Below are 225,506 nucleotides of genomic sequence, written 5' to 3' on the forward strand. Positions count from 1 at the left end.
TGGTTCACAACCTGATGCTTGCCTTCCGAATGGTACCATTGCCTGCTAGAACTTTGCCTGTCATCGAGAGAACAAAAACTCCATTCGCTGTACAAAAATCTAACTTAATTGATTTTTAGCATAAAGTGAAGATGGCAATATTGTTTAGCGACAGGCAAAACATTCCCACCCCTTCTTGTCATATTTTGGGTTCAGTGAAGGTCAAGGTCAGAGCTCAATTTACCGCATAATCCCTGCAATCCTCTAGTGAAAGTGGAGCCGCTAAGCAACACAAACTGTAAATAGCTATTGCATTCTTTGTAACATTTTTCATGGACACACTTCTTCAACGTTTGGCTTTATTCCAATTATCGTTTAACGAAAGTCAATAATTATTAAAGATTGCAATTGATCGGCCCCAGCCCGGCCCGACCTGAAGAGAAATCAGTGTCGGCCAGCCCAAGCCCGGCCCGGCCCGAAGAAATAACAGTGTCGGCCCGCCCAAGCCCGGCCAGCGGGCCGGGCCGGGCTTCGGGCCGGATCCGGCCCGTGCAGGTCTCTAGCTCCTACTAAGTTTGGTGGCATTCTGTCGAGTGGTTACGTCTCCAGACTTCTCTGAACAACGATACCTATTTTATAACCTTTTATATTGTAAATCAACTGCTGCCACCTATTAAACAAAACATGTACTGCTTAAAGACAAAAGCTGGAGGTCTCCGAGGCCGCTGTTGCTTTCCTGAAATGACAAAAATGTGGACTTGAGAACAAAATGGCACGTACTTTTGGTGTGCGCCTCGTATAATGTTTTTCCACTTCTTTTTTTAAAACTCTATACTATATATATATATATATATATATATATATATATAGTGGCGGATCCAAAGGGGGACCATAGGGGCTATAGCTCCCCCTTGACGCGATAAAATGGGCTTCAATCCTGCTTTATACTGGATAAAGTGCCAAATTATGGTTTAGCCCCTCCCTTGATCATATCCTGGATCCGCCACTATATATATATATATATATATATATATATATATATATATATATATATATATATATTATGCGAATGAAGTCATAACATTGCTAGGAACTAAGTGCAAAGCCGAGTTGACTGATGCGAATTTTCCTCTTTGATTCTGGTGGCCCCGCGTAGCGTAGTCGCCAACGCTCTCGCCTTCGGTGCGAGCGGTCCCAGGTTCGATTTCCGGTGAGGAAGAAGTGTAAACGACCACTCGGTCGAAAAAAAAAGTAAAACGCTTTGTCAGGCCAACCACCCTGAATGAGGGTTTCTTGGGTTTTCCTCATTCACACCAGGCAAATGCCGGGGTGGTAACAGGCCGCTTCCTTTCTTCCCTTTCCCCGGATTGTGTGCTCATCCCTCAAAAACGGCCTTAGATGCCGAAAGAAATCTAAATCCTAAATCCTCTTTCATTCAGAGCCTATATGCAACGCTAAAGCATAATTTAACACAGGATGCGAACAATATACTGTATCTCTAGTTGAGAATGGGGTAAAGCAGGGGCGTGTAGTGCATATTACCGCTGTTACCGGGGGTAACGGTAAAAATATGAGTTTTCAATTTTTTCATATGTCTCTAAATTTCATCATCAACATGGGAAGATGTTTACATATTTTCCTTTTCTTTTCTTTTCTTTTTCTTTTTTTTTTTTTTTTTTTTTAAGTTCGGGTGGCCTATGCCGCATTTACACTGCCAGCGCTAAATAGGAACATACTGTTGTTGATACCGTAGATTTCAGAGGTAACGTGAACACCGATAGCGGTCATTCACTCCAGAAGGACCTTTCACCGTGCCAGCCAGAAGCATCCTGTGCGCTCGTATTTGGACGTTCGGAATGGCCCTTATGTTATCGTTCGGCTGAGTGGAACAGGAAAAATAGGAACGTTCCCTGTCAAAATAAGGAGAATCTAGAATATCATCAGCATATTTATTCTACTCGCTCTCCTCTCGTTATAGAGGATTGAGCTGGCAGTGTGATTCAACTATACTGCTTCGTTTACTTCCTAATCCAAGTATGGAAACTTGGCTGTAATTTCCGTATTCGTAATTCATTGTCTTAACAGTATACAATTTCATAGTAATGATAATTAGAGAGAAGTAAAGATGTTTCCCGGCGCTCTTCTAATTTGTATATTTATTATTATTTAGGATTTATGCTAATTAAGTTGAAAATATTTTGTTTTTAATTTAGTATAGAATACTTTCGATTCAGCAAATTTGCAGCTCTAGCCTCTAGCCTACTAGTTGAATTTGCACTTTGATACGGTTTGGTGTGTTGGAAAAGAACTGTGCAATCGTCTTCATCATACTGTCCCAAATTGTCTTTGACAGTCTGACTAGTTTTCAATATTGAAAGCTTGTTGCTCAAACATACGATGGAGCTTCGGTTATGGTTGGTGAGTTACACCAAAATACAAATGCTGAGCAAAGCAACGTTTTATTATAAAATAATAAACTTATAAATGTGACAGTTTCGGACATCTAACATATCCTTCTTCAGACACTATCTAAAAATAAGATTATTTTAGATAGTGTCTGAAGAAGGATATGTTAGATATCCGAAACTTTCACATTTATAAGTTTATTATTTTATAATAATTGTAGTCTACTTCGCCCCCTCCTTCTGTTTCCTGCCACCATACCCTTTAGGACGTCCCTCATGTTACAATTTCTTCTTAGTAATATGTAGAAGTGTTCTTTTCTCTCCCACCACTTCTAACGCCCTCTCATTCGTATTCCGCTCGACCCAACTAATTCTTTTCATTCTTCTCCATATCCACATTTTGATGGTTTCCAGTCGTTTTTCATCACTTTTACATAATGTCCATATTTCCGCCCCATACAGTACAACACTCCACACGAAACATTTTATGAGTCTTCTTTTCAACTCTTTATTCAAGGTCCCACAAAACAGACTTTTCTTATTCCTAAAGGCTTCTTTTGCCATAACGATCCTTGCTTTTATTTCACGTTCGCACTTCATGTCATTACCAGTGGAAGTGAAAGATTTTTTAAATTAATTGTGTCTACAATTTCCATTGCATAACTTTTAGTCTTCCAAACTATGCTACGCATAAATGTAGGAAGTCTTAGAGAACGATTTTATCCGTTCGTCTGTCCGTTGACAGGTATCACAGCTACAAAGGGTAAGGAATATCAAGAAGCTGTTTTCTTGCAATTGATTCAGCTTCACAACAATAGGTTCCATTTCCACCGGTAACCTTCTATTCAAACCGGAAGTGGTTCAAATTAGGCAATTCCAGTTTCAACGTATATCGCCATAGAACAAAAACGGTAACGGGCAGAAAGAATCCTTTTTTTTTTTTCAAACGATTCAGCGTCTCAAGACAAAATGTCATGACAATTCCTAACACTCTACCGAAACAGGAAGTGATTAAAATTTACTATAGCTTCCGATTTCAATACTGATTTCCACAGAGCACGAATGGTAAGAGATATCGAGATGCAGTTTTCTGTAGTTGATTCACGATTCCAAGAATAAGCTTCATCTCCTCCGTGCTCCGTTAACCTTCTGTTCAAACGGTAAATAGTTCAAATTAATCATTTCTAGTTTCAACTCTTATCGCCATAGAGCAACAATGGTATAACATATTGACAAGTGATTTTCTTCAATCGATTCAGGGTCTCAAGTGAACATACCAGCACAACTCGCAACACTCTACCGAAACCGGAAGTGGTTGAAATTTACTAGTACTTCCGGTTTCAATACGGATTCCGGTTACGGACGGAAGAACGGTTAGAGATATGAAGAACCAGTTTTCTGCAAGCGAGGAAATTTTGTTTCAACCTCTTTCACCATAGAACAAAAACAGCAAGGGATAGCGAGTTATGTCTTTTTGATATGGACTCAGCTCCCGAGGAACATTTGTGCCTAATAGTCTATTGCAACCAGTAATTATATATATTTGCTACTGCAAGTTTGTATAATAAATTCGTATAGTTTGAAAGTCTGCCGTAGTTTCACATTGTGAAACGAAACACATTTGTAATTTCACATTTAATACTTATCTTTCATTTGTTCTTACTGACAAATAGAAATTTGCCTAATGTACATGATAGAAAGTAAATTTCATAACAATGAATAATAATAATAATAATAATAATAATAATAATAATAATAATAACAATAATAATAATAATAATAATAATAATAATAATAATAATACTTATTTACTAGTTTAAGATGTGCGTGTGTGATTTGCGCTCTGTGCGTGAGTATACATATCTCTCGCATCAGTGATCGCCTTGGACAATATGAAATCTATTCTACCTTAATGTAGTTTTGATGTAATTAGCAAAACAGTGTTAGGAAAGTTAACGATACACTAATTAATTATGTATGTGTGAAAACAAAAACACATTATATACGTAGAAAGTATTATATAAAGTCAAAATGTATTGAACCGACTCTTTGGTCAGTTTAGTTCTTTTTCTTATTAAAAATAGCTCATTATCTTTAGGTATGCACGAGAGATTTGACTCCACGTAAAATCACTTGTGTGTGATTAAATATAGAACCTACCTACAAATACATTGTATACAGGGTGTTAATGAACTATACCGACACACTTTAAGATGTGATTCCTCACATGAAAATAAGAGAAACGGTTCATATGGACTTACGATGAAAAGTGCATAGTATCAGAGCTATGGCTGTCCAAAGTCTCAAAAAAACACATTTCAAGAGGTGCTATTTCGAATTCGAGAGACTATGGATGGCGATACTTATCAGCATAAAGAAAGTCACGCACTACGCAATTCAAAAATGCATATTTCATTAATGTTCAAAGGGTGTACAGATTATTCCTTGCAGTGTGAAATTCCCAGACATGCCATCAACCGAATTTTGAGATATGCTCTAATTTTATGATTGGTCCAAAGTAGGCAAACGATAAGCTTTGATAGCAATGAACACGGAATTCTTTGGCGCGATGTCGGAAGTGTTAAGGATCGTTAGCAGCACAGTCTCTCGTACTCGGAAAACGCATGGTGCGATGTTTTCTTTCACGCTTATAAGTGAAGAAAACGTGAAATAGGCCTATACCGTGACGAAATACATATCGTTACACGTTATTCCAAACACAAAGAAACATGGAGCTGCTGGTTTCTAATACTTCTGCCTCCCTTCCTAAGCATTGGATGTCCATTGTTCCCAAGGTTTACCTCCTGCCTACTTTGAACTCTTCTTGAAATCAGAGTATATCTTGAAACTCTATTGAAAACATATTTGAGAATTACACCATGTAGGGAATACCCCCTACACCCAAGGGCGCCCGTCAGGGTGGGCAAGGTGGGGTGCTCGTCCCCCCCAAGAGGAAATTATACTTGGGAATATCGAAAACCCGATAGAATTTTTACATTAGTTACAGCAAAATTTGAAACCATATTTGAAATGTCGCTTATACTTGCCCCACCCCCTTGGAAACCACAACATGGGCGCCCTTGCCTACACCTATTGACAATCGATGAAATATGCACTTTTGGATTACATATGCATAACTTTCTTTACGCTGATGGGAATCACCACAGTTTCTGGAATTCGAAATAGGGCCTATTGAAATTTGGCTTTTTCGCGATTTTGAACAGCCCTAGCTATGAAACTATGCACTTTTCGCCATAAGTCCATATCATCTTTTCCTCTTATTTTGATGTGAGGAATCACCTCTTACAATTTGTCGGTATAGTTCATTAACACCCTGTATATTGCTCGGAGCCTAGAACTATTTTAGAGTACAACTTGAGATCCAATAATTATTATGATTAACGAGTGTGGTTTACAAAGCAACTCTTTTGAACAGGTATTTCCTCTGTCTGTTCAGGAGACAAAAATATATCAGAAACTACTCGATGGATCACCATCAATTTTGGCCAGGATATATAGGTTCAAAAGTTAAGAATCCAGTTCGTGACAGAGATGATCCATTCACCGGATATTGAAGAGATCAAACATTTCCAAGTTTTAAAGTTGATCACTGTAGAGTGAATATAGAAACAAATGGTGAGAAGTAGTTCCCTGTAATCGATTAAGCTTCCCAAAAGGACATTTCATTTTCATCTTTAATTCTTTACTAAAATCGGAAGTGGTTGAAATCTACCACAACACCCGGTTTCAATATTGATCTACATAGAGCAAAAACTAAAATGGAAAGAGAGAGTTTTAGAGGCAAGGAATCGGCTTAGCGTTTTAAGAAAGGGAAGAAATGATCCACTTTTCATTTTAACGTTGATCGCTATAGAGTAAAAATGGTAAAAGATAGCAAGATGTAGTTTATTACAGAATTAAGCGTTCCAAGAATATATTCTATCTTCATTCAATTTTTTTTTTTTACTAAAATCTGAAGTGATAGAAATCTACTACCACTTCTAGTTTCAATATTAATAGAAAAGATATCACGTAATTAGTAAGTCTTAAATATAATAAAAATCGATTGCCATGGCAACACTTAAGTTTTTCAGTGGGTAATGAAAGATAAAGGAATTGTATTGTTGAGAGAAGACTAGAGGCGACATGCAATTTAAATTTGTACTGCTGCCATCTCCAGTTTTCACCCAAGTACGCTCAAGTAAATCCGTTCCCTGGACAGCGGTATATTGTACAAATATAGGGAATTCTTTTGCTTACTACAGAAATGAGTACGGAGCATACGTTATCCATATGCTGCATACAGGGCCGTAACTTGTGGAAGGGCAGGGGGCAACTGGCCCCCAAGGAAGCTACTCGACGTTCGAGGGGGCCCATTTTAATACAGATGCGCATGAGTCGAAACACCCTTTGTAAAATTCGAGACAAACGTATTTCTCGACTCAAATTTTCGAGTCGAGACTGCTCGTAAAAATCTCGACTCGACTCGAATATCTCGAAAATCTTTCTATATTTTTCATATTATTTTGAAGAAAGTATTCACTCAGAAGCAGCCTTGAAACCAATTCCAGCATTTATTACTTTAGAAAGGTATAGAACGCGGAATGCCTGCTAATCAGATATGTACGGTGCATGTACTATTAGTGAGAATGCTAGCCGTGTGTAAAATGGGGAAGGTGCGTGATCTATCTGAGTTTGATCGAGGACAGGTTGTAATGGGCCGGAGATTTGGCACGAGAATTTCCGAAACTGAAGGACTTGTCGGGTTTTCGAGGAGTGCTGTAGTGAATGTCTTCAAGAAGTGGCGAAACCAAGGGAAAACGATGTCCAAACGTCGAGGGATTGGGTGTCCCCCACCTCATTACAGCAGACTGGTAAAACAGGACAGGCACCGAACTGTGGCGGAACCAACATCAGACTTTAATGCTGGGCAAAGTACAAGTGTGTCTGAACACTCCGCAGCCAACGACCCATCCAGTTCGTGATGGAGATGACCCATCCATCGGATATTGAAGATATCAAACATGTGCGCATGTTAACACACGACATCGGCAACTACGACAGAAATGAACAAGTGACTATCGCCACTGGCGCAGTGGCAGAGCGTTGCATTGTCTGATGAATCCCAATACCTTATTCACCATGACGATGGAAAGGTGCGAATCCCTCATGTTCCAAGCGAACAGCTCCTTGACACCTGCACTGCGGGATGGAGACAAGCTGGCGGCGGCTTAACTATGCTCTGGGGAACATTCAAGTGAGCATCAATGTGTCTAGTGGGGCTCGAGCAAGGCATCATAACGGCCGAGGCGTATCGCACACTGCTTGCATTCTACGTACACCCCTTCATGACGACCATGTTTCCCAAGGGTAGGGGCATTATTCGACAAGATAATGCACCATGTCACAAATCCAGGACTGTAATGGAATGGTTCGAGGAACACAGGGGCGAGTTCTAAGTGATGTGCTGGACCCCCAACTCATCGATCTGAACCCAATCGAACACATCCTGTGATGTGATTAAACGTGACCTCAGAGCGCATCGCCCCCTCCCTGGAATTTACGGGAATTAAGTGATCTGTGTTTGCACATGTGACGAAAACTCTCCCCAGCGACCTACCAAGTAACATTGCATCCATGCCAAGACTCGTCACCGTTGTTATCCGTGCCAAAGGTGGACATACTGACAATTAGGTAGGTAGTCATAATGTTCTGGCTGATGTGTGGGTATATTTTAACTCTATATTTTGTCTCGCCTCGAATTTCGAGACGTCTCTCCTCTAATTCGAGTTGAGTCGAGACAGACACTGTCGAGTCGAGACAGAAACATATTTTCGAGCCGAGACTACATTTTCTCGAGATGAGTCGAGACAGGCTTAAATTTCGTGTGCATCCCTACATTTATTACTTCATATACGATACGAACATGAAATTATAAATAAAAGATCAAACAGGTTCACTGCATTACATAAACAAAACAGCACACAAAACAAAAATGAGTCGTGGGTCCATTTCAGTAAAACGTGTCTACTATTTGGGACTCTAGAAATAATATTTATTCGTATGGCTTTGAGATTTGTCAATATTGTACCTTTAATTAATTTGTCATGTATGGAACGGGCCCAGGGGCGTAACTAACGGTCCCGAAGACCTTGCGTGCTGGAGGACCGACAGGCTCCGGGTTTCTTAAAGAGTAAGAGAAAGATGGAAAGAGGGTGCCAAAAATTAGAAAAACAACTTTTCTAGGGGGTCCAAATACGCGTATTATTGCTTGCCCCCCCCCCCCAGAAAAATCTAAGTTACGGCGCTGGCTGCATAGGCACTGCCCTCAAGTGTTACATCATGCCGTTGCAGGATGTCTGACATCTAATAATATTTTGGGGAAGTAATTTTGTTGTTCATTGGCGTTTCGTCGTGTCTCTACCGCTGGTTGTATAATTTTCAAAACGGAAGTGGGGCCACCGTGGATAGTCGCTGCAGGGCCGCCAATTTTTGCCGAGATATCTCTAGTCTCCCATCGGTGGTCCACCGACGCTTACGGCATGAGGGCGGTGCCAATATGTGCTCTTTACTAATTCCGATGCGCTGAATCCAAATTCGTACACAAAATTGTCCAGCATGTACCATTTTCGAGTTACGCGTGACGTCACTTCCGGTGCTACGTTGAGGCCGAAAGAAATTCTTATTTATATTGCTGGCAACACTGCTGAACTAAAGAAAAAGAAAAACATGTGGCGTATATCAATCGGCTAGATCTTTACCCGTGATAAATAAACCGGTGGGAATTTCTCGTGATGTTATTTACCTTTTATCGTGGTGGAAGTATAGTTGCTGCAGTTCATCCGCTTTACGTAGTCGTATTGGACAGCGTGTTGTGAATAGAATATTTTGTTTCTGTGGTTTGGATAAAAATATAGTCAAGTTGGAACTCAATGGCTACAGCACGGAACCGTAAACAAGGTTGTGTTACAAATCCAAACTGCTTCTGTTACATGTTGGTAAGTTTACACCAAAATCACAGAGGAAACGAATTTCGCAACTGATACGGACAGCATACAAAGCATACTGGCGATCAAGATAAATCATGGGCACCTCATGTGTGTTGTCAGGGTGTCTACTAAAATTCAAAAATGAAATTTCGTGACTTTTTCTTTACCAAACTACAAAATTTCGTAACACTTTCTAGAGCGAATTTGGATGCGAATTAGGCCGGATTTTCATGAATGCGATAGAAGCGTGATTTACTTGCGATTTGCTAGTGTCTAAATCTGATCATAGACATTTTTGGCCGGGAATTTTGACGTTTTGTAGAACAAAGTGTTTCAGTCAGTATTTATGAGTGTACAAATTTTAAAAAATCGTGACCCAAAAGCTGAATTTCTTGACTTTCATGACCGTTTTCTGATTTCGTGACTTTTTCGTGACATTCGTGACCTGGTTGTGTATCATGTGTGGTAACACTAACTGAGTGAATGAAAGGAAAGAAGAGAGCAATGAAGTTCGGAGTGCTCATGATTTGACGCGAAACCGAAGTACCACAGAACGGACTGTTACTTTTGTCTGACTAGTGTTTCAGGTTATTCCAGTACAAATAAACATTCTATTGTGTATGCCGACGTGATGTCAGCAATGAAACCGGTACTGCACGGGCTGGATTTGCTAATCCCCCGGTACCATCAAGCACAGCGACAAAGTGAGGATTGTAGCAACAAAAGTGAAAGTGATTCTTTATCAGAATGGGAATTTTAAAATGACCAGTTGCCTCCCCTCATTCAGTAATCTGAACTTAATGACTTAGTGCGAGACCTGAATTTGACAAAAACTGTGGCCCAGATACTTGGGTCTAGGCTACAACAGTGGCATCTTTTAGCACCAGACACGTCTATTTCACTGTACAGGGATCGAGAGAAGGAATTCACACAGTTCTATCGGATGGAGAATTCAATGTGTGAGTGTGTACCGATGTGAATGGACTGTTCTATACAATTGAAACTGAACATAATCCAATGCAATGCCGTCTGTTTATTGATGCCTCTAAGTCGTGTTTAAAGGCAGTGCTTCTGCATAATGACAATCAGTGGCCGTCCATACCCATTGCCCACGCAGTAGGCATGAAAGAGTCGTATCAAACTATGGATGAAGTGCTGTCTGACATAAAATACAACTGTTTTAAGTGGAAAGTGTGTTGTGATCTTAAAATTGTAGCCATCCTCCAGGTTTTGCAAGGAGGATAAACAAAGTATAGTGTTTGTGTGTGTGTGTGTGTGTGTTTGTGGAACAGCCGAGACACTGCAAACCACTATGTATACACGACTCCAAAAGTGCATTACCACCTGCAATTCTCCTTTTCCTGCAATAGCAGGCAACCCAAAAAGCTCGGCGGTTGGGTTGGTTCCGAATTCGAAAGGCGCTGGACCAAACCTCAATTTTGTAATAAATATATCAGTGTGGCAGACTGCAAATGAGGGAATAAAACAAATTGTTAAAAATGACAATAATATTATCATGACGGAGATGGATGACATCAAAAGTTACAAAATGATCTTACTTAAGCAGTTCAAAAAAGATGAATGGCAAAAGACAGATATCAGAGGAAAACATTTCTCTCCTCACCTCCCAAAAAAAGAATCTCATAAAAAAGAAAAAGTTACATACAGTTACGTAAGTTTTAATATAAAAGCCCCACTCTATATTGTGAAAGTTGACACCCGAAAGGCAAGAACAACTGAACCAAAGTCAATAAAATTGTGCACAGATATTGTAGACGTAAAAGGAGGGAATAGGAGTTTCGTATTTTCGTGGAAAAAACGGTTGGGTGGGGCACGGACCCCTCCAAACCTTTTATCACGAAATATCAAAACTGCCAGTAACAGTATGTCAGAAGTGTGTAAAAGACATGAATAATTGCAACGGAACATTTTGTATTGAAAATACGCAAAAACTAAAGGAATACGGCCTTTTTAAATTTTCTGCGGAAAAACGGATTTAGGGGCAAAAGCTCCCACCCAAAATTTTGAAACTTGATGTCCGAAAGGCAAGAAGTGAACCGAAGTGAACGAAATTAAGCGAAGATATTGCAAACGTAACATGAGGATACGAGTTTCGTATTTTCTTCGAGAAAACGGTTAGGTGGGGCACGGAACGTGGCACGGAAAATCAAATGTGCTGGTAACAGCATGTCAGATGTGTGTAAAGGACATGAAGAATTTAATCAAACTGCGTCTATGGACAACACGCAAAAAATAAAGGAAAACATTTATTTAAATTTTCTGTGAAAAAATCAGTTTTAAGGGAAAAAAGCTCAAACCCAAAATTTTGAAAGTTGATGCCCGAAAGGCAAAAGGAAGTGAACCGAAGTGAATGAAATTGTGCACAGATATTGTAGATATAAAATGGGGGAATACGGTTTTAGTATTTTTCTGGAGGTAACGGTTCGGTGGGGCACGGTTCACGAAATATCAAAAGTGCTAGTAACCGTATCTGAGATGTGTGTAAAGGACATGAAGAATTGCAACGAAACTTTATGTGTGGACAAAAAAATAAATGAATATTTTTTTTTTTATTTTCCGCGGAAAAACGGTTTTAGAGGGAAAAATTCCCACACAAAATTTTGGAAGTTGACGCCCGAAAGGCAGAAGAAAAAATGAAATCTTTCAGTTTTACGTCTCACGGTTATGCCGGTTAGGCTAAAGGAGACAGACGTTGATGATGAGTAATGAATGAAATGGTGGAATGAAGAAAGTGGGAGGAAACGGAGAACCCCTAGAAAACCCACGCACACGGTGTTTGTCCACCACAAAGTTCACTTGGCGGAGGCTGGGATCGAACCCAGGACCCCAAGCACCAGAGGTGAAAACTCTACCACTGAGCCACGGCGGCCCCTGAAAAGCAGAAGTAAACCGAAGTGAATACAAATTTTCACAGATATTGAATACGTAAAATGAGGATACGAATGTCGTATTTCCCTGGAAAAAACGGCCGCCTGGGGCACGGACCCCTCCAAACATTTGACCACGAAATATAAAAGTTCTTGTAACAATATGTCAAATGTGTGTATAGAACATGAAGAATTGCAACGAAACTTTGTGTATGAACAATAGGCAAAAAATGAAAGAATACGTTTTCTTAATGTTCTGCAGGAAAACGGTTTTAGGGGGGCAAATGAACCCACCCCAAAAGTTTGAAATTTGACGCCGAAAAAGCAAGAAGAAGTGAACCGAAGTGAATGAAATTTTTTACACATATTGTGAAAATAAAATGTGGGAATTCTAGTTCCGTATTTCCTGAAAAAACTGTTAGGTGGGGCAAGGACCACTCCAAACATTTGCTCAGGAAATATCAAAAGTGCTAGTAACAGTATATCAGATTTGTGTAAAGGACATGAAGAATTCCAATGAAACTTTATGTACGGGCAATACGCAAAAAAAAAAAAAATGGAGAAGGGTTTTTCTGCGGAAAAACGGTTTTAGGGGCAAAAGCTCTCACACAAAATTATGAAAGTTGACGCCGTGAAGGCAAAAAGAAGTGAACCAAAGTGAATCAAATTGTGCACAGACATTGTAGACATAAAATGAGGGAATATGGGTTTGCTATTTTCCTGGAAAAAAGGAGTGGGTGCGGCACGGACCCTCCCTAACGTTTGATCACAAAATATCAAAAGTGCTAGTATGTCAGATGTGTGTCAAGGACATGAAAAATTGCAACATAACTTTGTGTATGGACAATACGCAAAAAGTAAACGAATACGGGTTTTTCTAAGTTCTGCGGGAAAACGGTTTTAGGGGGCAAAACCTCCCACACTAAATTTTGAAAGTTGAACTCGAAAGGCAAACAGAAGTGAATCGAAAAAAAATGAAATGAAATCTTTAAGTTTTACGTCCCACATTTATGCCGGTTAGGCTAAAGGAGACGGTGATGATGAGTAATGAATGAAATGGTGGAATGAAGAAAGTGGGAGGAAACGGGAGAACCCCGAGAAATCCCACGCACACGGTGTTTGTCCACCACAAAGTTCACTTGGCGGGGGCTGGGATCGAACCCGGGACCCCAAGCACCAGAGGTGAACGCTCTACCACTGAGCCACCGCGGCCCCAAGAAGTGAATCGAAGTGAGTGCAAATGTGAACATATATTGTAGACATAAAATAAGGATACGGGTTTCATATTTTCCTGGAGAAAATAGTCGTGTGGGGCACGGACCCCTCCAAACCTTTGATCACAAAAAATTAAAATGCTAATAAAATTAAAATGCTAATAGTATGTAGAAAGTGTATAAGGGACATGAAGAATTGCAATGAAACTTTTTGTATGGATAATACGCCAGAAATAAAGCAATACGGGTTCTTTTATGTTCTGTTGAAAAATGGTATTAGGGGGCAAAAGCTTCCACACAAAATTTTGAAAATTGACGCCCGAAAGGCAAAAAGAAGTGAACCGAAGTGAATGAATTTCTACACAGATATTGTAGACGTAAAATGAGGGAATACGGTTTTCTATTTTCCTGGAAAACAGGGTTGGGTGCTGCATGGACCCCTCCAAACCTGTGATCACGAAATATTAACAGTGCTACCAACAGTATGTCAGATGTGTGCAAACAACTTGAAGAATTCCAACATAACTTTGTGTATTAACAATACGCAGAAAAATGAATACTTTTTTTTTTTGTTCTGAGGAAAAACGGTTTCAGGGGCAAAAGCCACCACCCCAAATTTTGAAAGTTGACGTCCGAAAGGCAAGAAGAAGTGAGCCAAAGTGAATGAAATTGTGCACAGATATTGCAGACGTGTAATGAGGGTACGAGTTTCGTACTTTCCTGGGAAAAACAGTAGGGTGGTGCACAGACCCCTCCAAACCTTTGATCCCGAAAAATCAAAAGTAAAAATAACAGTATGTCAGATGTGTGTAAAGGAAATAAAGAATTGCAACATAACTTTGTGTATGGACAATACGCAGAAAGTAAATGAATACGGGTTTTGTTATGTTCTGCGGGAAAACGGTTTTTGGGGGGCAAAACCTCCCAAACAAAATTTTGAATGTTGACTCCCGAAAGGCAAAAAGAAGTGAACCGAAGGGAGTGAATTTGTGCACAGATATTGTAGACATAAAGTGAGTGAATACGGGTTTCGTATTTTCCTTTAGAAATCGGTTGGGTGGGGCACCGACCCCTCCAAAGCTTTGATCACAAAAAATGAAAAATGCTAGTAACAATATGTTAGATGTGTGTAAAAGACATGAAGAATTGCAACAAAACTTTCTGTGTGGACAAAAAATAAAGAATATATTTTTCTTTTTTTGCGGAAAGATGGTTTTAGGGGACAAGAACCCAAAACCAAAATTTTGAAAGTTGACGCGCGAAAGGTAAGAAGAAGTGAACCGAAGTGAATGAAATTTGGACAGATATTGTAGACACAAAATTAGGGAATAAGTTTCCTTATTTTCCTGGAAAAAACGGCCAGGTGGAGCATGGATCCCTCCAAACCCTTCATCACGAAATATCAAAATATCTAGTAACAGTATATCAGATGCGTGTAACGGACATGAAGAATTGCATCAAACTGCGTGTATGGGTTGAGTTGAGTTGATTTTAGTTTAGCGTCCCTTTCAGCAGCGAGGCTATATGAGACGTGAACCTACTGATTAACGTGGAATCCGAACCACATGAGCTCCCGCCGGGGATCGAACCCGGGTCTCCCACGTAAAGGCGCGTACGCTAACCGCTTAGCCACGGAGGAGCTCTGCGAGTATGGGCAATACGCAAAAAATAAACGAATACATTTTTTAATTTTGGTTAAAAACGGTTTTGGTTGGCAAAAGCCCCCGTCTACAATTTTGGAATTTGACCCCGAAAGACAAGAAGAAGTGGACCGAAGTGAATGAAATGTCCACTAATATTGTAGAGGTGTTTCGTATTTTCCTGAAAGAAAAAAAAAAGTGAGTGAACCGAGGCGTTGAGTCGCGGGAGAAGTGGACCGAAGCGAAAGCAATTGTATGTAGATATTGGATATGTAAAATATGGCCTCTCGTGTTTCACAAGTGTCGTGTCTCCATCCGATTTCTTCAAATTTGGCAGATCAAGTAACAGCAAACACAAACAGTATAGCGCATTTTATAGTATTTCAGAAGGCACCTTTAACCCTTGCAATGTTTTTTCAGCATAAAGAAAAACACGTGTCGATTTATTTCCAGTTTGCTATTGGTATGCCAAATTTGAAGCAAAACGGATAGGAACACTTGAGAAACACGAGAGCCCTTATTTTACATATAATGTCTACACACAATTTGATTTGCTTGGGTCCACTCCTTTCTGAGCTATTACGGTAATATTTCCTTTTTTTTGGGATGGGACCTAGGCCCCAACACTGTTTTTCCGCAAAAATTAAAACACGTTTCATATATTGTTTTGCAAATAGTCCCTTAACGAAGTTTCGTTCCAATTCTCCATATTCTTTAGGAACTTTTGCGTATGCTTATTTGCACTTTTGATATTCCGTAATCAACGGTTTAGAAGGTCCGTGCCTCACTCAACCGCTTTTCCCAGGAAAATACGAAACCCAATTATCTCGTTTTTCGTCTACAATATCTGCGCACTATTTCATTTAATTCGGTGCACTTCTTCTTGCATTTTGGGCCTCAAATTTCAAAATTTGGGATGGGGGCTTTTGCCCCCTAAAACCGTTTTTCCGCAGAAAATAAAAGAAAAACCGTATTCGTTTATTTTTTGCGTATTGTCCCTACACAATGTGTCGTTCCAATTCGTCATGTCCTTCAAACACTTCTGTTATTAGCAGTCTTGATATTTCATGATCAAACTTCTGGAGGTGTGTGTGTCCCACCTAAACGGTTTTCTTTTTTTTTTTCTCAGGAAAATGAGAAAAACGTATTCCCTCATTTTATGTCGACAATATCTGTGCACAATTTCATTCAGTTCGGTTCACTTCCTCTGGCCTTCCGGGCCTTAACTTTCAAAATTTTGGGTGATAGCTTTTGCCCCCTCAAAATCGTTTCTCAGCACAAAATAAAAAAAAACCGTGTGCCTTTATTTTTTGGTATGTTGTTCATACACAAAGTTTCGTTGCAATTCTTTGTGTCCTTTACACACATTTGTCATATTGCTATTATCACTTTCGATATTTCGTGATGAAAGTTTTGGAGGGATCCGGTCCCCACCTAACCGTTTTTCCCAGGAAAATACGAAACACGTGTTCTCTCATTTTATATCTGCAATATGTGTGTAAAATTTCCTTTACTTCGGTTTCCTTGGTTTTTGCCTTTGGGGCGTCAACTTTCAAAATTGTGGGTGGGGTCTCTTGCCCCTTAAAACCCTTTTCTCCGCAGAAAATAAGAAACACGTATTCGTTTATTTCATGTATAGTATCTACCTTCCAAATTTTATGAAGATCGGAGTGTTACACTTCAGAAGTGTTGCTTGTTAATAATAATATTTCTCTAAAATTTTATGAACAAATAGAGGGAATTAAAGCGAAAAATTGGGATCAATTGGAACTTCGGCTCCTACCAACATTGAAAGAAATGACAGCACAAGTATTTAGATGCAAGCTAGACATAAAATTTAGAACTGAGATTTAACTATATTTCTGTCATGATTTTAATGCAGACTTCGAAGTTCTTAAATGCTAATTAAGTCAGGATTTCACATCCAAATTAAGTTGCAACATAATAATTCTTGTTAGAAAACCCGAATCGGCAATGCGAATTTAAGATTAGCCGATACTTTAGATAGCATGGGAAAAAGGTGAAGAGTGTAACCTAAGTGTGCTGCCAAGTGAGTTGCGAGGCGGTTTAATAAATTGGATGTCTTCTACTCGGCAGAGTCCACTTCAACCGTTTCATTTTGTTTTAAAACAAAACCTTTTTGTCATGAGTTACATTTAGGGATGCGCACGAGACGAATCGAGACAGGATTTTCCTGACAAAATTCGAGTCGAGACATGGCACTTCAATAGAGAAATATACATTTTTCGAGTCGAGACATCACTTTTACAGCACATTTTCGAGACGAGACAGCCACAAATCTTGTCTCGTGCATATCCATAGTTATATTAGCACACACTACATGAGTGACAATTTATATTATGATGGAATATACTATGAGCTTTAATAGAAAAAGTGTAGACACTTGATAATTATTTTATGTAGTAAGATTTCAATAGATTCAGTGCTTGATCGTGCCGTGTATGAAGCTATGAAATATGAATTGGTTTCAACAGGCGCGGATCCAAGAGGAATTTTATAGGGGATAGGGATACAGCCCCCCTCCCCCCCATGACGCTCAGGTGTACACTGGATAGAGTGGGTTTCAATCCTACTTTATTTACACTGGGTAAAGTTGGAAACTATGGTTTAGTCCAGCGTTTCCCAACCTTTTTCAACTTGCGGCACACCAGGGTAACTTGAATTCTCGCGGCACACATATTATTATTATTATTATTATTATTATTATTATTATTATTATTATTATTGTTATTATTATTATTATTATTATTAATATTATTATTTGAAAATATAAAATACTGTAGTATTTTTTTCTGATTACTGACATCCTTCTCACAGAGAAGAAAGCTAGACCACTGTTTTTTCCGCGTGGTAAATCATTATGCTTATTTTTCCTTTTAATTTAAAAATAGAAAACAATTACAATCAGATATAGGGCACAAGTTGTTAAAAATACATTTTTTTTTTTCGAAAACTGTATCCAACCTTTCATTAAGAAGGAGGATCACTAAATAACGAACGAACAAACGAACCTCTTTTACTTTTAAAACACAAATATAGGTAATTCGTATGCATGTTTACTTTGCCGGAAGGATTGAATAATATTTTAAAATTTCAAGTTACGAAATAGTCTGCAACAATAAAGAAGCAATAATGGTCATAACAATGATAACACTTTTTTTCAAAATTAGAAATGTACAGAAAAATGTTCTACAGAAAAGTAACACAGTATGAAACTTTAAATTTTAGATTCATAGTAGGCCTAGTAATTTGAAATACAAATATACCTTTTTCTGTATGTCTTGCAATTTGATTGCTATAGAATTAATAATTTTGTTCCGATTTCCTCGCGGCACACCAGCGACCCATTCGCGGCACACCACTGTGCCGTGGCACACCGGTTGGGAAACGCTGGTTTAGTCCATCCCTTGATCATATTCTGGTTCTGCGGTGTTAATATCTGGTCAGAACTTGCTGTTCTAGAAGCCTTAAGTTCATACGCGATAAAATAGTATTTCCGCATTATGCACCTTTTAAAACTATTTTCAATATTTGTATGTATCTTCAGATAAACCCTCCGTGAAAAGTTTTATTTATTGGATACTGTATTTCTGACGATGCTTCCATTATCAAATAGTGTATGTAGTTTTATTTAACATAGAATTGCATACGACAAAACAGTAGAAAACATTCTCATTGTTTTAACTTTTCTTGAGTTGATTTTGAACTTAACGTCCCTTTCAGCAGCGAAGCTATATAAAACGTGGACCTACTAATTAACGTCGAATCCGAATCACATGAACTCCCACCGGGAATCGAGCCTGGGTCTTCCATGCGTTAACTTTACTTGAATTTGGACTCGAACGCTCTGCAGCAGATTTAAAACGGTGGACTTGCCACCCCTGAGTTTTTCAATGAATGTATTTCTTAGTAATTATTTTAATTTTACTTTTGAAAAGGTGTAAGCATTTTGCTTTAAAAAAAATCCTTGAATTATACGTAGTGAGTGTTGAATACAGGTTTCATTTTTGTACGTGGCAATAGTAACTTCCATGGTCCCCTCTCTTCTACCTCTAGACACAGAAATTTTGTTTTTAATAACGCCAAATTACGATTTTTATCAATAAAGAGTGGCTGTCCTACTAACTCTTGTATCGATTTCCTGCTAAGCAAAGATAAAGTGAATCTAAAAAGGTAGAGGAACGGTAGGTAGCGGCATGACATCACGCCGTCCCCCATGCCTATCTTTGCCCATTGTAATTTCTTAGGAACTGGGGGGACGCCGTACACATTTTTTGGAGGTGAGGGATGGCGTCCCCTGCATTCCCAAGCACTTTTACCTCTGCTGCTAAGTATTAATTGCTGTAAGGACTAACGAAAAATATTATGTGGTAATTCTACTACTACTACTACTACTACTACTACTACTACTACTACTAATAATAATAATAATAATAATAATAATAATAATAATAATAATAATAAATGATCTGAATGATAAAGATATTTTTTTTAACTTTCTAATACAATCTCTGTGGGCTTTCGCGAATCTGGATATATTGTTTTTATGAGGAATAAAGAGGCTTCAAACAACGACGATTTGTATAAAAGTCTTATCAGGTGTCTGACAGCTGACCTTGTGTTTTTTTTTTAACACAATGTTACAAGGCACAGAAGCGTGCGGGCATTTTGCTTCTTTTTTTTGCCTGAGTGTAGTTTGAGTACTAAACTCAAGACTTTCGTTCTGTCGTTGGCACGTGGCGAAGCAGCTTGTTTGCTGTGCGATGTTTTGCCTTCAGGCGATCGACTAGATCGAAGAGTCAAGAAAGAAAGAAATAAACAAAACGATATGCTTGATTCATGGAGATATGCTTGCTTCTTGGCATTAGTGTTTGAAAACCAAAACTGTTCTGAGTATCCATTTTGTTATGTCCATAATAAGTATAAAGGGAAATGTTAATTCTCATATATAGTAAGGGTAAAACTGAGGGGGAAGGTGAGGGTAACGTTATATATATTAGGGATGGCCGGATCCGGATCTGGTCGGATTCGAAGATCCGGATCTGGGTCCGGATCTCGGATCTGGATTCGAAATTCGGATCTGGGTTCGAAATTCGGATCTCAGATCTTGATTCTTATTCAAACCCACATCCCACCCAAATTGTGATAAACTTGAATATCAAAAATTCGCCGAAAGAAATTTCACGAACTCCTGACAGTGAAGAAGAAAACAGAAAATTAAGAAGAATACTGGCAAGTCTATTTGTCTCCTTCAATCTACACTAACGATTAAATGCTTGCCTAACAAAAAAATAATCTGATTTGATCCGGATGAGAGTTCGAATGTCGAATCTAAGTCCACCCGGTTGCAGGACCGAGATGAAATACATACATATTTATATTTGAAACCGGAATACAAAACACGAATATTTAAAATTCCTCAATACACCTATTTCATTGACAGTTAAGAAAACATAAACAGTTAAGATAAGTATTGACTAGTTTTTACGTATATTTATCTTGCTCAGTCTGCTCAAAATATCAAATGTATAACTTACAATTAGATTTAATAATTATTTAATAAATCACAATATGAGCACCGAGAATAAACTATGAATTTTGGTGCCCCTTATCTAGATTTGAAATTTCGGATTCATACATAGAATCAGGCTGAAAGATAAATATTTGAGATCTGGAAACCGAAACAAGTGCTAGTACCATGATCGTAGCCGCTTGTACCTAGGTAGTGCGAGCGGAAGGCACTTGCACTAAGTCCGGGTGTACTTTGGGGAACACGAGAAACTAAAAACAGATATATATTCTTTTTCAGGGGCAAGTCGCGCTTTAACATGACTTTTCATGAGTGTTGTGTTTAAATACGAAAACTGTAATGGCGACTTGTTTGAAATAAATGCCATTTTTTTAGCAATAAAGTTAGGTACTTTCACATTGAATAAAAATTACCAAAGCACATTTCACTGATGAGAGTGCTGGTTCTTATGGAAGCTTTTACACTGAACCGAAGATTTCCTCATGTGGGTATCGGATTGCCACAATTCACCTTTCTGAAAGACGTGGTTTATCAGGAGGTCGGCCAAGATTCTTTTGGACTTACCGTGTAGACTGCTTCTGGTCTCAATTATTCAAATATAGTAAGACTAACCGTATATAAAGTTGGTTCGAAATGATTTAAAATGAAGGGTGCGGTGGCTCCGTGGTAGAGCGTTCACCTCCGGTGATTGGGGTTCCTGGTTCGATCACAGCACGCGCCGTGTGGACTTTGTGGTGGACAAACATCGTGCTCGTGGGTATTCTCGGGGTTCTCCCGTTTCCTCCCACTTCGTTCATTCCACCATTTCACTCATTTCTCATTATCACCGTCTCCTTTAGCCTAACCGGCACAACCGCGGGACGTTAAACTTAAAGATTTCATTTCATTTCATGATTTAAAATATCACTAATTGACCTTAAGGGTATAATTGCGATTTAAATATTCGTAAATTAGAAGAGATGTAAAAATTAAGAGTTAAAATAAATCCGATAATTCCTAATGCAACCTAATAATAGCAATAAAACTCCTTATGTAACATTTTCAAAGCTAAGATTAACAGTTATGTTCTTGAAGAGGGTTTATGGCAACATAGATTATAAATCCAATTATCATAAGTAGTATCTCTGACAGCCCCGCATTTCACATCACCATCGCCCTTCATCTTGACAATTCCGGACATCCGGGCAATTCACTTACCCACAATGACTTTTCAGGCGTTCCAGTGACATCAATATCTCAGTTTGGGTTTGGGTTCATGCTTCGGTGAACCTTGACTATCACCATCAGCAGCTATTAGAGAATCAGAACTTATTTCTGTATTAGATAATGTGTGTAACTATAGCTTTTCGTCTATAGAAGACTGAAAGCCTGCCTTCGGTGCCCGTGGTCATGGGTTCAATTTCCGGAGAGGCACTCAACAATTTCGATGTTGACCCAGCATCGTGGGGGAGTTATCTTAAGTAAGAGGTAGCGGACTCCAGTCTAGAAAGCCGACATAAGGACTTCGGGTGTCGATGCGTTGACTACACATCCCCACTTTGAACGTAAGGCCGCTGGTAGGAACCAAAGGACTGTCGTGCCAAGAATTTAGTTTGTTTTAATTATCATAAATGCCTTCTTTATTATTAAATTTTATCCAATATTTTCTTTTCAACTAGTTTGCGAAACTCGGAGCTAGCTACTTGTTTTCTTTTTAATTCATGTTCATAGTTAGAAGAACTAATCACTAAGGAAACACAATCTTTTCAATAAAATTCGTCTCGCGTCTTTCGTAGCTCTAAGTTTAGTTATTTTTAGTTAGTTTTTTTTTTTTTAAGTTGAAGGGCGGATTATCATTTCTCCTCGCTTTCCCTATTTTTTTTCTAGTTTTACCTATATTTCTTTGCACGGACATTGCACCTATACCCACGTGCTTAGTGTGTTCGTTTACAAAAGCGGGCCATTTTCCTGCCACTATAGAAAGTAAGAGTGCACTGTATCAGAGAAATATTAATTGACGTATGTAAGTGAATATATCTGTGACGAAGTCATAATTACTCAGTTTTTGCATCGTACATAGTTTCCTCATCCTCATTAATCTCTTTACCCCCGCTTTCTGAATTCCAGTTCTAGTATTCTTTCTTGATAGCGGACTGATGTCTCATGTAGACGTATTAACTATAACATCAGCAATAAATAAAGTACGGTTTAATTTGCACTAATTTTAAAACATTACAATAATTAAATAATAATAATAATAATACGGAGCGAGCTCAGGCTACTTGTTATGATTCTTGCTTCGCAATTGGATAATACCAGATTCGAATTCGGAGACCAGCCATCCTGACTGAGGATTTTCCAGGGTTGTTTCTCAGTTATACTGGGCAAATGCTAGGTTAGTACCTTGATCTAAGGCTCTGGAGACCTTCCTTCCATTCCTTTTCCAATGTTTTCATCTGTTGATTACTACAGTGTAAAGTAGCCTCTGAGGATGTATCTGATAGCTTATAGTGAAAAAACAATAACGATGTTATATATCTTCACGAAACGTGTGGGTTAATTTAACTACAGCCTTACAGTCCCAATATATAGCTAAAGTTTTAATATCAATTTCCTGACTTTTAAATACTATTTTCATATTGTTTCAGCTTTCAATTTTCTCATGTATGTTCCCACCGAGAATTGAACCTGAGATCACATGAACAAATGCGAATATGTTAAATATTTTTGAACACTTTAATATACAAAACACAAAACGCTTCAATGATACGACGCATGGATATGTTTTGGTTACCTCCTGCAATGTATGTTTAAAGAAACATGGAGGGTGAAGAAAAAATAATAGAAATCTCTTTTATATTTACTCCTTCAACAAACGACCGACCTCAGAAGGGCAAGCCATAAGTTAGGTAATAAAGTCATACAACGAACACAACCATATCGCTCTCCTGAAATTCTCACGCCAACCAGTCTATATTTTTTGTTGTATATACCTTCGAAGTGAAAGATATTCATTATTACATTTGTTGATGGTTGGACTCTAGTGAGTCAGAAACTACTATTAATAAAGAGTTTGTTTTGTCTAGTATTCCTGCGATTAAAAGGGCCTTATCTAAAAGATATTTCATTTGTATCTGAGAAAAGGAGAAAGTTTATTTTCTAAGAATAAAATAAATATTATCAATGTGAAGCTAACATTAAGTTTCGAAGAGGAGCTAAACAGAAGAATTTGTTACCATTTACATCAGTTTTCAGACAGTTCACTATACTCTGAAATGGGAAGAAATCAAACTTGGAAACATTTTACTAAAGCGACTTCGACAGAAAGTGCAACATGTAAATATTGCAAGATTAAAATAAAATAAAGAACAAAAGTAGCACAAACGTGTTACGGAAACATTTAAAAGCACAGCAACCTACTATATCAGTGAATCCGAAAAAAGTTTTAACGAATTTTAGATATTCAATTTTATAAGATCACAATTTCAGATGTAGGTTTGGATACGAATCAAGATCTGAGATTCGAATTTCGGATCCAGATCCGAGATCCGGATCTAGGTCTGGATCCGAAAATTTTTGGCCATCCCTAATATATATAATAACATAGCATATTTATTTCCAAAATTTTATAAAAACTATTTATTTTATAGAGTTCAAAATTCGGCCAAATGTTTATTAGTATTAATATTGCATGTTCACTTTTACTTTTTCTTGCTAAGGTAATATTATAGCGCGCTAATTAAAAATTAATTTTCTTCCATTTAAAAGCTGTTTAAGATATTGGCTGCATTTTGCAACAGTGCAGAACAGCAGATAGGAAGCTAACCAGGTAGATTTCTTTCTCTCTCTTCCCTCGCTAGGTCACGTGCGTGAACTTAGGATTGTCCGCGGAGAAAAAGAAATCGATGGAATGCAGATTGACAGCAAATAAGAACAAAGTCTGTTTTCTTTCTCTTCATAGATCGTAAAGATTTCCTTGATTCTATGTAAACATCTCCGCGAATAATTACCTGTACAGGAATATTGCAGCTAACAACGTACGAAAGTTTCAGAAAATCTGTCTATGTTGTTTTCAAGTGTGGGGAGTCTGTTCATCTTATAAAATCAGTTTCGAAATGTAGAGCGTAGAACAAACACACTTATTTTTTGCATCAACTGACAAAAGTTTACATACAGATCAAAGAGAAGTCTTAGTGCGTTTGCACACGGCAATGATAATATCGGTGGAAGCATCGATATTGTCGGCGGTGAAATCGACTTCAATGTACTCAAATCGTAGCTTACACACGCCACCGATATTATCGGCCGATCCTCCGACACGCAGATGCTGTCGGCCAAGCCCCAGATAATGTCGGCGGTATCGCCGACACCGATTTTGTCGGTGGCAATGTTTTCTTATGATTGGATGCACATGTGGCCGATAATGTCGGCCGGCCAGTGGGTTAGATGAAGAGAGTGAGTGACAAGGCGCTGTATATTTTTGTTTCGTTTCTTGTCTTTGGAATTTTGTTGTTTCCATTTTTTTTCTATTATAATTGTATAATAATATTATTATTATCTTGTCCTATAAACAACTTCGAAACAGCTTATTATTTTTTTACAGTCTCTGTTTTGGAGTAGCTAATTCCCTTTATTAAATAAGTATAAAATGTGGGAAGTTTGAAGAGTACTGGTTTCCCTCTAAATAGCTATTACCAAATAGAATATAGAAAATTTAGATAACCAAGTTCTTGATTATTTTCCACTAATTTTTAATTTTTGTTCTTTCTCTCTCTGTCTCTCTCTCTCTCTCTCTCACACACACACTCTTTGATGGTATATTTTTTAATCTATTAATGCATTTAAATTTCAATACATTCTGGAAATTAATTTAAGCGTAATTTTCAAATTTTGATACACTGTGAACATAAGCATATGGAAAAAATCCTGATTATTATTACTTCCTTTTATTTTCATTAGAATTGTGTGCAGATTACTTTTCCCGGTTCCACTCAATAAGCAGTGATTGAATACAATATTTTTTGACAAGTCAAAGTAGAATTATTATTTTGAAACGAAACCAACACAATCAAACACTCTTTCCCAAGCTCCAAGGACAAGTTACTCACTTGGCATTTTCTTGATTGTGATCTCAACAATAGGGATGTGACTTCATGCTTCACTTGTTACAGATTTTTTCTCTCACTTCCAAAACTATCCCAAATCTCCCATTTTAAAAAATAATGTGTAGAATGGCAATTGAAAACAAAGACCAAAGCTATGTATCCAAGTTTTCCCTCTCCCCTTTGTACCGGGATCGACCCCCTGATAGAGTTCTGCATTTTAGCTACAGTGACTGGATCAAAAGGTTGTATATTATTGCATTCTTACCTTTCTAGTTTTGCTTAGATTTTTAGAGATGGCAGGAATTTTTCCATTCGATATTTTAACCGTTATTGAACTTGTGGAATGTAGACTTTGCATATGGGATAAGATAACAGACTCTTTCAAGAACAGGATTGAAAAGCAAAAAGCACGGCGAGAAATTTATGCAAGCCTTGTCCAGGATTTTGAGTTCATGGACAAAAAGAAACGAGAAACGACAGGTATGTATGCAACAGCGCAAATCTGTCTTCAACATTAGGGGAGGGGGGGGACGCGTAAGATCGTTCCCGTATTATATATATATACATATATAGCGATGTTCAAAATATTTCTGTAGCCGAGAAACAATGCTGTAGAGGATCAGGGGAGCAGAATTGTCTTCAACATTGGGAGGCGGGCAGATTTGAGGCTTATTCTGAGTGGACATTAATTTCATCTCACTTTCCTTTCTAGCGATCGGACACAAATAATCAAATTTCTCTCCCAAAAAACACATTTCAAATCGGATTATTGGGGAGGACAATCTCCCCAGTTCCAAGATTGGAGGGGACATGTCCCCTTCATCCCCCCGGGATTTGCTCCTGTGTATGTATGGAGCAATGTAAAACAGAATTACTAATTCGAATTTTATCATTTAAGCTACTATGACATTAATGTTAACTACATGGAAAACAAAATAATATATATACATGTGTTTTCATTGGGAAGGCCGATGGGGGCTGAATTTGAACGTAAACACTATCGGGGTTGTCACTATACATCTGAGCAATCCCGATAAATATGGATTCGACACAAATATTGGTCATTTTTTACATGTCCCGGTAAACGCCCCCTGAGACCCCCTTGGTTCGAATTGTGAAAAAATCGCCTCTGGCCTCCAGCCGATATCGCGAAAACTATGAATGTGACACTAAAATCTGCCATTTTCTACTACTTTTACATATTCCGATAAAAGCCCCTATGATCCTCTGGTTCCAATTTTGAAAAAAAAAAAAACATGTCTCTGGCCAGCAGCCGATGGGGGCAGTATTTGGAAGTCAACGCCTGTGTGAGTATCACCATTCATCTCAGCGACAGTGAAAACTATTGATTTGAGACTAATATCGGTCATTTTCCATTATTTTTACATGTCTCGCAATTCTCCACCCCGGTGACTCCCGGCCCACATACAATGGTGGCTGAATTAGAAAATCATCGCTAATGAAAGTATCACCATTGATCTCAGCGACCGCGAAAACTATGAAATCGACACTAATATCGGTCATTTTCTACTACTTTTACATGTCTGGGTTAACGCCCTCCTGAGACCCCCCTGGTTCGAATTTAGTCAAAAACGCTTCACCTTGGTCTGGGACCTGAACCAAGGTATCCGTGTCCAAAATTTGGTAACTCTCTGCCAACTTGTCTGGTTCCCAGGTCGGTCCCGGTTGAAAAAAAAACTCTTCGTCTTGATCTGTGGCCTAGACCAAGCTACCCGCGACCAAATTTTAAAAACTTTCGTCCACTCGTCTGGTCCACGGGCCGCACACAGATAGAGAGACAGACACTCAAGCAAACTCTATTTTATTTATATTAGAAAGGTCAGATCCACCGTTATTGTAATAGAGCGGTGCTTGAGTGATTGATCGTAGAAATTTAAAATCCAATGAGTGATAATTTCATAGCCTTGTTTTATTACAAGTTTAAACTCTTTAGTCAGTAGAGAAGAGGGCATGATTCGTGGTTAGAGTTGATGACAATGGGTTTCGGTGGGTCTTGGGTCACAGTGTGTGACAGTGGTTCATGGTGGATGGTGGGACAGAGTGGGTCACGGTGGGTCATAGGTCACGATGGGTGGTGGGTCAGTTGGTCGTGGCTAAAGTTTTCATTGCCCCACACTCTCTCTGAACTACAGTGTTGAAAATTAATCAGTGAAAATCAATTGCAATTGATCAATCAATTGAAAGTAATTGCTGTGGAAATCAAAAATTGCAATTGAATTAATTGCTAATTAATTTCAATTGCAATTACTTTCAATCGATTGATTAATTGCAATTGATTCTCCTTTATTAATGGGCAACTGCAATTAACAATTAACCATTACTTACTTCCGTTGTCAATTGCAATTAACAATTAAATTTACAGATTAATTGTTAATTGTCAATTCAATTGAAATTTGCCCAACACTGCCACTCTTCTCTTCACTGTCCCGATCCGGCCCTTCAAACTTTTTTTTTCCTTCTATCGAAGCCAGTACTGCCTATTTGGGAAAAGTCTCAATGTAGAGTGGTAGTGGTAAAAACGATGCATATTCGCCGTTCTGTTGGAAGGGGGGCTGGTGGAATGTGCCGTAAAATTTTACGTTGCCCCCATAGGAAAAAATCTAGATTCGACACTACTAATATATATATATATATATATATATATATATATATATAATTGAGAAACACTATGTTTGTGACTATAAATCTCCCGAACCGCCCCACTGATCTTAATCAAATTTGAAGCTATTCACTTTGATGGTACAACTTAGGGGGGGGGGTGTAAAAATAAATAAAATTTAATAATTCCTGAGCCACTCGGCCAATCTTGATCAAATTTTCAACATAGATGAGGCTCAGGCCTGGGATCGTGTTATTTAAATTTGACGAAGTAACGTGGGGGCGGAGAAGAAGGAGATATATATATATATATATATAAATCAATTTATATAAGACTGAAAGCCACTATTTTTGTAACTTAATAACTCTTGAACTATATCTTTAATATCCGACCGATCGCAATCAAATTTTCAAGATGTATGAGGTTTGGATCTGGAAACATTTTTGTAATTTTATTTTAACGGTACATCCTAGGGGGGAGGGGGGAACGTATAAATAGAAACTAATAAAACCTAATAACTTTTGAACCACCCAACCAATCTCGATCTAATTTTCAACAAATATGAGGGTCGGGCCTTTTTTTTTTTTATCATTTCACTTTGACGAGCCAACGTAGGGGAGGGAGAGGGGGCAGATATATGTAAAAAAAAAATAAAAATAAAAATGCCTGTCTCTGTGACTTCATCACTCTTGAACCACCCGACCGATCTAAATCAAATTTTCAATATACATGAGTATAGGGGCAGGGATTACTTTAGGCTATTTACTTTGACGAAACAACGTAGGGGTGGGCGAGAGGGAGAGAAATTTAAAAATGATCAAAAATGACCGATATTAATGTTGAATCCATAGTTTTCGGGCCCGATGAGACAAACAGTAACACTTCTGATACTGTTTCAATCCAAGTTCAGCCCTAATAGTTGGGAAGGTGGAGGGCACAATGGAGGAGAGGGGGATAAACGTTTAAAAATGATCGAAACTGAGTAATATTAGTGTCGAATCAATAGTTTTAGGAGTAGCTGAGATTAACAGTGACAATTCTGATTTCGTGTGCCGCAGCACGGGGGAGGGGGAGCTATATATAATAATAATAATCGAAAATAACCAATATTAGTGCCTAATCCATAGTTTTCGGGATCATTCTGATGAACTGTGACATCTTCGATCCGGTTTAAATGCAAAATCAGCTCCGCCACTTGCGGGAAGGGGAGAAAGTGATATATAAAATGATCGATAATGGCCACTATCAGTGTCAAATTTATAGTTTTCTGGGTCGCTTAGATGAGCAGTGGTACTTTTGATAATGTTTAAATTCAAATTCAACCCCACAACTTGGGGGAAAGGGAGGAAGAGATATTTAAAGATAATGGAAAATGACCGATAATTAGTGCTGAATCCACATTTGTGGGGGGTCGCTGAGATGAACAGTGACACTTTCATACTATGGCCCGCAACATAGGGGAGGAGGAAATATATATATAAATGACCGAAAATGACCATTATTGGTGTCGAATCCATGATTTTTGGGGTCGCCGAGTTCATCAATGATCTTTCCGATGCTGTGTAAATCGATGCCATTAAAAACGAAAACAGCATATTTCACGGGTACTAAACACATGAAATACGGAGTTGTGCTTTAAAATTTTCATTTTAACTTACCAAAGCGGGTAATATATGCTAGTAATACTAATAAAGCTCAGGTACTGTCCTTTCTCTATTTCAAAACCACCTATTTTTTAAATCTCTTTGCTATAATATCTATTACTGGAGCTATCAGTATATTTTTGTTTTTCGTCTTTATACAACACCAAGGTTATAAAGGAAGGTCTTTTATATGTGGGTTCGGAACTTGAATCTGATAGGTCGTTCCCAACCATACTATCTCGCCTCCAGAAAAACTGGATTACAGGGCAGAGTCTAAAGCAAGAAATTTCTCTCTCTTTTGCTAAAAAAAAAAAAAAAAAACTTTAGTTCGCATACTAGTCATAGCACATGTTTAGAGGTTTTTCAACGAATCTGTATGAGACGAGACCTGCAAATGACACAATACTGAAAGTTGAGCTTACACCAGGAGTCGATTCTGGTATCATCCTAAAACAAAAAAAAATCCTAATGGCTGACTACTTTAATGCTCATAAATCATTCTAATATAAAAAGTTTTGGTGATCTCGGCCCCCTAGACTCCCCGTGGATACGAGCCTGTGTGACCCCCCACCCTCGAACACAATTTTCTGGAAGAAAGTCTCTATTCTTCCTTTTGTATGTCTAGTTTACTGAAAACATGAAAAGCAAACTAGATCACAGAGCATAGAGTTGGAAATGATGGACATGTTGCATTGCAGACATATTTCGTACCGTTGATGATTTTGGGAAGTTTTCCAGGGACAAAATTCACCTCGGAGTTATATCTCCTATGGTGCTCAATGTGAGTTGAGTTGATTTTGTCGTCCCTTTCAGCAAGAGGCTATATAAGACGGAACCTACTGATTAATTGACAAACCCGAACTACATGAGCTCTCACCGGAATCGAACCCGGGTCTCTTACGCCAAAGGCACGTACGCTAACCACTTAGACACGAAGAAGCTCGGAGCTCATATTAGAAAAGAAGAAAGCACATTATGGGAATTTCAGTGCAGACAACTAAGTACGACGAATGTTAAAAGAATATTTTTCATCTTGAATATATTGTAATAATGGTCAATCTTATTCGATAATGTCATTTTTTAAAAAATAGCATTCTCTTTTCTGTAACTTACTACAGTATACAAGTTAAATTTCACACAGTGTGCAAAAGAGGGGAGGGATTACAACGTACGATGGGCTTCGTTCGCTTCCTATCCGATGAACAAAACCTTTCTTGTAAAATTCAGCGTTTCAAAGAACCTGTGTGGTTGCTGATAGCTACACATAAATTGACAGAATTTTAGTACTGTCTGCCTGAAGCAAAGTCTTAAGTTTAGTACTGAAGCTGCCTGAGGCAAAAAAGCAAGCACACCGCAGGCGTGGTGGCTTCTGTGCCTCGTAACATTGTGTTTAAAAAAACAGACACAAGGCCACTTGTCAGTTCTTGCAACTGATAAGGCTTTTTTTTCTTTTATACAAATCATATTGTTTGAAGCCTCTTTATTCCTTTCAAAAACAATATAACCAAATTCATGGGAACCCACAGCAATTGTAATAAAAGTTGAAAAAATATCTGTATCATTCAGATACTTTATTATTATTATTATTATTATTATTATTATTATTATTATTATTATTATCACATAATATTTTTCGTTAGTCCTCACAGCAATTAATACTTAGCAACAGGGGTTACAGTGCGTGGGAACGCGGGGGACCCTATCCCCACCTCCAAAAAACTGTGTACGGCGTCCTCCCACTTCCTAAGCAATTACAATGGGCAAAGATAGGCATGGGGGACGGCGTGACGTCATGCCGCTACCTACCGTACCCCTACCTTTTCAGATGATTCCATCCCATCTAGCCTAATCCCACCTCGCCTAACGATTTATCAGCCACTTATATCTCCAAAATAAGAATGTCTACTATTTTAGGCGAGATGGGAATTTCCATCTTACTTAATCCCATCTCGCCTAAAATGGCGGTAGGATGCAAGGAGAAAATTTCTGTACTGAAGAGGGAATTCCTCTAATAGAATTTTAACCAGATATTTCAATCAATATTGGCAATCTCTGTCAATTACAATATAAATATATAATAAGTACTATACAAGAAGAAAGCATAGGGGGAAGGCGATTTAGTGAATTTAGTTCACTTTTGGTTTATTTTGGGAATACTGGAAATTGATTGGCAAAGAGAAGCTAATCAGAAACAGGATAGAAATATAGAGGGTGTTTCAAAACAACACTTACAACGTTTGAGAGCTCATTCCTGACACCGTGATAAGACAACCTGGGTGCACAATGCTTCCTTTTGGCGCTATGACCAGCCAAAAACCAGTCGGAAAAATGCCCAAAAAAGCCGTAACTCGAGAACAAAATGTCGGATCGAAGTCGGGGGAAAGGAAATGTATATTATTTTTAGCCATGACTTCCATTAATGCACAACCCGATATGATACAGAGGCAGCACAAAGGTCACCTCAAATAAATTGAAGAATTATGGGGATATTTTATGAAAGGGGGTTATAGCCCCACACAAGTTACTGGCACATGCAAGGAGCATTAGAATATTAATTCTGTGACATTTGTGAAAAATCTGACGCTCACTGGCATTTCCGGAACAAAATTTTGAATTTTTATAAAGGTACATCATCTAATGCTTCGTCCCCTGTGCCCCCCTAAGGCGGTGCATTACCAAAATAGCATTCTATATTTCAAAAATGCATACTCTTTTGCTACAATGACGCCAAATTTCACACTAATTAACAAAAACACCTTCTTCTCGTAGGCCCCTACTAAGGATATTTCTGGTGATTTTCTTACTTTTGAAAGGGGGCTGTAGCCCCATTATCAGTCACTCTTACATGTAAGGAGCATTGGAGCATTAATTATGTGACATTCGTGATTAATCTGACGTTTACTGGCACTCCGAAAATAAATTTTGGGATTTGGTAACACATCACCCACCAGCTTTTTACGGCCCTTGTCCCCCCGAAGGGGGGCCTTCCCAAAATAATGTTTGAGACGGCTTTACTAGCTTTGTAAATGAGTGTTTTTGCATTTCCTAACAAATACAACTCATTTGCCCCAAAATCTTTACGAATATTTATTGGAGAAAACTGCTTCCAAAATTTAACATTGAACCTCCCATAAGGAAAATGAACTTCTGTGTTTACACTTCCAAAAGGGGGGCTAAACATTAATTTTCTTCTATTTCCTTTAGAAATTCGAAAAATTCAGATATTTCTCAATAAGAGTGCCAAATTTTATATTAATGGTGTGAAAACTTCATCTTCTCCCAGTGCTGTAGAAAATTACACGAATTGTATAACAGTCTGTATATATATATATATATATATATATATATATATATATATATATATATATATATATATATATATATATATATATATATATATATATATATATAATTCAAAATCACGTTTTCAGTCAAAAGAAAAAAAACATTCCATTTGTTTACCTTTGGAACACCAATATCTAATCTAAATGATCTAGACCCTCAAAAGTATTAATATTTATTTTGTATATTACTGTTACGCACACGCCTAAAATGCCAGGATTGTTCTTTCATTTTAGTAGATATTTCTTTTAAAGTTATGTTTTTTAAGTAACATTCCGTATTTTGGAATGCAAAATATTGATGATAATGCTTCTACAATAACTTTGTTTTCCTTCTGTCGTATCTTCCTTTCTCACCTCGCAAAATTCGATTTATGGTCAAAAATGGTTGGAAAATGAAAATAGGGATATTTCACCCTGTTTGACAAGTCTTGTTATAAAATACTGTACTTAGAAGGTAAATTCTGTACCACCAGACATGTCAACTCTGACGCGAAATCGTAGCAGTTATAGTAGTATTAACTGTGGTCGTAGTAGTAATAATAGAAGTAGTAGTAATATTAGTAGTATTACAGTACTTTGCAGTCTTGAATAAAGAGTCAGTTTCCCAAACACACTACGATTAACATAGACTGACAGTAAGACCGTACGAACACGGCAAAGGCAGGGTAGTGGAGGACATTTAAGGGAAAAAATGACAACATTAGTTTCCAATCCGTCCTTGAGTGCCCGGTTCCAACCCGGAAATACGTGCGCCCGGTTCGGCCCTATAGCATTTGTGTCCGGGCCGAACAGGACACGCCCAGCCCGTGCAGGGCAGAGCCCTGCAAACCCAGGCCCGAAGACGGCCCGGCCCGACCCGAATGGATCTGAATTCTGTGCCCGGCTCGACCCGGCCCGGCCCGAATCTCGAGCCGGGCTCTAACCGGGCCGGGCACATTTCGGGCCGAGCCGGGCCGGGCACAAATCGGGCCGAAACGGGCCGAGCACAAATCGGGCCGAGCCGGGCCGGCCCGACTCGGCCCGAACACTGTGAAAGACGGATCGGAAACTAATGTTGGCAGCCTGTGTTAATCGTAATGTGTTTTGCATGGGCGGCGATTAGGGGGGCAAAGGGAGGCAGTTGCCCCCGCACTTTTTTTAAGTAACCAATTAATGTATATAGTTTCATTTGGAAATATAACGATTTTGTATGTGTTACTGATTAATAGGAAAAAATGCTGCCATATAATATTTGCTGTTGCGTGAATACGTATTGGTTGTCTTCCCGTGGAGTAAAGAAAGCTACAGTAATTGCGTTTTAATCGCCACAGAAAATAACCCCAAAAAATAACCTATTGGAGCACAATTTCAGCATACTTTCATTTCTTCTTACAAGGGCTCGATATGTTAGTGAGCCGCTTTGAAGCTAATCGAAAGAACATTATGCAAAAAAGTAGGGCCTATTTCACAAGTTATTCTTTAATTGCACAAAAATTGACAGTTCCTAAAATGTCTTTTCTTCTTTCTAAAGTAAGGAATATCGATTAAAAAGAGCGTGATAAGAAACAACTTCTACCTTTTCCATTGTTTTGTAGTGTAATATACGAGTGAAGTGTTGTGTTTAAGGATGTACGAGTGTATATACAATAAAATTTAGTAAATTGAACATAATTCTAGGTTTTAAGTTTATTTTGTATAACTGAAGTGTGGATTGTAAGTATTGTTGTGTTTTGATGTGTTCCAAGAAAGTGAAATCTGCACCTAATGGCAACGAACATATTTCAAGAAGTTGCAAAAGCAAATATTTCTTTAAATGTCGTAGCATATGCTTGTAGTATTTACTGTCTTTCATTTTCTAAGAGTAATAACATACATTTAATATCATGTTTGGAATTAAATATTAAGTTTTTCATTAATCCTCAGTTTCAATATAACTTTTGCAAAACAAGCATCATTATTCATTACTATGATTAATATTATCCTTTCTATTTATTTGTTTAGCAAATTTATTAAATAATCTGATCACACAATTTTCCAGACAGAATTTTAAGATGTTCATGAGCAAGGAATCAAATCTCTTCTTACACTTTCGTTGTTTAAGAGTACAAAGGGCTAGTATCTACTTGCGTTGTTCTTCTCAATTTACTTAATAAACTATTATATACGATATACGGTATTTTAACTGAAAATATAGTATCCTATTAGTTATACAACCTTTCGTCAAACAAAATGTTAGAAACAACCAGGAAAACTAACATTTATATAAAATATTCAGATCATGTCTTGCCCCCTCACTTTTAACGTCCAACCGCCGCCACTGGTGTTTGGGAAATTAACTCTTTATTCAAGACTGTAAAGTACTGTACTTCTACTACTCTTATTACTACTACTACTGCTACTGCTATTATTATTATTATTATTATTATTATTATTATTACTTCTACTACTACAACTGCTACGAGCGTCAGAGTTGACATGTCTGGTGGTACATACTTTACAATCTAAGTACAGAAAAAATCGAAGAAATACTAGTTATTATGGCCAGTCTGCGTAGTCTGGCCAGTAGAATGCATTCACATCTGGTGCTAGAGGTCGTCGGATCGATCCCTCCTCGTGTTATGTGAGCTTTGTTGTGGACAAAAATCGTGAGCGTGGGAGTTTTTGGATTAGACCGTTTTCGTCCACTGTCTTCATTCCACCAATTCATCCATCATCATTCATACGTCTTGAGCCGTAATTGCCTAAAGAACATATGAGAAAGTCAAGTCCTTGACCTACTAATTAGAATTTGTTCCGCTACATTAGACCATGGAGGCCGAAACCATGAACTGGCGTGTTCATAAGATTAGCGCAATTTGTAGTAATGTTCAATTAGCACGGCAGATTCCAAATCATATTACATGTTCCTGTATTCTTTATAATTCGATGCTACAATAATAATAACAAAAAACGATGATCAAATAAATCACCCAGACCCCAGGATCGATGAAATGTTCCTGGAACGGTGCGTAACAAGTAAATAACAGAGCTATATGACGGAATGCGAGGCAGTAAATCAAAACAAAATCCACACATATCATTGTTGATCAAAAAATACCTCAAAAGTCCCCTGAATAAAAAATGTATAGATATCAGCTATCAAAAATGAATCTTAACATCACATATAATAGAAGGGATAGTTGATATTAAGAAAATGAAAATATAACGTTTCCTAAGAAACCAATAGTGCAAAATGAACATCGCTTTACTGTATGTCCTTGTACGCATCGAATAGCACGGAAACAGATTCAACAGTTTCAGGCTTTAGAGCATTTCTCCGTTCCTGAGTACTAAAATCTCTTTCAGTAGACGCACTAGAAGCAGGGATGACGAGATACTGACGCGTTAATTTACACAATTTTGGTAATGATTGTTCTTGTTGCTTCCACCACTGCAGTATATCTAGTTCTCTTACACATGATGACTTGTTGAGGTAGATGTCTACTTCATCATCAAATTCACCAGAGACTGAATGTCTATCTTCCCAATCCATTAGTTTATTCTTCTTGGTAGGTGGTTCCAAGTTATGCCAACTAGCCTAAAGGAGGCGATGGTGAGAAATAAATGAAATAGTGGAGTAAATAAAGTGGAAGGAAACAGGAGAACGCCTCGAACCCCCCACACGGTGTTTGTCCACCACAAAGTTCACTTGGCGAGAGCTCGGATCAAACCAGGGACCCCATACACCAGAGGTGAACGCTCAACCGCTGAGCCACCGTTCCAGGAACACCTAATCGACCCTGGCGATTTGGTGATTTATTTGATCATTATATTTTGTTATATTTGTAGCATCATACTATAAACAATACATGAACATGTAACACCATTCGATATTTGCCTTGCTAATTTAACATTACTACAAATTGCACTGATCTTATGAGCACGCCAGTTTATGGTTTTGCCCTCCGTGGTACAATGGTAGCGTACCAAATTCTACTTACTAGGTCAAGTACTTGACTTTACCATACGTTCTTTAGGTAACTACGGCTCAGGCTGAATGGATGATGATGGAATGAATTGGTGGAAAAAAAACAGTGGGAGGAAGCGGGACCACCCCAGAAACTCCCATGCACACGATGTTTGTCCACAACAAAGCTCACATAGCATGAGCAGGGATTGATCCGACGACCTCTAGCACCAGATGTGAGTGTTTTTTCTATTGAGCCACTATTCTCCCTCGTAGATCAAACATCGGTTCACATTCTACGCAGACCGGCCATAATAACTAGCATTTCTCAATTTTATTCTGTACTTAGAAGGTAAATTCGGTACCATCAGACATGTCAACTCTGACGCGAAGTCGTAGCACTTGTAGTAGTATTAGCAGTGGTCGTAGTAGTAATAGTAGAAGTAGTAATAGTAGTAGTAGAAGTAGTAATAGTAATAGTATTACCAGTACATCACAGTCTTGAATAAAGAGTCAGTTTCCCAAACACACTATGATTAACATAGGCTGACAGTAAGACCGTACAAACACGGCAAAAATAGAGGTAGTGGAGGACATTAAAAAAACAAGTAGGCTGACAACATTAGTTTCCGAACCGTCTTTCAGACTATCGGGCCGGCCCGGCTCGGCCCGGTTCGGCCCGAAATGTGCCCGGCCCGGTCCAGTTTGATATTACTTGAAACGGGTCGCCCGGGCCGGGCACCGGGCCGAATCGGGCGCGCCCGGCCCGTGCAGGGCTCTGATTCATATCCACTGCAAACGCTGTTTTTGTTCCATTTTGACTTTTATTTTAGTACTCAGACGAGGAGAGTATTGGATCGAGAAACGAGAAGAAGTGCGTTTGTTTTGCTCCTGAAAAGGAGCTCGGGAGTGCGAGAAAAAGTGTGTTTCGTGTGCAATGTGTGGTACTGTAGTGTGTGTGAATGTTTGGTGAGTGTTATTTCAAAAACCGGTGTAAATTGGACAAGTGGTTCATGCGTTATAAAAGAAAAACAATAATATTAATTTGTGATACAAAACATTGAAAGACAATTTACACGTATCATTTAAAAGACGAAGAAGTTTAAAAAGTAAAAACCTCAGCGTCATCATTTCCGGACTTGACACTCATTCTTAACATGTGGCTGTATGGACTATGTATAGGTGAGTAATTATTATTATTTTCAATCTTAAGGAGCAGATACGCAACCCTTTGGGCATTGTGGTAGGACTGGTTAGCATAACCACTAAGGCGCTTCTCCATATATGTAATAAGACTAATAAGTAGGGTTAGGATCTTGATGATTTTGCATCTTTTTTCTGGATTAGTATAAACATTGCTCGTTGTGTTATAAATCCTGTTTTATTAAAAAGAAGTAATTTAAGACAAACTTGTTTGTGCATTTTTTTGCATTTTTTGCCCATTTCTATCTATAAGTGCATTTTTTAAAGTTTTTGGGCATTTTACGTGCATATTTAGTATTTATTCTTACTTTTAACCGCATAATTCTCATTTATCTTATAAAAACAATAAATTGAAGCTGAATGCTTCCACCTACACGATTCTATTTCGAAGATTCGTTGGAGCAGGCGTGACCAATGTCCGCAGACTGCAGTTTCTGGTGATTAGTCAAATGAAGCCAAGGAGCGAGAGTTCAGTGACCGTTGCATTCACTGTTTTGGTGAGCTGTTGGTAGACGCCTAATTCTGCAGTTTATCTGGTTAAAATGCCGAAGATAAAAGAGAATAGTGCTTCCAAGCTTAAACGATTTGTGAGTGAATTTGGAGCAGATAAAGTATTTACAACAGATGTAAGTGTTCTGTACTGCAGTTTCAGCCGAAAGAAAATTTACCGTTGAACAGCATGTTTCAAGGGACAAACACACACGGGGACTTAAGTTACGTGCGAAACGAGAGGCAAACGCCGCGCAACAACTTCTCCCGCAGTGTGGTACATCCAAGAATCACTCTGTTTTTTTTTCGAAGATTTGTGTGAAGCATTTATTTGTGCTGACATTCCGTTGAACAAAGTGGACAACGTGACATTACGTGCCTTTTTGGAAAAATACACTTGTAAACCCCCTCCCGATTCTTCGACATTAAAGAAGAATTACGTGAACAAACTTTACGAAAAAACAATGCAGTGCATTAGACAAGAAATGGCTAGAAAGAAAATATGGGTGTCCATGGATGAAACTTGTGATTCGGAGGGACGAAATGTATTAAATGTTGTTGGAGTGATGCATGAGGGTAAGCATTTCTTTTGAATTGCGAAGTTCTGGAAAAGGTCAATTATTCCACGATCAGTAAGTTATTTGATAAGTCAATGCATCTCTTATGGCCTAATGGCGTTCTTCACGGAAACGTGCTGCTCTTTGTAACCGATTCTGCACCGTATATGGTAAAAGCAGCGAACTCACTTCAGGCTCACTCGAAAATGATTCACACTACGTGCCTCGCGCATGGTTGCCACAGAGTGGCTGAAGAGATATGTGTGCAGTTTCCTGATGTTGATAAACTCATAGGAAGTGTAAAGAAAGTGTTCAGTAAGGCCCGACCACGTGTAGCTGCTTTTAAGTCGGAGCATCCTGAACTCCCTCTACCACCTAGCCCCGTTCTTACCAGGTGGAGAACGTGGCTAGAAGCCTGTAAATACTATTGTCAAAACTTCGAAGCTGTGAAGAAAACGATAGACTCTTTCGACTCCTCCGAAATTTCCGCGATTCGAACTGCACAAGAGATACTGGTCAATCCTGAAATTCAAGGTAAGCTTGTGCACATTCAATCTAATTTTGGATTTCTACCAGGTGTGATTACTTCTTCAGAGAAATCTGGAGAAAAGTTGACTTCAATTGACTCAATCAAAAATACAGCAAGTGCCTTAGAAAGTGTTCCTGGGGAAGTAGGACTTGTATTGTCAAGAAAAACGACAGATGTATCGAAAAAAACTCAGGTTACCATGTTTTGTTCGATAGTGGACATTCTTTCAGGCAGAAAATTTGTACTGCCCAAATTAGAAAGTGATCTAGGAATTAGTGATATGGTCTATTTCGAATATGCTACGGTAGTTTCTGTAGAAACTGAAAGAACCTTTTCAATGTACAAATCGTTATTTGCAGAGAACCGCCATGCATTCCAGTTCGAAAACCAACCTTCATATTTTTTTGTTGTTTATATATAGGTAATGCACTAATAAATAGTATCGGATGATTCTCTGTGAAAGCATTTTTTAAAAATTATAGTGCATTTTCTTAGATTTTTAGTGCATAACTGCATTTTTTATTTTGCATTTTCCCCACATTTATAGTGCAACAAAATCCTAACCCTACTAATAAGAAAACATTTAATCTTAAGGTACAGACTTCATCTATGTAAGTAAAAGTAGGCAACCCTTCATACGTGAGTGTATTGGGGGTTATCCGTAATTTTTCAGGGGACAAATTCGGTTTTTCGCGGCAACCGCGTGGTATGTTAAGATGATGCAACGTAGCCCACCCTTAAGTAGGAAGAGCTCGCAAGCCAAGAAACAGGCAAAGGAGGATACTCAAATAGCGACATCAGCAAACCCAATGTCTATGACCAAGTCAGACGACGAAGAAGCTCGTAAAAGAAGCAGAGAAGAAAGCTCTCCGGAAATTCAAACAACGAAGAAACCAACCATGGAAACATATGACTTTGACACTATAGATCAATACGAAGCAGAGCTGGACTACCTAGATAATTTACTAGACTGGAAGAAAGTTGGAACAGGGAAACTGGAACGCTTGAAAAGGAGAATGGTCGTTTGGGTTAAGGACCGCGAAGAGCTGGAAGGGAAACTTTCCCAAATGGAAAAAATCAACGAAAATCTTCAATCAAAATACGAAGAAATATTAAAAGAAAAGTTAATGATGGAAACAGAAATGATGTCTGGGCAAAAAGGATCAAGACTGGAGGACAAAAAACAAATAGAAGATCTTCAAAAGGTTATTGCAATACAAAAAACTGAAATAGAAGACCTTAAAAAGGAGAAATTAGAAATAAGATCCGATAGAGATAAGCACTATGACAGGATGGAAAAAGAAATCCAAGAAAAGACCAAGAAGCTGAGGACATTGGAGCAAAATTATGCTGATCTAGAGAAGGAAAATCATAAGCTTCAAGAGAAGATAAAAGATTATGCACAGACAATTGTCAAATTAGAGAGCAACTCATTAGCAGAATCAGCACAACTGAGAGAGAGAATAGCTACTTTAAAATTGGAGAGACAACCGGATGTAACAAAAATATCTCAAGAAATGGAATACCTCACGAAAAAACTGGACGAGTTCCAAACCAGTAGAATGGAAGTAGACCAAAGCGGAATGATTATAAGACAACCAACATGGTCAGAAATTGTGAAACAGGATAGAACTATTACAGAAAAAGAAAAACAAATCATGCAGGTGGCAGCAAAAACTAAGCCGGCTATAATCATTCGACCTAAAGAAGGTGAGACAACGAAGGAAACAGCAAGGAGATTAACTGAAACAATCGATCCCAGGAAAGACAAATTAAAAATAACTGGCGTAAGAACGACTAGGGATCTCGTCGTCCTCGAAACAGCAACTAAAGAAGATCTACAGAAAATTACAACAAAAGAAGAAATTAAGAATAACTTTAATTTTGAGGAAAGTAGAAAAAAGAATCCCCTAATGATCATTTACGGGGTTCCGTGTGATTTGAAAGATCAAGAAATAATAGAAACACTAATAGAACAAAATTTTGAAGACAATCTCCAAGAGGAAGCCAAATTCATCAAACCAAGATTCAGAGCGGGGAAGAAAAAACAACAAAGATGTCACTTAGTTATAGAAGTATCTCCCTTAATAAGGAAACACCTAATAAACAACGATAGGGTATATATCGACTACGAGTCGCATAAGGTTAAGGACTTTTTGGTAGTACCAAAATGTTACATATGCCAAGAGTTTGGGCATGTTGCAAAATACTGCGATAATAAGGAAAAACAGCGATGCCGGTATTGTGGTAGTCTACGCCACAAAGGAGATGAATGTGATGAAAAAGATAAAAAAGTATGTGTTCCGTGCAAACTGCGGCACAAGATTTGCCAGACTCCCAATAGTGAAGAATGTGTATCTTACAGGGTAGCCAGGGAGAGGATTATTAGTAAAATCAATTATGGATAGAAACAAAATTCATAAACAAACAATCAGGAAGAATAAATCACCAAGTAAGAAAGAAAGAGATAAAAGAAGACTGGAACAATTCTTAGAAAGGAAAAGGAAAGGAACATCAAGTACTAAAGATAAAATAGTTCAAACAGAACCTCAAGTGGAGGACAATCAAGGTAATAACGAATTTTCTACCCTCTTAGAAAATAGACTAAAAAATAGACATAAGAAAAATAAAACTGAAAAATTGGACAATATCCCAAAAATAGAAGAATCCTTTATAATAGGCAACGAGCAACCTTTTCAACCAAATAGAGAGAACAACATACAGGACAATGCAGTTTCTTCTACGACTACAAAATTCCTAGGAGATGATTCAATCATATTAGGCCCTAGACCTCTATATGAAAATATGGATCACAAGTATAAATTAGCGAAATTGGAGGATAGACAAATTTTAACAATAGCTTTTAGGCAAATTGTGAGGGATTTGCACGAAAAAGGTAGAACGATAACATATCCATCTCTTGAGGAAGTAGACAGGATGGAATTGAGAATCTACGATCTTCCAGCTAATGGCTGGGAACTTATCGATTTGGTGAATGAAGTTTATGAAAGGCGAGGGATCTATTGGAGTATAGAAAATGTATATAAACAGCTAGTAAACGCACATGGCAGGGTCTACTTTGATTTCAGCAAATCAGGTAGGGAGGCAATAGTTCATACGAGGTATGCATAGTCGTAAAAAAATTATAAAAGTAATGCAAAACAATGCTCAGCGATCAAAAATCGCCACAATGGAACTCAGGAGACAGGCAGAAATAAATGAAGTGGATATCGTAGTTATCCAAGAACCTTATTTAGCTAAAAACAAACTTACAACTTTTCCAGCATCTTCAAGGATTTTAATAGGAGGAAATGAATCAAAAGTAGCAATTGCTGTATTGAATAATGAAATTGGGGTACTCAAAATTGGCCAGTATTGTGATAATTGGTTGATCTGTGTCGAAATTAACTACAATGGAAGAAGTTTTTGGCTTTTAAATTCATATTTTCAATTCTGCATGAACACTGAAATTTTTATTGATAAAATACAGGAAGTTATTCAACAAAACCCAAATAACGAGTATATATTAACCATGGACGCTAATGCCAAATCCGTTCTTTGGGGATCCCCTGAAACTGATAATAAAGGTGAATTGATAGAGGATTTTATAAATCAAAATGGATTAATTATATTGAACAGGGGTAATAAGCCAACTTTTGTGGGTCCCATGGGCTCATCCCATATTGATATATCACTATGCTCTCCACAATTGGAGACATGGATAAAAAATTGGATGGTACAGGAGAGAGTAACCACCAGCGACCATGAAGTAATCACATTTGAAATAGGAAGTGAATCAAACGAAGAGCAAATTAAGAAGAAATATAATATGAATAAAATCGATTGGAGCAAAATTGAGAAAAACTTAGAATTACCTGAAATAAGCAATTTCGAAGATATGAATGAATTGGTATCCTTAATAGAAGAAAATACAAAAAAAGCAATAGAGGCTTCTACTCCAGATTTGACTCCTAAAAGAACATATAATGGTTTTTGGTCACCAAAATTAGATCGCTTAAAAAAATTAGTCAAAGCTAAACGGAAAAGTTATCAAGCAACCTGGTCTACAGTCTTGAAAAGAAGATTAAATGAATATAGAGAAATCAAACTAAAATACACAGAGGAAATATTAAAGGCCAAGAAAATAAGTTGGGAACATTTTTTAAAAAAGAATTTAGAAATGGATCCATGGGGATTCCCATATAAACTTGCTATGCAAAAAATTAATCCTCTGACCCTATCAACGTTAAAAAATGAAGATGGTTCATTTACTACTACTAGAGAGGACACATTGTCGAAATTAAGTAACACATTTTTTCCCAAAGATAATCAGGAAGATGATACGGAAGAACAGAAAGAATTAAGAAGCAAATATTTGCAACCCATCGCATTGGCAGCAGAAGAAGATATCGAACTAACGGACAATGAGGAAGTTGAAACAATAATTAATAAACTAAAAACTAAAAAAGCTCCAGGATTAGATGGTATAGTAAATGAGATCTACAAAAATAAAAAGGATATTTGGACTCCATATCTAACAAAATTGTTCAACACACTACTTAAGAAGCAGGTATTTCCCTCGTTGTGGAAAGAATCGAAATTGCTAATTTTGTTAAAAAGTCAGGATAAAGATTTAACAGAAGTGAGTTCTTACCGTCCAATCTGCCTTTTGAGAAACATCTCAAAATTATTTGAAAGGATAATAGCAAATAGAATTCGAAAGTATAGGAATATTGAAGATGATAGTTTACAATATGGTTTCAGAAAGGGCAAATCTACGGAAGATGCCTTAAATGCATTTGTATATCAAGTTAAGGAAAGTAGCATGGAAAGAAAATATGCATTGGCCCTGTTTTTTGACATAGAGGGAGCGTTTGATAACTTATGGACGCCATCCCTCATTGAAAGGTTAAAAGAACTAAATTTACCACAATATTTAGTAAATATAGTTAGGGATTACTTCTTGAATAGACAGATCATCATCCATGAGAACCTGGGAAATATCAAGGTTACTGCACAAAAAGGATGTCCACAAGGATCGATCTTAGGACCATTGATGTGGGATTTGGAATTTCAGCCGTGTTTAGAAAGACTGAACCAATTAGAGGAAACTGAACGAGTAATTGCTTTTGCTGATGATTTGGCTGTAATAATCTCAGCAAACTCTAGAATAGAATTGGAGAGAAAATCAGCACGAATTATAAACGAATTACTTGATTGGTGTGGAAAGTCTAAGCTAAAAATCTCTGAGAGGAAAACGAAATACATGATTTTTGGAAGTAAATTATTAAGAGGCCCAATAATTAAAATAGGCACCAGTAAGATCGAGAGGTTATCAGTATTTAAATATTTAGGGATTATGATAGACGATAAACTGAATTTTGGAGAGCATATTAATTATGTTACTCAAAAGGGTCATAAAGTAACAAATAAACTCATTTCATTGGCTCAAACAAATTATAGGCTACCGAGAAAATTGATTAAGACTTATCAGGAGGTAATCCTAAGCGCCTCGATGAACTATGCTTCCAGCGTATGGGCACATCGATTATTAGAGAATAACTCCTTAAAAGCAAAAATAAATCGCCACAAAGAAACCTTTTAATTCGGCTCGGTGGCGCCTTCAGCACGACACCGCACAGCGCATTGTGTATTTTGATGGGTTTCAAACCAATGTATTTAATAGTAATCCAGAGAGCGGCAACGTATTGGTATAAAAAAGGAAATTTAAATAAGACGAAAGAACTCTTAGGGATCAAAGCAGAAAAACTGGATGAAATAGAAAGGCAAATCCAACAAAAGTGGATACAGGACTGGCAACTAGATAAAACATCAAGAAGATTATTTACGTTTATTCCAGACGTTGGGACGCGACTTAAATGGAATTACTTCAATCCCAACAAAGGACTAATTCATTTCCTAACAGGACATGGTCCCTACCCAACCCATCTTTATAGAATCAACAAGAAAGAACATGATAGGTGTGAATGTGGAGAACTAGGGACACCTGAACACAGTGTTCTGTGGTGCCTGTTCCTGGAGGAGCACTTGCGAATTCGTGACCAAATTAGACAGAAGGATATTAAAGCTATTTTGGAAGATGAAGAGGATTATAGAATCCTGGCACATGTAGCAGAGGAATACTCAGAACTATGCAAAAAAGCATTTTACAGAGAAAACACAAGCTAAATGGACATAAAATATGGAAAATAGAATGAATGAGAATTCCTTCCTCCTGGACCGAAGGAAACTTCTGGAAGCGCTGGATCTCCGCGCCCCCAGGAAGGAGGTTGAGTGATGGTGTGTGAGTGCCTAGAGCATTCTCGGTCTTTTGACTGGCAAGGAACTCCGGATGCTCTGGGAGTGTGTGTGTGATGCGATGGTGATAAAATGAGTGGGAATAAATATACACTAATATGTAATAGAAACAATCATATATAATAATATACGAAATTGTGACATGAAGACTCGGAAATAGAGCATCATCTCGAAGCCGCTTCGCGATCCGGTCACGATAGCGTGCGACTTCCGGTCCGTGTGTACGCGGCGGCGGGACACAACTGACCAGGGCCCGCACTAAGTGCTCCGAGTGGGTCCTGGGCCTCATGTCGATACTCACGGTCCGTTTTTTTGATGTGCAGGATGAACCGAGATCAATGAATAATACAGCTACATTAACAAATACAGCCAAAATCATAATTTAATCATAATTAAAAAAAAAATCAGAGAACCAACTTTGTCAGCATGACACTTATGTGCATTACAGAAAAGTGATGTGTTTAGTGAAGTGATGTGTGTGCAGTGTTTAGTGAAGTAATGTGTACATAGTGATTATTAACCACACAGAGGAAACCATGACACAGGAGAGGAACACACACACAGGTGAAAATCACTTAGGTGAGAAACCAAGATTAGGAAGAGAATCATCAGTAAGCAGACACCGAAATTATCTGACTGGAGATCAGAGCATAACAGGAAAATTTTTTCGTGCTATTTTAATGAACTCTAAAATCAATAAGACGAAAATAGAAATTGTAGATTTTGGAAATATTAAAGAATTATCAACATAATATACATGACGATTTAGGTAGGAGCTAGATAGCAATCGAATTCTGTTAAATATTATGATAATAAAATTTGGTAGGATTTAGATAGTAATTAAATTCTTGTTAGTTAGCAATATTGTTGAGATAGCTCAAGTCCATTTTGTTTTTCTTTTCGTTTTCTTTTTGTTTTTCAAAATGTTTTGTTTTGTTTGTTGTTCATTGTTGTTTGATGTTGAGTGTTGTGGTTCCGTCCTTCCCACCCTTTTCCTTGTTCCCTTTTTCCCTTCAATTATTGCAAATAAAGGATGATGAAAAAAAGGCTAAAGAAAAATAAAATGCGATGATGATAGCCCGTTTCGGTTAAAGTCTTCAGATGCCGAAACTGAAGAGGCGGATCTGAGCATAAAAATAAAAAAAAAAAGTACTCAGACGAGAATTGTGTTCTATGTCTTAATTTTCTGCATTCTTTCACATATGGAAACATTCGTTTACGTATCTAAATGTTTCATTACGTATGGAGAGCTAAATGACAAACAGGCATGTGATGATATTAATACAAAGTTTCGAAATATTGAATTATTAAGTATTTCAATCAATGTTGCTTTTTTATACAATTAATAACAAGTCTTATTATATTTAAAAGAAGAAAAACACATCTGCAAAATTTCTCCCGATTGCAAAGGTTGACTTCGAGGTTCGAACCTGGTTTACTTTTTCCCGAAGATACCCGAAGCTGGACTTAGAAAATTTTTTCCTTAAAATAGCAATAAAGAATGCCCTCGACCTTTGAGACAACATGTACCTTTCGGGAGTCAACTTTCAAAAGTTTGGTGTGGGTTCTTTTGTCCCCTAAAACTGTTTTTCTGCAGAAAATAAAAAAGCATTCCTTTATTTTTTTGCGTATTTGTCCATACAAAAAGTTTCGTTGGAAGTCTTCGTGGCCTTTACACACATATGACATACTGTTACCAGCATTTTTTATATTTCGTGATCAAAGGTTTGGAGGGGTCCGAGCCCCCTAACCGTTTTTCTCAGAAAAATACGAAACCCGTTTGCCCTCAATTTAAACCTACAATATCTGTGCAATATTTGATTCAATTTGGTTCACTTCTTCGCGTCTTTCGGGCGTCAATTTTTAAAATTTATGGTGGGTCTCTTGCCGCCTAAAACCGTTTTCCCGCAGATCATAAAAAACCCGTATTCCTTTATTTTTTGCGTATTGTCCATACAAAAGGTTGTGTTGCAATTCTTCATGTCCTTTACACACATCTGACATACTAGCACTTTTCATATTTCGTGATCAAAGGTTTGGAGGGGTCGGCGCCCCACGCTTCCGTTTTCCCCAGGAAAATACGAAACTCGTATTCCCTCATTTTATGTCTACAATATCTGTGCACAATTTAATTCACTTCGCCTCACTTCTTCTTGCCTTTCGGGCATCAACTTTCAAAACTTTGGGTGGGTTCTTTTGCCCCCTACAACTGTTTCTCCGCAGAAAATAAATAAAACGTATTCCTTTATTTTTTGCGTATTGTCCATACAGAAAGTTTCTTTGGAATTCTTGGTGGGCTTCACACACACCTGACAATCTTTTACTAGCACTCTTGATATTTCGTGATCAAAGGTTCCGAAGAGTCAGGGCCCCAACTAACCGTTTTTTTTTAGGTAAATACGAAATTCGTATTCCCTCGTTTTATGTCTACAATATTTGTGCAAAATTTCATTCACTTCCGTTTACTTTTTCTTACTTTTTGGCGTCAAATTTCAAAATTTTGGGATGGGGTCTTTTGCCCCATAAAACCGTTTTTCCGCAAAAATAAAAAACCCGTATTCCTTTGTTTTCAGTGCATTGTCCATACAAAAGTTTCGGTGCAATTCTTCATGTCCTATACACACATTTGACATACTGTTAGTAGCACTTTTGATTTTTCGTTATCAAACGTTTGGAGGGGTCGGCGCTCCACCCGACTGTTTTCTCTAGAAAAATACGAAACCGGTAACCTCATTTTCTGTCTGCAATATCTGTGCAAATTTAATTTACTTCGGCTCATTTCTTCTTTTCTTTCGGGTGTCAACTTCAAAATTTTGGGTGAGAGATTTTGACCCCTAAAACAGTATTCCGCAGAAAATAAGAAACCAGTATTCATTTATTTATTTTTTTTTGGTTATTTTGCATACACAATGTTTCGTTGCAATTCTTCATGTTCTTTACACACATCTGACATACTATTACTAGCGCTTTTGATATTTCGTGATCAAAGGTTTGGAGGGGTCGGTGCCTCAGCCAACCTTTTTCTTCAGCAAAATATGAAACTCATATCCTCATTTTACGTCTGTAATATTTGTGCAGAATTTCATTTACCTCGGCTAATGTCTTATTACCTTTCGGGCGTCAACTTTTAAAATTTTGGATGGGGTCTTTTGCCCCCTAAAACCGTTTCTCGCACATCATTAAAAACTCATATTCCTTTATTTTTTGCGTATTGTCCATACAAAAAGATATGTTGCAATTCTTCGTGTCCTTTACACATATCTCAAATGCTGTTACTAGTACTTTTGATATTTCGTGATCAAAATGTTTGAAGGAGTCCGTGCCTCACCCAACCCCTTTTTCCAGGAAAATACGAAACCCGTATTCCCTCGTTTTAAGCCTTCAATATCTGTGTAATATTTCACTCACTCCGGTTCACTTGTTCTGACCTTTCCAGCTTCAAATTTAAAATTTTGGGGTGGGTTGTTTTGCCCCATAAAACAGTCTTTCCGCAGAAAATAATAAACCCGTATTCCTTTATTTTTTGCGTATTGTCCATACAAAAAGATATGTTGCAATTCTTCATGTCCTTTACACACATCTCAGATACTATTACTAGTACTTTTGATATTTGGTGATCAAAGGTTTGGAGGGGTTGGCGCACTACGGAACCGTTTTCCCCAGGACAATACGAAACCCGTATCCTCATTTTACGTCTGCAGTATCTGTGCACAATTTAATTCACTTCGGCTCACTTCTTCTTGCCTTTCGGGCTTCAACTTTCAAAAGTTTGGGTGGGGCTATAGCCTTTAAAACCGTTTTCCCGCAGAACATAAAAAACCCGTATTCCTTTATTTTTTGCGTATTGTCGATACGAAATGTTTCTTTGGAATTCTTTATGTCCTTTACACACATCTGACATACTATTAATAGTACTTTCGATATTTCGTGATCAAAGGTTTGGAGGGGTCGGCACCCCACGCTTCCGTTTTCTCAAGGAAAATACGAAACCCATACTCCCCCATTTTATGCCTACAATATCTGTGCACAATTTCGTTCACTTCGGCTCAATTCTTCTTACCTTTCGGGCATCAATTTTCAAAATTTTGGGGTGGGTTCTTTTGCCCACAAAATAATTTTTCCGCATAAAATAAGAAACAAGTATTCATTTTCTTTTTGCGTATTCTCCATACACAATGTTTCGTTGCAATTCTTCATGTCCTTTACAGACAGCTACATACTGTTACTAGCGCTTATGAAATTTCGTGATCAAAGATTCGGAGGAGTCCGTGCCACACTTAACCGGTTTTTTTTTTTTTTAGGTAAATGCAAAACCCGTATACCCTCATTTTATGTCTACAATATCTGCGCAAAATTTTATTCACTTTGGTTCACTTTTTCTTCCCTTTCGGTGCCAAATTTCAAAATTTTGGGGTGGGGCCTTTTGCCCCATAAAACCATTTTTCCGCAAAAATAAAAAACCCGTATTTTTTTGTTTTCAGCACATTTCCCACACAAAAAGTTTCGTTGAAAGTCTTCATTTCCTTTACACACATCTCACATACTATTAATATTATTTTTGATTTTTTGTTATCAAACGTTTGGGAGGGTCGGCGCCCCACCTGACTGTTTTCTCTAAGAAAATATAAAACCCTTATTCTCATTTTACGTCTGCAGTACTTGTGCAAATTTCATTCACTTCGGCTCATTTCTTCTTGTCTTTCGGGTGTCAACTTTCAAAATTTTGGGTAGGAGCCTTTGACCCCTAAAACAGTTTTTCCGCAGGAAATAAGAAACTCGTATTGATTTATTTTATGGTTATTTTCCATACAAAATGTTTCGTTGCAATTCTTCATTTCCTTTACACACACCTCACTGTTACTAGTACTTTTGATATTTCGTGATCAAAACTTTGGAAGGGTTCGTGCCCTTTCCAACAGTTTTTTCCAGGAAAATACGAAACCCGTATTCACTCATTTTACGTTTACAATATATGTGCACAAGTTCATTCATTTCGATTCACTTGTCCTTGCTTTTCGTTCGTCAACTTTCAAAATTTTGGGTGGGTGCTTTTCCCCGTAAAACCATTTTTACGCAGAAAATAAAAAAAAACAGTATTCGTATGTTTTTCGCATATTATCCATACATTAAGTTTCGTTGCAATTCTTCAAGTTCTTTAGACACATCTCACATACTGTTACTAGCACTTTCGATATTTCGTGATCAAATGTTTGGAGGGGTCCGTGCCTCACCGAACCTTTTTTTGCAGGAAAATACGAAACCCGTATTTCCTCATTTTAAACCTACGACATCTTTGCAATATTTCACTCACTTCGGTTCACTTCTTCTTATCTTTCTCGCGTCAACTTTAAAATTTTTGGGTGGGTTCCGCAGAAAATAAAAAAACGTATTCCTTTATTTTCTGCGTATTGTCCATACAAAAAGTTTCGTTGTAATTCTTCATGTCCATTACACCCATCTGACATTTGTTACTAGTACTTTTGATATTTCATGATCAAATGTTTGGAGGAGTCCGCGCCCTACCCAGCCGTTTTTTAAAGGAAAATAAGAAACCCGTATTCCCTCATTTTATGTTTATAATATCTGTGCAAAATTTCATTCATTCAGTTTGGTTCACTTCTTCTTACCTTTCGGACGTCAAATTTCAAAATTTTTCGTGGGGGCTTTTGCCACCTAAAACTGTTTTCCGCAGAACATTAAAACCTCGTATTCCTGTATTTTTTACGTGTTGTCCATAGAAAAAGTTTCGTTACAATTCTTCATGTCCTTTACACACATCTGACATACTGTTACAAGCATTTTTGATATCTCGTGATCAAGGGTTTGGAGGGGTCCGTGCCCCACCCTACCGTTTTTTTTTTCAGGAAAATATGAAGCCTGTATTCCCACATTTTACGTCTGCAATATCTGTGCACAATTTTATTCACTTGGGTTCAGTTATTCTTGCCTTTCGCGTGTCAATTTTCAAAATTTTGGGTGAGTCTTTTATATTAAACCTTTACTTTATGTAACTTTTTTAAAATTCTTTTTTTGGGGGGAGAAGGAGAGAAATGTTTTTTCTGATATGTGTCTTTTGCCATTCATCTTTTTTGAACTGCTTAAGTAAGATCATTTTGTAACTTTTGATGTCATCCAACTCCGTCACGATAACAAAATTGTCATTCTTAACAATTTGTTTTATTTCCTTATTTTTCAGTTTGCCACACTGATATATTTTTAACAAAATTGAGGTTTGGTCCAACGCCTTTCGAATTCGGAACCAACCCAACCGCCGAGCTTTTTGGGTTGCCTGCTATTGCAGGAAAACGAGAATTGCAGGTGGTAATGCACTTTTGGAGTCGTGTATACAAAAGGTTTGGCCTAAGCATGAGCAATATACAGTTGGTGAGCAAAATATACATCTTCCACTGATTGATGCTAACCAAATCTTACCCCACTGCACATTAAACTTGGTTTAATGAGTACATTTGTGAAGGCTCTGGACAAGGAGAGCGTAACTTTCAAGTACTTAAGGGAAAAATTTCGCAACTTAAGTGAAGCAAAGGTTGCAGCAGGAATTTTTACCGGCCCTCAGGTAAAGAAATTACTTCATGACCCAGGTTTTGAAAATAAAATGAACCATTTTGAAGTCGCTGCATCGAATGCATTAGCTGCGTTATGTGACGGTTTCCTAGGGAAACACAGGTGTCCTCACTATGTACAGTTGGTCGATGATTTGATAGCAACCTAAATTGAAGCTACATTTCCTTGATTCTCACTTGGACTTTTTCCCTCCAAACTTGTGTGACGTGAGTGATGAACACGGAAAGCGAGCGAGAAATTTCCCAAATGGAACGCCGCGCGCCGGTACCAAGGCAGATGGAATGCTTCAATGATGGGCTACTACTGTTGGTTTTTGTGCAGGGAGTCCGACACTAAATCACACAAAAGAAGATCATTAGGGGTTTATTTCCAGCAGTAACAAGTAAGTGCCTCGTAAAACTAATTTCTCTAGTGTGTCTTCGCAGTTTCGGTGCAGAAAAGACTGATTTACTACTTTACTATCCCAATACATGATGCGCTGTATATAGTGAGCCTATATAGGATATGGAAACTGGCCATATTCTGTAACTCAGAAACGTGACGTGATAGAACATTTCTAAATACACCATTGAATTCAGCGAACCCAAATTAGTAAAGAACAGATACTTTCATTCCAGTTACAAAAAAAAAAAAAAAATGTTATTTGCCACAAAGAGATCTCAGGTATCACCTTCTGAAGGCAGTTATTTTGAATATTAAAAACGGCGTTGTAACACATGTGCCCTCTTTTCTCTGAACGCAGTTTGTAACTCATACTACTACTGAAGGAAACTTCTATATTGAACGTGCTGTAGACAGTCATTTACTACACTTTTCCCTCTAAAATGCGTCTTTGTAATTAGATGCCAAATACGACATAGTACGTTGTAATAGTTATATCATTCGTTCGTTGTGGATGTTGGCGCTCTGCTGAAAGTGTTCATCTTGTGTGCGACAATGAGTCTCTGCAGACCAAGAAAAGAAACGGAATTTGGCATACTGAGCCGTGAAACAAGCTGAAGTTAAAGGACTGCCACATACATCATATTTTGGCAAGTATATTCCAGTTGTAAGGACAGGTGATGATTGCAGGTGTAGATTCAAAAATTACCGAAAGTGAGCGATGCAGTATACTGGCATATTTCCTTTCATTAGAAACCAAAGATTCCCAGGATATCTATCTCCAAAATCGGATATTACGGGTTTTATAATAGATTGCAGCAGTGACCGAGAATTCATGAAGAAAAAGGCTGATATCCAAACTAATGTTATCACTTTCATATTATGAATCAAACGAGTTTTCTAAATTTTATTCAGTGTGTATTTCGAATAGTGTTTCTACTTTGTTAATGTGCCTTTGTTAGCATGTTGACACCGTCTACTTGCAATGTTTTCTACTATAAAAATTTTCACGTTTATTATTAATAATAACCTCAGCATTGTTGGTCTAACAATAACTTAGATTGGTCATTGTATTAGAGGGTGATCTTTAAAGGCGTTTCTACGCTAAAGATTTATTAGGATACCTTCTTTCAAACAACTAAATTGCCTTATGTAGTAATTATTCAAACAATTCGCGAAACAGTATATAGTTTGTACTCTTCGTAAATCATAAGGTTACTAACTAATAATAGTTTGTTGCTTCATTATCAGTTCAGTCAGTGCAGAAAGGGCACATGTGCAAAATTTCAAGTTTATCTATTAGAAAAATGAACGACAATCGAGAACCATTATTTCGCACAAAATAACAGCGTACTTTCAGTATCAAACGACGTGGCAAGCCATCTCGGTAACAGCACACGCTATTTTTTTTTTTTTCGAAAACATGGTTTTGTAACATGTGCCGTTTCTGCAATGACCGATTCAATTCTTCCAAGTCAATCGACAAATACTACTTAAAATACGTCCAATTGAATAACATGTTACTATTGCTATGTCAAGAAGCAGGGATACAACGCTAACACTGGGCTCCTAAACAGTAGTAGCAATACCGGTTCTGTCTTCTGCACCCTTAGAACTAAAAAATGAACCCATGTTAATCGAATTTCGTAACTTGATGAGGTCTCGTACCGCTACCGTTATTACCACAAGTGCAAAGTTTGAAAATTACTCACACTGTGTGCGAAAATACAGAGTAGAATTACCCCATGCCGTAAACGTCGCCAACATACGTATAGTGGCCAACTTGCCGATAAATAACGACAGTCGCTATAGCGACGCGACGAAGGATTGCCGCTAGTGTGCCACTGGTGGCAGGGTTATGTCGAATCGAAACAGATATCTAGAGTCGGGATGTTGAAGTTATCACCGTGTAGCAGCGAGGACTTCATTTTGGTCTGCGTTCCGTCGATTCGTCGCGAAGAATCGCGAGGGGACAAACACAAACTACCACCAGTCATGTGCATGCGGTATTGACGAATTGTTCCTAAAGTGAGTTCCAGTGGTAAAGAATAACCCCTGCCTCTACATCATGAAGTGAAAAATCTTGAGATACGTGCGTATAGTTGTATGAATTTAGATGGCAACTGTCGCCGATCATTTGAAAGTGAATATGGGAGAACCATGAAATAAAGTAAATAGACGCGCGTCATTTTGTTATAAAATTACATGGCGAGCGGATTTTTATCTGATTCCAAACGGTTATCGTCGAATATACACGGCTACAGGAGCACTCTGATTAGCCAAATTAAAAAGACCTCAACGATTTATTCCTCTACACGCGATTTTTTCCTTATCGCCTGCGTGGCCAAGCCGGAAGAGCATGCGCCTAATAATCAAAAGGTTGGCGGTTCGCGCCCAGCCCGGCGTACTTTTTTTAAAAGTGTTTTCTAGACTTACCTTAATGTAAAAAAATTACGCATATAGGCAATTTAACATATTTTCGGGGAGTAATTTTTGTGGTTCATTGGCGTTTCGTCGCATCTCTGCCGCTGGTGATATAATTTTCAAAACGGAAGTGGGGCCACAGCGGATTGTCGCTGCGGGGCCGGCAATTATTTGCGAGATGTCTCTATTTGCCCATCGGTGGTCCACCGACGCTTACTGCGTGGGATAGTTATGTGTTACCTGAGTACTAGAGTCAGAGACAAATTCAGGGAGAATCCAAGGAAATTTCTACTCCTTATAAATGAAAGTTCTGAAGTTATTAGGTCTTTACCCTTACATCACCCATTCGTTCATATTTTATCATAATTCTTTTATTGCAACCCTACCAAAAGTCCGAGTTGGGATAATGATGTAAAAGAAAAGTATAATTTTATCAAATTTTATAAATCAACCCAGAAAGAAAGCTCTATAAGTCCATAATCTTTTTAAAAGTGCAGCAAAAATCTTCCTTTCCTCCGAAGAGTTCACATTCATCGTGTGTAAATGTCTGAAATCTCTCCAGGCTGAAACTGGAGATATGTGTATCTACCGATAAACCTACATTTAGAATACACAAACTAATCATAAAATTTGTTGAGCTTCAGACAATATACTTTAACTCTAACTCGATTTACAAGATATGAAGCTAAATTACCCACTCTTAAATTAATCTCTAGTCATTCCTGTGATTTACAGGTTGCTCCTGTTTTGTAGTACTTAATGAAATCGAATAGAAAATGATATATTTAATACAATCTGCTTAATATATCATAGAAGTTCACTAAATTGCCAATTGTGAGTCCACGAATATTAATATAGGTTACACAATACGGCCTAATTACTACAAAAATAGTGAACCATTCTGCATTCAATAACAATTACATAACTTATAGTTCTTTATTAAGTGTACACAGATGAAGTTACTTATAACATCTAAGGGCGCGGGCGCAATAGCTCAGTGGTAGAGCGTTCACCTCTGGTGCGTGGAGCACCTGGTTCAATCCCAGATCGCGCCAAGAGGACTTCGTGGTGGACAAACACCGGTGTGCGTGGGTTTTCTCAGGGTTCTTCCGTTTCCTCCCACTATGCATTCCACCCTTTCATTCATTTCTCAACATTACCGTCTCCTTTAGCCTAGCCTGCATCCGAAAGGTGAAGAAACGAACATCCACTTGGAATTGTGGCAAAACGACGAGTCAGAGAACTGCAGCGACAGGCGGCACAGAAAGAAGCAGTAAATAGGGAACCAAAGATGCAGTAATCGGTTGCGTACACTGAGGGCATAAGGGCTTTCCCAAAGTGTGAGAGGGATTCCTATCAATATTCTGACGGATACATGGACCAAAATAGCGAAATGTAACACCTTGCTGCAGTGCATACGTTATGCTATGATGGATGTTGATAGCATAAGCCGATTCAAGATGGTAGACGAAACATGTCTGGGGTTGCATACTAACACGTAAGAAGTTCATGCGCACAACAAAACAGCGAGTGACACCACATCATACCAAATAAGGACAGCGTTAACGTACACAGGCGTATTAATGTGCAGAATGATCTCAGGAAGTGGACACACATATTTCAAATACTGCTACGCAGTAAAAACAAAACAGTTCATTGCAGACGGTATTCAAACTGTCCACCATTCATCTCAATACACAAATGATACCGAAGAAGCAGGTTTTGTCTCGTGTCATCAAACATACCTGGCGTGTCGAAAATGAACGCTGCAGCTGCGAACTCGGGTAATGAGAACCTAGGCTGTTGGTACAGGGGTTTCATAAACAAGTCATTTCATCTCTCTCCACAAAAAGAAATCAAGAGGTGTGATGTTAGGCCAGCGAGATGGCCATAACACAGGTCCACCCTGCCAATCCACCGCTCGGAATATGTTTCATTGAGCAAGGAACTGACATGATGGTCAAAATGTTCAGGGACACACAGTCGTGTTGGAACCAAATTTTCCTCCTAGGTGCCAAGGGCACGTGTTCTAAAAGTTCCCGTAAAGACATCACGGAGAAATGTGACGTACGTGTCACCACGAAGTCGTTTAGGCAACACGTAAGGTCCAATTAGACGGTATTTTAAAATGCCGAACCATACAGACTGGAAATCTGTGCTGATGGTCGTGCACCAAAGTGGCATGTGGATACAGGACTGTCAGGGGGCGGATAGGCATCATTAGCGGGCGCGGGCGCTTTTTCCCCACAAGGACCACTAGCACCTCAATGTCACAAATTAAGTTGCGTTTTCTTCTACAGTAAGTCAATAGTATTAACAATTAAAACCTTATCTTCTTTTATCAGCATATTCTGAATTATTCAAATTATTACACCAAGTTCAAGGAATGCGTAGGAATAAACTATATTATAAAATTAGCATATGTTTTAGTGTACTACTTCTTGATCTACAAGGTCTATCACCTTTTCATTCGAAACATTCTCTTAACAAGACCTTTTCAATAGACATCAACATAAATGTTTCCAAATGTTCCTGAGACATGACACTCCTTAACCTATTTTAAATATATTTCAGTTTTGAAAACCTTATTTCATATGTTATCTGGCTTATGCGCAAAGTAAACAGAAATTTGTATGCTAATAGCAAACCTGGATAAGCATTACTGTACAAATTATAATTCTGCAAAATTAAAAAGCAGCACGATGGTTAACTTTTGCAACACGTTTTGCACTCGCTTTCCTTGTGAAGATTTTTTTTTTCTAATCTTGAATCACTTAGGCTATCAGCATAAGGCGTTTCTTCTCGGTTGTACTCGTCAGCAAGACTGACTTTCAAGAATCCCCACTTCCTTGAAAATTTCAATAGTTCTTCTTTTATAGTATCCTGGGAAGCCTATTTACTGATTTTTTTTTCAGAAGAGGTGCGCAAGTATATTGAAAGCCGTGTCTGGAAGTTCCGTTCTTGTTGAAGTTTTTAGGGTTCTAACACGACAAATCAGCCCATAAGTTATCTATCTTGCTTTTGAATCTTGAATATATACTCGAAATTACCGTATCGAATATTGACATCCCATTAATCCGTCCACCGCATTCAAAGCATTGACGTCTCATTAATTATGCGCTCACAGAGAGGAAACGAAATGACGCATGTACCTGCCAAGCATTCGGAACTTACTGTTAGACTAACTATCGACCTTCAGTAATACAGGCACGTTGCATACACAGAAGTCATAGCTCGTCCAGTGTCGAAGAAAAATGTAGGTATCTGAGCAGCTTGTTTGCGTGTGATTGTTGTATGACTTTAAAGTGGGCCTGTCAGCTACCGCATCAGATCGCTGCATATATCAAGTATTTGGGGAGAATGCTGTGAACGAAGGTACCGCCAACCATTGGTTCCAGAAATTCCGTTCGGGAGATATGAGTCTTGCAATGGACGACCACATGTGTTGGATGACGAGGTCCAAAAAGCAGCCATGGAGGAGGATAGTGGTCTAACATGCGATAAACTTGGAGAAAGGTTCCATGTCTCCATTGAAACAGTCAGACTGCACACATGCATGGGATGAAGAAGTCACACAAGTTAAGAAAGTGGGTACCTCACACATTGTCGGCAGCCAACAAGGAAAAACAAGTGACTTCCTGTTTGTCCTTGCTCACTCGGCACCTGAACACACCCATCTTTGATCGTTTGCTCACTGGTGACGAAAACTGGGTCCGCTATGACACTTTCAAACGTACCAGATAGAGATGATCGCCACGTGACCCTGTTCTTCATATTCACCGCCTGGCGTCAACAGATTACCACATCCTTCCTTCATTCCCTCGACAACCACCTTCGTGGAAGATCCATCGCAAATAAGGAGACCTGCGAAATGCATTCAAGGACTTCTTTGCATCCACGACCACGAAGTTTTATCACAGGTTTATTGTGCGCTGCAGAAACATTGACAAAAGAAGCTGGATGCTCATGGGGATTACTTCGAAACCTAAAAGTTCGTAGACCACTATATTGCTCTTTTTTTAATCACTGCTCTAGAATGGCAAATGCTTTGGTTACGTTGTTACACATGATCGGTTGAGTAGTTTTTCAGAAAGTACACAACAGGCCCGTAATCAGTTTAAAACCTCAGGACGGGGGGAGAGCGGAGGCCATGTTTAAGGAAAGCTAAGTAGGACTTACTCAAAATATATATCGCAAGAAAGAAGGAGAGTCGGAAGAAATGCTTCACAGAACACGGTATCACATAATATTATGAACGAAAAGGCACAACAGCATGCAGAGTAAACTCCATTCATGAGATACATGAACGGGAAGGAACTTATGGGCCACCCTATAGAAACGATGAAGGCATTGATACATTGTCTCTTATCTGTTATCAAAAAAATTAAGATTCCTGGAATAATTTTCGAAACAACCTAGCCCCAATTTCAAATGCAAAATAATATACTGTATAACACGTTATGCTTACACAGAGACGTCGGAAGTGTTTGTGTTTATGGTTGGAATGGGAGAGGCTGATTATACTTTCAGAAAACCGGAAATTCAACCTGTTTTGTACGTATGCGCCTCATTTAAAACAAAATATGTTCCTTGGTTACACTGCACCGATTTTCTGGATATAAAGGTTGTCCCGTTTAGTTCGAAAATTTCTTTCATATGCTGCATCCAGGGGGCGCACCGGGCACCGCCCGCTATCCCGGTGGCCCTATCCTCCCCTGATGACTGTCATCACATACAAACAACGTATTATCATACACAAACAACTACCGGAGTTAAAAACCGATGCACTGTCTCCCAGTTGTTGTATTCATTCAAATAATACGTTCTATAACTGCTCACTTCAACTCAGGAACGTAATTTGATGTAACTTGCAATCTACCGTATAAATACTACCTGCAAAGCGAAGCACCGGAAGCGTTACACTAAACTAGCTTCTTAACACCTCTACCGAATTGCCTACAAACCTTCTGTTTTTTCTGTTCAATGCTCATCTACAGAAAACTTGTATTTGGTTGGTAGCACTCCGTCACCTTCTCCTCACGAAATGTATGTATAACTCGTGCATTGAAAACGATATTCTTTCAAGCATGCAGTCAATAGTATGACCCCCATTTGAAATCACTTTGTGATAAATTGTATCATTTTACCCGTACCTGGACGATAGCATGTAGTCGATTTTTCAGGGCTGCACGATACGCGGTGCCACGTGTATTGACTAGGTCTAGTAAAATGAGTACCCCGTAGAACTCGTTCTCTTTTACGACCATTTTTTCTAATACGCTGTTAAGAGTACAACCCTTTTTCTAACCCCTGTTTAACAGCAGAAATTGCAACCCCTATTAAACATAGCAGAGTTTATGACCACCTTTCATCATGCGGTGCCATATGTATCGATCAGGTATGGTAAAATGAGTACCCCGTAGAACTCATTGTGGGTCATTATTATGTTGACAACTCAATTTTGACATATAAATCTTACAAAATCATTCTGTGGAATTCTGAATATTCCTAATTCGTCGACACATGCTTCTGATAAAACTTGTGTAAATTCTGTTTATTTGATAGGCGATATTTTTTAAATTCTGATGAGTTGTACATGATTTCTGAAGTTAACATATTAGTTGGACGCCATCCGACGGATTCAGAAATAAGTTTCTTTCCTGAGAGCAGTCCGGTAGCGATCTACGGGCTATGTTTGATATCTCTCGTTCCAGCGATTGCGGACAGAGGACGTCAAGCAGATAATCACCTTGCGTAAAATGTTTATTTAGCTGCCACTTCCAGTCTGATGTAATGCCACACGTCTGCCAGCAGTAATGATTTCGGGGCTGCAGACCTTGCCAGCCAGCCAGCGCTTACGTCACCGGCATTACGGGCAGTGAGGTGTCCTACCTTCAACAATACTGACACAGAAAACATTGATGTTATCTATGACATGGTATTGCAGAATCGAAGATCTTTGGTGTGTTACAGAAACTATTGACACTTTGTGTAAGAGAACCGTCTAATGTTCTGCTGAACACGCAAATCTGTGGCAGAGCATAAGGAAAATATTGGCGAGGCATATTTCCAAATGTCTGAATGCTAAACGTAGTCGGTACAGAGTTCAGTGTTCTTTTCAGGTATAATTATTTTCCTCTCCCCTCAGTTGAAAAATCGCCCTGTGCCAGAGCTTCCAGGTATACCTTCAACTAATTTTGATTTATCCCCAAACAAACTATTTTATAAGAAAACGTGAGATAATTCTCGCTTGTGTCTCTATCTCTTAAAGAGGATTAAATCAGGTTTTAGTTGATTCGTTATTCAGGATATGCCTTACATCCACCACTTTAAACCTAAGACAAAGTAGGTTTAAAAGCAGTAGAAAACACACTTCATGGGAGATTGTTCGGGATGATGTGTTGGCCGATGTTTGGTGGCTTTTTTTATGGACACACTAGCAAATGGTGATACGTGACTGGCGTATACTATTGAGAACTATTAAGACATTTAAATAATAATAATAATAATAATAATAATAATAATAATAATAATAATAATAATAAGAGACAAATGAAATGAGAGATCGCCGTAGAAAGCTGTCTAAAATCGACCAAAACAACACAAAATTTGTAGGTATAATAACAAAGTGCGAAAAAATATTGTCTCACTAAATTAAGTACCCTCAAACCTTTTTTCTATTCCCTAGCTTAATACTACTACTACTACTACTACTACTACTACTACTACTACTAATAATAATAATAATAATAATAATAATAATAATAATAATAATGTACTACTCTCTAGTATTGATGAAGTAGTTATTAGGTCTGATAGCGATTTCCTGAATAATAGAACTCGGGATTTATTTTAAGACTTACAAAAATCTTATGGATCTATGTAAGAAGTAACTTGCACTAAGGAAGAATCACATTGGGATATAGAGAAAAGTTGCCGGTTACGCCCGTGCAACTTCTTAACTCTGGATAGATTAAAAAGTGGTCAATCAGCTTCGTGTAATACATATATAAACAACTGTAGGGCAAGAGAAACTGAGAAGTTACAAAATATATAGGGTGTCTCAAAAGTCCCTTACCACCCCTATTAAAATCCAAATGAAAGTACTTTCAGCGAACTTGATGTGTAAATTAATAAGTAACTTAGAAGGATTCGAATCTCCACAAAAAGAAAGAACTTAGCACACATGGCTATTGAAACAAGTACAAATCTCCTACAAATAGATAATCTTAACAACCTTATTTTTTTTTTAACGATTTCTGTAATTGAAAAGCGTATGTATTTTTACCTGCAACCAGGTTTTCTGAATTTCCCAAGGCAGTATTTTATTTTAAAACTAACATTACATTAAGTAACAAAAGAGAAGCTGAATATTTCAAACAACACTACTTTCCTTCCTATCACTTCGAATGCGTTGTTGCCAAGCTGACAATTTTAAGGTACTTAGAAAAACTCAGGTGTAGAATTATATTTTGGAGATGTCTACACTCATGTCCAAAATTATTGTCGCATGTCTATAAATATGTTGTAGGAATATAATTTGATAACGAAATCGCCTGGTATTTCTTATAATGTAAATATGTATATAATCGGCAAAAACATGTACGTGGAAAATTTCATGTCAAAGGAGCAGTAAATATGAACAATAAAATGAAAATAAAACTTTCTTGTCCATTTAGCAACATTTTGTTTTACTCATTTTTCTTATTTATAATTCTCTTCCTATGAAATTTACCACAAATATACATTTCCCGATTATACTTATAGTATCCGTATTAAAAGTACCCTACAAAATCATTATCAAATAATGTTCATACAAGAAGACAGTTATAGATATGCGACAATCATTTTGGACATGAGTGTACATTCGGGTTACCTCTGAGAGGGACTTCTGCAGGAAAACGCTACCCCACAAGTCGTCCTTTGTCACACTGTTTCCTGTTGCCGATCCAGGTTCGTGTGTGTATTCTGCTTTACGTTATCGATGTTGCTATTTGCTGCAATTCCAGATACTTTCGCGGCAGTAAACGAAAACTTTAATTTACATTAAATCGTCTTGTTCGCTGGTCGAACGAGACAGACTTTCGGTTTTCTGGTCAAAACGCTCAGTGTGTATAATTTCCCCGGCAACGAATTTGCTTTGTTGATTGGACTTGTTTCTTGGTGACACTCGCCTCTTGCTTCTTAATATAGACTGATTTTTAGGCTTCATCTTTAATTATCCCTTAACGTAGGCACCATAAAGTCTCCTTCTACGAGCTCTGAATTTGTTACGTGTAATCCCTCGCATTTGTGGCATTGTTCCGTATTGCTATATTGTGATTATACTATAGTCTATTCCAGTCGAAGTTGGAGTTGTACTGCTTAGTCATCTGCTTGTTCATATACATTGAAACAGTTCCATGTTCATTAGCTGGGTATCCGGCTTTTCGTACTAGTTTTGTTATCCTTTATGCAGAAGTAAACAAAACATCGTTAGCCTATCATCATGAGATACTTTTCAAAAATTGTATAAGCCATGTGTGTTCTATTTCTGATCATTCCTGCATTTTTGTGTTGCATGGTGATTTATGATTGGTAAGTAGAACGACGTCAGGCTAAACGCCCGTGGTAAGTTTTGCTAACGAGTTCCACCGCAGACGAATCTGAATGGCAATCTCTTTGTTTGGTATATGCACGAGGTGTTCCATTATGACCAATGCTTGATCATCGATTGTCATCACACGCTAAACTGCAATTTCTAGGAATTCCAGCAATACCAGAACATTGTTAGAACAGAATCCAAATTTTAATATCTTGTATACGGACGGTTCGAAAAGTGAGAATTCTGTTGGCTATATCTTCGTCACAGACAAGAACAGTTTAGAATTCAGTCTCCATCGCCTGTGCTTAGTATTCATTGGTGACAGTTGAAATTACACCAGCTAGAACTTAGGAAATTAGTCATAGAATTCAAGTACTGGTTAAATAGTAATGAATGTTGGTGCATTAAATCTAACAAAGAAGGCACTTTTACCGTCATAGATAGGAACGATTGTAGAAATAAAAGAAAAAAATACGTATCTATATTTTGGATAATAGTAATCTTTTTTTTTAAAAAAAATAAAATAAACAGATTATTGGAAGAACCGTGGACAATTGACGATAAGATAGAACATTGAAGACAGAGGCTCCTAATCTTTAGCTTGCCCATAGTACATAAAGCAGATACTTTGGTAAGATACGAAGGCAGAACTTCACCACTTATAAAACAGTCAAACGATTAACATCACTAAGAACACCAGCAAATTCAGATATAATATCAACAATAGTTTTGATCTTAAATCAAGATTGTGCTCTTGCTCTTTGGTAAACCTAGACAACTTATAGTTAGCTTCCTTCGACATGGCTAACATGTATAATTCTATTCCTACTGATCTAGCCATTGACAGCAAAGTAATTGTTCGTAAGTACTCAAAAGTGACGTAGATAAAATAAATCTACGACCTAGACATGTATGAGATCACTAAGATCCTGAAGGTATGCTTTTCTAGAATTACTTTATTTTTGAATCTAAAATTTATTTATAAATAAAAAGTCTAGCTATGCTAGCTCACTTGCTGTTAGCCAACATTATGAACAGATTACAGTCGGAAATTCTGAGAAAGGAGCAAAATCATCAGATATTTTTTTCTACGTGTACAACTATTTAGTCATTTACAAAAGAAATGAAGACCTTTATAATTTATTATAAGTTGAACAGCATGCATACCAGTATTAAGTTAACCTTAGAACTTGAATGCAATGGTTGCAAAATTGTTTTAAACCTCAGCATATCAAGAGGCCACAACAACAAATTTTTCACTTTCCTGTTCAGGATACCTAACGCCTGCGATTATTTCATATACAAAAAAGTCAACTCATGAAAGCCAATGTTTGAGTCAATCTCTTTCTTACAGCATACAGACTCACTTTTCTAACTCAAAAGTTTCAACAGTTATAAATCATTTCAGAGTTAAGTCTAAAAACACTGGATAAATAAAACAGGCTCATAGCGTCCTGAAGAACAATAGAATAAAATAAAAAATAGCGTAAAGTGAATAGACTTCCCTATATGTCATGCATAACGTATAGGGTACAAAAACTGGTTCAAAGGTTATGATTCAATGTCTAAAAAATCACCTGGAAATTTAGAAAAAATCAAGCTACAAGAATTACTTCGTAGACAAATTATCGCAATCGGGCGTTTACCAGGCAGAATGCGAGTTTTGGAAACATACATTGATGTAATTAAACGGAACATTGAGATAACGATCAAAGAATACTTCAGAGATTCCAAGAATAAAGGAAATAGGTCAGAAGAGTCAGGTGTATCAAAACACATCAACCCAATCAACCATAAGATTACAGAAGTAAATGTTTCCCTCCAATCTTCATCTATCTTAGAAACAAATTTTTTCAAATCGTACTATCACAGATTAGAAAACCCAATTTAAATTTAGATAAAAATTGCTTATAAAAAAAATGGAGCAGTATCATACAAAATTACAAGAAATTTTAATTGACTTTTATTTATTAAAATAGCGCTATGTACAACAATTGCATATAACTTAAATTTTTACAGCTATTTTGCATCTTCATCTTTATTTCAGGGCTAAAAATTACAAATACAAAAACATCTGTTTTCTTTTAAAAGCAAGATTTGGTGTTCCCCAAATTAATTTTATTCTGGCAATAAAACAAGCGATTTCGACAGAAAATTGTTTAAAATAGTTCGCAACTGCCACGTTAAATGTGTTTAGGTTAGTTTACAAACACTTGAATTTTAGTGTTTCTTAATGATTACATAATCAATAATTTGTTGTTATCAATTATATTATTTATTTTTTGCAGATGTGTTTAATGTAAAGTGAATTAGTTACATGAAGAAAAGAAGCCTAGCCCAAGAGAGGTTTTCATATTTTGTCAGTGTCTATATGTTTCTCACAAAGCTTTTGTTAGTCAGTTCACAAAGAAATTGCTGAAAAAAACTCCTTCATAAACAACCAGCTTAATAAGAAATCTCTTTCCAACTATAAACAAAAAAAAAAAAGCAGATTATGTTTACAAAATGATTCGCTCATTATGGAATGACTTTCTGGTGAACAAGGTTACGCTAAAGTGGGCGCAACGTCCAGCAAAAATCTTACAGATCCGATTAACAGAATTAGTGTTTTCACTCATCATTTTTAATAATATAACTGTAAAGTTTACCCTCCACCAGAAACATACACTTTCGTTACGTCGTGTGCTAGTTCATACAGACTCGCAAAGCGTTATTAAAAGTATGCAGTAATTTCAGTAAACACGCTCTCGTGTAAGACATTCTGAGAGGTGCCATCGTTTACACCAAGAAGACTGTGTCTTTGTCTTCAAGGGCATGTCGGCATTCGCGGAAACGAGTGTGTCAACACAATAGCCAAGAATGGCGCATTAACTGAAGCACCTTTCGTAAACTGTAGTCTCAGTAGTTATTTCGTTTAACGGATGTGATCCCATTGGTAAGTGGACTGAAACCAGAACAAAAAGATCCACTCTATTCAAGATATTTTAACCCTTCGATTACCAACGGGATATATGTATCCAGTGATTTATCTACATTCCCCTAACACCCTCCTAAAATTTTCGGACACCCTCCCGAAAATAAAATCCTTACACCCCCCAACTAGGGGGTGCAATATTAAAAACATTCATTCTCGTTCTGCCTTAAGCCCTCCAGGATTTTGTAGAAAATATTTTAAATGATCTTATTTTTAGGCAGAACGGAAATTCCCGTTCTGCCTAATCTTTGGAAACAAGGAATTGTAGGTGAGGATGAAATTTTTAGCTAAATGCAGCACCGAAAAGCTTGACTCCTAGCGTGTTTTATGCAGATCGGAACTAATGTACATAAAATAACTGTAATAACGAGGGTGGGCATTAAATCCAAGCGGTCAAAATGCAAGGAAAATTCTACAAGGACCAAATCCAAGGGACAAAATTACAGGAGTATATATTGGATGTATCAGTGCACACGTTATATGGTTACTTTTTCCCTTCAACTGTCATAAATTCTAAAATGTTATCCGTATTTCTTCAACTGAAATAAATTTTTCTTTTAAAATGCTGAAAACTCAATAAAACGTAAAAATGTTATAAGAGTAGATTAGCTTTAATTATTTTCACACATACCCATATGAAAAGTTCTGGGTTTTCCTATTTATTACACCTTTAATACATTTAAAATACGTTTAGCATATTACAGTAAGACCATTCATTTTAATTACGAAAAGTAACTATGATGCTATTTGATTTTTAAAAAGTCGTTCTTGTGTGGTAGAATATAATAGTCTTTTATTTTGAGTAATGTATAAATATTTATTTTAATTCTGAAATACTGATCAAGATTTTTTATTCATTTTTTTTTAGCAAAGATCAAAATGTGAAATATATACTTACATCTTTTATTGGATTGTCAGCATTTAAAAAAAATATTATTTCTGTACAGTGAAGAACTTCAGATAACATTTTAGATGCATAACAGCTAAAGAAAAATTAATTATTCTTTTATTAACCTGCGCCTATGATTCTGTCGCTTGAATTTAGTCCGTTTTGTCTGAATTTTCCTTGGGGTTTGTCCTCTTGATCCTGCAAACATCCTGAAACCTGAATAACTATTCCTTCAAGTTTCATCACAAATTTTAGATGGCATCCTTCTTACTCTTCTCGACAAAATGATGAGGATACAGTTCTTTATTAGCAGTGTTAGCTGGTAAAGATGAATGTGATTTTCTTAAAATACCTGCGGGCAAATGGAAAACTGATTGACTCAGTTGCAAGAAAGCCGTTTGGCATTGTAACTCAAACGAACATAAAATAATCTTAATTTGGCATTAATATCAAATTATTTCACAACAAGTTTTTATTCACTTTTTCAGTAGTTCATCTCTAACATTAAGAGTCGCAGTACGTAAAAGGTGCCACAGTTCACATCCTCAAGACATATTTGGCCATATATTAAGTTAACAATGCAAGAGAATGCATAGGGCGACTCTTAGAAAGAATGTTAGTGTTCTACATCACAACTACTTTTTCAGCATCACTTTATCAGCTGATTTGTCTTATATACATAATTCTATACTATATACAATAATATCATATATATACTTTTATTTTCATATTTATATTATCAATGTAAATAGCAGCAATAAAAATATCAATATCAATATTGAAATATTTGTATGTTTTTTTGTAGTTTCAATCAATTCAAAAAGTCAGATAATCGAGGATAAGGGCCGACTTACACAACCTTTGGCATTGTTTGCTTAATATATGGCCAAACATGTGTTGAGGATGGGAACTGTGGCACCTTTTACGTACTGCGAGCAGTGGCCGTTTTAGCAGGTAGGCCGGGTAGGTACGGGCCTACCCAAAATTGAAATCCTAAAAGCCGGCTCTGACTGCGAGCCTTAGCATGTTGTGAACTACTGGAAAACTGAATAAAATTTTGTTGTGAAATGACTTGATATCAGAGCGAAGTAAGTTTGTTTTATCTTCGTTTCAGCTGCAATGTCAAACGGCTTTCTTGCAACTGAGTCAATCAATTTTCCATTTTTCTGCAGGTATTTTTTTTTTTAAACATTCGTTTTTACTGAAATAAATGTGAATAACACTGTTAATAAGAGAACTGTATCTAGTCATTTTTCCGAGAACAACTACTAGAATAACACAAAATTTATGATAAAACTTACGGAAATAGTTATTCTTCTTACAGAATCTGTTACAATTACTAAAGAAAATTTTCTTGAAGAAATCCCTACCTGGACAGAATTCCTCGTCTGGAAAGATTAGGCAGAACTGGAATTCCTGTTCTACCTAAAGATAATATCATTTAAAACATTTTCTACAAAGTACTGGAGGGCAATTAGGCAGAACGGGAAGACACAATTAAAAATTTTGCTATTTTGGTTTTTAAAAGATTTTGAATTCTTGTTTTTAAGTGTCAATAGAAGAAAATAACTTACGATACGATAAATTTTCAAGCAAAGCACGCAACGCAAGGTTGAATGGAAATCAGCCTTTACACGGCTGTGATCGTCACAACAACGTTTGATCAATCGATTGCCAACGATTTCATCTCAACGTCACACCAAGCATGAGGGAGTCGACGCTAATTGACTCTGGCTGAGGAAGGAAATGCAATGCAATCGTTCGTAGCATCAACGAATTTTAGTTTGTAAAAAGAAAAAAAAATATCGTATACGACCTTAGTGCAAGATTGCACCCCCTCCAGATTTTTTGGACAACCCCCTAAATTCAAAATTCTGGATAAATCACTGCATGTTTCCCATACGAATAATTCTAACATCGTTGGGAATTTGTTTTCAGAAAACTCTAAAAAAAAATGTTCTCTATCGGGTCAGACGTGACCAGGAGACTGCGTTTAGTTTCCAAAACTATGAACAGATGTCACGAATATCCCATATTAAAAGAGTCACACACATAAAAGAATGTTCACATTTAAAAAAAATAGTAAAAAAATGAAATCTTTAAGTTTTACGTCCCACGTTCATGCCGGTTAGGCTAAAGGAGACGGTGATGAGAGATGAGTGAAAATAATGGAAGAAAGTGGGAGGAAACGAGAGAACCCCGAGAAAACCCACGAGCCCGATGTTTGTCCACCACAAAGTTCACACGGCGAGTTGGGATCGAACCAGGGACTCCAAGCACCGGAGGTGAACGATCTATCACTGAGCGACTGCCCCCACCGCCGTAAAAAAATGGTAGTCAAAGGGTAAAGAATTTGGCAAACATCGTTCCGCACTAGTCGTTGAGAAAAAAGTGATCCTGATTCGCCTATTTATCGGACACTCTTATTTCACACAGTGTGGCGCTAACTGTCCATATTGTGAACACTGTATCGTTCCAAGAGTGAATATTGAATACATTCTTGTACAATGTCCAGAATACTCATATCAAAGAAGTTTAGGACTACCAAATAACATTAGTTAGGTCTTGGGGAATAAAAGTTCCTACACAATTCGTCATTTACCAATGCTAAATTTTACATAAACAAAAGCAACGGTTATTAAAACAAGGTTTAACTATCTTAAGTGCAAAAGTTCAGAGGGAAAAATGAAATGAAATATCTAGTTTAGCGTCTAACGATTAAGCACATGGGCTAAAGGAGTCGGTGATGATGAGAAATGAATGGAATGAAGAAAGTGGGAGGAAATATGTGCAACAGCGCATTTGCATGCTTATTGATATTGTGTTTGGTTGTATACAAAAGTAAGCAAAGATATTTATATATTTTATATTATTCTTATAATATTGTTTTAGCAATTACGTAGCTAAACTAAGTATCAGCGCTGGGAACCAAGGCAATTTATTGTTAATATAATCATATCCTTATAATATTTGTTATGCTTACTATTTTCTGTATACTGTTATATATATGAATTAATTACATATCTATTTTTCAGTTACTAGAAGTAATTCCAATTATTCAACAACTTTTCCGTATACTAGCTAGCTTAGTTTGCAACACTGACACCACGGAATAAAAGTTTCTTCTTCATAGCGGAGGGGGGGTTTTCCATACTAGTATAAAAAAAGAGAGTGGGAGCTCTCGGGGAATAGAATCAGAGATTTGGAAGAGGCAGAGTGGGCTTCTTCTGTAATGAAAGTCAAGGCTGGAGCAGTTAGACCCTATGCTTAGATTTTTTTTATCGGGGTCTTTTCATTCAATCTCGATTTCTCGGACTGTGTTCTGTTTTAGGAGACGCGGATATCAGCCTATAGTAATGGCTGCGAGAATGACTCCTAAGAATTCAGCTTTGTTTTCAATCAGAATAAGCAAGTGCTGTATGTATGGTACGGTTTTAATTCTTCTAGAAGTAAGGCTATGTGTTCGATCCCCGGCGAGTGAATTTTAGGTTTAAATGGTTTGAACAGTTTAGTAGGAAAAATTAGAGCTTTAGAAAGTGCGTCCATTTTGAGCGAGTGCTGTAGTTTAATTGAATGTTTACATTTTGAAGGGCACAGCAACAACAGCCACAGCAACAAAGCCTAAGACTTTTCTGTCAGTGAGGTGTGTCAGACTGGTTGAGCAATGTTTCACACGGCTGATTTCTCAAGGAGAATGCTAGGCTGTGGCTATTGAAATTTAACTTTTAAAACGGAGCCTTGAATCAAAGTGCTTGATTCCTAAATGAAGGAAATATTCCTTTCCTAACCTAACCTCTACCTAGAGCTAGCTAGATGGGAATACTTGCGGTATGTCTAATAAAGGGCGAACCTAAAGTAGGGTCTTAGGCCAGACAGTTCTCAAGGTGATGAGTCTGTTTTTAGAGATGGTTTGAGGGTATGATGACCTGTACATGAACGCATGTTCAGCCCTCATTTAGAGCAAAATTAGTTCTTAATTAAGGCACGCTTTTGGTTAGAAACTTACAGATACTTAAAGTTTATTTAGGTGGAGATCTTTGGGTAATGAGAGGTGAACCTGATATTTTAATTAGGAAAAAAAAATTAGAGCAATTGAATTTTTTAATTAAAGAATTCATTTCAATTAGAGCAATTTAAATAAAGATTTAGTCTAATTAGATGAAATACGTGTATAGTAACTAACTATGAAGTTTTCCCTGTACGTGGATAGTAACTAACTAACTGTATGGCTTATGGAACCCGGAAGTTCAATGCCGCGTTCACAAAAGCTCTTCATTGACTTCTATCATTAGCCAATTGAATAAATTTTCTACTTTGTATTCCTAGTACATGGACAGTATTTAAGGAAACATTAAATTCTCGTTAATAACCTAGACAGCGAACATTTTGTTTTCTATTTTTTATTTTTATGTGATTCTCAAAGATAACCAGTAGGTATCGAAGGAGAAAGAAGAAAGGTAGAATCGTAAAAATTGGGTCTCCTCCGGAATATTTGTTCTTCAGATAGTACATGCGCTCAAGGACAGATGAAGTTCTACGTGTTGGTATTGTAAGTTTTTTTTTTCCGAAGTATATGTTATGGCAACAGTGTTGTGGATAGATAAAGTTTTGTATTCTGTGATCGGTATTACACTTGCACATCAATAAACGTGCTATGGTTTAATTCTTGCGTGTCATTTTGCAAATTATAACATTGGTTATGGGCTCCAGAGAGATAAGTATTTAATCCCAGTAAAATGTTGGTGAAGACGAGGAAAATGTAAATAAAGTGGTTTAAAACTCTTAAAATTGTATCTGATTTTGACGTCTCGCAGTCATTAGGATCGATCGTTTTTTTTTTTTTTTTTTTTTTTTTTTTCATTGGAGCAAAATGTACGAGATGACGAACGCAGCAAAATTTGGTTTCCAAAGTTAAACAATATCAATTACAGTCTTTGGAAATATAAAATGCAGTTGCTTCTCATGAAAGAAGAACTGTGGGATGTCGTACAAAAGCCAAAACCGGAATCTCCTGATGCAGAATTGTGCAAGAAGGATGGGAAAGCTAGGGCAGCGATCGGATTGCTAGTTGAAGATAATCATTTAGTTCATTTACGGCGACAGGAAAGTGCAAAGGACTACTGGGAAGCCTTAAGGTCATATCATGAAAAAACTGCTTTGACAATGAAGGTGTTTCTGCTGAAAAAACTGTGTCGTTTGCAATTAGAAGAAAATGGTGACATGGAAAAACATATTAATAGTATGTCAAACATCGTGGATCAGCTTACCGGACTAGGAGAGACATTGGCCAATCCTTTAGTAATGGCGATGTTATTACGCAGTTTACCGGACAGCTACGAAACTTTGATAACAGTTTTGCAAACACGTCTAGAGAACGAGCTAACACTAGAATTGGTCAAATGAGAGCTCATAGACGAGTACAAGAGGCGAAATGAAGTGCAAGGTTACAACAAGAATGAAGAAAGTGCCATGAAGATGGATTCAAAGAAAAAAGTGCAAGGAAAAAAGAGAAAAATGTGTTTTTGGTGTAAAAAAACCAGGTCATTTCAAACGTGATTGTGCAAAATTTAAAGCTAGTAAAAAGAAAAACGTTTCCAGGGCAAATAAAGTGCAAAGTGCTAGTGAAGTGATTATAGAAACGCATTGTTTACAAAGAACACAGGAAAATGAAGATGCATATGTATGTTTTAAGGCTAGTGCAAGGGAAATAAATGTAGGTGAATGGTATGTAGATTCTGCCGCTATTTGTCACATGACAAATGATGAACAATTTTTCAAAACATTAAGCTATAATGCAGAAAGTAAAATTTACTTGGCAGATGGTCGAATGTTAGTAGCCAAGAGTATTGGGGAAGGTGTTTTCTTGTGCAAAAATGAAGTTTCTGAAAATGGAAAATGCAATGTTGGAGTAAAGGATGTTTTGTATGTACCAGAATTAGATGGTAGTCTCTTATCTGTGAATCAACTAACAAAAAAGGGTTTTGATATATATTTTTCAGGGAATTAACCCGTAACCTTGGACGTGGGGTAGATTCTACCCAAGCGATTTACGTTTGCCAAATTAGTTCAGCTATCCGCCACCATAAGGTGGAGCGCGGCTGTCTACCTTTCCGTTAGTTGCTTGTTGATAGCTAGGGGTGACGGGTGTGTTATGGGTGCGTGAGAACCTAAGCTATATTGCTGTAAAGTTTGGGTGGGGTAGAAAATACCCCACGTCCAAAGTAACGTAAGTGATTTTGCTCTGTGATCATTTGCTTTTGGAAGGACATCATGGCTTCTACTTTGAAAGACTGTGTGCGAACTGACGATCCAGGCTTTAGTGAGTGGGTGGAGAGTGCTATAGAAGCGGAAGAAAGTGACTTCAGTGATAACAGTGATGCAGATCCTGATTTTGTGAGTGATTTTGACAGCAATACAGAAACTGAAGCCGACACTGATGATGACAATGAAGTAACTACCATGAGTTCGAAGAAACTGCGTTTTTCAGAAAATGTACAAGAAGTGAGTGATGCTCGTACTTGCTATTATTACGGGAAAGATGGACAAAAATGGTGCAAGAAGGGCCCGGGTAATAACATACGCACAAGGAGACACAATATTATTTCACGTTTACCAGGGGTAATTGGTGAAGCTAAAAACCTTTCTTCACAATGTAATGAGAAAAATGTTTGGGAGTTGCTGTTCACGGACGAAATATTAACAGACATATTGGGTCACACAAACACTAAATTGCAACAAGTAAGGCAAAAACTAAAGAAACCAAATCAGATTGAATATCAAGATCTCGATCTTCCAGAACTGAAGGCATTTATAGGATTGTTATTTTTTACTGCCATATTCAAATCCAACGATGAAAATTTAGAAGCACTGTTTGCTACAGATGGCACAGGTCGGGAGATATTCAGATGTATTATGTCCTTGAAACGTATAAATGTAATTTTAACATGTCTCCGTTTTGATGATGCTAATACAAGAACTGAAAGAAAAGTGTTAGATAAAACAGCGGCTATATCATGGGTGTTCCAAAAATTTGTTGAGAATTGTCAGAAAGTTTACTCTATTGGCGAATACGCTTGTGTAGATGAAATGTTGATTGGATTTCGCGGGCGATGTAGCTTTAGAATGTACATTCCAAAGAAGCCCAGAAAATACGGCCTGAAACTGATGGTCTTAAATGATGCTAAGACCCACTACTTTCTGAATGGATACATATACAGTGGAAAGGGCAGTGATGGAGAAACTGACCGAAGAAGAAAGGACATTAGACATACCAACACAATCAGTTCTTAGGCTTACCAAACCAATACAAGGAACGAATCGCAACGTAATTGCCGACAACTGGTTTTCATCATTGAGGCTTGTAAGAGAACTTCAAAATAAACAATTAACATACGTAGGCACCATGAAGAAATGTAAACTAGAGATTCCCAAAGAGTTTCTGCCGTCAAGGATAAGAGAAGAATCTTCTTCTTTGTTTGGTTTTTCTGAAAACACTACTCTTATATCCCACGTGCCTAAACAGAACAAAGCTGTGTTTTTAATTTCATCCATGCATCATACAAGTTCTGTGTCAGAAGATTCCAGCAAACCTGAAATTATTGAGTTTTACAATAGCACAAAAGGTGGAGTGGATGCCCTTGATGAAAAATGTACCGTGTACTCCACAGCCCGTCGCTCTCGCAGATGGCCTCTTACTGTTTTTTACACACTTTTAAACATTTCTTAAGTAAATTCATCTGTATTGTACTTGTCAGTCCACCCGAATGAAGAGAAAACACGGTTCGACATAATTAAATCGCTTGCACAACAATTAACAGCACCACATATGATGAGAAGAGTGGTCAATAGCCACGTTCCTCGACATATTCGCCAAACTATAGCTGTTATCCTAAAGAAAGAACTTCCAATCTCACGCCAGCAGGATCTAAAGAGGTATGTAAGGTGCTCTCAGTGTCCCCGTGGAAATGATAAGAAAACGAAACAGACATGTGCTCTATGTTCTTCACCAATATGTGGAGACTGCAGAAATTATGTTTGTGATGGATGCTTACATTCAGTGTAAAAAATCTGGTACATTGTTCTTGAGAATCATTTAGTTGTTCACATAGATTGATGCATACATGTTTATAGTGAGTGTGCTAGAATTCATTTTTAGTTTGTAATTGTTTTTTAAGCTTCTTTTTGTTTTTACTTCAGGAACTGCAAAACGTACGTCTAAAATGCTTTTAAAGTGAAAACTTATTGGAAATAACGTCTTATTTGTAGAAAAGTAGTTAACTTTTATGATACATTAATAAAATATATTTCCCAGAAACGAATGAAACTAATTTAATGGTCAAATTTTATACAAGGTATTGAATAGAGCTTAGTATTTACGTGGGGTAGAAAATACCCCACCTCCAGGTTACTGCGACAAAATTCATATGTCCCAGGTTACGGGTTAAGAAAAATGGCAGTATGATCGCTAGTGCTACAGAAAACGATTGTTTGTACAAACTAGATGTTTGTAAGCAAGAGCACAGTAATGATACACAAGCTTTAAAGGTTGCTCAAGGAGAAATAAACAATTGTATTCATGTGTGGCATAGTAGATTAGTACACCGAAGTCCACAGGTAGTTGAAAACATGGTTAAAGGTGACTTACGTTTGTGGGGTATTATTAAAGCAATGTGATAAGGGAAAATAACAAGAAAGCCATTTTCGGAAAGCAGCTATAGGGCCAAAGAAATTTTAGATTTGGTACAATCTGATGTTTGTGGGCCTATGTAAACATCAACTCCAAGGGGAAACAGATATATTTTAACATTTATTGATAATTGTAATAGGGATACTGTTATTTATTTACAGAAAAACAAAAATGAGGTTGAAGAAAAGTTGAAAGAATGTGCAATTCAAAGAAAACTATTTTCAGAAGAGCCAAAAAGTGCTACGTACAGATAATAGTAACGAATATGCATCGGCTACTTTACGGACATTTCTTAAGCAAAAGGGCATAATTCACCAAAAAACGGTACCGTATACTCCCGAACAGAATGGTGTAGCGGAAAGAAAGAACCGAAGTATTACTGAAACTATCTTCAAAACTTAACAGCAAACTATCTTCAAAATCGTCTTCCCACTAGAGCGTGTGAGGTGACACCGTATGAAAAATGGTACGGTGAGAAACCATATCTTGGACACAAAGTTTTTGGATGCACTGCATATCCGATGATCCCTAATCAATAAAGATTAAAGTTGGATTCAAAGCAAGAAAACTGATTTTAGTTGGGTATGAAGAATACACAAAAGGGTACAGGCTATTAGATGTCTCAACAAAGTAAAGATAAGTAGGGACTGTCAGTTTGTTAAGAATGTATCGCATGAAGTACCAACCTGTGAAGATCTTACTGTCTTAGACATACAAAATCTTACCAAAGAGGATGCAGTATTACAAGTCGAAGATGATGTCATTGTACCATTAAGTTTAAATAACGGCGAAGCATGTGAAATTCTGGAAACCTCAGAGAGTATCGGTAGTTACCATGAAGAAAGAGCTCAAGATGAAATTTGTACCGGTAACAATTTAGAAGCAGACAGTGAGATCATCGCGTTCCACTAAAGGAAAACTACCTGCCAGGTATGCAGAGAAGGTGGTGGTAATGACACAAGAAACTCAGAAAGCTCTGAGTAGGCCGGACAAAGAAAACTGAAAGATGGCAATCAAAGAAGAGATTAGTTCTATGCACAAAAATCAAACTTGGGATTTGGTAAAATTACCAGAAAGGAAAACAGCATTAGGTAGCAAATGGGTTTATAAATTAAAAGAAAATACTGACGGCAGAGGTTCACAGTATGAGGCTAGACTTGTTGCACAGGGGTTTTTATCAAGTCTTGGGGGAAGACTATGATGAGGTTTTGCACCGGATGTTAAACAAACCACTTTGCGTCTGTTACTTACTGTAGCAGGAAAAAGAAATATGAAAGTGAAACATTATGACATAACGACAGCTTTCTTGTATGGCAACTTACAAGAAGAAATTTACATGAAACAACCTGAAGGTTTTGAACAACCAGGTAAAGAAAACCTTGTATGTAAATTGAAGAAGAGCATATATGGTCTTAAACAGGCTGCTCGATCTTGGAATAAATAGATAAATGATTTCCTCGTAAATAATGGGTTCAGGAGGGGAAAGTCAGATTCTTGTTTATATTCTAAGGAAGTAAATAATACTCATGTGTATCTGTTAATATATGTTGATGATGTAGTCATAGCTTGTATCGATAATAGGATTATTGATGAACACAACAATTGCTTGCAAGAGTTTCAGATTCATTGTCTTGGTGATTTGAGCAGGTACTTAGGGCTTGAAATCAGCAAAAATGTTGATGGATATTTTGTGATTTCGCAAGAAAGTTACATCGATAAAGTGCTAAAAAGTTTAGGCTAGAAAATGCAAAAACATCGAAATTTCCATTAGATCCTGGTTACACTAGAAATGTCTCATGTGTAGAATCATTAAGTAAAGTTGATGCAAGTTTGTATCAAAAGGCTATTGGCGCATTACTGTATATAAGCAATAATAATAGGCCAGATATTGCTGCCAGTGTTACCATATTAAGTAGAAAAACTAATAATCCTTCTCAACAAGATTGGGTTGAAGTAAAAAGAACTCTTAGATACTTGAAAGAGAGCAAATGTTACAAATTGCAGTTGGGTAATAAGAGAGAATGTAACAGAAACTAATAGGGTTTGTAGATTCAAATTGGGCAGGCGATTTAACTGACAGAAAATCAAGCAGTGGTTATATTTTCAAATGTGCCGAAGGTATTATTTGTTGGGCAAGTCGTAAACAGTCATGTGTTACCTTGTCTTTTACTGAAGCAGAATATGTTGCAATGTCTGAAGCTTGTCAGGAGATAAAATGGCTTAAAAATCTCTTGAGTGATTTGCATGAAAGCTTTTGTGAACCGATTGTAATTAATGAGGATAATCAAAGTTGTCTAAAACTAATAAGTAGTGACAAAATAAATCCCAGAACCAAGCACATAGAGGTAAAATTTCATTTCATTCGTGATTTGGGATGTAAAAAAAGAAGTAAAATTCCAATATTGTCCAACTGATGCAATGATAGCTGATATGTTAACAAAACCACTGCAAGGCGTAAAAATAAGACAGTTTTGTACAATGTTGAATTTGTGTTAAAATCAAAATTGCAACATTGAGGAGGGGATATGTTGGTATTGTGAGTTGGGTTTTTGGAAATACACGTTATGGCAAACAGTGTTGTGAGTAGAAAATGTTTTGTATTCTGTGATCGCTATTACACTTGCACATCAATATACGTGCTATGGTTTAATTCTTGTGTGTCATTTCGCAAATTTTAACACTAGGAAATATGGAGGCTAGTTCGATAAAAATAAAAGTTTTAAAGCAAGTGCTAGGCCTGGAAGGTGCGGAAGAGGTAAGCGTCGAATCCTTATTAGAATTAATTAAGAAAATGAGAGAATCACAGAATTCGCGACGAAGTAAGGCTGCAAAGTGCTTGATTCCTAGGTGAAGGAAATCTTCCTTTCCTAACCCAACCTCTACCTTGAGCTAGCTAGATGGAATTCATTGGGGTACGTCCAATAAAGGGCGAACGTAAAGTAGGGTTTTAGGCCAGACAGTTCTTATGATGAGTCTGTCTTTAGAGGTGATTTGAGGGTATGATGACCTGTACATGGACGCATGTTCAGCTCTCATTTAGAACAAAATTAGTTTTTAATTAAGGCATGCTTCTGGTTAGAAGCCTACAAACACTTAAAGTTTATTTAAGTGGAGACCTTTGGATTATGAGAGCTGAATCTGAGATTTTAATTAGGAAATTAGAGAATTGAATATTTTATTAAGGAATTCCTCATTTCAATTGCAGCAATTGTTGAAATAAAGATTTGCTCTAATCGGATGAAAGGCCTATTTATGAAGTTTTCTCTGTACCCAAATAATACGTAAGGAAATTTAAAATCCTCGTTAATTACCAAAACAGTTAATGAGCATTTTTCCTTTATGTGATTCTCAAAGAAAATTAGTAAGTATCGGAAAAGGAAGAAAGATAGTATCGCACGGGAGAACACCAAGAAAATCCAAGTACACGGTGTATTTCTACCTGGCCCGAGCTGGAATAGAACCAGGGACCCCACGGATCAAAGATGAACGCTATACAACTGAGCCACCGAGGTCCCTTAGAATCTTTTCAAAGTGTGGTAAAGGCAATGACTACTTAAAAGACACGGGAGCATTTTGTGATCTCTATTTACACGATAATTTGAAATTGTTCTACGCAATTTTTGATAAAACATTTCTGAAGGCCCACTCAGCATTCAATTTTCAAATATTACTGCAATTTAGAAAAAAGAGTGCATCAGTAAGCGAAAGTTATCCAACCCAGCTGTTCAGAAGTAATCGTTGAAACAGTGACGTCCACAGAAAACCACTATCAGAGCTAGCAAAGAAATGAACATCCTACAGATGACTGTGTGGAAGATTGCAAAAGCTTGCCATTTCACCTGTGGATTGCAAAATTTTCAGGTAACCAAGCTACTCATCAAATGCAGTGCCATGTTTCTGCAAGAGTGCAAACTCTATTCAACGGTTTCAAGGAACTATTAGTGATAACGCAACCTTCCCCCTCTTAGGTGTTAGTGCACAAACATAATATTAGAATCTGACGGAAAGCACTACCTATGGAAATTCTATACCCACTTCAGGACGGAGAATATGTTTTCCACTAAAACTCATGAAGAAGCGTATGGCCTCTTCTTTTCCAATGAGGACAATAGCAAGAATTTTATACCATGACATGGTTTCTGCCACAACACCGCGATTCATCTTTCAACAGAACAATCCACCCCTATTTGCATGAAGATCAGACCTCAATGTTGTTGGAGACATCGTACTGATTGACTTCTTACTTTGTCGGATTACTCCTTGTGATATTTTTCTTCCTGAGGGTTTGGTAAAAGTCTACAGGCAATCTCTCAAACCAATATTAATCCGAGGGTACATTACAGAAATTATTGCGTCAATTCAATCCAGAAATGTTAAGTTTTATTGATATGCGACACAGTAAAATTGCTTGAATGTCTTCTCTTTCAATGAACGCAAGAACATAAACCTTCCTTCTACAACCTATTGTTTAATATTAGTGCACTTACATGCTGTACAGTCTAAGGTGGCTTTGACTACTTTAGTTGCCATTCACTTTAATTAGGGCGTTCCAAACGATTATTTTATCCAGGCACCTCTCCGATACGTTCAGTTGCACATCTCGTGGGAACTCCACTTTTTATCTTGTACACCGCCGATACATCACTACCCACGCGGGCGGCAATTCTGTAGAACAATCACTTGTCCTTTCTTGGTTCCACTATACTGCCACGCTCAATCATATAATTGTATATTAACAATTTGGGGTGTTATACTGGTACTGCAGACATATGGCACCCCTAGAATAATAGTGTTGTAACTACAAAAATTTGATTTTTGAAATTTTCACATTATTAGGCTTATGCTGTGATGTTTCATCGATGAAAGAGTGTATTAAGTCATACTCAAAATATAGAAGTGGGAAGCGAAACTAGTTTTACATTAATAGAAATATTCTATGTAACTCAGTGAAATACTGTCGTAAACCTGTTATGACAGTTTTCTTCTCCACCTAGTTCAAGTTTCAAATTACAATTCTAGAAAACCACTGTTGTAAAACCCTTTCCTTCCAAAAAGAGACCGGCTTTCGTTTTTTTTTTTTTTTGTTATTATTATTACATCAAATAGGGCGATAATTATTAGAACAATGCTTTAAGAATGAGAGACCTTCTTACTTTACCCACTAGAAGCAAAACATTCTCTATAACAAGGTGCACGTGTAATCTAATCTCATTAACTTAGTTTAGTCCAGGGGCGTCAGTTAGGGGGGCAGGAGAAGCAATTATCCCCCCCCCCCAAGAGTTTGACGAATGCATATACTTTAATCGATTGTATACTAATATACTGGTACAAAACGCGAGTCTTGTCAGTGGTGCTCTTGCGTCCCCAAGCAAAGTCCGAAATAACGTCCCTAGTTTAGTCCTCTGGTAAAGAAGGCTGCGAGATAAGCCGTGTTCCTTGCGATAGAAGAGAAATGAGAATATTATCATTAGCGTTAAAGACAAATCGTACTGCAAACGATGATGAAGATATATCAATGGATGAAGAGGTAAGAATTTCTGCTTCTAAAATACTGAATATTCAACTCAAAATTGACATGTTTATCATACGTGGAGAGATTGATTATAATTTCCATGTAACTAACAACTCTGATTTTGTGAGGGCATTCTGACTGCTTTGATGTGTGACGGATTATGTCAATTTTAGGGTGAGGTAAACACTCCTTAGACGATTGCTAGCTTTACGATGGCGCCTCCATCTATAACCTACATTAACAGCTGTACAAACTTACGAAGAAACTGGAACAATTGAAACAGAAATGAAATGAATTTTTTAGTTTGACATCGCTCATTATGCAAGCGAAGTGCTAATAGAGACGGATGAAATTGCAACTGAATGATGAAAGAAATGGTGGAATGAGAAAGCGGGAAGAAAGGGAGAACTCCCAGAAAACTCACGGACACGATGTCGTCAACCACGAACTTACTTGGACGGAGATCGAACCAGCGATCCTTTGAACCAGAGGTAAGCGCTCTACAACTAAGCCACCGTCCCTCCTATTTGAATCAGAGACTCTGCAAGTACTATCCCTGTCTCAATCGTTCCACAGTTTATTTGTAAGCTTGTACAGCTGTTAATGTACGTTTAGAAGAAGGCTTTATTTTTAAAACTAGCAATCTTCTGAGGAGCGTAATTTTACCTCATCCTAAAATTTAATTTCTGTGGGTGTCTTGGTCGTTTTAGATAAAACGAGGATTTGCTAAGTGCGGGATATGATCTAGGCCTAAAATTTATATCTAGTTCCAGTTCTCATTTTCACTTTTTTTTTTTTTTTTTTTTGCTTACGAAATGTAAATTATAATGTGCATCAATCACCATATTTCTCAATTTTTGGATAAATTGTGTTAAAAGTACATTTAATCTTCCGTGAAGACAGTCCTTTAGATAGAAATCAACCTATTTAAACTGCGCCTAGGAAAAACACTTTCTAGTCTTACAATGTAGTATCTACAGTGACACTTAGAAGTCGTTCTCCCTTTTTTTTTTTCAGCTTTCACCAATCTTTACACCTCTGGGCACTGATTGTGATAGTGATGTTGATAAGACGGGGAAACCTAACCCTGAGGACTCTTCAGAGTGTAGTTTAGGAAAGGAAAATTAGAAGACAAGAACATACGCAAGCATGGAACCGGTTCCATACAGTTATGATCTAATCAATCTATCTCCAGGTAAAGTATCCAGCAAGCAATCGGGTAACTTCGAAATCCAAAGAAGTAACTAGTGAAAGTGAGAACAGAAAGGAGAACAATATAGAAGTTGTTACGGAACCAGGAACAAACAAATAAGATGATGAGAATATTAACTCTGAAGCTAGTGTTACTCAAATTGAGAAGCAACGTATTGAGAGGCAGAAAAATGTTAGCGAGTGGAAAGTGAACGTAAGAAAAAGAAAAAGAAACTTGAGACTAAACTACGTCACACAAACTGGAAGAAACGTTGAAGAACATAAAGTAAAATTGCCTTGTAGTAACAGATGTCTCAGATATAATACCAATATTAATAAAGATGTTCGGATTTCAATTCATAGTGCTTTTTGGCAAATCGGTGATATAAACAGACAGCGTGAATTTTTCATTAACAGCATGAGTGAAATTCGCCCTCTTTATCAAAGAAAGAAAGAAGCTGTTCCAGATCATAAAATTTTGGTTACTATTTGAAGACAGACAATAATATGAAGATACGAGTGTGCAAAACAATCTTTATTAATACTCTGGGTATTAGTGAAAGATATGTGTATACCGCTCAGAAGAAGATAGGGGAATTTGATATTCGGGAAGGGGACGTAAGAGGAAAATATCAGAGTAGACGATAGTGTAAAGTATGGCATTCGAGAACATATCAGTTCCTTTCCGAAAACAGAATCTCATTACTTGAGAAATCAGTCAGAAAGGGAATATCTGGATGGTATCTATTTCAGAAATGTACATATATAAGACAATTTTATGTAAGAAAAGGAAAACCTTTGGCCAAAAAGCACGTTTACGAAACAATTTTCAACAGAATTTAGTCTTAGCTTTTACAAACCGAAGAAAGATCAGTGTAATATTTGTGAATCTTGAAAAAATACTCCCGAAGAAGAGAGAACAGTAGACCTGGAAGAAGCATATGTCCAAAGATACTACTGATTGAATATCAAAACAATTCACCGAAGCTCTGTCATTAGACGAAGTATCCTTAACTTTCATCTCCCGTCATAGCATATGTCAATCAGTAGTATCAGTAGTATAGTAGCAATATTTTTTCTTTTGAAACTCTTCTCACAATATTCGCAGGAATGAGGTCTCTCATAACTATCACGGGAGATGAAAGTTAAAGATACTTCGTCTAATGACAGAGCTTCGGTGAATTGTTTTGATATTCAATCAGTAGTATCAACGCCATGTGAAGACGTGTCACATTTCTATTATGCAAGGAAATAATCAGTTTATAATTTCACTATTTACTGTACAAAAGACGATTTTGTTACAGGTGGAATAATACTCTTGGAAAAAGAGGGGCAAATGAAATTAACAGTTGTTAGTACAGCTTTTTAAAGCTAAATTGTGAACAGGACAATCTTTTACGGTGACAATTGTACTGGACAAAATAAAAATAGATATTTGGCATCCATGTTTCTGTTTGCTGTTGATACACTTCATATTCCTTCAATCACCCACAAATTATTCACTACAGGCCCCACACAGAATAAAGAGAAGGAAGCGAGTTCTTAGAAGTGGTCCAATACACTTTCCTAGTCAAAGGGTTGCTGTAGTCAAGTAAGAATAGTGGAACACGGTATTTGGTCAAAGAAATGGATACAGAAGACTTTTATGATCTTAAAGATCTATCGTCTCAAATTGGTAACAATTTCCTTAGTACATCGGCAAGACATTAAAATTCTGAGAGTCGAGAAGGCAGTAAAAAATATTATCATGTACAATACTGAATATGATGATCAAAAGTACATACTTATTCGAGTTAGACATGATGGGCGCGACACAATAAAGGCCCAACTTCAATTAAGACTTGCTTGCAAAGATGATCTTGCTATATCCCACAGCAAGAAGACAGGCTTGTTATCATTGTACGAAACCAATTTGATACCTAAACAATACTACAACTTCTATGAGGGGTTGAAATCTACAGAATGAAAACTAGGTCAGAGAAATTCTGACGATTTGAGTATCACTTTAAAGATTGTGTCTTATATCAAATAATATGTTTCATTGTAAGAATAAAACTGTCACAACTCACAAGGTAAGTAAAAATCATCGTAAATAGGTAATTTGTAATACACAAATATGCATTTATTTTCTCAAGCTATGATCAACACAGTATGAACTTCTGTATGTATTTAAATAAAGTAGTTTTAATTAGAAAGAAAAAATATTAAGGATTCTTTTAATGTAAAAAAAAAAATTGACACTCCTGTAAAATCAACTTTTTTTGAGTTACGACACTAATATTCTGGGGTGCGAATTTTAATCTATACGATTATACTCTTGTCCGAAATTTTTCAAACTACTAGCAGTAGGTCTTTTGTAGACCCTATGATCAACCTGCTCACTACTGTAGCCGAATCACTAAAATCTTTAATCTAGAACCAACATGCTCTTTATAGACATGCATGTGGTGCGGGTAACTTTCGAATCGGATGATGTACTTAGATTACCCTCCAGTAGTGTATATGCACAATTGCACAACTGTAGTTAACCGGCTACCCGTGTTATCTGCTTTCTTACATCGCTGCTCACAGTGAACTTTTTAACATATAGTGTGTTAAACGAACCTCTCTGCCCGAATCGATTCCTGCTAAATCTCACGTGTCACGGATTCCACGTCTCATATTACTTTGACACTGGAAGGGATATTAAACTTCAATCCCACCAAACAGCAAGTTTAAGTTTCTACTAAATGCGTTTTTACTCCATAAACTTTAGTATTACATGTCTTTATTTTTCCAGTGTGATAATTAAAGCCATGGTACTTACCTGCTAAAAATTTCCTTCTAGCTTCCGTGAAATGGAATTAATACCTTTCCCATCAATGGAATTAATCTCACACCAATATATTTTCTATGTTATTTGATAATGATGCGTCGATATGTGTATTCTCAAAAGATTATTTCTATTGTATGCCTTACCACATTCAGGACAATATAGCAGTCCTTCACCTGTATGAAGTATCATATGGTTATTCAAATTAGATTTTCGAGTGAACTTTTTCCCACATTCGTTACAAATGTGTGGCTTCTCGCCTCTATGAGATGACTCATGTTCTTTTAATTTCGCTTTAGTAATAAAGCTCTTTCCACACTCACTGCAAGAATAAGGCCTCTCACCCGTATGAGCTGAGATATGTCTTTTCAAAACAGACATATCAGTGAACGCCTTTCCACATATTTCACAACAATGTGGTTTTTCTCCTGTATGCGTTAATAGATGCCGTGTCAAATGATTTTTTCTTTTGAAACTCTTCTCACAATATTCGCAGGAATGAGGTCTCTCATTGCTATGAATTGTTATGTGCATTCTGAATTGATAAGACTGAACGAATGATTTTCCACATTCCTGACAACAAAGAGGTTTCTCACTTGTATGTGTTGACATGTGCGATTTCAAGTTAGATTTTTGATTATATGTTTTCCCACATTCCTGGCAGGAGTACGGTTTTTCACCTGTATGAGTTAATATATGAACTTTCAATTTCGAAGTTGTAGTAAACGCCTTGCCACACACATTACAGGGATGTGGCCTCTCACCTGTATGAGTTAACATGTGAATTTTTAAATTCGATTTTGTAGTGAATGTCTTATTACATTCTGCACACGAATGTATTTCCTCAACAGCATCCGTTATGACGACTCCTGTTAAGTCAGAATTTTCTGGAAGCCTTCTGTCAGATTTGAAGTAAGATGAAATATCTGTCCTGAAAATATTAATAAGCCTCAGCATTGCATAAATGAATGTACGTAAATTTGAACAGTAGAGTCATTATTAACTTCTAATATCTGGGTCACCTGTAATACCAGCAAACTGCACAAAATGTTATATCACAAACATCACATGATATTTTAAAATCTAATTTTCGTCTAGATTGGAAGCAGCGGCGGCGTAATTTATTAACCTTAGGTTTTCGCATAATTTCATGGAAACCCACGGTAATTACCTATTTTCTTTAGGGCAAAATTTGCTTTCAAACGAGGTGAAATGCAACTATGGTACTCCAAAAAAAAAAAAAAAAAAGTCTTTTCTATTACTTTCTTTGATTTTCTTTTTATCTTAGTCCTTTCGTTTTGTTCAATGTAGATTGTGACGAGACTACAATTTTTTTCTTTTATATATCTATACTACACGAAGTACCATGTACGCGAACATCTATGAAAACATGTAACACATATTGTATTTCTATGTCAAACTACTAATGTTTCTGCAAGAAAAACATTGCACCACAAGAAAACAAGGATCATTTTCTCCTGTTATATTTAAAATGCAAGAGTGACTTCTCAATTTTTAGGAAATGCGGCCAGAAAATGATTTTGAGCAGTTTATTTATTCATTACCCGTGCTCAGGAGGATTGTCAGTGAACGAGAGAGACTTTTGGTACATTATTTTCAGATCATTTTGTTTTATATTTAGTGAGTGATAATTATGGAAGTTAGAAATCTAAAATGTAGAAAGTGATATTTCACATATGTGGGCTTAAACAAACTACGACGTGTTACAACCTAAGGACACAAGGTTTGATTCAGGTTGTCGAAATTCAACATATCAACTCTTATCGCAGGAATTTCTACTTGTTTTAAAAGAAATGATCTAAGAATATTGAAAATATAGTTTACATGCTAAGTGAACAATAGAAATGTTTGATCTAAATATGAAGACACTGATTTAATAAGGAAGGTAAATGCGGACACTCCAGTTCAAGAATGGTGTTATTAATTTACCAAAAACTCAAATTTATGAATAATAGGATGGTGTATATCGAACTTAAGGGGCAATGTGGTAACAACGTATATAAATAAATAAAAACCCAACTTAAGAGGTCATTTTACTCGTGATTCCATGGACATATATGCTTAAAAATAGTTCCATTGGAATTAGCGTCTTCAAATTAGTACAAATCCAAGTACAGATTTACCTAAGCGTATATATATATCAGCGTGTATATATATATATATATATATATATATATATATATATATATATATATATATATATATATATATTACAACTGGTAACAGCTGCAGTTCATGAAAAATTATTATACGTCAAGTGTCTTTCTTTCACTTTCTCTCAAAATATTTGATGATTTAAAAAAAAAGAAGAAGTGGATTATTACACTGTGTGCAGTGTATCACTCAGTATTGAGAAATGACGGAGGTGGAAATCTGCCCCGAATTTGAGTTTCCAAAACAAACTAGGGATGGCCAGAAACTTTCGGATTCGAGTTAGCCGGTTCCGAATCCAGTGGGAATGGGATATCTGATTCTAGAACAGAAAATGAGGTACCCAAATTCGGAATCGGGTACCTAGATCCAAAACCAAGAGAAGAGTGCCTGGCTTTAGAGCTGAGAATCTGGTGCCCAAAATCGAGGGCTGGATATCACAAATGGTCTGCAAACTCCACAGAAGAAATAGAAATTTGAAAATGCACTTGTTTAACTGGCAGTATTTTTTCTTTTGCTAAAATTGACATTGTGAAGTAAGGACACAGAGTAAAATACTGTTCGAAACAATACTGGGAGATGATAGATGTAATAACCATGATCCACTGCTGTTGAAGTATAGTGCTATGCAATAATTCCTGAGAAGAAGTTAAGTATTGAAGTTGTTTATGGCATTTATACGAAGGAGAATTGGAATATTCAACGCCTGACTAGAAAGAAGTTATTATTTTATATTTGTATACAGTAGCTGCGTAGCAATATTAGTTGATAATCACTATGTAAAATTTCCTTTCTCTATTGTTTCAGGTAAGAGGTTTATAAGGCAATAAGTAAGCGGAAGTGACGGAAATGTGTGACATGGAGAAAATTGAGCATCGAACTGTCATTAAGTACCTGCATAAAAAAAGGCTTAACACCAGAAGAAATTCGTATGGACATGGTAGAGACACTAGAAGACTAAGCGCTCTCGTATTTCATGGTGAAAAAAGTCGGTACCTGAATTTAAGCGTGTCAGAAACAGCATTGAAAATGAATCCCGTAGTGGCAGGCCTTCAGAGTCGATAACTACAGAAAATGTCAATAAAATCTGTGACCTGACTTTGAAAGATTCAGAATTTAAATCAGAGAGAATCTGAGACTGTAAGTATTTCCTATGAACGACCATAAAACATTATCGTAAACGAATTAGGGTTTTCAAAGGTGACCACGAGATAGGTACCCAAGTTACTTTCAGTTGAACATAAACGCAATCGACTCACCTTTTCCCGTGATTATTTGGAACTGTTTGAAAGTGATCCGAAGGAGTTTATTAACAGATTTGTGACTATGGACGAGCCATGAGTACACTATCATACACCGGAATCAAAACAACAATCGAAACAATGAAAACGACCTGGGTCTCCTGTCCCAAAGAAAACCAAACAAGTTTTGTCGGCAAACAAGGTTATGGCATCAATTTTGGGGGATGCTAGAGGCATTATCCTGATTGACTTTTTGGAAAAGACATTATCCTGATTGATTTCTTTAATTTTGTGGGTTTGAACTGTTGTCGCAACCGCCCTATTTGGCTGATCTGGCCCCCTCGGACTTCAGAAACCTAAAGAAGTTTTTGGAAGTCAGCGATTTTCTTCGGATGCAGAGGTGAAAATTGCTATACTGGGATATTTTGCAGAGCTCGAGGTATCACTTTTTTACAAGTAGCATAGAACCGTTACTGGAGAGGTTGTGTAAATATATTTCGGTCGAGGATTAATACAAGGAAAAGTAAAACTTATTCAAATATTTTCTAATTTGTAGTTCAGACCACGAATTTTTCAATCCACTCTCGTATTTCATTACTTTTTTCTTCCAGAAACTGCAATGTAGCTTTCTTTTTTATCTACTGTCATCTCTTCTTTTTGTATTGAGCCCAGGTGTTCCCCACCTACAGAAGCCTATCTCATATATTTTCAGTTCAATGTTTAAGTGCCAGCGAAAAAAAACAGTCTGTCTTTGATAAAACAGGAAGTTTATACAACACAAGCAAGCAGGATATCAATGTTGAATCCAAGGGAGCGCCAAAGAAGTTACGAGGTTTGAGCGTTGACAAAGTTCATACTCACGAAAATTAATGTGAATAAAATTGTAATTTTTCTCGGAAGGAAAGAGTGCACAAAGCCAAAAAGTTTAAACCATACACACAAAAAAAAGTGTCAAATTTAAGAAGTGAGCATAAAAGAAATCATCTTTTTATCCTTGGATCTCAGACCAGCACTCAACAAATGTTTAATTAAATGACTTTCACCGTTCAAATTTCTCTTGTTGCATTTTTCAGTTTTGGCTTTAGAATTACTTTTACTACTCACTTTTACGTAAGGTAAAAAACGTATTACATAAGAATTCACCTGGCCAGGAAACAAAGAATGTACAGGGATCGAACCTGTATCGTTTAAATATAAAAACACATATATAATTTGTTTTGTATAATATATGTGGTAGATAAAATATGACATATATACTTTTAAGTGAAAATTTTTAATTTTGCTTCGCTTCTTCCCGGTCTCATCCGGGGAGAGAATTAAAAAATTTTAACGGCTTCCTTAAACAGAGCTACACAAGTAACAGAAAAATATAGAGACTATTCAATATTTAGGGAAGCATTTTTTATTTGTGAAAATTAAATGTAAAAAATATTTGTTTTTGGTATTCTGAGTTTTTTTTTTAACGTAATTTACACCCTTTATATAATTTATATACAAAATTAATATTCTTGAACATATTAAATTATACTTCTTAACCTACTTTCTGTTAAACGTCAGTTTATTCATCCGAGCGGTCAATATCCATTTTGGAAGAGGATTTATTTGATCCCCAACCGAAGCAAACTTAGTATTCTATCTTTGTTGCCAGCTTACTCGACTAGATGACTGTTTTAAAATTGCACTTAGCAGAAAATTCACTCGATCTTCTACAGCAGCGTTTCCCAACCTTTTTCAACTTGCGGCACACTACGAGTGTTACTTGGATTCTCGCGGCACACTTACAGATATTATTATTTGCAAATATAAAAAAAACACAATGGTATTTTTTCTGGGATTAATGATCTCCTTCTCACAGAGAAGAAAGCTCTTTCATTGTTTTTTTTTCGTGTGGTAAATCATTATGCTTATTTTTCATTCTAATTAAAAAATAGAAAACAATTGCAATGAAAAGTTGGACTCAGGTTTTTAAAAATACATTTAAAAAAAAACTGGATTCAACCTTTTACTAAAAAGGAAGATCACTAAATAACGAACGAATAAACAAATCTCTCTTACTTTTAAAACACAAACGTAGGTAATTTGTCGAAAGAATTGGATGATATTTTAAATTTTCAAGTTACGAAATAGTCTGCAACAATAAAGAAACAATAATGGTCATAACAATGATAACCATTTTTTTCAACATTAGAAATGAACAGGACAGTAACCCGGTATGAAACTTAAAATTGTAGATTCACAGTAGAGGTTCATAGTAATGTGAAACACAAATATACATTTTCCCTACGTTTTGCAATTTGATTGCTATAAAATTAATAATTTTGTTTCGATTCCTCGCGGCACACCAGCGGCCCATTCACGGCACACCGGTTGGGAAACGCTGTTCTACAGGTTAAAAACGAAAGTTTTCTTCCAGCTTTAATTCAGCTGTTTCTACCTAAAACTTTTTAAATAAAAAAAAATTCGCAGCTATGCACCACTCAGATAGCTGGGTTAAAAAAAATCAAACCGAATGCCCCCTCATTCAAGAGACAATCATAAATATATATCTAAATGACTCCTCATTCAAGAAACAATTAAAAATCCAAATGCTTCCTCATTCCAAAGGCAATAACAACACAGTGAATCCCCCCTCATTCAAGAGACAACCTAAGATTTAAAAGGAATCTCCACAGTCGACATTATTCAGGCGACTGGATATTAAAAGCAAAAAAAGAACAGCGCCTCCTCATTCCGAAAGCGGTTAAAAAAAATTATCTGGTTCGTCGTATTACGACCGCCATCACCTACAATAAAAAAAAAACAGCTATTTTTTTTCTCTATCAAACTCCCTGTCAAGCTTACTTATCCCAAAAGAAAAGTTGTCATTATTACATTAAAATAAACAGTTTCTATCACACAAAAGAGCTGCCCAATAAAGTTAGCACAAATTATTCAATAATACTAGTTCAATTTAAAAAGTAGACTCCCTTATAGTAGGGATCTAACAAAAAAAAATCCTTATTTTATCCTATCTAAAAATATCTTAATATTTTAAGATTTAAAAAGAATGATAGGGTTATGTTTTAGAGCCGTCTACTCATTTTGTAAGTCCGGATGAGAGGTAAAAATAACTTCATTCCTACGTCCCTTTATTATAGGAGGCGCAGAGGGGTAAGGATCTTTGGGAGATGTGTAGAAGTCAGTGGTCGAGAAGAGAGTCTCTCCCCCACAAACATGGACCGTATTTATACGCTCTGCCTCCCAACTCACCAAGCAGCCATATGTTACACACACACACACACACACACACACACAAAAAAAAAAATCTTACACCACTTTAGTCTTAAAAAATAATTTTTGGCTATCTCTTTTAACTAATGATAAAAAGCAACTAAAGCGCAAAATACTATAAATAAAAGAATATTTAAATAACAGTAAGAAATTAAAGTTTCATGCCATTTAATAAAACCTATATACCATTATTAATTATGTAAAAAAACAAAAATTAATGTGTGATTTTATAATCAACACAAACCTGATGGGTTATTCTCGCTTCACCCAAACGAAAACCATTAACCCTAATTTTAATGCAGTAGTCTATCCTGTAAATGAGCTTTGTAATTTATTTTCATTTTGTTTAAGTTCAGCTGTTGATACTATAAATTTGTCATATCAATTACAAATATCGTACGTCAGATTTTTAAAAATCTTATTTGGCTACACAAGATTCCTGTGCACAGGAGACTTCGTATAATCGTATTATTATTATTTGTGGGTTCGCGTATTACCAAAACCAGCATACATTCCAAATGTTAGCTGATGTGTACTTTTTTCTTTAATTATCCATTTCAGTGAAGGCTCAACACTACAAAAACTGTACGTGAAATTAACTTCATTTGACATGTTACTTTTTACTCCTAGCAAACTAGGAAAATATAGATTGGTGGTTCCCGTTGCCTTCCACTCCACAGTATCCCAGCCGTTAAAGTCACTCTTACCACGCCTGGGACTAACGTCCAAGTTGCCGTACCAATCACTATGATTTCCGCCAACTTGGCTACTGGACAAATACTGAAAAGTTGGAAAACGAGGAAGTAAGACACCTTTTCGTTGGAAAATTCTAAGAAAAATATTCAAACGAGAAAAGGGTAGGCACAGGTAGTAACGGACAGTGGGAACATTAAACTTTGCATACAGAAGGCTGCAGAAGAAGTAGTAGGTTACTGCGAACACAAAACGGCTAACAAGGGACATCACCCAATTGTCCCGCTCCCATTTAAATGATTTTTTTTTCTGATAGAGGACATGTATTCATTACTTGTGATGGCAGAAATTTTTGCCATGGTGCATGTTTTTTATTTTTTTTTTAAACAATTTTTAAAGGTTGTGATGTGATTAATAGAGATTACTGCAAAAGTCCCTTACTACCCTTTGTAAACGGAGTGTTAATGAAAGAACAACCATGTAGATACGTATAAGGCCTAGGGGAAAGTCGTATGGTACGTATGACCTTGACCGCAGCCATCTTGAAATCCATCATTTTGAATTAAAGTCAAGTTTTTTAAATGGGAATAGGATAATATGATACATAATTTCGGGCTAGAATTTAATCAGGAAGACAATGGTGAAGTTAGTTTTAAGATACGCCCATTTGAAGAAAAGTTTCAACCATATTAATTGCTTATACTTACTATGTGCGTAAGTCCCTTACCTCCGCTTCTAGCCCGCGTATTAACGATAATAAGTGGATAAAGGTTTCGGTAATACATATTATGCCTAGAGGGAAGTGATACGATAAGGATATCCTTGAAGGTAACCATCTTGAAATCCGCAATTTTGAATTAAAGTGAAGTTTTGAAAAATGAAAACCATAGTATGTGACACCTCATTTTAATAGTAAATCTTCCCAAAAAGCCAATGGTATGCTTATTTTTGTTCTATAGTTAACCAGTATGAATTTAGGACTCTTCTAATGTGCACCAAACGTCCATTATTAGATCTTTCAAATTGGCAACACTCCTAATTTTCACCGCATGTTTTAAGATTCCAACTGGCACTCTGCAATTGTTGCCATGGCTCATGTTTTCTAAATTTATTACATTTTTTTAAGAGTTGCGATTTGTCAGTCCATGAATAGTGTTGGGATAAGCATCCAACAATCTTCTAAATTTTTAAGACTTGCCATGTAATTATTAATTTCCTAGGCAATGTAATTATTTATTTCCTATACCTGCCCTTCAAAAACTCGTTTACTGACATGAATAATCGCACAACGAAACAACTCCAACTTTGCATTCAGGTAATACCGAAGACGTAGCTTGTAATGGATAGTAGATGAGACAAGAAATCAAATGAAAATTCACTTCAAAAAAGAAAACAAAATATGATTGTGTAAATCAATGGTATTTTGTTTTGTTTTATATTTATTCGTTTATTGTATATTTATTTATTTATTTTCTATGGCAATAGTTTAGCTAGTCAGACAAAATTGTCGATGGCTCATGTTTGTAAGATTTATAATCAGTGTTGATCAGGTTAAGTTACACCTCTTTATAAACAAGTTACCTGTTTTCATATTTTGTTCATGGTACAAACAGCGTGTTGGGAACAGTCATATTATGTCTCTTTGATATTTTCTATCATTGCTGCTGTTCCTTTAAAGTTGTATTTATTAAAAAAAAGAAAAAAAAAACTGTTTGTCGTTTGCGCAAAATGTAGGCTACATTTCATGATAATTTTGTGTTCGTATAACACCAATTTGTTAAAATTTCATTTGTATTCCTTTACGTCACATAGGTCCATACGTTCCTCATGTACTCTGGGTTAAAATAAATAATTACCTGCAAGTCTTCAAAATTTAGAAAGATTGCTGGATGCTTATCCCAACACTATTCACGAACTGACAAATCGCAACTTTTAAAAAAATGTAATAAATTTACTGAACATGAGCCATGGCAACAATTGCAAAGTGCCAGTTGAAATCTTAAAACATGCGATGAAATTCTGAAATGTTGCCAATTTGAAAGATTGAATAATGGACGTTTGGTGCACATTAGAAGCAGTCTTAAACTCATACTAGTTAACTATAGAACAAAAATAAGCATACAATTGGCTTTTGGGGAAAATTTGCTGTTAAAATGAGGTGTCACATACATGGTTTTCATTTTTTAAACTTCACTTTAGTTCAAAATGGCGATTTCAAGATGGCTGCGGTCAAGGTCATACGTATCATACGACTTCCCCTAAGCCTTATATGTATCTACGTGGTTGTTCTTTCATTAACACTCCGTTTACAAAGGGTAGTAAGGGACTTCTGCAGTAATCTCTATTAACCAAATCACAACTCTTAAAAATTATAGAAAAATAGAAAACATGCACCATGGCAAAAATTTCTGTCATCACAAGTAATGAATATATGTCCGGACAATTGGGTGACGTCCCTTGTAAGAAACCATGGGTTACGGAACAGATGTTACAGAAAATGAGGGAAAGGAAGGCGTGGAAACAGGTTGATGATACAGAAGAGGGCAGAAATATATACAGAAAGTTAAACAATGAGTTACGAAGGGAAACAGAGCAAGGAAAGGGTTTTACAACAGAAAATGTGAGGACATTGAAGAATTAGAAAGAGTTGGGAAATATGAGGAAATGTACAAGGAAGTGAAATCAATGGAATTTCAGAGGGAACAAGGGACTATTATGATGGCACTAGAAAATAAGAATGGGAAGGTAGTCACCGAGAGATGTAAGGTCATAGGAAAGTGGAAAGAGTATGTTGAAGACTTACATGAGAGTAGGGATAGACCGTGTAGCCTAAATATTGAAGTAGAAAATGGAGTAGGTGAGGATGATAAAGGGTTTAAGATTCTTCGAGATGAGTTTGAAAATTTTATATCCAAGAATAGGAATGGAAAGGCAGCCGGAATAGATAATATATCAATCGAATTCATTAAAAACATGAGAGACAAGGGCAAGAAAGAATTGTTCCGACTCTGCAATGAAATATATGAAACAGAGATTGGATGAAAGACTTCCTGAAGACGATCATGACACCGATGGCTAAGAAATCAAACCCAAAGCGAGTTGAGTTGAGTTTAGTTTAGCGTCCCTTTCAGCAGCGAGGCTATATGAGACGTGGACCTACTGATTAACGTGGAATCCGAACCACATGAGCTCCCACCGGGTATCGAACCCGGGTCTCCCACGCCAAAGGCGCGTACGCTAACCGCTTAGCCACGAGGGAGCTCACGAACCCAAAGAGATGTGAGGATTATAGAACTATTAGTGTTATATCTCATGCAGCTAAAATTCTGCTCCTAATACTGAAAAGAAGGTTGTATGGAGGAATAAACGAAAAGGTTGAAAAGGAACAGTTTGGGTTCAGGATAGGCATCGGTAAAATGTTTATAGAAAAAGGGTAAAAGGTGTATGTTGTATTTGTTGATCTAGAAAAGGCTTTTGACCGCGTGAATAGGGAACTGTTGTTGGGAGTTCTAAAGAAGATTGGGTTGGATTGGAAAGAACGAAGTATCATAAGAAGATTACATATGAAGGGTAAGGGGAAAAAAGAAGGAATGTCACAAAATTGTATTTTCAAGAAAACGACGTTTTAATATTGAAAACCACGTATAAAATGAATAGGGTTAGTCAAATCTTTTGCCCTTTTCCTTTGACATTTCTACATCTACGTATGCGTGCATATACAGTCAAATAGTACCAGAAGTCATCAACAGATAGGGCAAAGCACCCGTTAAAGCACACATATGGACATTCCTTGTTTTTTCCCCTTACCCTTCAGAACCAATAAGTGTTAGGATAGGAGAGGAACTGACAGAGGAAAGTGCAATTGAAAGGGGAGTTCGACAAGGATGCTATCTCTCGCCAACATTATTTAATATTTATTTAGAAGCACGGTTACGCCACGGTTAGGCTAAAGGAGACGGTGATGATGAGTAGTGAATGAAATGGTGGAATGAAGAAAGTGGGAGGAAACGGGAGAACCCCGAGAAAACCCACGCACACGGTGTTTGTCCACCACAAAGTTCACTTGGCGGGGCTGGGATCGAACCCGGGACCCCAAGCACCACAGGTAAACATTCTACCACTGAGCCACTGCGGCCCCCGGCATTTCGGTAGAATGATTAGATGTATAAGATTTGCAGACGATATGGCGCTTGTTGCAGAATCTGAAAAGAAAATTAATAGGATGTTAGAAAACTTGAGGAAGGGCTTTGAAGAATATGGGATGATAAATGAATGTTAGAAAAAAAAGCCATGGTGATTGGAAAGAAGCGGTCTGTGTCAAATATAAAAGTGAGAGGGAAGAAAATAGAACACGTGAATAGTTTTCGATATCTGGGTAGTATTCTTAGTAATGACATGAAGTGCGAACGTGACATAAAAGCAAGTATAGGAGTGGCGAAAGAAGCCTTTAGGAGGGAAAATGTTTGTTTTGTGGGACCTTGAATAAAGAGTTGAGAAAAAGACTTATAAAATGCTTAGTGTGGAGTGTTTTACTGTATCGGGCGGAAATATGGACATCACGTAATAGTGATGAAAAATGAGTGGAAGCCTTCGAAATGTGGATGTGGAGATTGTGGGACCTTGAATAAAGAGTTAAGAAAAAGACTCATAAAATGCTTCTTGTGGAGTATTGTACTGTATGGGGCGGAAACATGGACATTACGTAAAAGTGATGAAATACGACTGGAAACCTTCGAAATGTGGATGTGGTGAAGAATGGAAAGAATTATTTGGGTCAAGCGGTAGACGAATGAGAGGGTGTTAGAAATGGTGGGGGAGGAAAGAACAATTTTAGGTATTATTGAGGTATCATGAAGGACGTGCTAGAGGGTATGGTGGCAGGAAAGAGGGAGAGGGCGAAGAAGGCTACAATCAATGGACTATATAAAAACAAAAGGATTATACGTAAAGACGAAGAGGTTGGCGGAAGACCGTGGAGCATGGAAGCTTCTTAGCTACGGCAAGTGACCTGCCAATAAGCAGAATATCTATGATGATGATGATACGTTACTGGTTTCAGCATGATATGAACAAAATAGCCCTATATAGGATGTGTCCAAAATAAACAGAGAAATTTCAAGAGGTGATTTTACTTGCAAAAATATGATTAAATATTCTTTGACATTTTTTCCTTACAAGCTTGCTTTCGAAGTAATGGCCCTTTAAAAAGCTTTTGCATGCGGTTTTTAACACCTTGTACCTTTGGAATCTGAAGACATACAAGCACATCAACACACCATATCGAAGACCATTACCAGAAATCACTCGACTGCACTGAGCGGTAGAGCTAACCTCTGGTGCGGAGACATATCTACGAAGAATTTCCATGCGTTGTCTTCCACGGGATTCAATACTTCTGCAAAACTGTCATCATCCAATAAAGATGTGAGTTGTGGCCCAATAAATACTCCTTTTTTCTGTTTTGAGTCTAACTTCGGGGAATTTAGATTTCAACTACATGAATGCAGAATTTTTTTTTTATCAGGAGCTTTTACAAAATTCTTTATAAGGTCGCGGTTGTAAGTGCAATATTTGGGTTTCACCAATGGGATCTGAGGACAATTTTGCTCCTAGGAGTAAGATTTTCACGTTTAGATCATTGCTTCTTAACGATAAGCCTCCAATCTCTGCTGTCTTATTCACATAAGAAACAGCAAAATTTGGTGTATTCACGTTGCAAGTCAAACAATAACGCAATGATCTTTAAATCACCACAGATATTCCAGTTGTATTTTGTGTACTGAGTTTATCTAATAGCAATTTCATAGTTTCATGTCTCTCATGTCGGCTGCATGGGCCACAGGTATTGATGATAATTCATTGCCATTATGCAGGAAGTACTGCCTTCAAACTAATTTTAGAGGGGTCTATGAACAATTGCCATTCATGTCCAAGAGACTCCTAAAGTGAATTAACATTATTACAAAACAAAAATCATCCTCTGTAGAAAAATAGTATTTGAAATCACTATTGCGACTACAATACATATATATACCTGTATCTTTGTGTAATAGATTCCAACCTTTGAACTTCGAACCTGTAAGTTCAGCTTGCTGTTTAGACAACTGTAATCCAAATGAGATCAATGAGATTTGCTAGATTTAGTAGGTGGGATTCTGAAGAAAAATCAACTACACGATCAACACTGGATGTCTGCTAAACACGTCTGACCTTGATCTACATTACACACAAAAATCATTAGTTCCCACATTTTTAACTGTACAACACGAACATCTTTGGCAAATAGAATACCTATATGACAGTATGTCCCATACGTTGTCTAGCTTACTTTTGACGGTTAACTTGCGGAATGGATGGGGAGGGAGCGATTGCTTACTTGAAAATATACAATTTGCACAACATTTCACCGACATTCAATGACCCACCCCCACCTCCTTATGGGATCGGTGATGACGAATTCTATTCCAAGTGAAAGCTTTGTCCTTCCACAATGATCTAACACTAAATCATCCTTCCACGCTAATAAACAGCTGAGCTATGCCGCTCCTAACGCATGCATGTTTCAAGAAAATACGGTTGATTTCACGTATAGCAATGAGAAAATGACTGTCACGACGAAACCTTGCCTCATGGAAAGATTCCGATTACATTTTTGAATTGAGGACGACGAACTGCATCATACTCGGCATTCACTTCTTTTGTGAATAAAATCATACTGACCAATGTAATAAGATATTTTGTGTGCTCTCTGATTGGACTTTCAGTTAAGATTTGAAAACTTCTACTGTGTTTTAATACCAAAATCATACTTCATATTCCTATGCAGTATGTGACCGGACTCGAAAAACGGATACTCTAAACTAGAACTTAGACTCGCTTACAGGGTTCCGGAACCTACAATCGAATACTGCGTTCCAGAACTTAGAATCGGGTGTTTGGTTCCAAAACTGAAAACCGAATACCTGGGAACATTATTACTCGGGACCTGAGTATTTCAGGAACCGGTTCTGATCGTCCCTAACACAAGCCACAGATATTCAATGTTTAGAACCGGAGATTGGGTGGGCCAAGAAAGGTTCAACGTCATCCAAATGTTCCTCAAATAAGGCTGCAGCAGCTCCAGCTATAGGAATGGGCGCATTACCATCTTCATATATTGCGTCACTGCCCAGAACTATCTGGACTATACGATGCACATGGTATCTTAGAATGCTGACACAATCACCGGCAGCAGCATGACCACTATACATCAACACAAAACTCACTGAAAACCAGGATATCATGATCCATAGAACCACTACAATAGTTTATGGTTGGGTGAAGACAGTACAGATATTCTTTTGGCGTCCGCCACACATAAATATGGTCCGTGGTTTGAAATAAGGTTAAAGATGACTCATCTGAACATATCAGCAGTCCATATGTTCGCATGTTCGCGACACCACTGGCGTCGTGCTAAATCATTATGATCTCTTATTAGTGGCTTCCCCTATGCAATGTGACCCCGTATATCAATGTCATGTAACGGGCTGTACCGACACAGGCTGTGGGAGATGCCGCTTAAGTTGCTTCGTCACTCGCATCGCAACTGCATAACGGTTCTGAGTGCTGCTTTAATGCTCAGTGAAATCTGTCACTGAGGATTTACTTCCGATTACTGTTCTACTTCGCCGATGTCATTTTACTCTGTGCTTTGTCAACAGTCATCATCTTGGACACTGTCCCTCGTGACGCATCCTGCTTCAAGTTGGTCAAAAAGACATTATCTCAGTTCAAAAGGTCAGAGACACCACACACTGTCTACTTTACACCACACACTCAGTTAAAGGCTGTATCTCAGTTCAAAAGGTCAGAGACACCACACACTGTCTACTTTAAGGGATTTGAAGATGTTGTAGCTTAACTGATTTCAGAGTTAAGAATATAACCACAAACCCGGCACAATACACCTAGACATGACTTAATGAAATGAAAAATGAAATCTTTAAGTTTAACGTCCCACGCTTATGCCGGTTAGGCTAAAGGACACGGTGATAATGAGAAATGAGTGAAATGGTGGAATGAAGAAAGTGGGAGGAAACGGGAGAACCCCGAGAAAACCCACGAGCACGGTGTTTGTCCACACATGACTTAATGTATCTGTATCCTATTATTCTGTAACTGTTGTGTTGATTGATCTCTACATCCCAAATAACCTTATTACTTCAAAGTTGCCTTCATTATCTAGAACAATTACTTTGTTTTCCTGAGATTACAGAACTTCTCAATAATTTCCCTGACAAAAAAAAAAAAAAAAAAAAAAAAAAAAAAAAAAAAATCCTGACTTTTCCTGATTTTCTAGGTCTGTGGGAATCCTGATATATTACATTTACAACCTGTACATATTTCGTCAAATTTAACTCTACTACACTGCCTTTAAAAAAAATGTTAAAGTTTGAAATACGATTTATTTTATTTATTTATTTTTTACGTGGTGAAATTCTGTTTATTAGCAACTAAAGTACAACTAAACTAAACAATTCTTCGACTAAACTATGTTTGTAAGCTATTAATACATAAATCTGTTTAATTATGTATGTCACTTTAACGTAACAATAAACAATATTTTACTGGGACAAACTAATTCCTAATCATCTTTGGAAGAAAATAATTACTACGAATAAACGCTATTTTGTCTAATATAGTTTTCGAGCTAAAGCAGTTCATAAGTAGTCAAGACCACTTTATTAATAGGAAGCCTTTTTTAGATTACTATTTAAGCAAAATACATGCATAAATACTCAAACTTTGAGAACCACATTCCCGCTTTACATCCATCTAGTAGCCCGCATCTAATCCTGCTAGGCAAAGAAGGCACAATATTTATATACAGACATACCCATTTAGAAATAATTGGTAAAATATCCAAATTTTAAAAAGGTTTTAAGTGATGGCAACAACACACCACCGAAACACATGCATGTGCCATTTATGGCTTGTTGGAAGAGACCAGGGGCGGATCCAGGACCAACTTCTGGAGGGGGGGGGAGGGTTGTCATACTGCTACTTAGAGCTACTTTCAACAGCTTCAAACTCTGGGATGGGTTTTATTTATATGTATAAAATAAGAAAGTTTCCTCTTCTGGAAGGGGGGGGGGATCGCCCCCTTGGATCCGCACTGGAAGAGACGCAGGAAAACAGATGTCTTATACTGAATACAAAGGCAGCCACTTGGGAACCGATTTGCGGCGCCGACCTCATTTTTTTTTTTTAATTTAATCTGTATTCTTATCTATTTTTGATTAAATAGTGAGCTAAACAGGATCTCCTATTGATGAAGTGGTCTCCTTAACATACAAAGAGTGAAAGAAGACTGACTGAACCGGAACCTCCGGTATATCGTGTCGGTTCGTTAACCACTACGCCATCCAGTTTGCGGACCATCTGCGAAGCGGACTGGGTGGCGTAGTGGTTAACGCATCGGCACAGTATGCCGGAGGCCCCGGGTACGAGTCTCGGTCTCGTCAGTCACTTTTTCACCTTTTGTATGTTATAAAATTCGCACTTGTAGAGAATTCTGGCGTGTGTGTGTGTGTAAAAAAAAAAATTAAAAAAAAAAAACGGTTGTTTCCTCCTTTCATTAGTGTATATTACCTTCATTAGTTTATGAATTACACAAGCTCAAAAACTACGTCATGCAATACATCATTTCTTTTCCTAATAATTACTTAATTGAAAACACGATTAATAATTAGTGTGTCCCAGTAAAATATTATTATAATAAAATACAATAAAACAACACAATTGTATACGTTTTAACACCTAACATACATAATTTAATTGCAGAATGAACCATCAGTTTCGTTGCACATTAGTTACTAATGAACCACATTTCGACTTTTAAAAAAAATAAATAAAAAAATAAAAATTAGTCTAGTCTCGTGTAATCAAATTTTATCCACTTGTTACTACGCAAATAATGACTTCTTATGGAAATTTGAGATTTGTCAAGTGTCTCTTTTGAGATATTTCAGGTTGAATATGGCCGATTTTCGAAAAATTGCAATGTTTGAAGATTCACAACAAAACAAAGGAGGGACTCTCGGTATTAAACTTTTTTTTTTTTTTTTTTTTTGAGAAAATAGTATACTACAATACCTAGAAAATAGATTAGCGGTAAGTTTTTTTTTCCTTTCTTTAGAATTTTTAATTTCAAAAATTACAATTTACGCCCCTCAAATTTTAACATTCTACACTTCTTATTAATTGCCCATCAATAGACAATTTGTACTAGTCTACTGCCCAGATCCTACCCTTTTCCTTACTCCAAATGAAATACACTTCTCAGCCGATATTTTCACGCCTAGCTTATTTATCATAATGCTAAACATATTAAAAACACTATTTAGATCTTTTTCGGAGTTTGCTATTAACAATATATAATCGGCATGGGTCAATATCGGAATCGCAACATTCTCGAAACTACAACCTGCATACAATTTCCTTATCGCAGTACTTATTACGACATTAAAACAATAAGGAGCTCAAAGGTGTCACATTGTCGCACTCCTCTTTCAACCTTTACCGATTCACCAGCATTACTAAAAGTCAATATATTACTATCGTATATTTTTTTTATTTTCCTGGCATATATCGATTCGGTCTCGTACCGTAGCATCATCGTATCTTATGCTTTGGTTATACCAACGAAACATTTGTAACTCGGCCTCTCTTTTCTCTCAGGTTTAACAGCGGTATCAATTTCATTTGATTTGATTTCAGTTTAGCGTCCATTTCAGCAGTGAAACTATATAAGACGTAGATCTACAACTTAACGTCGAGTCCAAATCACATGAACTTCTGCCGGTAATCGAATCTTGGGCTCCAACAGACATTTCATTGGCATATTTTCCTGGCTTCGTATAAATACAGTTCGATTATCCTTCCTCTGTTTAGGGATATATTTTGTATCTAAGACTGCATTATAAAACTTAGTCAACATATAAACTATCTCATCTCTACATGTAGTTTTTAATTCCATTTACGGCAGGTATGTCATTTCTTAATCCTATTTTTTACTTCATTAAAAGTTATAGGCATAATTAAATTACTTTAGTTCAAACTTCACTGATTTAGGTATACACCTCCAATTTGGCCTCCTCTGATTTATCACACAAATCAGTATAGAAGTTATTTATATTTTCAGGATGTAGAATTGCCTCAGTTTCATACATCTTCACATTTCTATCTGTGAATATATATTTTGCGATATATTTCTATCTTTGACCTTTCTTATACAGTTCTTACACTCACATACTTACTTACTTATCGGCCATTCCATGCAAAAGTAAACCTTGTAGTGAAATTTTCATGTTGTTGGTATTTAACTGAAAATATGCCTTAAGTTAGCGAAGAATGTGCATCATTGAGTGAAAAAAAAAAAAAATAAATAAAATAAAATAAACGGAATAAAAATTTTTTTTGTCCAATTTTGGCAGTTTGAATTTACTGAACTGCCTGTGCATTGCCGGGAAATATTTCAGGCGTTTGTTGGCAACACTTATTTATCCATGTTACTGACTTTGAGAAAGCAACGCTTGGAGGGAAAAAGTCATTGTCTGTTGTGTGTATGATGCAGTGTTCGGCAGTGGATTATCACTTCTGATTCTCCTAGAAATAGCTCAGCACTTAAAAGTGTTTCGGATGTCCCGTCCTTAAGAAAAAAAGTAAAGAAGTTCTTTTTATGTTCTGTAGAAAAATAATAACGTTCTGAAAACACATATGTAAAGGAAGAAATGTCATTTCAATTTAATTTCAAAGTGTGATCAACCAGTGATTCATATTTAACAAATAAACGAATTAAGAAAATGTGTCCCGTCCGTAAGATGTACTCAATACAGTTTCTATTTATTGTCATCACTGAAAGGGGGGCTACAATCCTCAGCAATGAAACTATACAAAAGGTTCAAGATTTCTACAGCCGTGACGACATAAGTAGGCAAGCTCCTGGAAAGCGCGATTTCAAGAGCGTTAAAACTGATAATGGAAAAATTAAAAAACAAAAGATACACCTCTTAATGACAGTAAAAGAAACATTTGCTTTGTTTCGTACAAAGTATCCTGAAATTAAAGTAAAGAAAAGTAGTTCTACGAATTGAGACCAACACACATTATGCTTAGTTCTAAAATGCCACACAATGTTTGTGTCTGTAAGCTTCACGCGAACTTCAATTTCATTGTGAGTGAACTGGTCAAGGCAATATATGGTTTTCCTAAAACCGCCAAAGATCTTAAAGGCCTTTGCTATGATGTGACCAACGAAAAATTGCATGACTGGAAACTGCCAGCTTTGTACAATAGATCTTTCAGCTTTCGTTGGTAGTGGTTGTGATTTAAGTGAAGAATTTTTTTGGAAGCAGTGGGTTGATGTGAACGGACACCCAACTTGTTGTACTCTTCATGGGATGTTCCAGATGCAGTAAATGTGATACGAGAAAGCTTGTTAAAATTTAAGACTCACTGCTTTGTTAAGATGACCCAAGAATCTTACTTTCAAATGAAAAAAGAGAACTTGAAGTGTGGTGAAGTTGTTCTGCAAGTAAATTTTGCAGAAAATTATTCCTGTGTGGCACAAGACGAAATATAGAGTGCACACTGGAACCAAACTCAAATTACTATTTTTCCTGGTGTGGTCTGGATGAAGAATTCAAAGTAGTGCTATGCGATTATTAGTAACAATACGAGCTACTGCAAGTCCTGTGTGTGGGTCTTCTTGAAAACTTTAATTACTGACTTAAAGGCAAAACACAAAATTGAGCATATGAATGTTTCCTCAGATGGAACTTTTTTGCAACTTCTCACGGGAAAGAAGCCGTGGATGGTGTAGGAGGCACACTCAAGAGAATGGTGTGGGAAAGGATTAAGTCTCGACAGATGGAGGTTTCTACAGCAAGGGAATTTTTCAAATGCTGCACTGAGCTTTGTAAGCCCGACGGAATTCAGTTATTCTTCGTTGGTGAAGAAATTGTGAGTGAACACAGGGTTATTCTTCGAGAAAAGGTGGACCCGCGTTTGTTCTATGCCGCAAGTTCAGTCTCGACATTATTTTCGCCCTGTTGATAAGCGTCAGATTGAAAACGGAAGAACTGTTCAATCTGAGACAAATTGTTACGAAGTGTGGAAGCACGCTGAGCTAGAATCTTCAGATTTAGATCCAAGTGAAGAGATTGAAGACCGTCCGAAAGGAGCGCGAGTGAAATTCAGTGATATTTACTCGGATTCCGGATAATAATGTGATAACCCCCAATAAGTTAAGCAGAGTGACATTAAAAGTAGCCAAACTGGTTAAAGTGTTCGGAGAAATTAAACACACACACAAACAATTGTTGTCACTTAAGGTGGTGTTGCGAAGAATGATGTTATTGAATTTTTGTACGTGATTCCGAGTTTGCTATATATTTTAAAATGTAAATTCAACTGTTTACATCCAAGTGAAAAAAATCTGTGAAGTTACAAGTCTCATCCAATTTCCTTGTCTTAATATCGTAGGCCAGACGGACTATTTGTAGTTTTCTAGTAATATTGCAAATTTAGAAGAGTAATATGCTATGTACTTCTTGTTACATGTAGTTGTGTTAATTTTTAAAAGAGTTCAAGTGCATAATTTCTTTCTGTTTCTCGAATCTGTAAACATTATGTCTAGTTTTAGTTCTTTTGTGGATAGTAACTAAGTTCAGACAGTAAAGAGTGTTCCAAGAAGTCCTTCTTAGCAATTTTTTTTTTGTCCCGTCCGTAAGATAATTCTTGGTCCCGTCCGTAAGATTACTAACTCTTTTTTTATTGAGTGAAATATAAATTTTCTCAGATGAAACGTGAGGCAACGTGTAGGTAAATAGTTTAAACCCAACAGAAGAAAAAAATAAGCTTGCTAAAATTTTGCAATTTGCAGGAAATGACGCTCAAGTTGACGTCTACAACAACATGTGTCTAAAAAATGTCCCGTCCGTAAGTTTAGTTACTGATCATCATAAAGACGGTAAAATCGATTTCTGTTATTAAAAAATAAGATTAGATAAAAAGAGCCCAGCTACCAATCTTAGGATATATAAACAATCCTGTATATTTTTTAGAATTTTGATTTTTTGTTACAATCGTGAGCCAAAATGTTCCATCCGTAAGAATGGAATGGCCGTTGTGTCTTATACTGTATGAAAAAAAATATATATTTATCTACAATGACCGAATCAATTGCATCTGTTCTATCCTCCTAATTTTTTTGGTTTTATATGATACATCAACATCAACACTTCTCTAATCAATCAGTCCTAATTTCCCAAATAAAATTAACCTTACTATCTATGACCTACTTTTATACTTTTCTCCCCTCAAACACAGGGTTTCACAATATTCCTTAAGTTTTTCTTTATTATCAATCCCTATCTTCCACCCAACATCATTTTCCATTGTATTATTTACATCGATTGCACTTGATCAATTTAATTCTTCGTTACTTACCAAATCTAACACAACCTGTTCCATTTACTAGGTACAAATAACAATTTCATCATTTCTATCTTTTTTATACCTTTTCCCTTAGGTCCCACTATTTCATTAAAAATCGGCAAATTAATTTCCGTTAGGATTCCAACTTCATTTATACCTTCAGTCTTTTAACCCTTTCGATACGGAAGGCCGAAAGTGATTCATACAGGTGAGGTACACATTTAATGCTCTGTTGTGTGAGCACTCACTAGATATCGTTAAGTTTTTTTCTATGCCAAGCATGGTTGGACCAAAGTTTATCCTGATATTTTTTACTTCCTGAATGTCCGACTTCCGTCCCAAATCTAAGCCCGAAAGTCAAAAAATCGGAAATTTTCGATTTATATATAAATATATATATATATATATATATATATATATATATATATATATATATAACTTCCTTGGTTTTAAAGATATCTACCTACGAGTTGTAAGGTATATCTCATATGGATACCTAATTTTTAGACTGTTTTGAACAACTCACAATCAGCGCTGGCAACTAGGGTAATTTTTATTTCCTTATTTTTGGGTCAAAAAATTCAAAATTTTAGAAATTCATAAATCCGTACCTGTACGTACGAACGTACGTTAATTTACGGCAGTTTAACACCAGTTCTTACTGAACAAAAGCAAGTACAGGTCGTTACAATTAGATAACTAGGGGGCTTTCGAAAAATTCGAAATTAGGTTCTAATCCTTGATTTTCTTTACTTCAGAGTTATAATTTTCTTTAGGTAAAATGGGATTTTTTTTTAATTACTACTTAGTTTGTTAGATATCTACATGATACTTCATGGATATATTAGTAGTGTTCCAAAGTTTAAGATAGTTTGCATCTATCTAGCAACAGTCTTTCAGGCCATGAAAACTTTTAATTCCCAATTCTAGGTGAAAAATTCGGAAAAAAATCCCATTTTCCCTCTATAATTTCTTTTTATTAGCTAAATCGAAACAAACCTCACCTTCGATTGACAACGCACCATATACAATGTCAATAGGATAGTTAGGGAAGCTACAGCATCTGCGTAATTTTGATTTTTGCTTTTGAGGCTAAAAAATTAAAATTTCGTGTATACGATGTGTGAGAATTTTTTCTTTCAGTCTTTCTATGGCACACAATAACTTCATGCTTTTACTTCATATCTCGTCAACAGACCAAAGAATTTTTCAGATGATTTGGACCAAAGTGGCAACAGTGGTGCCAGCTTCAAAAACTTAAAATTCTGTTAGGGATATTTTTTGTGAATTTTTACCCCTGACGTCTCCCTTCCTTTGACAACACTGCAATCAAACTTACGCCATAAAATTGCCCACTCCTTCTTCTAATAAACAAACTCTTAACCATATCAATAGGGTACATAGTCTTTGAAATAAAATTTATTTATTGAAAGTCGACGAAAACGTCAAAAAGTGCCCCGTACCGAAAGGGTTAAGACATTCTAAGATATTGACATCTACATAATAATCAATGTTACTAAACTTTCTCTTTTACCCGACATATCTCAATTTTTAAGAGTAGAATAATCGTCTAGACGGATTTTCTATTACAATGGTTTTGTAATGAATCTAAAAAAATACATGAAAACTTGAAATAGGGAGGACGGAAGAGTTTCATCTCGATTCTTACAACAAATATTTACAACTATCAACTACAAAGGAAGCATGTAATAGCAGAATGCAATTACTCGGAAGGGTTTCGTCTATTGGTATTGCGCTGCAAAGAGACAACTATAATTTGCAAAGCAATAACATCAGTGAATGCGTACCTTAAACGTTTCTTGTTTAAAATTGTGTGAATCAGTAAAGAAGGTATCATTTAAAAGATAGAAGAGTATTAATACTAGATCACATTTTGAAAATAAACGTTTTTTTTTATGTTCTCCTTTTATACTTTATGAAATTTGGTAATCTTGCTTATTATAATAATTGCCACCTCAATCCTCCTCCCCATTGTAAATTATTCATTGCAACTTTGGAAAATTCAAGATTGCTAATAAAACTCCAACTGACCAAAGCAGTATATATGCAGTATTTTAAGAGTATATATATATATATATATATATATATATATATATATATATATGTGTGTGTGTGTGTGTGTGTGTGTGTGTTACAGTTTCGGCTATGTTACTCTTAAAATATATATACTGCTTTGATCAATTGAGTTTTATTAGCAACCCCCCCCCCCCTTCATATCGAATTTCCAGAAATTCTCTTTATGTGGTGCTTTACATCACAAATCCTATGTACTGTAGAAAAATCAAGTTTCTTTCTTAAGTATTACGCCTAGGCGTTGATCAGTCAGTTACTCAGTGAGGACTTCTTTTTATATATACAGGGTAGTAAGAAAATACACCGACAGACAGAAGTAGTATTATATATTTCATGATAGTTGACATGGAATTAAGCAAATCTATATATATATATATACTAGGGATGGCCAGTTCCGGAAAGTAAAATCGGAAAAATTCCGAAAAAATATTTTTTCTTTTTGTAATCCTAAGAATTTTGTTCAAATGCAAACGAACAAATTTCCTTTTTGTAATTCTGGGAATGCATGATGCAAGTTAAGCTGAAACTTACATCCTAAAGTATACACTAATCAATCTTTCCATGGTTAATGAGATGCAGTCCAAAAGTACGATGTACTCCTAATACTTAATTTTTGTTTTACTGTGATATTGTCCAGAGGTAAGACACATATCATACTGAGATAAACAACTTGACAGAATGAAGATGTTATCATACGTAGTTTTCCAGAAAATCGTGAGAAACGAATTTTTATGAAGTTAAAATATGCGTCGCTTGTTGCCAGTGTGATGCAATTGATAACTTTTATGCTAGAATAGTCTTATTATTATTATTATTATTATTGTTATTATTATTATTATTATTATTATTAATCGTTTACGTACTGTAAAAGAAAAATATGAACCGTTAAGTAGTAGATTTTATCTGTTGTTTTTTGATATCTTCTAACAGTAATAACAAACTGCTTGTAAATACGCAATGATTATCAAGGACAATGGCATATTAATGTAAGGACTACTCTGCAGACTAGCAATAAATAACAGATAAACAATAGTTGCAAAAAAAAAAAAAAGTAACTAACTTGGGCACGTCAGGGGACATCCACATTGCGCATTATGTTCGCGAGAATATAGGGACGCATTGAGACTCTAGCAAAGAGCGTGGTGTTATCATGTTCGTTTGGCTAATTTTAATAAGGTGAGCCTGATGTATAAAGTTGTCAAATTCATATTATTACTGCAAGGGCCGTATGATGGAGGCATTAACTTTAATATTAATGGCACTAATGAACACTTACTTGCTCTAACGGTTAACCTCTTTTTGAAATGATTCTTAGAAGTGGACGTGTTGGCATGCAGTTAGAAGACCTATATCCATTATTTAAAAAGCACACATTATCTGTGGAGTACTAACGATTTGCGTCACTATTGAACACTAACGTAGCACTAGCGATGTTTCAAGTCGAAATTGGGGTCTGACATAAGTGGCTTGTCAACTTCACGGACATTATATTTTTCTTGAATGCGAGAATTTTGCGCCCTGCCACAAAAATAGGGAAAAATGCACCCTCAATATATTTGCACTAGGATGTTTGCGCCCTACCCCAAAAACAGGGGAAAATGCGCCGGCTATATATTTGCACTGGGATGTTTGCGCCCTACAATTCAACTTATTTCTGTATTGTGTAAAGTAACTTCCACTCACACTTGAACTAGGCTTGCCCCTCATCGTCTCAGTGAGTTACTCCATCCGTTATAATATTCCAAACAAATGAAAAAAATACAATTTTAGTTCACTAAAGGGCAATCCATACAAATACAATTTTTCACTATACTACAAAATTTACAATAAAAGTATAAATGACTTATATATAATTATTTATTAATATAATCAAAGAGTATAATTTAATCTACAAAAGGCTGTTTGGCTTTAACCAGATATCTCTGTTCACAATCCTTGCGAGTTGTTTGGCTTTTCAGGACACAAAATATAGAAAAGAAACTGTAAAGTGAATGTAAAATCAGTTCAGTAATATTATCAGGAAAACTATGTACAATGTGTTTACTTGCTGGAATTACACTTCAAACACACAATTGCGTTCAGTCGTTCTTTCAGAAAAAATGTTCCGGGGGGCACACTTAGTATTCCGGAGGGGGGTCACTGCTGGTACTATTCTATTTATTATTATATTATAGACGTATTATTTTGGTCTCCTCCGAGGGGGCACTCTGAGAGCTCTGGGGAGGCCAGTGTTCCCCCAAAATCATCTCTGGAAGAAGCAGTGATTGCGTTGATCCGTTGTGTTCTTTTGGCTTATATTGAAGTTTATTCTCCCCTTATATAGCTACAATGAAAATAAATCACAAATGGCATGGCTGTGTGGGGAAGATTGTTTATGCTGTAATGTCAGCCCCTCCGAGCAAATGCGTAAGCTCGAATAGGTTCTTTTATTTCGCAGGGCTCAAACTTCCCGGTGGAGGTACATCGCAGGCGCAATTTTCCCTGTTCTTGAGGTAGGGCGCGAATTTCCCAGGCGCAAAATTCTCGACACTGTTCGAATGACCTCGGAAGACTATATCTTTTTCAATACTTTTTTATATTCTTTTACTCGAGATTTCTTCATGGCTTCTTATTAAAGTACTTACTAACATAAAATCCTCATTTTATTGTCCAAACCAATCAATATGGGTATGTTGTCAGTAAAATATTTAGATTGATCGAGCCCCTAGTGTGTAACCACAGTATTTCATATCATCCCCCCCCCCATTAGAAATCTTGGCTAAACGAACCAATATATGTTGCCAATAAAATAGTTTAGAATGATTGAGCCCCTGGTAAATAACCACAGTATTCCGTGAGAGACCCCCCCCCTTTTCCTATTACCATATTCTAGCTACGTGCCTGACTCAGCTAATTCTCTACATTCTTTACCAAGCACACATTTTCTAAAGCGGAAAATGCTCTCTAAATATCTAAGCTCATTAGTTTCAGCAGATGCACAAATTGGGTAACATTCTATCTACATGAATGTTATATATGTCGATTACTGGAAACCGCTTCTCGCTATCTATTACCATATTTACTATATAATGATTAACGTTAAAACCGGAAATGGTTGATTTGTACCGCTTCCGGTTTGAATATTACATTTATCAGGGAACTCGATTCTTAACTATTGACTCTGTACATCGTGGCCAAAATTGATGGTAATCCATCAGATAGTTCTTGGGACTGTTTGTTTCACTGACGGACAGAATGAATATATGGCTATAGAGTTTTGATAAACTAAATTCGTTAATGAGTGATGATGGAACAAATACCAAGAAAGAGAACCAAGAGTACAACCGGGAAAATTTTCGAACACAAAATTAGCCATCCAAAACCCACATGTCCTGGGTTAGAATACCATAGATGAAAACTCTACCACTGAGTCATCAATCACCCGCTTATTAGTTTTATTAATTATTATATTAATATAAATTAATGAATGCCTGCTTATGTTAATTATTGAACAATTACATTGTATACTTCGTAAAGTCAAAAATTATAAATTTGTATTTACTGTACATAGGTATGTTGATAATAAGCGAACGTTATTATAATATTTGTTGAGATTTCTTTTCCTTCACTGGTTTTCGTCTGGTTTAAAAGTAGTTTGCAGTGCTTTGGAGCAGCTGCAGGTGGGAACACGATAATGTTTGAGACATACCGGCGACTTTTTTTGTGTGTGAAAATAAGACCTTCCTCATAAAGCAGTAAATAAGTACAGTAGCAATTGTCTACGTAAGTGATAAAGACATATCCAACTACAAGAAACTAATAGAAGTATATATATTCATTACAGTATTTTGTTTTTCTTTTAACAGCTACTAGCTAGGGATGACCAATTCCAGAATTTTTACTTTCCGGAAAGTAAAATCGGAAAAATTCCGGATTTTTTTTCGAATGTCGGAATTTTCTGAATTCCGGATTTTTTCTGAAATCCGGAATTTTTCCGAATTCCGGATTTTTTCTGAATTCCGGAAAATAAATTTTACGATTCCGGAAAACAAAATTTCCGGATAATTTTGGCCATCCTAATATATACTATGTGATCAAAAGTATCCGGACACCCCCAAAAACATACGTTTTTCATATTAGGTGCATTGTGCTGCCACCTACTGCCAGGTACTCATTATCAGCCACCTCAGTAGTCATTAGACATCGTGAGAAAGCAGAATGGGGCGCTCCGCGGAACTCGGATTTGGAACGTGCTCAGATGATTGGGTGTCACTTGTGTCAGAAGTCTGTACGCGAGATTTCCACACTCCTAAACATCCCTAGGTCCACTGTGTCTGATGTGACAGTGAAGTAGGAACGTTAAGGGAAACGTACAACACAAAAGCATACAGGCCGACCTCGTCTGTTGACTGACAGAGACCGCTGACAGTTGAACAGGGTCGTAAAGTGTAATAGGCAGACATCTATCCAGACCATCACACAGGAATTTCAAACTGCATCAGGATCCACTCCAAGTACTATCACAGTTAGGTGTGAGGTGAGAAAACTTGGATTTCATGGTCAAGCGGCTGCTCATAAGCCACATATCACGCAGGTAAATGCCAAACGACGCCTCGCTTGCTGTAAGGAGCGTAAACATTGGACGATTGAACAGTGGAAAAACGTTGTGTGGAGTGACGAATCACGGTACACAATGTAGCGATTCGATGGCAGGGTGTGGGTATGGCGAATGCCCAGTGAACGTCATCTGTCAGCGTATGTAGTGCTAACAGTAAAATTCGGAGATGGTGATGTTATAGTGTGGTCGTGTTTTTCTTGGAGGGGGCTTGCACCCCTTGTTGTTTTGCGTGGCATTCTCACAGCGCAGGCCTACATTGGTGTTTTAAGCATCTTCTTGCTTCTCACTGTTGAAGAGCAATTCGGGGTGGCTATTGCATCTTTTAACACGATCGAGCACCTGTTCATACTGCACGGCCTGTGGCGGAGTGGTTACACGACCATAACATCCCTGTAATGGACTGGCCTGTACAGAGTCCTGATTGAATCCTATAGAACACTTTTGGGATGTTTTGGAACGCCGACTTCGTGCCAGGCGTCTTCATTGACCTATATCGATACCTCTCCTTAGATGAGCACTCCGTGAAGAACGGGCTGCCATTCCCCAAGAAACCTTCCAGCACCTGATTGGAGGTATTCCTACGAAAGTGGAAGCTGTCTTCAAGACTAAGGGTGGGCCAACACCATATTGAATTCCAGCATTACCGATGGAGGGCGCCACGAACTTGTAAGTCATTTTCAGCCAAGTGTACGGATACTTTTGATCACAGAGTATATATATATATATATATATATATATATATATATATATATATATATATATATATATATATATATATATATAGGGTGTATCTTTAATGGTGGGCCAAACTTCAAGGAATGATGGAGAATGACAAAAGAAGTGATTTAATATAAGAAGTTAGGTCGAAAGCTGCAACGTTTTGACGTGAGTAATGTTGAAAAACTGGCGAACAGAAAGTCCCATTCGACAAATGCAATGAGGCACAGAAAAGAGTGGAGCGGTTGCAACAACACGAGAATCCTCATAGACTGACGAAGAATTCACATACACACATATTCTCCATCTTAGGGATCTCCATTGTGTGGCAACTGCTACGCTCTCAATGTACACTCATGTCCAAGATGATTGTCGCATATCTATAACTGTCTTCTTGTAAGAATATAATTTGATAATGATTTTGCAGGATACTTTTAATATTGCCACTATATGTATAATCGGGAAATGTACATTTGTGGTAAATTTTATAGGAAAATAATTATAAATACGAAAATTAGAGAAAGTAAAACAAAATGTTACTAAATGGACAAGAAAGTTCTATTTTCGTTTTTTGTTCTTATTTACTGCTCCTTTGACATGAAATTTTCCACATGCATGTCTTTGCCGATTATACACATACTAACATTATAAGAAATACCGAAAGAATTCGTTATCAAATTATATTCCTACAACAACATATTTATAAACATGCGACAATAATTTTGGACATGAGTGTACGTCACTGCACAGTTGGGTGTGATTTTCAGTGTAATCTTTTGACCGGACAGCAAAATCTTTCTATGTTCATAAGATAATGGACATTATGTCACCCCCTTCGCGGTTTTTGAACGCCTCTCACTTGAAAACTTCGTCATTTTCGACCCATGTTCATTAGATAATTTTTGCTTAATTATACATCTGCCACTAACACCTCTTCAGTTTGTTACGTAAAATAAAGAAAATATATAAGGTATGAATGGTTATAAATATAAAAACTATATGGGAAGTGTGTTAAGAAGATAATGAATTAAATAGGAAACGACATACTATATATGTTTTTTTTTTAACGCCAGATTTAATTAAATGATTGAATTATAATTAGATTTTAATTATGTTTTTGATTTAGGAGTAACCTTTTTATTTGTTAACTAGGCTAAAATTAATTTCTGGTCCATTCTACTGTAATCATATATTGTCGGTAATATCCCTGAGCTCTCAACATCCAAACGCTAATAGAAGTAGTATTTATATATTATATCATGCGTTCTGTCCATAGGCAAAAAATCCAACGAAGAGATATACTGAATTGTGCATACTTCAAACAGATTAACCTGCTTACCATTTTAATTTATTTTCAGAATCTATTGTAGTTATTAATCAGAAAACTGTACGTTTCCAGTTAAATAAGAACTTATGAATATATTTACCGCAGTTATTGCTGAAATAAGTTACTGCAATAATTTATAATATAAGGTTAATGTTAGCAGATTTAAATACTTTGACGTCACAATCGGATCTCATTTGTAAATTTCTCTGATTACATGAACTGTTCATACTCACGACAAATTTGAATCTTCTGGTCAAGGATTTTCTGTTTTTTTAAGCTATGGTTTCCACGGTGACTCCTATTTTGTTAACTTATTGTTAGATATAACTGAGAATTACGAATTCTATCTTTGGAGCTTAGCAATCGTATGACAGATATTTCACTTCACATTTGGCGGGGTGTTATATTTCGAGACATTTTACTTTATTGATACTCGCACGTATGCAACCCCACTTCGACATTCTCTCTCTGTTGCAGGAACAAAATACTAGGGCATGCTCCTGTGCATGTTTAATTTCATCAGTGTTGCCAATCCGTTTTTTTTTTTTTTTTTTTTTTTTACAAGCGCCTAGTTTATCTGATCAAAAAATTATGTATTTCAGACTTTTGAATACGCCATTATACAGTTATTATAATTATAGCATTAATATACATATTCTAAGTTTCATGCTTGTTGTGCAGATAGATGTTTCTTTATATGAAAAAATTTAATACATTCTCATAAACACATTTATTTCGAAATTGCACCGCTATTTATCAACCTATCAACAACCTCTTTAACGCCACATAACTAAGGGATGGTGTGTAATCTATACGTTCATACTTGGTTAAGACAACGACAAAAGCAACAATTAAATATTTAATGGTACAGCAATGTTTAAATCTTTAACCACTCGGTTCAGATAACTGGAAGGCCTAGCAGTATATTGATATACAATCTTATATGCCCCTATCTACGATTCTTTCATGAATCTAACTAATATTAACAAATAGAATCTATCCAACCAACAAATAGATTGAAGTTGAATTCGAACGTCAGTATTGAGACTATTTGTCTCCGTCACGATCAATACGACTGTTCAAACACAGACTGCCGTAAATAAAATTTAGAAACAAAATAATAAAATATTAAAAAAAAAAAAAAACTGCTGTAAAATAGAGATATAAAACGAAAAAAAAAAGATAAAATAATAAATATGCAAGAATAACAGAGATAATAACAACAGTAAATTGTAAATATATAATGGGGTTCCGGGTTCAAACCCTGATCCCGCCAAGTGAACTTTGTGGTGGACAAACACCGTGTGCGTGCGTTTTCTCAGGGTTCTTTCGTTTCCTCCCACTTTCTTCATTCCACCATTTCATCTTCACCGTCTCCTTTAGCCTAACCGGCATAACTGTGGGACGTAAAACTCAAAAATTTCATTTTTTTTTGTAAATATATAAAAATAACAATAAATAGTAAATATATAATAATAACAATAAATAGTAAAAATAAAGAAAAACAACAACAAATAGAAAAATAACGAAAAATATAAATTCAAATAATACGAAAAAGAAACTATACAGTAAGAAAAAATATGGCAATAAGGGTTAATTATCTATCCATAACAATACTATAAAAATGTGAGTTTAGTGTATTCATAGTTTTCTGTCCTTGGAACGACTGATAATGAGAACAAGATAGGTTTTCGAAAATATTTTCACTAGAATAAATACATTGACTCTGTAAGGTTGATCATATCACTTAGTCTTATTTTCCTCCCGAAATACAAGAACTGGATTCATTTATTGGGGAAATGTTTCCAAGCAGCAACAATGAAAGAAGGTGAAACAATCTAATACAAAGTGTGTGTGTGTGAAGTCAGATCACTGTGGCCCTTACCCAAGAAAGAGAATTGCTTTGATAGAGGCATACTTTGCACAAAAATCATATGAACGTTGCAGCAATATCCCTCAGCAACGGTTTTCTAGTTTTCCTATACTAAAGAAAACATCAGTATGACCTAGTGAAACGTCTTCGAGAGACACTGATTATCACTGAGTGTAATTTCTAGATTGCGAATTGTGGGCTTATTTTTTTCGAACTTCTAAATTTGTGGCTATGCTTGGATAAGGTGAACGCTATTTTTGATTCCAACATAACAGGGCAACAAACCATACATGAAACAAAATCATGAAGATGATCCACGAATTCTTCCAAAGATCGACTGATATCGAAAGATTTGTCGCTCCCTAGCTCACCGAATTGAAGTCCACTAGACATTTGTATTTATGATATAATCGGAAAAGCACGGTGCACCATAACCACCACGGGCACTCAAATCTTTTTCGGTGAAACAATCAGAACCGTGAGCTAACATATATATATATATATATATATATATATATATATATAGGGTGAATAGTTTAGCTTGATATGCCCTTGTAACTTTTAAACAAATGGAATGAAAAACTGAAATTTTGCATCACGAAAGTACCAGCAGGAGACACTATTTGGTTACTCTCTGATGTCACAAGGTTTCCAGTGTTGCCAACCCAACATAAAGTTTTAAACTGTCACTACGTCAGGATAGTGCATATTTTAAACCTACACGCTAAACAAAAACTTACAATGTTACATTTCTTATTCAGTATTACAAACTAAGGCTACAGCATCACAAACATCCAAATTTTGGGGGTTTCTACAGCAGTAATAACGCAAATAAGATAGATGGGGCTATGCGCGTCCAAAGTACTACAGTATCTAATACTATGTTCGTGCTATGATAAATTGCGAATGGATACGAACAAAGTTACAAGGGGTTGAAATTTGGACTTTTTCCAAAAGCCTTTATTTTGAAAAGCTGCTTGGATAAGTATCTCGTCCAATTACATAAATAGTTTTCAAGAGACATGAAGATCACAACGCTACTCATAGCAATCTGATATTTCAAACCTTTCTGGAGATAAGATCTGTTAACGTTTTCAACACTGTTTAAAAGTTCGTAATTCGAAGAACTTATTGTAATTACACGTACCAAAAAAATAATGTTATAGAAGCAAAGTGAATCCAACCTTGTTTTAAAGAGTTCCCACAAATGCACCATTTTAAGCAATATATCAAAATTTGCTTTATTATTATTATTATTATTATTACGTGTAGCTTTGAAATATGTAATAATCTGACGTAGTGTAATTTGAAGAAATGCAACTTTATGTTGAGTTGATAACACTGTTAACCTCGTGGTATCACAGGGTATGCCACACGATGTCTGCGTCGCAACATTTGCATGGTGCAAAATTTCAGCGCTTTCTGTCCATTAGTTTAAAAGTTACAAAAGAGTATCAAAATGAATGATGCGCTCTGTGTATATACTAAAATGGTAACTTTTACATTCTGTAAAAATCATTATTTTATATTTACTAATATCTACATCTAGTAAATTATTTTGGTACCACTTAACTATTGCATCCATATCTTGCTGAAGTTCATTACTGTCATTTATTAATTTGATACATTTACACAGTTTTAGCTAATTCTCTTCTAACAATTTATTGGAATTTTTTTATGTATTGAGGAAGAACGTTTATTAATTTTATAAATAGTAAAGGTTCTAAATTTGTCCCTCGTAGAATTCCAGATTACTGAAAAGTATTCGGTTGATTTGTATCCTTTATATTCAATAAACTGTCTCCGGCCCCTTAAATATGATTCAGACTGACCTATTAACTTTACAGAGAGATTAAATTAACACAATTTGTCTATTAACAATTTATAATTTACCATATCAAATGATTTTACAATATCTGTACACATAACATCGCCTTAACATTCTTGATTTAAAGCACTTGGTATGAAATTGTTAATAACTGAGATTTATCACATTAGCTACCTTGGTTGGAGCCATGCTCGTAATCTGAAATTGATAATTTTACATTATTTCCAACAACGCAGATTCAAACATTTTTGCAAAAGTACTTAATATTGATAGAGGTGTGTAATTTTGAGTGCCAATGCCATTAAACTTATGAAATGCGGAATTTACAAACTGTAATTAGAAGGTTAAATGGCGCCTCTAGAACAAAAGTGAAAATTTTGCAGGAAAGCAAAAATAAATAAATAAATAAATAAAATAAATAAAAAATAAAATAAATAAATAAATAAATAAATAAAAAAACTATAAAAAATAAATTATATAAGTTGTATTAAGTAACTTTGATTATCTTTACTGATTTTGGAAATTTTAACGTTATTTCAATGTGTATAATATTAATTATAGTGGAGAAACCTTTTCTTAAATACATAATAATTACAATTATTAACCACTGAAAACTGATAACAACTTAAAACCTATTTTGACTTACGACAGTCTTATTCTGAAAGTGCAGAATACAATACAGTATAAAGAAATAATAATACTGTTCTTCCATTTGGGTATTTCTTAGGTATATAGCCTGAAATACAATCAGAACCTGTAGTTCAATTTCCTTTTAGTCTCCTTCAATAAAGCCTTTTAAATTTCCGGAATTTTTCGTTTGTTTAGTTTGTCTCAAAAACTGTTCATATTAGTATTACTATTTGCAGTGCTTCTGACATACACACTAATTAGTAGAGCCCGGAAGTTTAGGCATTTATTTAGTGTAAAATAGGCAGGCAAAATGGCATTTAAAATTTGACAAATAGGCACTAAGAGGCAAAAACAAAAGTTGTTACTTTTTATAATACTCAAACATTACAGGATATTTTTCTTGTTTAGGCATTTATTTTGTGTAAAATAGGCAGGTGAATGGTATTTAAAATTTGACTAGTAGACACTAAAAGGCAAAAACAAAAGTTGTTACTTTCTAATACTCAAACATTACATGATATTTTTCTTGTTATATGAATATGTGTACAAAATATTACTTAGTGTATGCTGGTTGCACATGACTACAAGATGCTTCTTTAAGTTATCAACAGTCATACTTAACGGTTTTTACAATAGAAAATGATCTTTCCACTTCAACTGAAGTGAGGCGTACATAAATGAAGCTATTGAAGATGGACTCATTTCAAGATCACACTTTTCACTGTTAAGAATATCACGAATTTTCAACATTTTTTGAAAGTCCTCCTTAGCTGCCACAACACGTTTGCACTTTTCATAAACAGCCAGTCCCTTTCCCCCCGGCACTTTTTCTAGCTGGTCAACTGTTTCCTGAAAGATCTGTAAAGATGTTGGAAGCGTTTCACATCTTTTCTCTAGTTTCGTAATAGTCTCTGGTAATTTACCATAATGCACTGAAATGAATGCAAGATCACTGAAATGAATGCAAGATCACTGAAATGAATGCAAAAATAATAGTCAGAAGAAATGACAAGGATGAGGATGTTTCCATGGGTCCAATGATGGCGTTGGCTAGGTATCTTCCTGTAGCATCTGTCGTCTCATCTATCGAAATCCAAATCTTTTTCCCACAAACTTCGTCACGAATCTTTTCCAGAGTCTGTTCATAGCAAGCATTTAAATATGTTTTCCTTAGAGTAGATTCTGACGGTACAACTTCCTTCGTGTATTTTTCCAGGAAATTCTTTAGTGTCTTGTTTTCCAGCTTCCAGAAAGGTATTCCCGCTGCCATGAAAGACTTGTATAGGTCAAAAGAAAACTGTGATTGTCTATTGGATGAACAAACAGCTGTTGAAATGAAGGACAACTTCTTCTGTCCCGTCATTTTCAAAGCAGCATCTTTATGTTTAGCAGTATTCAGATGCTGAGATACAAAGTATTTCTTGTCGTGATTAATTGTTTTGCCACACACTTTGCACAACAAAACTGCGCCATCGGTAGTAAACGTATCTGCGTTAATTTCATGGACGTATCCTTGTAACTTACTGTTCAACGGTATGCTAAATTTTGGCATGATACGGCCTTTTGTGCGTTCGAATCTGGAATAAAGAATATTGCTTCGAATGTTTCGTTGATTGAACTTAGTTCTTTCTTTCCTTTTTTTTTTTTTTTTTTTTTTAACAGAAGCTCCAGTTTCTTTTGATGCCGACTGGAGAAAGAATGACCCGCGAACAACAACTTGAAGGAAATCGCCGCTCTTTGTTGCAAGCGCAGATATTATTTCTGATAGCACGCTACCGCCTTTTTCGCATTAATTGTTACAATCCCAAAGTTCGCCGACTTTCGTCTAAGCTAGCGTTTTTAAATCAACCTGAACCTGAAGTTAATGTTATTGTTAAACATATCACGCTACGCAGACATTTCAATGAAAAAATGACACTTATAATCGAGAATGAGCATTTACAATTTGAAATTTTTGTATCTAAAATTGCAAAAAAGGCAAAAAAGGCACAACACATCCAAAAGTTGTTGAAGCTATTAAAAGGTAAAATAGGCACAATAAAAAACTTCACTACAGGCTCACAACAACACAGTGATTTTTTCCTTTAAAAAAATACAGATACAGGCATCTTTAAAAGAAAGGCATTTTGCCAAAGTTCCAGGTTCTACTAATTAGAAATAGATAGTAATGAGAAGCACACTCCTCGGTCTTATTTCTAATGAAAGTCTATAGTTGAAAAGGTTTAGTTTGCACTGCAGTCTGTATATATGCTACGAAATTATTTTACCCAACTATAATTTTTTTCTTTGTTTCCTTTCGTAGTTTCTTAAATTCTTGATGTGATGAACTATGCTCCCTTCCTTTTCTGTAATTGACCTGTGATAATGGGTTCTAGTTTATACTTTCCTAATTATATTCATGGCAATCCAAAACAGGTATTTCCTTACTATGTTATAGTGGAGACAAACATAAACTGTAGAGGATATCTAACGTAAGAGAAATACAGAATAAATACCTAAGTGAGTCAACCTTCTAGAAATTGCACTGAACATTGAGCAAGCAAAAATTCTATTCTGTACCGAATAATGGTACAGAAGAGTATTTTGAGACAAACCTATTAGATATTCCCAATTTTCAATGATAAGAAAATTAAAAGCATACCTCGATATTTCCCAAGCCCCTCCCTCTTTTAACAGTTTTGAAACAAGAGGAAGTTCACTGTACAGGTTTCAAGTGAACCTAACAGCAAGAGATAGAGAGAGAAATAAGAGAATGATAAAAGAACTTCGAAAATTAAGTTTCAGAGATATTCGAGCGACTGAAGGTAAAACTATAACATTATATTGGAGATGTATTCTCAAGCTTATTCTTTGATTAAAGCTAAAGTTTATGAGTGAAAACAAAAGTACCCACTTCAAGGGACGATCATGAAACTTGCTGGAAATATGGATTAATGAAAATTAAAATATTACCTGTGGGATTCAGAACGAATTGTATCTTCTATACAGTCTTCACTTATATCCGTGGAGTATGATTCAGACAAATCTGGAGGTATGTTACTTTCTTCGATTTTCACTTCGCAAACTGGTTCGTAATCCTTATAACCAAATTCTGGCTTCTTCACTAAATGAATGGGGTTCGAAGTTGAGGCACAAGTTACGGATTCATGAATTGTAGCATTCTCTTCTTTGATTTCTGTGAGCACCGAATCCTTCAATTCAATTGAACTTTCCTCATCATAAGAATCGTCTTTTTCAGTTTTCAAGAAAATTTTATATCCCATAGAGGATACTTCACATTCTGTTTCATATTGATCTTCCATCATGGTAATATAATGCAAAAGTCTGTATGTTTTAATTGATGTGATGCGGCTTAAAATTTGTTACGAGCAACGAAGAAAGTATTAGTTTCATTAAAATCTTTCCCTTCAAAAGAACCTACAAAAAAAAAAAAAAAAAAAGAAAAAACAAAACTCACAAATATTGTTTTAATTTATTAAATTTATTTGTATCTATAGGAAAAATCAAATTATCAACTACGTCACTAGAGCAGTTATTGCTCAATATTCAAACCAGTAACGAATACTATTTTCCTTGTCTTAATTAGATCTTACAATTTCTGATACTTCTCAACTCAAAGAAAAGAAATGCATTACCTTTACGATAAAATGCTAAAATGAACAATCTATTTCTTGTAACATTTTAATGTATGGTAACATGTTAAGAAGAAGAGAAAAGAATTGCTTCTTTATCTTTAGTTAACAAATTTAATTATTTATATGTATTATTTAACCCTCGGACTACTTTGTGCCAATCTCAGTATATTTTTTGTAATTGGTGCTTGTGCTTTCCATTTCAATTCAGGCAGGGCATGTACCATCACCATCTGAGATATTGTTGAAACTTTTTTTATAGCAACATGACATGTTTTTAAGAGACCCTTCTTTTTTTTGATTTGTTTTGTTTTGTTTTGTCGAAGAAAAAACTTCCTGCCAAGTAATGGACTATCAAAGACGGTGAGTACAATTTATGAATTGTAGAAAACATGGAAAATTGTCAACTTCGAAGCCCCACCATTCAGCTATGGAGACAGGTAGAGTTATAATTCTTGTTGTGGTATGTACACTCATGTCTAAAATTATTGTCGCATGTCTATAAATGTGTTGTTGTAGGAATATAATTTGATAACAAAATCGCCCGGTATTTCTTATAACGTTGGTATGTGTATAATCGGCAGAGACATGTATGTGGCAAATTTCAGGTCAAAAGAGCCGTAAATAAGAACAATAAAATGAAAATAAAACTTTCTTGTCCATTTAGCAACATTTTGTAATTACTCATTCTAATTTTCGTATTTCTGATTTGATTTCAATGGAATGTAACACAAACATACATTTCCTTATTGTACACATAGTATCAGTATTAAAAGTTCCCTGCAAAATCATTATCAAATTATATTCTTAAAAGAAGACAGTTATAGATATGCGACAATCATTTTGGACATGAGTGTACATAGGGATATAAATAAACTATATTTTAGTATAGTTTGGTTTGTCTATGCCTATCTTTTTGTACATAAATTAACAAATGAACGTCAGTTTATCTGAAAAGTCGAAGTTTGCGAATTTTTTTCGAGGACTTACGTTTCGAATTTTAAAATTCTGTTTTCACGGTTGAGCAGACCTAGTTACCCGCTTTCCGAAAAAAAAAATGTATTGCTTCTATGTGGAACCGTTTCGTCGGAGAAAATTCAAGAAATTGTCAAATTTTCAAAAATCTCCATTTTTGTGCGCCATTTTCTCGAAAACACCGCACTTTAAAATTCTGAAATTTTGTCAGATGGTTCAACTTTACATGAATAATAAACACCAAATAGCATTCTCGATCAGTCCATCATGAATTAACTACAGCCTTTTGAAGTTAGCGAAGTTTCGTTAACTTTGATGTCACAGTTGGCAACATTGGAAACAATAAATGTGCAACAATTTGATTATGTTTGTGGTTCACATTCATTGAATGAAGAATAAAAGTTTTTCCTGACTTCTTTTCATTATTTTGATCAAAAAGGTTCTCTAAAATAGTAAAATGATCCTCTGCCCCTGCCCCTCCGTTTTTTTAAACCGAAGTAATCTGAGGTGGAAATTACGATTACGAAAAACACAAATTTTAAGTTCACTTGAAACGGCCATTCAAAAAATTCTGATAATCTATAAAAAATCTGAACTATTACCTCAGTAGTGCTTTGGAATGCTGCAGACAAAGTCTCAATAAGTGCGATGTCATTACAGTGATCGAAAATGGACAAAAAGTTAAAAAATCGAAACGTTTTCTTACGCGTTCCATCAAAGAAATTTACGGACTTTTTAAACAGAACAATCTCAGCATAAGAATAGGTCACTCGAAATTTTATAGTATTCGACCAAAGTGGGTCTGTCCGCAAGCTGCGAGGGAAGTGTGTGTGTGCATTTTGTAAATTTTAAGTTAGCTGGTACTGCGTTGCAAGAAATCAAAGGTGCAGCCTGTATTGAAGCTGTCATGAGTGATCTATTTTCTTTAGTAGTATGATCCGTAGAAAATGACAGCTGTCTTCTTCAAGAATGTAGTGAATGTTCTGGAGTGGAAGGAATAAGTGTGGAGTCTTTAATTATTGATCCTGAAGAAAATGAAAGTGTTATGTATGCCATATGGAAAAACAATGATCTCGTTAAAAAAAACTGCCACTTTTAGTTTTCGTATCGTACGTTGTTGGTTTAACTATAAGAATTGTAATTCATGACTACATTAAGAAAATCCAAAAGAGAATTAATTGATAGCGAAAAAGCATCGTGTAAAATTTCAAGATGCAAATTTTATTTTACTTCAAGTGGATTTCGCCAAAAACTGACTGTTATTCTGCAAAGTGAAATTTTGAGTTATCACCGGAAAAACGAGCAAATTTCCATCTTTATGGCAGTGGTATATCATTATGAAACAACTGACAGTTTTGTTGTAATAAGTGACGACGATTCGGCTCATGTACTCATAACCATAGAAAAGGCTCGAATACGTGAAAATAAGTGTCTACAATTTCCCAAGCCGTGTCAGTAATTTCAGATAGTGCTGCATCCCACTTTAAAAATCGCTTTCAGATGTTCGAGATACAGACAGGTTCCATAAGGCAGTGATTTTTTAGTGAAACCGGCCATGCAAGGGTCTCTGTGACGATATTGGGGGAAGGGGAAGTAAAGAATGTGGCAATGCAGCATAACCTCAGGCAAATACATATACACAGTATTAAAACAGCAGAATTCGTAAGTATAGTGCAAGTACAAACTCCGGGTATTGCTCTAGTTTTGTTGCCTGGAACTGAATTCGACAATTTCAGAAAAAAAAAAAGAAAGAAAGGGAAAGCGTGCGACCGGTAACTGGTATTCAAGGAAGTCACCTTTGGCTTTCGGAAAATGGGGAAGTTTTTATCGCAGTAATGGGTCACCATGAACTAACTTCATGCTTCTTCCCCCAAAATCGACCTTCTGCAATTTAAAAGTGTAGATTTAAGAAGTCTGTAAAAAGGAACTATTGTTACATGCATATGTGATAACCAGTGGTGGGTAGGAGAAATATTATGAATAAATTATGAATTACGTGAAATTGAAGTGCTGTTATGCTTCCACATAGACCTTCAACAGGGAACAGGTTTCCAGAAAAGTAAAATGTTTTGTGACTATCGACAATGTGTTACGAGTTGTGAGCAGGCCCGTGCTGGCCCACCGGGACATGTCCCGGTGTGCCCTCCGAAACATCACATTATAAATAAAGGTACGTTTCTTTTTTTTTTTTTTAATAATAAATTCTTACACTTGTCATTGGTAAAGAACCCGTGAAGGGTACAGTGCGCCCTTTACATAAGGCGTCCTTGCGAAACCACATCAAAGATAAACGATCTTATTTATTTTTTTGTGTGGCACAGTTCTGTACAATGAATACACACTGTTACTGTTGGTAAAGAACCCGTGAAAGGTACAATTCCCTTTCCGTAAGGCGCCCAGCGAAACATCACATTATAGTAGATAAGTGGTTGTAGTTGTTCTTCTGTATACCAGTTTTGCATAGTAAATTCACATAGTGGCTGTTAGTAAAGATCCTGTGAACAGTACAGTGCGCCCTTACAGAAGGCGACCTGTGAAATATCACATTATTATTTTTAAAAAATTCTTCCAGGGGTGTCCACAAGGGGGGGGGCTATGACGCAAACTGCGCCACTGAAATATTTGGGTGGGTTAAAAATCTATATAAATATGTTTGAGAGGGTGTAAAAATTAATGGATTTTTTTTTCATGGAAGAACACCTACGGATAGGCAATTGAGGAGGGGTGCGTCATGGACATGAGGGGGGGGGGGGGCACTATTGAATTCTTTTGTATACGAGTTTTGTATTACACATTCATACAATTATTGGCAGAGAACAGGTAAAGAGCACAGTCACTTTTCGAAAATATGTATAAAGCCAGTAAAGCAATTAACATGCAAGTCTATTTGATAAGATGATATAGGAGTTTCTGGTGCTGCTGCTCATTTATAAAAAATAAAAAAAATAAAAAAAACTGAAAAGCTTAGTGCAATTGATACAGTGCAGTTTAAATATTCAAGATTTTTAAGTTCTTTATTTACAAATTTGATTGTTCCTGTGTGTTTTAGAGCAGTGTTCGAATGATCAGTACGAATTGTATTTCTAAAGTATTGGTATATATTTAGCTTTATTTTGTTTGACAAATATATATATATAATATATATAAATATATATATATATATATATATATATATAATTATTATTATTATTATTATTATTATTATTATTAAAACTAACACTATGGCCTATGGAACCCGGAGGTTCAATGCCGCGTTCTCAAAAGCTCTCCACTGACTTCTATCCTTAGTTAACTGGATCCAGTTTCTACTTTGTATTCCTATCTCTGCGAGATCCATCTTAGTATTGTCCTCCCATCTGCGCCTAGGTCTTCCTAATGATCGTTTTCCGATTGGTCTTTCAGTCAAGACTTTAAAAGCGTTTTCTACTTTCTTCCATTCTAGCTACATGACCCGCCCACCTAAGCCTCCTAGACTTGACGACTCTAACAATGTTGGGTAAACAGTATAAACAGTGGCGTGCCGTGACTTTTCTCACAGGAGACTAGGTTCGAAGAGAATATGTGCTGTAGGGTGGAGGTCCTGAGTAGTATTGTTGACACCAAATAACACAATTTATATGATTCTGTAAACGCTTCTTCTACCAAGCCTCTTTCTTTCAAGAAATGGATAATTTCAGTCACAGTTTTATTTGAAAAATCTAAGAGTCTGTAAACCTATATTAATTCACTCCGCAAATTGTTAAAATTTAAAAAAAAAGCTCCCTAAATTGATTTAAGGGTCAAAAACAAGCAATCAAGAAATCGAGATTTCAAGCACTGAAAATTCTTTAAATCTAACAGCTCAAGAAATTGTAACTCACTGAGATCTTGAAACCACAGTATCTATAATGTCATTGAAGATACGCACACATTTAATTTCTGAATCTGTTGAGTCATCTACTTTACGTCTTTTATTAGAAGGTTCCCGTTGTCATCCAATTCTACTTTTCTATAAGTATTCAAAAGTTTGAGATACCATCTTTTTGTACTTTTTGGATGCAATATTTCACATCTAAGGTTTTACTTTAAAGAATCCGTATATCCGTGCGGAGAAATGCATAATCGAAATTCATCAATGATAACTCACACATTTTTTCTTTTTTGTAGTCATGAAAGCTTCGGTGTCGCAATTATCTGAATCTTCTACAATGTTCTCAGAACACCGTAAGAGTTCTATTTGATTTTCATTTACTGCATTCACAATTTTGGAATTGTAATTCCATCTTATAGTGGCAACTGTTGGAAATCGCTTAGTTACTTCTGATTCAGCAAGCGCGTTACAGCGTTTCAATGAATATGAAAAGAAATTTGGAATGCCACTTATTCTAAAAAATATTTTACATTCCTTGATGTGATTAACAGACTGTAGAACAACGAGATTAAGTCTGTGATGATAGCAGTATATGGTAAGTGCACTCAAACACCTTTTCACAAAAGATTGTAAACCGTTCAAATGTCCAGAAAATGTGGCAGCTCCATCCACTGCCTAGTGCTACAAGCTTTTTGCTTACAATTAAAATGAGAGAGAATTTGGAAAGCATGCTCATTTAGAGCAGTCGCAGTGCAATCACTAGTAACATCTGCAAAACAAATAAATCTTTCATGAATTGCCGTCTTTCACGTACCGATTGAATGTTGAGAGATCTTTGCAATGTCCGTAGTTTTGTCCAACATTATTGCTGTAAGAAGTGTATTGTTTATTTCTGACTTAATTTTATCCAGAATTACTCACCAACACATTTAATAATATAATTCTGAATTCTGTTTGACGTTCCTTTAAACACTCCCATGCTGTGAAGATGACAAGTCAACATGGGCGCCCGAACGAGAGGGCAGGGTGGGGCCCGGACCTTCCTCTGGCTCACGAAAATGTATACGTAACATAGCAAAATGTATACGGCCCTTCCTTAGAAAATTTTCTTCAGACGCTCCTGCAAGTCCATTTAGTGTCGTACTTAGAAAGTAACTGAATTACTTCAATATAATTTCCCTTATTGACACAATCTTCCTGTCTGTTATGACTTCTCAATGATAGCTCTTGTTTAGCCATAATACAAGAGGAATAAATCAATCGGTTTATTAGTTTTCGGTTAGAATCAACATCTGCATTGCTTGCTCAATTAAAAATCAATTCTGGTTTCCCGAAAGTTTTCAATTTAGCTATTGTGGACAGGTGTGAATAACATTTTTCTTGGCGCAGCTTGGGTTTGTGAAAATTGTTCATGTTACAAAAGCAATCATTATTCCACACGTCCTTTTCTATGTGAAACAGAACACAAGGCCAGCAATACAGTTTGTTTCTTGTCTTACATGCAGTTAACTATTTTGAAGAAGCAAAATAATCCGTTTTGATATTATATATATATATAATCTTTCATTTTTGTCTAAATGAAAATGCTTGGAGTTGTTCTACCACTGGTTATTATTTGTTGCATTTCTTGAAAATTAAGCAATCCAATGGTCCAGAATACAAGACTGAAACGGCCGATCCCCACCCTTACTGTCCCCTATACCAATTGAAGTAATATCACTGCTTGCGCCATCGCTTTGCTGCAAGGGACTCGATTTCTCAGACGAGTCCCCTTCCATACTTTATTCTTCGAGTCATTTGCAAAATATATTGATAATCTAAGAAGTTCAAACTTCACTAGATTTCTTAAAGTGTCAAGATTAATACTGTAACTTTAATTGCGTTAAAACTATTAACTGTAAAAAGCAAACGAGTATTAAATTCGCTTATGACAAAACGCCCGTGCTTAGAGCTTAGACAACATAATATGAGGACTAGCTGGCTGGACCCTGTTCCCTTCTCCGAGAAAAACCGATTAAAACCCGAGCGTTTCCGATCTTCACTTCGCAGTCGCACCCAGCACACGTGCGCTGACTATAGTTGTGTCAGAACAATTGAAATAGCGTTATTTTACGAAAATAGAGAAATACAAACAATCTTTCCGTTTTCTTTGGTATATATTTATCACAAAATACTTTAATTAAAATTCCAGGGGACTAGTCTAGTCTCCTAGTCCCCTTGACGGCACGCCGCTGAGTATAAATTATGTAGTTCCTCATTATGAAGTTTCCGCCATTCCCCATTCCCGTTCCTCTTGGGTCCGAATATTCGTTTCAGGATCTTGTTCTCAAATACTTTCAGTCTATGTTCTTCCCTCAGAGTAAGTGACCATGTTTCGCAACCATACAGGACAACAGGCATTACTATCGTTTTGTATATTTTAAGCTTCAAATTCCTCGACAGAATTCGCGACGACAAGAGATTTTGAACCGAATAGTAACACGAATTTCCTGTTTTAGTCAACATTTAATTTCTCCGTGAATATGATTTTCCTCTGTTAATATTGATAGTAGATATTTGAAACTATCCACTTTATCAAAAGTATTATTTAATATTTTAACGCATCCATAATTTCCTGTATTACGGTCCCGACGCACTTCCATGTATTTAGTTTTCTCTGCATTTACTTCTAAACCCATGTCCCTGTGTAACCAGACGGGGTTCGTGTCTTGTTCGGTACGCCTTTTCTTGTAACCGGTCAGGGTTCGATTCTCGTACGTCCTTGTTCGGGAACCCATTTTTGTAACCGGTTGGAGTTCGATTCTTTTATATTCCTGCTCGGGATGCCACTATTCGTAATAGTTGTGGTTCAGGTCCTGTTCGGTGCGCTACGTTACCAAGTTGGGATTCGAACCAAAATTGTGAATTACTTAGTGATCAGTTTCTTCAATAGAGCGCGAACATACTGAAATCACCATGTGAATGACTGTATAAAATTCCGGTACGATTCTTATTCAGTCATACACATTGAAGCACAAACATTACAATTTTAACATGCACATATCTTAAAACTAACCATATAAATATATAGGAACACTTTCATTAAACAAAATCAATTTAGTTTAGTATGTATATTTTCGGGCTGTCGTAGTGACGTTTGTTTTGATGCCCTTTTTACTGTTCACAAATACTTACATATTTTATATTTCATAAAATAATAAATTGACCTTTATACATTAACTTTTAATTCAAACCTGCATTCTATGACTTGTTTTTAGTTTTATTTTAGTTGTAGCCCATAATATTATTCACTAACGCGGTACGGACACGGACGATAACGGTATCGACACGAAATTCGCACTGTTTGTTATTATCTTTCACATTCAATCATGTTTAGTGATCACCATGAACAATTTGTGTTGAATTAATTTGTTGTAATACTTCTTTCCTTCACTACTTTATGTAATGTCTTCACCACACCTTTTTCACTCGCTCCTCGATTTTGATGGGTCTTAATCAGAATAGCATGTTTTAGCAGGCCTTGTTCGACTGTATTCCTCCACCACTGCTATATCTTATTTACACGTGATACAACTAATTCACTAATTAAATGTCCTCCCTTAACTTTGATGAATTAATATTGAAGGGAAAGGTAACTAAATTTTATATTTTGAAGATTGTAATCCGATGATTAATGATATTCAGGGGGATTATTTTTTATAAATCATTCTAGTCCTCCGCAAGTTTACTCACTGTTTCTCACCACATTTTTCAACCATATTCGGTGCGATTTTGCACCAGAAGTTTTACACACACAAATACAAATTCACACAAGGTCAACCACAGATTACTTTAAACAGAATATCTTGCGTTCACCAGAAGACGTCCCTTCTCCTTACTGGTTTGCGATTTTTTTAATTTTTATTTTTATTTATTTTATTTTATTTTATTTTTTTTTGTATATAATAAGCTTGCACACTTATACCTGCAAGCGTTTAATAAGATCTCTGCATTTCTTTCTATTGTTCTCCTATCATCCTATTAAATTTACACTGCTTCACAAAACTTAAGCAACCCGAGAGAACTTGGTATAAGTGACGTGTGGGGCTCATTCAACACTGGTTAGTGGCATGCACATACACAGAGACACACAAGCAAGGCGAGCACCCACTCTATCGCATAAGCAGCACCGTTGCAAGCGCGGTGAACAACTAATGTCATGAGGCGTACACCACAGCCCAGTAGTGTCCGAGGCTCCAAGCATTGAGTTAGTGGTTCTTGTGTGGGGTACACACCTTGCAATGGCTGGTAGACGACATTTGAGTGACTTTGACCGTGGTCGAATAATTCGGCGGTTGGAATTGGGCCAATCGCAAGTGGAAGTGGTGCAGGAATTCAACGTCATCAAAAGTGTTGTGTCGAGGCTGTGGAGTCGCTTCCAAAATAAAGGTGAAGTCAGTAGACGTCAAGGAGGAGGCCGTCCGAAGAAGACGTCGGCCGTCGAGGACCAATTTCTAATAATTTCTGCCAAACGTAACCGTCAAGCCTCATGCTCTCAACTGGCCAATGAGTGTTTCAAGCTACAGGACAACGCGTGAGTCGTGAAACTGTTCGTCGGCGGCTCAATAGAGCAGGACTGTATGTAAGAAGGCCTTTTCTGTGTGTGCCATTCAAACTGGAGCTAAAACGTGCGCGTTACACATGGTGTCAGCAACATGTTGCATGGGGTGAACACCAGTGGACGCGTGTCATGTTCTCCGATGAGTCGAGATTTAGCCTGTCGTCATATTCTGGTCGGACCTTAGTGTGGAGAGAGCCAGGAACACGCTATCTTCCAAACTTCATTGCTGAACGGCCGTCCTATGGAGGTGGTTCCATTATGGTGTGGGGTGGAACTATGCTGGATGGGAAAACGGACCCACATAGTGCAACATGGCACTTTGACAGCACAACGGTACCGGGATGGAATTCTCAATACACATGTACGCAATTTCCGCGGAGCATTTGGCCCAGACTTCCTGTTTATGGATGACAATGCCCGCCCACACCGTGCACATCTTGTGTCCGAGTATCTGGAGAGCGAAGACATTACGCGTATTGCATGGCGTGCATATTCGCCGGACTTGAATCCCATCGAGCATGTGTGGGATGCTCTTGGGCGGCGAATTGCGCAGCGCAGTCCACCAGCACGCATTCTCCCTTACCTGCAAACAGCTCTCCTCGAGGAGTGGCGCCATTTGCCGTAAGACTTGATCAACACTCTGATTTGCAGCATGGAGGCCAGATGTCGTGCCTGTATAGCTGTTCGTGGTGGTCACACGCCATATTGACTGCCTATGCTCTCGCGCAATCCAGCTTAACCTGTTGAGATATCGTGGTGCTGAACTTTTTGGTCACTCTGTACATCCCAACTGTATTGTTCGTCTTCACTTGTGTTGCATTGTGCATCTGGACCGTCTGTTTGTTCATTATACTTGGTGCAGTGATCATGTCGTTTTATTTTCTGTCACTTTCTTCGAGTTGCTTAAGTTTTGTGGAGCAGTGTATATCATCAGCATCTTCCATAACCTGGTGAATACCGTTCAACTCAAGGCCTGGTTGGTTTCTTTGATTTTCCTTATAGCGTATTCCAGAACAAAGTTAAATCATAATGCCGACAACGCATCTCCTTGTTTCAGGCCATTTTCGACGTGAATGATCGTGGACAAAAATTTTCCTACCCGGACTTTACTTTGGGATTCATTTAAATATATCTTAATTAATCTAATTAGCTTTCTCGGTATTCCAAGTTCTGTAAGAACGTTGTATAATGTTTCTCTCCTAACCGAGTCGTACGCCTTTCTAAAATCAATAAATAGTTGATGTACCGGGGTATAGTATTCCCACTTTTTTTTGAGTGTTTGGCGAATGGTAAATATTTGGTCGATAGTTGATCGATTTCGTCTAAATCCGCACTGATAATCTCCAATAATTTCATCTGCGTATGGGGTCAGTCTTGCTAATAGGATATTTGAAAGGATTTTATAGGATGTTGAAAGAAAAGAAATGCCTCGATAATTATTACAGTCAGTTTTGTCGCCTTTCTTGTGAATTGGAACAATGACTGATTCTTTCCACTCTTGTGGCAATTCTTCCTTGTTCCAGATAAGGAGAATGAGTTTGTGTATCTTGTTCCACAATTTTTCGCCTCCAGCTAAAATTAACTCAGCCGGAATTTCATCTACACCCGGAGATTTATGTTTCTTTAATTTCTTTATAGCGGTTTCTACTTCTATTCGGTTGGGTTCTGGAATATACGGTTCTGCGGTGTGTATCTCCTTTTCTCCACGCACACTAGTTTTTGGTTGCATGTTAAGCAAATCGTCAAAGAAATCTTTCAATCTATTTAAGATGCTATCCGTACCAGTGAGAACTGTACCGTCAGATTTCTTTAATATATAAGAACGAGGTTGATAGCCTTTCTTAAATTCATTCATCCCCTTATACATGTCCCGGATGTTTTTACTTTTACTATTATCTTAAAGTTCCTTAAATTAGGTTTCAGAAAATCACGTTTCTTTGTTCTAAAAGTTTTGGAAGTTTCCCGCCTGATATCTGCAAAATTTTGTGTCGTTGTTTCATTCGGATTTTGTAGCCAACGTAATCTTGGCTGTTTTCTCTTCTCTGCTAGTTTTATGCATTCCTGGTCGAACCATGTTTTGTTCCTACGTATTTCCGAGTGTTCCATTTTTTTTCCCTGAAATTTTAATGCTATCTCTAATTTCAATCAAGGTATCCTCAACAGTGCACTCCGAATCTTCTAAAGCCGAGAATCTATTTGAAACTTCAATCTGGTATTTCTCTCTTACCTGGCTCTCTTCTAATTTCTTTAAATTGAATCTCTCCGTTTTCGAACAATGAATATTACCTTTATTCAACGATAATCTCTCTTCTATTATCGCTGCTACCAGGTAGTGATCAGTGTCACAATCAACCACTCTAAACGACCGGACATCAATTATGCTAGATTGCCTTGATCAATTTGATTATGTGTTTTTCCGTTTGGTGATGTCCAAGTGTATTTATGAGCGTCGCGATGTGGGAATTTTGTACTCTTCACGATTAGGTTTTCGGATGTTGCAAACTTTACGAGTCTAACATCGTTGTCATTACTTACCTTACGCAGACTTTCGTTTCCTATAATCGGTTTGAAAATATCCTTTCGTCCTACCTTCGCATTGAAATCCCGTAATAGAATTTTCATATGGTATTACGGGAGTTGGTCAAATATCCGTTCCACTTCTTAGTAAAAACGGTCTTTTATATTGTCATCCTTATCTTCAGTTGGGGCATGTGCATTTAAAACAATAATATCACACCACCGTCCCGTAAGAATAATAAAATATAGTTTATTTATATCCCTATGTACACTCATGTCTAAAATTATTGTCGCATGTTTATAAATATGTTGTAGGAATATAATTTGATAACGAATTCGCTCGGTATTTCTTATAATGTTACTATGTGTATAATCGGCAAAGACATGTGTGTGGCAAATTTCATCTCAAAAGAGCAGCAAATAAGAACAGGAAAACGAAAATAAAACTTTCTTCTCTATTTAGCAACATTTTGTTTTATTCATTCTAATTTTCGTATTTATAATTCTTTTGCTATGAAATTTACCACAAATATACATTTCCCGATTATACACATAGTATCAATATTAAAAGTGCTTTGCAAAATCATTATCAAATTATATTCTTACAAGAAGACAGTTATAGAATGCGACAATCATTTTGGATATGAGTGTACATACCACAACAAGAATTATAACACTAATATCTCCATAGCTGAATGGTGGGGCTCCAAAGTTGACCATTTTCCATGTTTTCTACAATTCATAAATGGTACTCCCCGTCTTTGATGGTCCATTAATTGGCGAGAAAATTTTTTTCGACAAAACAAAAAATATGGGTCTCTTAAAAACATGTTTAGTTGCTATAAAAAAAAAGTTTCAACAATATCTGAGATGTGATGGTACAATTTTATTTATTTATTTTGCTTGAGTTGAAATGGAAGACACCAATTATTCTTTTAATCGTTTCTTTAATATTGTAAGAAAGTATGTTATTGCTCAACATGTTTAGCTAAAGCGTACACCTTACGGTGATTTAAATTGAATGTTGGTGTGTCTCATAAAATGTGCTATTTTAAGTTGGTGGACACAAAGTTGGTAGGAAATGTGACTGACATTTAGTAGTGTTATTCCTAGATGGCAGTATAATAAATAGCAGTATCCTGCCTTTTCTGAATTTGGCGGTTATTCTTATCCCGTGTACTGTTAATTTTGTGTTTCACGTAAGTGTGTCTCATAAATTTTGCTATTTTAAGTTGGTGAACACAAAGTACCACCCTGTTGGTAGGAGATGTGACTGATATTTAGAAGTGTCGTTCCTAGATGGCAGCAAAATAAACAGCTGTTTGTCTTATCCTGTGTACTGCTCACTTTATTTTTTTGAGTGAGTTTCTAATTTGTTTCTTTTGCAAGATATATTTAATCTTAACAGGTGGGCACGAAATACATATCCTTGGTAGTCCGCCTTACAAAAAATGCCTAGGTAGTGCGAGGGTTAAGAAAATAAACAATTGACATATGAATTTTATTGATTCCACTTACAGCTAACACTGATTCCTGAAAGCCCTTTGACTACCTAGCTTTCGGCTCTAATCTGGAGCCTGGATCATGAAGGTTAAAGACAAAAGGTAAACAATAAAAACATCAATAAAGTAAAAGAAACAGACTCGCCACGGCTCAGCAGTGCGTAGAGACTCTTTGTTAAAGCTGCTGGTCACTCATCAAATGTTTTATGAAGTCCGTTTCTTTCTTTTCCTGATATTTATATTATTTTTCCCTCCTGCTTTTAAGCTCCGTGATCAAGGCCCCAAATAGGAGCAGAAAGCAAGGTGGTGCAAGGGACTTTCAGGAATTACAATTACCTACAGCCGAACGATTGTGAAAATTGTTGTGTGTGTTAATAGTATGACTGCACTTTTATTTATCTATTTTTTTCTTTATATTCTAAAATTGAAATTTCTGTCCTCCCAACTTCTCATATTTTATGGGAATATTACAAATAAAGTAGACCACGAATATACCGGGAAGCCGGAAAATTTGGTGTAGGAAAATTCAGAGCACGGTACGGTAAATTTGGCATATACATCAATTAAAGAAATTTATTAGAAATGTAATACCAGAAGCAGATGATGAGAAAAAAATAAAATCACAGTGTGGGGGGGAGAGGACGAAGAGAAAATTGCCGATGCTGGTAAGAGAAAAGAAATCCAAACTTTTTGGTATGTTATGGGTTCTAATGTTTTCAAACATCTGAGAGATATGAAACTTCGCCACAGATTATCTTCAAGATTGACTAAATTTCAGATTTCTTCGAATGGCTTTAAATCAATTTTTGCCCATTCTCGAGATTCGGAGCCTTGAGTGTATCATATTTCCAAATATCGTAGTCATGAAATGATCACAAATTATCTCAGATACCAACAAAGAACACTGGGAATTTTAAGACTTTTCTCAAATATCAACATCAATTTGCAGGTTAGCTAATTTTTGAGAATCAAGCTTGTGGGATCTCGTACTCTGTAGTATCGTACAACAAAATTTGACAACTACAAATTACCTTCGAGAACAAAATACACGTCACAATTTTTCAGATATTTCGAACTCACCTGTATGATACTTTAAAGATTCACCTCCATATTCCCTGAGGACAGAAATTATCAGCTGCTGTCTTTCAAAAACTAATATTTTTTTTTTTTTTTGGTAGCAACAGATTGCGATATGTTTTTACGATTTCTTGACGCAGTCGCCAAGAACCCCCAAATATTTCTGATAGCGTAGACAAGCTTTCGTATACCCTCTGTGGAAAAAATCTGCCGCCTAAGAGCGCAGCCAGCCCAAAACTGATGTCTTGAGAACTTCACTGTTGTTGAAATGCTTTGATGCAAACCACATTTCAAGTGATGAAAAACAAAATTCGCTGGAAACTAGGTCGGGGATGTATGGGGGATTACTGAATAGTTTCCATCGAAATTTTTCAGCTGTCTCAAGAGTACGAGCAGCTGTGCGTGGGCAGGCAGTGTCATGAATCAGAATTCCAGAATATAGCATTTCTCTCCGCCGATTTTGGATGGTATGTCGCAGATTATGCAGTCTTTGTCAATATACATTTTAACTAACTATTCATCCTGGTTCTAAGAATTCCACAAGAATTATACCTTTTAGTCCCAATACAGAATTGCCATTATTTTGTACACTGATTTTTTTTAAAAAAATTTCGTTTTAGAAAAATCAGAGTTCGCTATTGGATTGCCTGCTGCTTCGACTGCCCAGTGACTTACGATATTTAATTAGGTTTCATCCCCCGTCACTCTGTAAGGAAAGAGGTCATCCCGTTCTTTCCCCAGCGGACCAAAAAATCACATGCAGCTATCATTATTTGCGCTTTATGAGCGTCCATTTTTGGCACCCACCTAGCGCACAGTTTGAAATAGCCCAGTTTGTCAGTCGCAATTTGATGCAATGTTTTAAAAGACACTTCAGGAAATTCTTTGGTGAGTTTAGTTATTGTGAATCAGAAATTGGATCGCACTTTCTCATTAATGTATTCCATCAGATCACTCGTCTGAACACTAGGCATATCCCTTCGTTTATCGTCATGAATATTTGAACGCCCTTTCTGAAACTCTCTGCACCATTGCCTGATTTTTCCTTCACACATTACTGTCGGTTCGTAAATAGCAAACAATTCCCGAAGTATGTTAGCTACATTCTATCCTTTGGCGTTTAGAAATCATATGGCAGATCTCACTTCATATTTGGGGGGAGGGAGAGATTTTGTATTACGACAGCCATTTCATCTTACTGCTACTTGCACGTACGCAACTCCACTCGGACGATTCTATCTTTGTTGCAAGCACAGAATACTACGGCAGGCTCAATTTCATCAGTGTTGCTAACCCCGCCTAAAAATTATCGTCATTTTTTTACATCACTAGAAAATCTTTAGAAGTGTGTATTTTCTGTAAAACGTAAGGAAAAATAATTATAAACCTGAAAGAAAATTAATGTAAAAAACCTATTGAATAGAATTAGATGTTTGATATGTCCAACTAGCAAGCTTAACAACAAACCTCAATGCAACAGCGGACTATACACCAAAAATAACTTATCAGGGTGTCTACTATTTCAGACGAATAAAAATCCTTGACTTTTCCAGGTTTTCCAGACCAAAACAGAAAATTTTCCAGGCTATATTTTAGTGAAGTTAAGTAACCGCTATTTTCTAAACACTTGTAGTTTTATAGTATCTGTTCTCTTAGTTGCGACAGCTGTTATAAAAATATGAACAACACTGAAATAAGTACCCATTTATTCCTGGCAAAAACAATATCGTTAAATACAATGTATTTTTTGATGGCCTTCTATCTCCTCTTATAGCCATCCCTCTCTGCTGCTCGTCTCAATACAACTAATATATATAAATTTCAAATACAAAAAGTGTCAATGACAAAACATACATAATAATAAACAAAAATTAGTATGAAGATTTTACATTTCATACCATGTACCTCTGAGGTACACTTAGTTACATAAACAGAACTATTCAAGTGATTTGCTTCTATTAGATTTTTTATAATTCCAGGACATAAAATAGGGTTAATACATACACGACAAGACACACAGATATATATATATATGGATACTAACAAAAATGTCGTTGCGAGATACAAATACTGACAAACATTATGGATTTCTGTATTCTAGATTACAAAAGTATTCCATATTTAGCATTTCTATATAAAATACTAAATACAGAATATTTTTACAATCTAGAACGGTAAAAATCTACATGAGATTTCCAATTATAAGCACGTTACTCGACCTTTCTCTCAAGACTTTTCATGCGCTCATCAACTTCGTTGATTTCTTTTCTGCCTTCTGAAGGATTCTTTCCTTTTTTTTTCTTCAGTTCTTCTAACTCTACAGCTGCTCTCTTTCTCTCTTTTTAACGATTCTTCTCTACCTCAGTTGTTGTCTGCTTCATTCTGAAAGCCTCTTTCCATCTGGCATTTGTATTTTTTGCTACATGAATTAATTGTTTTGAGGTTGGCATTGCCTGAACACCTCTGTGGAATGTGGAGTGCCATGTAATATTTTCTGTGGAACTAAATATTCTTCGTGTAGAATAACCACAACAAACTCTTTATTCGATGAGAAACTGTGTTCAATAGAAGCGTTGTTCAACGGAAGTGTTTCTGTGATAACACTAGAATTTTCTTGACAGAAGCATTGGTGAGTGATTGAAATTTCGTAAGAAAAGGTTGAATGTCTGTAGCAACGGTTTGGAAGAAAGCTAATTTAGCTCCAAGCAAAGAATCTTTCAGGCCGTAATTTAACAATTTTAAAGCTTTCAGAAGATGGCTCTCGAATACTACCTAAAACTGAATCGACATACTTCTTCAAGTGTGATAATAATCGCTGAGCTCTTCTACTACATTCACGTACTATATAAAAATATGAGCACTTGCTAGAAAAAAAAAAAAGATGTTATTAAAATGTTACAAGCATACCAAAAATATTCACAGAAATTACCTGCAAAATAATAATAAACATCACAAAAGACACGCGGAACGCCAAACTGCACTGAAAATGGAATATGGAGAAAATGGAATAGGAGTTTTAAATTTAACTAATGTACGTATGCATTATATTATAATACATAGGTTCTCACTTATCACTACATTACGATCAACAAAATCAGAACAAGTTTATTTAGGAATTTATTGGGCGTCACCGATTGCAATACCTAACTACATCCTGGACATGAGGATTATTATTTTTTAACGTGGAGATCAGAAAGCACGAGCTCCAGACGCAAGGTTGCCAACTCCTTTCAGAAGTCCTTTATTGAATTATGATTTCTGTTCCAGAGAAAAGTTGTTTTCCAAACATCGTGCAGATAAGATGTAGTAAATGCAATGAAATAAACCTAACTTTACCAAAAATTTCCAGAATATACAGAAAATTCCCTGACTTTTCCACGTTTTCCAGACTAGTAGACACCTTGCCTATGATGTATGAAACTATTGATTAAACTACGTAGTTTATAGTTTCGTTGATGTCCTTGTCTATATATTGAAAATTACAAAGAACGAAAATATAGTACGCATTGTGATTAGAATTTTGTAAATATAACCTTTCGAAAAATCTGCGAAATTCCAATCACAATATTGAAGAATTAATGTTTTCCATCGATCTTCGTCGCGAACTGAAAGAAGTGTGTGAACGTCTTTAGATAAGGACGAGGGAAAGAGAAAGGATTCAATACAGAGAAAGAAAACTTGGACATTAAATGAGATATTATGATCAACATGTTTTTCTTTTTTTTAAGGCACTTGAAATTTATTTCTGATTAAAATACATATAAAAGAAAATCACCAAAGACTCAAAGTCTATACGAATAGGCAACTATGACATGTGAATAAATAACCACAAAATGTATCAATGGCGGGATCTGAATATTCTGCATGACTTCCTTCTCTATAATTTTAAATGCATCTAGCTTTGCAACTGGTTTTGTACATTATATGTAATTTTTGTTGTATGGAAAGCTGTTATGTATTGAGGTATACTTAAAAATAATAATGTGTGTTTGTAAGCTAGCTAGTCGGGCACATCAAACTTGTAAGCTGCTGCCAGAAGAAGAATATCGATTAGCCTTCGAAATATAGAAAATTATTATTTACAAATAGTTGTCGTCACAGAACTAGAAATGACTGCTAAAAATATTGGTAAGTGTTCCATACTCACTGTGACGATATACTTGAAGTGGAGCCCATCAAGGCATCACAGCTACCTTAAATTCACAAAATTCTGTGAAAATTGCTCAAATTTGATTTCTATTGAACGAATCCCATAGAAGAGGAACGAACTGTATCCATCGGATGTTGACAAGGAAACAAATTACATCCCAATAAAAACCTGCTGCACATGGTAAAAGCAGAAAGAAAAAAACATCACCAAACAGGATTGGAGAAATGGTCGATGACATTAAAAATATCTATTACAACATAATAAACAAAAACGTGTCAATAAAATTTCATGAAATTTTCAATATAGGCTTCAAATTCAAGTTGTTAAATAAAAGGATTGATCTACTCTTACATATATTTTTGGTACGAGTTGTTTGATATTCCAAAATTTCCTGAACCAATTTTTCCTTACACCAGAATTTCTTAGACCCATATACCTAATAACTTTCATTTTCAACCTAAAAGCTTGAGAATCACACATTTCAGTAACAAATAGATACGCTCTACATATGTTGGGTCTATAAACTAAAAACATAACAGTTCGTTCATGATATTTACTGTGAAATTTTTGAGGATATCATCTCCACTAAAAAAGAGAAATTTCACTTATATAAATTTGTCTCCATATTCTTAACCTCTATTAAAAGAAAAAATATATTATTCTAATGTCTACTGTTCACTTTCATGAAGGATACTTGCATAAGAGTTTGTCATTCAACGGGAAGTGTGGAAACTGGAAGAGCAATATCGATTGATTGGAAGTCAGGGCGCAGTGGCGGGTGCTATTCGCAGTCACTATATTGGCTGAAGAAAGAGACACTCTTGCACAACACAAGTCACTATAGATATCAGAACTTACCTTGTGTCTGCGTAAGCCTTCCTCCACGATTTTCTGCTTATGGTAACTTTTACACCGTTATGCGATCCATTTTCTATCCCTCTTTTCCGCAGTACCCAACTTCTCCATCCATACAATTAATTCTTAAAATTACAACATTGTACATATTTCTATGGCGAATAATTAGTGTTATGTGATCGTTGCGTATACTTGGTGCATATAACAGCATGGTAATAACGTACACACCTTAGTATTTCTCTCGTAATACTTCTCGTGTATGTCAAACACTGTGTGTGTGCGTTTTCTCTGGATTCCCAGTATTTCATTCATTTCTCATCATCACTGTCTCCTTTGGCCTAGCCGGTATAATCGTGGGATGTAAAACTTAAAAGACTTCATTTTTTCTCGTGTATGTGTGCAGCTACATAAATGAGTTTCTTAAACATTACTTTTCCTTCGAAAATTAAGGAATTTGTCTATCGGTACCATACTTTTAATTAAAGTAGGCTAGGTTAGAAATAAAATAGTAAGTGTAAGCATCACTGTCATGTAATCTTTCGTAGAGGAAGTAACTATATACAATATAAACTCGACACCTTCCACATACTACTCAAGAAAGTTATTCACGTTAAATAGACTCAATACCTTCGACAGCCTATTCATTTATGGTACTCGCTTGTCTTCATTCCCTATGTGCGTTCTAAGCCCTCTGTGCTACCTGTCTGTCTTCGTTTATGGAAAGTACCCAACAGAATGAGGTATCCATTAGGTTTCGATTTTACACACGATAATATATGTATAATCATTACTTTTAAGCGCTACTATTGTAATCTGTGTATGTAATGCGCAGAGGCATAAAATTCTGAGCCTAAAAATAGAGGACATAAGATATAAAATGTATTTGTAGCTTGTAATGGCACCCAGATTCTTAATCTGTACATTGACGTTCCCTAATGTCTTAAAACTTGAGGGTAAGATATAGTTTAGAGCGTTCACGAGCTGACTGGAAATAATTAAGTAGAATAATTATTGGTAGATGCTCTAGGATGCATATTTAAACATGGAATAAGAACTCACTTTGCACCCGAGGTCTTTAAACACAGAAAATAATTTCCAGATGCTGACGTTCCCATTATTCTCCTAATCAATTAAACTACCGTTACACGGATAGGACTATTATTTTCTCGGTACAAATTACTGAAAAATTCACCGTTACACGGATAGGACTATGTTTTCTCGGTACAAATTATCGCAAGGAGACTACTCCAAAGCTTGTCTAAAAGAGTGGTTCGAAAGAATTCGTGGTAAGTCTGTTGAGTTTACTTCTGAAAAAAAGTTGAATTGAGTTGATTTTGAGTTTAACGTCCCGTTCAGCAGCGAGGCTATGAGACGTGAACCTACTGATTAATGTGGAATCCGAACCACATGAGATCCCGCCGGGAATCGAACCCGGGTCTCCCACGCCAAAGGCGCGTACGCTAACCGCTTAGCCACGGAGGAGCTCTTCTGAAGAAAGTACATAAATAGACCTAGACAAATACATGAACAGAACAGAAGTATACCTTTCATTGTCAAAATAAATTATATTTGTCGGAATCCTCTTGGAGCAACTTAGGAGGTCCCGTTAATATACAAACTACTGCGCCTACTTAAATCGAGCAGAAGAAAATATTGTGCAAATGTGAATGTACTGTTCTCACGTCGATTCCTTTTATCGTTAATTAGAAATGCCTCCTCAGCAGTTAGCAGAAATGCCCCCTAGGGCAGCAAAATTCGAAAAAGAAAAGAACACTATTAAAATATAATGCTTCGTAATAGGACCACATGGAAAGATAAAACTGCGTTCTAGCGAATTGGCCTCGTAATATAAATGATTTTATTAGAACTACGCTAGTCAAAGAGGTCCTCCAGAGCAATTAACTAAGTTTGACAACAGTCCCGAAGATAATTTCAACGGTCGGTTCACAGATAACTGTTACAAGTACACTATTAAATAATGGCGAAACGTCTGTCAGAAGATGTATTCAGAAAGTAAAAATGCTGTTTTCTGTTTTTGTTGCAAATCATTTTCCACAAGTAAAATATCTTTCACAGTTGATGGATATAACAATTGGTGCCACATTCCTAAAGCTTTGGCTATTCATAATAGATCTATTCACCTTGAGTCACAAAGAAGGTGGATGGAGCTTTTGATAAGACTGAAGAGTGGTCTTACAATTGATCCAGAACACCAGAAAAGGTTTAAAGCCGAAGCACAACATTGAAAGAACGTAATAGAACGACTAGTTGCAATAAAAGTTTTTAGGTGAACAATGTCTACCGTTACTTGGAACATTATATAAACTTTACACAAGTAATAATGGTAATTTTCTGAAATTGGTAGAACTCTTTTCGAAGTTTGACAGCATCATGGTTGAACACATTAAAAGAACCATGGGAGGACAAAATAAATACCACCATTATTTAGAAAAATATGTTTAAAATGAAATTATCGCAAATTAAATCAAAAGTAAAATGCTGTCTTTTTTGAGAGCTACAAAATATAGTATAATAGCCTACTAGACTGTACGCCAGATATTTCTGGTACAGAGCAAATGAAAATAATCGTTCGTTTTGTGCAAATTACATACAGTAATGGAGAATTCCTTTTAAAAATTTGCGAACACTTTCTTGGTTTCGTACCGGTAACAGACACCACTGGTCTGGGACTGACAAAAGTAATAATTAAATAGCAAAAGGAAATGAAAATTCCAATCGAAGACAGGAGAGGCCAAGAATATAATAATGGTTCAAATATGAAAGGCAAACATTCAGATATTCAAAAGAAAATTTTAGAAATAGATTCCCGAGCCTTCTATGTTGCTTGTAGTAGTCATTCACTAAACCTTGTCGTTAACGATGCAGCCATACCATCTCAGTACGCCTTTTTTTTTTTTTTTTTTTTGTATAGTTAAAAAAGTTTATGACTTCTTTCTGTGTCAAATCAACGTTGGGCCATACTACTGGAACATATTAGCAGTCTCACTTTAAAATCATTAAGCACTACAAGGTGGGAGAGCCGAATTGATTCTCTGACTCTAGTTAAATTAGATATCAAATAAGGGAGGTTTATGATGCCTTACTTCAAATAATTAACCGCAAGAGAACAGATAGAATAGTTGTCCGCGATGCGTAGAGCAAACCAGCTGCGGACTTTGCTTTTCTTTACTCACTCTTATTTGGCATGACCTAATCCACATAAGCACAGTAATCAAAAGTCTCCAAAACATTGATTCTCATGTGTTGGATGCAATCGGGTTTCTTGAAAATCTATCCGAGTACTTTGAGAGGAGCAGAAATAATGCAAAGTTTCAATCTTACTTAGTTGATGCGACGGAGTTGGCATCATTAGATATGGATGATCCACGAATAGATAATACAGTGCAAGCTCGAAGTCGAAAGAAGAAGAGACAGTTTCAGTACGAGGCAGAGGATAAAGCTATTGAAGATCCACAAACAAAATACAAGATCGATTTTTATTACAAAGTTCCAGACGTGATTGTGTTAGCTTTAAGAGAAAGTTTGAACAACTTAAACATCACAGCGAGTATTTCGATTTTCTTTACAATATAAGTAATCTTGAAGATTTGCCAACTGAACTTTTGTCTGAAAAGTGCACTAAACTTGTTAGCATTTTAACACACGAAGAATAGAAAGATATTAACCCCAGTGATTTGAAAGACGAACTGAAAGTGTTGTCCGCTATAATTAAGCCTGAAAGTTCAGCAAAAGACTTTAAAATGAATTAAGGAACATAACTTTGCTCCCAATGAAAGTGTTGCACTTAGGATTTTATTAACCTTACCGGTACCAGTGGCAAGTGGAGAAAGAAGTTTTTCGAAACTTAAGCTTACCAAAAACTATCTACGTTCTTCTATGTCTGAAACACGCTTGAATGATCTAGCGATTATATCAATAGAACACGAATCGGCTAAAACATTAGCCTACGCGAATGTGATAAAGGAATTTGCTCATATCAAAGCAAGAAATTTTCTTTCAATTAAGATATGTTAAATGTATGTATCTCCATTGTGTTTTAGCACATTATAAGGCTTAGGCTTATCACCTAGTTTTGCCGTAATATCTGATCCACTATATTATCTTCATGCTCCATACTCTATTGGAAACACCTTTTGGTATAAAATAAGCTTTAAAATTAAAATTCTTAGTCGTGACTAAAATATTATTTTCTGTATGCGCTGCTGTATATCTGTGATTTACAGCAAAATCAAGCATACTGAATATTGTAACGTGTATGGAGTCCTTTAAATATTACCTAAACATTCGAGAGAGGTAGTTCAATTTTTTGTTTACTTTTCCATTTCATACATGTTTTTAAATGAGGCATCTTACTTTTTCATGACACTTGAACGACTTCTGTCAAAATAATGTTTGTGAATTCAAGGAGCGGGATGTGAAAGTATCACCCAGGGCGGCAAAACTGCTAGCGCCGGCCCTGTTAAGAAGCATATGGTAAAGTTAGACAATCTTCGCACACTTCAAAATAAACGGCAGACGGAACATTCGCGAGATATATATGTACACGTTCCTTCATAGCTTCCAGGGTTTTACAGACCTGAAAATGTAAAGTCACAAATATTAAAACAATTTTATACTCAAATATATAAACGAAATTTAATCACCAAACTGTACAATTACAATGTGCTACTACATTTCATGTAACTGAATGTGCAATGTTTCTATAAATTTTTCTATGATCACATCATTTTGAAGCGTCTTCTGTCCACCTTATTTTAGAATCATCTAATCTGAGGTTGTGCGTCACAGTTTTTAAGACACAAGTCATTTCCTGATTCGTTGTGATTGATCTTCTGCAGTGTTCTTCCGGTCTGCAAATACATGTCCAATGAATGTTGTCATTGGCTGACTCTTTCTTTTGGTGAATAAAAATCTTTGTATATGGATCGTACAACGAAACAAGTGAGCACAAACAGAAAATTGTGGCATGCGAAAACAAGGTTCAAGGAGGGAGTCTCACGCAGAAACAAGGTAGATTGATTCTCATATCTGTGGTGACTTGTATCGTGCAAGAGTTCCTCATTCTTTAACTTATAGTGGCCCCCAATCCAACTCGTTTGCCACAAATCGCAATCGTCCTCTCCAGCCTCCACACTTAACGCTCGGGGACAAATTCTTCTGCAAGTATACCTCACGAAAGTGAGCAGTAAACATTACAGTAATTATCTTTTGAGTGAAGATTAAAAATATGGAGACGAGATGAATTTATATAATTGAAATTAACATTTTTCAGTGGAATAAGTAGTCTCCTTAGGCACTCTGCACTCTTGTTCTGCTGGTGCAAGTTGATACATCATTTGGAACAGGTAGAGCTGGTGTGCACCAGCAAAAATAATTCTGAAAATTTGCAATTCTTTCTCTAATATCAAAGTTTAAGGAACTAAGGAACTATATAATCTCCCTACTATGTAAATCTCTTCATGCTTTTAGCCTTCTCTTCAAATGGACTGTCTGCTGATTTAAAGATGGTGTCACTATCTCTTTTATTGGCACTATGTTAAGGTTTGCAGCCTAATTGTCTGCAGACACGGCAAAGACTGCGAAAATAGTAACGCAGTAAGGAGGTTATACTTGATACTTCCTTAATATACGCTAATATCTCCTAATACCTTCTAGACTTCTATTTCCATGGCTCCTTAGTAACTGCATACAGAAAGGTAATACTAGCTGTATATATTGATTCATAATATCGTGAAATGATTTACCAAATTTGTAAAATAACAAATTGTAACTCTTTTTTTCAAATTTGACAAAATGTAACTCTTTTTTTTCAAATTTGACAAAAAAATAAATAAAACTGATAGAAAATATATATACGGAAGTAACCATCTGTACTCTAAGTACGTGATATTGAATCATGTTAAAAATTTTCATTCATTTTTTCCACTCACCGTTCTCTTAAAGACAAACCAAAGCGAAATACAGGCACAAACAAGGCCAAGAATGTGATTGCTTTGTAATCAATCGTCCTGAGAACAATTCCAGACGATCATTATCAAACGCACAAGTGTCTATTGCTTAACAAAATCACATGACAGAGGGAAAGCGACAACAGAATCGTGTCCCCGATACTAAGAGTTACATCGAAAGGACCGATCTGCTGCTCTATCAATTTAAGTGATCATGTAATTAACTTTATGAATACTTTTCTGGGCACAAACTTTTTTTCAGGATGAGGACAGAATCGCGTCTTCGGCTTTTACATTTATTTCAAGAAGATAACTAGGTTCTCTTATTCATCCGAGTGAATTTGTGCTTAATACGGGAATCTTTCCTAATCGCAAACTATTTCCAATATGTTTTGAGTAATGTTATTCTGTAAAATTGACTTACCATCATCGACGCCAAAAGGACTTGCTTTGGTGCATTAAGATGTATTGCAGATTTCAAATGATAAGCGGCATGGCCTTGAGTTGGCTTCACGCGGCGTCCAATTGGCTTTGAGCGGTGTTGACAATTCGCGACAAGCAGTCCTGCACGCTGACTTCTTGCGCTACTGCGAATCTTGACAATACCAGAGGCGCTATTAGAAATATTGTATTAGCACATCAACTGCTGACTTTACGAAGTAGAGAAAAGAATTACGAACACATACGTGAAAACTACATCTTTTTATGTCAACTGGTTGTTATGATACACGCTTTTAAAGGTTTCCATATAAAACAATTAGTAAAACGAGCGATGAGTCCCGCGTCTAATTTCCAGTGGATTTTTCTTCAATTTGGAAATAAAACTCAACTTTTATTACAGAATAATCGTGGGTGTAAACAGCTGGTTGTTCTAGGGGAACATTACTTTCAGGGGGAGGAAAGCTTTTCACACATTTAAAAGAGAACAAATGATCTCTTTCAGAATATGAAAGCATTTTAATTTACCATACATACTATACACATGTTATATTTTTACGATGCTACCTTATCAAAAGACGGATCTTGACAGTATTGAGTTGAAAACCGGATTGTAGATGAATCAATAACCTATTCATAAGAAAACAAATGCTGTTTATAGCAGTCTGTTTATCTGACTTTGTATTTATATGGGTTAAAACAGTAAAGGAAAAAAAAAACTCGAAAAAATATCAACTCAGATATTATTATGCAATAAACTAATAGAGAGTTCATACGGTGTGCTCCCAGTTAGGGAAATGAGAATATAAAGCATATGGTTAATTTTAGTTGTTTTAATTAGGTACAGAAACCGTATTGATGATGTTTGATTTTTTTTTTTAATTTTCATATTTTATTATAAACGTCCCTCCTTTGCATTACACATACCACGAACCTCATTCTGGAGTTGGAAATAGTTTGGAAAGACAGGGCTCCCTTTTCCCCCGTGGCTACACGCCTTTGGAATCTGATTCATTTATATATATATATATATATATATATATATATATATATATATATATATATGCCTAACTCGTAAGAACAAAGTATGGGAAGTTCGTAATATTGTTTTGAAATTTACTTCGGGATAAATTCTTCCTTACTCGACAGAAAAAACGCAGTATGTTTTTTTTTCCTTCAGGTTTCACTACCTTACATATGTGCGACCACTTATTCCCTATTTCCTCCTCCAACAGGGATTCAAAAGCACCAGGCGTCTGAATGGTGTCGTAAATTATCGTAACCCAAAACAAACTCGATCATATGGACTTGCTTAGGAATCAGACGGATTGTTTTTGTGTGACCTAGACCAAGCCCAAGAATGTTACTTGTTATGAAAACTGAGAAGGAAACAAAGGTGCTAGTTGTGTTGGAACGTAACTTCTCTTCTAGCATAAACAGAATTCATCAGTGTCTGGGTTACTTTCTTTCGTGGTAGTTCGTTTCTTCTCCAAAATTATAGTTGACAATGTCTTTAAGCGAACAGAGTACAAGTGCGGAGCTTTCTTTAAAAAAATAAAAATAAAAAAATAAAGTGCTACGAAATCAGGCTCGAAGAATTATTTTTTGTGTTTACACTTTTTTGAGCCCATGATAATAAATATACAAGACTCAGATTTAGACAATGACGAAATATTGACTGACATAGACGATAGTGATAGTAGTGTTGAAGACTAGTGTTTAGCATATCCACTGGAAAAGTTAATAGGTAAGTAATTTAATTGCTATATATACTTCTAGGATGCACAGTCAAAATTCTTGAGTTTGCTGGAATAGTATATTTACATTGCGAATAATGTTGCCAACATATGTGTCATAATCTCAACTGGAGGAAGAGCGAGAAGGGAAAGGGGAGTCCATGATCCGGCAACACCGCGCGGAATATCGCGCACCATTGGCTATTGCCCTTGATGCTTTACATCTGAAATACACAGTAATAGCAGGCACCAAAGAGAAGAGAACTTCAGGTTCAACGCCCGACTCAATTTGTCCCTTGCTATCTCTTTTCTGGCTCTCTCAGTGTTTTCTACAGAGACTATGGTCGCTAGGTTTTGGACCAGCGATATTCCCTTTTCCTCTCACTTTCTCATTCCACAATTTTTTCTATCATTCATTTGCATTAATCACCCTTCTTCCTTAGCATAATGAGCATAATTGTTCGACGTTAAATTGAAATGTTTTATACTTTATTTTTACGAGTTGTAACCATAAGTTCGAAAATCTTTTTGACCTCAGCTTGGAAAAGAGTATTTCTAACAAATGCATTAACTCTGCGTTTTGTGTACTGTGTTTTACTACTTGAAGATTGCTCTTGGTAATCTTTTCAAACAGGTATAGGTAGTAATTAGAGCTCCTATAGGAGACACTGCTGTTACTTGTGTGTATGCTTTTCTTTCTGGGCAATGCAGGGTCATTTATGAAGAGATGCTACATATAAAATAATTGGTAATAAATAAATAGCTTGCTTTTAAGATAAACCTTAAATTCTGTTACTTTTCTTATTCTTTGTGTTATTAGCAACGTCGTACACATTTGAAAAACATGCATCGTATCTTTCGCTAAGGCGTTTCCCTAGTGAATGTCGTAGACCTTTTCCACTGTACCGAGCTGTGACATAGCAACATGGTGGTCGTTGTTTTAAGCGCACGAATAGCAGACCGGAATTCAATCGAAAATTTCGACTAGTTAGAATCATCGCATGAGCTAAAGGAATCATCGCATTAGCTGTTCTCCGTAATCAGCTAGCTCTGAATTTTTTTAGAGCAATAATAAAAAAAAAAGATCAGTGGAAATGTCCATTAACTTCAGCTCGTCTTAATTTCTTATTTACAGTAGAACTGCTAGTACTTGGTATTATTCACCTTCCTTAACACACGCTTATATTGTATCTTAATGATGTAGGCAATATCTTTCTACAAATTATGAACGGAAAAGGGGTCTTTTTTTAGTGGGATTTTATATTTTTCAACCCCCAACATTTTTGCTGCATTTATTGGTGTGAAGGGTCCCCATTAGAGAGACTGTAGGTTGAATTCAATTTTTCACCACACAAAATATACGATTCATCTTAACTTATTCTTACTTTGTTCAGAACAAAATACGGAAATGACAACATACTATAATAAACATACTAGCATATATATCAGGTGTTCTAAAACTGGCGCTCATGGACGCGAAAGCACTATTCCATAAGTCAAAATAAACCTATATATATATATATATACCTTTCGGGTCCTTGTCTGGAGACGGGAATTGCACTATGTGGCAACATCGCAGATAAAGAACCCTAGATTAGATCCACTAACCCACCAAATAACAACATATATTCTTGCCAGATGACAGTTAAAGTCAAAAGACATTGACAGTAGCAACATTTATTACCGTAATAATCCATGTAACAATTTGATAGATTTGCAGAGCAATGCTAATGCTTCCAAGTTAATGCGATGTTGCCACATAATGAAATTTTGATCACTGATAACGGCTGAAGGAGGTCCCGGAGAACATTCCATCATACATCATTTTCGATTTATTTTAGCCTGTAGCATAGTGCTCTGTGGTCTGTGGGCGCCATTGTTAAAACACCCGAGTAATATCTCGATGGAAAGGACTTGACAAGAGAAATATTTTTTCCAAAGTTTCAAGTCGCTATGTTGACCCCATTCAAAATGGTGGGGGTTCACATTTCGTGTCCTTTAAGTCCGTTGCCACCCCCTGTATCAGCGAATACAAGAAAACGCAAAAACATGTCCGTCTTTATTGTGAGGGGCTTTAAGTTTGAGCTATAAAACCTCCATTTCAGACACCCATGGGGTCAATTTGGGGTTATCGTTCTCAGAAAGAAACACTACACCATTTGTTAAATAAAATTTGGCTAAAGCAATCGGTGGTGTATTGGTAGCGCGCCAGTCTTCCAAATGGAAAATCTAGGTTCGATTCCCCATCATGTATGATTTTTTCGCATAAAATAATGACTGCAGAGATTTATCTTCTGATAGAGAACTTACAAGGCAAAACTGGCGATAATTCAAATAAACAGTGTGCGCGTTCTGTATCATACACTGCAACGATAAGTATTTTTCATATTTATATTCGTCCCCCTCTCCCTGTCTTGACGTTTCCCTATCCCATCTTTGCATCTTTCACTTCTCCCATTCTCTCCCTCTCTCTCACACACACATACTTCATGTTCCAAAGTTTAAACGGAGCAAGAGCCCGATATACCTGCTCTGGAGAATCTAATTAACTGTTAATTTCGGCGTCGTGAATTTCGTGCTCTGGGGATAACATCTCCAGTCCTGGTTATCTGTGACAGAAATACTGTTTAAACGCAAGGGAATAAGTAAAATCTCTTTTTTATCCCCTGGGTTACCGAGTCTCGGTCAAATTACCGGGTCACTACGGATTTGAATCCTCGACCCAGTGGTGGTCTACATCATCCGACTGACACGATGATCCGTTTGAGCTCTTAGCATGTTCATTCTATCTGTGCAAATTACGTTATATCCGAAAGAAAGGAAATCCATGCTGGATGTTCGGATCAGATAGATCTTCGGAAAAGACTAAAAAATGGTGACTCTTTGGTTATTTGAATACAAAATTTTATTTATACTAGTTTGACACAAAATTTGTTCCCATCTTATAATTCAATATTTTTTTTCACGTTGAAATTTGAAACAAGGAACATCTATGTTGAATACAAACTTTTCCTTTCTAACATTTGTAACTTTTCATTACGATACAGTTTGAACTTTTAATATAGGGTATTTGTGATAGAAATTTAGCAGTAAAATAGAACTGTCTTCAATTTTCTCTTTCTTTCTTTCTTTACTTTTTGTTTCGGTTTTTTTTTCTGTTTTGTTCAACTCGCATTAGTAGTCTGAAATGGAGGATATGACCAATGGAATCTACTGGGCATATCAGAATGTATTTTGGAAGAGTACGTTCAATGAACACTACCGAATTTGCAATCGAACCACGCGGAAACAAAGCATGTGTATTGAACTTTTGACATTATCCCAGATATGTCTCGGAAATCTACAGTTTTACTTGAAACTGAGTATGCTATCCATTATGAAGGTGACCTAATGAATGTTTAAAGCAACCTCTATATATTTGAATAGTTCTGAACAAATATGTAAAAACAAATGTCGAATTCCACAGTTTTAACTGTTCTCTCTCTTGTTTTTCTTCTTCTCTCCTCTTCTCTCTCTCTGCTTGATTTATGAATCTCTGTGTAATAGACATCCACTGGTTTCAATTTTTCATTGTGTTTCAGTTTCTCCCAACATCAACTTATGAATCTGGTTTCGTCTCGGTTTTGTTATTTCATTTTATCTACACTAATACATGTGTAGTTTGAAATAGGAATCGCGCTCATGTTGTTAGCTAATTTCAGTATAGGAAAGAAAGAGGAAAGAGAGGGGTGTGTCTTTACCTGACATGATTATGGAATAAGAAGGTGTATATTGGGTGGCCTAACTGCAGGGCGTTAGCTGTTGCAATTTTTTTGATGCGGAGTGTACATAACGATTTAAATATGTTATTCCCTCTTTAGAAAATCGTGACATTATTTTGCGTTCTGAAAAGGGGCAATCCAGGTTAATTGAGACAAAATGAATACCTGCAAACTTAGTACCACCGTCTCTGTAGTCAATTTACACGGACTTCCATGGTGATTATTGTCATTTTTGGTCTCCACATTATAAATCTGCGTAGTTTGTTTTGGCACACATCTATAAAGAATTGTTGGAAAATTATAATTCCTTCACTAATTTCCATCTAATTGCCCCTAAAAGGATTGCATAGGACGACATGAAAATATCTTACTTGGCGTAGACAGAATTAAAGAGGTTACAAGAAGTAATTGTTGCAAATTTACAAAAAAATGAAATGAAATCTTTTGAGTTCTATGGCCAACGTTTAAGCCGGGTAAACAAGATACTGGCAATGAGAAATGTGACTCGGTTATGTAATGTTTGTAATTTTAGTGACCATCTATCACTTGTTGGTTTCTGCTTAATGCACTGTGGTTTTTATGCTATACATCCACACACACACTGCATTTGTACTCGTGTAGATATCCTCGTGAAGTCAATATGCATCTATTAATGGAGCACGTGGTGTAAGAAACACTGTCTAAGGCAGCAAGAGTAAATGTGGTGTTCACAAAATTTCATTTTTCACGAATGTAAATATTTGCCTATTAAATTGCCAATACATAGGAAAAAAGTACTTTCGTAAGCATCTTGTAACTTTTCATGTCCTAGCAACATGTCTTTGATAGGGAATTCTACCCCCAAACTCCCCTTAATGCCGATTGAGTTAATGTGGAGAAGAGTTCGTTAATACATTCCCTCACAGGGTGAGGAGACGGAACTATTTGATGGATATCTGGCAGAATATCTATTCAAACAAGCAACAAGGAAGTATTATACTATTCACGAATTTTTAGTAGTAGTTTAGAAGCTATATCCTCCATCACAGTCAGAAAGTAAATATTTATTGTTTTAGTAACTCCTGAACAGTTTGTAGTTTGCAACACTTTACAGGTCGACGGTACTAATTTTGCGTAGTGCTGGTTTAATTTTTGTAGCACCACAGTTTGGAAAATTTACAGGTAAAATTCAATACTTGGCATAAAAAGACATATTTATACAAATTAAATTTCTGTAAGCGATAGAATTAAAAGTACAAATACACTAGTATTTTAGGTGTACAAATGTAGGGTTGCTAGTGTAAAGTCATTACAAGTGCTTTACAATGGATAAAATAAATGAGTGAATGAGTATGAAAGATGACTGTATTAGATACTACTTTCTACAGGTGGTGTATTCCTCCATAATGCATAGAAGCTATATTTTATTGTCAAAAGTAGAGTGCTACTAGTATAAAATCATGATAAATGACATTGGAACTCCTATCATTGCTAGAACCTAGTTTTCACTGTCCGCGCTTACGCTATACCCACCGTCGCTGACACCCCTGCTCTCTCCGGGCGCACCCTCTCGCTAACGCTCGGCCCCCATCTTCGCCGTGTTCTGACTCGGTTGGACGCATCATCTACTTTTCAGTGGCACCTAGCACAGGTTGCTTTCTGTTTTTCGCACCATAGGCCTTTTGCTATACGTCCCGACGCCATATTTATACGCAAATCGTAAAAGAATTGTAATTTTTCAACATTTAATTCTAACTGCCCCTTTGAATTTTATCTATGCCAAATGAAATATTTTCATGTCACCTAGGAGACATTAGTGCAAAATTATAATTTTTTAACAATTATTTCGATTTGTACGCCAGAAGCAAATCTGCACGTTTTACGTAGCTGTATGGATGAAAACGGATGCAGGAAAGAGCAAGGGAAGGAAGAAAAAAAAAATACTTGTATTTAGAACTGAATAAGGAATGCCTGAAATGAAAGAGGGGAAATTGTTGGTAAGGAAAAATAAAAGTAAAAAGACAGAACAGGAGTAATAAAACGGTAAAAACAGGGTTATATGTGTATTTTCCGCGGCCGCCATCTCCAGTAGTTTTGCCGAAATGTAGTCAGTATTTTAAAGCTTTAACCTAACCTGAAAATGGAAATCTGTCAAAATGTAATAGAACCGTCTACTCGAGTAATACCCTTCTCAAGTAAATATATATATAGTATATCGATGAAAGAGTGATAAATATATAGCAGAAGGTTTCCAGAAGTACAAAATACAAAATCTACGGGGAAATGGAATTGCAAGTAGTTAGACCTTACATAACCTAATCTGAACTAAACAAGCTATAACTAACGAGAAGTAACCCAATGGTAATAGAAGTAAAAATCATTTTTTCAAGAATTATGCTGGACTCATACACTAATATCTACTATAAACTAACCTAACCTACACAAACCTAATGTGAACAGAAACTACTGAAATTGTAACTTTGAGAAAAAATAGCTGGACCTCTTCTGCTAAACAATGTCCAAATGTAATTTTAATCGTTATCTTGTGGCACTGGGATTCTTATTGTGCGCAGAAATTTCTTGCTCATAAATGTGTTTTAATACCAAGTGCTCTATTTACCCTCCACTTCCAAATTCCGCTCCCTTTGAAACTTGCTCTTCTTCGACATCTTCTCTTTGTTTATATCTTTTACATTGTTTAAAAGCTCCAGTCAGATGTCCAATGAGCAACCCAATCGGTAAAACGGGGAGCTACAGGAACGAAATTAATACTATAATAGAACGAAACACTTCAGGTAGAACACTATGACAGAGACACTATATACTAATGCTGCTATGAATAAAGAAAGCACTACTGTGCTGTACACTTTGACCACATTATAAATCGTAGTTATTCACTGTGTGATATTGTAACAGATAATAAAGAACGCGATGGTTTTTGTCAGCTCTTAAGAAGGCTACTGTTACGGGACTAGTGAGGTAAACAGTGTGAATGAGTGTGTTGAGTATAGGGCAGTAAATTGGCATTGAAGAAAACTGAAAGTTCAGATCAATAGAGCCATCGTCTCCTCCACAATAACACAAACGGAAGGGGCGCTGCTGTTTATATTGCTGGGTGGGGGTCTGAATTGTCTGTAGACGGAGGCGAAAATGTAAACAATGGTGTTTTCTCTTCGAATTACGAGGGACCTCTCATTTTCTCCTGGTGAGAAGAGATTTTATTTGCGAGTAATAAATCCTAAGTCGAAATCCATTTTTTGACTCTCCGTTGATAACCTGTAAGGAAGAAAGACAGTGGAGTATTTGTGACGGTTTTTTCTATTCACGGTTGTCGGTAGACTGTGCAGTAACTAAGTTCTAATGCTGGTTTTAGACGATCCAAGAAAGCTTGGACAAGACCATTCAATACCTCAAATTTACACGTTCAAAGGAGTATTGTTCAAGACACTTGAACAAGAGTTTCGAATAGTCTCGAGACCTCTTTTACACGATCATAGAGGTGTTGAATCATGTTCTACATACTTTTTGATAGATAGCAGTCCAAACCAAATGACTGAAACTATGAAAACAAATGAAGGCGAAATTCCATACTGATTTAGTTCAGACCTGCGCATGAATAGCTATAATATTAGCATATATTTCCTAACTTCCTGCAAACATTTGGAATTTAATAGATTACCGGTACATTAAACCATTTAGAAAACATGTCAATTGATTTTGTAGCAACCCCATTCGAATTCTCACTAAGTATTTTGCCCATTTTTGAATTAAATGTGGGTTAGGTTATCTTAAGTTAAAAGAGTAAAATGCTGCATAGATATGAAATCTCTGTACTAAGCCTTTTAAAAATCTGATTCTTCAAATGGCTTACTGATGGCAGAATCACACTCAAAAAGAAAAAAGCTGTTTCCCAAAATTGTATCACGAGGCAATGACTACCTTTTGATGTGTTTTATGCTATGGCATCGAACACTAAAAACTAATAAAACCAAACGAAGCAATGATAATATATTTTTTTTCAGCCACTGGACTTACCGCCCGTATCTGCATCAGATTTTCTTCACAAACCTACCCCATATTTGGTAGTGGTTAAGAATAACCCGTCAAACAAATAGTAATTTTACTGTTAAAATGTGTGAGTGCATATGAAAGAGGATTCCTTGAGATAATTTCCACTGTCGGAACATGCGTGTATAATGTAAGAAACAATTGTTTACAAGTTTTAATGTTACCAGTATCAAATCATTACAAGGGCTATAGTTGAGTTCAAAAGAGTGAATACGATGTCAGGAGTTTGTTGCATTATTCTCATGTTTAATGCACTATAACCTCCGTCGATGACGCGCCTGCTGCCGACAGACCTACTCTGGCGTGGGCCCCTTTCTACGTTCCTGCCCTGACACTATCGCCTATGGAACCCGGAGGTTCAATGCCACGTTCACAAACGCTCTCCACTGACTTCTATCCTTAGCTAAATGCATCCAGTTTCTACATTGCATTCCAATCCCTGCGAGATCCATCTTCATATTGTCCTCCTATTTGCCTAGGTCTTCCTGATGGTCGTTTTCCGATTTGTCTTCCAGTCAAGACTATTTTGAAAACGTTTCTACTTTCTTCCATTCTAGCTACATGACCCGCCCACCTAAGCCTCCTAGACTTGACGAACCTAACAATGTTGGGCAAACCATATAAATTATGTAGTTCCTCGTAATGAAGTTTCCGCCATTCCCCATTCCCGTTCCTCTTGGGTCCGAATATTCGTCTCAGGATTTTGTTCTCAAATACCATCAGTCTATGTTCTTCCCTCAGAGTAAGTGACCATGTTTCGCAGCCATACAAAACAACAGGCATGATTATCGTTTTGTATATTTTAAGCTTTAAATTCCTCGACAGAATTCGCGACGACAAGAGATTTTGAACCGAATAGTAACACGAATTCCCTGCTTTTAGTCGACATTTAATTTCTCCATGAATATGATTTTCCTCTGTCAATATTGATCCTAGATATTTGAAACTATCCAGTTTATCAAAAGTATTAATATTTTAACGCATCCATAATTTGCTGTATTCCCATCCCGACGCACTTCCATGTATTTAGTTTTCTCTGCATTTACATCTAAACCCATGCCCTTGCAAGCGTTTATTAAGATCTCTGCATTTCTTTCTATTGTTCTCCTATCATCATATTAAATTTACATCATCAGCATCAGGGCCGGCCTTAGATGGTGCGGGGCCCGATTGGGAACATTTTGTGAGGCCCCAGGTTTACAACTAACTCGCACCAAGGTCTGCAGAACCAATATATAGGTAACCAATAAAGTTCTCCTGCTTTTGTGCTGGTCTGTGTTCAATTGGCCCTCACACCGTGAGTTGAATGCTAATGGAGATAAGGCGAAGGCCAGTTGTTCTTGTGGGAATATCCAACATACTACCTGGTTGTGGCAGTTCAATTAAAGTGAATTTGCGTATGGACAGAGTAACCAGGGACCTCCACAGAGCGTCATAAGGGTGTGTATGCTGTATGAGTTCAAACTAGGGTCAAAGGCCGTTGCAGCGGGGCGGATGATATGCCAGGCCTTTGGTGAGGGTGTTGTGAGTACGCGGGCAGTAAAACGGTGGTTTAACAAGCTTAAGGGCGGTGACAAAACACTCGAAGACGCACTACGTGCCGGAAGACCAACATTTGTACATAATGAAGATCTTCAGGCAGAAATTGAGGCGAACAGTGGCCAGACATGTGAGGAACTGGAACTACAATTCAGTGTGAGTGGAGAAACCATTTAGCAGCACATCCATCAACTTGGGAAGCACTATAAGTTAGGTCAATGAGTCTCACATGATTTGACTCCGGTCCAGAAAACAACGCGAGTAGACACCTGTGTTTCTTTGTTGTCTCGTGTGAGGAAGGAGCCATTTCTGGACAGGGTATTGAGATGTGATGAGAAGTGGGTCTTGTACGAAGCTCCACAGCGCTGTCATCATTGCTTAGTGCCCCATGAACCGGTTTCAAAACAGCCGAAACCAGCGAGCAGAATCACCAAGTCCTTCTGTGTATTGGGTGGACTGCACGCGGCATCGTGCATCGAGAACTACTACCAGCTGGTCAGAACATCAATGCAACTGTTTACTGTCAGCAGGTGAGCCGTGTTGAAGAAAAAACTCAAAACTCTGGAGCTAGCACTTCTGATTCTCAAAGGGATCCTCCTATTACAGAACAACGCTAAGCTCCTCGTGGCTAGGATGACCTAGGGGAGACCATTCTACGCCTTGGATGGGGAACATTATTTCATACAATGTATTTCCCGGGCATTGCATCGTCCGACCTGTTCCATCACCTGTTCCATTCCTTGGATAATTATCTTAGAGGACACCAGTTCAAATCCCTAGTAGTGGTGTAAAATGCACTTGATGCCTTCTTCACGGCCCACCAAGCTCTACCGCGATGGAATCCATGACCTTCCAGAACGTTGGCAGAAGGTCGTCGATGCTAATGGGGACTATTTTTGATCTTCCGGGTACTTCTTAAGTGACATATCGATGTTCGAAGGTGGTGGGTGAAAAAGCGACAGAACTTTCTTGGTTAACTTTATATATATTGCGCTCTCCCTGCTGGTCTAATAATTATATCCATTTCCTTTTATAACGTTTCTCAATCTGCAAAATGTTCTGGTGAAAACGTTAACCCTGTTGATTGCTTATAGCAGCTAATTTTTCAGAGAAATAACTCAAATGAAAATGGAGACAGTGCATGAATTTTAAAATACATATTTCACACTCACAATTTTTCAAGAAGGTTTTGTACCAGTATTTCATAGTTTCCTTCTATAACAAATAAACCTATCGATGTTTCCTGATCAAACTTGGCAGAGAAGTGTGGAATTTCAAGAAACGAGCGTAAGTAAAATTTAAAGTGTTTCCGTCCATAAAGACGGTAGCAGTACCTAAAAATTTGATTGATCAGAATAAGCAATAATGTGTTTCAAGTTTGAAATTTTCATTTTATTTGTAAAACGTGTAAATGAATGAAAAACAAAAACACATTAACCAACACTGGGAGGAAGAAACCATATATTTGAGGGTATGCTCATCATCGCCGCCATCTTGAAGTCGGCCATCTTCTATCTCGCTCGACTTTTTTAAATAGGAAGGAGATCAGGTAATATCAAATTGAGCTAGAATTTTACGAGAAATACAAAGGTGAAGTCTATGTTTCCATAATTTTATATTTGTAAAACATAATGAAATGCACGTTGATATGAATTCGTTGGTTCAAAGATTTCTTAAGAGCTGTATCTTATTGAAAAGAATTTAAGTCAGGAAAACTTAATGTACGCTAGTGAGAACATCCTAGGGAGCTACTTATGAATGGTATAATCAGCCTGAAATCGTTATCGACTGCAGACAAAATGAAATGGTGATGAGACAATCACAAAGCTTAAGGAATTGATGGAAGATGGATGATGTACTTTCCATTGGATTATTCGAGGTAGAAGACGAACCTTCATAAGTAACCACCTATTCAATACGCACTAGTATACATTCGGTTTTCCTGTCTTGATTAAAAAAAAAAAAAACCTCCACGAGATTTTTCGCAGTAGAGCGCAAAGTTTGTCCTCTGGTTTTGTATTTTTAATATAGCTATAATAAGAGAAAGGATATGCGAAGAAGTCGCACTGAGGTTGATTTATTTGATACCATCTCGGCATTCATGGTAGTATCACATGACAATTAGTAAGAGTGCCAGCAACTTTTAGCCTCCTTAGGTTCAAAATAAAAGAGGGTGTGCACCCAGAATAATGATATACGTTTTTATACAAACTCAAAGAAAACAGTATTTTTACGAGCAGGGGTGTGTGTAAGGAAATTTTTGGCGAGTGTTAGGGATGTGCAGAATACTCCTTTGACATACTTATTTTTACAAAAAAAAAAGGTGTAAATGTAAAAAAAAAAAATACAGAAACTACTGCAGCATTAAATTCAGAAAATATTTGCTTATACTCATAAACTTAATACAAATAATTTCTTTAGGTCCCTACTTGTTAGGGAGAAGTAATACCCTCCCTTGTGAAGTCTATGGATGTATCTGTATTGCAATATGTTGTTATATGTACTTGACAACCGTGAGTAGTAGAGCCATCTTAACGGTACCATAGCCACTTAGCGGGGGGCCCCGCGAGCAGAAGGACCACAACACACTTTGTTTTTCTGAGGCATAATATGCTGTGAAAACGGCACCGGAGAGTAGATTAGACTGGACAGTAGAGTAGACTGCAAGAGCGCGGGGCCCCCTTAGGCGCGGGGCCCGATTGGGAGCAATCGGTCCAATCGGCTTAAGGCCGGCCCTGATCAGCATATACCATAACCTGGTGAATATCGTTCAACTCAAGGCCTGGTTGCTATCTTTGATTTTCCTTATAGCGTATTCCAGAACGAAGTTAAATAATAATGGTGACAACGCATCTCCTTGTCTCAGGTCATTTTCGACGTGAAAGCTCGTGGACAAAAATTTTCCTACCCGGACTTTGGGATTCATTTAAACATATTCTTATTAATCTAATTAGCTTTCTCGGTATTCCAAGCTCTGTAAGAACGTTGTATAATGTTTCTCTCCTAACCGAGTCGTACGCCTTTCTAAGATTAATAAATAGTTGATGTGCCGGGGTATTGTATTCCTACTTTTTTCGAGTATTTGGCGAATGGTAAATATTTGGTCGATAGTTGATCCATTGCGTCTAAATCCGCACTGATAATCTCCAATAACTTCATCTGCGTATGAGGTCAATCTTGCTAATAGAATATTTGAAAAGATTTTATAGGATGTTGACAGAAGCGAAATGCCTCAATAATTATTACCGTCAGTTTTGTCACCTTTCCATTCAATTAGAACAATGATTGATTTCTTCCACTCTTATGGCAATTCTTCCTTGTTCCACATAAGTAGAATGAGTTTGTGTATCTTGTTCCACAATTTTTCGCCTCCAGCTAAAATTGACTCAGCCGTAATTTCATCTACACCCGGAGATTTGTGTTTCTTTAATCTCTTTATAGAGGTTTCTACTTCTATTCGGTTGGGTTCTGGAATATACGGTTCTGCGGTGTGTATCTGCTTTTCCACACGCACATTAGTTTCTGGTTGCGTGTTAAGCAAATCGTCAAAGAAATCTTTCCATCTATCTAAGATGCTATCCGTGTCAGTGAGAACCGTACCGTCAGATTTCTTTAATATATAAGCACGAGGTTCATAGCCTTTCTTAAATTCGTTGATTCCCTTATACATGTCCCGGATGTTTTTATTTTTACTACTATCTAAAAGTTCCTTAAATTTACCTTTCGGAAAATCGCGTTTTTTTGTTCTAAAAGTTTTGGAAGTTTCCCGCCTGATATCTGCGAAATGTTGTGTAGTTATTTCATTCGGATTTTGTAACCAACGTAATCTAGCCTGTTTTTTCTTGTTTGCTACTTTTATGCATTCCTGGTCGAACCATGGTTTGTTCCTACGTATTTCCGCGTGTCCCAATTTTTCTTTTGCTGAAATTTTAATGCTATCTCTAATTTCAATCCAAGTCCTGAGTCCTATATCCTGAACACTAGTGCACTCCGAATCTTCTAAAACCGAGAATCTATTCGAAACTTCAATCTGGTATTCCTCTCTTACTTGGCTCTCTTCTAATTTCTTTAAATTAAACCTCTCCGTTTTCGGACATATAATATGACCTTTATTCAACGATAATCTCTCTCGTATTATCGATGCTACCAGGTAGTGACAGTGTCACAATCAGCCCCTCTAAACGACCGGACATCAATTATGCTAGATTGCCTTCTTCTATTTACTAAAACGTGACCAATTTAATAATGTTTTCCCGTCTGGTGATGTCCAAGTTTATTTATGATGGTTGCGATGTGGGAATTTTGTACTCTTTACGATTAGGTTTTTGGATGTTTCAAAGTTCACGAGTCTAACACCGTTATCATTACTTTCCTTATGCAGACTTTCGTTCCCTATAATCGGTTTGAAAATATCCTCTCGTTCTACCTTCGCATTGAAATCCCCTATTAGAATTTTTATATGGTATCACGGGAGTTCGTCAAATATCCGTTCCACTCCTTCGTAAAAACTGTCTTTTTTGTTAAACAGCACTGTAAAATAGCATTCTGACACTGTTAAATAGCAGTGGGGTTTTCACTTTCGTATATGTGGCATATGTCTGGATGCGCACTTGTACCTTACGGGAAAGCCCTCGTAAAATTAACCTGCAAGCATGACAGCAACTCCTACCGTAAGAAATATCCTATTAAATAATACGTGTTAATTACGTAATAAAATAATTGTATATTTTATAGTAGGATAACATGTAATAATTTCCAGAGTGCTTTAGTTTGCCAGCATAATATCCATCTGTACGATTTTTTTTATTATTATTATCCCAGGTTAATAACAGTACACAATGTCTTATTAAAGCAAGAAAGTCAGTTATATATTTTTTATTTGATGAACTCTGGTTTCTTAATCTACAACCTATATTCTTGTATATTAAATTCTCAAATTAATACTTATACCTATCATTGCCTCAAAATTTAACAATAGTTATAGGCATGCAAGCATTGTAACTACATAAATCGTGTATCAGATAATTAAAATATTTATTCAACAATTGCCACTCTGTCTCACGACCCCATCATAATTGTTTTGTATTTTCCTGCACTCACTTGGAGCGCTGATGGCTATTGAATGCTCTTGAATTGGATTGTTTAGAACAAAACCGAAACGAAATCTCTTGAACGAAACAATTTAATTCAAGACAAACATGCGTCAGTACTGACGTCACTTTCATCAATCTTGAATGGTCTGGAACAAGATTAATATGGATCGTCTACAAGAAGTATTACAAGTGAAGTGTTATGCATAGTACATTGTTAGTTCTTTCCCCTGTTTGGAGGCAACTTTGAGCAATAGCGGCTCAGTCGGGTGGGAATGCCAAAACTCTCGATACAAATATTCAGCTTCCAACTTTGATACCGGCTTCAGCCTGAGCTGAACTTTACCAATAACCCAGTCCTGCAATAGAAGTTGCTGTAATTACTGATCCCCCTCATTCTCCACTTGCTTTCTCTTAGTTGAACCAACATATATAACGCAACATTTGGTTCCATATATCATCCATATTACTTCTCAAGAAAATGGAAACTGGTTGGCAAAACCTGTTCCATTTTTCTGGAACGCTTTTTATTTAAAAGCAAACGTGGCTAATATTCAGGATTTTGATAAACTGAGCGCAACTTTATTAAAGCTACTTGCAACACCGTCACACATGCTTACGCTTTACTTCACAATGACCTGTTAAGACAACAAGGGCGTATGTCCCTCGGTGATGGAACGAGGCGTACGTTCCTCGTTACTTCGTCACCCCTATAGGAGTCATTAAAGGTGTACCACTTTGACGTTTCCTTGACGGACCTTATGTCTGACATCCAATGTGGTGGTGCCCTTGTAACAATTGCTAAACGTATAGAACGCTTAGTGCGACTTCAATCATCTGCATATGATTCTTAAGCTACAGCAGTCTCAACAGTGGCTTTTGTTTCACCACCTACTCTTCCCTCGGTCCAGAATTCTACAAGAGTTCCTATTACTAAGGTGGTTTTGACGTTTGACAGTCAACTATTGCCATTGGAACGTCCTCTATACTACCATCGGTTTAAGGTCCCCCTATGCCCCTCCGAAAAACAGTGCCGCAACTGCCTACAATATGGACATTTAGCTAGGACGTGCAAATTAGGCAATTTTTTGCCACTAAGATCAAGCTCATGCATGTGACAAGCCTATCAAGGCTGTAGTGTATCTTCATTGCGATGTGACACACTCAGTTGATGACCCAGTTTGCCCTGCAAGGAAGCACCAGCAACGTCTACAGGAACTAACCATTAAATCCAAAATCTTATATTGAAGCTCGCCATCTGCTCCCACGATACACTTGTAATGTACCATTACAGTTGAAAGTAATGGCAATTTTTTTACGCACCCTGTACCTAGTAATTTTTTTATTCAATTTCGGTTTAGTTACACAATTTATTTACTCTCTTTACTTCGAATTAAATATAATGAATCGAAAGGTTTCATTAATAACCATATTCCCACTGAATAATATATTTATTTATATTTTGATTAAGTGTAAATCCCATTTTCGCATATACAAGTCGAATAGTTACAAGGTTTACCATTCTGACGTCATACCGAAACATAGTTCCGTGATTGGATATAAATTTTCTTAATTTCAGACCAATGTAGATTTTGGCCAGGTACCTAAACTTTCCCTCACCCCCCCCTCACTAGTCCATAGTCACTTTCAGATCCGGTTATATCTGGATTTGCCAAATTTCTATTTGTTTTGTAATTTCCGCGGCTAAAGTTTTCGTTCTGATTGGAGGAATTCTCCTACCTCTGGCTTTTTCGGCGCAATGTTATCATAATAATAAAAGACGATTCTACGAGCACAGCCGTGAACAGCATCTACTCTATATTTGCTGGTAAGGACTTAAATTTTTAGTGAAAATCCATTAAAAATCAGATTAAATGCCGTAGTAAACGCCATAAGATTATATAGGAGCCTGTAAACATATACTTCAGCTGAAAGAACTGCAAAACCAAGGAGAAATAACAAATTCCAGATTTCTGTTTACTAGGAAGCCATGTTTGCTGCCCAGCTAGAATAGACAGAGTGAAATAGTGACTTTACTTTCTTTTTCTTTCAAATTCAGTTAGGGATTAGGGGAAATACGACCTGGTTTCGTATATTCTATAGTGTATATTTTAAACGTGATTTTTTTCTTTTTAGTGAGTGTCTGTATGTAGTAGGTTTTGTAACACTAACTATCAAAATGACGGCTTAAGTTAACTAAAAGGCTCCTATTCCCTTTCCAAATTGAACCAGTTCTAGCGCGGGAATGGGTTAGTTATTGTTTGTTTTAGGGCCTTTTCCCCTTTCAGGGTCCCTCCATAAATCTCGTTAAGGTGCCCCCAGGGCATCAATCTCTAGTAATAATTTTGTAAACAATTGGTCAGGTCAGTTGGACCTAGGGTTACCCTCCTCATTTTGCCCCTAAAGTTTAATAGAGCCAACTCTATATACCAAAAAGGAGTACTTTTCTTCAATATGCATGTAATTCAATGGTGTTTGTTTAGTTAATAGTATTTATGTGTAGTATTTATAGTGGTGTGTAGTTCGTAGTTCTGTGTGAGTGTGTGAATTTTCGGTATGGACAGTGTATAAATATGCAGTAGTTTAATACCATTTGTCTAACTCAAAGCACAATAAACGAGAGTAAATATTAGATTTCTGATTAATGAGTACAAGTATATATTTCAGTACACGGTAAATTATGCCTCCACTACAGCGCCATAGTGCTCGTTTTCGGTAATCAGTTGTTTGTTGACATTACGTCATTGCACGAGTTAGTGATCTAGATTGTTTGATTTTGGCCATTTATTTCTAAATTACATCCCGTGGACATGGTTTTCGGTTCAGATGAGTATACCTTTATATAAGATAGCATGAGATCTTACTGCACTGAAAATTTCAGCTTGCTAGGTCCAGTAGTAATTGAAATATCCACTGAAATAAATACCTATTTTCTTAATAGAAGTAAAGCCCATATGCTGTTACTGTTTGTTTCAAAATGTAGTATTAAATTCTCTTTTCCCGTGGCTGTAGAAAAATTCCATTGTTGCTTTAGTTTTATTAACAAATCAGAAATAGATTAATCGTTGACAATTTAACTTTCAGTAAATACACGTATGATTTTTTTTTAACTGCGAAGTAAATACAATTTGGGTGCTTCGAAACAAAGAGTACGTGGTTCGATGAATGTTATCGTGTAGTAGTTTGAGCGTGATAGATTGTGATAATTATATATATTTATTACTGTGTAATGTAAATATGTGTATGGCCTGCGTGTAAAATGTATGAAATAGAGTGTCTATAAAATATTACTTCGCGCGAAAATTAGTAGATAATGAATGAATGTAACGATATATTAATAATATGATATAAAATAATATGAATGAGATGATATGACACCTATATTTAAATGGATAGGCCTAGTGTATGTTATATAGTGAAAATATGAATACGTTTACTAAAAAAAACTCTCGCGTTTTGACTTCTGCACCAGTACATTCATCCAACCGAGTTTGCTACTTGGATAGTAAATTATAGTTGGGAATTGTGTGTTACTTCGCATTTAAGTACCTCATAATAACAGCCCCGGATCTTAAGCCTTTCAATAGATAGGGTAGCATCATGTGGGAATTACTCCTAAAGGTTGACAGAAATGATAATTAAGAAAACTAACTGCTATATCCTATGATCATCGAAAAGTATAGGTTTGGTCATTTGTACCTTTAACATTCATTGCCTCTCCGAGATTTTTTTCTTCGTTGCTTACCTTATTTATTTATTATGCAGTGCTCATATAACTCAGTTCGGACTATCCGATTAAATCAACCGCTACTAAATTAATATTTATGTCATTTCCTTACCCGGGCATCGACCCCTCCCACCTTGAATATTTTCGTTTTCTTTTCTTAGTTTTTTAACTAGATAGTGATGGAAATTAATCGATGCCTCAGAATTTAGCGCATTCTGCGAAGGGGAGCTATCGGTGAAGTTTGGCAATAGAAATCACCGATCCAAAATTCAGTTTATTTATTTTTTTTATTTTGGCAAATTCTAATTAGGGATATCTTAGCTATTACTCTAATTTCATTACTATTCTGGAATCTTCTAGTTTCTTAGAGGTCGGATGATTTTTTTTCTTTTGAAATTCTAAATTAACGCCGTCTCTAACCTTCCGGAGGATTCTGGGATCTGCAAGGGTGTTGACCGGATACGGTGAGTGGTGGGATTTCCCTAGAGCCATTGTCTTTCCGAAAATCCCATCGTGGACACAGACTTGTCTCATCTTCGCAGACATCTTTATCGTCTATTTATTTGGTACGCCGAACCCTTTTTGGCATAAAAGAGAATATTTGGTTATAGTATGTTTTATACGTAAATTCGACCACTTATCTTTCGTAGTTGTAGTGTTCTGTCTCCTCTCTCTTTACCTATTCTTCTTCTACTTCTCCTCTAGAGTTATTTTTTAATTTTTCAACCTCCCCCCGGTTTCTGAAACTCATGAAAACATACAATATTCATATAACTTATTTCGATCGTATGTACTAACTGAGACATCGATGGATGCAATTCGTGGAGGTATTGCAGCACAACTCAGGACCATTTTCGCGATATTCAATCCACCACGGGAGAAACTGACGAGAAGGTACACTATGCTTTCAGATTCCTAGAAATTTATTTGTTATTCATTGATTGTACAAATTATATCCATTGATTACTGATTTCTGGTTTTTCTTTCTATTGATTGGTCATATAGTGTGTATGTATTACTAGTTTGGGCCCACTAGTTTCGAATAACCTTGATTTTTTCTTTCTCTCTATATACATCTATATATGTACTTACATAGTTTAAAAAGTTACGTGCCTGCTCTATTTGTTGTATTTCCACCTCTTATGTCAACTTATTAAATAACACCAACTATTTCTTTATACGCGGATCTTTAGTAAATTGAGAATGATTATTGATTATCGGGTTTACATATAAAGTACAATGTTGCAACCTTATGAGGGAAAAAAGTGAATTTTTATAGTCAGGGTTTTTGTTTATTTTGAGCCAAGCAAGCGTGAATACTTGTTGAATATAAACGGTTATGTAGAATTTAAATGTCGACGAAATACTAAGATGGATATTAAAGTGAAATTTATTATATTGAGTAATATGAATATATATATATATATATATATATATATATATATATATATATATATATATATATGCGAGTATATATGTAAAGGGCTCGGTATTTACCCTGGTTGTTTTAGGTTGCCATAGATTTTTGACACCCGATATTGACCAACTATTTGTGATATATAGTATTACCGCGTAAATTGTAATAAATGACATTTTGTTGAGTTGTTATTGATGTTTGTGACTATTAAAGTTGAATATCATGTTAAATACTGCATGTAAATAAAACAAGTAGCAGGTCGTAAGAAAAGTAAAAATAACCCTAATCCTTATCCAAATTTATTTTGCGAGATCATAGTGAAATTAGTAAGCTACGAAACAGTGTGCCCCACCAACGAATCTTCTATCAGAAAACTATGAAACAAATCCTTCCCCTACGATCGGAAACCTAACTATTCAGTGACTAGAATCTTTTGACTACACGATCTATACTAGAAAAAAAATTAGTGATCTTAAATTCAACGAACTGAAATTTGGTTAATAATTTAGTAATGTGAATACAGGAATATGGAAATATGTTCCCAATGTTTGGGACTGGACTCGATATTTTAAATCTTGATAAACTTTGAAATTTTATATCAAGTGCGTCAAGTGACGAAATGAGAAATTTAAATATATATGTGATATGAAGCAACTATTTGTCTGTAATTAAAACCAAAACAATTAAATACTCTCATGGACACAAATCATAGTGAATAAAGAGAGTTGAAAAAGGAGTTATTATCGACGTGAGAACAAAGACTCATAAAATTGTCGAAATGTCTCCTCTTGGGACAGAGACTCAATAAAATACTACTAAAGTGCTTTTTTTTAAAAAGAATGATTAACCAATTATATTTTTTTCTTTCTTTTTTTCCGCAATGATATGTATTCATTGCACTGAATCTTAAATATATTGACCTTTGAATTTTTTTCCTTTATTTTTGACTTTCGTCTTTTGTCGATTTTTTTATGTAATCGAACTTTTAATATCTCTAGAAAGAGAAATGTGTTATTTGATCTTGTTGAAAGTAGCGGATTTCTGTGCATGCTTATGAAACATTCTTTATCATGTATTAAATATTTCCTGTTATGTCAAACTAAGTTTTCTTTTATTGAAATGTAATAAATGTCTATAGAAATGTAGTTAGGTTAGTTTAATTCAACTAAATACAACCTGAAGTATACATTGTCCTGTATGAATGTGTGTGTGAGTGAAATTTAGGTTTAGTATTAAGTGCACCAATTATTTTGACATATATGTGTGACTTATTATAATTAATGGTAGTTGGCAATTAAAGTCATTGAATGTCAATACTAACTTAATTTAAGTTGGCTCTATGAAGGAAGTAAAAAGGACCGAAGTAGCCCGAACGAATGATCATCATGGGAGAACTGTGAAAGTCAAAATCTTCAATAAATAGATGTGTTACTTTTTTTTGTTTCTGTGGTCGATTCTAGCATGCCATCAACTTCGTCGTTTATTTTTCAAATATTGGATATTAGTTTTCTGGAAATATTGAATAAACGGTAACATTAAACTTTCTCGTTTATCTCGGAGCTAGATTGGGATAATTCGGTAGTTGGGGTTAAATGGATCTAGGTCTGGGATGTATGGGTTAACATGTGTCTACCTTTGATCACCTTAATACCAAACATTCACCCAATAGCTATTGGAAATGATCCCAATTCGATAATTATTCACTTTCCCTTTACCATATTTCTCAAAATATCCAGTAACAGTTTCCTCTTTATCACCTTCTTACTTTACCTCTTTCCTCTTCTATCTTCCTTTTCCTTTCTTCATCTTCTTCTTCTATTTTTAATAAAACTGAAAAGGGGGTCGTGACTGGGAATTCTATATGTAATAAACACGGTCATGTATTTATTTGACTTTATTTTCTTTAGAAGTCCGACAAAAAGTTTTCTCATTTCGATCGAACCTAGTATGTTCGAAATTAAGAAATGAATATTATATTCCAATATGATTAGACATAAGCTGATAGCTTCATGAATATCCCCACCAGGGGTGAAGGGTTCCCACACACGACTTATTCCATGCATCACAAATGTTGCAGAGTTTTTTTTCTTGCCCTTTAATCAGATTTAGATTGGAAAATGTGACAGGATTCGTTGTTATGGAAACGGTGGTTTCTATGGCAACGGCCCTTTTCAGTTTTAGAGTGGCGACCGTGACAGGACTGTTTCCATGGTAACGCATGTTTGCTGTGGTAACGGATCTGAAAATGCTTATTGAATAATACCAGTTATCATGCCAATCAGTTTTAGATTGGCGAACCGCGACAAGAACGGTTGTCATGGCAACGTTTGTTCCCATGGCAACGGATCTCAATTTAAATGGCGACCGATAGATCTTAATTTTTTTTAAGAATGTCAAAGAGTGAGGTTGAAGGCATGTTGAATTGATCACAACATTGAAATTAATAAGAGAAATTTTATAGTCAAGTGAAACAAGTAGAGTCGTTGGCTACTTTGTCATTTTTGTTTCCTTTTCTAAGGGGGAAAAAGAGAAGGAGTGTCAAAATTTTTTCTAAATTAAAACTAAACGCTAGAAGGGTTTCAAGGAAGGAAAGAGAATGGGAGTCCTTTAATTCATGAATAATACTTGTCTTGATAGCGAATAAGTATTTTATAGTATATGTGTATTTTTGATATATATCTTGTCTTTTGTAAAGTGTATAGTGTGTCAAAGCTATAGCAACAAAAAAGGTTGTAGTGTCACAGTGCGAATGTGAAGTCACGTGCACTCAATGCACGTTAGACGAAAAAGAGAAAAGATCTCGCGCCCCGCGGAGATTAATAAGATGCACCGGTTGTGGACTAAAATGGATCCACTTTGCTTGCACCAATTTGGATGATACTGCTGAAAATGCAGAAAAAGTTCAAACCGGCGAAATAATAAAATACTGTGAGGATTGTGAAAAGGACCGAGGCCAAACATCTCCAGCGGAGATATCTGACCTCGATGATGAGGAAAAGAATGGAAATCACAGTGATTCTCGGGATCAGACGGCAAACCCGAAGGAAGGAATGTCATCTGGAGGGTCTGACACGTCTGCATTAATTCGCCAGATGATGGAAATGATGCATGAAAAATTTTCTAATATGAATGAAAAATTTTCTAACAAATTTGATGAATTGAAACAGAACGGTGCAGATCTGAGACGTGAGAATGCAGAAATGAGGCGTGAGAATGCAGAAATGAGACGTGAAATAAGTGAAAAGTTTGATACCTCGAAACGAGAGACCGACGCTCGATTCGAGGTACTAAACAATAAATTTTTACCAGATCTGTTTAGACTTTGCTTCTTCGATTAGCAAATTGAAGGAGCAAACGTCTACTGAACTAGAGCAGGTTAGATACCAGGCCCAACAGTCTACCGAGCAGCTCAGAGACGAAACAAATAAAAAATTAAATGAAATAGATGTAAGGTTTGAGAGTACAAACAAAAGATTTTGTGACATCGAACAAAAAGTTGAACAGCAGCAGGCTGAAATAAGTAAATTAAATGTTGCAATATCCAACCTATCAATAGAAACTAAACTAGAGTCGGTTGATCAAAGAATTAGTCAAATTCAAACCGAAGTAGACAGTCTTAAGGGGAATATTACTAAATTGGTAATCGTCAAGTCTGATATCTCCTATCCTTTTCCTGATAGCGATTCTCCAGGGAAAATTTTCCCAGAAACAAGTAACGTCCAACCGGGAAAGAATCAAGTGTTGCCTGATGCACGGGACACAGCAATGTATTGCCCCCCGCATCAGCCAACCTCGAAATCATGGTTGAGTAATTTCGATGTACCGATGCAGTCGAGTGTTGTGACTACAACAGTCACTAGCGTAAATGCTCACTGTACCTTTGGAATGGTACAATCTTACAGCGTACTGCCAGGAGGGGAAAGGAGATGTGCCGGACCGTCGGTTACTGCCGTGGTGGGTCCTAAGTTCGAACCTCACATGGTCAACACTAATTATAAAACCTCTCTTGGTCATATGGGAGCGTTCAGTTCGGTGACCACTCCGTCGGTGGCAAATCCGGTGACAACCCCAACCGCTCAGAATAACGCGTTGATTCCAATAGATTCTTTTCCTGCCCCGTATAGTACGAGCTCTAAAGTTTCCCTCCGGGATATTGAACGTTTTCCCACTTTCGATGGGAACATTACTAACGGGTTACCTCGAGTTTTCCTGCAGAGACTGCAGCAATATCTAGATATGTACAAACTTACTGATGGGGAACGCCTACAAATAGTTGAAAAATGTTTGATCGCCGCTTCGGGCGCATGGTTTGCCTCTGTTAAATACCAAATCCGGACGTTCAGTGATTTTTTGATTCTTTTCAAAGAAGAGTATTGTAATGAGCACATTGAGCGGCTCCAAAAGAGAAACTTACAATCACTCCGGTATGATCGCTCCAAGTATGGGTCCCTTTTGGACTATGCTTGGAAAATCATTGAACTATATTATCAGATAGCTGAACATCCCTCTCAGGCCGAACTGGTAGATATTATAGTTAACGCTCTTCCACCCGATGAGTCCCGGGCCATAGCGTCCCACTTGTGCCAAACGGTGCGAGAAGTCACCTCACGTTTAGCTGCCTTGTGCGGCAAGGAAGTTGGTGGTCCACCAAAACGATACTTCGCCCGACAGGCAAAGATTCTAAAACCGACGAAGACGAAGGTAACGGCAAGTTGCCAGACAGATTTCCTGAGTTATACCCAAGCTGGATCTCGTTATCCTAGTGGGTATGGCTCAGAAAACAACAATAATGGCCGGCAACTATTCAGGAATCGGCCCATGTTCAACAATCGCCGGAGTTATCGTCCCTATGACCGTACCAACATGGAATCGAACCCGGATAGGGGCGATAACACCAGGAGGAAATTTAACAGGACGTACGGAAGAAGGGAGAACGGTAATAGTCAGGGTAATAACAATAATAGTAATAATAATGTAAATCGACCCCAGAATTCAGTCCCTTCGCAAGTGCGTGGTAACGGTGAGCCTAGAACAATATTAAATGGGAGTGATAGTCGCGAAACTGCGGTAAAGTCGACAAACTAACGCCGCAGTTACCTGATGAAATGGGGAAGGATAACTGCGGGTACATACACCCCATTAACTACAAAATGCAATATTCTAATAATAGTAAATCCGAGTTTCAGATACAAGAATATCCCTCACCGAATACCTTAGAATTTATAATAAAATTCGTAATCGATAAAGAGCCATTTGCGGTGGGGGAAGAACGCTATTTCTCGGCATCTCCCAGCCTAAAGGGAAGTATCGGTGGCGTTGAACTTGTTGCTACCATAGATAGTGGTTCGGAGCTCTGCCTAATGGACTGGGAGGTGTGGAGAAGATTGAAACAGCGCTTCCCTTCTGAAAATTAAGGCCGTACACGGGTCTTACACTGGGTGCATTTGCTGGGAAGGAAAGTTTTTCAGTTCAAGGGGTTCAAAATTTCAATCTTAATATTCAAAACCATATTTTCGAAATAGTTATTTTTGTTATTAAATACTTGCGAACGGATTTAATCTTGGGTTGCCCATTCTTAGATAAGTTCCACTGTATCATCGACCGTGAAAAGAAAGAAATTCGTATGAAAGATAGTCTCGGGAATGCAGTTACTGTTTCAACTAATAAACCAAATGTAATGTTAGTGGGAATACCGGAAAGAGAGATTGCAATCGGTGAGTCAGGACGGCCAGTGATGGATCAGCCCATGCTTGACCCCAGGTTTATCTGTCAAGCTGCCTGTGCAGTGACACCTCTCAATGGGGGAGAGGTTAACAGGGACGATCAGCTGGATCCATTCCTGAATGCCGAATGCAATGTCTCTCCACAAGATATCGATACTTACATTACTACTCGGGATGACTTACCACCACCAATTAGATCAGGTCTCCGTAAACTATTATTACAGTACAGATCTCTCTTCTCCGAGTACCCACGTCGTGTTAATGCGCCTCCATACAAAATTCAACTAAAAGATAACGAACCAGTTGTGGGACCTTGCTATTCTGTCCCACAAGCAATGCAACCCGAATTTGAGGCCGAATTAAATAAATGGTTACGGTTAGGAATTGCTATAGAACAGATGTCCCCATACAGAAATCCTATTCACGTTGTCAGAAAGGCCTCTGGGGGCGTACGTCCCGTTTTGGACCTCAGGGCTACCAACTCTAAAATTATTTCTCCACAAGCACAGGTTGAACCAATAGACGATTTATTACATCGTGTTTCACAAGCCACTTGGTTCTCATCTTTTGATGCATCTAGTGCCTATTATGGGATCAGTTTACACAAAGAATCATATCAATGTACTAGCTTTGTGTATAAAGGAAGGCAATATTGCCTTACCGTTTTGCCACAGGGATTGAAGAGCAGTCCTGCTGTTTTTCAATCCGTTATGACTAATTTTTTCAACGACTCAACTCGTTCTTTTGTAGTTTTATACCTTGATGATGTTATGGTAAAATCGGTCACGGAAGAAGAACACTTATCTCATTTAGAAAGAACCTTTGAAATTTTCAAGCGGGCAAATTTTTCCTTAAATTTTCAAAAATGTAAGTTCTTCGCACGGGAAATAAAATTTTTAGGTCATATCATTAGTGGCAAAACGGTAAGGGTCGACCCTAAATTAAACGAACCCATTCGTTGTTTCCCGGTTCCGAAATCAAAGAAGGCATTACAAAAGTTCCTAGGCCTCATAGGGTGGAGGAGAAAGTTCGTACCAAACTTTTCTGGACTTACCGCTAAATTATATCAACTACTAAAAAAGGATCAAAAATTCACATGGAACGATGAAACATTGGAAACTTTCCATAAGTTAAAAGAGCTTATTAGCAATCCGCCTGCTTTAAGTCAGCCAGATTTCTCCCTGCCATTTCACATACACAGTGATGCGTGTATGGAAAATCTGGCTGGCTATCTTGCACAATATCCCGCAGGTCAAGAAGATCCTAATGTCATCGGATATGCTAGTCGACGGGTAAAGCCTTACGAGTTGTCTCTGTCGATTTCTCAGTTAGAACTACTGTCCGTTCTGTTCCTATGTGAGCACTTTGAACAATATATTATGGGTCGTATCACGTATGTTCATACCGACAATGCAGCAGTTACTCATGCTTTCACTTAGAAGAACCTTGAACCAAGAACCACCAGGATCCTACTTAAATTACAGAAATTTAACTTAACATTTTAGCACTGTCCAGGCCGCGAGAACCTTATCGCCGATACACTTAGTAGGTATCCGCCTGAGGTATTGCTTGAACCCGAAACCCATTATGTGCATTTCCTAACGAAAACACAATATGCTGACATTGATTTAAATCATATAAAGAAAAATCAAGAAACTGATGAGTTATGTCAAACGTTCTTAAGGCAATATGAAAATAGTGGTAATCAGAGTAGAATCACAATGCATTGTGGGTTAATGTACATAAAACCGTTGCGAGTTCAAAAATGGCTTTTAGTAATACCTCAGGCTTGTATTCACCAAATTATCAGTATTGTTCACTCCACAGGTCATTTTGGAGTTCAAAAATGTTATCGCTTTTGTCGTGCAATCTTTTATTGGAAAAATCAAAAATCTACCATAAAAAATTTCATCCGAAACTGCATCCAATGTGCGAAAACAAAGTTCACAAACCGAACCATAGCTCAGCAAGAATATCACATAAGAGCAAATGTACCCCATGAGACTCTAGGGGTGGACCTCATTGGGAAATTACCACCTACCCAGGGATACTATTATATTTTATCACTAATAGATATTTACTCTCGTTTTGTTACTTTTCTTCCGCTCAAAAAAGCTCATACCAAAGAAATAATAACAGTACTAGAGAGAAGATACTTTCACCTTTTACCATATCCACAAGAATTCTTAAGTGACAGGGGACCACAGTTCCAGTCTAAACTGTGGCAGGATTTCTGTGCTAAGTACAAAATTAAACACAAGAAAACAGCTAGCTATTCTCCTCAGGGTAACAGCATAACAGAGCGCAGCCATAAAGAGCTCAATAGGTTAGTTCGGCTATGGTGTAATGAAGATCAAACCACCTGGTATAGATATCTTGTAAAAATACAGGACCTTCATAATAATTCTTATTGTTCAAGTATTGGTTGCACGCCGGCGGAACGCTTTCTGAGTTACTCTGCTGTTGACAACTACCGGAAGGTGTTCCCATGGCCAAAACAATTAGATTCCGTTGAAAATAGGTTTAAATTTACGGAGATAGATATAAATCCGCGAAATTCTAGTAAACGGTCAACACATTCTGTTACTCTGGAAGAAGGTCAACTAGTAATGCTGAAATTATACAACTTATCGTCAATAATAAAGCAGGAATCCGCCAAATGGATGAAAATTTTCACTGGCCCGTTTGTCGTGAAAAAATTGCTAAAAAACTGCGCTGTTTGGCATAATCTCAAAGGTGAAAGTATCGGAACTCACAATTTTCGAAATTTAAAGATTTTCAATTGTACAGAAGATAAACGTAGTGAATTACTCGCGCAATACCCCAAGTAGATATAATATACTGTCCTAGTGTGACTGGTAACGTTTGAATGGGATGAATGAGTGTGTTAACTAAACAAGCATCATTAGTTAGTATTCACAATTAGCAAAATTTTTTATTCTAACAAAATTTTGTTAATGGGCCGGGGAAAACTGTAATGTACCATTACAGTTGAAAGTAATGGCAATTTTTTTACGCACCCTGTACCTAGTAATTTTTTTTATTCAATTTCGGTTTAGTTACACAATTTATTTACTCTCTTTACTTCGAATTAAATATAATGAATCGAAAGGTTTCATTAGTAACCATATTCCCACTGAATAATATATTTATTTATATTTTGATTAAGTGTAAATCCCATTTTCGCATATACAAGTCGAATAGTTACAAGGTTTACCATTCTGACGTCATACCGAAACATAGTTCCGTGATTGGATATAAATTTTCTTAATTTCAGACCAATGTAGATTTTGGCCAGGTACCTAAACTTTCCCTCACTCCCCCTCACTAGTCCATAGTCACTTTCAGATCCGGTTATATCTGGATTTGCCAAATTTCTATTTGTTTTGTAATTTCCGCGGCTAAAGTTTTCGTTCTGATTGGAGGAATTCTCCTACCTCTGGCTTTTTCGGCGCAATGTTGTCATAATAATAAAAGACGATTCTACGAGCACAGCCGTGAACAGCATCTACTCTATATTTGCTGGTAAGGACTTAAATTTTTAGTGAAAATCCATTAAAAATCAGATTAAATGCCGTAGTAAACGCCATAAGATTATATAGGAGCCTGTAAACATATACTTCAGCTGAAAGAACTGCAAAACCAAGGAGAAATAACAAATTCCAGATTTCTGTTTACTAGGAAGCCATGTTTGCTGCCCAGCTAGAATAGACAGAGTGAAATAGTGACTTTACTTTCTTTTTCTTTCAAATTCAGTTAGGGATTAGGGGAAATACGACCTGGTTTCGTATATTCTATAGTGTATATTTTAAACGTGATTTTTTCTTTTTAGTGAGTGTCTGTATGTAGTAGGTTTTGTAACACTAACTATCAAAATGACGGCTTAAGTTAACTAAAAGACTCCTATTCCCTTTCCAAATTGAACCAGTTCTAGCGCGGGAATGGGTTAGTTATTGTTTGTTTTAGGGCCTTTTCCCCTTTCAGGGGAAGGGTCCCTCCATAAATCTCGTTAAGGTGCCCCCAGGGCATCAATCTCTAGTAATAATTTTGTAAACAATTGGTCAGGTCAGTTGGACCTAGGGTTACCCTCCTCATTTTGCCCCTAAAGTTTAATACAGCCAACTCTATATACCAAAAAGTACTTTTCTTCAATATGCATGTAATTCAATGGTGTTTGTTTAGTTAATAGTATTTATGTGTAGTATTTATAGTGGTGTGTAGTTCGTAGTTCTGTGTGAGTGTGTGAATTTTCGGTATGGACAGTGTATAAATATGCAGTAGTTTAATACCATTTGTCTAACTCAAAGCACAATAAACGAGAGTAAATATTAGATTTCTGATTAATGAGTACAAGTATATATTTCAGTACACGGTAAATTATGCCTCCACTACAGCGCAATAGTGCTCGTTTTCGGTAATCAGTTGTTTGTTGACATTACGTCATTGCACTAGTTAGTGATCTAGATTGTTTGATTTTGGCCATTTATTTCTAAATTACATCCCGTGGACATGGTTTTCGGTTCAGATGAGTATACCTTTATATAAGATAGCATGAGATCTTACTGTACTGAAAATTTCAGCTTGCTAGGTCCAGTAGTAATTGAAATATCCACTGAAATAAAGAATACCTATTTTCTTAATAGAAGTAAAGCCCATATGCTGTTACTGTTTGTTTCAAAATGTAGTATTAAATTCTCTTTTCCCGTGGCTGTAGAAAAATTCCATTGTTGCTTTAGTTTTATCAACAAATCAGAAATAGATTAATCGTTGACAATTTAACTTGCAGTAAATACACGTATGATTTTTTTAACTGCGAAGTAAATACAATTTGGGTGCTTCGAAACAAAGAGTACGTGGTTCGATGAATGTTATCGTGTAGTAGTTTGAGCGTGATAGATTGTGATAATTATATATATTTATTACTGTGTAATGTAAATATGTGTATGGCCTGCGTGTAAAATGTATGAAATAGGGTGTCTATAAAATATTACTTCGCGCGAAAATTAGTAGATAATGAATGAATGTAACGATATATTAATAATATGATATAAAATAATATGAATGAGATGATATGACACCTATATTTAAATGGATAGGCCTAGTGTATGTTATATAGTGAAAATATGAATACGTTTACTAAAAAAAACTCTCGCGTTTTGACTTCTGCACCAGTACATTCATCCAACCGAGTGTGCTACTTGGATAGTAAATTGTAGTTGAGAATTTTGTGTTACTTCGCATTTAAGTACCTCATAATAACAGCCCCGGATCTTAAGCCTTTCAATAGATAGGGTAGCATCATGTGGGAATTACTCCTAAAGGTTGACAGAAATGATAATTAAGAAAACTAACTGCTATATCCTATGATCATCGAAAAGTATAGGTTTGGTCATTTGTACCTTTAACATTCATTGCCTCTCCGAGATTTTTTTCTTCGTTGCTTACCTTATTTATTTATTATGCAGTGCTCATATAACTCAGTTCGGACTATCCGATTAAATCAACCGCTACTAAATAAAATATTTATGTCATTTCCGTACCCGGGCATCGACCCCTCCCACCTTGAATATTTTCGTTTTCTTTTCTTAGTTTTTTAACTAGATAGTGATGGAAATTAATCGATGCCTCAGAATTTAGCGCATTCTGCGAAGGGGAGCTATCGGTGAAGTTTGGCAATAGAAATCACCGATCCAAAATTCAGTTTATTTATTTTTTTTATTTTGGCAAATTGAGGTCGGATGATTTTTTTTTCTTTTGAAATTCTAAATTAACGCCGTCTCTAACCTTCCGGAGGATTCTGGATCTGCAAGGGTGTTGACCGGATACGGTGAGTGGTGGGATTTCCCTAAAGCCATTGTCTTTCCGAAAATCCCATCGTGGACACAGACTTGTCTCATCTTCGCAGACATCTTTATCGGCTATTTATTTGGTAAGCCGAACCCTTTTTGGCATAAAAGAGAATATTTGGTTATAGTATGTTTTATACGTAAATTCGACCACTTTCGTAGTTGTAGTGTTCTGTCTCCTCTCTCTTTACCTATTCTTCTTCTACTTCTCCTCTAGAGTTATTTTTTAATTTTTCAACCTCTTCCCCCGGTTTCTGAAACTCATGAAAACATACAATATTCATATAACTTATTTCGATCGTATGTACTAACTGAGACATCGAGGGATGCAATTCGTGGAGGTATTGCAGCACAACTCAGGACCATTTTCGCGATATTCAATCCACCACGGGAGAAACTGACGAGAAGGTACACTATGCTTTCAGATTCCTAGAAATTTATTTGTTATTCATTGATTGTACAAATTATATCCATTGATTACTGATTTCTGGTTTTTCTTTCTATTGATTGGTCATATAGTGTGTATGTATTACTAGTTTGGGCCCACTAGTTTCGAATAACCTTGATTTTTTCTTTCTCTGTATATACATCTATATATGTACTTACATAGTTTAAAAAGTTACGTGCCTGCTCTATTTGTTGTATTTCCACCTCTTATGTCAACTTATTAAATAACACCAACTATTTCTTTATACGCGGATCTTTAGTAAATTGAGAATGATTATTGATTATCGGGTTTACATATAAAGTACAATGTTGCAACCTTATGAGGGAAAAAAGTGAATTTTTATAGTCAGGGTTTTTGTTTATTTTGAGCCAAGCAAGCGTGAATACTTGTTGAATATAAACGGTTATGTAGAATTTAAATGTCGACGAAATACTAAGATGGATATTAAAGTGAAATTTATTATATTGAGTAATATGAATATATATATATATATGCGAGTATGTATGTAAAGGGCTCGGTATTTACCCTGGTTGTTTTAGGTTGCCATAGATTTTTGACACCCGATATTGACCAACTATTTGTGATATATAGTATTACCGCGTAAATTGTAATAAATGACATTTTGTTGAGTTGTTATTGATGTTTGTGACTATTAAAGTTGAATATCATGTTAAATACTGCATGTAAATAAAACAAGTAGCAGGTCGTAAGAAAAGTAAAAATAACCCTAATCCTTATCCAAATTTATTTTGCGAGATCATAGTGAAATTAGTAAGCTACGAAACAGTGTGCCCCACCAACGAATCTTCTATCAGAAAACTATGAAACAAATCCTTCCCCTACGATCGGAAACCTAACTATTCAGTGACTAGAATCTTTTGACTACACGATCTATACTAGAAAAAAAATAGTGATCTTAAATTCAACGAACTGAAATTTGGTTAATAATTTAGTAATGTGAATACAGGAATATGGAAATATGTTCCCAATGTTTGGGACTGGACTCGATATTTTAAATCTTGATAAACTTTGAAATTTTATATCAAGTGCGTCAAGTGACGAAATGAGAAATTTAAATATATATGTGATATGAAGCAACTATTTGTCTGTAATTAAAACCAAAACAATTAAATACTCTCATGGACACAAATCATAGTAAATAAAGAGAGTTGAAAAAGGAGTTATTATCGACGTGAGAACAAAGACTCATAAAATTGTCGAAATGTCTCTTCTTGGGACAGAGACTCAATAAAATACTACTAAAGTGCTTTTTTTTTAAAAAAAGAATGATTAACCAATTATATTTTTTTCTTTCTTTTTTCCGCAATGATATGTATTCATTGCACTGAATCTTAAATATATTGACCTTTGAATTTTTTTTCCTTTATTTTTGTCTTTCGTCTTTTGTCGATTTTTTTTATGTAATCGAACTTTTAATATCTCTAGAAAGAGAAATGTGTTATTTGATCTTGTTGAAAGTAGCGGATTTCTGTGCATGCTTATGAAACATTCTTTTCATGTATTAAATTTTTCCTGTTATGTCAAACTAAGTTTTCTTTTATTGAAATGTAATAAATGTCTATAGAAATGTAGTTAGGTTAGTTTAATTCAACTAAATACAACCTGAAGTATACATTGTCCTGTATGAATGTGTGTGTGAGTGAAATTTAGGTTTAGTATTAAGTGCACCAATTATTTTGACATATATGTGTGACTTATTATAATTAATGGTAGTTGGCAATTAAAGTCATTGAATGTCAATACTAACTTAATTTAAGTTGGCTCTATGAAGGAAGTAAAAAGGACCGAAGTAGCCCGAACGAATGATCATCATGGGAGAACTGTGAAAGTCAAAATCTTCAATAAATAGATGTGTTACTTTTTTTTGTTTCTGTGGTCGATTCTAGCATGCCATCAACTTCGTCGTTTATTTTTCAAATATTGGATATTAGTTTTCTGGAAATATTGAATAAACGGTAACATTAAACTTTCTCGTTTATCTCGGAGCTAGATTGGGATAATTCGGTAGTTGGGGTTAAATGGATCTAGGTCTGGGATGTATGGGTTAACATGTGTCTACATTTGATCACCTTAATACCAAACATTCACCCAATAGCTATTGGAAATGATCCCAATTCGATAATTATTCACTTTCCCTTTACCATATTTCTCAAAATATCCAGTAACAGTTTCCTCTTTATCACCTTCTTACTTTACCTCTTTCCTCTTCTATCTTCCTTTTCCTTTCTTCATCTTCTTCTTCTATTTTTAATAAAACTGAAAAGGGGGTCGTGACTGGGAATTCTATATGTAATAAACACGGTCATGTATTTATTTGACTTTATTTTCTTTGGAAGTCCGATAAAAAGTTTTCTCATTTCGATCGAACCTAGTATGTTCGAAATTAAGAAATGGATATTATATTCCAATATGATTAGGCATAAGCTGATAGCTTCATGAATATCCCCACCAGGGGTGAAGGGTTCCCACTCACGACTTATTCCATGCATCACAAATGTTGCAGTTGTTTTTCTTGCCCTTTAATTAGATTTAGATTGGAAAATGTGACAGGATTCGTTGTTATGGAAACGGTGGTTTCTATGGCAACGGCCCTTTCAACACTTCTTATTCACATATATAAAAGGGCTCGTAATTTGGATACTGGATCTAGTGCACCACCTTGCTTCACCAATCTTTCAGTTACCTGCTTCGAGACCAGCGCCAACTTCTCCGAGAAAATCATGTCCCCCAAAGACCTCATCTACAACAACTGCAGGACAAGCACTTTCAAGTAGCATTCTTTGAAACATACCAAGTTGTAAGAGGCGCAAGGATCTTTCATCCGATTCCGCTCTTTCTCCTCCATGACGGATCACATCATTTAAAGAGATATGTGAACCACGCAAAGAATTTGTATGCATGGAGGGATCCACTGGTTTAGAACCTACACCTCAGACTTCCTATACAGTTCTTATCACGAATTAATACAAAGCCTGTGGTGCCCACCCCCCTTATGTCTATGACGCCCCCCGTCCCAATTGTCTATCCGTAGGTGTTCTTCCATGAAAAAATCCCCCTCAAACATATTTATATAGATTTTGACCCCCCAAATATTTCAATGACGCACTTTGCGTCACAGCCCCCATCTGTGGGCACCCCTGACAAAGCTATCCCTAATGTCGTTTTCCAGCAGTTGGTTATTACAAATCTCAGTAATGCCAATTCACAACCAGCGTTGATAAACCTCTCCCGTTTTTTAGGATGACCAGGCAAAAACTGATAGAAATATTACAATGGAACATTCTTAATGCATTACGGCGCCTCTGCTCCGTGTATCAAAATATAATTATCATGTTACAAGAAATTTGGTCTTTCTAGAACTTTTATCTCAAGTTGAATGGTTATGATATTCTACAGGAGAACCGTCAGAATTCCAACACCGGAATAGCCTTGGGGATCCGAAGAGGATTGTCGTTTGTGTTGCCCACCGGGTTGCCCCGTCCATCTTCTTTGTCTAACCAAATTTAGGGGGTATTGATGATACAACTTTCCTGAATATGTATTCGCCATCGAATCATCCTCTTCCAAAGACATATTGGAAGAAATTTTTCCAGCAATTCCTATGGATAATTATCAGGACGATTCCAATGCTAAAAGCATTCTGTGGGGAAATGAGATTACTAACGACGCGAGCACGAAGCTCGTTACTGCATTAAGACTAAGCTTCTACTTAATAGCAAATCACGGCATCTATACCCGCTTGCCCTCACCACGAGATCTCCTAGCGCTCTTGATATCACTCTTCTTAGCCTCATACTTGGCAGGTCCAGGGATATACATATGGCAGTGATCATTTAACAATCCTTCTGTCTCTCTACTCGGCACAGGATTTTCACCGACTGCTTGACCTAGAACACTTGCTACCGCATGCCACACCTCATATGCCTCGAGTATTTACAAGTATATACGCCCAATAGTTCCCAGAGCTCATACTGGATGAGGATTCAGCTCCTCTTCCCCATGCTGCTCGGCCTCTCCAGCAAGCTATTGTCTCTGCCTGTCGTCTGCATCTTCGGTTCCGACGTCTACCGCCTGAGCCTCGTACAGTGGTATCCCTCTTCGTGATTCAATCTGGTGGATACCGAGTGTCAACGCAGCTGCAATTATCAACAACGTTGTCAACATGTGTACCTCCGCCTCCGAACCAAAGACCCCTATATTCGATACAAGGAAGCACATGTCCAATATCGTCGTTTTCAACACTCCATAAAAAAACCCATTAGCTTCAATTTTTAAATGTTTAACGTTTAACACTATCTACCATTCTCTTTACATCAGGACTAACATGTATGGGTTCTCTCAATAATTCTTACTTCCGACTCTTCCAGCCGAATGACTTAGCACCTTTCATGCGACTGTCACGTCCGTTACACCACTTCCGGATCGTATCATCCACCAGCAACGCCTCTTTCCACTTGTTGAGGATCTTTCAGCCTTATTTCCTATCACATCTACGGAAATAAAAAATCTTCTCTTCACTGCTCCCTCTATTACTCTTGGATAACATCACCTACTAACACCTCCAATCTCTCTCTCCTACAGGTTTGGACGACTGTTTCAACAGTATAATAATGTTCTTCGCCCTTCCCATGTTCCGCTCTCTTGGAAACAGCATCGTCATAAAAATCACAAAGCCTGATATGCTCTCTGGTGATTCACCCAGTTACAGTCTTATCAGTTTACTTCCTTGCATTTCTAAACTATTTGAAAAAATCATTCTCCAGTGTTTATTGTGTGGGCTAAATATTATGACAACTTTCGTCCCACCCTTGACGGCTTTCGTCGAGCACGTAGCACACAAGACTCCCTCACCAGCCTTGTAACGAATATCTGGTCTAAGTTTCAACGACGAGAACATCTCCTGGCAATTCATGTTGCTATAGCAGGTGCGTACGAAAGCATTCCGTTGCATATCCTCACTCAAGAACTCTCCGACCTCAATGTTCCAGCAGTCTTTTTTTTAGCATCATTCAAAACTGTCTCTTTCAATAGGTGTCGGTGAGGATTGGGTAACGTTCTACTATGTTGTTGAGTTGATTTTAGTTTAGCGTCCCTTTCAGCAGCGAGGCTATATGAGACGTGGACCTACTGATTAACGTGGAATCCGAACCACATGAGCTCCCGCCGGGACGTTCTACTTTATCTAGGACATTCTTCCAAGGACTTCCTTAAGGTTGGCCCTCTGTCACCTATTATTCAGTATCACCTCTTTAGTATCACCTTCTGCCAGGAGCTACGAGCGCAACTTCCAATTAATCAGTATGCCGATGACTTTTTACTATATTTCCGTTCTCCGACAGTGCCAATTTTTTCTACCCTTCGCCACGCGCTTTTCACCCTCCAAAACTGGTGTTCAGAACATGGACTGTTAACTGAAATAAAAGCAAGTATATTGTATTCACTTGTAAACGCTGGAACGTACACGAACCTCTGTCTCTTCCGAATCCAACAGTATCGCCGGAGACTAAATCACTTATCTTGATAAGATGTTGGACCATTGACTACACTGGAATTTACACCTCACTTCGCTTGTTACCGAAGTACAACCTGTCCTTAACCCTCGAGAAGTCGCGCTGAAAAAATAACGCGAGTAGTCGCGCGCGGTCAAAAGGAGCGCACGAATATAATGTGTTGCAAATAACGTTTTAAACATTTTTTCTTGTATTAGAAACGTAATTTTGTAATTTTCTGATTAAGAGGGAATAACACTTTTATTATTATAATAAGTTTTACAGTAATAACTATTAGAGAAACCTACAATTAGACATGTCCTTTTTTATTTCTCATTTGGAATAAAATGTTTTTTTTTTCGTTACATATTTCTTTAGATAGATAGCTATGCACTGGTTTTATTGAAAATTCTAAATTTCATGACGATCTTTTGTTTTCGTCAACTCTGGTTCGTCTATAATTAGAAATGCAATAGTAAAGTAGCTAAAAATATACTATATAAATATAACACTAATACAAAGTTTCACAGCGCATTTAACATTGAATTAGAGCTCACTCGTAGCTAAGCGGTTAGAATACACGCCTTTGGCGTGGGACTGCCGGATTCGATTCCCGGTGGGACTTCATGTGGTTCGGATCCTTCGTTAAGCAATAGGTCTACGTCTTACATAGCCTTGATGCTGAAAAGGGCGCTAAATTGAAATCAAATCAAACTTACATTGAATTATTTTACGGTCCTGTTATTTTGAAACTTCACCTATACAGCACTACATTGAATTATTTTAGTCCACCTTCAAATTTACACTGTTCTACACTTCGTCGTCGCTTATTTCGTCCTCTCCTGCTCTGACTACATTCGGGGAATCGGTTGTCATTTCTGGGTTTAAGATCTTCAGATTCGCTCGCAGACTCCTCACTTCAACTTTCGTGTTCACTCATATATATCTTTGTTATGATCTTCCTCAGACAAAGCTTCCACGAGATCATCTCGGCTATTTATCCAAATAGTCCATTCCTAACATTTCCCTCCGTATTTTAAGCTGTTCATTTCTAATTTTCCGTTCTTGGTATCAGTTTGTTAACTCTGTCGACCTCTCTTCCGTCCATTAAAATAATATTTATGTTTATAAAGCTTAAAACATCTCCAAAGCAAAGGTTACGTGCAGAGCAAAACACTGAGAAAAAATATTACACGGTTAGTCACGCGCGGTGGAAAGCACCGCAGAATCACTAAACAATCACTAGTAGTTAAACTAAACAACGGATAACGGAGTGATTGAGCAGGAATGTTCGGGAAGGTGAGGGCGAAGATTAGCTAGACGGAGAAGTCTGTCGAACAAACAGAATGGACACACGATCGAAAATAATTTCTCTGCGGTGCTTTTGACCGCGGCGCGACTACTCTAGGGTTAAATTATTTATCGGACTGAGCACAAAACAGCAATCAATTGTGCATCTATAGTCAATGCCTGGAGGCAAAACTTCTTTACGGCAGCTAAGCTTTATCGCCAAAACCTCGAAAACTTAGCATTACGTGCCCCAAGCTGCCAGCCAGCGGACTTCGAACTCTTACAATATTCTCCGAACGCAATGACCATTTCCTTTCTAGAAGAAAGAGGTATCATCCCATACCAAATCCGCGCCTTCCATGTAGCTAAGATATTCATTTTGAAGCGTGTGGCAATGATTACTTCACTAATCATTAGAATTATGCAATTACTGTACTGCAGTAACCACCGGAAATCTTACTCTATCGACATCCATTCCTTGGACTTATTTTGCATGTCAAACATCAACGTTGGTGCAACTTTATTCATCGAGAACCTAAACTTCCTTCTTATCAATCTCCCTACAGTAGTTAAAATTTTATATTGTGGACATCAAAGAACTTGCCACCTTTGATAAGAGATGTCAAATGGTTAAGGATTGATGACATAATCTATTGATATGTGATATATTATCTAATGTGTCACATTCATGTGACTGAGCTTAGGGTAGGATTATTTTTCCTGTAGGAAGTTGAATGACCTTTATGGTGAAAGCATAGCCCCTGAAGAGTGTCCCTGGTCTCCTGCTTATGTAACTTTTATTCTTTCGTAATATTTAATCCCTCACATGTACAACATATTCGAACAATGTGTGAGAAGTTAAAAAGCTCGTTGTTAAAAATATGGCCCCTGAAGAGTGCCCCTACTTATGAAATCGTTCGTTTCGGAAGCCATATTCCTTGCTAAAATATGAACAGCTATGCTGTGATGATATTAAAGAAGGGAGGGACAAAAGTTTATTCATATTTGAAACCTTTTCATTCTTTCATGTTATTTATAGTAACACTCGAACACTATGTGTGAGAGATTTGGCGCGGTGGCTCACTGGTAGAGCGTTCACCTCCAGTGCTTGGGGTTCATGGTTCAATCCCAGCTCGCGCCGTGTGGACTTCCTGGTGGACAAACACCGTGCTCGTGGGTTTTGTCGGGGTTCTCCCGTTTCCTGCCACTTTCTTCATTCCACCATTTCACTCATCTTTCAACATCACCGTAAAATGAAATGAAATCTGTGTTTTACGTCCCACGAATAAGCCGCTTAGGCTAAAGGAAACGGTGATTGAGAAATAAATGAATTGGCGGAATGAAGAAAGTGGGAGGAAACGGGAGAACCCGGAGAAAACCCACAAACACGGTGTTTGTCCACCACAAAGTTCACTTGGCGGAGGCTGGGATCGAACCCGGGACCCCAAGCACCAGAGGTGAACGCTCTACCACTGAGCCACCGCAGCCCCCATTCATCACCGTGTCTTTTAGCCTAACCGGCATAACCATGGGAAGTGAAACTTAAAGATTTCATTTCATTTTTACTATGTGTGTGAGCGTACTAAAGCCGGAACATTGTCCTCGTACATCTTTCGCTGGCGAACTCAAAACATGAACTGAAGTTTTCGCGCGTTTCTGGAACCCGGAGAAATTGACCTTAGTACCATTAGATAAATTTGTTGACACCGCGATAACTAATCATGGCCGCCGACGTATGACTAAACAACATGTGAGCATTAGAGAAATCTGTTGACCCCACGGTGAGTAATTATCAAATGAAAGCCGCCGACGCATGTCTAAACAAGATTCCTAGGGTATTGACCTTAGTACCATTAGAGAAATCTTTTGATTTTACATGATGTGATCACGTGATGTGTATGAAAATAATTTAAATACAGGTCACAAGAGATAAAATATATAAAGATACATCATGCAGTTGTATGAGAAAAAGTATTACTGCGATAGCAATGTTGAAGCACCATCACCTGATGCTGAAAACGAATTATATGAATCATCTTAAGATGAAGAATTTGATATTGACGCAAGATTCACCAGTGCTAAGTTTCAGAAACCCCAGCATCATCACCAACGGTATTATTATCAAGATTTTGGAGTTTAGACTGTTGTTGTAATAGTCAAAATGTGGACCGAGAATGTATAAAAAAGGCTATTGGAAAATGGGTTTTCAACGATACATTAATATGCGATGGATGTAGAGAAGGATCGTATCAGGTTTATGCTAATGATTGTATGAATGTACCCCCAAAATCATTGGAAATCCGTGCCTAGAGTGTTATAGCAAGCCCTAGTGTTGAAGATGTATTTTAGCTGTATGCCAACACGCATATTATTGGAATAAAACAAGAGAAAATTTTTATGAAGGATATTTGGAATTATTAAATGATACAGACTATCACCCGGAATTACTAGAGGTTCTATTAAGAAAAGATAGACGGAATTCGGACATTCCAGAGTGAAAAATGTATCCGAATAGTATTAGTGTTTCATGTGTGTTATGCAGTGCTGAAAATATTAATGTTAATTGTGTATTAAAACAATAAAAGTATACTTACGTGAGAATAATCTGATTGAATGTATGGGATGTAAATTAAACATTCTTCATGATTGTACTTGTCTTCATAGTACTGGATCATTTGCAGCGAAGTATTTATCTCTTGATAAAACTGCTGATGAACTTTTTGAAGTGTATGAACAATAACATCATGAAATCTCATTTATACCCTTTGCGTAAAACTTGTGATCATTTAAAAAATACAGAATTTGTTGGTCAAATTATACCATTATTAATTCAACGCACCAGTGAAATTTCAGCATGCGTAAATCAATATATTATTGATATTCAAGCTTTATAAATGTCTGATAACGAATTTATTATTTGTGAGTTTTGTTTAAGCGCATGTGATGATACAGTAAATTTCCACTGCTTGGTAAAATCACCAATACAATAATTTATTCTCATTAGGTTGCCAAAAACAAATTGAATGGTTAACATTAAACTTTCACGGTTTGAACTGGGATAGTAAAACTGGATATACTACATTATTCATACGCAACCTTGTATATAAATTATGCTCAGTGAATTCAACCTTTTATTGTAAAGGATTGGAAAAATCTCTTTGGATTAAGAGAATATTTACATTAGATAATGTTATTGATTTAGAAACAAAACACTCTCCAGAATTAAATGAATTGTGTGGAAATACATTTAATATTGTTCTTTTCACAGAAATGTTCTAAAAAATCAGGATGTGCATATTTTAACGCACAACAATTGAATTACTGGTGGAAATATGAAAGATCAACAGCATTACTAATGCATTATCAAGATTGTAATGAGGAATTGTAAATCAAATGCAGGAATATAATTTTAAAAAATTACTGTAAAAATAGTAATAAAAATGTATATATACAATAATAAAAATGAATATATACAATAATAAAAAATAAATATTGTTTTCTTTTTAAAATTTTGTTTACATGGTTATAAACAATATCATCATTCTTTTTCAAATTTTTGTCGTTAAACAATTTTAAACACTTTCCATATTATTGAGTGCGAATAATATGATGCAAAAAGAATAACACAAAATATCCGCACAACACAGAATCATCGTCCTGCTATTGTTCACTGTTTATAAAATATATTTTAGTATTTTTTGATAAGAAGTTTTTTATTTCCTTGCGAATGTCCATAGCAAGACGGTCAAAGTAGAAACCATTTTTTCTCATCAATGTACACTGTGACCCAGTGCGATCCACTTGAATAGATGTATCAAGATTAATTACAAGTGCTGCAGGTGGTTCTACCATTAGAGGAAGTTTGTCAATAGGATAAATTCCAGTAAGACTTGCACCAGTCACTTTATCAATCACTAACACTTTTAACAATTTGTCACTATACCTGATGATTATTTTTCCTAATTATAGTAGGTATGTAATTATCACTGTTATTCACATGTAAAACATAATCGTACACTTTTACATATTCACTATATAGTAATGCTTCATGAACACTGCACCTATATTGTCCAAAACGATGTTTATTATGTGAACACTTGTGAACGTGAAAACTCAATGCGGTATACTTTGGACAGTCTATTTCTTCCAAATTTGTAACATTTCTTTGCAGAATTTCTTGAAGAAAACACTTTCTGGTTATTCCATAGGTGTAAATACTGGTAGTATTTGAGCCATATGATTGAAGTATCTCTTTAATAAGTGTATACTCTGTATCGCCTTCGTGCCAGGTATTGCCATATACATTTTCACTTAGATATTTGTTTGTGCTTATGATTGTCTCAGACAACTTATTTAATGGATATGGGGGTTTAAAAATATTCAATTTTGAAAAAACGGAACGTCAGTATTTACAGTTGCTAGCTCCTTTACAATAAATTAATTGTTGTCATTATCAAATGCATACAGAGCATATCTATTAGGATAATCTTCAAGAGTAACAATATGTGAATAATTTTGATAATATATACCAGTACCTGATATCAGAGTATAGTAACTTAGGAGGTATAAATCATTATTAAAATCAGGAGTGAGAGGGTTGGGAGGGAATGATTTTGAGCCGACATGTAATTGCAGTTTGTTAACGTTAAAGTTTCGGAACTCATAGGGATTAAGATGTGATTTCTTATTGAAGGCTGTGTTGGGAATGAAACCAATAACCAGGCCTTTAGGAACATTACCCAGAAAGATTTTATCAAGGTTGTAAGACTTGACTTGTCCAGGAATAGTATAAGATCTTGTTTCTACTCTTGTGAGAGGTAATTTGGCCGTTTCTGAAACCATTCACGTATGTAATTGCACAGCTAAATCTGCAGCGACATTAATGCGTAGTACATGAAGAATAACTTCCTCAAGTGCTACTTTATAACTTCAGGAGACATTAAGCAAAAGTTACCTTTACTACGATGTAATTTTACACATAAACTTACATTATCAGGAAGCATACGATCTAAACTTACAATATTAGTATGAAGACGTCCGTACATTTCAAAAGACTTACTATTTGTTATTTTATTGGCACGATTTTTAAAACCAGCATTTGTATTATCAAATTTATTAAAAGGTTTTGCAGTATCTTTACGCCACATGGCACATGCTAAATGAGTTTCAGAAGCATCTTAAGAATAATTTAATAATGTTTCAATGTATGCAAGATAAGGATAAGATCCTGATGAAGAACTAATTAAATTATCATATAACGAAATATCAATTTGACTAAATAATGGTACCATGTGGGATGAAGAGGAATAATTAAGCACTAATTATCTATGCCGTTTAATATGAATTTTGAACAACTTTTAGAAAGCGTGAAGTTGGCCCAACCATCTTAGTAAGTAATCAATACATTTCGATAATAAAGTGAGCACTAATTCTGGTACCATGTAAGATTTAAAGCACTAATGAAGCACTGATTCGTGACATGAAAATTTTTGATTTCTTTTGAAGTGGTTGGGCCAACTTCGCATTTGCTCCATATATGCATATGGCCCGTATGCCCTTATTTCTTGAGTACTAATTCTGGGAATATGTGAGATGAAAAGCACTAATTAGTTATATCCCTATATTTGAATTTTAAAACAACTTTTAGAATGCGTGAAGTTGGCCCAACCATCTTAATAATCAATATACCACAAGAATAAATTGAGCACTAATTCTGTGACTATGTGGGATTGAAAGCACTAATTCGTGACATGAAACTTTTTTTTATTTTTTTCAAAGTAGTTGGGCAAATTTCACATTTACCCCAAATATACATATGCCAAGTATGTCCTTATTTATTGAGAAAAATTCTGAGACCATGCGAGATAAGGAGTACTAATTAAGCACTAATTACCTGTACCGTTTAATTTGAATTTTGAACAACTTTTGAAAGCGTGGATTCGGCCCAACCATCTTAGTGATAAATATATCGAGAATAAATTGAGCACTAATTCTGAGGCCACGCAAGATTGAGAGCACTGATTCGTGACATAAAATATTTGACTTCTTAGTGCTTGGGCCAACTTCACATTTATCCCAAACATACATTTGCTCGTATGACCTTATTTCTTGAGCACTAATTCTGGGACCATATGAGATTACAAGCACTAATGAAGCACTAATTCATGACATAAAAATTTTTGATTTCTTTCGAAGTGGTTGGGCCAACTTCACATTTGTCCCAAATATGCATATGCCCTTATTTCTTGAGTACTAATTCTGGGAATATGTGAGATGAAGAGCACTAATTAGTTATATCCCTATATTTGAATGTTTGAACAACTTTTGAAAGCGTGGATTTGGCCCAACCATCTAAGTGATAAATATATCAAGAATAAATTGAGCACTAATTCTGGGGCCATGCAAGATTGAGAGCACTGATTCGTGACATAAAATATTTGACTTCTTAGTGCTTGGGCCAACTTCACATTTACCCCAAACATACATTTGCTCGCATGCCCTTATTTATTCAGCACTATTTCTGGTACCATGTGGGATGAAGAGCAAATAATTAAGCACTAATTACCTATGACGTTTAATTTGAATTTCAAACAACTTTTAGAAAACATAAAGTTGGTCCAACTATGTTAGTTATCAATGTGTCTCGAAAACAAATTGAGCAATAAGCACTAAAACTTGACATAAATTGTTTTGTATTTCTACGATGTGGTGGGGCCAACTTCACGTGACTTTTAGTCACAGAGATTAAATGTACCTTGTAGGTTTCTACGAATGCGTTTTAGTAAACACAAAGATCAGCGAAATTCATCAAAAAATCAACTTTTGGTTTGTCTCGTCTTCACACAACTTAATTGTGTTTGGGAGGATTTTGAGTTCACATTTGAGTATATCCAGATCAGTTACATAATACTGGGCCATAGGCTCCATAATGTTATAATTGAGAAAGTTTTCACTTTTTGAATGTAGAGTGGTGATTGATCTAATGATTTTGCTACATAATCCAAACCGTTTTCCCGTCTCAGAGATTGCGTTATAAATAGTAGGCAGAAAAATGTCTGTTAGTATATTATCTTTAGAAAATTTATTTTCTGCTTTCAATAAAGGAAGAGATTCATCCAAAATGAATTTGTGTTATTTCGATGGCGAATGTTAAGTTCGTTTCTACGAGGAACCTTTATAGTATATGTTTCCGGTTCTGGAATTTAAAGATAACTTTCTTTGCATGTCTCCAAACATTCTTGATAAATTTGTTCGAATGTTTTTCGTTGAGAATCATATTGTCCAGACCTAGTCTTCGACAACGTTTGAACTAGTGAATCTACAAGAATCAAACCTTCCGACATGTCTGCATCTACTTGAGATAAGGCGAATTTCAAAGTCATAGCAGGTCACCAGTCATCTAAAATTTTACCAGCCCGAAAACATTCCCTCTCGCACAAATCACACTAATTTGCTGGATGGAATGATGGAAGTAAATAAATATCACAAGTTCCAGATTTGGTTTAATACCGCATAATAATATAAATAGTCGTTTGGTAGATACTCTATTAATAATAATAATAAAGTAATAGATGGTGGACAAGGACAAATGTTCTTAAGGGACGAACGTCGCACAGGAACTCTGATTTGGACACTAGAACAGGACACTGATTTGCCGTCCAGGCCCAATTTAAGCCTTGCTCTTCACGCTTAAGGTGGATCAAGAGTATTCCCAGTGCTATGCTAAACGCTGGTTAAATAGAGTGGCGTTCCCAGATAATGTCGAGTGTTTACTGATGCGAGATAATGAAGGAAGTAATCATGGAATTTTGCTTGGATACTTACTAGAGAAATTCGTTTTCGACCCTTACCGCAACTGCAACGCTAGAATCCAGGAATCTTTTTACTGTGACTATCAAAGTAAACGTAAAAATTTGGCAACAACGCATTATGGCGTTCTGCGCAAGTTTCGTCTCAACATCTATTTCCTTCAATGTAAATTAATTTTTAAATAAAAAATGAAACACTAAAAACGGTCAAATAATATATCTATTTCGTAATAAGATCGTTACTTTAAAATATTTTACACATACAAATAAACACTTCGTAAAACTGAACACTTCTATTAAGATCTTACAGCAAGTGTCATCTTGTGTGCTCATTGTAAAACGAATCAAATATTTTCTTTTATTTGTTACATTTTTCGATATGAGACAACCAAATGAATCAGTGTCAGGTGTTGTAGCTGAAACATTGATATATCTTATAGTACACTATTTATAATATGTAACGTTTCATTGTGCAGTAGTTAAGGCAATGAGCTAAAATATTTACTGACTTCCGGTTGATGATCCACTTTAAGCTTCACTTTACAGTAAACTGCCAATAATTATCATGTATTCTTAATATTTCACAAAAGTGTCCAAATTTCACGCTCTAAAAATGCGACATCCTAATGAGTGACGAAACTAGACATTTGGTGCCCAGGGCAAATTTTGCAATTAAAATCCCCTTCATCTACATCTACACCAAAGAACATAGAGATTAGTTTGCTAGAGCCCGGGCCAACTGTCGTCCCGATTGCAGCCGTAGTTCAATTATTTTTGGTTACTTTTACCCTTGAGCTGTAAAACTGAGTAATGAATGTGCCTTTACGTTATTAAAATGATGAAGTGAGCAGTCGTTGAAGCAAAAAGAGGAATATGTTTTTCTTTCCCTAATTTCAAACAGTGTTAGAACAGATATTTAAATCGGGACTCTTTACAGCAAAAGAAGTATACGTGGTCCTTTTCTTTCTTTTGTTTGTTTACCTTCACTACTATTTTTTTAGAATTTGACGCGAATTCAAATACACGAACACTTCACACTCACACGAATGGCCAAAGCTCAACGGTAGAACATCAGCTTAAGATTCGGAAGATGGTGTGATTGATCCCTCGTGGATACATATTTCAACTGATGAGATTATCAAGATTCTTCCTCGGTGGCTCTATTGACTAATTTTCCTTATTTCTATCCTCTGAGTCTCGGATGTTTTAAAGCCATAAAATAAATTCAAATGTAGTTGAAATAACGCTACTATCCTGTAGTCGATGCTAAATTAATATTGTAAGTTTTGAGATTAGATTTGAAGGAGGGGCATTAATTAGTATATCCTGTTGAAAATGCATGTCACCACTGATTTACTGTTCGGCATAATTCCTACAATGTAATTTTCTCAGAAATGCTTAATTTTCTCAGAAATGCATATTTTGACGCAGAATTAATATAAATCTGTGATAAAAATTGGTATTCACTGACTGAACTTACTGAATGGAATATGTGCAGACATCAGTAACACAAACATCAGATAACAGGATGATACAATCTGGTCATGGGAGTAACTACACTTTTACACAAAACAGCATTACTGCCGCGACCAAGTTGTATCATTTCGGTATCTTACCTGATGGTTAGTAATCAGGAGATTGTAGCACTGTCTCTGTGATAAACTTCGGAATTTCTCTAGTAGTAGCAGTGTTAGGATTAAAATAGTTAAAATCGCTTAAAAGAAAATACTTCTGAACGATTTATTTATAAAGAATAACTGATTTTTGTTAGCCTCATTTTCCGAGACTTTGGTTAGTAGTATAGATCTACTAAGCGCTGATTCCGTTTTCCTTGGAGATCGAGTATCGCTTGTTAACATCGCAGCAGAAGGTTTCTACAGTTGCCAACGACCAAGAGCATTAGAAAACTAGACGTACTAGAGATAAAACCAGAAGAAAAGGAAAACCAGTATCAATAGCAAACACTATTGTTGGTAGTATTCAGTATCTGTAATTTTCTCGAACTATTGGGATACGAACAAAGAGAATGACAGAAATAATAAAAACTTCTGCTTTCTTCTTCTACTGTATATTAAACAAGACGGCTCGATATTATTGGAGAATAATAATAATACCAAATTATTTAACGGATGCTACGCATTTGTTCTATGTCGCCATAATCAATGAAATTAATTACTTAGTGTATGTAGGCTTCTTTCGTCCAACACAATAGTAATGTTTCTCTACATTGCACGCTATTTGTAAGCAAGCATTTCTTATTTCAGTATAACTTTCAACATCGAAGTGAATGAGAATGCCGACTGATTTTGCTATTTTTTTCTGGTTCTTTGCCGAAAACAAAGAAGATAACCAGATAAGGGACAGGAGCTAAAAGAACGTTCAGATGATTATGTCAATGCATGCACCTTACAGTTTTCGATTAATTAGATCTTGCTGTACTACAAACAAAAACGAGCCTGGAGCTTTTTACTCAGAACGCAGACTATTGCAACATAATTTAGCTGTAGTTGGTAACTCTGTTGTCGAGAGATGTTTCGGTAGTAGTTTCACTTGTGGTCACTATCAACTCACCGTTTGTCGACCTATAGCAGTATAATTGTGTGGGGGCGCCAAGAATTTAAGCAAGGGGACCTGCCACTGGTCAGCATTCAATTCCGTGTGAATTTCCCCAGTTTCTGCCATATAAACTGATGTATTCGGGGCAAGTCTGTTTCTCCGTAGTATATATATATATATATATATATATATATATATATATATATACATCCTGCTCCAATCACAGATCATGTTCACTATGCTGTTTGGAAGCATCCGTTTGGATAAAAATAGTATTTAGCTGGTGAGATTGTATGTAGTGTTCCCAGAGATGGTGCACTATCTGAGACTGAGTAAAGCGAAGACGTTTAAAGGAGACTGCCGAGTGCTCAATATTGGGGGGTGTATATAAGGGGTGCCTATTGCGTGGTTTAAGATTGTACTTTGTGTCCTCGGTATAATTGATTTTGCCAAGTATGAATGCTAGCAAATGCTCGATAAAGTGAACTTAATTGTTAATGATATGAGCGTCTGGTGTGGAGATTGCTAACGTATAAATGTTGTAATTTTGATAATAATAGAAAGAGATGGAGTATATGTGTTGAAGGAGGGGCTTTTTTCACATTAAAATATGCTTTCACCGGGAAAGGAGTGATTTCAGTTTCTTCCAAGTGTGCTGAAGAAGGTAGTCTTTGTCGAAATAAAGTTCGCTGCGTTGTAGCTGGAAGATGGATGCGACGTGCACTGATCCATTTAGATAGTGGAGAGAGTAAAATTAGCCATAGTGAAACTTCGCGTCCACACATTGAGTAGAGGCTGATGCAGGACATCAACTTGACGTATGATTGAACTTTATGTGCTAATGTTTTAAGATAATGTTTTCAATTTCGTTTGGAATCGAGATGAAATACAAGATATTGCAAGGTAAGTATAGCTTGTAACTGGACGGTATTCACCGAGAGATGGATCGGAGAGTGAATGTTTTCGGGGAAGAGTGTTTAAGATTTCTCCTAATCAACTTACATGACATTTTCAGAGGTCCAGGAATGAAGTTCTACGAGAGCATCGTGCAGGATGTGTTGCCCTTCTACTACGTTATTGATATTGACGTATAGTAACATGTTATGATAGTATTGTTAAATACCAACCATTCCTCTAAGCCGTTAGTGGGGAGAGCGTGTGTATATAGTAAATAATGTTGGACAATGACTACAACCTTGAGGAATTTCTAAGGTTGTTGAACAGTAAGGATAATAACTGTTTTTGTATTTGGTGCAGGCACGACGCTGTACCAACCACTTTTAATATAGCGGAAAGAGGTGTAGGAATTTGGAAGTGTGCAATGTGAGTGAAGAATCGATCGAGAATGATGGAATCATATGAATTTTCTAGATCTAGTTTAAGAGCAATTGAATATTGTCGATTTTGAAAAGTGTTTCACGTATCTAGAAGAACAGCAACCGAGTCAAGAGAATGTCTTTTCACTAGCCAGTTGATGTAAGTAGAAATAAGGAGTAAGATTCCAAGTGCCAGTTCAATTTAGAGAGGATTATCTTCTCAAAAACTTCACCTAGGCATGAAATAAGAGTAATCGGATGACAACTGCCAGCCAGCCTGATTGATTTATGTGGTTTTAATATAGGTACTGCCACTAGTATGTTCCATCAAGGTGGAATGTGACTTGTACTCTAAATTTGAGAGTAGATTTCAAGTACGGATCGACCACATGGAGTTACGTTACGCAGGTGTTCATATCTGATCTGATATCTACCGGGAGCTGTGGATCGTCGAGAGTTTAACACCAGGTTCAGTTTTTGGAGAGTAATACTCCTTTAAGTTGTTGAAACACTGGAACTAGAAGAGGTTGGAGAGTTCGTGCCATTCAATGATATAGAAAGCGTGAAAAGACGATAAAAATCGTCAATCCAAGGCGGATGGCCATCTGTGGTTGAAGCTTGTGGAGAAGAGCCTGTAATTTGATTTCGTATAAAAGTCCACATAGAAGAAATATTAGTGTGTGGGTGCAGTGTGGCACAAAATTGTTGCCAGTGGTAATTGGGGCATTGATGAACGTAACGTTTATACATCGCCTGGGACTGGCGATAGACTACATAAATTTGTTGATTTTTCCATAAGAAAGTCCTTTTGCTTCTGTTTACAATCAATAAGATGCTGGCAACGTCTGTTCCACAGAAGAAAATGTGAAGAGGATGATTAAATCGTTGTTCGGTTGTCATCTGATAGGTGGAGGCGCTTGACAATTTTGCTTCTACAATACTGATGAAATAAGAAGTGTTAATGGGAAGTGTCTTGTGAGGAAAGGCACTGAAAAGTTTAGTCTGTCGCCCTTTCGTATGTTGTAAGATTATAGGTTTGAGTGATACAAGGAAGAATAGTTGAAGATCATTGGGAATGAGCATTGGGCGTGCTCGGGAAAGTAGGTTTAGTTAAGATGAAAAAATTGATCACTGTCGCAGGTATATCTGTATACACTCCAATTGAGGTTTGTGTAGAGATCAGAAGTGATGATGGTGATGTCAGGTACACTCAAAGCCCATTTAAGTTCGGGAAGCGAGTAGCAGTATCATCGTTATTGACGAGATGAGTCGCAGCGAGAAGATTTCTGGCAGTTACATTGCTGTAACGATTGACCTGTCGCACATTTTTACAATAAGGATCCTTTCAATAACACAGGAACCTTGGATCGAAGTAAGTAACTGTTGCCAGAAAGTAGTTGTAGAAGGGCTGACTGGTGAAGTATAGATGTTGATGAAACTAAGTGGTGGAAGTGGTGACAGAACACGAGGCTGTAGAGATGTGCGAATATCCAAGGCCATTCTACCGTAGCGGTCATGTTAGGGCGGTGAGAGACTTGGTATCCAGGAAGTCGAGACGGTTTAGGCAAGTCACTAATTCTTTCTCATTGTCTGCCAACATTACAATATTGTCTGCAAATCTGAACGTGTGTAATTTCTGACCATGAACTGTTATTCGTAGGCTGCGAATCCTTGATTTCTATTATTGCTTCTTCAACATAGAAATTAAACAAAATTAACGACAATAACCAACCTCGTCTACTTCTCCTTTTTCTTCTATCTCAAGTGCGTTACTTCTCTTTATATGGTTGTATAGTAGTTTCCGTTCCTTATAATTTACTTCTGCATAATTCAGAATCTTAAAAATATTTTTTTCATTCTACATTATCAATCGCTTTTTACAGGTTCGCAAATGTTATGTAACATGATTTTCCTGCACGATTTCTTTCTTTTAGTGATTATCTTAATGCAAGTGTTGTTTTGTTCATTCTGGTATTCTTTCTGAAAAAGTCATCTTGTAGTGGCTTTCTATCTTGAATTCCCATCTTATATAGATTAATCTTGAGTGTACATTTTCGTACATAGATTTAATGCAGATTAATCTTATACAGATTTTCGAATTATACTTAAGCAAGGGTACCCTTTTGTGCTTGTCGCATTTCTCAGCATCTACTCTTTTTGACACTGGTATCACTTTGCTGTATTTGTCCCGCACTTTGTATGATTCCTACCGATATCCACACCCAAAGCTTTTCGATGTTCTAGGTCTTTAAGGTTTTGTCGTATTTGATTCTTAGCATGAAGTCTCATGTATTTTTTCCTAACTTTGTCCATGTCTTTTTCAACTCTTCTAATTGGTTGTTCTTCCGTAGAGTCTATACAATTATTTCTTCCAGTTTCACTTTATACCCCGTTTCAGTAATAAGCCTTCCTTCCTTATTTTCTAGTACCTTGGCTTTTGGTCTTCGTGATAAGAAATTCCTTTTAACCATTTTATAAGACGAGCCTACCCTTTCTATATTAATATCATTTTCTATTCCTTTTATACTGTTTTATATCCATTCCTCAGTAGCAAGTCTACATTTTAGAATGGTTGATTTCTTTTTCATCTACACTGCTTCTTATCGTCATTGTTATTGAAATCCTTTCCTTTCCTTATCTTATCCCTTAAATTAATAATTACTTCGGTAATGAATTCTTTCCTTACTGTTTTTCTCTTCGTGGCCTATACTTCTTTTGCAAGATTTTTGACTTTTTATAAATGATCATTCCTTCTTTTTTTCTTCTTTCGTTAGTTCTTGTCCTGCCTTATCTATTGTCTTTTTCACATAACTTTCTTGAATTTCCTTTATTTCCAACTCGCCTGTGTAAGGTCTTCAATATTTTTTTATTACAAATTTCATAAATTTTAACCCACTTCTCACCATGATTGTCTCCCTTCTTTCGCGGGTATCATCTACTATTCATAATTTTGTTTCTGAAGATATTAACGACTATATGATCTATCTGGTATTTACTCCGATACCCTGGTACAAATTTGCCACGTACAAATCAATTTATTTCTTTTGAACATATGATTTGCTACTATTAGCTTCTTCTTCGTGGAAAATTAAATGAATGTCTTTCTCCTCTTTCACTACGCTTTTTTAGTCCGTATTTTCCAACTCTGTTCTTTCCTTTAAGTGCTTTTTGCGATAACTTTCTAATTTCATTCCTAAACCGGATATTCTTTTGCTTTTAATATTTCAAGACATTTTCGATAGTTTTATAAGATACTCTATTTCATCACTGTGCGCTGTTATAAAACACACAATTTCTTGCTCTTCACCATATCTTCTAATCGAATTTCAATGACTCGGTTTTCCGCCGCTGAGTTAAATTCTATATTCACCGCAATTGTATATAAAAATATAATACAATATGATTATGAACTATTTGCTAAATCTGAAACAACTCTATTAAAAATATATAAAACACGCCCAAGAACGAACCATAATATACTGATAATACGGATATAAATGATAAGATGGTAGTACTAAAAAACAGCACAATTTCACATACACTGATACAAAGGTACGATATGGATTCTCCTCGTTATACGATCAACATCTGTGTGGTAGCGTAGTTCATCCTTAATTCAACTAGCATGTTTCTACTAATCTCTTTAAATGGAGCTGTAATGCGATCCTGGAGCTCAGTGCTCACTAATTGTCAATAATCTCTTAGAACGCTTTGAGCTGTTTGCCTGGTTGCAAAATATTTAAGAAAGGCACGCTGACCGTAAAATTGGAAAACACTTTTCATATTGAAAATTACAGTCTACTTTCTACTGTATAGACGCAATTCGCAAACAAGGCTTATGCTCCCATTTGTCGTGACAAGCGAAGACAACGAAGATGAGAAATTAAACTTCCACATTCTCGTCAACCGTCAGTTTTCTCGCAAACACACCTATACACGTTAAATAAACATCATCGTTGGTAGTCAACACACGCACGTTCAGCGTACTATGCTGGAAGCTCACGTTCCTTGGACTTCACGTCTCATGGCTTCAAATCTTGAAAGGGACTCTAAATCCAACGAAAGAAACATCACGTTAAACTTAAATTTTTATTGCTCTCCAAACAGAGCATTGCATTATATCCCTCTTCATTAATTAATCTCTCTCATAATTATTTGGCAAAATTTTGTGGAAGAAATTACATACAAAATCAAATATCTTGCCTAATTTATTTATTTATGGTGATCAGTCAATATATGGATTCTCAAAAAATCCTTTCTACTGAACCCCTTTCCGCATTCATCGCAATACTTTAGTCCCTCGCTTGTATGAAGTATCATATGCCTTTTCAAATTAGATTTTCTACGGAACTTTTTCCCACATTCCTCACAAAAGTGTTGTCTCTTGCCCTTATCGGATGAGACGTCTTCCAAATCTGCTTTAGTAGTAAAGTTCATGTCTGTTTGATTGCAGGAGTATACTCTCTCACCTGTATGAGTTGAAATATGTCTTTTCAAGTGAGACATTGTAACGAAACCTCTGCTACATATATGGCAAGCATGTGGCCTCTTTCCTTCATGCGTTGCTTCATGCTGTTTCAATTTACTCTTAGTAGAAAACATTTTACCACACTCCTGGCAAGAGAATGGTTTCTCACCTGTATGAATTAATAGATGCCTTGTTAAATGAGTTTTCCTTTTAAAACTCTTCCCACATTCTTGGCAAGAATGAGATCTTTTATTGCTATGAATTATCATATGTATTTTAAAATTACATGAATTAATAAAAGTCTTTCCACATTCATGGCAGCAAAATAATTTTTCATCTGTATGCCTTGACATGTGTGCCTTTAAATGCGACTTTTGATTATACGTTCTTCCACATTTCTGGCAAGAGTACGGTCTTTCACCCGTATGAGTTAATGAATGGATTTTCAACTTCGGTTTAGTAGTAAACGCTTTGCCACACTCACTGCAGCGATGTGGCCTTTCACCTGTATGGGTTAATGTATGAACTTTTAAATTGGATTTTGTTGTAAATGTCTTATTGCAATAAGTACAGGAGTGTATTTCGTCACCAGAAGCCATTATGATAATTCCTGTCAAGTCAGAATGTTCAGTTCGTTTAGTTTTACTATAAGATGAATTTTCTGTCCTGAAAATGTTAACAGGCTAGGGCATTACACAGATAAAAGTATGTATCTTCCTTGCTAACAGCCTAGTTATTATTATTAACTTCTAATCATTGGACAACTTATGATACGACACAAAGCTGAATAAAGTGCAATATACCTTCATACACCATCATAAGCAGTTTTAAAATTAAATTTCGTCTAAATTAGAAGTAACAAGAGATATAAAATACTGCAAGGCTAAACGAAGAGAAAAAAATATAAATAGCGATCTAAATGACAATCCCGGTAAATACAGAATGATTATATATATTTAAAAAAAATTCCTTAGAATGAGAAAAAAAAAAGAATTACGATTGTCCGTTATTTGTTTCTGAATCTTTGCTTTCATTACTATTTGAATAGCTATTCTGGAATGGGACCCTTTATTTATTTATTTATTTATTTATTTATTTCTCTAAGCTGTGCAAAGTTTCGCCTACACCAAAATAGATGAAAATATGTAGTGTATATTCCTGTGTTGCACAAAACTTGTATCAATAGATTAACGAGAAAATATTGCACCACAATAAAGCAAAGATCTTTTTCCTTGTTATATTCAAAACGCAAGAATAAGTTATCGATATTGGAAATTATTTCCATCAGCACTTAGAGGGATTGTCAGTGAATAAAGGAAACTTCTTGAGAGAAGATCCTCCCTTACACCATTATTTTACAAACAGTTTTCCTTCATAAATATGCAAATTAGAATTCTAAACCATGGAATTACTTCAGATATCGATTATATGGGATATCTGAGACTCTGGCACGCAAGAACCTAAGGAAACAATGTTTAATTTAGGTTCCCTGAATACAACAATACACACAAACAATGCGTTGAAGAGCGGTCACTTACCACAACTCGTCCCTGAAATCGGTGCATAGAAGGTTTAATTTAAAAAAGGAAAATGTTCGGGTTATAGTCAGGGAAAGTGTATAATTAGAAATACATAAGTGTATAATCAGAAATGAAACTTACTCGTTTGTCACATTGAAATTATAGTCAATTACTAGCATAATACAGCCACCAACGTCTCATCCATCCCTGGAAAGCTTTATTAGGTATGGTACGCTACTCCTACGTCGAATTTCGTTTCATCTCGTCAAGTGTGTTGAAAGCATGACGTATTGGACTGGCTATTAATTTTAAAAAGAAGGGATTCTACGAGCCTTGATTTAGGCAAGAGGCTGAAATGCACCGACAGTTTGGTTTTCGCCAGGAAATGTGTGTAAGAAATGGCAAGTTTGTTCCTTGTTGTGGTGCAACAAAAAACTGGTTCGACAACGGTGGTGCCTACACAATTTTCACGTAATAGTGCTGTCACATGCAGTTTACTCATTGTGAATCATGCCTTTTCAGTGAATGACCACCAAGAGGATCTACAAATTCAATAATCGTCTCCTTCACGCTTTCATAGGCTCAGACTCACTGTCGTGAGGTACCCTTGGTTTCAGAGTCGTAACCGTAAACCAATGTGCCATTTCTTGTTATGACAATTTTTAAAAACTTTTGGTCACTATTGGCTATTTGAAGCGGTTTCTTTTTGTTATATCTAAGTATTTTTGTTTCTAAGACTTAATCAGGAAGCGTAAATTGCTACGGTTTCTAAGCAGCCTATTTTGCCCTATTGCGTTCGCCAAATAAACCGCGAAGTATAAGGACAACCGCCTTATCTACTCCATCCACGAGGCGGCAATGCCCTTCCTAATTAAAGGGATGGTGCCAAATATTTCTTAGGACCTGTTACACACTATCCGCAGATGCAACTCATTCAATATTTGGCACCATCCCTTCCAAATAATAATTTGTCAAGTCCGGCAAACAATTTCATTTAATAGCGATCTTGAAATCATGTAACATAAAGTAAACGAACTATCGATTAAAATTAAACTAGTGCAGCAGCAGCAGTGACAGTGGGACTCAAATGTGAAGCAAGAGAATGGTGATCCACCCACTGGAAGTTCAACTGTTTGCCATACCTTCCGAACAATTAAATGTGAAAAAACATCGATGAATATTTTTATAGTTTGGGGGTGAATTAACCTATATACGTACCCAGCCATATACTACCACTTCTGGTTATATTAGAGCGTTTAGAGTGATGAGGAGATATATTCTTAATTTATTGCAGAAAAACACTTCTTGCCTTTACCGGTTTAATTCTACAGCGGTTACAATTAACACAGAACTGTCTGATTTTCTGCTACAGAAAACAGCTTTTCGCTTTCTGTTAGTTTTTTTTAATTATACAACAATCAATGTTAAACCTAGGGTGCTTTTAATCTGTAACTCTCGGTTTGAATAAGGAGTTAACAGGAAACATGGTACCTATTCTTAGACCGCTAAATCAATTTCGATAAAGGGCTTCTAATTATCTCTTATCATTTCTGACATGTGTAAATTAACACTGAAACTAAAAAAATCAAATTTTCCTGGCGACGTAACTTTAGTAAGCGTCTCGGGCTATGAGCCAAGTGAAGCTGTTGATATTCGCCTTTGCGAATATAAGACATTGTACTCATCTTCAATCTTTAAAGTTGTATTTGATTTCTACTGCTTTCGATACTAGTAAAGAATATAAATGGAATATATTGTTAGGAAGTTTAATTGATTACAGAAAACTACTTTTCGTTATTTCTTAATCCTTTCGTTCTACAACCATTATCCTGAAAACCGGTAAGTTTCATTTCTATAATTTCCGGTTTGAATATCGTCTCCATAAGCAAACTCGATTCCGAACTGTTTACCGCCTAAGTTTGACCCTGACCAAATTCGGAATTGTCCATCAAGTAGACCTTGAGAACTTTTTCGTTTCATTGATGGGCGTACGGAGTGATACATGGACAGGACAAATATATAATGGAGTTTTGGTAAACCAATCTCCTTAGCTAGATTAGTTTATACTTATAATACTTTGTCTAAAAAATAAGTTATTTTACGATTTCATTCTTACGAGCATTCGAAAAACTTTTTGACGGAAATGTTATCCGTCAAAGATGAAAATTTTCTTCTTGAAAAAGGCGTATAGTTTTGTCAGGAGAAAATCAGTGCATCCCTCATTAATTTAGACAGTGGAAAGAATAAACGTTTTAATTCATTTTACTAAACAATTTCATACCAACTATGTATTTAAAAGGAAAAGAAAAAATGCTCAGCTTGTTTTCTTCCATGATGTTTGGGAAATCGTCAAAAAAAAAAAAAAAATGAGATCTGTTAGCAACATTCTAAATTGTGACTTGTTTCGACTAATTTAAGAACTTACATGAATCGAAAAATACATGCCCTTGGCCTTCCATACCTCAGAAAATGATGGAGAATCATGCATCGTTTTAAATTAATCATAAAACAAAGAAAACTTAAATTCTTGATAATTAAATACCCTTTTTATATGAATGGCAAAGAGAGTCATTCTCTTTGAAGTCAACCAATGATGTGAATTCATGGTCTCAGATATTGATTATTTTTTGTCCATTGGAAGACATGTTTCCGAAAAGTTATTACCAAAATAAAACTTTTCCAGTCCTCATAGATAATTAGTAATTAATTCCGGAGTCAGCTTCAAGGTCACGACTCAAAGAGATGATTTTCCGGATTTATTGTTCATTTCAATAACCATAAGAGCTATTAAGCTAAAATTTTACATCCGCATGTAATTTTGCCTGTAGATTTCAAATCTGCATTTAAAGCTAATGGATAATTTTTAGGTGTAGAGTTGTAAAAGCATTTATAGTTTCAAGTTGAAGCCCCGGATGAGCATGTGGTGAAAATTTTACACGTGTGAAATTTTATCACAAGTTTAAGAATTACTTTGGGCTGTGGACAATATGACATGCATTTGATATTTTTTTGTATCAACTGAAGATGTTGCAGCGTCGCACGAATCAAAAAAATAGGTTAATACCTGTGAGCACAATACCTGGAACAAGAAATAATCATGCTTTCATTCCTGTCAGTGCAATACGTTTAAAAATTGGACTAATTTCCTCTACACCAATTGAACATGCATGTAGAGTTTGGGTAGATAAACACGGGGTTCTCCCGTTTACTCCCACTTTCTTCATTCCACCATTTCATTCATTGCTCATCATCACCGTCTCCTTTAGCCTAACCCGCATAAACGTGGGACGTAAAACTCAAAGAGATCAGAACTAAGTCTTGGATCCAGGAAAATTTGTACCGTATATATAGCTGCACATAGTGAATTGGGATTGTGCTGGAATGTTCTGAGGAATATCAAAACTACACCATAAAGTTCTTACACTTTGCAGGGCCAGCTTCCATTTTTCACTAGTACATACTGACAATATCGTATGAGTGCCAGCCGATCACATTCTTATTGACGCAAAAGATCACATTTCTATCACAGCTAGTGGAAGATCACTTAGTGTATCACATGAAACTGTTAATAAAATTAACCAGTTATTTAAGTCTTTCAGTACACATTCATACACTTTATATACAATGCTGATGCTTAGCCGATAAGTCAACTGCTATTTTTGTTATAATTGTAGGATACTGTGTTGAATAGTTGTAACATAAGTTATACAGTATGAAATAACCTATATCATTACTTCAGAAGCTCGTTATAAGACAAACGACATTTAGATTTTTGAAGGCGTTAGGTTCAAATACCCAAAACCAAATTTAGTTCACACGAAATATAGGCATTTCTTAACCTTGTACTAAAATTTCACACATGTAAAACTTTAATCACAGGTTTGTTCCAAGGCTCGAACTTGAGACTGTAAATGCTGCTATAACTCTACACCTATACCTCTATATTCATTAGTTTTGATTGCAGATTTAAGATTTACAGGTAAAATTAGATACTGATGCAGATTTTTAGCTTCACAGCTCTCATGGTTATTGAAATAAACAATAAAACGCAAAATCAGATGTTTTTGAGTCCTAACTTTGAAGCTGATTGCATAATTAACTATAATGACTGGAAAAGTTATATTTTGGGAAATAAATATTCGGAAACACTTCTTGCAATGTACAAAACATTATCAAAACCTTAGACATTAATTTTTTATCATTGATTTGAAATAGAATGACTCAAAAAAGAATATAATATTACAACATTTATCACAATCAAGAAGAATGACCCTAGGTCTATATACCCAGAGATACATATTTTCTATAAAAGAAAATGAACTCATATACCTATTCAGAATGCTGTATGATACTTTAAAGCAACAGAAAAGAAAAGAAATTAGGTCGAAATCTTTAAAATTTAAATTTTTTAAGCAATTTTTGGGGACGACATGGACTAAACAAAATTTCAGAGGCACATATCAGCGTCCTATTATATGTGCATAGATTATCAAAACAGTACTCAAGAGAGCGAAGATATCATATCATCCAGGAATACAATTTCTAAATTGCGCAGGGACAATGGCCAATCCAGGACCAGGAATTCCGAGGAGGACCAGAATTTTATAAATGTCCGAGAGAAGTAAACGGTTAGATATAATTTTCAAAGGATCGCGGAGAAACTCCCAATATGAGATTCTATGTTTCTGTTCCCCACGAAAATAAATAATCTCGTGTTCCAAAGTAATCTAAGTTTATTTCCAATTATGAATTTAAAAAGTTGATACTTAACATAGTCGTAATTACGTTAGAAAAAGTATTTCAATTAACTATTTTGCTAACGCTTAAAATTTAAATTTAATTATGTCATCATTTTAAAATAAGACTTGTTTCTTATGAAAGGAATTAGTTTGCAACGTAGTCCCTGTGTTTGGTACAGTTATTTTATGGAATAATCTCTTCTCTTTCAATTATTTATGTAGTTCAAATTCTTGGTTGTGACAAACTATATGCCCTTTCTCTTCTCAGTGTTGTGATAGTGAGTTTTAAATTTTATTTCTCTAATTATTTCGATGGCAATCCAACACGGACAGATATTCACTTCCTTACTGTGTTAAGGTGAGTACAAAAATATAATCTCGACGACATCTAAGGGAGGTACAGAATAGATATTTAAGGATAGTAGCCTTAAAAGATATGAATTCAGCATAGAGCAATTTAGACATTCTATTCCATGCTGAATAATAATACTTCCGGCGGGAGCTACGTTGTTCGGATTTCATGTTAATCAGTAGGTTTCGTCTCATATAGCCTCGCTGCTGAACGCAAAGTTAAAATCAACTGTACTGAACTCAATAATAATACAGAAGAACACTTCCATACGAATTCACTGTATGTCTGCTGCTTCAATAAGGGAAATAATGTACATAACGATGCTGCCAAAGACTGTAGGAACTTTCTTCTCTAGTGCAGCCTTCGAACAACGAGAAACTAAAAGCAAGTCTATCGTTACATACTTGAAGTGAAAGTAACAAAAGAGAGAAATAAGAGAATTATTAAAGAACTTCGAAAATTGAGTTTTAAGAGAGAATCCTGCGATTAATCGTTCAATTATAGTTCTGCTCTGAAGATGTATCCTTAAATTTATTCTTCGACATGTCGATCTATTCATACTAAGTTTGTGGGTGAAAATAGAAAGTACCCCTTTAAGTGTACGACAATAAAACTTGGAAATACGGACCAATATAAAATTAAAACTTTACCTCTGGAATTCAGAACGAATCCTATCTTCTACATAGCCTTCTACATACATAGTTTTCAAGGGGTATGGTTCAGACAAGCTTCCGGAAATATTACAGTCTTCCATCTTTATTTCACTGATTGTTTCATCATCCTTACAATCAAATTCGGTCTTCATTAAATTACCTGAGTTCGAAGTTGAGGCACAAGATATGGTTTCATATATCGCAACATTCTCTTCTGTGAATACCGGTATCTTCGATTCTTTGATTTCTGTGGGCACCGAATCCTCCAATTCAAGTGAACTTTCCTCAACATCACAATCGACATTTTCAGTTTTGAAGAAGATTTTACATTCCACAGACGGCACTCCACATTCTATTTCATATTGATCTTCCATTATGGCAATATCTCGTAAGAGTCAATGTTTTTTAATAGATATAGTACCGCTTAAAATCTGTTATGAGTAAATAAAAATGAATTAGTTTCATAAAAAGCATTTCCTTCAAAGAACCTAAAAAAGAAAAATATATAAAACTAAAACACGGTCTTACTTTATTACATTAAGAAAGTAAAAAATTTAACCTATAGACTTATTTGAAACTATAGAAAAAGTGAAATTAAAAATTATAAACTATATACTTTATTGGTGCAGATATTGCCTAATATTCGAAAAACCAGGAAATTGTTCCTACCTTAAGTTAACTAAACCACATTATTTCTGACACTTTCTGCCCTGAAAGAAATTCATCACTTTTACAAGGTAAAATGACAAATCTATTTGTTTACCATTTTAAAGTATAGTAGCATGTTGAAAAAAAAAAAGAGACTAAAAAGGAATTTCTCCTTTATTATAACTTAGTTATACGTATTATTATAGAATATAAACAATGTATATACGAAGTACAGCGTTTGTATTCATTTAATTTTTCTTTATATATGAAATGACAAATTTATGTCCAGTCAATTTCCAACATTGTATTGAAATATTAGTAATAAATTAGACCACAAATATTTCTAAAAATCTCATTTCAACCTAAAAGTAAGAATAACTTTAGAAGATAATAACCAAGTAGGCAATCAACTAAAGTTTGGATCAATTCACTCACTTATTCATCCATGTAGTACATTATTGGTCAGAGACCAGTACATAGGACTTGTCAAATAATATGAAGACATTATAATATAATTGATATTACATTAATTTACAAACTATCACCCAAGTATTCCTTAATATCATAATACATTTTGTTACACAAAAAATTGAATAGTTCATTTTTGAATTTCAGCATGATTTTGATATCATTCAAGTAACCTGGGAGCATATTAAAAAACTTAGCGGACATAGGAAGGACAATTCTTTTGGTGCACGCATAGTTTTGATATACTGTGAATATGTTATTCTTTTGTCGCGTGTTCTATGAAAATGAAATGAAATTTTTACGTCCAACGGTTATGCCGGTTAGGCTAAAGGAGACGGTGATTATGAGAGATGAATGAAATGGTGGAATGAAGAAAGTGGGAGGAAACGGAAGAATCCCGAGAAAACCCACGCACACGGTGTTTGTCCACCACAAAGTTCACTTGGCGGGAGCAGGGTTTGAACCCGAGACCCCTAGCACCAGAGGTGAACGCTCTACTACTGAGCCACCGCGGCCCCCTGGTGTGTTCTATGAATGTACACCGTCAACACGAAGAAAATAATTTCCATTTCTTCTGCAAAAACTGTACCTCGAAGCCCATGCAAATCATAGCAAATACTGTTTAGATTTTCATTGAAGTTTAAAATATGTGCTCGATATGAGAAATTATTCCTGCTGGCTAAAACTGAAAATTTTGTACTACTCGGATACACTCCGCATATGTTGGGACTACAAATTGTATACAAGCATTCGCTAATGATTTAAAATTAAGTTGTATACGACAACAACTTTACCAATCTGTATCAAATTTTAACATCAGTCCTGTTACATCACGCAGAAATAATAGATATCACAGGTATATAGCTTACATCTAACGAGGAATATACAGTCCTACAATACATTGATGTATAATATACATATAATATAATTGATTATTTTATAATAAAGCACGCCCACTATTTAGAACCAACACACTAATATACTTTATTGTTTTTCTTTTATAGTACTTGGGTCTTTTATTAATTAGTACTTCAAATCTTGAAATTTAACACCTCATAGCGCTCAAGCTTCTTCATTTCTAAGTACCATATTTCCGCGAATATAAGCCACGTGCTAATATAGTCCGCACCTCCTAAATTTTGACGCGAGATTAGAAAAAAAGTAAATCTCAAATATAGGCCGCACTACTAAATTTACGAGAACGTTGTGTGTTGCAGCTTTGGAAGTGTGTATCAGTCATTCATCAAAGCTGTGTAAGACAATTCTATAGAAATTACATAATGAACAAAACAACTATGACACGAGGAAACAATTTGCAACATGCACCTGTGTCTGAAGTTTGCCGTTCCATTTTGGATGCTTGGCGTTCAATATTTGAAGAACTTGTCATGGGAAGTTTCAGTAAAACTGGAATTTCCAACTACCGTCTCCTTTAGCCTAACCGGCATAACCGTGGGACGTAAAACTTAAAAATTTCATTTCATTTCATTTCTGGAATTTCCAATAATCTTGATGGGACTGAAAATGATGGAGACCCTGAGCAGCTTTTTGCATTGTCCACCGAGTGTCAAGAACCAGACGCTGGTGATGGTGAGATGGTGGGAAGTGAGTGTACTTGGTTAGGGTGGATATGAACAAGCTAACGCAGTTTTGCTAAAGAAAGTTGCTTTTCTTTTTTCAAGAACAGGTACTGTATAGAAATAAACGTATATATTAAATATACTGTATAACAAAGATACATATTCCTGTTAATAGAAGAATTAAATGTACAAATGAAATTGACGATTTATCAGAAAAAATCTCGATTATAAGCTGCACCATCAATTTTGAAGTCAAAATTTACGGAAAAAAAAGTTCAGCCCATATTTGTGCAACTAGGGTATAATTTTCTTTTATGAGCCACTTTCTTAACATCACGTTTTTGAATCCGTTTTGGTTTTTTGAGATTTCTCCTTTGGTCTTTCGTAAACAGCTGAAAAACAATCCCTTTGTCTTCCATGAAATTTAAAACATTTCCCTGGCTTGCGTGATATTTGCAAGTAATCGTCTGACTCATAATTTTATTTTCCCTGATTTCAAGCTCAGCGAAAACACAGTATCGTCCTTTTTGTAAACCAAGAACTATAAAACCAATTCACGTTTATTATAACAGTAGATACTCCAACGATAATAAATTCAGAGGAGAGATTGAAATAACAAGATGCAATTTCCAAGTTATAATGGATGATAGTGATGAAATGTAGAAAGAAAATTTAGAACATGCAGTACCAGTGTAAATGTTTCATAACAGAAGACTTCCAAAAGACACTTGAAGATCTGTACCTTTAATGACATCTTCAAGACACGTGCTTCTTTAACCAAAGAAGGAATTATGAATGGTTTAAAGAAATTCAAATACTATAATTTTAATACGAGAGGAAATTACGGATTTCAGGATATACACATGAAAGAACAGGAAAGGAAGCAAAGAAAAGAACATTTCGCCTTATTTTACGAATTCTTACACAATCATTAATTTTCTTTTACCAATAGTTTTCCTACCGCACGGGTTTTTTTATTACTTCATGCCTTTTTCATTTATCTGGTTAATTCATACATTTATCATTCATCTCCATAATTCAAACATAAATCAATTGCTCCTTAATCCATTCATCTCAGTTTATACACTTACCATTGGTTCCCTTCACGGGTCAGAATCGTTAAACTCTTTAGTGAATAAAATCCGTGGATAGCTTCACTGATTTTTCGGAAAAGGTACTCTCCACTCAACTTCTTATTTTACAAACATGTCATAAGGCAGAACATTAAACTATCACTTATATTCGCAATTGAACATACGAAGGTATCGAATTTCTCTCTCAGTTATAATGGACGAACTACAAACTATCGTATAAACAAGTGCAAAAATAAGACGCTACAGTGGAGCAAGTCCCACTACTGTGAAAAATAAATATGTATATTCGTCGTGTCAGATTATATGCGCTCGACGGAGGGTTGAATTAGTGACTCACTTTTAGTGTACGGATGCACATATTTTCAAAATTTAGGGAAAATAATATTTTAAGGGATCTCAAGTCCAATATCACAACGTAAAAATTAGTAATTGCAGCGAATGTGTTAAAGAAACAACTAATCTAGAATTTCTAGTATCATCCTCATTTTCGCATATCCTCACATCGTTGACGCGCCTGATCCCTACGGACGCACCACAGTTATCGCTTGCTCCCTTCTGCTGTTCTGCTGTGCTCCTGCCCCGACTCGGATACATAGCATTCCTGCATTTTAGTATCCACCTAGCACAAATTGGTTTGTTGTTTCCATTCTGTAGCTTTTATGGCGTATTTCCATTGTGTTCACACGCAAAAAGAAAAGTCCCCACAAATGCATATACACCGAGGACTTCTTGAGAATACTTTCTAAGTTAGTGACAGAGAATTTCCTGATAAGTCACAAAATGTTGACGTTTCTAACCTTGAATATACACCAACTACTCGGCAGCAAAAACGCCGAAATATGTTATGTCTTTACCTGTGAGATGTATATCAACGTAAAAATGCATTAATGAAGGTATAATTCATTAAGCATGGATTCGAACATAAAGTACCCAATAAACAAAGTGAACTGCCACAAGACACTGTGTTAACTCATGAAGAGCAAGCATATATGTGTTCAAGAGTTAAGGAAACCATACATTTATGAAATTTACGTTAGTAATGCGTTACATTACTTTGGAAGACAAATATGTAAGCAATGAAAATATCGTGAAATTACCTATAATGTCCTCAGTAACATAAGTTTATGCCATATATATTTTGCGCTATCGTCGTTTATGTGTATACACACCTTTGTTGACGCGCATGCTCCCTATGAACCTTTCTAGCTTCCGCTCGACCCCCTGTTGCATTCTGCCTTGATTCGTTTGGATAGTTCTGGTGCTAGACCGCCTACCACAAGTTGGTTAGTGTTTTTTGCACTACACTTTTTATCGTGTATGTACGCAGGTCCACACCCTAAAAATTAATAAGCTATCTAGAATGGTTTTACTGAAAAAGAAGTATATACGCAATGAATTTATGTATCCAATTGCATAATAAATCTGCATCCGGGTCAACTTCACAATGGTCGCTCATCAAGCTAGTATACTCACTCCGAAACGAGAAATTACACACTATTAATTTAATGAAAATGTGACAAAACTAACCTTTTAGCTAACTCGTTGCTATCCCTACTGTAGTTATCCCTGTGTTATTCTACCCCTCCCTATTCTACTATACTCCTTGTAAGCGGTCTTAATTTTCGATGCAAAATTGGAGTGTGTACTGTACAGTTAACACCTTCACCCTGATTTGTACGCCGCTTTTTTAAAATCGGGAAGAGGGAAATTAAGCTTTTATTCGTTAGTTGGTTTTCGCAGGGGGCTGTTACAAAGCAGTTCGGTTACGTTGTTATTTTAAATTTGTTAAACATTCAGATATTTATAATAATATAAAGTTATTGTTATTTACTCTGTGATGGAATAAGTGTTTTAAGTAGTATACATGAGAACCCCCTTATCTGCGTTTGTTCTGTGTTCTATTACCACTTCTACATGAAATACCATAAATTTTCTACGTAGTGCAAGAGTAAGAAGTATCCATGTGCACAAAACTAGGCCTACTTAGTATATCTACACTTTTACAAAACTTACATTATATTAGGCCTTGTGTTTCCTTGTCATCTTTGTCAACTTTTTTACTTGCTCCTATGGTTGCCAACCAGCAGGTTTTTTCACCGGCCTGGCCGGAAATATTGCTGTTGTTTTGATTAGAGCCGGTGACCGGTACAAACTATTTACTAGCCCCTTTATGATCGATTTTTTTTACTGTAAATTCAAAACTGTCACCTTTCCCCATCTATGAACAATTGTTTTGTTCATCTCTTTAGATTAGAGTTGGGTGACCATCCGTCCCGCAAAAAAGGGATTGTCCCGTTTTTTACCACCATTCCCGGTGTCCCGAAAAGTTTTCCCGGGACGCCAAAATCTCCCTTATTTACGTACATTGGGTGCAAAAAATTTTCCAATTTAAAATGTCATAATTTATATTATTATTTCTTAAGCTATGTGATTATATTGGAACATGTCTAATTACTGAGCAACGCCATTACGACGTTTGCGATATTGGATTGATGGCTGCACTGTTTTCCCTCCTAGGCCTCCCCCTCCAAGACTCCCACTGCGCAGACGACAGTGCAACGGGCTGAAAGTCTTATGAAAAACAAACTGTTTATACTCTCTGTTTTGGGGGGTGGAAGACTTAGGCGCTGTCATCAAAACAGTACAGTTTTTCCGTGATTTAACTAAGATGTAACATACTGTCATGTACGAAAGCGGAACAAAGAATAGAACAATAAAACTGAAAGGAAAAAGAAAACTACTTCTAAGTGAAATAATGTTTAAAAGTAAGAAAAAGAAAATAAAGGGAGATGGAATCCTATGTTGAGAGTAGTTCGTTATAAATTCTGCCGGTGACAGATTTTGTTGACATATTGATGAATGTTTCATATATTTTCAATCTTGTCGTTCACCTCAACCACAGGTTGGTGGGCAACATGGATATTTTAAAACTTTTATGTCGCTTGGAAGAGCTAATGTTTTCAAAATTTGATTGTTGTTAGTTGCTGATAGTTACTTGTTATTTAATTAATTCCACAACCTTTTCAATAGGTTTTAAAACGAAAAAGTGTAAATTTACCCTTTTTGTGAGAGATACAGAGAGAGAGAGGGAGAGAGAGAGAAATAGAGAACGGAGAGTCAAAATATATATATAGAGGAGCAACCTATCAAAAAGTAAAAAGTTGTCCCGTTTTTTCTAGTTGATGATTTGGTCACCCTAGATTAGGGTGACCAACTGTCCCGTAAAAACGGAATTGTCCTGTTTTTTCACTACCATTCACGGTGTGCCGAAAAATTTTCCCGGGACGACAAAATAATAATAAGAAGAAGAAGAAGAAAAAGAAATTTTATTGCAGAAACACTTAAGAACATCAGATGTATTACAATCATCAGAAATACGCAGAAGTTGAAAATTTTAGGGTTACATAATACCATAATATACACAAAAATCACTGGATAATAAACGCAAATATTTTAACTATCAATTTTGAGTTCAAAAAATTCTTGAACACTATATATACAATTATTAATAAGTAATTTCTGTACTAGTTTTTTTTTAAAATCCAGTAATGGAAGTTCTCTTAAAAATATGGGAAGAAATTATAAACTTTGACTGACATATAGTAAAAGGTCTTTTGTGTCTTACTACATTCACGTCTAAATAATCATAGACGGTACCTGTTTCTAGTTTGATAAGTATTAGAGTACCCTAATTCATTGTAACTATGATTGTTTTCCTTGATGGAAAGCAGTCATTGATATATAAAATTGCAGGTACTATCATAATTCTTAATTTAACGAAGCTTGACGTACAATGTGCACGACTAGAGAGACCGGGGATTAATGTTACACACATCTTTTTGTATTTTCAATAGGGTTTTGATTAAGGACTGATGACCCCAAAGTATCGTGCCAGAACTTAAATGACTGTGAAATTGCGCATAATAACCAATTTTAAGTACCTTTAAACTTACGCACAATCTTAATCTACGTATTAGATAAACTCCATTACTAGCTCCAGATTCCACCTTAAGGATATGGTCGTCCCAGTTCAAATGATTATCAAGTAACCCCCTCCCAAAAAAACTGAATATTTTTTAAGTTCTGCATTCTAAATTTTTTGTTATTGAAAGTAAGCACCAAGTCTTCGATCTTATCAGAGTTAATACAAAGCAAGTTAGAAGTACACCAGTCTTTAATAATATCTGAGGTGATGTTTAATATAGACTGAACTGAGTCTTTTTCTCGTGAGTTAACACAAATATTGAGATCATCAGCAAATAAATAACTATTAACGAAGGGTGAAGCGACGTTGTATGGGAGGTCATTAATAAAAATAATAAAAAGAATCGGGTCAAGAATAGATCCCTGAGGTACTCCGTGTCTAACAGGCAACAGGTTAGACTCTTTCCCTTAATAAACAACTCTCTGATATCGTCCATTTAAATACGAATGAAGAAGTGACAGAGCTGCGTTATCACAACCATAGAATCAGTGTTCGAAGTGGAAAAAGAGCAGAGGCGGTATGTTTTATTATGATTTTGTCTCAACATACCGGCTATTTAAATATTGTCTTGATAATTAAAAACTAGAGACGGTATGTCCTCATTACTGACAAACCAGAGGCGGTATGGCATACCACCGCATACCGCCTCACTTCGACCACTGCATAGAATTCTAGTTTTTGTAACAAAATATGAGACATCGTACCGTATCAAATGCTTTCGGCAGATCATATAGTTTTACATGAACAAAGTTTTTACTGTCCAACCCAGAAATACAATTTACCAAAAAATGAGACAGCAGCCTTAACAGTACCTAGTCCAGATCTATAGCCAAATTGAGAATTACTAAATACATTTTTAAGCTCAAAATAATCAACAATCTGTTCATTCAAAACAATCTCAAAAACTTTAGATATAACTGGAACCAGTGAAATCTGTCTATAGTTATCAAGACAAGACTCATTTCCTTTTTTCATTATAAGTACCGTACTACTTTCACTAATTTAAAGCATCCAGGAAAATAATAATCTAATATACAAGAGGCTATAATATGAGTTAAAGGTTCCTTTATGAAATTTCTCTCATATTTTAACATAACAGGACTCAGATTATAAATATCCTCACATCTACTGCTACTCATTTTAATAATCGCTTTCTCAATATCTTTTACTTCAACAGGATGAAAATTAAACGTAGTAGTAGGTTTGGACAATTTATTTAAATAAAAACCTGAATCATTATTATGAGGGTATGATGAAACTTCCCTCAGTATCTCTTCAATTTTGCCAACAAAAAGTTATTAAATTGAGAGGCATTCAGCCGGTTATCAGAGTTTTTTATGTTATTGTATATAGGATAACTTTCCTTTTTCTTTTTTTTCTTTTTAGTTTTACAATATTCCACATTGCTTTAGAATTTTTGCCAGAGTTGTTGATGGTAGTATCATTAACCTTAATTCTAGTTTCTCTCATTAGTTTATATAACTTTTTCTTACTAATTTTATATAAATTCTTTATGACACTTGATCCAGTACTACTATAATAGTCATAATAAAATTCACATTTTGCTTTGAGTCTATCAATTTATTTACACTTAACTCTAGTATGTTTCGGTTTAGTTGGCTTACCCATAACGTTTCAAGGAAACGCACTTTCAGTTGAGAACGACATTACAAACATAAATATTCTAGTTTACCCCTAACATCGTGCAAAGAGCAATACATAAAATTCCAATCAACTAATGATATTATCTCTTGAAATCTTGTTATGTTTTCTTCTCTCATTAAGCCAAACCCTTAACCCACATTTTTGTTACTAGTCTTATCTGTTACCTTGAGAAAATACACCTCAGATTTAAGTAAGACCGACCAGTGATCAGAGACAGCAGGTTTTTTTACGATTGAACTATCAATAGACCTGTCGATAACAGTGATTATATTGTCAGTACAACTGCCACCTCCAATTTTAGGCCTGGTAATATCAGTAGTATAGCTAGATTGAATGAAGAGAACACATTATTTAACGTAATAGTTTCTATGATGTTCTCCAACTTAAAATCAACATTAAAATCTCCACATAAAATAATATTGGGGTTAAAAGTATTTAAATGTTCTAGAAGATTGTTCATTCTGTCAATAAATAACTTTAAATCTTTACATTCAACATTTGGTCTGTATACAGCTGTAACAATAGTGTTAATATCAGGCAAGTATGATGCTGTAACCTCAAAGGCCATTTCAATAGACATGGTATATACATTAAGGAGAGGCCTATGAGAATATGTATTTTTAATAAAAAATAACACACCCCGTTTCCTTATGGGTCAACAGTAGCTGTTATTCAATTCATTTCCATTGAGGACGAAAAAATTAATTTCACTAGAATGAAGCCAATGCTCAACAAGATATAAAAAATCAACATTCAGATTAGAAACATAATCTTCAACTATAGCGAATTTATTAGATAATCCTTGGATATTTCATGAAAAAGTTACTACTTCATTAGGCCTAGATTGATTACTAATATTACTACTTTCTATCAGAGGCGTAATTTCAGACTTCGCTTGAGGGGGCAAGAGCACCACCGAGACAAAACTTCCAAGTTTCGTACTAGTATATTACTAGACAATCGATTAAAGATATATATCTTTATTTATCTATTAACTAATTATAAATCTGATAAACAGCAAATTCTGAACAGTTAATTATAAAAGAAAAACTTCTTCTAATGATTTTCCAGGAGGTAATGTACCTAAAATGGAAGCCACATTTCCTCGCTGTACTGCTATGCTGATACGTTGTATCAGAAAAGTAGAAGCCCGCTTGTCACCAGTAAGGTGTGCTATACGTTGGCCTACTTCTTTGATGAAATTGAGCCCTTCGAGACCCCAAATGCCGCTCGATTCAATGGCTACGGGCACGAACATGTATCTATTGAGCAGATCTTTATATTTTCTTCTTTTCTCGCATTCTCTGCGGGCTGCAATAGCTCCTTCTCGAGATGAAGAAAGAGTCAAATTAAAGTATATGTATTTCTCAAAATCTTGGGGGGGCAATTGCCCCCTATATGACACCCCTGCTTTCTATATGTACAGACGTACTGAATGAATTTACATTTTGATCTACATTTATCCTTAAAAAATAATTGGTTTCAATATTCAGAGGAATAGGGTCAGATTCACATTTGGCAATTTTGTTAACCGCCTCTAAGATCTTATCACTAACAAATCTTTTACCCAGTCTATTAAGATGAAATCCGTGGACAGTATGAAATTTGCTCCACAAGTT

At 36.3% G+C, this 225,506-nt stretch overlaps 1 protein-coding gene across 13 annotated transcripts; it reads right to left on the reverse strand.

Moving 5' to 3' along the window:
* Positions 1 to 73,795: 73,795 nt before the first annotated feature.
* LOC145678202 (uncharacterized) lies at positions 73,796 to 220,803 on the reverse strand. Of its 13 annotated transcripts, none has more exons than XM_081748280.1 (4): positions 220,251 to 220,803; positions 214,608 to 214,878; positions 124,289 to 124,753; positions 73,796 to 87,344 (listed from the first exon to the last, which is right to left on the reverse strand). In XM_081748280.1, exons 3-4 carry the CDS (start codon positions 124,639 to 124,641, stop codon positions 86,492 to 86,494), a joined length of 1,206 nt encoding a protein of 401 aa, XP_081604406.1. In that variant the 5' UTR covers positions 124,642 to 124,753; positions 214,608 to 214,878; positions 220,251 to 220,803; the 3' UTR covers positions 73,796 to 86,491. The 13 variants fall into 13 exon arrangements, with proteins under 13 accessions (XP_081604406.1, XP_081604401.1, XP_081604416.1 ...); XM_081748275.1 differs by having other exon boundaries at positions 214,445 to 214,878; XM_081748290.1 differs by lacking the exons at positions 214,608 to 214,878; positions 220,251 to 220,803 and adding exons at positions 143,637 to 143,807; positions 158,998 to 159,375.
* Positions 220,804 to 225,506: the final 4,703 nt, after the last annotated feature.

The sequence above is a fragment of the Thermobia domestica genome, chromosome 2, assembly GCF_964235325.1.
Source record: "Thermobia domestica chromosome 2, izTheDome1.hap1.1, whole genome shotgun sequence".
Taxonomy (NCBI): domain Eukaryota; kingdom Metazoa; phylum Arthropoda; class Insecta; order Zygentoma; family Lepismatidae; genus Thermobia; species Thermobia domestica.

What these genes read in the sequence shown, in the direction of transcription:
- LOC145678202 (XM_081748263.1), bottom strand. Translation starts at nt 214,821, where the DNA reads ATGGAAGATCAATATGAAATAGAATGTGGAGTGCCGTCTGTGGAATGT. An exon ending in ATTCGTTCTGAATTCCAGAG is followed by an intron (nt 207,850 to 214,444) that starts GTAAAGTTTTAA and finishes TAACATTTTCAG; the next exon opens with GACAGAAAATTCATCTTATA.